The sequence below is a fragment of the Trachypithecus francoisi genome, unplaced genomic scaffold (genome assembly GCF_009764315.1).
Source record: "Trachypithecus francoisi isolate TF-2019V2 unplaced genomic scaffold, Tfra_2.0 Lachesis_group3, whole genome shotgun sequence".
In the NCBI taxonomy this organism is placed as follows: domain Eukaryota; kingdom Metazoa; phylum Chordata; class Mammalia; order Primates; family Cercopithecidae; genus Trachypithecus; species Trachypithecus francoisi.
The window spans coordinates 67,714,041-67,957,833 of NW_022681468.1; the positions used below are offsets into that span (position 1 = coordinate 67,714,041).

The following is a 243,793-nucleotide window of genomic DNA, read 5'->3' on the forward strand; positions in this document are numbered from 1 at the left end:
TTCAAATTTGAAAATACAAATGTAAGAGGTAATACTGTAAGATGTCCTCCACAATCTGGCCACCACCAACTTTTTCAATTTTTTCTCCAATTATTCCCATTCCCAGCCCTCCTCCTTAGCCTCATCGGTCTATTTCTTGTCCTTTAAAGGAGTCTTTCACTTCTAGATATTGCTAGTCATTGGAATAGATTACCCAAAATGTCAGTGGCTTAATACAAAAGTTTTTTTATTGCTTACCTAAAATCCAAAACAGGTGTTCCTACTTGGCAAGTGGCTCTCCTACAATGGGTGGTTCAGGGATTCAAGATTCTTCCATCTTTCAGCTCTGCCATACTTAACATGTGACTTCCAGGGTCATTTCAAAAGGAGAGAGAACATGGAGAATCACACGTGGACGGTTGTTATAGGCACATATCAGAGCTCAGAGTCACATAACATCTAATGTAGTCCAGTGGAACATCCAGCGAGATGAGGATGTGTTTGGTGAATGGTTGGCTCCCGACACAACCAGCCCAAACACACAACCAGAATGTATTTTCCAGAATGTATTCCCAGATACACCCTTCAAATGCCAGCTAAGGCCTCATTCCATTCATGAAGTCCTTCTGGAGCAATCTAACTGATAATCTTATACTATAAACTCAAACTCCTAGCACATATTTGTTATACTATGCTCTGACTCATTGACCTCCCTTTTGTTAAATCACATATATTTCTAGATCTCTTTCTTCTCAAACTCTGAGACATTTAAATCTGATAGCACCCTTCTTGATGAGACACTTCTCTACATTAACACCCGAGTTTAGACTTTCTTCATTCTTCCCCTATGAGATCTATTTTTGGTTCAGTTTTTTTCTTCCATTGAATAACTGTAAGAGTCTCCATTCCTCTAAAAGTGGTCTTCCATTCACTCTAACTGTAACCTCTACACAAATGTCTTCCAAATCTGAATCCTGTCTCACAATCACTCATCCCTACTCCACAGCCACTATTCCACCTATCTGCAGGATTTCTATGGTAGCTCATCCCCAAAGATCCAAGGATACCTAATGCTCCCTCCCCAGTGAACTACCCCTCTTTGAATCCACGCCCTGGGTATCTCTTACCCCTTCAATCTGAGGCCTCCTGTTAATGTGTTAAGTGATAGAAGTGAGATGCTGTGGTTTCCAAAGCTGAGGGTCATAATAATCCATGATGCTTCCACCTAGGTCCTCTGAATGCCCATTCTTAGAACACTCATTATGTTGTGAAAAGCCCAAGATTCATGGGGGTGTCTTAGTTGACAGCCCCACCCGTGCTCCCAGCCAGCAGCAAGCAGCACATGCAAGCCATGTCAGTGAACCCAGCAGAGGCTTCCAATGACTCTAGCCCCAGCCACCACTTGCCTGCAAGTGTGTGAAAAATCCTGAGGACAGACTAGCTGAGTGAGTCCCCATCAACCCCTAGAACCATGAGAGATAATGCAAAATATGTGTTATAAGCCACCAAGTTTTGGGGTGGTTTGTTACATAGTAATAACATAACTTGGGTATCTAACTGTTCAGCTTGCCTACAAAATAGGTGTTCTCAGTAGATGTGTTTCTTAGTCAAATAGAGGAGAATTCAACCTTTTCAGGTAAAAGTCTCGACACCATTGTTTCCCTTTCCTTCTTCTCTATTCTAACTTACCCACTAGACTATAAGCCCCATCAGTCAAGAGACTGTGTCTGGTCCCATATCCCCAGCACATTTGTTTGTACATAATACTGACTCAATAAAGATTTTGTAAATAAATTACTGAATGAATTATTTTGGAAATTATTACTGAATCATAAAATTCATTTCTTAAAAAAATTTCATGGATTCTCAGTAACAGTTTTTGTTGCCCACTCAACCATATTAGAATAGCTGTTATTGAGTGCATAGGTGCTAGATGTTATATTATCATCATTTTAACTCTTGTAATAACACTATGAGATATACATCATTATTCATTTTTTATAAGGGGAACAAACCAATGTTGAAGAAAAGTCAAATTCCTTGCCCTATATCACAGAGTTTGAAAGTTTAAGAGTCAGGATTCTTAACCCAGGTCTCTAAATGCCCTGACTTATTTCACTCAGCAAACACTGCTTCCTTATCAATTTTTGTATTTTTTTTTTTTTTGGTATCTTCATAGGGATAGGAATAGGTACACAATATTATTGTTTGGGGAAAAAATGAAGTCTCAGACCAAAGATCATGACAACATTTTCTCTCCTCTACCATCCTCACTCTTTGCCAAAACAGGAAACGAATCAGAAAATATAGAGAGGATGGGGCGCTGTTTTATCTCTTTGCACTAGGCAGTCACCTAACACAGAACACAGATCCTCAACCCTAGCTTTACATTAGAATCGCGTGGGAGCATTAAACATTATTTCCTGCCTGTGAGCCGTCCCAGATCAATAGAATCAGAAGTTCTGGTGGCAGGCAAAGACATTCTTGCTTCTTTACTACTCTCAGTGATTCTAAAGTGTGGCAAGCCATGATCCACTGCCATAGGAGTTCTTGCAGTGAGCAAGTGAGTCCATCATCTATCAGAAAATGATCCAAGGGTTTGATGCAACCAACAATTTTCACTTTAAGCAGTAGAGTCAGCTCTTGTATGAAAATGCATACTACAATCTTCTAGTTAAAAGTAGTAGGGAGACTGTGGTCAGGCCTCAAATCTCAACCTCCAGGCCACAAAGCATTGACTGAGAAATAAGCCAACCTCAGTCCAGAGACCTTGCAAAGTTCTAAAGCCTCTTCAACTGTTAAATCAAGTTTATGTAATAAATTTTCTCCCTATAGATGACACCCAGAATACTACTCACTCTTGTCTGTTCTTTATTGCTTTGGGGAATAAATGAAATTCTATGAGATAAAAATAAGAGTATACTTTGGAAATGGAAGAAAATAAAGGAATTGGATTCAACAGTAATTGTTCACAGAAGTTTACAGTATTTTTTTAAACTACCAAAATTCTTAAAACCCACCTGCAATTGTGCAGTAACTTCCAATTCCCTCTCCTGTTTTCCACCTAAGAACTCAGATACTCAGGTCTCATGAGATAATTTGGAAATCCTTACTCTGAAATCCCTGGAGAAGCCCCAAATTGTAAAGAAATGTTGTTCTCCCTATGTTCCAAGTAGCACGCTGGGAAGCCTTCCTTCTCTGTGGGCAGGCGAGCTGGCTCAGCCCATCCTTCTGAACGGACTTCTCGTTCCGCTGTTGACAGCATGGAACGGTGTAAACTAAAGGCTCCTTCACATTTATTCATGCAGCTCAGCTCCTGCCTTGTTGACGCTCCTAAGCAGATGTGCAAGTGCCCAAAGACAATTATGTTATGATTCATCCTTCAGGACGCCTGCTAAGGCAGGCTGCCTGGCTATGAGTGAAAACATATTTTAGCAGTAGCTGATTTTTTCCTTCGGTTGAGGACCAAGTCAGACTAGGCATGGCTTTGAAGTTATTTCTGTCTCGGTGGATTAGAGGTATCAAAAGAAGCAGCTCTACAAACCTTTTAACAAATATTTACAATTCTGCACTAAACAACGTCCACCGTACCTTAACCTTTACCGTCTTGTGAAATGCTTGCCAGCCTCCCTGCCAAACTCATACACTTGGCAGAGCAGGAGAGAGGGCAGCAGCTCAAAGGAAATGAAATACAAAACAGTGAGGTATCCAGTCTTTTTGCAGTGGAGGAGAAATGAGGCCTTGTTGTGCTGGCCTGGCTGCAGACGTGGATACTCTTCCCGTGTCCCCCATCCTACCCTGTCCCTGCAGGCAGGCACTCCTCTACCCCCAGAGAGATATTTCACTTGCTCAATCCAGACACTGGAGGGACGTGTTCCATATTCACTTCAGTCAGCCTCGGGGCTGCCCTAGAGTCAAAGTTTTCAGAGGTGACAAAGGTGGCTCCAATCCAGTGCAGGAAGGACAAAAAACAATAGGCTCAAACTGCAAAGGAGAGTGATTATGAGGATGTCATGTCTGCACCTGTTAGAAGACCACAACACTTTGCATAGTTTATAGTAAGGCTCTCACATTGGATTTTTTTTTAATGAAAATGCTTGTCACATAATATTTTAGTTGCTTCTAAAATGCTGTACAGATTACTTAAATGGATGACATTGACATCTTTTTTATTTTTAGGACTCCTCATTGTGAACACAAAGATCTCATAACAAACATCCATAAAGAATAAAAGGATCAATGAAAGCAGCCAAAAGGCAGGATCCCATAGCTGATGAGGTGAAAAGCGGCAATCCGGTGCCTCCTTCCCCTCTTCCCTGACTTCCTAGGAACAAGTAGCAAGTACGGCTTACCTGTGGAGCCAGCCCCCCAATGACGAGATCAGTAGAGGAGACCCATAGGAGGAGTGAGCATTAGTGAGGTCCTCCAAGTGGCTTCAATCAGCAACACAGAAGTCACCAAAGGTAGGTGGAGCTCGAGAGGAACAGATGGCAGTTACTGACATAACAACAGCCAGGGTTTGTTCATGAAGCCCACTGACATGGTACCCAGTGACCCCCTGAACTTACTGTGAGATTGTAAAGCCTCACAGCCATGATGAAGGCAAGAACCAAAAGTAAATGCCTATATATTAACAGGACCACCAGCTCTTACCTCTGGCTTGTATAGCCCAGGGAACAAGCATTAGTAGATGAACTCAAAGATTTGGTGGCTAGGGTTGTAGTCAGGCATTTCATTCATTCACTCACTCAACAAATATTTATATTCCAAAGCTCTGGGTTAAATGCTTTGCAAAACAAAAATAAACACAGGTCCTTCCATTGAAAAGCTTACTGTAATCACTAACAATAAGTATTAATACATGGTATCTATAGTATAGGTTAAAAAAAGGTAAGTTTCGTCATATAGTTAAAGATCAAACCTTCATTTGGTTCTTGGTAAGGAAGAGAGATGATCTCCAAATTGGGAAATTAAAAATATTTTGTGTAGGAGCTCAGGATTGAGGTAAAAGTAGTACACGCAAAGATGAGGCAGAAGGTATTCTCAAGGAGAAACAGTGTGAGTGATGATATTGAGGAGGAAAACATTGGACCTACATTTTAAAGGAAGTAGATGGTCGCATGTGCCTGGGCAGTGGTGTATAGGAAATAGTGGAAAATGTGGTCAGAAAGTGGGATAGTCAGGAAATGGAGGGCCAAGGGTGCCAGATCTAGGAATCTGATTTTCAGATCATAAAGTAATGGAAATCATGAAAAATTCCTTAACAAAAGGGTGACTTGATAAAATAGTTACTTCGGGAAGGTTAATCCTTACTTAATTGCTGAGAAAACTCTTGTCAGCAGGGCTGAGTTCACTATCAAACTTTATAGTAACTCTTATCAACAGTAATATTCAGTAGCATGAACAAGGAAAAAAATCCGGTTTTTAATCCCAAAGGTAATTCTTCCTACCGCCCAGAATACTCTCTCAGCCTACCAGCTGTGTTGTGTGCTCAGAGAGCAAAAGTTCACATAAATAACACCTACATCAATCATAATTAAGAAAGTCTGCTTGCTAGAGGGAGGGGCAGGGCAGAATAAAATGCTTCCCAACCACTCCTACCAAGGGGAATGACCTCCAGGAAGCCTTTCTGATGGCCCCACAATCTCTCCTTATCTCAGATGCATTGGGGTAGGGTCCATCTTTCATAGCCTACAACCCCAGGTGTATATTCTTAATTTACTCAAATAACTTATAACATCATTAATGCACCAATTTTCTTCCTGAAAATTGGTGAAAATACCTTTTTCTCTATAGGGCTATTTTCCTTGTTAATTATGTAAAACTAATAATAGTAGCACACAGACACTGTGAGTCTTATTTTGAGGCATTAAACATGCAATAAACTCAATATACTATATTTCACATGTTTCTTATGAAATGGTAATGGTGGTCACTGCTCCATGAAATTTAGCCAACATATATTAGTTGTACTGTAACATAATAATCTCTATAGAAAATTCTTCTACGGCTCTTGCAGCAGTTCATGAATATTTGCTTTTAGCTTCAGAATTGCTTTAGAGTTTGACAATAAAAACAGGGACTTAAGAATTAAGTGTAAGGCTTTTTGTCTTTTCAAAATTGTAGAAAACTTTATTTTAGCAAATTATTTTGTTTATTTACATAAAATTAAGAAAAATAAACATCTTAATTCCACCTTTCAGAGATAATGTACTTTGTAATAGAGAAATAGCATATTTTATAAATATTCCATATTTAATTTAATCTCTATGCTTTTGCACCTTTAGATGGCTTCCAATGTTTCAATTTTAAAAACAGAACTTGATGAGCATGATAATATCTAAATATTTGCTTATATTTTTAATTTTCTTAGGACAAATTTATAGAAGTATAATTTTTAGGTCAAAGAGGAGGTATATTTTAAAGGTTTTTGATGGATACTGACAAAGCTTGCGAAAATCCTAAGACCAATTTAATATTCCTTCTGCAATGAGTGGGAGGTGATTTTCTTCAACACTGGATATTATGATTATGTTTTATTATTTGCTAATTTGCTAGGTGAAAGTTGTGGTTTAATTTGTCCTTAATTACTGATTTTAAAAATTTTATAATGTATATTATTCATGTGATTTCTTCCTTTTTGAGTTATAGCCTTCACCATAAAATTCGTATATTTGATATTTGGGGTTTTTCATTCTTGACAACTCTTTATACATATGCTGCAAATTATACTTTTTAATATCTGCTTTTACTACTTTTGTTGCGTTTAGATACAAAAAAAAAATTTGTACATGGTCAAATCAATCCACCTTTATCTTTTTTTATTTCTGGATTTGGTGTCAAGTTTTTAAAATTTAACACGCTCAAGATTATATAAATATTCTCAAAGTTTTTTTATACTGTTACGAATTTGGCATGTAAATTTCTTTAATCTAGTTGAAATGTATTTTGTTATGTGGTGATAAAGTACTGTTTTTTTCCCTATGTGTTTTGCAAATAGCTATCCAGTTGTCCCAACACTACTTAGCAAAAATTCCATCCCTTTTTATTGTTTCCTCCATTTACTTGCATACCAAAATTTATAGATGATATGAATCAGATTGAAGATTTTCCATTTTTTCTGTTAGTTGGAATTCCATTCCTCAGCCAACGGTATGCACTGATTCAGTTTTTAAAAGACACTATCATATCTGGTATGGTATGATGAGGTCCTCATGATTGGTTTGTTTTTGTTTAAATAGAAATTATGCTAGTCTCGTATATTTACCCTTTAACATTTTTCAACATATTGTGAAGATTTTCCACCATATGAAAAGGTATATTGAATAATAAACCCTGATATGGTTTGGATCCGTGTCCCCACCAAATCTCATGTCAAATTGTGATTCCCAGTGTTGGAGGTGGGGCCTGGTGGGAGGTAATTGGATCATGGGGGTGGTTTCTCCTGAATGATTAAGCACCATCCCCTTTTGTATTGTCCTCACAATAGTGATGGAGTTCTCATGAGCTCTGGTTGTTTAAAAAGTGTGTAGCCCCTCCCCCCACTCACTCTCCACCTCTCGCCATGTGAGACATCTCACTCCCCGTTTGCCTTCTGCCATGATTGTGAGTTTCCTGAGGCCTCCACAGAAGCTGAGCAGATGCCAGCGTCATGTTTCCTGTATAGCCTGTGGAACTATGAGCCAATTAAACCTCTTTTCTTTATAAATTACCCAGTCTCAGGTATTTCCTTATAGCAGTGTGAGAATGGACTAATACAAACACCCATATACCTACCAACCAGCTTAAGGCATTTTAGCATTAGCAGTACAGTTGATGTCTTTGTGTACACTTCCCAAATTACTTCCCCTAGTAAAAAAGAGCTTCTTACTATCCTGTCACTATCCTTGACATTTATCATTCTCAAGTTTATTTATACTCTGACTACATATGTATTTCTAAACAATATATATACTTCTTTAGCATTTTAAAAAAACTTCTTATAAGTAAATGAAAATATTCCTGTTTCCTATTTTTTTGTTGTTGTTCAATGTTTGTGCAATTTATATATGTAGCTCCAGTTCCTGCATTTTCACTGCTTTATAATATTCCATTGTATGACTGGAATGTATCATTTAAATTATTTGCCTATAGCCTTGTATATAAGGTTTTATGTATGGTTTCTTTTGCTGTAAAACATTCCCGTCCCTATCTCCATAAACATGTAGAAAGATCTCTTGAGTAACTCACTGGGCTGTCAGATGTATACATCTTCAACTTCATAGTAGGTATTGTCCAGTTGTTCTCCAAAGTGCTTGTACATTTACCTTCCTATAAGCAGGGTTTCTATCACTCCACGGCCTCATCAGTTTTTAGTGTTTTCAAGCCTTTAAGCTTTTTTCTTTTTTCTTTTTTTCTTTTATTTTTTGAGACAGAGTTTTGTTCTTTTTGCCCAGGCTGGAGTGTAATGGCGTGATCTCGGCTCACCGCAACCTCCACCTCCCGGGTTCAAGTGATTCTCCTGCCTCAGCCTCCTGAGTAGCTGGGATTACAGGCATGTGCCACTACCTGACTAATTTTGTATTTTTAGTAGAGACAGGGTTTCTCCATGTTGGTCAGGCTGGTCTTGAACTCCTGACCTCAGGTGATCCACCTGCCTCAGCCTCCCAAAGTGCTGGGATTACCGGAGTGAGCCACCGCGCCCAGCTAGCATTTTTCAGCATGATCAATTTATTCTTTTAGGAAGACTTTTGAATTCTGTTGTCAAGTTCTAAAACATGTAACTCACTAAGATTTTTAATAGAATTTTAAACTGCATATATTAATGTGGACTAATTAGTGCCTATATATTAATTATAATTAGAACTGTCCCCATCTCAGAACATGATCTTTCTAATTTTTTGCCCCTTCATAGTTTTATACTCTTTCATAGTTGTGAACATTTAAGTGAATTCATGCACATTGCATAGTTTGTTGCTATTGTGAATGAACTCTTTTTTCAAAAGGGTGATTTTTAAAGCCAAAAAATTTACTCTATTCTTTTGTTGACTTTGAATTTAAGTAGATTAGTGCCCCCAAAAGATGGAAAATATGTTAAGAACAAATAGCTGAGCACATCCATAGCATTATCTAAAATGTCAAATGAAAGGTCAGCACTGAAATTAAATTTCAGCACCATTATGAACACTGCTGGTCCCCTTCATTTGATCCTGCCCCACTCTCCCAAAGTCCTATTTTTTTAAAGTGACTTTTCAACAGCACCTCCTAATAGGCAGGTAACCACAAGGTGATCTAGAATTCATCACAAAGCAGTGGACAAAAGGTGGGCAACTGGGACCCTCCTCCCAGGGCCCTTTGCACCACCTTGCAACACCTTACAGAGCTTAAGCAGTGCTTAACCCTCAGCTTTAACCATAAGCTCAAAATTCAAGGACACAGAGAACGAGAGGAAGAATGGGATTTCCCACCCCCTCCTCTCTTTCTGTCTGACCAGCCACCTCTTCTTCATCAATAGGAGTTATCAAGCACCTGTGATGGGCTGAGGACTGAGTCCAATGCTATCAGGGTAAGGGAGGGACATGAAAAGAGCCTAATACATAGTTTCTGCCCTCAGAGAACAGAAAATCTAGATGGAAAGATGACTCAGAAGCATGCAGAATTATGGAACAATTCAGAACCTCTTGAATAGTCTTATTTTTTTCTATGCTACTCTCAGCTACATCCAAATTAGGTAGGTAGGTAGACAGACAGACAGACTAGATAGATGGACAGACTAGATAGATAGATAGATAGATAGATAGATAGATAGATAGATAGATAGACAGACAGATTTAAAATATTTGGGACATTTTAGTTTCTTTGTCACTCTTTGAACTGGAACTATAAAAAATACTCTCACTATCACAAGAGGATAGAGGACCTAATATAATGTTTCTGCTGTGTCTCAACAGTGACAACCAGGTACAAAGGTTACCACTACTTCTTGGGCTCTGAGTGTGTCGTGGCTGCAGGCAAAACTCACCATCCCTCACTTCTAACTGGATTCCCTGGCTGTGAGCAGTTCTGGACCACAGCATATTTCTCCCCCACAATGTTGAGTACCCAGCTCTATTTAAGCAATCTCTAGTGTGAAACAGTAAACTGCTTCTCAGAACTTTGAAAGGAGTAGGGAAAAAAGTCCAGAACCATGTGTACCTGGGATTAATTTTATCTCTGTTTTCAAAATAAAAATAAAAATAGTTCCTCCCTCCAACCCACTGCTTTAGAATGTGACTTGGAGTAACATCTAGTGAGACAGAGATTAGTCTGTTCATTTGTCCTGCATTACGGCACACATCATTAAAGGTCTAAATACAAAAGATATATATACACAGTCTTGAAGATTAAGAGTAAATTGCAAGCTATTTTGATTCTTCAGAGGGAATTAATAGTATCATATTGCTTAATCTTTTGTAGAGGGTTTAAAGAGGAGTTTCATAAATATGATCTCCTTTAATTCCCACAACAACTCAGTCGGGTAGGCAGGTAATATTATTCCCATCAAACCCATAGATCTTAGGGCTAGAAGGGACTTGAAGGCCTATCCTGCAGATAAGAAAATCGGTTCAGAGCAGTTAACTGAGGTCACATAGCTAGTAGAGACATGACTACAAAGCCTCATTCTGACACCCAGACCCTTCTGTTGCCTTTCTACCATACCAGATTGCCTTATTGATCCCAAGTAGGGAAAGCTGAAAGTGGCCATTTTGTGTGTAGTGAGCACATAGGAGGGAGGAAGGCAGGAAGAGAGGAAGGAAAGAAGGGAGGCAGGGAAGAAGGAAGGAAAGGAGGAAGGGAGGAAGGAACGGAGGAAGAGAGGAAGGGAGTGGGAGAGGGAAAGAGGAAGGAGGGGGAGGGAGAGAAGAGAGAAGGAGGGAGGGGAGAAGTACTCAAGGGTTTCAATTGTAGCATGTCCCTGTTTTGTGACAACATCAGCTGAGACTTTCACATTCAAGGTTATAGGACTGTGAGGTATAGACCCCTTTAAATCTTCTGTGTTCATGTGCCAATGTTAACAGCTGACAGAGAAGTGAACTAGCCACTTGTTAAGCCTGCCCAATCCCAAACGAAAATTGGTTCCCAGTCAATACACCCCATCTGATCTTTTTCAGGGGATGCCTAGGTCTGGAATTCCAGAACCTCTGAGAAGAAAGGTCATTTCTCAGGCTGACTGTGATGCTTAGAGCCCAAACTTAACTAAAAATCCTAAAACCATGTTAGAACAAATTATACATAGGATGGAACCAAATTTTACCATTTTCCCCCAGAATCAAAGCCATGGAATATTTTCAGAACAAGGATAACTTTTAAGCCCCAGCCTCCTCAGCTCAATCTTTGGGTGAGCCCATCAGATGTACTGACAAGACTAGAGACAAGGTGAAAGCCACACTAGGAAAGGAGTAAAGGCCATTTATTTTATCAGGAGACCACTGTGTCTACCTTCATATGAGACAACTGACATGAGAGACACAAAGGTAAGACAGATTGCCCAAGGATTCTACCCCAACCTCCTTCCCCAGGTGCAACAGTGTGTGGCCACCGCCTAGCTAAGGTGCACTACTATGCAACAGTGTGTGGCCGCCTGGCTAAGCTCTTTACTTGGCAAGCCACCAGCCACTTGGGACAGACGACTGGGTCACCGTGGCCCCCTGACATCAACACTGTTCAGACACCAGAGTGAATAAAACAGGAATTTAATCCAAAGATTGGTTTTGGAGAACCACGCTCAGACTGGAAGGCTGAGCCCTGAAAAAGATCTGTCTCACCAGCTGGCCAAAATAAATACAGGCAAAAATAAAAGAAAAGGGGAGAAAAGCAGATTATGAATAGTTTTTCCAGACATGCAATTCTAAACCTAAGTCCAGATATGCACTTTAGAAAAAAAAAAAAAGAAGTGCCTTAGCCTTTTGAACTATTTCATCTCTGGAAACAGCCTTATTTTACTGTTAATTTGCTTTGATTCAGAAAACTGACATACAGGGAGATCAAGGAACTTATATGCGTTTATGTAGAACTTTATTATTCTAAACATTAAAGCACAATAATACAAGACTAAAAGGCATGTTAGTTATTACTGATATAACACATACATAACTACCTTCCATATCCCGGCTGTTAGCGTTGACTTTTTGTTGAGATTTGCTGAAACCCATGTCTGCATTTTAAAACCTTTCTTTTTTAAAGGATCAAAATTTTTCCCCAAATATAAATTTCAACAAATACACATCAAATGCCTACTATAAGCTGGCCGTTCCATTATTGATTTAGAAATTATTGGGATTTTTGTTGAGGAAAGAAAGAAGAAAAAGAAAGTAAAATTCCCCAAGGAGAAATAAAGCTGATAAGAAACGTGACTGTTCACAATGCTAATCTTCATGTAACTTAGAAAAGTACATATCAAATTTGAAGAGGATTTTATGCTCCCATTAAGAAGAGATGGGTATTGTTTTGTATCTGCTTATAATGAACATGGTCATTTTATTGTATTCTGAAATGATAGCATGCATTGGTTGTTTTCAATCTCAAAGACAGTTTCAGTGAAACAAAATTATTATGAATGTGAATAATATATTAATTATTATGTGCTGGAAATTTAACAGCAATGATATAGCTAGGAAGTAGAACATTTAAAAGTACAGTCTACAACAGTAAAGAAATAACTCATCCAAATCCTATAATATTATGTAAAATGGAAAAAGACATTCTTGCAATTAACTGCTTTGTTCACTTATTCTAAAGCTTTTGGGCCTACGAGAGCAGAATGTTTATAGCCGGTAGTACTATCCATATCTTAAATAGCTTTTTAATGACACTGCTCTTCTTTGGCTAAATTATGTCACATAAAACCTCCCAGAGAAATGAAAAAAAGCACAGTTATGAACAAGACATATGAAGTTCCCAAACTCATTCAAGAGCCTTGCCAATATACTACTCATCCCAGTACTGAACACATTTTCAAAGCAGCCACTCTGACCTTTCTAATGAGCATATTACCAGAATCACAACTGTCATAAAAGGAAAGAGATCTTATTAACCAAGAAAGTTTATATCCCATGTAAGCCTCACACATTAAATATTGCATAATCCGTGCACTGAAAAGCAGGAAGGATCAATATTCTAAGCACAGGAATCTCAAATAAGCTTAAATGAATGTTTTTATATTTGTATAATAATGGCATACTCTGAACTCTAAATTATGAATAAACATTTTAATACAAAGCATATAAGCACTTTTCCTTATTTTTGAGAATTTACTTCAAACTGTTAATTATCCCTTTGATGCCTGATCCATTATACATGAGTTATACTACAAATTAAAGTCAAAAATGGGTACCACATAGCACAACTAGTTTTCCATATGACAGAATTTTTATTCTTTTTCATTACAAATTGAGACAGATTCAAAGGTACTCAGGAATATCAACCTTTATAAAACCAGCCCAGGTTACTAAATTTCTGTTTAGTTTAATACCAAATTTTTATAGACAAATAGCTTAAAAATATTGTTTGGAAAACTCTGAAATCAAAGAAATACAGATTACAGAGGATAAATAACAAAAATTTCAAAAACAAATCCACCCATGTTGGATTGATGCTGCATCTATAGGCTTCGTATGTTTAATTATGTCTTAATACATGCTTGCCCACATCAATGATGTCTGGTTTTGTGGCAAAGCTCAGATTATGTTTCTTTAATATGTCTAACATAAAATGATGCCATTTAATAAAAATCTTTGATGATGGTTACAAACCCTCGGCAGAACTCCCAGTTACCACAGAGTGTCTTGTAAAACAAACAAACAAAATTAACAAACCTATAATCGCCAAAATTTCAAGTACTGACTTGAGTACTATTTTAAGTACTTTTTTCAGTCAAAGAAGGAAACTTCTTAGGGCACTGCTTCTCAAACCTGAACACACATACGAGTCACCTGCAGATTCTCATTCAGGAGGTCTGGGGTAGGACTCCGAATGCTGCATTTGTAACGTGCTCTCAGGTGAGGCAGGAAACACATTTTACATAGACAGAGAGTAGGAAAATCTTTCTCAGATACCAGCACTAGGCCTCAACACCTTATTGGAGAGTTCCTTGGATCTTAATAGGTTTTTCTATGAGGCGGCCCATCCCAAATACTGCCTACCTTCTCAGTCAAATGAAAGAAAAGAATGGCCATCACACTTGTGAAGAAAGATCCTTCAGGTGGAAGGATCCTACAGGTGGAAGATATGAAACCTTAATAGTCTAGCTCTAATTTAAAGGAATTAAATGCATCCTTCACCCAGAAAAGCATTCATTTATTATTACTGAAACATCTGTTGAGCATCACCAAAGTGCCTAGACTACTCTATATACTGCAGGGCAAAACAGAATAAAAAGGCACAAACCTTGTGTTTAGGAGCTTGCAATATGGTAGGAAAGATGAAACATCTTCTCCCAAACACAAACAACTGCACAGCCATGTAGAAGGGAATCAGTGTCCATAAAGAAGTAGAAAGCCAGGGTGGGGGTTTGGGGCTGAGGAGAGAGATGACCCACATTTGTACGAATCGAGGATGGTCTCGTGGAGGAGGACTCTATTACTCCACTTTCAAACAGCTATAAAGAACTGCCTGAGACAAAGTATTTATAAAGGAAAGAGTTTTAATTGGCCCACAGTTCCACATGGCTGGAGAAGCCTCAGGAAACTTACAATCATGGTGGAAGGTGAAGGGGAAGCAAGCACCTTCTTCACAAGGCAGCAGAAGAGACAGCGTGCAAGGAGGGGACTGCCAAATACTTTTAAACCATCAGATCTCATGAGAATTCACTATCAGGAGAACAGCTTGGGGGAACCACACCCATGATCCAATCACCTCCCTCCCTCAGCCTGTGGGGATTACGATTCAGATAACATTCAGGTGGGGACACAGAGCCAACCCAGATCAAGGACCATCACCCTCTGAACGATGAGCAGGGTTCAATATGTAGAGATGGAGAGTGAGGAATGATACACATAGAGGTACAGATAGAAATGTAGGTGTTTTTGTAATGTTTTTATTTTTACAACTAAAATAATTAACATTCAACATTTTAGGGTATGTTTTATTTAAAAGCCTTTTCAGAACTTCAAAGATTAGACGAGAGCTTCTCAACACTCTGGAGTTCTTTTTCTTTTGTTTTTTGTTTTTTGTTTTTTTTTTTTCCTGAGACGGAGTCTAGCTCTGTCGCCAGGGCTGGAGTGCAGTGGCCGGATCTCAGCTCACTGCAAGCTCCGCCTCCCGGGTTTACGCCATTCTCCTGCCTCAGCCTCCGGCTCTGGAGTTCTTAAAGTGGGGTTTCCAAAATAGCAGCTGCATTAGCATCACCCAGGAACCCTATAGAAATGCAAGTCCCAGGTCTACCCAGGACCTCCTGAATCAGAAACTCTGGGGCGAGGCCTAGACATCTGTGTTTTTAACAAACCCTCCACAACAATTAAGTTTGAAAACCACTAAACCAGACCTTCTCTGTTTCAATGTGAATAGGAATCTCCTTGGGAGCTTACTGAAGTTCAGTTTCTTGGGTATCACTCCCAAAAAATCTGAGTTAGTACAGTTGAGGTAAGGCCTGAAATTTGAAGTTTTAGTAAGCATCCCAGTCTTTTCTGACACAGGTAGACCACAGGCTCCATTTTGAGAAACACTAACAGTTTCTTCATCTCAGAACGGGAGATGAAGAAAAGAAAAAGGATAGGAAGAGAGTCAATAAAAACAGGTAGGAAAGGAGAGAAAAGAGTAAAAATGCTCAATGTTTATCAATGTGAAACCAGCCAGTAAGAAAAAGGTTTGATTCCAAATGCTCTGGAAAGAAAATTAGATCCAGAGAGCTGATACCTAAGTAACTCACATATTTCATAAAGTTTGATGGACAGTTCCACAAGGATTTTTCAATAGCCATAAACAATTCCTCTTTTATAACAGAGGTCTAGAGTATGAGTCCTCTTGACATTACAAGTGTAGAGAAATTGATCGAGTTCTTTCCTGTGTGGTGCCCAGGAATTCGATAAGCCGTTGTCGTTTTTAAAAGACTGTCATTTATTGCTTGTGGGTTACAGGAGAGCTTAATGGCAGAAATTACTCTTAAACCCCTGTCCTGTTTGAGCACCCGGTCAGCATTAGCTATTTCCTCTCAGAGATTCCTTTCTTTTTCCTATAAACTTTCAGGGATAAATCTCAGAGTGACTTAGCATCCAGAAAATAAAGTTCTGGCTTAGCAGTAGCTATAACCCTACAGCATTGTGAAGTTAATTATTAGGTTTTAAGGTTGTGTTTTATCCTCTAATCTTCCTCATTTTAAAGCAAAATTGAATCAGCCACTTTGGGTTTAGGCTATTTCAAACAGAGGATAAAACATCAAGTTCCTCAACTCCTCAAGGAGACATATAATTTCTGGGGTGCCAAGAGATAGAATCTCCAGGGCACAGATTTCCTTGAGGCCTGGAGGCCACTGACAGTCACCTCCTTTGTACAGGATGGGGGCCTGGGTCCTTTTTCTCCTTATGCTGTTTAGGATCATGGTAAAGCAGAGGTCCTGGACTCAAACTGTTCACCTCTTACTAGACATTACTTTAGGCAAATAACCCTGCCTCTCTCCACTGCCATTTTCTCATCTATGAAATGGGGATATTAATAACAGCTTCGTGGAGGGGTTGCAGTAATTAAAGAGAGAGTACACATACAGCATTTAGAAAAGGTCTTGACATTTAGTAAGCACTTACATGTTTTTATTATTTCCCATATTTTATATAGCATAGAATGAATCTAAGTAGACATGAAGATGGCACTTAAAATACTAATTAAAAAATACATGTATCATTGAACGTACTTTGAGAAATGAATGACTCTACATCCAGTCAAGAATGCATTCTATTAGAATCGTTTAAATAAAAACTTGCAAGAGAAGGCCTCAGGGATTTTTAATCTTGCTTTATTGGTATTTTCCATTCCAAAGCTTTCCTGAAATGGTGTTTTGCAGGTAGCCTGGGTTGTATTGTGGCTCTGTCCTTAAATGTGGGACCCCACTAAGCCACCTAATCTTTCTGTACTCAAGGTTTTCTCATCTGCGAAATGGGCTAACAACTCGTTGGGAGGATCCGGTGAGCCCTTGCTGTTGAAGGGGCTTCAGAAAACAGTGTTGATGTGGGACTGGGGTGGCAGAGGCTGCCGTTGTCTCATGGTCCTTAGCAGAGTGAACGCCAGCCTGTGGGTCTGTGGCATATCCCAAAGCAGTCACTCAAAAAGGAGAAATGTCTACAAAGCCCTGTGCCTTACCACTAAGATCCATGTGAATTTTAAAAATTCTGTCCCATGACATAGCTGTATCTTTCAATGTAACAATATTTTAAATTACTTTCCATTTAAATAACTTAAATTTCTCTTCCCTCTCAACCCTCCCGGTGCCCTATACCAATTCCCCTCTAACACTCCTGAAGTAAAGTTGATACTCTTTGGCTACTCACTTATTTCCCTAGTTGTAAAGAAATCCCGGTTTCCAAAACCCTAGAGGCAAGTTCTATGCAAAGATCACATTTTCACAACCAAGCTACAATGAGAAGTCGAGTATATTAAACTATTTCCTGGATTGCCCAGGATTTTCAGTTCTCAAATATTCTTCTCCCACCTTTTCTGCTCACCATCAAAGACTTAATATAGTAAACATGCAGCATAGGAATGGAAAGCAGAAGATGCAATACTAGAGAAGTCAGTATTCTGTGAAGATGAGTATTGCTGCAGGGCTATTAGACGACTCATACATTATTCAGGGTAAATTATACATGGAGAAGTTGTGGTGAGATGTCTTTCACATTTCAAAGGCACAGAGTTCTACTACAGAATTTGTCAATTTTCTGAATAGGACTCCAAGACTTTAATAAAAATCATTGCTCTATCATTTTTAGGGAAAGACTTCATCTCTAAGTTTTGCAGAATGAAACACCTTAACTTAGATACTAAAATTCTTATCTTGGTCTTTACATTCAAAAGAGAAATTTGTTCCTGACTTATAAAGCAAACATTCCTAAATGATGCTCTCCCAGTCTAATAAATTCAGCATTTAGTGGTTTATAACAAGCTTTTTACACAAAATTACTACTGGGTAAGAGTAATAATGACATAAATACTAAGAATGGAAGAATGACATAAATATTAAGTTAAATTCCCAATTACTTTTTCTTTCTTTAAATATAAGGCAAGTTGATTTGTAGACTTACATAGGTCTCCTATAGGAAGGTTACAGAAAGAAAGTAATGCTTCATACAAAACAATTAGGAATCTTTCCCTTAGGTCTTACAACCATGTAAGTAAAAATTGTACTTTAAAGTGTCATGTGGTTTATATATAATATATATATAATCACATACTTTATATATAAAATCATGATACTTTATATATATGCAATAAATTGAATTGTCTCACCTATTAACCAACTGAAGTAAGATTAAGGAGTATATTTGTATTTGAAATGTAAATGATGCTTTTTCCACTTAGTGATTTATTGCTTTTAAGTCACATTACAAAATTACAGGTATTATCAGCACAAACCACTGGCCTCCCAAAATTCTTTTCTCTTTTAAAATTTGTGTCATAAAGTTGATAGATATGTTAAGACAAAGTTTTCAGTGATTATCCTCTTTTCTTTTTATCAGAGGCTTTAGAGATCTTTTTATTTTCAGAGAAGTAACAGCTCTAAAGCAAAGCAAAATCATCACATAAGCGCATGCAAATGAACAGATCCTTTTGTAGAGAAATTAAAATTGTAGTCTTGGGCCGGGCGCGGTGGCTCAAGCCTGTAATCCCAGCACTTTGGGAGGCCGAGACGGGCGGATCACGAGGTCAGGAGATCGAGACCATCCTGGCTAACACGGTGAAACCCCGTCTCTACTAAAAAAAATACAAAAACTAGCCGGGTGAGATGGCGGGCGCCTGTAGTCCCAGCTACTCGGGAGGCTGAGGCAGGAGAATGGCGTAAACCCGGGAGGCGGAGCTTGCAGTGAGCTGAGATCCGGCCACTGCACTCCAGTCCGGGCAACAGAGCGAGACTCCGCCTCAAAAGAAAAAAAAAAAAAAAAAATTGTAGTCTTGGGAAGATAAAAGACCTCAACGGACTCACAGGTTTAGGTAGTAAGTTTCATATTTTCCTTAGAAACTTAAGTGACTATGGTCAGTAGCCTATGTATTTTAGAAAAATACTTTTAAAGCTAAGTTCTTCCCAAGAGATGGTCATGATGCAAACATGGACCTGAGATGCTTTGTGGACAGTACCTTCCTGGACCAGTGGGACCTCTGAACGACTCCTGCTCTGCCAGCTCTAGCTCAGAGTCCACTGCAGGCATACATGGAAAAAGGCAACGTGGGACTTTCAGAGTCTGAAACGTTGCCTCGAATAAGCCATTTTAACATGGGAGGGGGATAACTTTACATTTTTCCTATTATAAAACTAAGTTGTACTCAATGATTTAAAAATACATAAATCAGAGAATGCAGAAGTGTCAAAAGTTAAAAAAAAATCAAACTGAAGATCTCTTAAAATTCTCATGCAGCTTCTACCAATAAACTCTACACCATCAATCCCATTCTCTACAGGCACTCATTGTTAAAGTCTGATGTATGGAACTCATTTAAGGCTTTATACAAAAATGTAATATATTCTGCATATGTATGGTTTTATTTTACAATAAAATGGAAGCTTACTACACTATACATACTGTTCTGCATATCCATATGGAAAACCAAATTATCATTGGAAGACTTCTTGGATAGAATAGAATCAAGAAAAGAAGTTGTTGAATTGTCTTACTGGTTTCATGAATTAAAGTTATGACAATGGTATGTTCCATATACTTGATGGGAATTTACCAAGTGGGGAGAGGTCAAAATATCAGAATGTTCCTGTGCACTGTTTAGAGAATCTGTTCAGTAGACAGAGCCAGAAACGTGCATATAAGTGTTTACACTCTGATCATTCCCTCCTCTTCCTATTCTAAGTTCCACACCCACCATGCCCTTTCCATTAGTATAACCTTTTTTAAGAAAGTACAGAAATTAAAAATCTGCATGGTCTCATATGCACTAGACTTTATTGGGTTACAACTTGATTATGTTATGTCATCATCTAATTCTAAAGAGTACAATGATTAGGTTGAGATGTTGATACATCATTGTTTCAGACATTACAACCTTATCACCTTGACAGAGTTCTGTTTTCAGCTACTACTGGTTGACTAATCCTTAGAGTATTTTTATAGCAGGTTGATCTCATGCATTATGTCTTGATTTTGCTCGAAACTTCATTTGTCAAGGTTAATCTTATCTCCTGATCCTAAGGATGCCGTGTGTGTGTGTGTGTGTGAGTGTGTGTGTGTGTGAGTTAGGCACAGTTAAAGCTGTGTGGACACTAAGGATGAACTGTTAAATAGGAAAAGTACTGATGATGCAGGCAGTCACTGCTTTGTCAAGGCTTGCCTGAAATCTCGCAGGATGCTCACTTTATCTTATAAATGAATAGTAAAGCATCTATCTGTAGTGTGTTGGGTCACAGAGTCCTGTGTGAATGTCCATACCTGTCTTTTCCTTAAATAAACACATCAAATATTTACGAAGCACCTGCTAAGTGCCCGAAGCTGTGGTAAGCATTGGTGATGCAGTGGTGAACAGATATACATAATCTGAGTTTTCAGTCTGGTGAGGAAGAGTTTCCAGTCTGGTGAGGAAGACAACCATTAAACAAGGATACACAGATGTGAAGGGCGTTCCCAAAGAGAAGGTGACAGTGCTGTGGGAATATATAACAAAAGATCTAAGCCACCCTCCTAGATGGGGAAATAAGACCCTTCTTGAGAATAAATTAGCCAGGCAAAGATGAGTGAGAAGAGGAAGAGATTTTGAACAAAGTCTAGTGCCTCATTGTGAATGGTCATTAAGGTTCCTGTTGTTTTTGGAAATCAATGAGTCTAAAGCTTTGACTAACAAAACCTTTTTGTGACATTGGAAAAGCTCTGGGAGTAAGATCTTACTGTTACAAAAAACACACTAAGAATGTAGAGTGGGACTCTCAAAGTAAAAGGCTATTATTGCTTCTGACTCTGACCTGTCTGCCCAGGCAATCACCTTATGTTTCCTGTTCATTCTCTTTCCCTTATCCATCTCAGCTGGCATTTGACATTCTTCCCTCCCACACTCTGATTACTCTTCTAGCTATACCCATCAAACAATAATACTGTGAAGTACAATGTTTCCCAAAACGTAATATGACTGGAATAAAATGAGATGATTTTAGGTAGAATGACACATTTTTAATAGTCATGCATTTACTTTTACAAATTCTTTCTTTGAAAATAAATTTGATTAATACTAGCAAATCAATTTAAGAAAATATATTGGCCGGGTGCGGTGGCTCATGCCTGTAATCCCAGCACTTTGGGAGGCTGAGGCAGGCGGATCACCTGAGGTTGGGAGTTCGAGACCGGCCTGACCCCATCTCTACTAAAAATACAAAATTAGCTGGGTCTGGTGGCACATGCCTGTAATCCCAGCACTTAGGGAGGCCGAGGCAGGTGGATCACCTGAGGTTGGGAGTTCGAGACCAGCCTGACCAACATGGAGAAACTCCATCTCTACTAAAAATACAAAATTAGCCGGGCTTGGTGGCACATGCCTGTAATCCCAGCTACTCAGGAGGCTGAGGTAGGAGAATCGCTTGAACCCAGGAAGCGGAGGTTGTGGTGAGCTGAGATTGTACCATTATGCTCCGGCCTGGTCTCAAAAATATATACACACACACACACACACATATATACACACACACACCTATATATACATATATGTGTATATATATCTACACCTATATATAACCTTAAGCCACAGTTGGGTGTTTGGTATATAGTCGGTTTTTAACAAATAATGGTTTCGTTTTTCTCCCTTTCTTACTGCCTGCGTGTTGACCTTTATGGTGTCAATTCCTATGTTGCCTTTATTGTTAGAGATGAAATATAAGACATTGCATATTGACTGTATTTCAAATTAAAAGCTTGAGATAACCTTATTAATATTGTGCATTTATCTAATTTTAGGATGGATGGATAGATAAGTGAAGAGATAGACAGACATAGGCATACATATATGTATATAAGACAGTACAAAAAAAAAGTGTGAAAGACTGGACATACTTTTTCTCCACAAAAAACCATTAGGAAGCCAAAGAGCTTTAATATCATTATAATAAAGATTGTTTAATAGAACATGCATTTATCTTGCCTTGGATTTTTTTCCAGGTGAACAGGAGCAGGAACTGCAGAGCAGGCACTAGAACAGGATTTCAACCTCAACTCCACCACTCACTAGCTATGTGATCCCAATCATACAACTCAATCCTTCTGAGTCTCAGTCTCCTCATCTAATGATACCTACCTACCTTACAAGGCTACAGAGAAAGTAGAGGCAACATAGGTGAGGCATGGAATGCTATACCTCTAAGTGCTAAATATTGTGATTATTAGTTTTTAGTACTAATTACATTCTTCTGCCCATGACCAAACTATAGAAATGCCTCATTGCAGAGAAGAGACTCCCATCCATGTCAAATGAAAAATAAAGCTCTAAATTAGAAAAAAAAATCTTGGGAACAGAAAAGTATCAGTGGGAGTTCAGTTATAGATAACAAAAGCGATCTAGTTCTTTTACAAAGAAAGGGGTTTCCTACAAGGACATGGGTGCTCACATCTTTGGAAAGTCTGGAGAAGCCGGGTCTGGGCTTGGCCCCCAGAAGAGCAACACAAAACTAGCCAAACTGGGGGAGATGCTGCTCTGCCAGAGAGGAAGCCTGAAAATAAAGAAATAGGCACAGCAACTCTAGGTTCTAGGGAAACATACGATCCATCTAGGGTCAGAAGCCATGGCCAGATGGCTGGTTCCAGAGTAGGACTGCCAGATAAGACACAGGATGCCTGTTTGAATTTGAATTTCTGATCAACAACATTTTCTTTGGAAAATGTTTTACTGAAACTAAATTTTGGAATAATTTTTAGTATAAGTATATCCCATATAATAGGCTATATTTATACTAAAAAAACTTATTGATTTGAAATTCAAATTTGAGTGACCTGTGTTTAACTGGGAGCACTGAATTATTAATAATTTGTCTGAAATTCTAATTTAACCAGATTGTATTAGTCAGTTTTTGTTTTATTACAAAGAATGCCTGATACTGGATAACTTATAAGGAGATTTAATCAGCCCACAGTTCTGCAGGCTTTACAAGCAGGGTGCCAACATTTGCTCAGCTTCTAGTGAGGGCCTCAGGAAACTTACAATCATGAGGGAAGGTGAAGCCCAAGCAGGCACATGGTGAGAGCAGGAACAAGAAAGGGAGAAGGAGGAGCCAGATTCTTTTAAACAACCAACTCTCCAGTAAACTAACTGAGGTAGAACTTACTTATCACCAAAAAGGTGGCGTGAAACCCTTTGTGAGGGATCTATACCCAAGATCCAATCACCTCCCACCAGGTCCCACCTCCAACATTGGAGATCACATTTCAACATAAGATTTGGAGGGGACAAATCCAAACCATACTACAGTTATTCTATATTTGTATTTGCTAAATCTAACAATTCTACTCTAGCCAACTATTTTAGCATGAGCAGAAGGGTGCTTTGGATGATACTGCCTCAATTCAGCCTCATCAGATTGCATCAAACTGGCAGAAACTAAATCACATCAGGAACTCTGCTGGCTGCAATGACATTTGGGAGACAAAACTTTTAGCTTTCAGTCTCTTATGGAAGGAATGCAAGATGTCTGAAGGGCATATGACAAGCAAATAATTCACACCACCATATCTATACAATAATGGTGATCTCTGGTAGTTGTAATTTGTGTATTATTTAACAAATATGTTATGAGCATAAATTAGCTGCCAGGTACTACAGGCATTGGAGATACAGCACTTAACAAAAAAGACAAAATTCCTGTCTTTATAAAGCTTATATTCTAGTTAAGAAAATATATAAATTAACCAAAAAAAAACTAAAAAAAAGAGAAGTGCATAAAATTGAAAAAGTCATCTATAATTCCACCACTCTTCTTTCATCTTGATGTGTAAAAAAATTTTAATAAAACAAAGTGAAAAATCTTCTGCTCCCTTTCTCCTTTCTCCCTCCAATTTTACCTTCCAGAGATAATCATCAGTCGACGTCCTGTGTGTTTGTGTACTTATTGTAAATAAATGAAACCCAACCAGTAAGTCCTACAACAGTGAGAAGCATGTAGACTCAGGGAACCTTCTGAAGCGATCAAAACCAAGCAAAGTTAATTAGAAAAGATGAAAGCTAGGCATCTTTTTCCTTTTCCCTTGGGGCATGAGTACCTCATTTACATCCTATGACCTCCTGAAGTTACTTTCTTCCGTGTTCTCCATCCTCTCAGTCCTTCCTTCATCATGCTATCCTTCCCTTTATCTGCCCTGGATCTTCCAACTGTCAGAGTGGAGCGCATACAGGACAAGGTAAACCTTTTTCTGTAGAGTACTGATCAATTTTCATAGGTCCAATTTTATTGGCGATGCTAAAATATCCGCAGTCTACTAATGTGAAGACTGAGGGAGAAAGAAATGACTAAGAAAAAAAACCCCTCTTTCTCTATCTCCTTCTGACTACAAAGCCTTATTTTCCTTCTATCATTTACTCACAAAAACTCTGCTCCAGCCCCTCTCCAAAATATGCTTCTTTATTTTCTCACTGCTGTATTTCTGTTCTGACGTTCAGTCTGTATGGCGAGTCTTACTATTCAACACCTCTGCCCATGGGCATTTTCTCCTGCTCAGAACCGGCTTAAATGCTTCTTCCGCAATGCTGCCATCTTAGATCCTGAGACGGGTTTTATTTATTTAAGTGCAAGTAGTTTACTTGGGAGGAGATCCCAGCACGCTTTTGTCTTTGCCAGGGGAGAGGGAGGTAAGACAGGGAAAGGAAAAAGCCAACAAAAGGTGTGGCCACAGAAAAAATTCTATGGCAGGTCACTGGGGTTTAATCCCACTGGGGAAGTCAGGGAGAACTATCCCTTCAAGAGACAAGGGAGCTGAGAGTTTATCCTTTAATTCCCTTCTGTCATTAGCTGAAGGTTCCTCCTAGTGTCATCAGCTCCTCTTCAGAAGGCCTAGCCTGGGCATGGGCTGAGAGAAAGAAATGCCTCCTGTGGAAAATCACGGATGCTTGCACTAGGATTCTGTCAGTGCATGCAGAAACTGTGGGTGCCAAGGGGATATGAGCCAGGGGACATACGGCATTTTGAAAAGTTAGACATGTTTTGTCCTACTCTGTTCTCATGACCCTTGGATTGTATCATTTCCCCAATAGTTATCACATCCTGCCTCGTGTTATAAGTATTTGTGTACAATTAGAAAAAAATATTAAATTACTAACTGTCTTAGCCTGGGCTCCCCCCAGAAAGAAGACCCCAAGGCAAATGCTTCTGTGTTACTACTTTATCGAGAAGTACAATCCCAGGAAAGCAGGGACACTGAGAAGGGAGGGTGAGGCAAGGAAGACAGAAGCACCAGCATGAGGTGTGATTTGAAAGTGGCCACCAGTAAGTACAACTGATTGCATAATCACTCAGGACTATCCTCCACGGAGCCGTGTACACTCAGTGTCTCAGGACACTCCACCAAGAAGAGACGGAAGAGGTTAGAATTTATCTACCAGTTCATTTCTCCCATCACCAAAAAGGTTCATCAGACAGGAACTGTCCCCTGCACATCCACAGCGCATAGGGGCAGGCACTGAGAATCCCACAGCCTCTATCATCTCTTTCAACAGAGAAGCCCCAGGGCAGTCGGCGAGTGACGTGTGGCACAGGCAGGAGGCAGGGGTTGTCTGTGGCTGCATGTGGTTTGTCCGAATCTCATCTGTGGCTGGGGCAGAGATGAAAAGTCATGAAGATAAGTAAGAGAAAGAGGTTATGAAGTAGCTTATTAAATTTGTCTGATTTACCAAGTAAAATAACTCACCAGGGATGACCCAATCCTCACATGGACCTACACATCATACCAAGAAAATTTTCCTGAAATAGTGTGAAGCATCCCACGGTGGCTTACAAATGAAAATCAACATTCTGGCTAAGCACAGTGGCTCACGCCTGTAATCCCAACATTTTGGGAAGCCAAGATGGGAGAATCACTTGAGCCCAGCAGTTCGAGAAAAGCCTGGCAATATAGCAAGACCCCGCCTCTACAAAAAACAAAAATGTAGCCAAGCATGGTGTTGGCTGCCTGTAGTCCTAGCTACTTGGGAGGCTGAAGCAGGGTGGTCACTTGAGCTGCGGAGATCAAGGCTACAGTGAGCCATGATCACGCCACTGCATTCCAGCCTGGGCGACAGAGAAAGATCCTGCCCCTTAAAAAGAATTACTTAATTGACTAATTAAATAAAAGTCAACATCCTATTGTGAAAATCTGGTACATCAAACTAAAAACAAAGAAAGCTGAGTGGAGAGAAGTATTCTTTCCAAAAGCCTGCTCACAGTGAACACAGGTCTCTGAGGAGATGCAGATGTACTGGAAGAATAAAACCAAGAAGGAAAACAACCCAAATGAAGCAAATATGAGTAAATTTAAAGTTAGGAAGCCGGGCCTGAAGCAGTGCCTCGTGCCTGTAATCCCAGCACTTTGGGAGGCAGAGGCGGGCCAATCACCCGAGCTCGGGAGTTCGAGATCAGCCTGGCTAACATGTTGAAACCCCATCTCTACTAAATATACAAAGTTAGCTGGGTGTGGTGGCACACGCCTGTAATCCCAGCTACTCAGAATGCTGAGGCAGGAGAATCATTTGAACCTGGGAGGTGGAGGTTGCAGTGAGCCAGGATCGTGCCACTGCACTCCAGTGTGGGCAATAGTGAGACTCCGTCTCAAAAAAAAGAAAAAAAAGTTAGGAAGTCTTGCTGTTATCAGTGAGGCAAAGGGAAAGAGTTCTCTGGTTCATTCAAAGATTCCTCAGAGACACTCTATAAATAATTTTTAGTTGTTTTATTTTCACTCATCAACTCCTGCAATGCAAGAATTATAAATATATACAGATTTTATATGTATTTATAATAGCTGCATTAAAGAGGCAGAGGGAACTATCTCAAGGAAACATGATGTCCAAAATCTTTATAGGTGCTGTCCTAGAAGGCAGGCCACATGTAAAAGAGAAACATGTTTGTCTGTTGGAAGAATATAGGTATCAGGAAGAATATTGACCTGTATACACACTGTTTAAAGGAAAAGAGAAGGGTTTTACTTGAGTTCAGTTTTTTATAGTCATCAGTTCTGTTTATTTTTTTAATCTGTATACTGTTGAATACATTATCAGCAAAGATTGATGAAAAGGTCGATGACACTTTTTCTACAATATATAGTATTATTTCAAAAAGAATTACTTTAAAGAAAATATTTTAAATGTTAAGAAACATTCCTATTTAATTCCTTAAGAAGCATTTTCCTTTAAATTTTGCAACCTTGGAAAAATTCCATTATCAAGGTTTTTGCAAATATGCAGAAAATGACATAAATTTTATAATTAATGTATAACAAACATTTTATTAAAATGCATAGAAGGTTATATGGAAGACTAAGCATAATGAATACAATAATGAAAATGGTGGAACCTTTTAGACAACAAATACGTTTCAGTTTCAGAGAGAACCGTTGTGTAAACTACTCTAGCAACCACGGTCTATGTAATCATATAACTGAGTCATGGTCTTCAAGATCAAGTGCTTGCTTATAGTCAGCCATAGCTTCCTCAATCAGACCTATTTTACAACGAACTTTTGCTCTAAATTTATATACTAGAGCATCATTAGGCTTCAAAGACAGGGCTGCAAAAGAAAAAAAAATAAAGATATGTTTAAGCTAGCACTCAAAAAATAGTCTCATTTCCTTACAAACAAAAATTGTATAAGAACGTTTTTTAAAAAGTAACTCAATGGATGAAATCAAGAACTTTAATACTTTTTATTTGAAAATATTTTTCTTCAAACAGAACTATTTAGTTAAATTAAAAATATTGAATCTTTCTAAGCGAACTAACTTGGGGAAACACAGTACAATGACTTTCTTCGAAAGGTTGACATTGTTTGTGTATAGATTTGTAATAATTCTCTATATCTCAGTTTACCAGAGCTTTAAGTTAAGACATTACATAAAAGAATCTATATCGATTATATTAAGGATATGATATCTAAAACCACTAATTCTTATGTAAGTTTATCTAAATAAATAGACCTAATGATTTTCTTCTTTTGTAGTCTAAAAATAATCAAATCAACCACTGCAATCTTACCAAAATAATTACCAAAAGTGTACCTTTATTAAGGTCTTCCTCAGCTAGTTCATATTGCTTTAAGCAGTAGTAGAAATGTGCTCTATTAAAATATACTGCAGCCCAAAATGGACAGCTTTCAATTACATTTGCAAAATCTTCTTTTGCTTCTTTGTATTTCTTTAATATTGTATTTGTAATAGCTCGATTCATGAGAATATATTCATTTTCTGGATCAAATTTTAAAGCTTTTGAGAAGTAGTCACTGGCCTACAAAATATGAAGATAATGATATATTTTAATTGGCAACTTACTATACAGAAATTTGCAGCACTTTTAGTCTTAATTTTAAATTAACGCCAGTGGCATACCAAGGGGGCAATAGAAGCATTTCATTCCAGGTACAGAGGTGCATTGTCTGCAGAGAATGTAAAAAGGTAAACTCAACCAAAAGTTGATCTGTTTTTTGTTATTACAATGTGTCAGCAATTCTAGATAATGTCAGTGATATAATATTCCTGTTGGCTGGGTTAAAATGCTCCCACTGGCTGGGTGTGGTGGCTCACACCTGTAATCCCAGCACTTTGGAAGCCTGAGGCAGGTGGATCACCAGAGGCCAGGAGTTCGAGACCAGCCTGGCCAACATGGGGAAACCCCATCTCTACTAAAAATACAAAAATTAGTTGGGTGTGGTGGCAGGCGCCTGTAATCCCAGCTACTTGGGAGGCTGAGGCAGGAGAATTGCTTGAACCTGGGAGGCGGAAGTTGCAGTGCGTGGAGGTCACACCAATGCACTCCAGCCTAGGTGACAGAGCAAGACTCCATCTCAAAAAAAAAAAAAAATCCTCACACTGCCTCTTACCCCAAATCCCAGATCCCTGTATAGAGATTAAAAATGTTAAAGCATAAAATAGAAAAGAAGGCCATAACAACAGGATAAAATACAAATTAGAAAAATAACACTTGGTTTTTGTCATTGGTTCTGTTTATGTGATGGATTACATTTATTGATTTGCGTATGTTGAACCAGCCTTGCATCCCAGGAATGAAGCCAAGTTGATCATGGTGGATAAGTTTTCTGATGTGCTGCTGGATTCAGTTTGCCAGTATTTTACTGAGGATTGTCACATCAATGTTCATGAGGGATAGTGGCCTAAAAATTTCGTGTGTGTGTGTGTGTGTGTGTGAGTCTGCCAGGTTTTGGTATCAGGATGATGTTGGCCTCATAAAATGAGTTAGGGAAGATTCCCTCTCTTTCTATTGATCAGAATAGTTTCAGAAGGAGTGGTACCAGTTCCTCTTTGTACCTCTGGTAGAATTCGGCTGTGAATCCATCTGGTCCTGGACTCTTTTTGGTTGATAGGCTATTAATTACTGCCTCAATTTCAAAACTTGTTATTGGTCTATTCAGAGATTTGACTTCTTCATGGTTTAGTCTTGGGAGGGTGTATGTGTTCAGGAATTTATCCATTTCTTTGAGATTTTCTAGTTTATTTGCATAGAGGTGTTTATAGTATTCTCTGATGGTAGTTTGTATTTCTGTGAGATCGATGGTGTTATCCCTTTTATCATTTTTTATTGCATCTATTTGATTCTTCTCTCTTTTATCTTTATTAGTCTGGCTAGCTGGAGGTATCACGCTACCTGACTTCAAACTATACTCCAAGGTTACAGTAACCTAAACAGCATGGTACTGGTACCAAAACAGATATATAGACCAATGGAACAGAACAGAGGCCTCAGAAATAACACCACACATCTACAACCATCTGATCTTTGACAAACCTGACAAAAACAAGCAATGGGGAAAGGATTCCCTATTTAATAAATGGTGCTGGGAAAACTGGCTAGCCATATGCAGAAAGCTGAAACTGGATCCCTTCCTTCCACTTTATACCAAAATTAACTCAAGATGGATTAAAGACTTAAACTTAAGACCTAAAACCATAAAAACCCAGAAGAAAACCTAGACATTACCATACAAGACATAGGCATGGGCAAAGGCTTCATTACTGAAACACCAAAAGCAATGGCAACAAAAGTCAAAATAGACAAATGGGATCTAATTAAACTAAAGAACTTCTGCACAGCAAAAGAAACTATCATCAGAGAGAACAGGCAACTTACGGAATGGGAGAAAATGTTTGCAATCTGTCCATCTGACAAAGGGCTAATGTCCAGAATCTATAAAGAACTTAAACACATTTACAAGAAAAAAACAACCCCATCAAAAAAATGAGCAAAGGATATGAACACATGTTTCTCAAAAGAAGACATTTATGCAGCCAACAAACTTATGAAAAAATGCTCATCATCACTGGTGTTTAGATAAATGCAAATCAAAACTACAATGAGATATCATCTCAGGCCATTTAGAACGCTGATCATTAAAAAGTCAGGAAACAAGAGATGCTGGAGAGGACGTGGAGAAATAGGAATGCTTTTACACTGTTGGTGGGAGTATAAATTAGTTCAACCATTGTAGAAGACAGTGTGGTGATTCCTCAAGGATCTAGAACCAGAAATACCATTTGGCCCAGCAATCCCATTACTGAGTATATACCCAAAGGATTATAAATCATTGTGCTCTAAAGACACATGCACATGTATGTTTATTATAGCACTATTCACAATAGCAAAGACCAACCCAAATGCCCAACAATAATAGATTAGATAAAGAAAATGTGGCATATATATACCATGGAATACTATGCAGCCAAGAAAAAGGATGGGTCCATGTCCTTTGCAGGAACATAGATGAAGCTGGAAACCATCTTCTCAGCAAAGTAACACAAGAAGAGAAAACCAGACACTGCATGTTCTCACTCATAATTGGGAGCTGAACAATGAGAATACACGGACACAGGGAGGGGAACATCACACACCAGGGCCTGTCAGTGGGTGGCGGGTTGGGGGAGGGATATGTAAATGATGAATTGATGGGAGTAGCAAATCAACATGGCATATTTACACCTATGTAACAAGCCTGCACATTGTGTACCTGTACCCCAGAACTTAAAGTACAATAAAAAAAATAAATAAATAAACAAGAAAACAAAAGAAGAAAAGTAAAACCTTGTGTAAAAAAGCAGAGTAAGAGCTCAACCACAAGAGACTTTTCAAAATAAGGTTCTAAGACATATAAAAGTGATAAAAACTCACTTATACCAAAAAAAAGGTATAAAAGAGAGGGGAAATATCAGCTGGTTGAAAAGACCAAAGACTTAAGATTATTCACAACTCATCATTGATCTGAAAGGGACCCTCAAATTAGTCTGCAAAACAGTACTGGAGTCCTGGTCCAAGAGCCATTTGCTAGAGCTCTGCAAAGAGGCAAGTACCAAAATTGAGAATAAACAATAAGTAACTTTTATAGCATTTTGACATGGCTATGACATCCCAGCACTTGATCACATTTCTATTAATTCATTTTTATTGGGTTTTAGCAATGTATATTGATTACAATATACTAGAATTTTTTTTAACTGGCCTTTCACCACAGATAGTTGAGATGCTGATTAGACATCCTGCTAGTCAACTTAGAAATCTCTAATTCCCTGATGGATGAAAACCTGGCCGCTACTTTAAAACCTACCTTAAAGAGAAAGTCACTTTTCACAGTAGAGCTTGTCACTCGCCAATTACTTAATACTCAACTTTTTCCCAACCAAACACAATCTGGCTTCTATTTCCCCCTATTCCATGAATTCTGTTGCTGCTAAAATTGCAGATGTCCTCAAGCTTAACGGACACATTCTAGTTCTTGTCTTCCATGACATTTCTGTGGCATGGACACCTTTGGTCTCTCCTTCCTTCTTAAAACTCTCTCTGTCACTGAACTATTTTCCTCTATGTTTCCTGAAGAGCTGTCCTCTATTCACTTCCATCATGGATGATATGGAACACTGATTGCACAGTGGCTGAGAACCCAGACCATAGAGTCGTATTGCTGGGTTTATATCCTGCCTCTACTTTGAGTGAGTTACTAAAACTCTATTTGCATCAGTTTCCTCATCTGTAAAACAAAGGTAACAAATAAAACTCCGCTTCCAGTGTTGATGTGAGGGTTAAGTGAACTAATATGTAATGTACTGAGAACAATATGCAGAAAGTAGTAAGGACTCTGTCAATTATTACTTATATATCATGTTTTTCCCAGTGTCTATACACGGAGAGGGAACATCACCTTTAGGCAATACTCCATGAATTTTGCTTCCTCTTACTTTTGAGAGGTAATTAGCTCAAGATGTAAAATCCATCTCAACCCTGAGACAGGTTGGGGGGAAGGGGTACAGAATTGACATCCTTCTGTGAAGAGCTTGAAGAAGATTCTCTCCTGAAGAGAAGGCTGCACCCCCAGTTCTCAGAAATGAGGCAAGGGAAAGACTCCAAGCCAGGTCAAGACTTTCTTCCTAAAGTAATTTAGACTTCATTTTAATTCACCAATGAATTATCAATAAAGAAGACACAATTACACATCACAAGGCATACCTTCAATCATGTAAGAGCAAATTCTTTTTCTCGGGTAAGAGAAAAGAACTTTGAACTGTGTAACTTTCTACTCTAGCTGCCAAATATATTACTTAGAAAATGAAACCTATAAATTTAATGAGGTTACTTGAAGTATCAGAATATTAACTATGAAGCAGTTAGAGGCTAAAGGCATCTACTACAACAGATGGCCTTGATTTTTTAATAATTGGTTTATGCCCTTATGTTGTAATTAATTAAAAAGCAGATCCAGTTATTTTTTAGTCAACTGTAGTTCATAATGTATGCAAGTAGCACATCCAACTGTGGTTTAAGATCATTAAATCACATTAAGTGGTTATCATTAAGTCACTAAAGATAAAAGAAGCCAGATCACACACATTTTTTTAACCCTCTAGAGTTTATTAGATCAGTTGAGGGACCCTTCCTCCTAGCCTAAGTCTTACCTCCCTTATAGTCAGAAATAAGGGGATGAGGGCAGAGAGTGAAAGGGTATAAAAGCCATTTTCTCCACGGAGGCCAAAGCATACTAGAATAGCTGAATACCTATTCCCAAAGCTTGCTAGTCTCTGGAGGGAGTGTGCACTGTAAAGCTCAGGCATCCAGTATATCAAGTCAAAAGATGGAACATATTTTACATGAAATATATGCCCAGATAATTTGTCTATACTTTGGAGGGAATACAGCCATACTTCAAAAAGAATTTAAACTACACTTTGGATCTAACCAAATACTTTTCTACATGATGCCCATATAGTAATCAAAGACAAATGAATGAAAAAGGTGAATATCTCCTTTTCATGCAGATCTTAAACATCTATGGAAATATAAAATTGCCCTGGGAATTTTATTTGCCTTAATCACATTAACTAACTACAATGCACATAAACATTTCTAGGATCCAGTCAGAGGGTGATCTGAGTTTGGTCAAGTTAGAGACAACTGATCTTTGAGCAATTGTCTCTACTGACAGGATAGATGTAAAACTGACAGGATTAGATGACATTAGCTTAAGGACATAAGAAACAGAAAGTTATGGTTGATCTCTGACATTTCTATTCAAGTGACTTTATGGAAGATGACAACTCGAATTGAGAGAGCATTCATATGAAGAAAGCTCGGCTGAGGATAATGGATAGAGAGAGCAATTCAGAATGGGCTTTAATGAACTTGTAAAATATCCAGTTTTAGCAACTCCTAAATATGGGTTAGGAGCTCAGAAGAAAGAAGGAGGGTTTCAAGTAGTGTAAGTCATGATAATAAATGGACTTTCTGAGCAGAGAAATGTAGAGATAAGAGGGCAGAGTGTGCTTCCTGCCCCCTAACAGCTTACAGAGTAAGGAGATAGAGATCAACACAGAAACAACTGCATGACATAAAGCAGTATTTAATCTGTATAGAGAGAATTATATACAAAGTAATAAAGACTCAAGATCTCATTTTGAAATTTAAAACTACAAACCTCAAATGAGGACTTAATGTTGTTACTACACTCTAATATGCTCATCTTACCACTCTCTAACACAATTATTTCACATTTTCTCTCTTCTCTTTAAAAATCCTAGCCATCTTGTCTTTCTTTCTTAACCATTCACTCCCACTGTTAACTGGTGACTAATACTTGTATCCATGGAGAAGATATAATCAATAGATAGGATTACATACTACCAAAATCTACATTCAAATGTGCCCAAACCCTCTGCCTTCCCTAATGACATAATGGGTAGTGTGTTCTGCTCCCATCAAGGGCCACATGTGCAACTTCCAAACTCTTAACTTCATCAAATTCTCAAAGATTTTGATCCTAATTATCCCTGACACTCTCCTTTACCAACAATTTACTAGTTTATTCTTATTAACATTGGAGCGTAAATTGATATCTCTCATCTTAAAGACACACACACACAAAAACCTCTTACCCTCAAAGTCTCAAAGACAATTTAAAAAATCACCAGGAAAAAGATAGTATTTCTACAATGAAAACTAAAACTATAACATTTCACACCACACTCACCCTGCCATGGACACCACTAGTGCTTATACATCCAGCCCAGGGGCCTAAAGACTGACCTTCCCAGCCTACCGCCCTCACTGCCAGTGCCTATGTGCCCTGCCAGGAGCACAAAGACTGCTCACCCAGGGAAAACCACTGCCTGCAATGGCTCCCATGTGCTACCTCAGGGCCTGAGGACTGAACTGCCTGGCATCATCATCTCCAGTAAAGTTTCACCACAGTGTCCACTAATAACCACAGCCTAAGCCACCAAGGAACTCACAGACACCACTGACACTGCTTATAGATGAAGCAATCATATGCAGACTATACCACTCTATGGTGCCCACCCAGAACCTAAGCCAAAGTACCCTATTCAACTCACTTTATAGATACATCTGCAGAAAAAAGTCTTTCCCTATGAAAGTTACTTAATAAAATTGGAAGAAGTGATTGTTACACCAGATGAGCAGATATCAATGTAAGGACACAAGAAACATGAAAAAGCAAAGAAATACACCCCAAAAGGAGTGCAATAAATCTCCAGTAACAGACCCCAAAGAAAAGAAATTTTGTGAGATATTTGAAAAAGAATTCAAAATATTCACCTTAAAGAAATTTAGAACAAAAGAACACAGATAAGCAATACAAAGATATGAAAAAAAGAATTCATGATTTAGATGAGAAATCAAACAAATATAGATATCATAAGAAAATAACCAAAGAGAAATCCTGGAACTGAAGAATTCAATGAATGTAATTAAAAAAATACAATCAAGACATTCACCAATAGACTAGGTAAAATAGGAGAAATAATTCCTAAACTTGAAGACAGGTCTTTAGAAATGACCTAGTCAGACAACAATAACAAAAGGAATAAAAACGAACGAAGTAAGCTTACATCATACAGAGGATACAATCAAGTGAACAAACATTCAATTTTGGGAGTTCAAAAGAAAAAGTCACAGAAAACCTATTCAGTAAAATAATAACTGAAAAGTTCCCAAATATTGGAAGAGATATACATACAGATACAGGAACCTCAAATGTCCCCAGATAGATTCAACCCAAAAAGGCCCTCTCTGAGGCACACTATCATCAAACTGTCAAAAGTCTAAGACAAAGAGAGAATTTTAAAAACCCCAAAAGCATCAAGTCACATATAAAGGAATTTCTGTCAGACTAACAGCAGATTTCTCCACAGAAATCCTATAAGCCAGGAGAGAATTGGATGATATATTCAAAGTGCTGGGGGGTGGTGGGGGAAGAACTGTTAAGCAAGGATACTATACCCATCCAAGTTATTGTTCAAAAATGATGGAGAAAGTCTTTCCCAGACAAACAAAGACTGAGGAAATTCATCAGTATAAGACCAGTCCTACATGAACTGCTTAAGAGATTTTTACATCTGGCAACCAAAAGACAATATCCACCATCATAAAAAATACACTAAAATATAAAACTCACTGAAACAACAGACACACAATGGAGAAAGTGAAAGGAATCAAATGTTATCATTATCGAAAGCTGCCAAATTTTATTATCAAAGATAAGCAATAAGAAAGAAAGGAACAAATATAGAAAACAATAAGAAAACAACAAAATGACATAAATACATCCTTACCTATCCAAAAGAACTCTGAACATAACCAGTTTAAATTTCCCAATTAAAAGATATAGATTGACTGAATGGATAATAAAACAAAACCCAACTATATGCTGGCTACAAGAAACACATTTCACCCATTAAGGACACACATGAATGAAAGTTAAGAGATGTAGAAAGATATTTCCTACAAAACAGTACCCAAAAGAAGCAGTTATATCAGACAAAATAGACATCAAGTCAGAAAACATAAGAAGAGACAAACAATATCACTATATAATGATAAAGGAATCAGTTCAGCAAGAAATATAACAACTGTAAATACAAATGAACCAAACATTTGAACACCCATATATATAAAGCAATTATTATGGGTAAAGAGAGAGAGCTAGACCCATTAATAATAAAACAATTGTTGGGGACTTCAATACCGCACTCAGCATTGGATGGATCATCTAGACAGAAAATCAACAAACAGCAGACTTAAACTGCACTATAGACCAAATGAACCTTACAGACATTTACAGTACATTTCATCCAACAGCTGCAGAATACTCATTTTTTTTTTTTTTTTTTTGATGGAGTCTTGCTCTGTCACCAGGCCACAATGCAGTGGTGCAATCTCAGCTCCCACCTCCCGGGTTCAAGCAATTCTCCTGCCTCAGCCTCCTGAGTAGCTGGGACTACAGGTACGCACCATCATGTACAGCTAATTTTTGTATTTTTAGTAGAGGCGGGGTTTCACCATGTTGGCCAGGATGGTCTTGATCTCCTGACCTCGTGATCTGCCCACCTTGGCCTCCCAAAGTGCTGGGATTACAGGCATGAGCCACCGCACCTGGCCAGAATACCCATTCTTATCAGTACATGGAATATTCTCCAGGATAGGCTACATGTTAGAACACGAAACAAGTCTCAACAAATATTAATAATCAAAATTATATCAAGTATCTTCTCAGACCACAATTGAATAAAACATCAACAACAAGAGAAGCTTTGGAAATTAAATAAGCAAACTAAAATTAAATAATATGCTTCAAACAACCATTGGGTCAATAAAGAAATTCAGAAGGAAAACAAAACAATTCTTGAAACAAATGAAAATGGAAACACAACATACCAAAACCTATGAAATGCAGCAAACCTAAGAAGGATGTTTATAGAGTTGAATGCCTACATCAAAAAAGTAGAATGATTTCAAATAAACACTGTAATAATGAACACTCATAAAACTAGAAAAGCAAGAACAAGCTAAACCCAAAATTAGATAAAAAAGAAATAATAAATATCAGAGCAGAAATAAAGACTTAAAAAATATAAAACATCAACAAAATGAAGTTATATTTTTGTAAAAATAAACAAAACTGATAGTGAGACTAACTAAAAAGAGAGAAAAGACCCAAATAAATAAAACTGAGAAAACTGGGTATCCATATGCAGAAGAAAGAAACTAGACCCCTGTCTCTCCCTATGTACAAAAATCAAATCAAAATGGATTACACTTAACTGTAAAACCTGAAAATATAAATCTACTAGAATAAAACATTGTGGAGATGGTTCAGGACACTGATTAATATGGCACAGATTTTTCAAGAGTTAAGACCACAAAAGCACAGGCAACAAAAGCAAAAACAGACAAGTGGTTTTATATCAAGTTTAAAAAGCTTCTGCATAGGAATGGCAATAATCAATAGGGTGTAGAGAAAACCTACAGAATAGGAGAAAGTACTTACAAATTATTCATCCAATGAGGAATTAATAACCAGAATATATAAAGAACTCAAACAACTCAACAGCAAAAAAAGAAAAAAAAAATTCCCATTAAAAAGGCAAATGATCTGAAAAGACATACAGATGGCCAATAGATCTATTTTTAAAATGTTGAACATCACTAATCGTCAGAGAAGTGCAAATCAAAACCACAGTAAGATATTATCTCACCTCAGTTAAAATGGCTGTTGTCAAAAAAAAAAAAAAGCAAACAAAGAAAAAGATGGATAAAAAAACACACATCTAGTGAGAATGCAGAGAATGGGAGCTCTAGTACACTGACAGTGAGAATGTAAATTAGTACAGCTATTATGGAAAACTGTACAAAGGTTCCTCAAAACAATAGAACTATCATATGATCCAGCAAGTCCACTGCTGAGTATATATCCAAAAGATAGAAAATCAGTATATTGAAGAAATATTTGCACTCCCAGGTTTGTCCCAGAACTATTCACAACAGCCAAGATATGTAATCACCCTAAGTGTCCATCAACAGATGAATAGATCAAGAAAACGTGTTACATATATGCAATGGAATACTATTGCATCATTAAAAAGAATAAAATCCTATTATTTGCAGCAACATGGGTGAGCATAGAGGACATTGTGTTAAGCAAAATAAGCCAGGTACAGAAAGACAACACATATTCTCACTCATATTTGGAGGCTTAAAAAAAAAACTTTGTGTCATAAACATAGAGAGACACAGAGAGTAGAGAGGTGGTTACAGTTGGCTGGGAGGGGTGGGTGGGGGGATGAAAACAGGTTGGTTAATGGGAACAAAAATACAGTTACATGGAAGGAACAAGTTCTAGTATTTGATAGCACAGCAGGGTGACTATATTTATGATTTATTGTATATTTCAAAATGGCTAGAAGATTTGAAATGTTCTCACCACAAAGAAAAGATAAATGTTTGAGGCGATGCATATTCCAATTACTTTGATTTCATCATTACACATTGTATGCATGTATCAAAATATCACATGTGCCCCATAAATATGTACAATTAGTATGTATCAATAAAAATATAACATTTTGAAATAAAATGATTCTGAAAAAAATTCATTTAAAAAATTTATTTTAGAAAAAAATTGTTAAGGAAGCAATTGCTACCAAGAAAAAAAAAATGAATCAGAAATATAGGAACCCAGAAAAGAGGTGACCAGGAAAAAATGGCATGGAAATAGAACTAGAAAAATAAAAAGGAAACCTGACTTATGAGGTCCACAGGGATAACAGGTATCTCAGGAAACAGTAAAGATTTATAAAAAAAATACAAAAGAAAGACAAAGAAAATGAAACAGACATTAAGAAAAAAAAATTTAGAATAAATCAAAGTTAAAGAATATATGACGTCTATATAATTGGTATCCCCAGTGAACAAAACCAGAACAATGAAACAGAAAAAAAATGTTAACTGAATTCAACAACACTTATCTGAAATCTACATACTGAAAACACATACTGTGTACTTGATAAATTTAACCTGCAGTGGTCAACTCTAAGGCATACCTTGTTAAAACTTTTTCCTTAAAAAACAAATGTGGTTATTTTGACAGAGCAAGTTGCTCTTAAGAAAAAGAAAATCCGGTTTGCATCATGCTTCTTGACACCAACATACACCACCAGAAAAGAAAGCAGCGCTTACAAGACACTCAAGGAAAGAAACATGAGTCAAAGAGCCATGATGTCTTAAGGTATAAAATAGGCTACAGGCAAACAGCTATCAACATGCAAAAATCCAGGGAATATTGTTCTCAGGAGCCCCTCCTTAGAACTCTACCAGAGGATTAATTTCAGACAACCAAGAAATTATTGCGGGGAAGGGGAGTTTGGCAAATAGTCTGGTGATGAGAACTGAATATACTTAACTGAAGAACTAAGACTAAAGTGTGCAAGAAGGGTAACAAAATAATACATAAATATTAAATCTTCAGGCAGTGTAGAAATAATAAAACTTACAACAAAATGAGATAATCAGATTATGTACTCCCCAAGTGAACATGCAGTTTATTCTTTTGGATTTCCCCAAGCGTCAGCAGTTGCAGTTGCCCTGCAATATCTATTGTCACCTGTTTCCAGCCTGGAATCCTCTGCTCTTTCCCCTACTTAGCCTTCCTTCAAGACCCTCCCTATGATGTGATTATCTAACTCACCTTAATTTGGACCAATTTTTATACCCGAGAGACTATGGAAACTAAGTTTATGTGACAAGCTGACATAATAAGCTGAAGCATATTTAAGAATATGAGGATAAACTAGTTTTTTTTTTTTAAAAAAAGAATATTACTAACTAAAATTGAATAATGGATGAGGGGGAGGAGGACTTTAGGGGTAATTTCACTGTTGTTCATAGTAGGGAAACTAAATTAAGAGTATTAAAGTTATTTTTATAAAGGTAATCAGTACAACAAAACTATAAACCTTCCTAAATATCACAAAAGCTAAAAAAAAAAGCCAAAAAATAAAAAAAGCAGAAAGTTAAATACTTTCAAAATACTTTTAACATTAACATACTTGTATTACATAAAATGACAGAACTAAGATCAAATGTATTTATTACATCAAAATTAAATGGGCTTAACTTGCCTATTAAAAGAAAAATATTTTCAAATTAGCTCTCAAAGTAAAATCCAATTCTATGCAGTATAAAAGAGACATACCAAAAACAAAGGATTTTAAAAGTTGAAAGGAAAAGGAAAAGCAAAGGAATATCAGGTAAAGCAAATCAGAAGGTCTTAGAGGTCATGATCCTCATATTATACAAAAGGTAATTTGTTCCACAGAGCATTAAAAGAAACAAAGAAGGAAAATTGTAATGCTGAAGGCTGTAATTCATAATGCATATATAATAGGTATAAATATCTATACATGAAATAATGTAGCATGAATTTTCACAAAGCTGACATTATAAGAGATGTAAAGAGAAATATATAGGAACCCCCTAATAACAAGATACTTGAATAAATCTCAGTCCAAGATAGACCAAGTGAAAAAAAAAGTATGAATGTAAACTAATTAATAATGTAGACTTCATAAATGTAGACTTAAATCCACATCCTAAGAGTAGCTACCCTTTCTTTGGAATGACCCTGACATATTCAAAAAAGGTTTTTACATTAGACTACATTAAAACTCAATAAATTCCAGAATGTAGAAAATATAAATGTCCTTCAATCTGGTTAAATGCCCTATTAATTTATTCTTTAGTCAAATGGGAAATAGAAATTACAGGTGCAAAATCTGGGGAAAACATTAATAAAAACATTTCAGAATATACTTAACACTACTGAAATATATACTTAAAAATGGTTGAGATGGTAAAGTTTTTGTTAGGTGTATTTCACCAGAGCTAAACAAGCAAACATTACAGGGCCAAATGTGTGGAATGCTGCCAAAACAGTACTTGGGTAAAAGGCATACTTTTAATAACTTACTACAATATAAATGAAAGGGTGAAAATAAATTAAGCTTCCAACTCAAAAAGATAAATAACAAGATAAATTCAAGGAAAGCAGAAAAAAGAGTGACTCTAAATAAAAAGCAAAAATTTAAAAATTAAGAGTTTGAATCATGTAAATGCCTTATGATTCAAATGAAATAAATTCCAAAAATAGAAAATATCATCATCTAATGACCCAACATTTTTGTTTCAGATATTATGAATTGAAATCCAAAGAGATTAAGGCATCACACAAAACCAAAACTAAAATCCAAGTCTTACTCCCAGTCAAGTGCTCCCATGGCAGAAATTTGGAAAAAGCATAAATTAAGATGAGTTAGATAATCATAAGGAGGGTCTTGAAGGAAGTCTAAGTGCGGGAAAGAACAGAGGATTCCAGGCTGGAGCTGGTGACAATACATATCACAAAGCAAGTCCTCACACTTGGGGAAGTCCAAAAAAATGTTTACTGGATGCTCACTTCGGCAACATACACACTAAAATTGGAACAATACAGAGAGGATGAGCATGCCCCCCCGTGCAAGGATGACATGAAAATTCATGAAGCATTTCATATTTTTCAGGGAAGGAAGGATAAAATATCAAGGAGCATGAGAAAAGTTTTGGTGCTGATAGATGTTTATTATCTTTATTGTAGTGATGATTTTGCAGGTGTACACATATGTCAAGACATCAAATCATACATTTTAAATACGTGTGATTTGTTCTATGCCAATTATGTCTTAATAAGATTCTAGCAAGGCATTTATTGTGATAAAATATAAAAGAAGAAAAAACGTTTACAAGTATTGTTGATGATAATGAGGAGAATAAATCCATAGAGGCATAAATATTTAATGGATAAATTATAAACATTCTTATGTAAGACAATATTTTAAATAAAAGAGTTAATAGCCAATGCATTATTAGCCTGAGATTGTATGAACTACATTTTGAAGCTATATATAATAAAGATAGCATTTCATGTCAAAAAGAAAGTGTTAAGTAAAACTCACATTACCTGGGAAAACTGCCTGTGGTGAAAGTAGATATTTCCCGCATTAAAGTAAGCCAGCGAGTACTTGGGGTTTAGAGAAATTGCATCTTGATAGTCTTTCATTGCATTCTGTTTATGGCCCATAAACTCATGAATCACCCCACGATTTGTTAAGAATTCTGCTGTAGTATTGATCTGCAGTATAATATTATGATTATTTAACATCTGGAAATAGTATTTATCTCTGATTTCATGTCTGCCAAAATGAACATTAGAGAATCTACTTGTGGGAAACGAGTAATTTTATAGTGCATGTAAAACCCCAGCAGAATAAATATTTTGAGAAAGGAGTTGGTATGAAGTTGGTTCAGTGTCAACACTTTGTTGATTTGGTTGCTATAAAACAAATAATCTTAGTGTTTTTTCACTCAGTTCCTTTCCAAGGAATAGACAAAGTGGAAAAGCTTATCTGTTTAGCTGTTAAGCTAGAGAAGAAATTAAATTGAATAGTTAACAGGTGTATTTTTATGTAGTAGCAATTATCTTTCAGTTCTTCCCTTTTTCTCATCTCAAACACTACAATATCTGCCCAAATCTACAGAATCAAAACCCAAAATCTAGAAGTAAAGAAGAGTTTCTATCCGTGCATTCAACATGAGATTTTTACTTGTCATTTCATTATGGAAAGATTCTGGGGATTTACACTGTTCTTTCTTTAGTTCCTTCAAACCTAGAACATCATTTTATGTTATGCATTCACTTTGTATGACAAAATAATATTGATGTCCCATGAAAGTATAAAGCGTATTTACTGAAAGCGATCAACATTTATCAGGACTTTGGGGTTTTAGTGCATTTAGGTTATAAAATTGGCAAGCCATAACTCTTTACCCTAGGGATCACTTGGGTTAAAAAAATACAAAACATTATTTTCTGCATAAGTACTTTAAAAAGCTAACAGAGAACTTCTTACTTGAACCTATTCATTGACAGTGTTAATTTATGCTAATAATAATATAACCTAAGATGGTTTTTACCTTCATGGCAGCATTAATATCCTGCATTGCAGCAAAATTATTACCCATCTGAAGACAGACCACAGCTCTTCCTTCATAGGCTAGGTAGTTCTTTGGATCAATATCTATGGCAATCGTAAAATGGTTCCAAGCTTTCTGGAATTTTCCTTGGGCCTAAAATAATTTTCCAATTACACGAAGTAGGAAATAGTCCATCACATAACAAATGTTTATGATTCTGACTCAATCAAATAAAACCTTTAGTAAGGGTATTTAGTAAGGGTATTTAGCCATGCTAAGTCTAAGTTCTTTTAAACCAGAAAGTAGGTGTACTGAATGCATACTGTGGCTGTATTCAGTTGACTAATTACCTCTGAGTATTTATGATGAAATTTTAATTAATTAAAATATATTTAACTTCAGAGTCATCTCCTGTACCAATCCCGGACAATATAAAAATCATAGCTACCATGTGAAATGCCAACAGTTTTTACCAACACACAAAGATTCACATTGAGCTGCACACACATAGGGAGGGATTGCATTTATTTGATTGGCACTGAATCTCCAGTTACAGATAATATATACATAATATACATAATAAAATAAACATGTATTGAATAACAAATGAATAATGATGTAAAACATATTCTGATAAATCATGCCAGCATCTGGCGTTTTAGGATCACTATACGTATTCCATGGAAAATACATGTAAATCTACCAAGCTTCTGTTTATACCAACTGGAAAAGAAAGAAAAAGGTCAGGAGAGGGGCATTGTTAATAGAATGATGTCAGAGTGCTTCTTAGAGAAGACCAGCTGGCAACTAAATGCCTCCACAGGAAGGCAGTGAGTTAATAAATTCAGTACAGTCTGGAGTCTGTCTTTTTTTCTCATGGGCTAAAAAAACCCATCGTGCCAGAATCTTGGAAGCTGACTCACTTTAACCAAGCTGAGCCTAGGGACTCTCATATGAAAGTACAAAGAAATACAATTGTTAAGGGAACAAGACCCTGTTTCCTGACCATCAAATCTTCTCTCTCTGGGTAAACCATTTCTAAATCCACACTGTCAACACAAGCTCATTTAATAAACAAGGAATCAGGCAAATTGAGATTCGATTATTAGAATATTAAATAGCAAACTGCCTCACAGTAAGATCTCTGTCATCTGCTCCAGACCACTTCTGTTGTGCTCATTTCTATATTTCTAGTGCTAGGCAAATAATAAGGGAATCTGTAAGTATTTGTTGAACAAACTGTTGCTCTTTCCCTGGACAGAACTCAGATGAGCCTAACTCTCCTTTTGCAGTCCTCCTTCCTGACTCAATTCTTTACACTGCTGGGCTTTTCAATTCTCTTTCAGGTTGCTATACACCCAGTGAGATATTCATAAAATGCAAATTTGATGTCACTTCTCCTATTACTGCTATTCACATTTTTAACTGGACCATAAGGCCTTTAACTCCAGCCTCAACTCATACCCTGCTCCCTTTGCCCATAACATTCCATCCACTTGGGCCCTCTTGTCTCTTTCTTCCAAGACTTTCTGATGGGCCGGTTCCACTCTACAGAACACTGTATCTTAGCCATGGCCCCTATTTTCACACCTCAACATTATTAATTTCTCAAAAAGCTTTCTCTCACCTCTCAAACAAAGCTAGGTTATTTTGTTACAAGTTATACTAAAAGTTATACTAAAACTCATCCTTTTCCTTTGTTGCACTTATCATGATTATAATCAATTATTCATATGATTAATTGTTTGATGCCTATCTCTCCACTGAGTAGTAAACTCTGCAAGAAGAAGGAAATATATCTTGTTCATTGCTATATCCCTAGGCCTAGAGCAGTTTCCGTTCTATATTTAGTGCTCGGTTAATGTCTGTTGAATGCAATGAACGACGATGATCTTAACACACTTCACTGGATTGCAGTCAGCTCTAGCTGCCTTGGAAATCCCTCTCTTTAAATGGACTTTGCAAATTTCTCTGTGATCCAGTAATGGCTAATTTTCTTCCCTTTAGCTTTCCACTAATGCAATAGGACAAAACCTGTGGGGCCTAGGTATACAAGCTAGTAAAATAAATGTTACCCAGGTTCTTACAGATGAACTTCAGGCAAATTTTAAAAGTTGTTTGTAAGTGAGGAGGAAGGTAGGGAGGGGTGCAGACATAAAAGGAAGCTCAGGTTCAAAAGATTTTCATTTAACCAGCCTACCAGTTCCCCAGGCTGATCCAGATCCAGACAGTCTCTCTATAACTAACTAAACCCCCTGTCCCCACTGCTACTCTGGAACCTAAAAGCAAGAGAAAAGACAAATGTTCATAACCAAAGGAATAACATATACTCCCATTGCCAGGAAAGAGCCAAATATATTCTTTCTCCCCAAAAGATGCCTTTAATGCTCAAAATGTTGCTATATTACCTGCAAATTATAGCCAAAACTAATTCTGGCTTTTATGTATGCTGGATTAATATGCAGTGCTTTCAGAAAGTCTTTCTGTGCTTGCTTGGTGGCTTCATCATGACCACATTCCATGTAAGAATTTCCCCGTCCAACATAAGCATCCAGAAAACATGGGTTAATATTAAGAGCCCAGGTAAAGAAATTGACAGCTTCTTCAAACTCATTAATTCTGCAAATAAATAAAAATATTGATGCCTTCTGGTGAACTGATGCATTCTGGTGGCATATGCAATGTTTTCCTGTAACTGACTTGTCCATAAAGATTTGAATTGACTCATAAAAAAAATCTCCATTTCTATTATCCATTGTAGGAGGTAGGCACATAAGTCCATAAGACCTAAGGAAGTGTGACAGATCCTTTGAAGATTTGATGGCAAGAAAGAGTCATTTTCATAGCAGCATGTGATGGGATGATATTCTGGATTTTTTTTCAAGTTATTAAAGTCCACTTGGAATTCTTAAATCTGTTTTTAACAGGTATTAATTACCAGTATAGAAAAACATACGCTATGATTGATGAAATCTACTTTTAAAAAATAGATTAAAATAAACTTATTTGTATGTATTTAATATTTCCTTATACAATGAAAACAGCCAGATTTTCATCACATGGGCATCCTTACATCAGATCTCCTATAAAGGCAGGCCATTTCAATGTGGACACCAGGAGAGAAGGGGAGAGAAGAAAGTAAAATGCATTTTATTTGTGAATGTATTTGGCTAAATGATAACTCTCTCTATCCTCCCTAATTACTCTCTTGTAAAGGCATCAAATATTTGTTCATGGGCATATAAAGTGACTTCTCCATTTCATATGCATATCTAATAATAATATTTAGTTTCAATTAACATGGAGAGAGTCTAAGATTTTTAAAAATAGAATGGAATGAGGAAACTAGCATTGTTTACTTACCAGGTACTGTGCTAAATACTTAACATATGCTATCTCCTTTAATACTTCCAACAACTCTGTAAGCTAGTTATAATTATCTACATTTTACAGATGAAAGGAAAATTATGGCACAGAAAAGTTTGCACACAGGTAATGGCAGATAACTAACATACTATTTTGCACAGAGAAAATATCTGAGATTCAGATAAGCCTTACTCCAAAATCCATGCTTTTCCACACAGCCATCTCTACCACACAATCTGCACCTATAATACACCTGTGGTTGGTGTACAAGAGCTAGTGAGCTGATATCTCAACAAGGTAGCCAGAAGAAAGGCTTGGAGTTCAGATTTGAGCCTGAACATGAAAATTAATATTAATTTTTTAAGGTTGTTATGAGGATCAAATAAGAACATGTGAAGAACACCTAGCACAGAAACCCTCACCCATTGAATATTATATCTTCCTTCCATTCTCTTCATTACTTCTCAAACAGATTTCGTATTTTAATAAGATGGATCACTACTTTGCCCATTTTTCCTTTATAAAATACATGGAACCCAGGATAGACTGTTCCAGGAGTTATCATCTTCTAGAGGTTACTCAAGAGTATCTCTTAAACCAGTGATTTCCAAACTACCCCTTCCTTCATGAAAGTTGCCCCTGGTTCCACCTACACTTTCACTAAATATTTTCTTTTAAATCAACCCACTTTTTTTTACTTAACTAAATTTATTTTTAAAAGCAAATTAATTTAAATACCATAAGTTGAAAAATTATCTCATGTCATAAATAAAACAATAAGCTAAAATGATAAGCTTGGAGCTGGATACTTTATTCTGCAGAAAACAGCTGAGTGCTGCACCATCGATTACCAACAGAAAGTTTTTAAAGACTAGCTCTGGCCGGGCGCAGTGGCTCACGCCTGTAATCCCAGCACCTTGGGAGGCCGAGGCGGGTGGATCACAAGGTCAGAAGTTCAAGACCAGCCTGGCCAACATGGTGACACCCTGTCTCTACTAAAAACATAAAAATTAGCTAAGCATGGTGGCGGGCCCCTGAAGTCCCAGCTACTCGGGAGGCTGAGACAGGAGAATTGCTTGAAACCAGAAGGCAGAGGTTGCAGTGAGCCAAGATTGTGCCACGTCACTCCAGCCTGGGCAACAAAAGCAAAACTTCATCTCAAAAAAAAAAAAAAGACTACCTCTTAGCTGAGACATTCTCCTTGATGTGTTCAGAAGGTTTGGGAAAGAATTCATTTTGAAACTGAAAGGCAATTCAGTTTCTCACAATGTGATACAGTATTTTTTTAATGCTTGTCCAGGCCATGAAAAGTAACAGGTACTTGCCATACTTGCTCCATGTTTTCCCAAATGTGGTGCAACAGGTGTTCTTCTAGAAGATCACACAACAATCCACAGTGAAGCATTAAGAAAGCTTGCTTCTGATGTTACAAGCAGGCAAAGGTTAACATCCACATATGGGAATCAGATGCCGCCTTTTGAGTTACTCAGGAAAACACAAGGTCACTTTCCTTAAGTAGTATACAATGAAATTGTGCTCTCTTTCCTGATAATTAGCACTATTTAAGAAGTAAAAGTCGGGCTGGGCATGGTGGTTCATGCTTGTCATCCCAGCACTTTGGGAGGCCGGGACAGGTATTTCACTTGAGGTCAGGAGTTCAAGACCAGCTTGGCCAACACGGTGAAACCCCATCTCTATTAAAAATACAAAAAACTAGCCAGGCATGGTGGCATGCACCTGTAGTCCCAGCTACATAGGAGGCTGAGGCATGAGAATTGCTTGAACCCGGGAGACAGAGGTTGCAGTGAGCCGAGATCACGCCACTGCACTCCAGCCTGGGCAACAGAGTGAGACTCAAGAAAGAAAAGAAAAAAAAAAGAAAAGAGAAAAGAAAGGAGGGAGGGAGGGATGGAGGGAGGGAGGGAGGGAGGGAGGAAGGAAGGAAGGAAGGAAGGAAGGAAGGAAGGAAGGAAGGAAGGAAGGAAGGAGAAAAAGAAGAAGTAAAAGTCCACTTTGCTTTTCCAAGTGCCTTCTCACTGTAGTATAGCAATAATTCTAAACATAGCATAACAAATTCCTTATCAGGAATAATAGTCATTCTGTGTAAAATGCATTTTAGTTTTGACAGGTTTAGATAGGTTTTGTTGTGTTTAGTATTTCTATCTGTGGGTAGTGAAGCATTTACTTATGATGCATACCTATAGTAACCATTTCAATGGACATTTCCAGGGAAATCCCTTTCTCTCATATTCTCCCCAAATTCATTGAAATGCCCCTAGTAATATTGACATCCAAATTGCATCATACACCCTGGCCCCTCTTACCCAGTGAAATTAAAAATCCTTTGTGAGTACATATTCTAATATATGATTTATGAAATACAATCTTCCCTTCTGTATAGCCTAACCAAATAGAAAAATAAGGCAGTGAACTGAAGCTCACCACCGTGTCACACAAGTTGTGAATTACCAAATGGCAGTGATTGAAGCTATTTTTCTGTACCCATCAAGTTATCAGCACTAATGTTTAGTGAACAACTAGTCTGTTCAGACAAAGTAAATAATCATTAAATCTTAAAGCTGAAAAGAGATCTTGAAAGACAGCTAGCAAGCTCCTCAAAGCCGATAGTGACTAAAATCAAGTCCAGGGAGGTGAAAGTGCTGAAAATCAGAGGCTCCCCAGCCTCCTGCATCAATAGACCAGGAAAAAAAAAAAATGAGGAGATGCCACTGTGGAAACAGAAATTTCATTTCTCTGAATATGTGTCTGTCACAGTGTCCTACAGGTTGAAGCCCTTGTTAAGTAACTGCATGGCATTTAGCCAGAGGGAGAATGTGGCAGAATATCTATGATCTTGTCAGGATACACGTTCAATGAGATATAAATTGTTAAGCATCAGTTACCACAAGTGTAAAAGTATATTAAATGAGGTTTTCTAAAATACAACGTGTTCGCATAAATCTAGAGCCATGTGATCACTTACTGGAGGTGCATGATTCTATTTACTGTGTTCTGTGAACAAGGGATTGTGTGCTGAGCTTGTCCACTAGGCAGGCCACAGACACAAAGGTCCACTGCATTTTCCAAATTAATCACATACGTGACCAGATGTGCCCTACTGAGTTGTACAAATAAATCACAAATCCTTCCCCAAACTAAAGAATCTGGTTTGAAGAGTTAAAGACTCAAAAATATTTTATGCCCCAATATATAAGAATAGTAAAATAAATGTGCTAAAGTAAAAAGTAGATAGGATATATAACTTTGAGTAATCTCCCTCTACGATATTTTTTGAAGTATGAAAGTGGCGTTCTCAGTTCTAAAAATTAATTCTACCATAACACTCGTGGTGACTAAATTGGGCAACAAGTAGGATATTCAAGCCTAAGGAATGTTGTCTCCTAGCAACCACAAGAGTGAGAACCAGAGATATACAAAGGATACTTCAAAAGTCTGCAACCCCACGAGATCAAAGATCAAAGCCTTAAAATTTAAAAATTTATTCTTTAAAGAATTTTTCCAAATGAGAAAATGTTTACTTTCCCTACTGTAAGACACACCAGGAATAAATCCCCATAGTTACAGTCCATGCATCTGTGGTATAAGGATGTTATAGCTCACCTTGAAAAGCAAAAAATATTTATATATATACAACCAATCACTAAACACTCCTTATTGTTAAATTCAGCACAACTCAGAACTCAAAACACGTGGAACTGGGACTCTGAGTTTTCAGAGGTGTACAGTTGATTTAAATTCTACTTTTATTAAAGAACAATAGAGATTCTAGTTGGGTGATGAAAGTTGGTTATTTGGAATTGCAAAGCAGTGTCAGCTCAAGGAGGCTCTCCACTATAAACCCAGTGATTACATTTCATAAAAAAGATTGTGAACCGACATATAGAGAAATTTACTGGTTCTAATGGTTCCTAAACATAGGAGTGAGGTAGAGAGTAGTTTTGGAGTCTGTTTTTAATTTTAACAGAATGCAACGAGCTCGGACATTTTTGGTCTTCACTCACCCACCAAAACAAACACATCAGTCATCGTTATTCCATCTCTTCTTAAGAATGACAATTACTTAAAGAGATAGATTGCACAAAGGTTGCTGGATTAAAATAGACAATAGTATGACCGGGTTTCGCTGTCTGTACAAAATGAAAGGTCTGAGACCAGGTTAGGCCTTTTAACACAAAGACACCTTCAGAAGTTCCAGTTATGGTATTACTCTGCCCATAAAATTAAAAAAAAAAAAAACCTTCATAGGAAAATGTAGCTTACTATATATGTCCTCAAAGAGAAAAGGATGTCAATTTCCTAAACAATTCAAACTATGTTTTACTCTTTAAATTGGGTATTTATACAGCCTAGTCTACATAATTTGGAACTATTCTAATTTAATCCTCCAAATTAACTGGTATTATTTGTTTCTTAGGGGAAAAAAAGTGATAAACTATTATTTGACCAAATACATTTTATCACATATTAAAATCCTCACAGGCTGAATCTCTATAATTTTAAAAGCAAAATTACCAAAAGTTAATTTTATGATGCCAAATATATATGTAGAAACATAAGCATTATGGCTAGCAAAGTCTATACACTATAATATTATTTCAGAGTATATTTTAAGCTGATTATCTTCTATATTTTAACCTTATTTAAGTGTTTTCATCTCTTCTTCAGTAACTTATTTTTATAATAAACCCAGAAGAAGTAACTTTGCTTTAAGTATTGTGTTTTTTGTAGATATTTGCTGGTGTTTTTTACTTAGATTTAGTCATGTTTTTAAATGCAAACTTTTCTTAAAAATGCATAAGTTTTTAAAATCACCCTTTCTTCCAGGAAAGAGACTTTATAAAAGTTAGTCCTACTTTATGAACAAAATAAATTATTTTATGCTTAGATATTTTGAGTTATGCATAATTTTATTCTATATATTGCCATGATCCTTTCCCAGCATCTATGCTTGGATTAGATGAACTCTGCCCAAAGCCATGATGGAAGCATTTGCCTGCTAATTTCTGTAGAACAGTCTATTAGAAGGCAGAAGGGTGCTGAGGAACACCAAATGTGGTCCCCGTGTCTACATAGGGAACTCTTTGTATCCCTCCCCATTTTTGTACTCTGTCACATTCACAATTTCTCCCAGTTTCTTCCATTCTCTCCTGGCTTGTTTATGGGGTGATAATTAGATAAGTCTGATGGTCCCGCTTGCTTCCACTTTGACATCAATTGCACTCCATACCTGTGATGGCACATGGCAGTGGCGTGACAAAGGCTCTCGTTAGTCTGGCTTATCAGAGCAGCTTGTTTAAAATCCTGAAATAATGTTATAAGCTTTTGTTAATTTTGCAACATTATTTTATGTGCTATCTTAAACTTCCTTCTAACTGTGATTCCACAATGACACAAGGATTAAGATACACATCTTCCTAAATACATGTGACACAAGCATTAAAATACACATCTTTCTAAAACTTTGTATTTTCCTTGTAGCATCACATCAAATAAGAACAGATGAAACAAAGGAAACCTATTATTGTAGACTCACTCAGAGTCTTGTACCACCCGTCTCTACTCAAGAATGGAGATTTTTTTCCTATGGTTTTGCCCTGCAATGGGTAATGAAGTATCTATCTCATTTACTTTCTTTCTATTGTTTATTCCCAGTGAACTCCTCTGGAGACTTCTCTATCTAGACAGAAAAGGAAATGCACCTGGAGAGAACCTTTGATGTTACATGACTATAGGACAAACAGGCATCCAGGTTGGGGAAAGGGCATAACCAGGCCTTCTGTATGGATGAGCTGCTGCCGCCTTTGGAATCCACACTTCTGGCGAGAAATCGTCTCTTGTCAAGGATCCATAAGCCCCCTGCGAGGGAGAAATGGAAACTCTAATCCCCAGATCTGAAGTTAGGGAAGTCAGCTGGGAAGGATCCCAGTGGCCACTAGAAAGAGGCTGTTTAAAAGCATTCGAAGGGCTAAGTCCACAAGAGATCATGCCATGGTAGCCCAGAGCTCTTTTCTCTATCAGGCCCCAGGGACAGTGTCTGAAGCTCACGGCTCTTCAAAGTCCTACAGAAATATTTGAGGCCTGAAGTAAAATAAGAAAATTTAAATTTTCTTATTTTTAATAAGAAATTTAAATTAAGAAACTATTTAAATATATAACTGTAAAACAAAATATTATATCATGTCAACTGCATGATATTCACATATGTATTAATATATGAGATGTAGATTGATTAGTGATTGCTATACTATAGGAAGGGCTTCTGAAAGAGTATTGAATCTATGAAGGAATGAAAATAGCACTGCTTTTTCCCCAGAAGACTGCTTCAGCAGGAATCTTCCTTGACAGTGTTTGTGATCTCACTTGATCAAGCAGAGCAGTAGGGAATATTACACTCTTCTCTGGAGTGGCAAAAGGAAACCCCTCCAGGCTTCCTTCCTGGAAGCCAGACCTTGGAACTCTGCAGCCCCAAAGGACACTACCCAGCCAGAAAGGAGCTAATCAAAGCCCACACTCTCCCTCTCCCTCCCCGCCCCCTCCCTTCCACAAACCCTCCCTGGCTATGTCAGAGGGAAGAGGTTGACTGTCTTTGAAGAGTAGGATAAATTTTCTGCTGTTATTGGAGGTGGAAAAGGGAGTAGTAAGGTTAATCTGAGCACTCAGAGATCCTGCTGGAGGAGGCAGTATTAGTCACAGACCAACCTGTAGATGTGGACACCCCACATTGATTCAAGAAGCATATCTGATACCAAATGGAAGTACTTGGGAGAAAATTTTTTAAATTATTGTCTAACCAAATATAATATAATAAAAATGCTTCCAGACATCTCTCTAGGAGGATTTTTTTTTTTTTTTTTTGCTAAAAATAAGGCAAACTTCCAAGTGTAAGTGAGCTTTATTACAAACATTCCCATTAATTTTGGAAGTTTCAAGGATGACCATGTAACTTAAAAGGCTAAAACAAATTTAGTTTTGTAATCAGATGAAACTTACAAAAGTGAACTTGACGCTATATACATAATCATTATTATACTACATGGTAATTAGGCAGTAATTATCAACAATAGACATAAAAGATGACTAGTAGCATTACTTAGAATAAAGTTAGCCACTGTTATTTAATATTATAATTTTTCTCTTCTGCATTAATTATCTCTCTAATATAAGGATGATAAACAACAAACCACACAGCCACTAATATGTACCACATAGAATAGAATTTAGCAGTCTCACACTACCACTTCACATGCCTCCCCTTCTCTCATCAGCTCTATATACCAGGGGTTGGGGACCCCTGGTATACGAGACATAGATCTACGTCTCAATCTCAATCTACATCTCAATCTTACATCTCAATCACAGCAGGAGGTGAACCACAGGTAAGCATTACTGCCTGAGCTCTGCCTCCTGTCAGATCAGCAGCAGCACTAGATTCTCATAGGAGTGCAAACCCTATTGTGAACTGCGCCCATCTAGGTTGTGTGCACCTCATGAGAATCTAATGCCCCATGATCTGAGGTGGAACGGTTTCATCCCGAAACCATCACCCCGCCACACTGCCACCTGAATACCCTGAAAAAATTATCTTCCATGAAACTGGTCCCTGGTGCCAAAAAGATTGGAGGCCACTGCTACATACTTATGACAACTTGTTTGTTTTAGTCGCTCTTTCATTTCCCTTAAGCTTTGATCCTTGGCTACCCATTTATATTTAAGTTTGAGGGATTTAGATCGAGAATGGCAGTTTGGGGTGCCTAAACATCTCTTCTCTACTATCTGTAACCTTGCAGCATTATATCTTTTTTTTTTTTTTTTTGAGACAGAGTCTCGCTCTGTCGCCCAGGCTGGAGTGCAGTGGCCGGATCTCAGCTCACTGCAAGCTCCGCCTCCCGGGTTCTCGCCATTCTCCTGCCTCAGCCTCCCGAGTAGCTGGGACTACAGGCGCCCGCCACCTCGCCCGGCTAGTTTTTTGTATTTTTTAGTAGAGACGGGGTTTAACCGCGTTTGCCAGGATGGTCTCGATCTCCTGACCTCGTGATCTGCCCGTCTCGGCCTCCCAAAGTGCTGGGATTACAGGCTTGAGCCACCACGCCCGGCCATATCTTTTTTTTTTAACCCTTTACTATTATCTTGGTAGGTTTTCAAGAGGGAAAAGAAGAAAACAAATGTTCTTAACCCATTAACTTCTGGTTAACTTAGCCATAACTTCACAAACAATCCCAGTCGAAATGCTTCCTGAACAAAGTGTTCCTATGAAGGGCATACAGCTCTCAACTAACTAATGTTTTCAGCACTCAGGCTACTCAGCTTCTCTGTTAATCAATCTTTCCCACTAAAAGTGTTTTTAAAGATTCTACTTTCTCTTGGTTTTTCATGCAGATCTCTAATTACTCAGTCTTATATATTTCATTGCTTCTTCCCCTGCTCACATCGTTTTTTAGTTGTTTTAATTAATTTTTTAACTTCACATAGAGAAAAATTGAATTTTTTGCTTTCAATTTGTGTTTCTGTGATATATCTTTTCCAGCTTTTTGTTGTTACCTATCTATATCACTATATTTAAAATGTGTTTCTGGTTGCCAAAATATAGTTGGCACTTTTACAAAATTCCAATCAGACATTTTCATGATTTTCATTGTTGTATTTTGACTACTTCCATTTAATATAACTACTGGTGTGGCTGGATTTAGTTCTACTATTTTATTATTTCTTTTCTGCTGGTTTTCTCCATTTCTGTTCCTCTGCTTCCCCTTCCTAGACTTATATGGGATTCTTTTAATATTTTTTTAATATTCCATTTTAGTTTAGCTTCTACCTTTTTGACTGAAGAGGTCACATTTCAGCAGAAACCTAAATGAAACAATGGCATGAATCACACACAGATCAGGAGGAAGAGTGATGTATGCACAGGGACTCGCTCGTGTAAAGGTCCTGGGGCAGCAAGGGAGCCCAGCATTTCCAAGGAATGGCAAAAGGCCAGGGTGGCATGACTAGTGGAGAGAAGAGAATGTTTGACGATGAGATCAGAGGTGAGCAGCAGTCATATCAAATAGTGTCTTGCTTGGTCACAGTCCAGAGTTCAGCTTTTATTCTAAGTGTGATGGGAAGCCATCAGAGGGTTTTGAGCAAAGGAATAACTTGATCTGCTTTATATTTTTAAGAGATTTCTGTAGCATCTGTTTAGAGAATAGCATGTACAGGGGCAAGAGTGGAACCTTAAGCCGGTTGGGAAGCTACTACAGTAGTCCAGAAGAGAAATGATTCAATGCTGAAACCTGAGTTCTGCTCTTGCCCCAGTACTTACTGGTTGAAAGGAAGATAGCAGTGGCAATCATGAGAGATGATTTAATTCAAAATATGCTTTAGTGGTAGAGCTGACTGCACTTGCTAATGGGTCAGATGTGGGGTGTGAGGAAAGAGAGGGGACAAGAATGACTCTCCCTAGACCATCAGCTCCTCAAAAACTGGAACTCTGTCTCATTTATCTCCATATATTAATGCCAGTGCCTTGCCTGAAAGAAGATAGAATTTGGAATTGAGGTCTGAGTTCAGATCTTACCCCAGTACTTACTGTGGAAAGGCCTTATTTAACCTCTTTTGAATACCAGTTTCCTCCTCTGTAAGTTACAATGATAAATTGTGCAGCATTGTTGAGGACCCAGTGTGTAGCAAGTGTGCAACAGTTGTTTAGTGGTTGCTTAGTACTAAATAAATCTTTATACAGAGGATAACATGGGCCCTGCATTTAATTCTCTAACAGCTGCAGTCCCTTGTTCCCCATCTCCATTATCTCACTCTCTCCACCTCAACACTGTTGCCCATTGTTTTCTTGCCTACTACAAACAGGGAGGTTCTTTATTTCCATCTACCTGAGGTTATACCTAGTGACACAGCTCAAAAATATTTTTAATATATCAAAAAGCTTAAAGGTATTCAGATATTGAGATCACATTTATTCATAGCGTAAACTTCCTCAAAGGTAAATGATTATGTTGGACAGAATCTCAAAAAAATGACTCCAGAAATAGAAAAATAATCATCTTGGGAGGTGAAAAGAACTGGATGTACTCCACTCCATAATGTTATGCTGCAGTTCCTCAGAGACAAAGAAGCGAAACTGTTATTATTTAACTATATACATTTCAACTTGCTATTTAATTTTTACCTCCTGTTTCTTATTCTAAGAGTTACAAACAGACAATAAAAATAAAAAGTTAAAAATGAGGATGAATTTTGTTTAATTATTCTTTAATGAAATACATTTAAACTACCTGTTTCTTTTTAATACCTTGCCTATGCTTTTTTCTACTGTGATTCTGAACGCCTGCCACCACTAACTTAAAAACCTGTTACCAGTAGCCCATTCTGAGCAACTATTTCCTGCCCTGTTTGAAACAGATTTATTTTGCTATATTTGCAAAGGGAAAAGAGGAAAATTTTGAGAAAGTTACCACTAAACAGCAGAGTACACGTTACAGGAATCATTTTATTTACTAAGTAACTTGAGTTTTGTCTGTACTCCCTTAAGAGAAGTGATGCTCTTGATCAAATTAGAAATGTCTAAAAATATATTGGCTGTTTATCTGTAATCCAAACAAAGCAAAAATATACATTTTTTTCACAGAGTCTATTAGTCATTTCAAGTATTTTAATAGAATTCTTGCTAAAGTTAAGCTATCACTCATTAATATTGCCAGTTGATAATAATAAAATCTTGTTCACTAGTTCTCAGAAGTCAATGTGCAAAATCAAGTGGGTTCTTTACATAACAGGAAGGCTCACCTCTAATGCAAAGCCATACCGGTCTAGTTCTACATAGATGAGTCCACGATTAAGGAACGTATTTAGTTTTACAGTTTCTGTAGCATCAAGAAGCAGCACAATTCCATAATCTGTTAATGCCTAAAAATAAAATAATCATTTGTAGCATAGATTCAGCTTTTTAGAGCCTGAATGCATTGGCTATGGACAAATATATTTATGTCCAAACTAGGACCCAATGGTTAGTTCTTCAATTTGTTTTATAATTTATGGCCAAAATAACCATATGTTAGATTTAAAGGGTACCCTTAGGCAAAAAGTATCATGGACACTGATACTTTTCAATAAGCAGTGCACACTGTGCTTGCATTTCATGTTTTACCTGCAAGTCACCCCATACATTTTCATTGGTGTATGGGCTGGAAGAGAAGGATTTAGCACTCTGCCCTGACTCGGTAGTTTCATCAAATGACCATTAAATATATAATTTCTTTTTAGTGTTTTATTGTTTTCCTTGCTGAAATCTAAGCTCTATGAAGCCAGAGCTTGTCCATTTTGTTCACTGTTTTAAGCCCAGTAACAAGAATCAAGCCTGCACATACCATGCATTCAATAAATTTGTATCCAATGAAAAAATCATGACTCAATGAAAATAGATCTTAATAAAACTAACAAATAAGCACTTGTATGAAAGTTATCTCAAAATATTTTGATAAATATATTCATTTTTCTAAAAGACACATAGTGTAATCTGAGAATCAACTCAGACCCTTCTCCATTACTTTTACCTTATTTTGTTTCTTTTACGTTCACTGACTAAACAAGATTTTACTGGTTTCTACTCTGTACTAGGTACTAGAAGCATTCTAAACTTGGGTTGGAGCTGAATCTCTTAAACCATTTTCCTACTGAACATTCTGTCCAAAAGAGCCATATGGTCTGATCAGAAAAGGGCTAAATCTTATTATGCCTATAGCATCTGCCAACTGAAAATGACAAAGAACATTTTATATTTGCTCATTTGCCCTCCTCTGGTGTTTCCTAATGTTGGGTGCTCAAGTGTCTTTAAAAAATGTGTAATTAAAGATCCTATAGGTATGTTGTGGCATAATCATAAATAAAAATTGCCAGGACTATAAAAATAAATAGTAGTATTTGTCAAAAAAGAAAAAACCAAACCTAGGATATTAGCCACAAATTGTCTAACATTTTTCTTTTACTAAATTACATTATGTGAAACCAGTATGATGCCTTGGAGATCCACTGAGCAGCTGAATCTGCAACACAAGAGGAAATAAAAACTGGGAAATAAGATTTCGTAAAGATCAATGAGGGTAAGAGGTAGGGATGGGAGCACACAGGTTTTGATTAAGAGGAAGGGTCAGGGCCTTGGCCTCTCCTGGATTTGTGCCATGCCTCTGTTAACATTACTAACTCCTCGATTTGGAGAAAATTACTTAACACTAAGCCTTAGCTTCCTCATCTGCAAAATTGGCGTGTTAAAAATTCATCATATTGTTACAAGGATCTACTTAAAAATGTTTTGATTGTATCTCAGTGAAGCATTTAGCTCAGTTCCTGTCACACAATAAGCCCTAAATAAGTAGTAAGTGTTCAGTATTTTTATTAATATCAAGTGTTAGAACCAGAATTCAACGTTCCTTAGTTTTTATGAAACTATATCTTGGGAGAATGCCTACGTGCATTTTCTGCAGAAAGTTACTTGGTTTTTCTCAGGCTAGGGATGGCAGGAATGCTGAGAAACAGGTGGAGGAGGACACACTGCTTAATGACATCCAGTCCACATGCTGGAGGTCAGACGGTTTTACAAAGCCACCTAAACACTGTTAACCCAGAAGCAAACAAATTTGTGGACAACAATACAGGTCACTAACTCCCTCTGTGTGACTTGGATGGTTTTTCGAACCTCTCCCTACTCTCATTTCCTCATCTGTAAAGTTAGCAGATTGGATAAAATGCTTCAGAGTACTGGCAGCTCTGAAATCACCATTATTTTATTATCGTAATTTAGTTTTACTTGATTTAGGTAGTTTTGCATTTTCTTTATTAACAGGGCACTGGCTCTTTCACATATCTGAGATAACAAAACAATGGGTATTCCCTCCCCACCCCAGCCCATTGTTTTCCTATTCAGGGTTACCTTTCCTGCAGGAATGGGGTTGGGGAGGGAATCCTCAAAGGCCCCTGTTGTGCAGGTCACTCTAATAAATGATCTTTCCGTCAGCTCCTAGCATCTTAACAATCCCCTTGTTAAAAATTAGCTATTCATTTATCAACATCTCTGGAGGAAACCTGATAATCTGGTTACCAAGAATTTTACATCCTCTTAGGTAGAGACAAAGTTTCTCGACTTCCCTTCTAAAGCTTGTACATTTCTAAATTTCTAAATGTTTTAAACAGATTTCACTGTCCACGTTTCACAGATTGGGGAGTGTGTGAACACAGAACAGCAGGAATGTGACCTAGCCTTTTAAAAGAATGTGTCATTTACTACAGACATGGGCAGGAATAAGGAGAGGGAGACAAGTAACAGAGGAAGAGGATGGGACACTATTCTGAGAGACCACAAGACTAGCTGCTCCCCAGTGAGGGATCCTCATTGAAAAGGGACCAAACCGACAGAGAGAAGAGAGTAGGTAAGATTACAAACATAAACAACAGTTTGCTCAGGTAGACGCTGGATCAAGACAAATGGAAAAAAGGTTTGCTGCAGCCCACAGGCCTTCAAAATATGGGCCAAACCTGGTCACTGGTCCCTGGAGCTGAAAACCATCACTCCATACTCCGTGCTACATGTGTGGTCTGAGGACCAAACAAAAGAATGCCTACATAAACTGCTGTAGGTAACATTAAAATTTTGAAACCACAATATTGCTAGTGATTGCTACTGCTTCAAAAATTCTGCACTTTGGGAGGCCAAGGCAGGCGGATCATGAGGTCAGGAGATTGAGACCATCCTGGCTAACATGGAGAAACTCCGTCTCTACTAAAAATACAAAAAATTAGCCGGACATGGTAGCAGGTGCCTGTAGTCCCAGCTACTTGGGAGGCTGAGGCAGGAGAATGGCGTGAATCCAGGAGGTGGAGGTTGCAGTGAGCCGAGATCACAGCACTGCACTCCAGCCTGGGCAACAGAGTGAGACTCCGTCTCAAAAAAAAAAAAAAAAATTCTGCATATGGTAGAAACATTTGTTCAAATGATAATTATGTGATGGATTTAATTTATAAATGCCTTTAAATGCTTCCATAAGCATTATCAACTTAATTTTTCATTTGACTTCTTTCAGAAATTATATAAGAAAATTTGGTGAGCACCAACAAAGAAATTAAATATTCTTTGAAATGGTTCTTTGGTTTCTCAAGTTTTATATGTGTGTATTTCCTAGGAATTCCTTTTGAAAATTCTAGCAGAAGTAATAAGAAAATACTTTATAAATGCCTTAAACGAATTTACAAATGCTTTAATGTGTTGTTTATTACATGTTTATTGACTGAAATCAACAAGTTATTAAATGCATGTTATTTATTAAACACTTTAAACACATTGTTTACTAAAATGGTCATCTTACCATTTGAAGTTCCCTTATCTTGGTGTAACATAATGCTCTGTTATAGAATGCTATATAACTATTTTTGTCCATGCTGATAGCTGTAGTTAAATCTGTAATTGCTAGCTTATAAGTCTAAAAAGAAAAAAGTAATTACGTGAGAAAGGAAAATCATAATGGACTGAAATTTAATCATAAAATAAATTCTTGTTTCTCTCAGAGTTTTTGAAACACACATTTAACCATTCCTTATATCATCTGTGAAATTAACACATCGAAGCTAATCTTTCATAGAGTTAATTAAGAAAATCTCCTGGTAGAAATTATCATTATAGTTTCTCTTACCTACAAACAAAATTAAATATATCAACAACTTTAATTTAGGTAAATATCTTATTACCATTGTTGGTATATGGCAAGGAGAAAATTATACTTCTAGGTAAAATAAAATAAAGCCAACCATATTAATGCAGCAAACATTCACCAGTGCTCGCTTGCTTCTGTCATTGTGACTGTCATATCACATAATCATCATGTTTTCTACCCTCGTTCTCTTTTGCTTCCTCTTTGATTCTTCTCTGATACCTTATATCATCCATTTCTATAGATAGTAATTTTCATGGAATTAACACATAATGCAAGGTCTTACCTTTGCTTTAAGGTATTATTTGTAAAAATTTCATATAAAATAGCTACAAAGAAAGATCAGAAAAGAAAAGTAGAGAGAAATAAAGTATTCAGTGTAGTATCACATATCAATGGTACTGCTCACAACTTTTAACCCAGTAACTTCTGTTTAAGAACCAATCATAAACCCAAGCAGCAGTTTTGTTCTCAGATGTATATAACTATATGATTTTAAACAGTAAAATAGTAAAAATTTTAAAAACAATCAAAAAGTTCAACAATAAAGTAATTAAAAGTAAATTGTGGTGGAATATTATGCAGTCAGCAAAATACTATCTTCAAAGATTAAGTGTAAAAAGCAGGGCACTACACAAGTTATATAAGTAGCATAGTCCAAATTTTGGAAAATATATATCACATTTTATGAGGAAACTAAAAGACTACATACAAATATGACAAATGCACTCAGGAATTATCATTGATGGTGAGATAATAATCCTTTATTCCCTTCCGTATTTTTCCAAATTTTCTGCAATGAATATATGCTACATTCTTAATAAAAATAAATAATAAATGTTATTTAAAATGTAATGTAAAAAATAAATACCATTATTTTGTGAAAAAAATATGAATTGGGAAAGTGTAAAGTTTTCTATGTAGTTCTGCCCTTCATATCACAGTGATTCCCAACCACAAAGAAAAAAAGCAAGTGAGTCCCCTGCCTAGCATAAGAGAGTCTTCCCACCCTAAAATTTCCGTCAGCCAGGCAGGAAATGGCCCTACCTTGTTGTAGTATTTCAGAACTCCTCTGTAGAGATAGGCACGTACGCTCTCAGGGTAAATTTTTATAGCCTTGTTACAATTCAAGATTGCTTTGGAATACCTGCCTTTTAAACCATAGAATGCTACTCGGCTTAAATATGCCTATTCAGAGAGAGAGAGAGAAAGAAAGCAGGAATGGGTGCTTTAGTAAAAGCACCAATTCTACCAAAATATATGATACTTGGAACAAATCTATGCCTCCCAAAGAGGGTATTAAAATACAGTCTTTTAAAAAAATTTCTTTTATTAGAAAAAAAATTCAAATGACACAGAATAATTGAAAGAATGATAAATACCTATCATCTGGAGTTAATAGTTATTAACATTTTGCCATATTTATCTATTTTTTCCTGCACTATTTGAAAACAGGTTGTAGATATGATAATGCTTTATCCCAAGTCCCCTAGTATGCATCTCCTATGAAAAAAAGACATTCTCCTACATAACCACACTGCCATTATATATCCAAGATGATTTATAGAAATTTCCTAAAATCATCTAATATTTAGATCAGATTCAAATTTCATAGATTCCTAAAATCAAGATGCAATCAAGCTTCACCTATTGAATTTTGTGTTGTCTGTATAGTCTATTGAAAGATAGGAATCTATGTAACATCAAAACAAAAAGTAAGTAAAATTAATGAGTATATAAACTTTAAAGTATTAACAGCCACATTGATATATTAACAATATTTACATACATCACATTCACATATACATTTATATATAACATCATAATATCACTGATGGAAAGAATACTTTTAGTTTAAGGAGAAATACAGCTATTTGGATTATCAAAATACAGTTAAGTGAAAAGTAGGTATAAGAAACTGATTGGTGCTAAATAATAACAATGGTATATAAGAGATTTAATAGTTTACCAAAATTAACACTTTACAACTCACTAAAAACATCTATTTAAATACCTGGTAATGTTTTGGATTGAGGGTAATGGCATGATTAAAATCCAGAATCGAGCTATCCTTGTGGAGTTTCACTTTACAAAGGCCTCGTTGATAAAAGCTTTCTGCAAAATCTGGATTTGCTTTCACAGCTTTTGTAAAAGAATCAAAAGCCTACAGGAGCATATTGTCAAAATGCAAACCATTTAGTGACATAATATATTGTTTTAAAATGTTAATGAATTACAGTATATAACTATTGTTGAAAAGTTTCACTCTATTTTTGGATTATTTTAATACATTTCTCCTAATGGACCTCATGGAACAAACAAAACTAATAGAAACAAGTAGAGATGATTATTATAATTAAAGGTCTTATTCCCAGACTAAGGTCTACATAATCCATATTGTTAGATTACAATATTTTGGGTGGTATAATTTTAATTGTTATTCAGATTTTGTTTCTTCAAAGAAATCACAACTAGCACATTTATTTTCCATTAGGATCCAGCAAATGCATCATTATAGAACTTCAGAACAACAGAACTCTAAAAATTTTCCCCATATTTTAAAGCAAAGCTGAGTTTGCTCTGGTTGTTCAAAAGGACTAAAAACATGTAAAATATTTGTGATTTGTCTCATATTTACTGGAATTTCTTAATAGAACAACTAATCAAGTGCACCTCTTTTTTTGTGTCTACCAATACCAATTTAAAACACTGTCCACTCCATGAACATAAGAATTAGAATGATGTGTGTGTATTTGTGTGTGCCTATGTGTGTGTCTGTGTGTGTCTGTATGTGTGTGTGTGTGTGTCTGTGTGTGTCTAGAGTTGTAGAATATCCAACATGAACCATCGGAAAGTATCAATTATTTTACAAATTTGTCATATCAGTGATAATTTTGAAGTAAAGAATTGCCTAAAATCACCAAAGACTGGATAAATATGTAATAATTGAATCAACTGTTTTTCAGTGTATCTGGCCATCTTAACAACCCGTGTCAATCTGATTTGAATTGTTCAATGATCAATAAGAAAAGCCAGAATGCCCTAATCTTTTCCATTTATTCTACATTATGTTAAAGCATTTAAAGTACTTAAAATTTAATAAGTGAATTCATACTAATGTGATAAAATTATTTTACTGTAATAATTTCCTACAGTTAGATTTATTGTTCTGGTGGGAAACATACATTAATCTTTAGAATATTGTTGACAAACAAGCATCAAATAAAATATGTTGGTTAAATAAAACAATGTCCTAGGTGTTGCAGTGTGCAGACTGACTATAATGAGCCAAGCTTCAAAAGCAGCTTTGGACCAGTTGCCCACTGTATAGGTGGTCTTCGGAAACAGAATTGCATACAAGCAACCAGTCTCTAAAATTACAAATAATCTATACTCCTAAATACACGAAATACCATTTGTAAATTGCCTTCCTCCATATAACAAAGACCCAAGTTATACAGACAGTCTGCTGAAATTGCTGTGGTGTTTGGTCCTTTATTGGAATGAGAAATGACATCCAAAGCCTTCTTAAGCATTTTCACAGCTTCCTATAATGATAAAAAAGCAGGGAGGGGGCAGGAAATGTTTCTTTCCACTATTGATTTAATATTACAGCCTTATATGTTAAAAGGAGCACAGAGCACACACCTCTACTCTTACTTTATCTGGGAACAAACAGACCTGGTGAAGTTACAGGTCTTGTCAGTACACTACAGGAAGATAATCCAGTTCAGAAGTCTTACCCTCATGAGTCCCACCCAGATGCCTATCCTACAAGCCAGTACTTAAGCAGGTTTACGGACATGGATCTTTGGAACTAAAATTTGTAAATTCCAAAGGCTATATTCAAGCTTAAGTCAGGCTTAAATTTATAAACTAGTTTATTGATAATTTCCTAATCATTTTTCTGAATGGAATACTGGGAAGCTACTAGGTAGTAAAAGATCTCCACTGATAATATCTAACATAATTTTCATCAATTTTTATTGTGTCCTGCTGTCCTCCTAATAGGGTATTGGCATCAAAAAAATAAACCACCTCCAAAACTCACCCATTTATTTATTCAAAATACTCAAAAGTCTCATTAATGAAAATGTTCAAAATAGTCAAAAGTTTCATTAATGAAAAAGTCTCAAATGAAAAACTCAAAAGTCTCATTAATGAAAAAGATAGAAATGCCATTTAATACTTAACTACTCCTTGTATATCTTTATATAGAAAGTCAAATAATTGTTACTGGCCATACCATCTTCTTAATTGTATTAAATTGCTAAAGAAACAATGAAATTTCACTTGGATATGCTAAGTGTCCCTTATGGCTTCTATCGAGCATTAGCTCTATATGTTTGCAAGTCACCCAGCATCCCTCCTTCTGTCCTCACTCTCAGCACATGACCTTGCCTAGAAAAAGTGGATTATTGTCTCAATTTCCCCCCTTTCTACTTTTCAACGAATCTATATGTTCATTCACTTTCACCTTTTTCTCTCCTGTCTTTGAATTGCTTTCTTTCTCATTCCTTGCAGGGCTAACTCCTCAAAAGCTGTCCTTGACCCCATCTTCTCCTGCCCCACCTGAGCAACCTATTACTTCCTTTCTCGTTTGGATTTCTGCCCCTTCACTGACTCCTTGAGTCCAAAAAACTTGTCTACTCAAGCCTTCCATCCCATTTAAATTAAAATCAACACAACTTCACTTCCTCCTGCTTCCCCCATCTCTCTCTCTTTCACTACTTTATGGTGTCATCTGAGGGACATCTGCAGAGGCTTGCAGATAAGTCATCTTTATAGTCTGCAGAAAGTACTGTGGCTGCTGTGTGGATAAAAGCTTGGAAGAGTACAACAATGCAGCTATATAATTCAAGAAAAATTTTTTAAATTATATGTTCCAAACCAGGATAATAGCCATAGAAATAAAGAAAGTGGATTTGAGAAATATCTAGGAAGTAGAACCAAGAGAATATACATATATATTAACATCACTATTTATTACTATATTTCTATAGTATATATAAATACTATGTATCACTATTACTAGAACCAAGAGAATATATATATATACTAACATCACTATTATATTAACATCACTATTTATTGGGTGGAAGAGGGTAGCTGATGGTGACATCAGGTATCCAGCTAAAGTCACAGGGGACAGCCTGGGAGGAGGAGATTAAAGTAAATATAAAAAAGCAGTCCTCAAAGAATACGGAGACCAAAAACTCCAAATGTGAAGAAAAGAGTAGACATGATCCATACTGAGAAACGATCACAGAATCTGCAGTAAGAAAGCCAATGAAGGCCGGGCACAGTGGCTCACACCTGTAATCCCAGCCCTTTGGGAGGCACAGGCAAGTGGATCTCCTAAGGTCAGGAGTTCAAGACCAGCCTGGCCAACATGGTGAAACCCCGTCTCTACTAAAAATACAAAAATTAGCTGGGCATAGTGGTACATGCCTATAATCCCAGCTAGTCAGGAGGCTGAGGCAGGAGAATTGCTTGAACCCAAGAGGCAGAGGTTGCAGTGAGCTGAAATTGTGCCACTGCACTCCCACCTGGGCGACTGAGCAAGACTGCATCTCAAAAAAAGAAAGAAAAAGAAAAAAAAAGCAAGTCAATGAAGCTAGCAAGAGTGCTTGATTCCAAACCAGAGGTGCATTCATTTTCTATCACTACAAGTCAAATTACTACACATTTAGCAAATGATAGTAACAAGCACTTATCACCTCACAGTTTCCACAGGTCAGGAGATTGGGCATGCCTTAACTGGGTCCTCTGCTCCAGGTCCTACAAAGCTGCTATCAATGTGTCAGTTGAGCTATTCTCCTCTGTAAACTCGACTGGGAGAATCAGCTTCCAAGCTCATTCACGTTGTTGGCAGACTTCATTTCCTTGAGACTCCAGGACTGAGAGCCCCAGCTTCTTCTTCTTTTTTTTTTTTTTTAATTTTTATTTTAAGTACCGGGGTACATATGCAGGATGCACAGGTTTGTTACATAGGTAAACGTGTGCCATGGTCGTTTGCTGCTCCTATCAACCCACCACCTAAGTATTAAGCCCACCATGCATTAGCTATTTTTCCTAATGCTCTGTCTCCCTCCACCCTTCTTCCCACAAGCCCCAGTGTGTGTTGTTCCCCTTTCTGTGTTCATGTGTTCTCACTGTTCAGTTCCCACTTATAACATGCAGGGTTTGGTTTTCTGTTCCTGCGCTAGTTTGCTGAGGATAATGGCTTTCAGCTCTGTCAATGTCCCTGCAAAGGACATGATCTCATTACTTTTTATGGCTGCATAGTATTCCATGGTGTATATGTACCACATTTTCTTTATCCGGTCTCTCATTGATGGGCATTTGAGTTGATTCCATATTTTTGTGTTTGTGAATAGTGCCACAAGGAACATACACACATATGTATCTTTGTAACAGAATGATTTTTATTCCTTTGGATATATACCCAGTAATGAGATTGCTGGGTCAAATGGTATTTCTGCCTCTAGGTCTTTGAGGAATCGCCAAACCATCTTACACAATGGTTGAAAAGTATAAAAGCATCCCTATTTCTCTGTAACCTTGCCAGCATCTGTTTCTTTACTTTTTAATAATCACCATTCTGACTGGTGTGATGCAAATAAAAACCACAAAAGAGATACCAGCTTGCTGGCTGTTGGCTGCACTCAGGTCCCAGCTGCCCACAGTTCCTCATCACATCACTCTCTCCACAGGAAGTCACAACAAGGCCAGCAGGAGAACCTCTCTCTCTTTACTCTGCTAAGAAGGAGGTCTTATATACTGCAACATAATTGATGGAGCAACACCCCACCAATTTTGCCATATTCTATTGGTTGGAAGCAAGTCACAGGTCCTGCACACACTCAAGGAAGGGGAGGAGGTAACATAGGGTATGATTTAAAATAATCTTAGAGGCCAGGCACGGTGGCTCACGCCTGTAATCCCAGCACTTTGGGAGGCCAAGGCGGGTGGATCACGAGGTCAGGAGATCGAGACCATCTTGGCGAACACGGTGAAATGCCATCTCTACTAAAAATACAAAAAAATTAGCCGGGCGTGGTGGCAGGCGCCTGTAGTCCCAGCTACTCGGGAGACTGAGGCAGGAGAATGGCGTGAACCCAGGAGGCAGAGCTTGCAGTGAGCTGAGATTGCGCCACTGCACTCCAGCCTGGGCGACAGAGCGAGACTCCGTCTCAAAAAAAAAAAAAAAAAAGAATAATCTTAGAGTGTGTCTACCAAATGACTCCAATGATCAGTAATTCAACATTCTTGCCACATGCAAAATATGTTCCTCCATTCCAAGGTCCCCCAAAGTCTCAGTTCATTATTGCATCAGCTCAACATCTAAAATTTCATCATTTAAAGCAGGTCCAAGTCTAGATGAGGCATTCAAGTAAAATCCACCAGGTCCCACTCCTGGGGCACAATTCCTCTCCATCTGTGAACTTGTGAAATTAAAGAGACAAGGTGTCTGTCCCCAAAACACCCAACATACAATGGTGAGATAGGCATAGAATAATATCCACAAATATTCTGGTTTAAAAGGGGAAAATGGAAGATTAAAATGAGCCACTGGTCCATGCAGTTCTGAAACACATTTGGGCAAGTGCTCAGTCTCTTGATTAGATTTCAAAACATTTATGGCCCTTAGTATCATCCTGTGAGTTCTTAGTCTTGCCTTCTGGGTCCTTATTCCTTCTTTATAAAAGGTTCTACATATTTACACCTGAGTTGTTTTATTAACCTACTTCCTGCCAGAATGATTTTGAGGTCTGACAGCCTTCTTTCGTTTTGTACTCTGTCTGTTTGAGTCCAAATTATCAGTGTTTATAAAGAAATAATTCTCTTAAAAACTTTGAGGATCTTCCATGGATTTCACAGGGATTCACTTCATTAGACAAAAGCCACATCCACTATTTTCAAGAAAATTCCTTCTCTACTTTGGCCTCCTGCTGAGATGTCTGAGGGGCAATGCCCTTAAGCTTCTAGAGATCCTCTGGTTTGGTTAAGAAGATTTGTAAGGCATGTCCTTAATCTCTTGAAAGGAAAGAGAACTAGTGTGACTGAATACTCTGCCCTCATGATCCTTCTAAGATCTTAGCAAAGTGCTGTCCAGCCACACCTTGTCCTTTTCTCTTGACAGTGAATTTTATCCTCTTTTGCCATCTGGAGAAGTTGAAAATTTTCCACATAAGCAAGTCCTGGTTTATTTTGTTTAACAGTTCTTATCTCTCCTTTCTCACACTTTACTATTAGAAGCAAAAAGAAAGCTGGCAGCACTGTCAACACCTTGCTTGGAAATTATCTTAGTTGTGTATCCAGGCTCTGAGTTATTAGTTCTGCTTTCCATACAACTATATGAGAAAATTTTACTAAGCTCTGAACCGCTAAATAAAAATAATAATATGTTGCTCATTTGCTTCAGAGTCCTCAATGCTAGTGTCTTTAAAATCCAGGTATCTACTAACAGTCTGTTTGAGGTGATTGAAGCTTTTTCTGTCATGTTCCTCAAAATTCTTTCAGCCTCTGCCCACTGCTTGATTCCAAAGCTGCTCCTACATTTGTAGGTATTTGTTATAGCAGCACTCCATCTGTATTATTTTCTTATTGCTGCAAAAAATAAAAAATACCACAAACTGAACGCTTTAAAACAACACACATTTCTTATCTCACAGTTTCCAGGGGGCCAGGAGTGTGGGCATACCTTAGCTGAGTCCTTTGCTTAGGGTTTCCCAGGCTTCAGTCAAGGTGTCAACTGTGCTACATTCTCATCTGAAAACTTCTTTTCTCTTCTTTTAAGCTCATTCTGATTGTTGGTGGGTTTCATTTTCTTACGGCTGCATGACTGAGGGTACAGGCTTCTTATTGGCTATTGGCTGAAGATTGTCCTGAGGTCCATGAGGCCACAGCAGTTCCCCGCCATGATACCCTCTCCACAAGCAGTTCATAGTATAATTCTTTGCTTTTTTTTTAAGGCCAGGAAGGGAATTTCTCTCTCCAGTCTACTACATAACGTAATATAATCATGGACGTGACATCCCATCATCTTTCCCATACTCTGTTGGTTAGAAGCAAGTCACAGGTTCCACTCACACTCAAGGTCACAGAAGGGCACAACTTGTTGAGGGTCACCTTATCACGTGTTCATCACAAGAGGAAAGAAACTAGATTGTGGTGAGCAGCAGAATGAGTGGAAAGTCAGGAAATGAAGACAAGGGATATAAACAATTTTGCAAGATTTGGTTGTGCCAAAGTAAAGAGAAAAAAGCCAGTAACTGGAGAGGTCAAGAGAGCAAAAATAAAAGTTTTTTAGTTTTCAAACTAAAGGTAGTTTCTCATGATTAAATGCTTATGAAATGAAGCCTATAAAGTCTTAAAATGCCCAGGGAGAAAAAAATAGGAATAATAATGGCTAATGTTTATTAAATGTGTGTCATGTACTAGATATTAAAGCATTAAATAATCTTTCAAAGAAGACATCCTTATGATCTTTAGACAAACTCTTTCACTAAATAGAAAAGAAGAAATACTCTCCAAATAATCTTATAAGATCAATACTCAAATCCCACAAAACCAATCTCACTCATAATACAGACACAAAGATCCTCACAAGCAACTCAAATTTAGCAATGCCTACAAAATGATTATATATTCTGATCAAGTTGGTTTAACCCAGGAATACATGGTTGGTCTAACAGTAAACAATGTCATAGATTACTTAATTTCATATGTGACATATAATCTGCTACATTAATGTATTAAAGGATAAAAATATAATAATTGTTTCAATACCTGATGAAAAATAATGTGATAAAATTCAAAATGGAAACAGAAAGGTTATTTACCTTTACTTTGTTTAAATTATCTACAAAAATCAATCCCAAACTTCATTCTTAGTGGGGTAAACTTCCTTTAAAATTTGGAAGAAAATAAGGGTGTCTTTGTCACTACTTTTAGTCAGTATTGTCTTGGAGTTTCTAGCCAGCACAGTTAGACAAGTTAAGAAACAGAATACATAAAAAGAAAGGAAAAAAACAAAACTATTATTATTTATAGATGACATACTTTCCTAGTTTTGAACCCAAAAGAACAGACCTAAACATTTTCAGAAATAAGCAAGTTCAGCAAGGTGGTCAGCTAGTAGATAAGTATTCAAAAATCAGTTTCATTTCTACAAGCCATCAGCAAACAGAACATTTTTTAAAAAGATACCTTTTATAATAGCAGCAAAAACTATGGGAAAAAAATCTAGAAAACTAGGAAACTTTTAGCAATGAATATGTAAAATCTATTTGAAAGAAAAAGTGAAATAAATGGGGAGATACATCATTATGACCATAAACTAAAGACTTCAATATCATAAAGATATCAGTTCTCCCTAAAATAATCTAAAGATTCAAAATTTCAAGAGAGTTTTTAATGGACCTTGGGCAAGCTAAATTTAACACATATATGGCAGAGTAAATGCTGAAGAGTAACCAGGAGTTTCCTAGAGAAGAATATGGTGTGGGGACTTGCTCCACCAGATATCAATAATTTCAATGAGGTTATAGCAATTAAGACATTGTACTACTGGGCCAGTAATAGAAAAATTGACAAAAGGAACAGAATAGAGAACCTAAAATAGCACATGATCCACACATATGTGAAAACTTGTAATAAGATAGATGTAGCACTGCAGATTTTTGGGTTAAGAAGAACATTTCAATAAATGATACTGAAACATTTAAATACCCATATGGAGAAAACTGAAATTTTATCACTCTCTCATGCTAAAAAAGAATAATCTTAAGATAGAGTAAGGTCTTAAATGGAAAAAGAAAAACTTAAACTTTCCAAAGAAAATAGGGAAGAATATCTTGACCTTGGAGTAGAAAAGGGCTTCTTAAACAAGATATTTTTAAAGATGCCCTGATGACAAATTTTAAAATAGACATATTCAACTACATTAAACTTCAGAAGTTCTGTTCATCAGAAGACACCATAGAAACAAAAGACAAGCCACAAACTGTAAGAAGATACTCAGCACACAATCAAGGATTAGTATACAGAATTTATATCTTAAATACCTAAAATCAATAAGAACAAGAGAAATGAAAAATGTGTGTAGCAAATTGATAGAACAGGAAATATGAGTGGCTTATAAACATAAAAAGATTCTCAACCTGATGCTCAAATTGAGAAGTGTGAATTAAGACCACGAGACATCAATTTTTATCCACCAAATTGGCAAAAATAAAGCCTAACAATATCAATTACTACAAAAGATGCAGATCAACAGGAACGGGAATATACCTACACTTCAGGTGGGAGAATAAATTGGTACCACCCTATGAAACAATGCGTCATTTCCTTGAAAGTTAAACATTCACATTCTCTACATACCACCAATTGCACTTCTTGAAATATATCCTGGAAAACTACTCCACACGCTGACTGAATACATGAAAAAGAATATTTAGGGCAGCCCTGCTCTTAAAAGGGGGCAATAAAAAAAGAGAGAAAATAACCCAAATGTTAATTCACAGAAAAATAAATAAATAGTATGACTTAATTTTGTGAAAAATATTTAAAGTGGTATACTAAGCACAGTATACACACTTCATTAATAGGTTTAGTGAACACTACTCAGAGGACTTTTCACCTTGGTTCTCTTGGCCTTCATTTGAACTTTTGCTAATAGAGCATACATGGTCATCTCAGGTCTATTCCAGCTGATTCCGTCCAAGACCTCAATGGCCTTGTCATGGTTTTCACAAAATGAATAAATGAGGGCTTGCTGTATAGGACTCAACTTAATGAGACCTAAAAGGGAAGGAAAGTTTATCAATATCTTTGCCAAGTATCAAGGATTTTGAATATAATTATTCTAAGGGAGTAATTCAATAATTTGTCTTTATAATATGAATTAACAAATCAACAAATTATAAATTATACTAAGATCTATTTACTACCAGTAACCAACAAGACATTCCAATTACAAACAAAAAATAGAAAAATTGTAAGCTTAATATTTCCCATAAAAATCTCTCTCACAAAATTAACTGCTATGAGTCATTTTACTAATTGGCAATGTACGTATAAAACTAAAGTTTCAAAATCTAATTTGATTTTCAATTGGATCCTCCATGCTATTTATACATAACTATTGCAAAATAGCATAAAAATTTTAAATACTGAAGTATTTCTTAAAAGTTATAATTAATTATATTTACCTTTGTCCATTTCTGCTACTTGATAAATAGTAAACTTTGCAAGATCATAACATTTCATCATAAGAAGATATTGTCCTCTGGAAGAAATAATCGATTTTGACTCCAAGCAGCTAAAAATAAACTTTCTAAAATAAAGTTTCTTATAATCAGTTACTTAAAATTTTACAATATATTTATTCTTATTTACTTATGTATGCATTAAAAAAGTGAAAATTATAGACATTTTGTATAATCTAAATACATCAATTAGCATAGTGATGTGATGAGGAAACTTAGGAAATGTAATGCTGAAAGAAAAATACCCAAATCTCTTTTTGTAATTATCTGTATTTAAAATGTTATACTTTTTGCCAAGAAATCATTAAAAGATAAAGTTCAAGGCATATACAAGGAAGGAGGTATTTACATAAATTGCTAAAATGTGGTTCAAGGACAAAGCAAGCCCTTATCAGTAAAGCATTGTCTCATTCCATTTTCCCAGGTCTATAAATCCTTAAAAGATTATATTTTTGATAGTGATAACTCATAACTTGCAAAGGATATCTTTATAGAAAGTTCTACTACATTTGAAATACTGCATGGAAGTAGGCAGTACCTGTAGAAATGGTATAAAATTCAATATGTCATTTCTTTTCACTGAATTAGTGGAGGTTTATGTATGGTACACATGCTTATGTTTGATTGTGGACATAGTCAAAACAATTGTTCAAAATATGTTATCTTACTCTTATGAGATATGTAATAACTATATGACTAGTTGCTTAAAAAGGTCTCAAAGAATATAAACACTAAACAGGTATATTTTGATGCAAAGGTAGAGCAAAGGGAAAAATCTGGTTATCTTATGTAATAAACGATCTTAAAGTTTAACAAACTGGCTTGCTGGTGGGGAAATGGCAATTACTGGGAGATTAAATGTAAAATGGGGAGTCTGAAAGGTTCAAGAGGGAACTGAAGATCGCCATTCAATTTCTCTGATGCTAAGTTATCCCAGGAAAAATTCAGTTTCTATGCTCATACCTTCTTATGTATAATTGGATTCCATCTGGCTGAAGGTGGATAGCACGAGACAATTCATTTACTGCCTTTTTCAATTTATGCAACTGTTGAGTGATAAACAGAAACTTAGCTCCTAATAATACCAGTTGCTTCCTTTCTGATATTTATCCTCTCTCGCCCTTTCTACAGAAATTTTGCAGGTACATCTCCTAACATACATGTTTTTCTTAAGACTCAACAAAGCAAATAGGTTACAGAGAAGTGAAAAGAAAAATTTATGATACACTCTTAGTTTTTAAAAATATCTATCTTTAATTTTGAATAATAATTATACATATCCACATATACTATTTCACACAAATGTGATTATATAATACATTCTGGATTGTGTGCCTGTTTGTGTTCTCTTTTATCATTTAGCTTTCAGTTTTTCTCCCTCAACCCTAACAACTTTTTCAGTTAACCCGATCCATCTTAATCAAGTAGCATGCAGGCCAGGCTCGGGCCTCTAATTCCAGCACTTTGGGAGGCTGAGACAGGAGAATCGCTTGATGAGGCCAGGAGGTCAAGACCAGCCTGGTCAACATAGCGAGACCCCGTCTAGACAAAAACAATAATAAGAATAAAGACTAAGAAATAAAGTAGCATGCAAAGGAGGGTAAGATAAAAAAGAACAGGCCTGCACAAAAATTAAGTAAATGAATGAATATAACAAAATAAAAAAATGATGAAAAGTAATCTGTTTAACATCAATATATAATGAAAAGTAAACATTAATCATTCCCTTAATACTGGTCACAGAAACTGAATTTGTACAAATTTGGGGACAAAATCAACTACCATTGGAAATATTGACAACAGAGCACTCTGCAGACCAGAGCGAAATTAACCTGGGACAACCAACCAATCCTTTTATTGTTATCGCACAATGATGCAAAGAAGCAAATGTACAAAACTAATTTGTGCATGGAAGCAGCAGTACCTGTAGAGATGGTAAACATGTTTGGAGGAAATGGTGGATGGACTCAAAAGAGGGAACAGAAAAGGAGGAAGTTTGAAATTTGTTAAAACAAATCGGAAAATTTCTGTGGAACTTCAGGCCTGCTGCTTCCTAAGCTAACACTATTCAGGATGGTGTAATTAGTAAATTATATAGTCATATGTCCACATTGCTACACCTATTCTACCAACCATACATGTCTATGCATTGAGGAAACCCTGACTTAAGACAAATGGAGGCACATTCTCAGATCTCTACAAGTTTCCCTGTGGTCCAGAGACATTAGACCACTACCAGGCAACCTTAGATTAGATTTACCCTGGAGGATGAACCCACATAATGGGAGTATGTATTCTTATACATACATACACTAGGGTTTATTTACAATTGTTTTATTTACATGGAATTGTATTGTACACACTTCACATTCTTTTGTGAGCCCTACTTTTGTAACTCAAAAATATCTCATGGAAACCCTTCCAAGTCAGCTAGCATAGTTCTATTATTCTTGTCACCATCTCTGTTACATTCTATGGTGTGAATGCACCACAAAGTATTCAATCATTACGGCATAGAGATTTTTGCCTCTCAGAACAGCCTTTGACTATATCCTTACACCTTGCTATCAGGCTAGTGTTTTGATTTCTCTATGTGCTCAGGGAAACTCCAACTTCCACAGATGGTCTTGGCTTCATCAACAGGGTTAGGTTAAGCAAAAGAACCACACGCTATGAGTATGTCCATCCTTTCCCCGACAGAGTCAAGAGCTAACATGACCTAATGGCAACACTGAACCTGCCCTGGGTCCCCACCTCCATCATCAGCAGAGTAAGGACTTTGAATGGGATTCTAGTCACACTGAGTCCTGAGACGTAGACAATGGAGGGCAGAGCCTCCAGGCAATCCTCCATGGACATATAGTATGAGCCAGGAATAAACCTTTGTTTTAATACAGTAATTTTGAAGGTTTTTTTTTTTTTTTTAACCCCAGCGTAGCCTAGTTTATCCTGGCTGAAACCAGCATAGACAGGAGACAAAGGTAGAAAGGCAATTAGGAGATGGTTCCTGTGGGGTCTTTCAGATCTTTGGCTTTTGTAGAATTTAGCTTTTATTCTAAACACAAGGGAAGCTATTGAAGGGCTTCAGCAAAGAAATGAAATAATCTGACATGTTTTGGCAAGATCACTGTGGCTGCTATTTGAAAATCCTGGTGAGAAGCTAGTATTTGGACAGGGCAGTTAGAGGTGAAGTGGTGGAAATGCGTGTCTACTTTGAAGGGTAGAGACAAAAGTTATAGCGTTATCTCTGAAAATCAGATCTGGCTGGAATTGGAGAGGATTTTTCCTATTTATTGTGCTGTTTTAATTTGTCACAGCTGGGAAATAAAACATTTATTTTTAATTTAAACAACTTATAAAAATTAAACAAAGTTAAAGGGAAGTATGAATGGTCAGTATCCCATTCTATGGATGGATCCCATTGTATAAATCTACCTACTCACCTGTATGTCCACACACACACACACACACACACACACACAAAACACTGGACCATAGACTCAAATTGTTTATAGCAGCTATCCCTAGAGAATAAAATTATAGATGATAGCTTTTAGTTTATTCTTATTTGCATGCATATATTACCTGCAATAAGTATATAATGCTTTTGTAATAAAGAAAAAAAGGTATTATTTTCAAAAGTGAAAGACATAAAAATGCACACCTTGAAAGTAGAGGCTTTATAAATGAGTAATTAGAGTTAACTATCAGCTTAACACATTGTTTATAAATGCATTAGCCCCTACAATTATCTAACTATGTATATATATTAAAATTATGTTGAACAAATATCCAGAAAATTAAAGTTTTTTAAAAAAGAAAATGAAGGTTCTCAAGCCTTAAATACCTTAAAATAGGTTTCTGCTCGACAAAGATAGCTTTGAATACATAAAGGATCAATTCTAATAGCCTCAGAAAATTGCCAAATGGCTTCCGTGTAGTTATCCAGGTGTAGCAGATGTATGAGGCCAATATTTACATAAGCCAAAGTAGTAGTTCTAAAAAAAAAATGAGAAAGTGAAATCTTATTAAACATTTTTCATTATTCCAAATGTTCTCCAATTAGGAATAAACTGAATGAAATAGATGCATCTGTACTCATCAGAGTATTTTTTTAATGTTTTACAAAGGAAAGTAAATTAGATAGCTGCTCTCTGTGAAAAACTATAAATACCTTTATAAAACCCTTAGTAGGGAATTAATGTTTTTAGGGTCTGAGCTAGGAACAGAACTCCTGAAGTCTCCTAGACTTTTAGCAAAACTTTACTCTTCTTTGATTTACCTTCCCATTATCTTGAGTCACAAGCTTACTTCTTCTCAACTAAAGAGTCTTTACCTCAGGTTATGTTCTATTGGCCATGAGTGACAGTGAGAAACAGTCATATTCAAGGGTTTGGTGGCTTGGGGTTAAAATCCTCTCCACATATATATTAACACAGCTTTTCTGTATCAAATAAATGTTATTTATCTCTCTTAGAATCAAATGATTTTCAGTAGAGAAATAACCTTACAAATTATCATGTTTGATGCCACTATTTCAAAATGAGAAAACCACCCATCTAATAATCCAGTCTGACAGAATCCCTGACCCCTTGCCTAGACACCAAAGTTCCTACTTCCTGTTTTCTGTCTCTTTGAAACTGACACTCTTTTCTTTTTCTTTCTGGCTCAAAAATGTCCAAAAGAAAACCACTGTGGTCATTATGGAGTCATGCTCCATGAATTTCCTGTGTCAAGTTCAAAGTTTACCTTGGATAGATTAAGTAAACCGTCTGCTGGTTGGCAAGGAATTGGCATGATTAGTTACTCTTTCTGACACCTTCCCTTTTTGCAAATGCTTCATTGGAAGAAAGGGGAAATTTTAATTAAATTCTGTGATTTACAGTTTGACTTTCTGACTAGTGCACTTAACTTTCAGTCTATATTTCTTCCTGAACCTATGGTCTACATGGTATTAGTGTTTTTATTTTGTACTAAACAAAATAAAGCCAGAAGTTCTAAATAGAAAGTTGCCTTCCATTGAGTTGTATGTTGTCCATAGCAATCATATACCAAGCAGAATTTTTTTTATTATTTTAAAACTTAATGACAGTTTTCCACGAAGTTAATTTCAAAAAGCTCTAGCCTGGGCATCTCCAGAATCCTCAATAGTATTGATTCCTTATCCATGGATTTAACTTCTGTCAAACCCATTTAACTTCTAAAATTTGCAAAAACACCTGAGGCAAACAGATGTTGAGAACAGGTTTTATTTCAGAAGCAATCTTGTTTTTAGAAGTAGCATTCTAATTCTAGGATGACTTTGTAAGTGTCGCATTTTTTCTAGGTTATCAATGAGGGGAAAGAAACTTTTTCTCCCATTTTAGGTTTTCAATTTTTTACAAAAGTGAAATCAATAAATATGAAAAGGAAAACGTACCTTTCTAGAGAAATAACAGCTTCAAAGTCACAAATTGCCAGCAACCAAAGTTTTAGATGTGCATAGACTATTCCCCGATGTAGAAAACAACCAAGATTCTCATAGCCATCATTTATGAGTGCTTAAAAATTAAAAAAATGTATTTCATTCAGGTTCTAAAATAACCATATGTAAATTATATTTTAGTCTGTAACCTTCCTATTGCTTATTCTCATTTTTTTTTTTTTTTTTTTTTTTTTTTTTTGAGGCGGAGTCTCGCTCTGTCGCCCGGACTGGAGTGCAGTGGCCAGATCTCAGCTCACTGCAAGCTCCGCCTCCCGAGTTTACGCCATTCTCCTGCCTCAGCCTCCTGAGTAGCTGGGACTACAGGCGCCCGCCACCTCGCCCGGCTAGTTTTTGTATTTTTAGTAGAGACGGGGTTTCACCGTGTTAGCCAGGATGGTCTCGATCTCCTGACCTCGTGATCCACCCGTCTCGGCCTCCCAAAGTGCTGGGATTACAGGCTCATTTTTTAACATTATATAAAATAGAAACATATCTATGATGAGTGTACTTGTTTGGTAAGTTAAATAATAGTATTGTACATTAAAATGTATTTATTAGTAACAATGTGGCAATTGTGGTTCACAAACTCATTGGAGCTGAACTAAACCCTGATCGGAATATAGCATAGTCCACTCACTGTATAGGTGAGGAGATTAAAGTCCAAAGGGGGTAAGTACATTGACCATGGTCATGATATGACAGTCAATGGCAAAGACTGGCCTAGAATCCAACTCCAGTCAAAAGGGTGCCATGACCCTTGATGGCCTGATTTTATCAGGAAGCCATCGTTACTGGCCAAGAACAGGCTTGGTTACTAGTCCTGAAGGCAGAAAGCAGAGGTCAGGCTTACACACAAACCAGGATGGACAAGCAAAGAGGCTACACCAAGGCAAGCAGAGCTTGGAGGTAAGGCAGATGGCTTGACTATGCACATCCCAAATAACACCTATCCGGGATGCACATCCCAAATAATGGAAGGGAGAAAAAGAACCTCCTCTCAGTACTCTAGGTGTGTGACTCTCATCAATAACCAGTCTAGAGGTCATCTCATGTCTCTCGCCTACTGATTGCCCCTTCACTTTCAAAACATGTTACTGAATTAGATGGGGTTTCCACAAGTTTTGCCACATATCTTTAAAGCTTCTCATGCCATTCTGCCTTAAGATGGAAAGTTTTGCCAAAATGTGCATAATGTTTACGGTCTAGGACAAAAATATTCACAGTACTGAATTTAGGGAAGTATAGTTAGTGTCAGCAATGATCATACAGATTAAGTAAATACAGTCATGCACCACTTAACGGTAGGGATATGTTCTGAGAAATGCATTATTAGGGGATTTCTTTATTGTGCAAACATCATAGAGTGTACTTTCACAAACCTAGATGGTATATGTTATATATGTATATACATATATCAGGTTTACCCATAGTATACATTTTTGACTGAAACATCATTATGCGGCACATGACTGGTATCACTTGAAGAAAATCTAACTGCTCAGTTCACGGTATGATTGGCTAGCAATTAAAAAATCAGCTACAGTTTGGGTGGTTGCTCTTAACAAATAATAATAATTAAAAAAAGATTCTTAAGAAAAAAGGAAAAAAATATTATTTAACCTCTCTGTGCTGTGGCTTTCTCATCAGTAAAATGTGAATGAAAATAGTACCGAGCTCCTAGCATTACTCTAAATATTGAGATACTTCTTATTTGGCACTTTAAACAGCACTTTGCAAATAGCAAAATGCCCAATAAATGTTAGATATCATTATTATTATTATTATTATTATTATTATTTTTAGCTTAGCAAAATATCTTGAGAGTCCTTTTTTGTTGTGGGCGATAAAACTCCTTGGGCTATCTGGTAGGAAAGGATTGAGGCTGAAATCAAGTTTGTCTGCTCTGGATAATTAAATAATAGGAATTTTGTTCAATTATTGTGATAGCCTAGAAGTGGGGAGAGGAGGGCATGAGAAGCCCAAAACTTGTATAAGAGGGAAATATAAGAAAGAAGCCTTTAGAGGAAGACCAGAGAGAAAGGGATTTGGCCAGTGGCAGATGGATAGGGCTGACAGAGTCAGATTAAACTTCTAAAAATGGGGGTGGTTTGATCTTCAAATTTAAGTTACCTGTGCTAAATTTATCTTCTGAACCCTAAAGCATTCAGTAACAGATTCGTAGACACAACATGTTTGTGTTGATGTTATACTGGGGAATGAAGGATAGACCTGGGAAAAAGTAAAGCCAAGAGAACAGTATCCACAGAAGTGAGGGTGAGCAAAGATGGAGAATTCAGCCAAAAGCTGAAACTGGACTCAAAGATAACAAAAGAATTAGACAGAAATCCTCAGGCCCCTTTCCCAGTAATCCTTGGAAATAGAGGGGAGGACACTAGACTCCTCTCAATACACAGAATGAAATTTGAGTTATTTTATTTTAATATGAATGAGAAGGGTGACCTCAGAAGGCAAATGGACCTAAGACAATCAAGTAACCATCACCTTAGCTCTTCTTCCCTGTGGAAATCTAGTTGTCTCTTCATCTCTAGACACTGTCTAACTTACGATGATAGGATTATAGAACTTCGCACCCAGATGAACACAGGCATATCTGGAGCATTAGACTCAGGCTGGATTTCATCAGTCAGGATGGGCTCATTCATTCTGTTGGAGTCTGTTTACTGAGCACTGACTCTATGCTCACAAATGTGCTGGCCACATGCATAAACCAGGAGTGTGCTGATTGAGGGTAACACAGAAATGGCCATTTTTAGCTGTTGGTGTCCTTAGCTACTAAGGATTCCCAAAACCTATTTTTAGTTTAGGGGTTTAAAACGCTGAATTTGACAAATCTCTTGGGCTGAGCCTATGGAGCAGGACACAGCCCACCAGGAGAATTTACTGCCATTTTAGAAAGCTGACTAGGAGACAGGCCTGGGTTTCCAGAAAAATCTTTAGAACGCAGTATATTATAGAAAGAGATTTCTTTGATGTCACATTCTCCCCTTGCCACAGTTAACACACACACACGCACACACACACATACACACACACAAAGAGCATATTAGAAACACTTATAACTAAACCATTATAGCCATATAATCATATATTGTATATCTATATAATATTAAAATGTATAAGCTCATGTAATATATACTTATAGTGTATATTAGTATATAGTAGTATACTTATTACATTAGTGGCCCCACTTTACCATTCACCACTATGAAACTGAGCTGTTGAATCTCAGATCAGATTGCTACATACATGTAATTAAAGGCAAAGTACCTGAAACACTGTAATCCTGTAGCGCTCTAAAAGGGTTACTCTTTCTGAATAAGCAACCTCGATAATACAATGCTAACCAGTTATTAGGATCAAAGTGAATTGCAGCAGAAAAATCTTGAGTTGCTTCTTTGTAAAATTTCCGTTTAACATATGCAATCCCTCGGTATGTCCTAGGAAAAAAAAGTTTGTTTTAACAAGTATTGTAAAGTATACATTTTCTCTTTTTGGTAAACCTGTACAACTAATTTTATATTTGAATAACAATTTGTAAATGTTTCTCCTTGCTTTGCAAGAGAGTTTAGTCATGAAGTTAACAGTAAAAATGATACAAACTTTTTATAAATTGAAGTACACTTATTGTATACATAATTATATGCTTATTAGGTACATTCTACATATTAATTATATGCTTACTAATTTCATTTCTTACATTTCTCATGGAGGTATGTCAATAAAATAAGCATTATGTTTATTATTTATTCATTCCCCAAAATGTATTAAGCACTAATTTATACAAAATTGCTCCCTAGAAAAACAAAATGATCCATTTTGCAGAACATGGGCCCTAGTGAGCAAAAGTTTTAGGAGATTTTTCCCTGGGCCTTGAAGATATATTCAAATATATATCTTCAAGAGATATATATTTGAAAGAGAGTCTGCTCTTTCATGGATGAAAGCTACTGTGTTAGTTGTGTAAACTGGATTCCTTTATCATTAACTTCTGACTCCAATTTTGAAATTATCACTGACTTAGATCTAGCTAAACTCATTTTCGATTAGCTAATAATATGAAGCATATCCATTTTTAGAGATAAAATAAAGATGACAAGGAAAAACAGAAGAAAGAAGCTACTAGGTTGCCTACTTAGAAGAAATAAAAATAGTGGGAGGTTCCAAGATGGCTGAATAGGAACAGCTCCAGTCTATAGCTCCTAGTGTGAGCAATGCAGAAGACGGGTGATTTCTGCATTTCCAACTGAGGTACCAGGTTCATCTCACTGGGGCTTGATGGACAGTGGATGCAGGACAGTGGGTGCAGCCCACAGACCGTGAGCCAAAGCAGGGGGAGGCATCGCCTCACCTGGGAAGTGCAAGGGGGGTCAGAGAATCCCTTTCCTAGCCAAAGGACGCCATGACAGATGGCACCTGGAAAATTGGGTCACTCCCACTCTAATACTGCACTTTTCCAACAGTCTTAGCAAACGGCACAGCAGAAAATTATATTCTGTTCCTGGCTCAGAGGGTTCCACACCCACAGAGCCTCGCTCACTGCTAGCACAGCAGTCTGAGATTGAACTGCAAGGCTGCAGGAGGCTGGGGGAGGGGCGCCCACCATTGCTGAGGCTTGAATAGGTAAACAAAGCAGCCAGGAAGGTCAAACTGGGTGGAGCCCACCATAGCTCAGGGAGGTCTGCCTGCCTCTGTAGACTAAACCTCTGGGGGCAGAACATAGCCGAACAAAAGGCAGCAGAAACTTCTGCAGACTTAAATGTCTGTGTCTGACAGCTTTGAAGAGAGTAGTGGTTCTCCCAGCATGGAGTTTGAGATCTGAGAACGGACAGAAAGCCTCCTCAAGTGGGTCCCTGACCCCTGAGTAGCCTAACTGGGAGGCATCAACCAGTAGGGGACGACTGACACCTCAGACAGCCAGGTGCCCCTCTGAGAGGAAGCTTCCAGAGGAACGATCAGGCAGCAACATTTGCCGTTCTGCAATATTTACGATTCTGCAGCCTCCACTGGTGATATCCAGGCAAACAGGGTCTGGAGTGGACCTCCAGCAAACTCCAACAGACATGCAGCTGAGGGTCCTGACTGTTAGAAGGAAAACTAACAAACAGAAAGGACATCCACACCAAAACCCCATCTGTATGTCACCATCATCAAAGACCAAAGGTAGATAAAACCACAAAGATGGGGAGAAAACAGAGCAGAAAAGCTGAAAATTATAAAAATCAGAGCACCTTTTCTCCTCCAAAGGAATACAGATCCTTGCCAGCAACGGAACAAAGCTAGATGGAGAATGACTTTGAAGAGTTGAGAGAAGAAGGCTTCAGAAAATTGGTAATAACAAACATCTCCAAGATAAAGGAGGATGTTCGAACCCATCAAAAGAAGCTAAAAACCTTGAAAAAAGATTAGACAAATGGCTAATTAGAATAAACAGTGTAGAGAAGACCTCAAATGACCTGATGGAGCTGAAAACCATGGCACGAGAACTACAAGACGCATGCACAAGCTTCAGTAGCCTATTCGATCAACAGGAAGAAAGGGTATCAGTGATTGAAGATCAAATGAATGAAATGAAGCAAGAAGAGAAGTGTAGAGAAAAAAGAGTAAAAAGAAATGATCAAAGTCTCCAAGAAATATGGGACTATGTGAAAAGACCAAATCTACGTCTGATTGGTGTGCCTGAAAGTGATGGGGAGAATGGAACTAAGTTGGAAAACACTCTTCAGGATATTATCCAGGAGAACTTCCCCAACCTAGCAAGGCAGGCCAACATTCAAATTCAGGAAACACAGAGAACGCCACAAAAAAAGATAATTCTTGAGAAGCGCAACTCCAAGACACACAATTGTCACATTCACCAAAGTTGAAATGAAGGAAAAAATGTTAAGGGCAGCCAGAGAGAAAGGTCGGGTTACCACAAAGGGAAGCCCATCAGACTAACAATACATCTCTCGGCAGAAACTCTCCAAGCCAGAAGAGAGTGGGGGCCAATATTCAACATTCTTAAAGAAAAGAATTTTCAACCCAGAATTTCATATTCAGCCAAAATAAGCTTCATAAGTGAAAGAGAAAGAAAATCCTTTACAGACAAGCAAGTGCTGAGAGATGTCATCAACATCAGGCCTACCTTACAAGAGATCCTGAAGGAAGCACTAAACATGGAAAGGAACAACCAGTACCAGTGACTGCAAAAGCATGCCAAATTGTAAAGACCATCGATGCTAGGAAGAAACTGCATCAACTAATGAGCAAAATAACCAGCTAACATCATAATGACAGGATCAAATTCACACATAACAATATAAACATTAAATGTAACTGGGCTAAATGCTCCAGTTAAAAGACACAGACTGGCAAATTGGATAGTCAAGACCCATCAATGTGCTATATTCAGGAGGCCCATCTCACATGCAGAGACATACATAGGCTCAAAATAAAGGGACGGAGGAAGATCTACCAAGCAAATGGAAAACAAAAAAAAAAGCAGCAGTTGAGATCCTAGTCTCTGGTAAAACAGACTTTAAACCAACAAAGATCGAAAGAGACAACGAAGGCCATTATATAATGGTAAAGGGATCAGTTCAACAAGAAGAGCTAACTATCCTAAATATATATTAACCCAATATAGGAGCACCCAGATTCATAAAGCAAGTCCTTAGAGACCTACAAAGAGACTTAGACTCCCATACAATAATAATGGGAGACTTTAACACCCCACTGTCAACATTAGACAGATCCACAAGACAGAAAGTTAAGAAGGATATCCAGGAATTGAACTCAGCTCTGCACAAAGCGGACCTAATAGACATCTACAGAACTCTCCACCCCAAATCAACAGAATATACATTCTTAGCACCAAATCGCACTTAATCCAAAATTGACCACATAGTTGGAAGTAAAGCATTCCTCAGCAAATGTAAAAGAAGAGAAATTATAACAAACTGTCTCTCAGACCACAGTGCAATCAAACTAGAACTCAGGACTAAGAAACTCAATCAAAACAGCTCAACTACATGGAAACTGAACAACCTGCTCCTGAATGACTACTGGGTATATAACGAAATGAAGGCAGAAATAAAGATGTTCTTTGAAACCAATGAGAACAAAGAGACAACATACCACAATCTCTGGGACACATTTAAAGCAGTGTGTAGAGGGAAATGTATAGCACTAAATGCCCACAAGAGAAAGCAGGAAAGATCGAAACTGACACCCTAACATCACAATTAAAGCCACTAGAGAAGCAAGAGCAAACACATTCAAAAGCTAGCAGAAGACAGAAAATAGAACTAAGATCAGAGCGGAACTGAAGGAGAGAGAGACACAAAAAATCCTTCAAAAATTCAATGAATCCAGGAGCTGGTTTTTTGAAAAGATTAATAAAATTGATAGACCACTAGCAAGACTAATAAAGAAGAGATAAGAATCAAATAGATGCAATAAAAAATTACAACGGGGATATCACCACCGATCCCACAGAGATACAAACTACCATCAGAGAATACTATAAACACTTCTGTGCAAATAAACAAAAAAATCTAGAAGAAGTGGATAAATTCCTGGACACACACCCTCCCCGAACTAAACCAGGAAGAAGTTGAATTCCTGAATAGAACAATAGCAGGCTCTGAAATTGAGGCAATAATTAAGAGCCTACCAACCAAAAAAAGTCCAGGACCAGATGAATTCACAGCTGAATTCTACCAGAGGTACAAAGAGGAGCTGGTACCATTCTTTCTGAAACTATTACAATCAATAAAAAAAAAAAAGGAATCCTCCCTAACTCATTTTATGGGGCCAGCATCATCCTGATACCAAAGCCTGGCAGAGACACAACAAAAAAAGAGAATTTTAGACTAATATTCCTGATGAACATCGATGCAAAAATCCTCAATAAAATACTGGCAAACCGAATCCAGCAGCACATCAAAAAGCTTATCCACCATGATCAAGTGGGCTTCATCCCTGGGATGCAAGGCTGGTTCAACATACGCAAATCAATAAAACGTAATCCATCATATAAACAGAACCAAAAACAAAAACCATATGATTATCTCAATAGATGCATAAAAGGCCTCTGACAAAATTCAACAGCCCCGCATTCTAAAAACTCTCAATAAATTCGCTATCGATGGAAAGTATCTCAAAATAATAAGAGCTATTTATGACAAACCCACAGCCGATATCATACTGAATGGGCAGAAACTGGAACTATTCCCTTTGAAAACTGGCACCAAGACAGGGATGCCCTCTCTCATCACTCCTATTCAACATAGTGTTAGAAGTTCTGGCTAGGGCAATTAGGCAAGAGAAAGAAATAAAGGGTATTCGATTAGAAAATAAGGAAGTCAAATTGTCCCTGTTTGCAGATGACATGATTGTATATTCAGAAAACCCCATCGTCTCAGCCCAAAATCTCAAGCTGATAAGCTACTTCAGCAAAGTCTCAGGATACAAAATCAATGTGCAAAAATCACAAGCATATACACCAATAACAGACAAACAGAGAGCGAAATCATGAGTCAACTCCCATTCTCAATTGCTTCAAAGGAATAAAATACCTAGGAATCCAACTTACAAGGGATGTGAAGGACCTCTTCAAGGAGAATTACAAACCACTGCTCAACAAATAAAAAAGGACACAAACAAATGGAAGAACATTCCATGCTCATGGATAGGAAGAATCAATATTGTGAAAATGGCCATACTGCCCAAGGTAATTTATAGATTCAATATGATCCCCATCAAGCTATCAATGACTTTCTTCACAGAATTGAAAAAAACTACTTTAAAGTTCATATGGAACCAAAATAGAGCCCACATTGCCAAGATAATCCTAAGCAAAAAGAACAAAGCTGGAGGCATCACGCTACCTGAATTCAAACTTTACTACAAGTCTACCATAACTAAAACAGCATGGTACCAGTATCAAAACAGATATATAGACCAATGGAACAGAACACAGGCCTCAGAAATAACACCACACACCTACCACCGTCTGATCTTTGACAAACCTGACACTCATAAGCATTGGGGAAAAGACTCCCTATTTAATAAATGGTGTTGGGAAAACTGGCTAGCCATATGCAGAAAACTAAAACTGGACCCCTTCCTTACACCTTATACAAAAATCAACTCAAGATGGATCAAGGACTTAAACATAAGACCTAGGACCATAAAAATCCCAGAAGAAAACCAGGGCAATACCATTCAAGACATAGGCATGGGCAAAGACTTCATGTTTAAAACACCAAAAGCAATGGTAACAAAAGCCAAAATAGCTACATGGGATCTAATTAAACTAAAGAGCTTCTGTGCAGCAAATGAAACTATCATCAGAATGAGCAGGCAACCTACAGAATAGAGGAAAATTTTTGCAATCTATTCATCTGACAAGGTCTAATATCCAGAATCTACAAGGAACTTAAACCAATTCACAAGAAAAAAAAAATATCAAAAAGTGGGCAAAGAATGTGAACATACGCTTCTCAAAAGAAGACATTTACACAGCCAACAAACATGAAAAAAAGCTCATCGATGCAAATCAAAACCACAGTGAGATATCATCTCATGCCAGTTAGAATGCTGATCATTAAAAAGTCAGGAAGCAACAGATGCTGGAGAGGGTGTGGAGAAGTAGGAATGCTTTTACACTGTTGGTGGGAGTGTAAATTAGTTCAACAATTGTGGAAGACAATGTGGCGATTCCTCAAGGATCTAGAACCAGAAATACAATTTGATACAGCAATCCCATTACAGGGTATATACCCAAAGGATTATAAATCATTCTACTATAATGACACACGCACACATATGTTTACTGCAGCAATATTTACAATAGCAAAGACTTGGAACCAACATAAATGCCCATCAATTATAGACTTACAAAGAAAATGTGGCACATATACACCATGGAATACTATGCAGCCATAAAAAAGAATGAGTCCAGGCTGAGCATGGTGGCTTACGCCTGTAATCCCAGCACTTTGGGAGACTAAGGTGGGCAGATCACCTGAGGTCAGAAGTTCGAGACCAGCCTGGCCAACATGGTTAAACCCTGTCTCTATTAAAAATACAACAATTAGCCAGGTGTGGTGGCGGATGCTACTCGGGAGGCTGAGGCAGGAAAATTGCTTGAACCCAGGAGGCAGAGGTTGCAGTGAGCTGAGATTGTGCCATTGCACTCCAGCCTGGGTGACAACAGCAAATCTCCGTCTCAGGAAAGAAAGGAAAGAAAGGAAGGAAGAAAGGAAAAAAAGGAAAGAAAGAAGGAAGGAAGGAAGGAAGGAAGGAAGGAAGGAAGGAAGGAAGAAAAAGGAAAGAAAGAAGGAAGGAAAGAAAAAGAAAGAAAGAAGGAAGGAAGGCAGGAAGGAAGGAAGGAAGGAAGGAGGGAAAGAAAGAAAGAAAAGAATAAATTCATGTCCTTTGCACATGCATGAAGCTAGAAACCATCATTCTCAGCAAACTAACACAGGAACAGAAAACCAAGCACCAGATGTTCTCATTCATAAGTGGGAGTTGAACAATGAGAACACATGTACACAGGGAGGGGACCACCATACACCAGGGCCTGTCAGGGGTCGGGGGCAAGGGGAGGGATAGCATCAGGACAAATTCCTAATGCATCGGGCCTTAAAACCTAGATGACAGTTGATGGGTACAGCAAACCACCATGGCACATGTGTATCTAACAAACCTGCATGTTCTGCACATGTATCCCAAAACTTAAAGTAAAATAAAATAATATTTTTAAAATGATTTAAAATTAAAAACTGCAAGTGAAAAGATGAGTAGACATGATTATATACATATTTTAAACTATTTCAAAACAAAATTTAGACTAAAAGAAAAGCAACAAAAGGGAAATTATACTATGTACAAATGAAAACTGCACAATGCACAAAGTTTAATATACAATACAATAAGATAGTACATCCCTTGAAGCCAGGAGTTCAAAAACAACCTAGGCAAAAAGGCAAGATCCCATTTCTACAAAAAAAAACATTGAAAAATTAACAGGCTATGGCAGCACAACCTTGTAGTCTTAGCTACTTGTGAGGAAGAGGTGGGAGGATTGCATGAGCCTAGGAGGTTGAGGCTGCAGTGAGCCATGACTGCATCACTGCACCCTAGACATGGTGATAGTGTGAGACTCCTTCTCTATAAATAAGTAAGCAAAAGATACTGCAAGACTGTATGAATAGTTTTCTGTGCTCAAAGTACAAAGGATATGAAGAAGAGATGCAAGGTGGTAGGCAATGCTTTAGAAATTGATAATGTAACTAGTATTTAGGAAATGCAAATGAAACAATTTTAAATTATCATTTACACCTACTAAATTACCCACACCATTAGGTTGTAGGCAAGGATTTTTCATTTACTGATGGCACTGAAAATTGATTCATTGTTTTTAAAGAGCTGTCTGATATATTTCAAGCAATTTTCTGTTCTGAAAATGTATTTCAAATAATAGTAATAATTTCAAAAACGACATCTAAAATCATTCTTACCTTGCTTGAGAATTTTGGGGATCTATATTTAACAAGGCTGTAAAATCCTCCATGGCTGCAAACCAGTTTTCATTTTCATAATAAAACAGCCCGCGTTTCAATAATGCATCTGTTCTTTTGGGATCATAAAAAATACACTACAGGGACAGGGGGAGGTACATAAATATCACAAAATGAAAAAAACTGAAGTATATAACCACGTAAGTGATCTAAAACTATGTTTTTAACCTCAGGTTAATAAAAGCAAACCATCTGAAGATGTCAACATTTTCAGAGTGGTAGCTAAAGAACATATCTTTAGGAGATTTTTTCCATCATCAAATTCTAGAGAGGGAATATTTTTTAGGAGAAAAAAAAAAACAGCATATACAGGAAGCCCAGGCTTCTGCTCACTGAAACTTTTGCTGATAAAAATTCGTAAGTGAATTGTTCAACTAGAATGGAGTTCATTGGATCTATCTCAGCATTTTATCCTAAAGACGTAACATATTAGACTACATCAAGACTGATTCAATCACATAAAATATAGATTAATCTAGCCATTAAAATGGGGAAGAGAATTGAACTGGTATTGGCATGGCTCATTCATTTTACGTTGACATACAAAGTAATAGAGGGAACAGACTAAATCATATATCAGTTATAAAGCTCTTCACCTCTTGTTAGTAGAAAAGAACTGAAGCACAAAGGAGGTGACCAAATATCTTTAAAAAAAAAAAAATTTAAAAAAATCCTAAAGATTTCAAAATTTGTTTGACCTCAGTGTGCTGCATTACTCTATTTCTGAACTATTGATGCAGGATACAGGAAACAAAGAGAATAGATAATCTAACAAGTTCAGCATCTTCAAAAGAGCTTTTTGGTCATTTCTAGACCAGAAGTTAACAAAACATGTAATATTCTCCTCAAGCAGAAAAATGTCAAGTGGACGTCATGGATTCATAAATAGGGCAATTGGGAACATGGAAAGTTAAATTATTTAAATAATTGCTTCTAAATTCTAAATTGCAGTAAGGAATAAGAATTTGGAGTTTAAAGTCAGGAGATCAGAGTTAGAACTGTACTGCAATAAGGGGAATATTTTGCCTTGACTATGGTTCAGTTAAAAGTTCATTTCCTGGTCCAGCACAGTGGCTCATGCCTGTAATCCCAACACTTTGGTAGGCCAAGGCGGGCGGATCACAAGGTCGGGAGATCGAGACCATCCTGGCTAACACAGTGCCTGTAGTCCCAGCTGCTTGGAAGGCTGAGGCAGGAAAATGGCGTGAATCCGGGAGGCGGAACTTGCAGTGAGCCAAGATCTTGCCACTGTACTCCAGCCTGGGCGACAGAGCAAGTTTCTGTCTCAAAAAAAAAAAAAAAAAAGGTCATTTCCTCAATTCTCTGACATCTCCTAAACATAAGTTACTCTCCCACCATCCTTATTTCCTTCATAGTACTTACCATAATTTGTAAAAATGCCTTAATATCATAATTTGTAATAGTGGCTTAGTAAATAAATACTTGCAAGCGAATAAATGAATGAATGAATGTATGAACAAACCAGTAAGCACAGCTTCTTTGAGAGCAGATAGGTTCCCTGCCAAAAAGAATCAGTTATTCAAGAGTTAAAAAGTAGAAAATACTTTTCTTTAATGTTTAAAGGTAAGAAGCAATTTTCAAAGGCTTCTTTAACCACTGTAGCATGGCTCCAGAGGAGGCAACTGGAAAAGCTGGTCCCCCCTACATGTTATCTCAATGCCTCCACATCCAGTTCTGATGTAAATTCATTCATTCACAATTTAAAAAATAATAACACAGTGTTAATACAAATTCCAGTAATGAAAATTCTAGCTCCTAACCTATAATAAATCAATTTTGATTATATAATATATATGAAAAGACCTTAAAAAATTTGCTGTACTATTTGCATGAGGCTATTGCAATCTAAACTATATAAATGGTAGAATTATATGTGATAAGGCTTACTTTAGAAAAGTCATCAATGGCCAGTACTTTGTTTGCTATTTCATACATCTCACCCCTCCTGAAATAGATGTCAGCATCTGTAGGCCTGCATTTAATTGCCTGGGTATAGTTTAGAATTGCCATAGTTATGTCTTTTTTTCCCCTGTAAATTTCTGCCTTTGACAAATATGCCTCTAAAGAAAATTAAAAAGATAAAATTTGGAGTCATAATCCTTTCATTCACTATGAAAATTTTAAAAGATTAATCCCTCTCCCTCCAAAAAATGTAGTCAAAATCATTTTTCTCTATTACATTTTCTTAACTATTAGTTTATCTTATTTTATTCTATTTTATTTTTTTAGGCAGGATCTCCTGTCACCAAGGCTGGAGTGCAGTGGCACAATCATGGCTCACTGCAGCCTCGACCTCCAGGGCTCAAGCAATCCTCCCACATCAGCCTCCTAAATAGCTGGAACTACAGATGCATGCCACCACACCCAGCTAATTTTTGTATTTTTTTTAATAGACACAGGGGCTCACGATGTTGTCCAGGCTGGTCTCAAACTGCTGGGCTCATGTCTTCCGCCCACCTCAGCCGCCCAAAGTGCTGGGATTACAGGCGTGAGTCACTGTGCCTTGACCCATTTCATTTAATTTTTATTTCGACAATGCCAAGTTTGTTCTCAAAGGCTGGATAAATGCCCATTTGTGGTTAAAAGTACTTTCAATTTGAAGTAACAAAAATTACTCTTTACCTTTCCATATGTCTAAAATGTTTTTTCATAATCTTTTAATCATCATAGTAAAAAGTAAGGCTGTGATGACACAAAACTTAATGGACTTTTAGCAGCGATCAACACAGGTCAAAAATCATTTATTAAGCTCATGTTTTATTTTATGGGTATGTTGCAGGTGCTGGGGATACAAAGGTGAATATCACATTTTCACATTCCTAGAAAGTTCCATGGGTGCTTCAAGTTGATTGGAGGATAGCATATAAGAGCAAAGGTATAGATTTCATACAACCAAGTAAGCCTAGACACACAATAACTAACTCAGAGAGACGTGATCAAATCACACAAATCAAAGAGAGATTTGTAAATTACTTCTATAACTAACTATTTTAAATTCATATTCTTTCGTTGTGAGATGAGCAGTAAGGAACCAATTTACTGCAATATATATCAAGGACAGTAAATTTTCAAACCATGATAAGTATTTTAAAAACACTATAGGATTGTATGAGCCCTGGATTTACAATAACAAGAGTAAAAAAATTTAATTGAGGAAAGTCATTTTCAGGACATATATCTACTGATTTATGTATTACAGTACCAATAAATGACAAAGGTTGAGGTCAAAATGTAGGTAATATAACTGTCTCTATAGACAACCCACCTGTATTATTTTTATTATATTTATGTATATAATTCAAGTCATCCAAAGCTTCATTAATTTTGTCTTGGAAAAGATAAATTAAATGTCGGTGCCAATAGGCATTGAGAAACAATGGTTCCAAGAGCATTACCTAGAAAATATATGTAAAAATTCAGTTAAAGTTGATTTGTTAAAGGAGGATATCCTATCAAATAAATGTTTCAAACACGATTGATCCCAGTGACTTTGTATGTACGTAATGTAAAATAAAACCTCCCAATCTGACAAACAAAAATCATGTTTTTAATATTATTTGAAAATGCAAATAATTATACTGTTATAATAATTCCACATACTATACTGTAAACATTCATTGTTCAAAATTTCAGCAAAAATTACTATACAATTAAAAGCAAGTGTAAATGGTGAATATTACTATTTTGGTTAAATAAAACTTACTCTCTGTAGATCATTCATGGCACTCTGCAACTTTCCCAGTTTCCTATAAATAGCTCCACGCCTACAATATGCAAATGCAGGATAGTTTGTCTCATCGTTTATTTCTTCAGTCAAAATCTTCACTTCAGATTCATAATGTTTAATGACCTCTTGTGGAAGATCGGACTCCACATCATCACTTAATTTTAGTTTTGGTGGTTCTTTCACTCTTTCAGGTGGGTCTTTAGGAACTGATATTTTATCATCTTTCTCTTTTACAGGCGTGCTCGCATCTTTGTACGCAATGAGCCTATCAAAAGCCCATGTCCGAGGATCAATATTTTCTGGAATTCCTCCCTTAGTTTGGAAGAATTTTTCAAAATTTAAATACAAAGGTAAACTGGGACACCGTATTTGACGTTCATATAATGGAACTTTGAACAAATATTTCTTCTGTTCTGGAAGTATTCCATGAGATGTTGATCTAGTTTTTAAAAGAGTAATTTTTTTAATTACAGAAATACAATCATCTTTCTAATCAGTAAATCAACTCAGTCACACATAAAACTACTATTTCTGTTATCAAAACAAAATTACATGCTAATTTTATGCGCAAGTTCTCCTTTTCATTTAATAAAACGGTGATACTGTATGAAGAATCTCTCTCAAGTTTATGAAAGCAAAAGACTGTTTTTAAAGATGTAGCCTCCTTAGAGTACTAAAAAAATGAGGTCAATGCGCCTTTCAAGTTTAATTTACACCCTCTACCATACCTAACCCACCAGAGGAATTACAATTGAGAATTAAGGAAGTAAACATAATGTGAGAAAAAAAAAAAAAAAACCGCCATGCAAGAGGTTAAAGAGGACATGAACCTGAGGTAGCGGGAAGAAGGCAGGAGTTGACCACACCTCAGACTATCAACTGAATATCCGTTTTACCTTTCTCTAGTAGGCTATCAAATTAAATAATACCTAATATGCTTTCAAATGCTACAAGTCTAGGATTAGCCTTCTCCAATTCTCCCTTTGCAATATAGTCTTCATTGAGTAACATGTGCCATAGGGCTGGTACTGTACTAGCCATAGGAAATAAGAATAAACTCAGTCTATTGAAATAAAATAATTTACCCTATCACTTACATTTCCTTCCCTTTCCTTACTTTCATAAATTCTCTATTCCTTTCCACATTCTAGTGCAAGCCACCATCATCTATTCTTCTTAGAGTAGAATAATTTATTAATTCCCTGCTTCTACTTTTGCCCTTTGTCTAATTCATTCTCTGCATGGCAGCCAGGCATAGTTTTTGTTTTTTGTTTTACAAATGTAAACAAGATCACATCACTCCTCCATGAGCTTCCTCAGTATGCAAATCAAGCTCTTCACCGTGGTCCATAAGACCCCACGTGATCAGGTGCCAGCATAAATATTCAACACCACTACTCTCCCCCTCATTCCCTAACTTCCAGCCATATCATCCTTGAGCAAGCCTCAAGGCCATTGCCCTTTTCAGCCCTTCTGACTGGTTGGCTCCTTCTGACCAAATGTCACTTTAGAAAGGTCTTCTGTGCCAGGTAAGTTTTGTTTGCACCTCCATATTCATCTCTACCCTTCTCCATCTTGCTCCCTGCCCCAGGAAACTGATCTGCACAGACTATAGCCTTAGGATCCCTTGGTCTTTGTCTTCTCATAAAGTTTATCTAATTAGGAACCCCAAAGGAGGGAAGGAGGAGAGTGAAGTCAAGGTGTTTATTCCTCTGGCTTCCTCATGAAGGGTCTCCTCAAACTTCCTAGGATTCTTGAACAAAGATCACTACTGCTTCCAAGAAAACCATTTCTATACAACTCTTTTCTTTCAGCTTCTAGTCATCACTCCCTCTTTTTGTCCTCTCAAATTTTGGAGTAGAAAATGGCTTTACATTTTTAATCTCAGGATACTGCATTATCATTTTTGGTTTCCTTGTACTTTGATATTTTTGTAAATTTCTCCTTTATCATAACTTCCCAATATTATCCTAAGCTGAGTGGTGTTTATGATTGGGATCTTCACTGACAAGGTAATTAGTACCAGAGATGGACTCAGGAAACACACACACACATAAAGCATTCTAGAATAACTTCCTTGCCAGGCTGAAATAGGACATAGGTAATCCATGGCATGTGGTGGTATAAAAATTTGTCAGATATCACCAATGTTAGCAGGGAATGATGTTCAGGTGGAAGACAAGGCATTGGGAGATCAAGGAGCTTTAAGTCATTAAGACAACAATAATTATTATAAAAATTGTGTGTTCAATAGCAAAGACTTGGAATCAACCCAAATGTCCATCAGTAACAGACTGGATTAAGAAAATGTGGCACATATACACCATGGAATACTATGCAGCCATAAAAAAGGATGAGTTCGTGTCCTTTGTAGGGACATGGATGCAACTGGAAACCATCATTCTCAGCAAACTATCGCAAGAACAGAAAACCAAACACCGCATGTTCTCACTCATAGGTGGGAACTGAAAAATGAGATCACTTGGACTCAGGAAGAGGAACATCACACACCGGGGCCTATCATGGGGAGGGGGGAGGGGGGAGGGATTGCATTGGGAGTTATACCTGATGTAAATGATGAGTTGATGGGTGCTGACAAGTTGATGGGTGCAGCACACCAACATGGCACAAGTATACATATGTAACAAACCTGCACGTTATGCACATGTACCCTAGAACTTAAAGTATAATAATAATTAAAAAAATAAAATAAATTTAAAAAAAGAAATTTAAAAAAACAAAAGAAAGAAAATGTGGCACATACACACCATGGAATACTATGCAGCCATAAAAAAGGATGAGTTCGTGTCCTTTGTAGGGACATGGATGCAACTGGAAACCATTCTCAGCAAACTATGACAAGAACAGAAAACCAAACACCGCATGTTCTCACTCATAGGTGGGAATTGAACAATGAGATCACTTGGACACGGGAAGGGGAACATCACACACTGGGGCCTATTATGGGGAAGGGGGAGAGGGGAGGGGTGGCAATGGGAGTTATACCTGATGTAAATGACGAGTTGATGGGTGCTGACGAGTTGATGGGTGCAGCACACCAACATGGCACATGTATACACATGTAACAAACCTGCACGTTGTGCACATGTACCCTAGAACTTAAAGTAAAAAAATAAATAAATAAATAATAAAATAAAATAAAAAATTGTGTGTTCAGTTGACTACTTCTTTCAGACCAAAGAGTAGTTACAGTACTTATTAAGTACCCTCTAAACTTTGTGAACCAAGTTAATGAAGCTAGTAGGCAAGAAGCAGAAAACTGAAATACGGGATGTTAACATGGAAGGAGCTATGAATGAGAGTGAGAATTTTAAATCTCCGGTTCCCACTTATCTTCCCTTTACTGGCTGAGGAAACTGGCTGAGGAATTGTCAGATCCCCCATCTGAGACTCTCAGTTCTCTCCTGCATAAGTTTCTTTCAGTGATTACACTGTGACATTGCCTCATATGCTGTAAGGCACCTACCTCAAGCATGTCCTGAAATCACTCAGCTGTGACTCTCAAACCCTCTCATGGAGCCACAGCCATTACAGTCCCTCAGTCTCCCACATACCTCCTCCATGGAGGTGACCTTGGGTTGGTGGCTGCTGGCCTCACCACACACAGCCTTAGCTAGAACACCTGGGAATACTCTAAGTGAAGGGTTCTCAAACTTCAGCATGCATCAGAATTACCCAAAGACTTGTTAAAAATAATAGATTTTGAGGCTCCACCCTCAGGGTCTCTTATTCGGTAGACCTAGGGTGGAGTTCTAGAACTTGCACCTCTAACAGATTCCCAGGTAACAATCATGCACGGATTACACTATAAGAGCCATTGCTATAGAGGAATGAGTTCTAAGGTTCAGGAAACAGGAATTTGTCTGCAATATGGAATGTGCTTAGTCAAGTCCTAACCCTTGGAAAGACCAGAGAGTGCATAAGTGAGGGGGCACAATACCCTTGAAAAGCCTTGTGGATGCTGACCTCAGAGCTGGAAAAGATGACAGTGGGGGAACGGGAGCAAAGAAATTTGTTTCACTGATTCCAGTGGGAATAATAGAACCCTGGAGTGGTAAAATCCCGTTTACCACTACAGATATGGTAAATACAATGACCACAATAAGCAACAGAGTCAGAATAGTAGTAACAGGATTTTAACTCTCAAGGACCTGTGGCAATAACTAAATGTCTAAATGTCCTTAGAGAAGAGATAAACGGGCAGCTTGCTTGGGTGTTCTTTGCTTACACAGGGGAAAAACGTATAGGTCTTCTGGTACAAATCTAACCAGCTGTAGTGGGGGTTCACAATCTTTTACCCAGCTCTCAGACCCCAGCCAGTTCATAGCCCAAAACTTCTCTTAACAGGAAGGTCGGGAAAAGTCTCACTGAGGAAGAATCCTTCAATGTGGCTTCGGTATACACAGTGAATTTTCCCTGAAATCTTCTAAAGGTATGAGAATGGGGAAACTCAAACCTTCCAGGGGTAATTAGATACTGGCTCTGACCTTATGCTAATAATCCACAGATACCCACTACAAATCCCACTGATGTTTATCAATCAAATTAAAGAATTACGAAAGTCAAGTGATAGAATCTTGGTCTGAGACCGTTTAACAGTGGATCTAATGAGACATGGACCCATTTTTTGATAATTTCCCTAGTCCCAGAATGTATAGTGGGAGTAAATACATGTAACAACTGAATAAACTGTAGACTGAGGAAGATAATGGTAGTAAGGGCCAAGTGGAAATTGCCCTTATCCCATCTCACACCACTATCCACCAAGATAGCAAACAAAAAGCAATACCAGATTCTGGGGAAATTACACATTAGTGTCACCATCAGACTTGAAGGATATAGGTGGCAATTCCCACCATAACTCCAGTTTACTTTCCTGTTTCACCAGTGCAAAACCAACATCGCTTGTAGGAAGTGACTATAAATTATCACAAATTTAATCAGGTGGTGATAACAATTACAGCTTTAGTTCCAGATGTGGCATATTTACTGAAGCAATGAACACACCTTCTGGCACCTGGTTTGCAGCTGTTGACCTGACATGCTTTCTTTTGCATTCCCCTAGTTTAGGAGAATCTGATGAAGTTACATTTAGATGTCAGGGACAACTCTCTCCGTATATATACACACACGCATATATATGTGTATGTACATATATATGCGTGTGTGTATGTGTGTGTGTTTGTGTGTATCCCATATTCAACCCACAAGCAAATCCTGTTGTCCCTATTTCTAAAATCTATCTAAAATCTAACCACTTTCCACTACTTTGGTTGCTATCATCCCAAACCAAGAAACTATTTCTCACCTCAATTATTTCAATAGTTTTCTAACTGGTCTCCCTGTTTCACCACAATCTATTTTTCACAAGTAACCAGAGTGAACCTTTTGGAACATAAACTAGATCCTATCAACTCACTGCTCCCAAATCCCAATGTTTCCTTTTCTATTAAGAATCCAAAGTCTTTGCCATAACCTATAAACATCACTACCCCATTCTCAAGTCCACAGTGATTTCTTGGCACTCTTAAGAATAATTTCAAATTTACTCTGACCTATAAGGCACCACGTGGTATTATCTCTGACCACTTCCTCAACCTCGCTTCTTTCCACCCTGCACTTACTCTGTTCTAGCCACACTGACTTCTATGTTGACCCTCAAAAGCAACAAGCATGTCTCCAACTCAAGGCCTTTGCACTCATTATGACCACTTCAGATATTCAAATACCTCATTCCCTCATTCCATTCAGTTCTACGCTCAAATATCACTACCTTATAGAGGCTTCTGACCACTCTGTCTAAAACAGTAACCTTTGTTACAGTGCTCTATTTTCTTCATTACATTTGTCACTTCCTAATGTTATTTGTTTACCTCTCCACTCTCTCTCCCACTAGAATATAAGCTCTATGAGGACAGGGAGTTTGCCAATCTTGTTCCTTGCCCTATGCTCCTTGTCTAAAACAGTATCGGCTATGTAGTACTGTTGAGTAGTGCTCAATAAATGTATGTTGCAGAAATGAATGGCTGAACTTATTCATTCATCAAATTGTTGCTGAATTCTTACTATGTGCCGATTTAATAAGAAAAATTGCATTTAACTATAGTCCCCCCAACTCTTCACTTTAAGCTGATAAACTTTGCCTTCATTGAAAATATAGGAGCTATCTAACTTGAACATTTACTTCATTTTCTTAAACAAAATATACATTCCCAGGGAAGGAAGATGATTTCTTCATATAATGTACAACACTTCTTCCCTGGGAGCTCAGTTGTATCACTTGTGTTCTATGTCCCATCCATGTTTGCCTACTCAGAGGCTTCACTCTTTCAATATCCTGACTTTTCTGTATCATCTAAAATTGTGATCAGTACTCTGAAATTTTACTAGGCAGAAAAACTGCAGAAAGGATACTAAAGAAGCAAGAATGAGGAGGAAATTCCAGATAAAAGAGAGTTGAAAGAGGGCGTCCTCTAAATCTAAGTTTGAAGCTATACATATCCCAGACTAACTCCTGAACCACCCACCAATCACTTCTCATTATTCTAGAAATAATCACTTTCATAGTTTGATGTATATAATTTCAAGGTTTCTATATAGATATATAAGCACTATTATACACACATACATGCATATACATACAGCTTTGTTAAAATATATTCCCATATAAACATCCAAAAATATGTTAATTGTGACTTATTTCTCAATGGTAGCATTGCTGTATTTTGTAAGTTTTTACAATAAGCATGTATTATTTTTACTATCAAATATTAATAAAATAAGTACAATGTTTTTAAGGAAACAAACAAGATCTTGCTATATAACTTTCTAGAAGGATGTAAAAAGGAAAGGAAATTCAGACAATGGATGAACTCTTATGAGGAAGAATTATAGTCCCAGATCACTAAAATTAAATAATACAAAGAAAAGGAACATGATAAAAGAGGGGACTGGCTGTTTACATCTACCCCAAATGGTAAATATTTCTTCCTGTACTGCAAGTTTAAATCATGTTTTCATAGCCATGAATATGGTTCGTGGTTTTTCATTTAGAGGAACTAGAGTAAATTAATCTGCTAGCTATCACACCAGTCTGAGAAAGTCAAGCCTTTGGGCTGGAATATGTGTACATACAGTTAATCTGAGATGAGATGTAAGACAATTAAAGGAAACAGAAATTTTGAACAGTTTAAACGTTTTGTTCAAAATATTGTTGGTATAAAAATAAGGACGATTTGACTACCCAAATCAAGGGATATTTGAGCTGGACATTACTTCAGAAACCATGTGGACAGGGTATTCATCTTCTAGATGGGGAAACAAATATTCAAGGAAATTAAGTAGCTCGGTCTAGTCACTGAGGATCTAGTAAATGGAGGTTGGGATATGGATGTATACAAATTCCTGATCCAGAGTTCTTGCTCCTAGAACATCTGCTGCCAGCTCTTAGAGAAGCAGAGTGGTAAATGAAAGTCAAAATAGTCTTGATGGCCAGGCGCAGTGGTTCATGCCTGTAATCTCAGCACTTTGGGAGCCCAAGGCGGGTGGATTGCTTGAGACCAGAAGCTCAAGACCAGCCTGGGCAACATGGCGAAACCCTGTCTCTACCAAAAAATACAAAAAGTAGCCACACGTGGTGGCACCCACCTGTAGGCCCAGCTACTTGAGATGATGAAGTGGGAGAATCCCTTGAGCCCAGGAGGCAGAGGTTGCAGTGAGCCAAGATCACACCGTTGCTCTCCAGTCTGGACAACAGAAGTGAAAACATGTCTCAAAAAAAAACCAAAAAAACAAAAAACAAAAAGTGGAAGGGTAAAACAACTAAGGAAAATATAACAACTCTTGCTGGGGGGAAAATAAATTCTGCTACTCTGAGGAATGCAGCAGCACAAGATGGACCAAGAAAACCAGGTCTGAGACCACAGGTTCACTTGCAGGAGCAGGTCAAGTGAGTCAAAACTAAGGACAATTATTCTAGAAAGGGGCACAAGAAGATGCATTCAGAGGGATAGGAACGCCATTGGCAAACAGGCTGGCAGCCTGGATCTCAGATGAAGAATGTTACTCAGTCCCAGAAGACAGAACTTTGTCAGAGATCAAGAGGCTAGCAATTCACAAAAGCCCACATAGGAAGTAAGGCAGTGGGGGTACAAGGGAGTGAAGGCAGCCAAGATTCACTGATAGGAAGAGCTCACTGTGGGTCAGCCAGCTACTGAAGAAGGTCTCCTCTAATCCCTCGGGCTGCTCTGTCAACACTGAGCTCAGAGACCAAAGCAGAGGGAAATCTCTAGAGAAACAATGAAGCTGCAAAGTTATTGCAAACTCTGGCAACCTGCCATGACCTAGCTGAGCAGGGAAGCAACAGGGCTAAGCGGATAAAAGGAAATGCATGAATCTGGATGAGGTGGCTCCAGTGGCCTTCTGCAGGAGTGACTTTCCACAGTCATAATTTGACTTGATGTATAAGAACACATGCAGTCTGCTTCCCACCATTAAGAGAAGCCAGCCAAGAATGGGTGTGATTAAATAACCTTCGTGGTTGAACACAAAATGGTAAGAAGCAAATCTGTGAATTACCAAATTAAGATTAGTGAGAAAAGACCAGGCACGGTGGCTCATGCCTGTAATCCCAGCACTTTGGGAGGCTAAGGCGGGTGGATCACCTGAGGTCAGGAGTTCGAGATCAGCCTGGTCAACATGGCAAAACCCTGTCTCTACTAAAAATACGAAAAATTAGCCAGGCGTCGTGGTACATGCCTGTAATTCCAGCTACTTGGGAGGCTAAGGCATGAGAATCATTTGAACCTGGGAGGTAGAGGTTGTAGTGAGCCGAGGTACCACTGCACTCCAGCCTGGGCAACAGAGAGAGACTCTGTCTCAAAAAAAAAAAAAAAAAAAAGTGGGAAAAAAGTCTCAAACTATAGGAACAAAATTATTTTTCAAGTTGCTCCATAGTTGTTAGTTTTGAACTAACAATTTGTAGCTACATTTATATGTGGTAAATTAGTATTTGTCTTAGACAAATACTCCCACAGTTTGTTTTACTGCCTCCACCAAAAGGTTCATCCTATGGTTACTATTACACCCATTGGCAGCACATAGAAATTTCAAAGTCAATTATTAGAAGGCAAAGAAATCTTTTTAAATGGTAAAACTTTACGTTCAGAATGATAAAAGGTCAGTAAGAAGACCACATCCCACAGAAGCAGCATTTGATCAGTTTATATCCTTTTTTTAGATAGAAGTCATTTAGGTTGTGGCCAAAATGGTGCTGTATGTATTACCCTTTCTAGGATGGTGAAGATTCATAATACTTTAAAAATCAGTAAATATATCTAAAATGTATAAGCAAACTTCTGGTTCTGATCTAAAACATTTATCAACTTAGAAAACCTACTTGAAGTCTTCTACAGATGAACTAACAAAAAAAAAAAATTCCAGATACTATATTTGTTGCAGGCGAAACTTAAGCATAAGTAGTATACAAAGAATACGAGACTTGAATGGCATTCTCCACTATGGTTGGCCTCTGTTCCACTCTATCACTTACACTTATGAAGTACTATGCCCCAGTCTTCTCAAGGACAATAAGTCACCATTTCAAGAGATAATTAACTCTTTTGCAGACAGCAAGTCTTTATAAAGTGAACAATTTTTTTTTTTATTCTCTTATCATCAGGAAAGTCTTTACTTTTCAAAAGGACACAAGTTTAATAAATTCTGCGATGTCCTGGGATATCTAAAAAGAAACCTCAGAGCTTTTAGGCAACTATTTTGCACAATACTTTTGTTATAAGAAAGTTATGTCCTGAACACTTAATAATGAACACATTTGGAATTTCAGTGGTTATTATTTCAGGCCCCTACATAATTTTAAATATACTGGCTACTATTACTTCCAAGTAAAGAAAAAAACATTTCTGTGTTGATTTCTAAATAAGAGCTCACAATATTTTTTAAAAATTTAACTTTTTTTTGAGACGGAGTCTCTCGCTCTGTTGCCCAGGCTGGAGTGCAGTGGCGTGATCCCGGCTCACTGCAAGCTCTGCCTCCCAGGTTCACGTCATTCTCCTGCCTCAGCCTCCCGAATAGCTGGGACTACAGGTGCCCACCACCACACCTGGCTAATTTTTTTGTATTTTTAGTAGAGATGGGGTTTCACCCGTGTTAGCCAGGATGGTCTCAATCTCCTGACCTCGTGATCCGCCCATGTTGGCTTCCCAAAGTGGTGGGATTACAGGCTTGAACCACCACGCCCAGACTTTTTTTTTTTGGTGGGGGGAGGGGGATGGAGTCTCACTCTGTCACCCAGGCTGGAGTGCAGTGGTATGATCACAGCTCACTGCAACCTCTGCCTCCCAGGTTCACGCAGTTCTCCTGCCTGAGCCTCCCAAGTAGCTGGGACTACAGGTGCGCACCACTATACCCAGCTCATTTTTTGTATTTTTAGTAGAAATGGGGTTTCACCGTATTAGTCAGGATAGTCTCGATCTCCTAACCTCGTGATCTGTCCGCCTCAGCCTCCCAAAGTGTTGGGATTACAAGTGTGAGTCACTGCACCAGGCCCAAAATTATCTAGATTTATAAATCAATTCAATAATTTAAAATTTAAAAATACTTAAATATCTATTTTGAATGGGTAGAATTTGTGTGGAGCAGGAGTTGTTTTTTGTTACGAAATCACTTCAAATAACTTGTTTGGGTTTTTTACTTTCTGGAAGATTTCAGTTAGCTATCAAATTGATTTAGTCTTACCTCATGTCCTCAAATCAGTCCTCTATTTAAATTATCATTTGAATCATTCACATACTTATACTATGAAATATCCATATATTTTTAAATGAGGGTTTGTCTTTCTTTTTATTTTTTTTAAGACAGAGTTTCACTCTGTCATCCATGCTGGAGTGCAGTGGTCTGATCTCGGCTCACTGCAACCTCCGCCTCCTGGGTTCAACCTCTTCTCAGCCTCCTGAGTAGCTTGGACTGCAGGCACACACAACCATGCCCAGCTAATTTTTGTGTTTTTAGTAGAGAGGGGTTTCACCGTGTTGGCCAGGCTGGTCTTGAACTCCTGACTTCAGATGATCCGCCCGCCTCAGCCTCCCAAAGTGCTGGGATTACAGGCGTAAGCCACCTCACCCAGCCAGAGGTTTGTCTTTCAAAAAGTGAAGGGTTCATATTTTCAGTGCAGAATAAAATAACTTGATGAGGTGAGATTATAAAATTGAGGTCAAAACCACAATATATTTCTTAAACTATAAAAAGAAATCACTTAAACAAGACCTTTCAAGGGATTTTGGAGGCTTGGATAACTCTTGATACACGAATATAAGTTTTTGTTGTTTCAATCTTTTCTTCCATTTCATCTTCTTTTTCTTGGGATAAACAATGTAACTAATGCCAGCTTTTTTAGATGCTTCAATGAGAGTCAAAGAGAGATTTCTCAAACTGTGTTTTTCGCACATGTTATCAAAGATGTCATTTACATTTTTTTTCACAGAGATGGGCTCCTCAGTTTTATTCTGCTTAGTGAGCTGGAGCTGACGTTTCAATTCCTTTGCTTTCTGAAACATAACCTCTTTTATACTGCTTTGCATATCATTCTTGATTTCCAAAGGAACTACGATATCCTCCTTCCTCAAGTCTACAGCGGATTTTACTTGCTTAGTAAGCAAGCGAAGAGGTAGAAAAAGTGTAAAATCAATTTAGTTGCTATGCATTCAAAATTAATTAATTCTGTTACAATTACTATTAATGTGGTTTGGTCACTTAATTGAAAAGTTTAAAAACCAGTATTCTTAAAATTATTCAAAAGTCAGCTGATAAAGTTAATAGTGGATTAGTTCAAGCAAAGTACAATAATTTGGTTGGTCATAGGATGTTTAATTAGGTATATGTAAACAACACTATAAATTAGATAACATTATGATTTTCTATATTTTAATTGAAAGAGAATGCTCTCTACATATCCAAATAAATTACACGCTGTACTTTTATATTTAATGCAAAAAAACTAGTAGAATGGGCAAAAGCTGTTAAAATGCCTTATTCCATAAAAATCAATTTGGGTTTTCTTTCAAAAGCGCTTTAACAACACTGAATTTCTACACAATACCATTCAAATATTCTCCACAATAACTTTCAATTCTATATTTATAATAGGAAGTAATAAAATCACAACCTATTACAGTATTTATTTTATCTAATCATTAGAGAATCCACTTAATTTTTAATAACAGTATTATTTAATATTATATTGATAATTATAATTTTAATAAGTATGCATTAATACTTGAAACTCTAATACTTATTACTTACAAAAGATAAATTACTTTAAATCCTTTGATATAGCATTTCCTGCCTATTGAGCCATCATCAATAAGTTAAATGCATTTCATTTGCTAATAAATAATTTGTTACAGAGATGTATTTCTGTATAGTGAATTTTGGCCCAAATTTCAAACATAATAATTTCATACTAGCCAGTTACGTACTTTAAGATATATACTAAAGTACAATAGAGATATTGACCATCTGCAACTTACTGTACTCCCCCATCTCAAGAAACTATATAAAACTCAATATGTAATTAGACTAGAGAATATAATATAGAAGTATATGCTTTAAAAAAACCATAAGGTGATTATTATTCCTAGGAATACATATGTTTCTTCTAGAGAGTGAAAACTATAAAATTATAGTACCCTTAGTTGTGTAGATTGTGCACTAAACCATTTTTGGATATTTTCAAATGATGCAGATTTTCTTGGTAAGAAACACTGTGAAATAATCAAATAAAAAATATACATTAGCCACAAATACTATTTGGTAAGCTAAAATATATAACCCTTGGCTAATAACTGTTTAGGTAAATTAATGAAATTCAGAAATACTAATTAAAATACAGATACTGAGTTTGAAGTCACCGACTTTATACAGAGGAAGAGAACTTAAAATCTATCAATTAATGTAGAAGTGTGTATAATAATAAAAACTATCTTTTTTAAAAAAATTCAACTTAATATAACAAACACCAAGTACCTGCTATGTACAAGGTAGGACAGTGCAAAGCTACCCAGCTGGTGTAGGTGGCACTGGTGTGTGTGAATGTATGACAGATACGCTAAGCCATGAATCCCCTTCCCTGGGGCTGCTTTAGCGGGAGCCCCTGGACAGTCTCCTCTAATCATGAGCAATCTCAACCTTTTAGTTCAGGAAACCACACAAGTGTTACCACTTACTATAATAACACCCAGACTGGTGTTATTATATTAAGAGTTGGAAAGCTCTACTAAACTAGAGTGCAAAATACAAAGAAAATGGCACGTTCCATGTCCTTAAGCATAATAATGATGCAAACAGCAGTAAAGAAATATCTAGGCCAGATCCAGTGGCTTACACCTGCAATCCCAACAGTTTGGGAGGCTGAGGCAAGAGGATCACTTAAGCCTAGGAATTTTGAGACCAGTCTGGGCAACATAGTGAGACCCCATTTCTAAAAAAATAAAAAATTAAAAAAACTAGCTGTGTATAATAGTGTGCACTTGTAGTCCCAGATACTCAAGAGGCTGAGGTGGGAGAATCACTTGAGCCCAGGAGGTCCAGGCTGCAGTAAGCCATGATTTTATGACTGTACTCAAGCCTGGTAGACAGAGTGAGATTTTGTCTCAAAAACAAAAGAAAAGAATATATTAGGCACTAGTGAGAGAAAAATAAAACCATGTTCTAATTGTACCCCATAAAGGTCAGGTCATTGGATACACTGCAGTTAGTTATACTAAAAGTCATGACTATGCATCTGATCACCATTTAAAGTGATCAGTCTTACTGTGTTTCATGGCCATGAACAGTTTCTCCATTTAGTCAGACTCATATACATGTTCCTTTGATATTGAAGACCTACGCAAGAATGACTGAAAAAACTAGAAATGTCAGAAAAACTCACAACAAATATCCTGCTATTGTTTAGTGAATAACATCTTCTAACAGTCATAAAAACAGCATATTTGAGAAAGTAGAAATGTATCTTCAGTAAAGATAGCACTGAATGGTCTGAGCCATTTCCCAGAATGAGGAATTACCAAGAAAAAAAAATTTTTTTTTGAGACAGTCTCCCCCTGTTGCCCTTGATCTCCCGTGCTCAAGCCATCCTCCCACCTCAGCCTCCTAAGTAGCTGAGATACAGGCACATGCCACCACATCCAGCTAATTTTTTCATTTTTTTACTAGAGATGGGGTTTCACCATATTAGCCAGGCTGGTCTCGAACTCCTGGCCTCAAATGATCTGCCCACCTCAGACTCCCAAAATGCTGGGATTTACAGGCATGAGCCACCATGCCCGGACCCAAGAAATAATTTCTGGAATTACCATAATTAATATCTGGACTGTAGGCAGATATACTAAACAATCTTAATTAAGAACAAAAATTGTACATACCCAAAAATTTGTTCTGCTATGTCGACGTAAAGTAATGGCACTGTTTTTATATGAAAATTTATCAGTTAAAAGTCTGCTTGCTTGAACACTCTGTGATAAAAAGATAACAATTTTAAATTATGTTTTGGAATACTTTTTAAAAGCCTATGATGACTGTTACTTCACAGTACAACATTATTAACAAAAAAGAAAACATATGAAAGTAGTGTAATTCTAGAAAACACCAGAGATGCATCAAAGTCCAGCTACAGCCATAGTATTTGGCTAAAACCTGCAATTTGGCTTCAGTGTTGGCATTTAGCAAAATGGTTACTTCTACATTATTTCTGACATCCTTAATCTTAGGAGTGATCGATGATCCTATGATCTCACAGGTTAACACTGAATTTATGTGGCATATTAATATTAGGATTATGAACAAGACATTATCTAGTTTGCTTGTCAACATATGAATATTCATTTTTAAATACAAGCAATCATTCTAAATGTAAACTGGAATGAAATTTGCCTTAAGTGCTTTATGCTTTGAATTCTATCGGTTAAGTACGTAGACATATTTGTTGTTGTAAGAGTAAACTGCCACAATAATTAATGTTATTATTAAATGTGCTACTTCTCTATCTTGTAATCACTGGTTTGGATATGCAGAAACCTAGAAGACCTAAATTTGACAGCCGGGTGGATTAATGATTAATGAAATCATACTACTACTTTGTTTTTTGAAATTGTTAGGTCTCAAACACTAACATTAAAACTTTTAAAATATTTATTGAACAAAAAGTCAGTTTTTAAAAGTATTATGTAATTATTACTGACAATGGAGAAGGCTATGGGTAACTTAGGAATCACCAAGCATTGAATTTCTGCTAAAAATCCTCTCAAGTTATATTTTCAGAAAGTAGTGATAGTACAATGTATGGTAAGATAATTACTGGACATGATAGAAAGATACTGGTCACTTTCATCATTATTCTTTAAAAACAAACTACATGGTATACCAGGTATTTTCAAAGCATTTTGTCATATGCTTACACAAGATATTGAAATATGATGGAATAGCAGATTTTACATATTTAAAAGAATGCTTTTAACAATAATAAGGACAACAACCTTAGTACCATGCTTCATAGATATCAAAACTTCGGAACTTATTAACAATCAATGGCTATTTTAAAAAAGGAACCTATATGCTGGAGCCTTGGAAACTGTCAAAATAATGCCCAAACTAAGGTATCTTGAGAGGGCACTTAGAGTGTTGCTTATATGATATCCAGTGGGAAAAAAAAGTCCTCCTACTCTACCCCAAAGATATTGTTGAAATTGGTATGTATGCAATAAAAGCTGGGATGCAAACAGAAATGGAAACAGTTTCTTTAAAAGTCAATAATGACTTCTGCTTCTAATTATGTAACATTAGGAACTCTGCTGAGGACAACTGAGAGCTACATATAATTTGAAAAACAATGATCAAACCATCAGAGAGCTAACAAAATGAAAAGATGAGACAAAATCTGAGAAAAAACAAGGACCAGAAAAGGTAAGCCTACTATTCAAAGATGCTTTGTTCTCAGAATGTTTGCCAAAACAACTATAACTCTGAGTTGCAGATTTGGCAATTTCTTGGGGCAAGGGTGACAAAAATCAAAGCCCAGAATCTACCTGAGATGTGGAGCCTGATAACACATCCCAATTATATATAAACTGGAATACCACAGGGGTACACCCTCAGATTAAAAGTGGGTGGAAATAATCAACTTTTTTGTGGACTTTCAGTCTGGGCTCTATCACGAGGGTAGTCAGAGAAACTCAAGCCTCAACTTTAGATTAAAGCTAAATCTAAATGGTTTAATGGTTTAAACCTCTAATGGTTTCTAAATGGTAAAGACCTCAGGTTCTAACAAAAATGTCCTTTGGAGTAAGAAAATGCCATAATGCCATTCTAAGTCTCAAATGTTTCCTTAAAATCATGTTTTAAATACAATAATAAGCAAACACTTAAAGACAGACAGGTATACAAAGAAACGAAACACCATAACATAACAGATTTAGGGAAAAATAGAAATACTAAAAAGAAATATATAAAAAACAAGTTTAACAGTATATTATACACAACTAAAGAGAGAATTCGTGGACCTCACCGATAATATAGGTTAGAAGAAATTGTCCAGAATCCAATACCAAGCACAAGAGAAAAAAAAAAAGGTACCTAATACATGTGATTAAAGTCCTAGAAAATGAAATAGAGAATGAATACAGATTACTAAAAATTTTCCATAGCTAATGAAAGATGTCAACTACAAACTCAAAGGATTTCAATATGTGATAAATAAAAAGAAATATACACCTAGACACATCATAGTGAAACTATAGGAAATGCAAATGAAAAACTGAAAACCGGCCACGTTTAGTAGAAGCAGAAAATGCATTAGCTTCGAAGTCTTTACATTTAAGACTTACTTCTCAACAGCAATAATGAATGCCAGAAAATAATGGAACATCACTATTGTGTTAAAACATCTGCCAATATATTGTACTCAGATAAAATATTCCTCAAGAATGAAACTATATGAAGACATTTTGAAACTAAGAAAAACCAGGGATTTCACCAACTGCAGACCTTCTACTCCTCCTCTTAAAAGAAATTCTATAGGACACAATTTAGGCAGAGAGTAAAATTATTCCAGATATAAGTGTCTGAGATGCGAGGGAAAAAAAAAGAAAAGCAAAAAAAAAAGAGATAAATATATGGGTAAAATTTAAGGTATATTACATAAAATGAAAATTTAGTTTGGACTTTAAAAGCTAAGGATCTGGGGGCGGAGCAAGATGGGCGAATAGGAACAGCTCCAGTCTCCAACTCCCAGAGCGAGCGACACAGAAGACCGGTGACTTCCGCATTTTCAACTGAGGTACTGGGGTCATCTCACTAGGGAGTGCCGGACAATCGGTGCTGGTCAGCTGCTGCAGCCCGACCAGCGAGAGCTGAAGCAGGGAGAGGCATCGCCTAACCTGGGAAGCGCAAGGGGGAAGGGAATCCCTTTTCCTAGCCAGGGGAACTGAGACACACAACACCTGGAAAACTGGGTGACTCCCACCCCAATACTGTGCTTTGAGCAAACGGGCACACCAGGAGATTGTATCCCACACCTGGCCAGGAGGGTCCCACGGCCACGGAGCCTCCCTCATTGCTAGCACAGCAGTCTGCGATCTAACCGCAAGGCAGCAGCGAGGCTGGGGGAGGGGCGCCTGCCATTGCTGAGGCTTAAGTAGGTAAACAAAGCTGCTGGGAAGCTCAAACTGGGTGGAGCTCACAGCAGCTCAAGGAAACCTGCCTGTCTCTGTAGACTCCACCTCTGGGGACAGGGCACAGCTAAACAACAACAACAAAAAAAGCAGCAGAAACCTTTGCAGACGCAAACGACTCTGTCTGACAGCTTTGAAGAGAGCAGTGGATCTCCCAACACAGAGGTTGAGATCTGAGAAGGGACAGACTGCCTGCTCAAGTGGGTCCCTGACCCTTGAGTAGCCTAACTGGGAGACATCCCCCACTAGGGGCAGTCTGACACCCCACACCTCACAGGGTGGAGTACACCCCTGAGAGGAAGCTTCCAAAGTAAGAATCAGACAGGTACACTCGCTGTTGAGCAATATTCTATCTTCTGCAGCCTCTGCTGCTGATACCCAGGCAAACAGGGTCTGGAGTAGACCTCAAGCAATCTCCAACAGATCTGCAGCTGAGGGTGCTGACTGTTAGAAGGAAAACTATCAAACAGGAAGGACATCTATACCAAAACCCCATCAGTACGTCACCATCATCAAAGACCAGAGGCAGATAAAACCACAAAGATGGGGAAAAAGCAGGGCAGAAAAGCTGGAAATTCAAAAAATAAGAGCACATCTCCCCCTGCAAAGGAGCGCAGCTCATCGCCAGCAGTGGATCGAAGCTGGTCAGAGAATGACTTTGACGAGATGAGAGAAGAAGGCTTCAGTCTATCATACTTCTCAGAGCTAAAGGAGGAATTACGTACCCAGCGCAAAGAAACTAAAAATCTCGAAAAAAGAGTGGAAGAATTGACAGCTAGAATAATTGATGCAGAGAAGGTCATAAACGAAATGACAGAGATAAAAACCATGACACAAGAAATACGTGACAAATGCACAAGCTTCAGTAACTGACTTGATCAACTGGAAGAAAGAGTATCAGCGATTGAGGATCAAACGAATGAAATGAAGTGAGAAGAGAAACCAAAAGAAGAAAAAGAAATGAACAAAGCCTGCAAGAAGTATGGGATTATGTAAAAAGACCAAATCTACATCTGATTGGGGTGCTGAAAGTGAGGGGGAAAATGGAACCAAGTTGGAAAACACTCTTCAGGATATCATCCAGGAGAACTTCCCCAACCTAGTAGGGCAGGCCAACATTCAAATTGAGGAAATACAGAGAACGCCACAAAGATACTCCTCCAGAAGAGCAACCCCAAGACACATAATTGCCAGATTCACCAAAATTGAAATGAAGGAAAAAATCTTAAGGGAAGCCAGAGAGAAAGGTCGGGTTACCCACAAAGGGAAGCCCATCAGACTAACAGCAGATCTCTCGGCAGAAACTCTACAAGCCAGAAGAGAGTGGGGGCCAATATTCAACATGCTTAAACAAAAGAATTTTAAACCCAGAATTTCATATCCAGCCAAACTAAGTTTCATAAGTGAAGGAGAAATAAAATCCTTTACAGATAAGCAAATGCTTAGAGATTTTGTCACCACCAGGCCTGCCTTACAAGAGACCCTGAAGGAAGCCCTAAACATGGAAAGGAACAACCAGTATCAGCCATTGGAAAAACATGCCAAAATGTAAAGACCATTGAGGCTAGGAAGAAACTGCATCAACTAACGAGCAAAATAACCAGTTAATATCATAATGGCAGGATCAAGTTCACACATAACAATATTAACCTTAAATATAAATGGACTAAGTGCTCCAATGAAAAGACACAGACTGGCAAACTGGATAAAGAGTCAAGACCCATCAGTCTGCTGTATTCAGGAGACCCATCTCACATGCAGAGACATACAAAGGCTCAAAATAAAGGGATGGAGGAAGATCTTCCAAGCAAATGGAGAACAAAAAAAAGAAGGGGTTGCATTCCTAGTCTCTGATAAAACAGACTTTAAACCATCCAAGATCAAAAGAGACAAAGAAGGCCATTACATAATGGTAAAGGGATCAATTCAACAGGAAGAGCTAACTGTCCTAAATATACATGCACCCAATACAGGAGCACCCAGATTCATAAAGCAAGTCCTTAGAGACTTACAAAGAGACTTAGACTCCCATACAATAATAATGGGAGACTTCAACACTCCACTGTCAACATTAGACAGATCAACGAGAAAGAAAGTTAACAAGGATATCCAGGAATTGAACTCATCTCTGCACCAAGCAGACCTAATAGACATCTATAGAACTCTCCACCCCAAATCAACAGAATATACATTCTTCTCAGCACCACATCGCACTTATTCCAAAATTGACCACATAATTGGAAGTAAAGCACTCCTCAGCAAATGTACAAGAACAGAAATTATAACAAACTGTCTCTCAGACCACAGTGCAATCAAACTAGAACTCAGGACTAAGAAACTCAATCAAAACCGCTCAACTACATGGAAACTGAACAACCTGCTCCTGAATGACTACTGGGTACATAACGAAATGAAAGCAGAAATAAAGATGTTCTTTGAAACCAATGAGAACAAAGATACAACATACCAGAATCTCTGGGACACATTTAAAGCAGTGTATAGAGGGAAATTTATAGCACTAAACGCCCACAAGAGAAAGCTGGAAAGATCTAAAATTGACACTCTAACATCACAATGAAAAGAACTAAAGAAGCAAGAGCAAACACATTCAAAAGCTAGCAGAAGGCAAGAAATAACTAAGATCAGAGCAGAACTGAAGGAGATAGAGACACAAAAAGCCCTCCAAAAAATCAATGAATCCAAGAGTTGGTTTTTTGAAAAGATCAATAAAATTGACAGACCACTAGCAAGACTAATAAAGAAGAAAAGAGAGAAGAATCAAATAGATGCAATAAAAAATGATAAAGGGGATATCACCACCGACCCCACAGAAATACAAACTACCATCAGAGAATACTATAAACACCTCTACACAAATCAACTAGAAAATCTGGAAGAAATGGATAATTTCCTGGACACTTACACTCTTCCAAGACTAAACCAGGAAGAAGTTGAATCCCTAAATAGACCAATAGCAGGCTCTGAAATTGAGGCAATAATTAATAGCCTACCCACCAAAAAAAGTCCAGGACCACATGGATTCACAGCTGAATTCTACCAGAGGTACAAAGAAGAGCTGGTACCATTCCTTCTGAAACTATTCCAATCAATAGAAAAAGAGGGAATCCTCCCTAACTCATTTTATGAGGCCAACATCATCCTGATACCAAAGCCTGGCAGAGACACAACAAAAAAAGAGAATTTTAGACCAATATCCCTGATGAACACTGATGCAAAAATCCTCAATAAAATACTGGCAAACCGGATTCAGCAGCACATCAAAAAGCTTATCCACCGTGATCAAGTGGGCTTCATCCCTGTGATGCAGGGCTGGTTCAACATTCGCAAATCAATAAACGTAATCCAGCATATAAACAGAACAAAAGACAAGAACCACATGATTATCTCAATAGATGCAGAAAAGGCCTTTGACAAAATTCAACAGCCCTTCATGCTAAAAACGCTCAATAAATTCGGTATTGATGGAACGTATCTCAAAATAATAAGAGCTATTTATGACAAACCCACAGCCAATATCATACTGAATGCGCAAAAACTGGAAAAATTCCCTTTGAAAACTGGCACAAGACAGGGATGCCCTCTCTCACCGCTCCTATTCAACATAGTGTTGGAAGTTCTGGCTAGGGCAATCAGGCAAGAGAAAGAAATCAAGGGTATCCAGTTAGGAAAAGAAGAAGTCAAATTGTCCCTGTTTGCAGATGACATGATTGTATATTTAGAAAACCCCATTGTCTCAGCCCCAAATCTCCTTAAGCTGATAAGCAACTTCAGCAAAGTCTCAGGATACAAAATTGATGTGCAAAAATCACAAGCATTCTTATACACCAGTGACAGACAAACAGAGAGCCAAATCATGAATGAACTTACATTCACAATTGCTTCAAAGAGAATAAAATACCTAGGAATCCAACTTACAAGGGATGTCAAGGACCTCTTCAAGGAGAACTACAAACCACTGCTCAGTGAAATCAAAGAGGACACAAACAAATGGAAGAGCATACCATGCTCATGGATAGGAAGAATCAATATCGTCAAAATGGCCATACTGCCCAAGGTTATTTATAGATTCAATGCCATACCCATCAAGCTACCAATGACTTCTTCACAGAATTGGAAAAAACTGCTTTAAAGTTCATATGGAACCATAAAAGAGCCCGCATTGCCAAGACAATCCTAAGTCAAAAGAACAAAGCTGTAGGCATCACGCTACCTGACTTCAAACTATACTACAAGGCTACAGTAACCAAAACAGCATGGTACTGGTACCAAAACAGAGATATAGACCAATGAAACAGAACAGAGTCCTCAGAAATAATACCACACATCTACAGCCATCTGATCTTTGACAGACCTGAGAGAAACAAGAAATGAGGAAAGGATTCCCTATTTAATAAATGGTGCTGGGAAAATTGGCTAGCCATAAGTAGAAAGCTGAAACTGGATCCTTTCCTTACTCCTTATATGAAAATTAATTCAAGATGGATTAGAGACTTAAATGTTAGATCTAATACCATAAAAACCCTAGAAGAAAACCTAGGTAGTACCATTCAGGACATAGGCATGGGCAAGGACTTCATGTCTAAAACACCAAAAGCAATGGCAACAAAAGCCAAAATTTGACAAATGGGATCTCATTAAACTAAAAAGTTTCTGCACAGCAAAAGAAACTACCATCAGAGTGAACAGGCAACCTACAGAATGGGAGAAAATTTTTGCAATCTACTCACGTGACAAAGGGCTGATATCCAGAACCTACAAAGAACTCAAACAAATTTACAAGAAAAAAACAAACAACCCCATCAAAAAGTGGGCAAAGGATATGAACAGACATTTCTCAAAAGAAGACATTCATACAGCCAACAGACACATGAAAAAATGCTCCTCATCACTCGCCATCAGTGAAATGCAAATCAAAACCACAATGAGATACCATCTCACACCAGTTAGAATGGCAATCATTAAAAAGTCAGGAAACAACAGGTGCTGGAGAGGATGTGGAGAAATAGGAACACTATTACACTGTTGGTGGGATTGTAAACTAGTTCAACCACTATGGAAAACAGTATGGCAATTCCTCAAGGATCTAGAAGTAGATGTACCATATGACCCAGCCATCCCACTACTGGGTATATACCCAAAGGATTATAAATCATGCTGCTATAAAGACACATGAACACGTATGTTTATTGCGGCACTATTCACAATAGCAAAGACTTGGAATCAACCCAAATCTCCATCAGTGACAGACTGGATTAAGAAAATATGGCACATACACACCATGGAATACTATGCAGCCATAAAAAAGGATGAGTTTGCATCCTTTGTAGGGACATGGATGCAGCTGGAAACCATCATTCTTAGCAAACTATCACAAGAACAGAAAACCAAACACTGCATGTTTTCACTTATAGGTGGGAACTGAACAATGAGATCAGCTAGACTCGGGAAGGGGAACATCATACACTGGGGCCTATCATGGGGAGGGGGGAGGGGGGAGGGATTGCATTGGGAGTTATACCTGATATAAATGACGAATTGATGGGTGCTGATGAGTTGATCGGTGCAGCACACCAACATGGCACAAGTATACATATGTAACAAACCTGCACGTTATGCACATGTACCCTAGAACTTAAAGTATAATAATAAGAAAAAATAAAAAAATTAAATAAAAAAATTAAAAAATTAAAAAATCAATCAATCAATCAATCAATAGTGCAAAGGAAAAGGCACTTCTAAATACAAAAAAAAAAAAAGCTAAGGATCTATCAAAGTAAGAGCATAAGTCAAGAAAGGGTAAACGGAATCAAAGGATTCTGAAGTCACTGTATTTTCCTGGAGGAGTATAAAGGTATTAATGTATATTAGATATCGATAAGTTAAAGATGCATATTCTAGGGAAACTGTCACAGAAATAAGAAAAACATACCGTTGACCCTTGAATAACATGGGTTTGAACTTCATGGGTGCAGAAAATCTACTTATTTACAGATTTTCTTCTGCCTCTGCTACCCCTGTAACAGCAAAAACAACCTCTCTTCTTCCTCTGCCTCAGCCTAATCAGTATAAAGACAACAAAGTGAAGACCTTTATGATCATCTACTTCCACTTAACTAACAGTAAATATATTTTCTCTTCCTTATAATCTTCTTAATACCATTTTCTTTTTTCTAGCTTACTTCATTGTAAGAATGCAGTACATAATACATATAACACATAAAATATGTGTTAATTGACTGTTTATCAGTAATGCTTCCAGTAAACAATAAGCTATTTGTAGTTAAGTTTTTGGAAAGTTGAAAGCTATATATGAACTTTCAACTGTGCAAGGATTGGCACCCCCAACCCTCACATTGTTCAAGGATCAATTATATATAACTTTTACAACAGAAATGATAAAACACAATACACCCAAATAATTGGCAAAAATTAAGCATACAATGGGTAAGAAAATAAAAATAACAATGAAAAGTGGACGTAAATTTTAAATAGGCCCAATTAAAAAACAAAAAAAAATCCAAATCTATTTAATTGTTTTCCTCTAATCACATGTTGTTTACAAAAGACACATCTAAAATATAAGAATACAGAAAGGTTATGTGTAAGGGAACAAATATTTGATAAAGGAAAATTGTTATCAATGCATTAATAATAAAGATAGACTCTAAGGTAAAAGTGTTTACTAAAATAAAGTAGCTCAGTTCATTACTGAAAGTTTTGACTCACAAACAATGTTTAACAATTCTTCATTTGTATGCATCTAATAACATGGCCCCAAAATATATAAAGTAAAAATTGACAATATTACAGAAAAATATAGACAAATCTACACCACCGTGGCAGATTTAAACACCCAGCTGAGGTTGAACAAAATGTCATTCTGCCTTCTTGTTTCAGCTCTCTTACTGTAAAGAAGTTTCCTTTTCATGGCCTATTTAGTGTCGTGTTTTTCACATTTTTGTGCTTTTGGTTTGTGATTTTGCTCTTTAAAATGGTCCCCAGTATAGTGCTGAAGTGCTGGCTAGTGTTCCTAAGTGCAAGAAACCTGCAATGTACATTACAGAGAAAATAAATGTGTTACATAAGCTTCTTTCAGGCGTGAGTTATAGTGCTGTCAGCTATGACTTCAGTGGTAATGAATCAACAATATATATTAAATAAGGTGTCTTTAAATAGAAAACCTCATAAAGCAAGGTTATGTATTGATCAGCTGATGAAAACCAGAGGCTCACAGGACCCTCGCCTTCTACTTCCCCTAAGAGCAACAGTTCAATATCAAGTAATTCAGTGCTTGAGGTGACTTTATGGAACATAACTACCACAAATGACAAGAATCCACTGTACATGTTTATTGTATCTGTACCTCACACCAAAATGTAAGCACCATGAAATTAGTGACCTTGAATTTTCATTGCTGCAGCTCCAGCCTCTAGAACAGTGACTCAAACATAGAGGTGACTGGCATGTATTTATCTGATGAATGAATGAAAAAATGACATGTAAAAAGACTCATATCTTCATTTTAAACAAGACCAAGAAGTTCCAAGTGGGATGAATGAGAACTACAGTGTCTGGATACTTATTATCAACACTGGATGCTGCCTGGCAAGTAATTAGAACAATAGAATTTTATGCCACATCAAATTGGAATGCAAGAGGCACAGGAAAATAAATATACATCCACAAATACAAGTACTACAAAATTTACCACCCACAAACCTTTCTGGAAAGAATTAGTCAAAAATATAATAAGAAAAACAAAAATGATTAGAAGAAAGGAAATGATGTAAGACAAGAAATTGTGGAAAGAAAATTAAGTCAGAAAAACAGCTAAATCTATGTAATTATTGATGCACAGAGTGAACATTGAAATTATCAGGAACAAAAATATTTAATGGTCTCAAATGTGGCAGATGGCAGATGGGAGTAAAGTGAAACATTTTAAAGTCTTAATCCTTCATGGAAAGGATATAGATTCTGATTGACTCTTGATGTGTTTAAATACATGCCAGATATTTTTAAATAACCATGAAAATGTAAAATCATGAGTATATTATATCCAGACTACTGAATTTTATTTAAAAAGGAACAACTGAAAAATGTAAGTTTAAGAAAAGGAATAACAGGTGAAAGTAAAAAAGGCAGCATCAAACAAAAAAAATAAGTTAAATTTGCTTTTTAAAAATATAAGCACATAGATCTGTGCATCTAAATATCATTTGCCATTCATCAGAACCAGGAGTCTTTGAAGAAAGAGTCAATGCCAGTTCTGGTGAAATGAAAATGTTGGGTGAGCTTGAGCTATCTTTTTGTGCCAGAAAATGTTATTGGATCTTTTTCTCCTGGTCTCTGGGAGCGGATAACCACCAGTACTGATTTTCTTTCGGACTACTTTTCTAATGGGTTACTCCATGGTCACCAGTTCTCACTAACTCTTCCTATTCCTGCTACAATTTCACTTATTTTAAAACAATTTTGCCTACCCTCAGTTCCCTACATTCACACTTTCCTGTAAACATACATAGAAAAATATATGCCCATACTTTGTAAACAAACATATAGTTTAAAAAACATTGCACTCATATTACAGAATCCCTACTCTGTCAGCTCAAGTAGAAGTAGACACCAAGAGTATAGGATAAAAAGAAGGTACAGGAATAGGCAGGGGGAGCCTTCAGAACATTATGCAGATTTGACATCTGTGAAAGGGGATGAGAAAGGAAGGATTAGGTAGGAAGAGCTTCAGACCACGAAACAGTTCTAAGAAATATTCAACCAGGCAGATGAAAAGTCCCTGAGCCCAAATTGCCCATGAAAGCAATCACAATCAAGCAGGAATGCATCTGCTCTAGCAACCACCTTGTGCTCAGTCCCTGGCTGGGAGCAGCCCCAAGGAAGCATGGCCTTGGAGCAAATGCCATGTTAGGTCTACAGGACAGCAGCTGGAGGCTGCCAGTCAAGTATGTCCCCTCAGCAGATTTTCTTGAAGCAGATTGTGAGCATCATATTTTCATGGATGCCACATTGACTTATGCAAATTAATATTCACCAATCTTTTGCGTTAAGGTAATCTTTTCATATACTTTATATTATTAACTTTCTCCTTCTAGCTCATGACATATTTTTCAAAAACAATATGTATTTTCTCAAGTAAATGAAAAGGTTAGACTGCATTATTAAAGAAATGCAAATATATATGATAATCTAAGATTTGCAATATACATACACTTTGACTAGGAATTCCAAAAGAAAAATACACATATGTGTGCAAAGATACATATTCAAGTATTTTAAGTGAAAAAAATTAAGATGTAGAATAACATAAATTACAAATGCACATATGTAAAAGTATTAATTTGCACACACCTGCATGACATAAATGACAATGAAAATGTCTGAATGGATACACAAAATGCATTTAACAACGGCCAACTTCAGGGAGAAGAGAACTGAAGAAGGACAGCATTAAGGAGGGGGAATGCTCTTTATGTCATATTCATCTTTATTGTTTGAATTTTTACTACAAGATAGCATTCATATACTACTAGTGTGATTTCTGAAGTAATTGTAATAACCCTTGCCACTCTGAAAACAGCACAGACAGTAGGGAGTTAACAAAAGAGAACAGAAATTTTAAAAAAACAGAAACCACAAAATGAAATAATAATAGTAGGACCAAAACACCATATGTTACTTATATGGCACAACTAAGCAAAACAAAACAAAAACAACAAAAAGTACTAACATAAAAATATTTCTGAACACAGAGAAAAGAACACAGGGCTAGACATACTAGAGTAGAATTCAAGCACTGAATAGGCCAAACTGGATCATTTCAAATCAATAAGAGATAAAATTCATAATAAAGACAAAATATCTTCTAATCACAGAAAGTAAAACTGTTAGTAACACGTGCAAAATTTTTTTTTTTTTTTTGTATTTTTGGTAGTGATAGGGTTTCGTCATATTGGCCAGGTTGATCTCCAACTCCTGGCCTCAAGTGATCCACCCACCTCAGCCTCCCAAAGTGCTGGGATTACTGGCATGAGCCACCACGCCTGGCTAACATATGGAAAAATTGACAAAATAACTTCATTGAAAATCCGTATTTAATTAAAGTCTTTATGAGATCAAATGAAATAAATATACCACATAAAATGTAATAATATTACAATATAATAGCTAAGTCTATTATTATTTGACCACCTACTACTTATCGAGCAATGCACCATATAGTCTCTCATTAAATCCTCAAAAAACACACCGTGCAAACAAAAAAAAAGAGACTTCATGAGGTTAAAATAATAGTACAAGGTTACCCAGGAAGTAAGTGGATATCAGATTTGAGACTATCTGATTCCAAAGGTGAGCTCTGCTTAGTCTGGCCACAATATAAAAATGATAACAAATAATACCACTGAATTAACTGAGAGATATTGGGATATCTAGTACAAAAAAGCAAATATCCATAAATTCCAAGAAACTGGTATTTTGAAGAATACATTTCTTACACTAATAAGGTTTAAAAATAAAATTTTAAATAATTCCAACAAGCTTTTAAAAAATGTTTAAACACTATGGTGTATCAAAAAGAAAAGGAAAATTGCAATATAAATTACTTTGAAAATAAAGACACTGCAAATGAAAAGGTTTGAAATAAGGTCAAGTACACAGAAGAAAACTCATAAATTACTTATTTTAAAAAATGAAGAAACATGAAGAAATTAATTAAGTTTTCAGCAAAAGAAATTAGAGTCTGGGTGTGGTGGCTCACACCTATAATCCCAGCACTTTGGGAGGCCAAGGTGGGCAGATCACAAGGTCAGGAGGTGTAGACCATCCTGGCTAAAATGGTGAAACCCCATCTCTACTAAAAATACAAAAAATTAGCCAGGCGTGGTGGTGCGCACGTGTAGTCCCGGCTACTCAGGAGGCTGAGGCAGGGGGGAATTGCTTGAACCTGAGAGGCGGAGGTTGCAGTGAGCCAAGATTGTACCACTGCACTACAGCCGGGAGATAGAGTAAGACTCTGTCTCAAAAAAAGAAAAAAAAAAAAATTAGAAAAATGCCAACATAGAATGTCAACATTCTATGGAAAGCAGAAAGCCAATAACCAAAACTATGTTAAAAAGGAGAAGTAACAACACTGAATTAATAATTAATCCAAAAAGGTTTTGGTCAAAGACGGTGGGTTAAACTCATGTGTTTTCCTGGTTGACTGGCCATGATATGTAACAGCCGGGGAACTATGTATTACGTATCTTTCTTAAAAAATAAAATAAAAGGGATGGTGTCATACTGGTATGAGTATAGTAGTCTGACACATATAGAGAAAGCATTTAATTTAAAAACAAATGAAAAAAAACTACTTTCTAAAAATTCTATTCTAAGAAAAAAAATCAGAAACACCATCAGAAAGGAAAAAGAAAATGATGCAATATTAGAAATGAATATTAAAACTGACAAAATATATGTAACTCTATACATATAACTTATAAATCTCAACTAAATACATAGCTTTCTGTAGGAATATGTTGCCAATTGCCAAGAAAAATAGTAAATATGAATAAGCTAAGAATTAGAAAAGAAAAATTTTTAATTATCAAACAATTACCTTACCAAATGGCTCAGATGAGTCTGAACAGTGAATTCTTCCAACTTTTCAAGATTATTCCTATGCTATATCAATTTCAGAATATTAAAAATGATAAAATGCTATCCAGTTAACCTTATAAAGCAAGAATAGCTCTGATAGCAAAGTCCAACAAAGGAAAAAAAAATGCACTACACAGATATTTCACCCATGAGTATATATTTAAAATTAAAAATAAAATATGGCCTAACAGAATTCAACATAATATTTAACAATAATGCACTATGAACAAGTAATCCAAGAAATGCAAAGATATTTCAATATTAACATTCTAAACATGTAGTATCGACAGGTTAAATATGAACAAGACTCCAACCATGCCTTGGTTGCAGGGAAGCTAGGAGATAAATTGATGACCCCATTTCAAGCAACAGCATACATGAACTGAATGTCTTCATATTAACCTTACCTCTGGCTTTATTATGCTATTACTCATGTTATGTTTTCCCCACAATTTCTTTAACTTTTTTGTTTTATCCTTTTCTGATATATGTGTTTTCATAAGCTGCCTACAACGTTGTGCAAATAAAATAATCCTGAATGCCACTAAAAATTTATGTACAATGATGCTCATCACTGAAATACTGTAAATGAAAAAAAAAAAAAGGAAAAAGTAGAAAAGAGGAGGAGGAAAAAGGAGAAGAATTTTTACAAACCAAAGAAAATGAACCAAAAAGTGGGCAGCAATTCTCTGTGGGAGAAGAATAATAGGTTATTTTGTTCAAGCCTGTAATCCCAGCACTTTGGGAGGCCGAGACGGGCGGATCACGAGGTCAGGAGATCGAGACCATCCTGGCTAACACGGTGAAACCCCGTCTCTACTAAAAAAAAATACAAAAAAAAAAAAAAAATAGGTTATTTTGTTTTATTTCTCTTTATTTTTCTAATTTTTAAAATGATCAGTATAACATAAAATGAGAGTAATCATTCTTCCTTAAGGTAAGGAAAAAGATTACCACATTTGGGTATTATTAAATGTTTTTAATATTAATTTAATTTAAAATATGATTTTAAAAACAAATGAAAATACCATGAAGATCTCTAAACAACTCAAGTAGCTTTATATCTTGAACTCTCAATCAAATAAAACATTCTTTCAAAAAGAAAACAGAATATTCTTCTTAACTAGCTAAAGTCACATGGATAAGTATAACATTTTTTAAATATACATTAAATATATAAAATTACGGCCAGGCATGGTGGCTCATCCCTGTAATCCCAGCACTTTGGGAGGCCAAGGTGGGTGGATCACCTGAGGTCAGGAGTTCGAGATCAGCCTCACCAACATGGAGAAACCCCGTCTAACCTAAAAATACAAAATTAGCCAGGTGTGGTGCCGCAAGCCTGTAATCCCAGCTACTCAGGAGGCTGAGGCAGGAGAATTGCTTGAACCCAGTGGGGCAGAGGTTGCAGTTAGTCAAGATTGCACCATTGCCCTCCAGCCTGGGCAACAAGAGCAAAACTCCATCTCAAAAAAAATTATATATGTGTGTGTGTATATGTATAGAACATACAAAATTAAAAATTCCTAAGTATGTAGGTATATAATTCTATACATACATATAATTATTTACATATATAAATAATTTCTATAGTAATATTCAATTAATCCTAATTATGGCAATAACTGTCTGGTAATTTACATAAATGTCCAGTAAAATGTAATGTTATAGCCAATTATACAATTTAATTATTAAATAACAACAACAATAAAAGAGAAAACCCATTTGGTATGTTACCTCATATTTTGGATATAGAGTTTTCTTCATGACAGATTCTGGAACAGAGAATTTAGGTGCAGCTGTATTCCAAAACAACTTCGTGAATTCTGGATAAGCACACATCTTTGAAAATAACATAAAAGGTTATTAGAAATGGTAAGAAATGGCTCCAAGAGTAAAAACTCAATCTCCTGTCAAAATTATTTTTAGTTGCTGAGAATTTTTGGTTCCACAGCTTCTGAAAATCTGGTAAAGAATTTTTTTAAAGCCATTAGATTAGCAAAAATGTAAAAGTCTGCATTACCAACTGACGCTAAGGACTTGGGGAAATTTGTAGAACACACTGGAGGCCAATTGGCCATATCTAGTAGAGTAGAAAGTGTACATGCCACATCTTCTTGGAATTTAACTTCCAGCTATATAGTCTAGGCAAATTCTTTCACACACGCATGGGAAAATGTGTATGGTATATTCACAGAGCATGTGAAATAAAAAATTAAACCCAATCTAAATGGCCATTAATAGAGCAACATAAATAAAATGTGGTATACTCATAAACACTATAAAACACATTAAAACACAAAAATTATGACCTAGAGGTGGATCTTAGAAGCATGGTATTGAGAAGAAAATAAGCAAGTTTTAGAAAGAATCATATAAAACTATGTCATTTATATAAATGTATCCAGAAAACACAAAAAAATGTATTATTTATTGGTTAGGCTCACGAATACATCTAGTAAAGCAAAAACTCATGGACTGGAAAAACTACTATAATTATACCACTAACTGCTGGGTAGGGAGGAAGAGAAATGGAATTAAGAAGTACAAAAGGCCTTAATTTAATAATTTTGAAAATTTTATTTTAAAAAATATGAAACAAGTATGACAAAATGTTAACATTTCCAAAATCTTACTAACATATTCTCAGGTGTTTGCTAGTTTGGTTTCTGTATTTCTTTTCCAAATAAAAATTAATCAGGCCTAGGGGATATTTTTAGCGATGTGAAAGTATTCTGTAGAATTGTGGCTACATGACATTATACATTTTTAAAAACCCATTGAACTTTGAAGCATAAGAGTTGAATTTTAATGCAATGCAAATTGACGCCTACGGCCATACCACCCTAAATATGCCTGATCTCTTCTTTAATATGAATTTTTAAAAATCATTTAGGAGGTCAGGAGGAATCCCAGGATGGAATGCAGAATGTAATAAAACAGTCTAACTGTATTACAAACATATGAAACAATCTCACCCAAAGGGGTGGGGGGAAATGTTGTTGACCTCAGTTATGTTGGAAATGAGGACATAAAACTTAAGGCAAAAGGAACTGTGCACATAGCGTTATACATTAGGTAATAAAGTTGTATTCTACATGATTATGAACTAACAATTCTGATACTTCTATGCATGTGTACTGGAATTGAAAAATTTAATAAATTGAGGGAGAATTATGGAAGCCTGGTTTGTTACTGCTGGAGTACAAGTGGAGTAGAAAAAAAGGAAGGAAACTAGAATGATCCATGAGGTAATGGATTAGAGTTGGATGCATCAGTAAGAACTCATATTTAGCTTACTATAGATACAGATGTTTACATATAGAAATATGTATAGATACATGTATTTATTTATACAAGTTTGTGTACACACATATATTTCCTTGCTTTGACAGCTGACAAGACCTAGAAGCAACAATGCCCAGTAGAAATAAGTACACCTACTGCCTGGATCTTAGTTTTTAATTATATTCCCCAATAAAGAGACCTAGGACTCCTTGTTGAAATGGCTGATTCTAGGACTGGGGCAGGAAATATACAAGATGAACCTAGAATATCTAATACTGCCAAAAATTAAGAAAGTGTTATTTGAAAAATCCCACAATGATAGGGTGTCAAAAGAGACATAGAAGCCAACTGAAGGAGTTCCCAATGGCCAAAGATCAAAAAATTTTATCAAAACTAATAAAAATAATGTAATATTGGATTACAACTCAAAGTATAATGTAAATATTCTCAAATTATACTGACATAAATAAATGACTGAGTAAATAAATAAACAAGAAGAACAGACACACTTCCTATACAGAAGAATTCTAATAAATTTTTGTAGACACTCTACCCTCAAAGAGGTGGAGCATAACTCCCCACTTCTTAGGTGTGGCTGTGCATGGTGACTTTCTTCTGAAGAGAATAATATGGGAAGGGAAAAAGAGAGAGACTTTAAATGAAGAAACCTGGTAAACACTAGCTAGCCAGGTGATCGAGGTTAACATCAACATTGGTAAATCATGTCCATAGTACATACCCCTGATACCTGATGAAAATGGCACTTTTTACCTCAGTGGTCTTTCTCAGAAAATCACATAATCCCATCAAATCAGAGAAACATCATGGCTGGGTGTGGTGGCTCACACCTGTCCCAGAACTTTGGGAGGCCAAGGCTGGAGGACCACTTGAGGCCAGGAGTTCAAGACCGGCTTGAGCAAGTAAGACCCTACAAAAAATCTTAAAAATTAGCCAGGTATAGTGGCATGTGCCTATAGTCCTAGCTACTCAGGAGGCTGAAGTGGGAGGATCACTTGAGCCCTGGAGGTCAAGGCTGTAGTCAGCCATGATCACGTCACTGCACTCCAACCTGGGCAACAGAGCAAGACCCTGTCTCTAAGGAAAGGAAGAGAGGGGAGGGGATCAAGCAAATCCCAAATGGGAGACATTCTACAAAATACCTGACCAGAACTCCTCAAAATTGTCAAAGCCATCAAAAACAAGGAAAGTCTGAGAAACTATCACAGCCAAGAGCAGCCTAAGGCAGACTTGACAACTAAATGTAAATATGGTATCCTGGATGAGATCCTGAAACAGAAAGAGGACATTACATAAAAACTAAGGAAATCTGAATGAAATGTGGATCTTAGTTAACAATAATGTATCAACATTTTAACAAATGCACCATACTACTATAATACATCATATAAATTCCCGAGGGCGGCCATAACAAATTACCACTGGTTGGCTTAAAACAACAAACATTCTCTCACAGTTCAGGATTCAAGGTGAAGGGAGGGCCATGCTCCCTCTGAAGACTTTAGGGAGGAATTCCTCCTTGCTCTTCCCAGCTTCAGGGGTTGCTGGCAATCCTTGGCATTCTTTTGCCTGCAGCAGCATCACTCCAATTTCTGTCTCCACCAGCACATGGCCTTCTTCTCTGAGTGTCTCTCTGTGTGTTCACATGGCATTCACCTTTTATAAGGTTACAGGATTCAAGGCCCACCCTATGGATGATCTCATCTCAAGATCCTTAACTACATCTGCAAAGATTCTATTTCTAAATAAGGTCACACTCACAGGTGCCATGGATTAGGACTTGGACATATCTTTTGGAGACAACTATTCAATCCACTATTACTATGTTAATAATAGGAGAAACACAGTGTGGTATGTATGGAAAACTGCCATACTGTCCTTGTAGGTTTTCTGTAAGTCTAAAACTATTTTTAAAAATAAAACTATTATAAAATAATAAGCTGGGCACAGTGACTCATGCCTGTAATCCCAGCACTTCGGGAGGCCCAGGCAGGTGGATCACTTGAGATCAGGAGTTTGAGACCAGCCTGGCCAATATGGTGAAACCCCATCTCTACTAAAAATATAAAAATTAGTTGGGCATGGTGGCATATGCCTGTAGTCCCAGCTACTTGGGAGGTTGAGGCAGGAGAATAGCTTGAACTCAGGAGGCGGAGGTTGCAGTGAGCTGAGATCACACTATTGCATTCCAGCCTGGGCATTGCAGTGAGACTCCACCTCAAAAAACAAAAAATAAAATAAAATAATAATAAAACAGTAAAAAGAAAAAAAAATTTAATAGTTACATACAAAAAAATAATAATCAGGTATTCATGACAAGATCTTGAAGAAAATGTGGTAAGATTTTAAAATAATAGCTTTATAAAGCCACAATATTATTGATAATTATGTTTTGCCACAATATTGATAATTATGTTTTCTTTAATATTTTTATTTACCTGTAATAATATTTAATTGGACTATGCCTTTTCCCCAAAATGATCTGTCTTTCACCAGGAAAATGAGCTCAATTTTAAAGCATCAACTGCAAAAAGACATAACTCTAGCTTTAAAAATGAATGCTTAACAATGACATCTGGAGTGTGGATGATACACAGACTTTCCAGAGTAATACATGAAAACCCAAACCCAGTAAATAAAGATTCACTATTATAAGGTGTCACTGCATCTGGAGTGCTTTTATTTCTAGCCAGAGATATAATCCTTAACTATTCCATATACTTGATCATATGTTTCCTGTTTTCCAGAAGAGTACAGTATTTTGAGAAAGGCAGATTTTGTAGTTGCCAGGTAATTTTCCCAGCATAAGACTTCAAAATTAAGTTTTTGGTCTCACTTGTCCTGTTATGCTGGGCATAGTGCATCACTTTATGCTGTACAGACCTAGAACCAGGAAGTCCTTACTAAAAGATGAATAAACTCTTCCAAAAACAGCTGGCAAATATTCTAAGGATCACCTACAAATTAAGAGGATTTCAGGTATTCAAGTGTTATGTCATATATAGTACAGTAATTTTTCCCATGGAGTATGCTTCCAGCAGCTTAAGCAACCAGAATAAAACTACTGCCCTAGAAGTTAAGATACAAGTCTCCAAGTAGGAAGGGCAGGAAAGCTATCACTAAACAACAATAATTTGCTCTCAAGGGAAAGTACAGATGCACCTTCAGGAGAGAATTTATTAAATTAAACTAGTAAATAAGACTAACCACAGTAAATTGCTTCTCCCAGCAATGCTCAGAACTTCTAAGCAGACGAGTCCTAGGAAAACATTAGAAGCAACAGAGGTAGTGGCTGCCAGAACTTGAAAGGACAATGGCTGTTGCATAGCAAACTGAATGACTAACTCTGAAGCATCCTGGGTTAATTTGTGTTTAACAGTTCCTGCATACCTCCTAAGGCCATGATGCATATTACAAGCTGATACAATAACTCTCGTTCATACTGATGACCCAAGGTCAGGGTATTCTGTTCACTAAGGGAAAGAGACATGGAAATTAGTTTCAGGGTCAAGTTAAGTTTCATTTAAATGAAATCTAAGGCAGAATATCAGTTTTCAAAATGTAATCTGAGACCCTGGGGAAGGTTATTTGCCTTTTTCACTATGTTAACATTTGCATTGATGGGGGAAAAAAAAAAAATATATATATATATATATATGCACACACACACACACAAGTGTATATACACACACACACGTATATATGTATATATGAGTGTGTATATATATTATATATATGGTGAAACTCACAGTACCAAAGCATGAATCAAGACAGCAGCACCTTAAAAATGCCCACCAGAAAGAAGGGAAAATTGTTAATTTTATTAAATCTCCACACATCTTAATATTTAATGTGATTAAATGAGAAATACAAACAAAATACATCTGTGGCCATGGTGAAGTATGATGGTGGTTTGGAGGAAATGCATGTGTGCTATTGTTTGAGTTGTGAACTGAACTAGCCTCCATTTTCATTTAAGAAAACAAACATCAAACCATGTTTATTGAGACTTGGGTATATGGCAATATTTTTCTTAAAAAGGAATGAAGCAAACTTGTCACTTCAAACAAAACAACCGAGTGTATTTGTGACAATGAAAAAAATTGAGCTTTTGAACAAAAACTAGAATTTTGGAAAACATGTGTCCTTTACCATGAGTTTGCAAGGTTCCCAATGCTAAAGAACTTTTCTGACAATTTAAAAAATAATCTATTTTGATATTGTGTATTATAATGAAATGTGTCAACATTTGAAGAGTTAAATAACTGAATGAACAACATTTTCCAAATAACTAATGTGTGATGTTATTTGAAATAATGCATGAGTAAAAGATCCATTCAAAGTACAAGATAAAACAATAGATTTTAACATAATAAAGTATGGAAGTTATCAGTACAGTTTCAGATTTCAATTGCAACAAGGTTTTTTATTGTATAAATCATCATGTAACAATTATCTTTTTAACTGAGGCTAAATTTTTTTTCTTTTTTTTCTCTGTTCCACGGACCACAATTTTGGTATTAGGCTTTTTATTTTGAGCTAATTGTAGATTCACATGCAGTTTTAAGAAATAATACAAAGATATCCCATCTTCCCTTTATCCAGTTTAGCCCAAAGACAATATCATGCAAAACCATAGTACCGTATCATAAACAACATGTTGACATGAAACAGTCAAGCTACAAAACATTTCCATCATCATAAGGGATCCATCTTGTCCTTTAAAGTCTTACTCATCCTAACCCCCATCCTGAAAACCTGGAAACCACTATTCTATTCTTCATTTGTATAATTTTGTCATTTCGAGGAAGTTATATAATGAAATTACACAGTATGTAATCTTTTAGAGTTGGATTTTTCATTATAATTATCTTAAGATTCATTGTTGTTGCATATATCAATAGTTACTTCCTTTTTACTGGAGATTAGTATTCCATCTATGGATGTACCACAGTTTTCTTAACCCACTGAAGGATATCCAGAGTGTTTCCTGTTTGAGCTTTTTGGTTTTTTTCACTGTGCAACCTGCTTCAGTATTCATAGCTCACAGGTAAGGAGGCTGAGCAATGGTTCAAGGCTCATGTACTCTGGCATGAGTACACTGTGAGAAGCCCACAGAGAGTTTGGCTTCTATTAATAAAGCTGTGATGACCTTTGTGTACAAATAATGTAATTATAAATTTTCATTTCTGTAAGATAAGCACCCAGGCACACAATTGCTGGCTTGTATGCACGCCCAGACACTTTATCTTACACAACTGCATGCATACTTTGGATTTTTCTCTAATTACCAAACTGCTTTCTAGACATCTGTACCATTTTACCTTTCCAAAAACAATATATCAATGATCCTATTTCTCTTCCACATCCTTACTAGCATTTGGTGTTATCACTATTATTTCATTTTAACCATTCTGTAGTAATATTTTATGGTGGTTTTAATTTGCATTTCCCTAACAGCTAATGATGTTGAGCATCTTTTCATATGCTTCTTTGCCATCTACATATCCTATTTGGTGAAATGTTTATTAATGGTTTTGCCCACTTTCCAGTTAGATTTTTTTATATTGAGTTTTGAAAATTCATTATGTGTTCTAGATACTAATTTTTTTGCTGGATATGTGTTTTGCAAAATATTTTCTCTGAGTCTGTGGCTTGTATTTAATCCTCTTAACAGGGTCTTTTTAAGAGAAAAAAGTTAATTCTGATGAAGTCCAATTTACCTATTTTTCCTTGTACAAATAGTGCTTTTGGTGTCAAGTCTAAGAATGCTTTGCCTAGTGCTAAATCCCAAAGATCTCCTGTTTTTTCTACAAGTTTAATAGTTTTATATTTTACATTTGTCTATGAATTATTATTTTAAGTCATTTTTTTATAGGATACAAGACTTAGGTCAGGGTTCTTTTTTTGGCTAAGGGATGTACAATTGATTCAGCAGCAATTGTTTGAAAAGGCCATCCTACACCATTGAATACTTCTTGTATTTTTATTAAAAAAATCAGTTGTGCATATCTGTAGGAGTCCATTTGTGGGTTTTCTACTCTGTCCCATTGATCTACAGGCCTATGCATCCACCAAGACCACACAATCTTAATGACTGTAACACAGTAAGTCAGGAAGTCAGCTAAACTGATTTCTCCCATTTTGTTCTTCTTATCCAAAATTATTTTAGCTATTCTACTTCCTTTTCATTTCCATACAAACTTTAGAATACTTCTGTTTACATGTATAAAAATGCCTTGCTGAAAATTTGACAGGAATTGCTTAAATCTATATATCAATTTGAGGAGAAATGACAGGTTTACTATCCTGATTCTTCCAATCTATAAATAGGGAATCTCTCTATTTACTTAGATCACTTTTATTTCTTTTATCAGCATTTTGTAGTCCTCAGCATCTAACTCTTACACATGCTCTGTTAGATTTACACTTAATTATTTCAGTTTTAAGCAATTATAAATGATACAGTTTTAATTTCAGTATATATTTCAGTACATGTTCATCCATAGATACATAGAAATACAATGAATTATTCATGTTTATTTTGTATCCTGTCACTTTACTGAGTTCAGTTATTAGTTCTGTGAGATTTTTCTTATACAGATTCCTCAGAACTTATTTATTTATTTATTTATTTATTGACATGGGGATCTCACTGTTGTCTAGGCTGGAGTGCAGTGGCATGATCACGGCTCACTGCAGCCTCAAACTCCCAGGTTCAGGTGATCCTCCCACCTCAGCCTCCCAGAAAGCCCTAAGGCCATGGGACTACAGGCACATACCACCATGCCCAGCTAATTTTTGTATTTTTTGTAGAGATGGGATTTTGTCATGTTGCCCCAGCTGGTCTCAAACTCTTGGGCTCAAGCAAGCTGCCTGCCTTGGCCTCCCAAAGTGCTGGGCTTACAGGCATGAGCCACTGCACCTGGCTGATTCCTCAGAATTTTCTATGTAGACAATCTGCACATAGGGGCAGCTGTATTGCTTCTTTTCTGGTCTGCAAGCTTTTCTTTCCCTTTCTTGCCTTAGTGCACTGCCTAGCATTTCCAGCACTATGTTGAATAAGAGTGGTGTGGGGAAACAATTAGGCTTTCACCATTAAATACTATGTTAGCTGTAGGTTTTTGTAGCTGCTCTTTATCAAGCTGTAGAAGTTTCCCTCCATTCCTATTTTTCTGAAAATTTTTATCATGAAAATGGGTGATGAAATCTGTCAAATGCTTTCTCTTCATTGATTAATATGATCATGTAATTTTTCTTCTTTATTCTGTTAAAATGATGAATTACAAAGATTGATTTTCCAGTACTGAGCCAGCCTCAAATCTCTGGAATAATTCCCTAAAGTCGTGGTGGATAATTCCTTTTATGTGTTTTTAATTCTATGACCTAACATTTGTTAAGGATTTTTATATCCAATATTTATAAGGAGTTGTCTTAATCTGTTTTGCACTGTTAGAACAGAACACTTGAGACTGGGTAATTTATAAAGAATAAAAATTTATTATCTCACAGTTCTAGAGGCTAGAAAGAAGTCCAAGATCCAGACACTAGCATCTGATGTAGGCCTTCTTACTATGTCCTCACATGGGGAAGGCAGAAAGGCCAAGAGGGAAAAAGAGGGCTGAACTTGCCCATTTCTAATAGCATTCTTCCCACCCATAAGGGCCTACTCACATCTTAAAGGTCCCACCTCTCAATACTGTTACAATAACAGTTAAATTTCAACATGAGTTTTGGAGGAGACAAACATTTGAACCATAGCAAGGATATTGGTCTGCATTTTTTTTTCTTCCTTTTGTGTGTGTGTGTGTGTGTGTTTGTTTGTTTGTTTACTGCCTAGTTTAGATACTAGGGTATTACTAGCTTCAAAAAATGAATTGAGAAGTCTTCCCTCCTCTTATTTCCTTAAAGAGACTGTATAGAATCAGTGTTAACTGTTCCTTAAATGTGTGGTAGAATTCTCTCTAGTAAAATCATCTGGGCTTACATATTTAGGAGAAGTGGAATGTTCTATAAATCAATAATTCAATTTCCTTAATACTTATAGGGCTATTCAAATAATCTATTTCATACTGGGTGAGTTGTGGTAGTTTGTGTTTTTCGAGAATTTCTTCACATCATCTAAGTAATCAAATGTATGTGTGTATAGAGTTGTTCATAGTATTCCTACATTAATCTTTTGATATCTACAGGGTCTGTAGTAACATCTCATTTCATTTATAATATTGGTAATTTATGGCTTTCTTTTTTTCTTGTCAGTCTTGCCAGAGATTAATTTCACTGATCTTTTCAAATGACTAGCTCTTCCTTTCATTAATTTTCCTTACTGTTTTTCTGTTTTCCATGTCATTGATTTCTGTTTTTATTCCTTCCTTCTGCTTGTTTTTGGTTCATTTTGCTCTTTTTTTCTTAGTTCTTAAGTGGGAGCTTAAGTTATTAATTTGAGACTTTCTCTTTTCTATAGAAAAGATTTAGTGCTATAAATTCTGCTTAGCTATGTTCCACAAACTTTGATATGTTGTATTTTCATTTTTATTCAGTTCAATGTATTTTTTAAATTCCTAGCAATTTCTCCTTTACCATAGTTTATTCATAGTTGTACTATTTGGAGTTAGATTCTGTTAGATTCCAAGTGTTCGGAGATTTTTGTTATCTTCCTCTTACTGATTTCTAGTTTTAGTCCCTTACGGATTTGCTCTATCCTGGTATATGTTTCGTGGCATCTGAAAAGAACATGCATTCTGCTTTTGTTGGGTACAGTATTCTATAAATTTCAGCTGGAACCTACTGGTTGATGAGGTTGTTGCTGATTTTCTAAGTGTTCTATGAATTCTTGAGAGAGAAATGCAGAACTCTCCAACTATAATGGTGGAATTGTCTATTTCTCCTCTCAGTTCGTAGATTTTGCTTTGCATGTTTTGCAGTTCTATGGTCTGGTGCATATATTTTTTAGGACTGGCATGTCTTCGTGATGTGCTGACACTTTTATCATTATGTAATGCCCTCTGTGTCTCTGAGAACTGTCTTTGCTTGGAAGTCTATCTTATCTGATATTAATATAGCCATTCCCACTTTTCTTTGATGGATGTTTGTGTATTTTTAACTTTTTTATTTTCAAACTGGCTATATCATTATGTTTTAAATTTGTTTCTTGTAAATATTATATATCTGGGTCATGTGTTTTAATCCATTTTACCACTGTGTCATTTAATTGCTAAATTCAAACCATTTACATTTAAATTAGGGCTTAAGTCTGTCATTTTAGGTTTTGTTTCCTGTCTGTCTGGTTTCTTTTGTTTCTCTGTTTTCTTTTTCCTGTCTTCCTGTACATTACTTGAACATATTTTAGAATTCTACTTTTATTTATTTATAGTGTTTTTAGTGTATCTCTTTGCATAGCTTTTAAATTGTTACTCTAAGTATTACATTTTATAAATATAGCTTACCACAATTGACTGAGGGTATTATTTTACTAGTTCAAGTGATATGTAGAAATCTCACCTCCCTTTATGTCTCTTTAAGACATATACTATGTCTTAAATATTTCCTCTATATTCTGTTACAACCATATCAGCATGATAAATTTTGCTTCAACGGACAAACACAACTTAGAAAACTCAAAAGGAGAAGGAAGTTTTATAGTACTTACCCATATTTTTGCTTTACGTGGGCTTTGTTCCTTCTACATATTCCTGGATTTTTTTCTCTTATTTCTCTCTATTTAGAGAACTTTTCCTAGCCATTCTTTTAGGATAGGTATGCTGGCAACAAATTTTCTTCTATCTGAGAATATCTTGATTCCTTCATTCCTAAAGGATATTTTTCTGGACATAGGATTCTGGAACACAGTTGTTTTATTCCAGCACTTGAAAAATGTTTTGCCACTTACTTCTGGCCTCCATCACTTCTCATGAGAAACCCATTTCCATTCAAATTGTTTTTCCCCTACAGGTAGCATGTCCTTTCTTTTTTGTTGCTTTTTTTATCTTAATATAATGCCACTCTGTGTCTCCGAGAACTTTCCTTGCTTGGAAGTCTATCTTATCTGATATTAATATAGCCTTTCCCACTTTTCTTAGATTGATGTTTGGTTTTTCTTTGTCTTTCATTTTCAGAAGTTTGAATATTATGTGATTTGTTCTATATTCCTTTGGATTTTTCCAGTTTGGGATTTGCTCAGGCTCCTGAATCTATAGCTTTCTGCCTTTTGCCAAACTGGTAACTTTTCAGATATAATTTATTTCAATACTTTCAGTCTCTCCCCATCTTTTGTGATAACACAAATACTAGATCTTTTGTTATAGTCCCTCAGATTCCCCAAGGCTCTATTGGCCTCCTAGCATGTTAATAGATATAATTCACATAAAAAATTATTGACGTCTTCAATAATTTTTTTTGAGACAGGGTCGCTCTCTGTTGCCCAGGCTGGAGGTCAGTGGTGCAATCACGGCTCATTGCCTGGGCTCAAGTGATTCCCTCATCTTAGCCTCTCAAGTAGCTGGGACCACAGACGTGTGCCATCCAGCTGGGTTATTATTTGTAGATACAAGGTCTCGTTATGTTGGCCAGACTGGACTCAAACTCCTGGGCTCAAGCAACCCTCTCGCTATGTCCTCCCAAAGTTCTGGGATTACAGGCATGAGCTACCACACCTAGCCAGACCTCAACAATTTTTAAGAGTGAGAAAAGTCTCCTGAAACCAAAAAGTTTGAGGACCTGTGAGGTACAAAAAACTAATATTAAAGAAAGTTTCTTACTTTCTCTCCCAAGACTTGCAAGTGTGGTTTGTGAGCACGCTCTCTAGTTCCTTGTGCCAATTCAGGTGGTATCCCTTGCGGTGTCAGAGGAATATGGACACATTCTTGGTTGTCATCCATAACAGGAATTCCATACAATATTCTACAATGTGATAAGAACGAAAAGTTTGTTTTTAAGTAATTGACAAAGCATAAGATGTTTGCCCTCATTTCATAACTCCACTGAAATAAACACATGGACATTTGACATCTGCACCAAACAGAGATTGTATAGAAGTCAGACAATCCAAAATGAGAAATAATCTAAAAAATGTTAATATCTGGTTCTTAATACATTTTAGTAGTAATATTTATGATGATTTTGTTTCATTATACTGGAATAATAAATTCACCCTATGAATAATAAATTCACCCTATGAAAGCCTAGTTACAAAAGAGGTTAAAAAAAAAACCTTCTCTACCTTCTGATCTCTCACCTACTCCCCATTCCAAGCCCACATATACACACAGAGTTTCATTTCTTGGACTGGGGCAAAGCATTAGCCTAAGCAGAAGTGCCTTCTCACATTATGGTTTTCCTTTCTTGCTGGGATGAACAGAAAGCTGTTCAGGCATCAAGTCTTTCTTTTAGACTACAAGCTACATATACATAAGAATATATATGGAACAAAACTTATCAACACAAGATTAAGCTAAAGAGATGAGATAAATCAAAATTTGAAGGTAAAATGTGTCATTAATTACTGACCTACAGACTGGCTTAAAAATACATTAACTTTTGTACTGTAACACTTAACTGTAAAATAAATATAAAATGAACATAAAGACAAAATATCCAAGAATATATACATAGTCAAGTGCCACATACATATTATAGATATATCAATTTCACATTGAAGCATTTAGAGCTACTGTTTCCTCTAACTTATTGATACACTATTATATGAAGAATCACTTTATGAGTTACCAAATGTGAAAATTAAGTATACAAAAACCCAACTGATTACAGCAGGTTAATAATATACTGAAATCCTCAAATCCCATCATTCCTGCTGTTAAGAAGTAGACCCACTCAGAGCCAGGCTGGAGAAGATATGGCTTTGTCAGAGTAGAGTCATGAATAAAAGCTTCCTATCTTACCTACTAAAATACTTGAATTCAAAGAGAGTTTAAAACTCTACTCCCAGCAAGGTGAATACCACTGCCACTAAACACCCATTCCATCCTCCTTCTAATGTGCTTTTCTGAAATGCCAAGGATGGAAAGGTAAAACTCTCTTGGCCAGGCATGGTGGTTCATGCCTGTAATCCCAGCACTTAGGGAGGCCGAGGCAGGGACATCACTTGAGGCCAGGAGTTCAAGACCAGCCTAGTCAACAAAGTGAAACCTCGTCTCTACTAAAAACACAAAAGTTAGCTGGGTGTAGTGGCACACACCTGTAGTCCTAGCTACTCAGGAGGCTGAGACACAACAATTGTTTTAACTCAGAGTGCGGAGGTTCCAGTGAGTCAAGGTCACGTCACCGCACTCCAGCCTGGGCAACAGAGTCAGAGTCTATCTTAAAAAAAAAAAAAAATCTCCTGAAGCCAGTGTTCTAGATATTATTTAGAATCCACTAACCAAATGCAATTTAGAAGGCAGAAGGTTCTGATGTTTCTGTTGGCAAGTACAGTCATGACAATGTTGAGTTCTTCTGTAGCAGCGTTCCAGTAAAGTTACGACTTTGTGAGTTGTGTTTTTTATTTGTTTGTTTTTTGCCAATGAGCACGTCAAACAGACACAGTGTGGCTCTAGAGTCCAAAGCTGTGACAGTAAAGGCTACTTAATCCCTGAATCTCAGTTAAGGTGGTATGTTGCCAGTGCTGGCTTCCAGATATGCCGCCTTCCTGTGTCAAGAGCAGCAGCATCCTAGGCAGCCAGTTAAACATGCTCTGTGAGTCATCCCCAGGAGCTCTCCCTACCTAATGCCCCATTTTTCTAACCCTCTCATTGATTTTAAAACACCAAATTCCCATTACTAAGTCCTTTTTTGCTTAAAATAGCTACAGCTGTGATATGATTTGGCTGTGTCCCCATCCAAATCTCACCTTGAATTGTAGTTCCCATAATCCCCATGGATTGTGGGAGGGACCCAGTGGGAGGTAATTGAATCATGGGAGTGGTTACCCCATAGTGCTGTTCTCATGATGTAAGTGATTTATCAACCAAGAGCTGATGGTTTTATAAGGGGCTTTTCCCCCTTTTGTTCATCATTTCTCCTTGCTGCCACCATGTGAAGAAGGACATGTTTGCTTCCCCTTCCACCATGATTGTAAGTTTCCTGAGGCCTCCTCAGGCCTGCAGAACTGAGTCAATTAAGCCTCTTTCTTTTATAAATTACCAGTCTTGATTAGCAGCATATGAACAGACTAATGCAAGATGTTTCTGTTTTCTGAAGCAGAATTCCAGTGTATCCAGAAAAACAAAAGAACAGGGGAAAGTCTAGGGACTAAGAGAATGAGCCAAGTGAATACATACATCAGGATCAATAAGTATTTCTAAGATAGGCTGGGAGGAGAAGGAGATGGTGATGAGGACAGCGGTGACTAACGAGTTATCTAGAAGCACTGCTGTACTTTTCTGTGGCTCTAAGCCAGAAACAGGATAGCAAAAGTCATTTACAGCTTACTGTCTTTTGCTCTTTCACATTCCAAAAGCACGCTAAATAAACAGAAATGTGGACTGGTTGGAAGAAAGTGAAGGTCACTGGACATTCTAGAGTGCATAGTTCTGGTAGACATGAATGGAGGCCTTGGTGGAACGTCTCACCTAAGGTTAGCCTTTATGTTCCTGTATGACAAAGATGAAGCACTTACCTGGAAATTTTTATCCAGATTTTCCCTGCTTCCTTCTTTCTGTCCAGAGAAAAGAACCAACCCTTTCTAAGGTCCTCTGTGGAAAACACCACTATCTCAGTGGTTCAGACTGCAAATCTCTTCATTACCAATCTCTTCCTCACTCCCAACAGTAATGATTATTTCTGTTCATTCTCCTTCCATGATGTCTCTCCTATTCATTGCATCTTCTCTCATCTGAGTCCTGTGATACCATCTTTGCTGGTCCCTTACTTCCAAACTCTCCCTCCTCCAATCCATGCCACATATCCCTGAAATTGTTGTTATCAATTCAACAATTGTGACTACCCCCTCTCCAAACATCTCACTGACTACACACACACAGTATATATAACCCAAGCTCCTGACTCTGGCAGTCAGGGTCCTTCACAGTCTGGGCACCATCTACTTTGCCAACTCTGCTTCCTTCCCCCAACCTCCCACCCAAGCTACATTTGCAATGCAAAAAAAAAATGCCTTATGTGCTGGGATTGCTCCAGGAGCAATAGGGGAAACAGGCAAAATCAATAGGCCATTATAGTACCGAGTGGCTATGGAAATGGAGAATGATGACAGCAAGACCTTCAGATCTCAACTCCTCCACCAGACCTTTACAAATCCTCCTCTACCCAGCCCAGATTCATGTCTGACTCCCTGGTTTCCCTGTTGCACTTCATCTGCTCTTTCGTTATACAATATACTGCATTCTATTCCATATGCCTTTTTCACAGTAGAGCATAGGCTTGTTTGGGAGAAAAAGTGAGACGTTCTCATTTTCTGTCTCCCAAAAACTTGAATGGAGTAGGTACTAAATAAATATTGTTGAATTTTGGCTGAGTAAGAAAAGTCTCACAGCCAAAGCCAGCCCCATACTCTGCCCTGGGAAACAGAATCACTGGTAAGGCATGAGATGCTGGGGGTTCTCAAAAGTGTGTTCCCTATTGAGCAGCATTATTATCATATAAGAACTTGTTAGGAATGCAAGTTATTGAGCCCACCACAGACCTGAGTCAGAAACTCAGGAGCTGAGGCCTAGCCATCTGTGTTATAATCAACCCTGAAGGTGATTCTGTGCACTCTGAAGATGGAGAACCACTAAGGTACTCAACCTTTCCTAAAACAGCCTAATCATAAGAATATCCTGGGATGAAATCAAATCTGCATCTTCCCAGACCCTTTCTCTGAAGATTCTAATTCAGTAGGTTTGTGATAGAGCCTGGGAAATGACAAACTTATCAAACAACAAAGATGACTCTTCTCTTCAAGAAAGACTAAAAATCACTGATATAGTAGAGTGAGCCTTTGGAATGAGGTTAGAAAACAGAATTTGGGCCCCTCACTGTGCTGTTTCCTTCTTCAGTCTGTTTCCTCATTTACAAATGGCAACAGTGAGTTTTTCAGAGTCAAATGTCTTAGAAATCATGTGTGTGAAGAGGCTTGCACACAGAATATGCTAAGAAAGTGATTGATATTATAACCACTATTGTTTATGATCATTGAGGGAGTTGAATGAAGGAAACAAGCCCACCTCTCTTGGAGCGAAAGTTAAACCTCCTTTTGGGTCCACATTGGCATCCCATGAGGCCAGAGAGAGAAATGTATTTCTGATTGTATGATGCTGTTAAAGAAGTTTAGAAAACATTTGTTCTAAGTTGTGAGTACTCTGAAAAAAATCTCTGCACACATCTTCTATGAGTTACATAAAGGTGACTGTGAGTTACATCTTGTGAAGCATGGAGAAGAGATCTCCCTCCAGCAATCCTCCCCTACCTTGGCATGACCCTAACAGACAGGTTCTCCATCACAGCTTCACTATCTCTTCCTTAACAAATTTATCTTGCTCTTTGGTGTACAAAAGCCTGCAAGAGGCTTCACAGGATGTAGATCACAGTCACTCTTAGGTAATTCATAGAAGATGTATACAGGGAAATTTGAAGAGTGCTCACATACAAAAGTTTCATCAAAGTCAATCTCACATGCAATGGTTCTATTCTAGATACCATTTTTTAAAGTGCTCATAGCAAACTGATTCACACTAAACTGATTTCACAACCCACTCACTGGGTCGCAATCTACAATTTGAAAAACATTAACTTACAGAGAATGTTGTTTAAAAAGCATACGCCAAGGTCTGGAAAAAGCTTTAGGTTTTCATCTTCTTGAAAATGTTAATCTACAAATAACTTTCTTTAGTCTTTTATAATTTTTTTCTTTGAAATCTACAGCAGAGGCATTTAAATACTTCATATGTTTTAAAAAGATCAGAAAATATAGTCTTGATAAGATAACAAGTCTATAGAGTAAGTGTATAACTATATATATATATATATATATATACATTTTACAAAACGTGATTGGGGAGGGGGATATTTATTTTTAATCATTGTAACTTCATTGCTACATGCAAACAGTGACATCTGGTGGAATGATACTGCTTTACTTTTTAAAAATCCAGCTTTCACATACTGGAAATTATGGAAACAGACAAATTTCCAAATAATTCCTTTTTTGGTATTTCCATGTAAAAACAGAAATACACAAGTGTTAACTCTTACCAGACATTGATAGTGCATACTGAAATGATTTTTTGTCATCCCAAACTGTATTTTTAAAAACATGCTAAAGACATACTGACGGGGCTATTTGTTCAAAGTGGATATAACAGAAATTTAAAATGAGGTTACTATTAATTCCAGTTCTATCTCTGCCACCAACTGTGACATAGAGTGCAAAGCTTTGCCTCAGTCTCCTCATCCATAATATGAGAGGTTTAGGCTAGGGAACTACTAAGATATCTTATAACTCTGTTCAATGTACTTCTGCAACATATATCACCAACTCACACAGTGATTCTCATGTTCTTTGGTGTAATACCTTAGGTCACTGCTTGGATTATGCAGCAAGGAACAAGACCGTGTAAGGGGTAGGGGTGGGGCCAGGATTAGACCTGATCATTGAGAAATGACAGATGGTAGGGGGAAGGTCAGTCGCAGATACCTAAACTGGTAGGAAATAAAAAGCATATGAGACAGAACAGAGTATTACAAATGAAGTGTAACAGACCACAGGTCTTGGGTGTACTATAATTAGAAAGGTTTAGCATGAGATGATGGCACATTTGGGTGGGGGGCAACCAGTGATAGGAAGTACAAAACCAGGCAATATTCAGAGACTGCAAATCTTTCAGTAATTAACATCAGAGAAGTCTCCCACAATGACCAAGGCCATATCCTTGGCCTAGAATCAAAACAGGATTTTCAGTTCCTAGGAGGGAACAAGCAATAGTAAGATAAAAATCCTCATCCTGTATAAGCAGAAGCCCGGGTTCCAAAATTGGTTCACAATTGATCAAATACAAACCACCAAGGGCAAGTAAAATATGCTTCACACAGATTATCCAACTAAGCTCCTCAGATTCTTCCTATATTAGGTCAAATTGGTCCTAAAAACAGAATGAGGGTGAGTATACAAATTAAGCATAAAGAGAAAAAATGAAAGGGCCTTTCACAAATACACAAAGCAGTAGAATATAATAAAAACCACATTTAATATTATAAAAACCTGGGTTTGAATCCTAGCTGTTACCAGCTACATAAACATGGACTAGTCAATCATTATGCTGTATTTTTTATTTGGGAAATAAAATGATTTTATTGACTACTTAGAGTTGTTATTAATACAAAATTATATAATAAATGTAGTGTACTTCAATGCATTTTTCTGTTAGATAATTTTCCATTTTCTTAACAAATATTACTACCTTATTTGAAGGATTTGCATAAAATCTTTCAAATAAAAGCACACCTTAAATATTTGATTTGTAAGCTATCATCAGTAGAGATAGTAAGTCAAACTAATTACTCATATATGTGTCCTTACATTTTTATTTTTATATATAGATATATATCCTCAAAGGAATATGTTATCAAAATAACATCTATAATGTCATTTTCATAAAATGTATATATACATATGTGTATGCACAGAAGAAAAGCTTATAGTAATCTACCATATAGAAAGCCTGATAGGAAAAGGTCACCCTTAGTACAATATTTTTAACAATCACAGAGAGAAACTATAGAGGCAAATTTTTCAGCTCCTGTCCCATCCCACCCCCAATGCCTTTCAGGATTCTGACTGACTCAACTGCTAACATAAACCTGCATCTCTGGTTCTCCTACTTAAGATCTAAAAGTACTATTCTAATATCTCCAAGATAAACAGTCAAAAAATGCCTGGTAAATCTAGCCAATATTAACTTTGGGGAGCCAGAAATAATTTGCCTTCATTTAAAGCTGAGTACACAGAAAAACCCAAAATGATTTCTGTGAAGACAGTCTCCAAGCTACAAAAATGAAATATAGCATTCAAAAAGTGACAGAAAGAACATCCTTTTGAGAAAGATTTATTATAGGACACAAAAATATTTTAGAAAGATTCTGCTTTGTTTCTTGAGGTAATAAAATTCAGATAAACAAAAGAGATTCTCTTAAGAGACTGATAGAATTTAGAAAAAAATCTGTAAATGCCATAGCAGTCTCACAATGGAAATTAGAAGGACTTTTTAAAATTTATACCACAGAAAATGAAACCACTGAAGAACAGAGGTTTAAGAGATAAATCTAAGCAAAACAATGATAAATATAGAGGAAAGATAATGAAGATCCAACACACAGCTAATTGATATTTCTGAAGAAATGCACAAAATAAATAGAATAGAAACATTACTCAACATAAAACAAAAAAGTCTTATAGTGAAGAACTATATTTGCATACAAGAAAGGCTTTCCATGTACCCCCAAAAATTAATTAGAAAGCAATCCACTCTCAAACATATGCTAGGGAAACTGTTCATTTTAAAGCAAAACATAAAAATTCTGTAAGCATCAAGATGAGTAGGAGAAACATATTACATGCAAATAAATAAAAAAAAGGTTGGCTTTAGATTTCTGCCTCACAAGATTAGACATCAGATAATGATACAAACAAAAAATAGGCAAATGCTGGCAGATAAAACAGATTATAGGAAATAGCAAAGAAGCAAAAAAGGAAAAAGAGATATAAAATGACAAAAATAATACCAAGTACATCTGATAGGACAATAAATGAATATGGGGTGACACAACCTATTAGAAAAAAACCTATCAGAAAAAAATTCTGATTAGCTCAAAAAATACTTAAGTCTATGCATTCTACAAGGGACACAACTAAGACAGACTAAAATTAAAATGGAAATATATGCCATATAAATAAAGCAAAAAATAAAACAAAGTAGCTTTCATTTTTATGGGTTAAGTGTACAATGAAAACAAAAGGATCACAATCAACAGTTTCTTGAATTTTTCTCTCACACACACAGAAAAAAATTGTTTTATATAATACACATGTTGTTTCTGAATTTAGTTCTAACCCTTTCAGAATACAGAGCTCTACCTCATTCTTTATTATGGTTGCAATGCATCTCATTATTGAGTGCACAGTTAAAATTCTTCCATGATGGACACTTAGGTTGTTTCCAGTTTTTAGTTATTATAAAAAGCGATATGATGAACATCCTTATGCATTTATCTTACCAATTGATAGTCATCAGCATATAAATGGCATTTAAAGCCATGGTCCTGGATAAGATCACCTTGGTAAGCCTGGGAACTCCAATGTTGAGAAGTCAAGAGATGAGGAGACACCAGGAGGAGGGACTGAGAAGTCATAGCCAAGGAAGCAGGAAGATAGCCAACAAAGGAGTGGTCCCTAAGGCCAAGGGATAAATGTGACTTCTGGAAAAGTAAGTGATCAACTGTGTCAAACACAACTGAGAAGACAAGGACTGTGATATCTTAAAGCAAACCTGATCATGTCATTCTTCCTCAGAAAACCTATCAATGCTTTCCCAATGTACTGTGACTAAGAATCCCTCCCCCAAGCACTCACAGGTGCCCTCACATACACATACAGGGTAACTGTAAAATCCTGCCTCTGCTCTAGCTTCAAATGTGTCACTGCTCTTCCTGTTCTCTAATACTGGACTTATTTCCAGTTCTCATATGGATTCCAATTGTCCACAGCATGAACTCAAACTTCAAAGTGTATACAAATTTCCTGCATTTCTAACAAGTTCCCAGGTGATGGTGATGCCACTAGTTTGTGGACTATACTTTGAGTACCAAAGACGTAAAACATTCTTTCCCCTCCTCCTTCCTATCTTCTATCCATCTTTCAGGTTTCAATTTAAGTATCATTTCCTCAAACCTCCCCAAATAATCAGGGACTCCTCTTACATGTTTCCATAGCACTCTGCACAACTCCATATTAATTGTCACATTCACAGTAATTAATTCACCTTTCTTTTCACTGGTCTCCAGGTTCCCTGAGGGCAGTGATTATGTTTCTCTTGTTTGCAGATGCCTCTCTAGTGCCTACCTCTGTGCCTGCTACAGAGTTAGGCATATCATTTGATTACTCAGATCAATATTTATTGACATGGAAAGATGTTTACACATAAGTTTTTAAAAGTTAGGTTACAAAACATTATGCATATAGTATTATTATAGTTCTGTTCTATATGATTTATTTGCAAAAGGAAAACTCTGGAATCCTATATTTAAGAATGTTTAACAGTGTTATCTATAAATGGTAAAATTTTAATTGTTTTTCATTTTCACATTTGCTTGCATGTTTTTGTATATTTGTTAAAATATTTTTATTGTTTTTTGTAATAAAATAATCAAAAATGAAATTAAACATTGAATTTTGACACTTAACCTTTGGTTTTTCCATTGTTGTTGCTGCTGTTCTAATGCATAAAACTAATGATCTGTCCACATATTTTCCAAAAATTGACTAGGAATTTCTTTTTTAATTTGAAGTCAACTAGAGGGTTAAGTCTGGGATTTATAGCCTGGCATTGCTCACCACCCAAGAGCTGGCTATAAGGGGTGCCTGATTTGAAAAGGTCAGCCAATGTCTGTAGGACGGGATTTTTGCCACCAACTCTCTATTGATGGTGAATCAAGGAAATACACAAGTAGTTTTAGATAGACAAATCAGTGAAATGGAACAGAAATCCATAAATAGACTCAATAACATGTCGGAATTTAAGGTATTTGAAAGTTAGCATTTCAAATCAGTAAGGAAAAGAAGATTCATTGAATAAATTATATTTTAAAATTGTTCTTATCAAAATGAATTACAAATGGATTAAATATTTAATTTTTTCCCAAAGGAAACCACAAAGTTACTAGAAGAAAATATGAGAGAATACATTAAAATGTAAATATATAAACACCCTTTCTAAGATTAGCATCAAGACTAGAACACAATAAAAAATTGCTACATTAAAACATTTCTGATAGCATAAAACACCAAAAAAAAAACTGAAAAGCAAGCAACAAATTGAAAAAATATCTATAATATATATGGCAAATAACTAAAATTTTTCATATAAAAAGATTATTCACAGAACAATACAAAAGAGATAAATGACAACTCCACAAAATGTGATCTAGTAATTCTCAAAAGGAAAAAAAGCAAATAACCAAGAGACATCTAAAAATATGTTCAACCTTACAAGAAATGAATAAAAATAATAAAAGATTAGAAAAAATTCAAAAAGAGTAACAATCATAGTTTGGCAAGGGTGTAAGGAAAAGAACAGTGTCATAAACTGGCATAAACAGTGTCACCATAGCTTAGTTATAGCAGTAACTGTGGCCAGGGACAGTGGCTCACACCTGTAATTCTATTATTTTAGGAGGCTGGTGCGAGAGGATCATTTAAGGCTAGGAGTTTGAGACCAACCTGGTTAACATAGTGAGATTCTATGTCTACAAAAATAAATAAATAATAATAATTAGCCTAGTGCTACTCAGGAGGCTGAAGTGGGAGGAGCCCAGGAGTTCAAGGTTACAGTAAGCTATGATTATGCCATTGCACACCAGCTTAGGCAATAGAGCAAGACCCTGTCTCTATAAAAAATTTTTTGTATAAAGCAGTAAATATCATGAAATAATTTAAATGTTCACAAACAATCTTGAGTGAAGAAACTCAGGCTATAGAATGTCATGGGTGGTTTAAACACGTACATATACAAGAGATGTCTGAAAGGCTCTTCACCAAGTTGTTAACATTAATCTAAGTCTTTAAATACCTTTAATGATTTCCCCTACTTTAAAGCCTCAAATATAAAATCCCATATCAAAACTTTGAACTAAATGTCTATAAACTTCTCTATATAATATACAAATCATTTTTAAAGCAAAAATATGGCCAATACAAGATTATTTGTATAGTTCTCATCATAATTACTGTTTAGCAAACTAAGCGTTAAGTTTGAACACTACACTACACTTCAAATAAACTTAAGTATATACCCTTCCAATTCCATTAAAATAGTCTTGGTATTTGCCATAAATAATGATTAACAAAATCAGGAAACATTAAAACTATACAACCACAAGTATTACTACCTTTGAAGTTAACTGATCATTGCACAAAAAATTGCAAAAAGTCATCCAATGAAAGGGTATTCATTTTGTTTACAGTTACCTTTCTTGAGAACACTTGGTAGTGCAGAAAAAAATTATACATTTCTCTGAACTTGTAGGCTCAGCAGACAGATATATTTTGAAAAGGTTAAGCTATGTTTAGCAAGGTAATCCTCAAGAGATAGATGCTGGAGAATTAAATATTCAGTACTTAAATTAACTTCTTATTTGGTACTTAGGAACAAATTGCCAAGAATTATCCTCATCAAATAGAACATTTATTGACTCTCAGAAAAAGAAAGTGAGGTCTACTTGAAGAAAAATATTTTCAGAATTGGAAAGAAACCAGCATTTCTAACACTTTGCATGAATAATTGAAGCTGTAAGTCCTCCAAATGATGCTTGGCTTGTATAGTGCTAATGGGAATGACTCAAAATAGTAGAGTTTCATGACTACTAGATTATGTTTATGTATTTATTTTCTACTCCCAGCTTTAGGCTTTAACATACATTCCAAAGAATGGCATGCTGAACTGCTGTTTTCTACTGGAGATACTAGAGTTCTGAAATTTCAAAAATTCTTCATACATAATTTTTTTCAAGAATTTAATTTGATAAAGCAAAACTAAAAGACTTTAGATGTATAAAATTATGATTGATAAATAAATCCTAAAATTTTTTTTTGCCTACATAGAAAACAAACATAAAAGTGACCTTCTTTTAGGGATTCAAATAGAAACTAATTGTGATTGCTAATCACTGGGAAACCAGGTCATTTTAAATTCATGAAATAATGCAGTAGTGTTGCAGTTTTTACTAGAAGTCAAGTTTGAGAAAACGCATTCAAAATATGCCATGAAAAGTATGGTTCCTAATGATTTTGTGACAGTGTCATTAAAAGTAATATTTTAGAATAGTATTCTCATATACCCATGATAATTAAATTACAATACTAAAAAAGTTTCCATTTAACTTAATATTTAATATTTGTAATAGTTTTAAAACATGTAGTACATTTTTCAGTATTTTTACCAAGGCTTCTGAAAGGCAAGAGACTGTAGAGCAAGCATTCTCAATGGGTAGGTGATATCCCTCCCTGGAGGTAAAAATTGGTGCTTTGGGTGGGGGGAGCACAGAGTGATTAAAGCTTACTCTTTTTATTTATCAAGGACATACATTTATATAGTATATAAACAGATATACAGTATATCTAGCACATTAAAATTTAATCAGGAGGGGTGATTAGAAAAAAAAAGCCTTAAAATTCTCTTTAAGTGGGTGATAATGAAAAGACTGAGAAAAACTGAGTTAGACAAACCTGGATTCTAATCACTATCGAGAGATAAGAACTTCAGCAAGTAACCTGATATCACGAACCCTAAATTTCTTCATGAATAAAACGGAAATTACAACTTCTCCCTTACAGTTGAAGATTTAAATAGGAAACATATGCAAAGCACACAGCACAGTGCTCAGAATATAGTTATTGCTGCATAAATATTAGGTTCCTTCCCTTTTCTCCTTTCTTTTGAGGATGCTGTAAATTATACACTCTCCACAAAAGAATATGCAGATTCCAAAGGAAGGTGAGACCCAAGAAGGGGAACGAACTCCAAGAGCAATGACTTTTGTATGTGATCCCTGGACCCAAGTATGACCAATGATGGTGAAATCGAGTTCAAATGACTGGGTCCAAGTGTCAAATCTGTGATCTTTTTAATTGTCTATGTGTAGCTAATTGCTTAAATTTTATTACTTTCAGTTTCCACATTTGTACTCCAGAGTTGTGATGACAAACAAATGAGATCATGTATGTAACACTCTGGGAATACTAAAGTTACTTTACAATTGGGAATGGGTTCATGTTAATATCATCAGGAAATGGAGACACAGACCTAGACTGTACACCTGAGGAAGCGGCAGAAAAAAAACAAAAACTGCTCCCTTCTCTTTAGTGTCCAAGAACAGAATCAAGTCTTTAAAATCTAGAACTCAAAGGCAGGATTTATGTGATAGTTTACATTCAGTTTAAAATCAAATTACCAGTGGAACCCTTACCTATCTGTTTGTTCTTCATCTGTAAAGCGATCATCTAAGAAAGAGGTTCCAAATTTTCCAAGCAGGGTATCGTGGCCTTTCCTGTTGGCAGTATGATACACTCGAGAAGCCAGGCGCAAGTCAGTGGGCAGTTCCTGGGCTGGGATGGTAGTGCACAAATCATGAAGGTGTGGCATGGAGTAGTCTCGTGGAATTCTGCAACAGAGAAAAGAAAGTGAGCTTCTTTCATCATTTTGTGACCTTTAGATATGAAGTACATTTATACTGACAATTTAGTTCAGGTTCTAAAGACATATATAAATATAGGAGATCTGATTTAAAACTACAATAATGGTATATAACAAATTTAATATCACAAGCTCAGGCCATTGTCCAGAGCTTTAAACTTGTATCCAACTGCCTGCTGAATAGTTCAACCTACACCTCTACAGACTACAGTCTACAGGCATCTCAGGATCAAGTCTAAAAACACACTCTTTATCATAATCTCATCCCAACCTCTTCTCTCTTGAATTCTGAAACTCAGTCTGTGGACACCATATCCAGCCATCATGTATTACTCCTTTGCTACTCTGCTCAAACACTAATGTCCCTAAAGAAGTGGAACAATATAGGTAGGACATTATCCATTAACTAGCATTGATAGAACTCTGGGTCTCTCTAAGTTAGTGTGGTATCTCCCTTCCCACTCTGCTGGGACTTGTATGTCTCTCCTGTCTTTCCTAAGTAGAGGATAACATGAAAATCTGCTTTTTTTGTTTGTTTGTTTGTTTTGAGACGGAGTCTCAATCTGTCACCCAGTCTCAGGCTGGAGTGCAGTGGCACAATCTTGGCTCACTGCAACCTCTACCTCCCACGTTCAAGCGATTCTCTTGCCTCAGCCTCCTGAGTAGCTGGGACTACAGGCCTGTGCCACCACGCCCAGCTAGCGTTTGTGTTTTTAGTAGAGATGGGGTTTCCCCATGTTGGCAAGGCTGGTCTCAGACTCCTGACCTCAAGTGATCCGCCTGCCTTGGCCTCCCAAAGTGCTGGGATTACAGGCGTAAACCACTGCGCCCAACCCAAAATCTGCTTTCTTAATCCCCAGTGCCACCTGTCATCCAATCAACAAATAATTATTGAGCACCTAGTCTATGCCAGATTCTGTGCTAGGTCCTCTACAGACATTTTCTCTAATTCCCACGATGAACTGTATTGGAGGTATAATTATCCTTATTTTGGGTAGGTCACAAAATTAGTGGGTAGCCACTGGGATCCACACACAACATTACTGGCTATTGATCAAATTTCTTGCCTGTTAGTGACTTCTGCGTGGAAGTGGTCCTTCTCCAGAAGTACTCCATCCCTACCTTCCTATTAAAGCTTACATAACCAAATGACTTTCTTTTCATCCAATCCAATCCAATCCAATCAGCTTTAGATCTTTAGATCATGTTCTCTTCTGAACCCCAAAACACAGCTGAGAATATGAATGACTTGTTGAAATTGCTCTTCCTTTATGGGCCTTTAAAACTGTAATATCCCAGATTTCCGTCTACCTCTCAAATTCATCACAATCTGACTTACTCATTGGTTTTCCTTCTCCAGTTTCCGAACTGGGTGTGGCTTCTGAGGTTTGAACTTTTCTTTGTACATTGGAAAAATCATCTTTAGTGTTTCAGCTATTACCTCTGTGCTGAGAGCTCCCAAATCTTACTTCCAGTATCACTACCTCAACTAGATTTCTCATTTTGGAGACAGAAAACATCTTTGACCCCTCTCTCTTTCACCTGCACATCCAATGCAAAACAGTTTCTCCCCTGCACAGGGTTGCTCAGTGTGCTCCTTTTCCATCCTCACTGCCAGCATACCCTTCATCACCTCAGCCTGCACAAGAAGTCGTTCACCAGTTGGGTTGAGCCCTGCAGCCTCTGTCTATTCCCCTCTGCAAAATTCTACCAGATTGATTTCCTTTAAGTGCTCCTTTACCCAGCACATTGATTGGTTGTTGCTTACTGCATTTGTCTAACTTCCTTTCTCTATGTTTCAAGGCTCCTAGCCTTTGGACTTACTTCTAGCATAGTGATTAAGAGTACAGACTCCGGGGCCGGACGCGGTGGCTCACGTCTGTGGTCCCAGCACTTTGGAAGGCCGAGGCGGGCGGATCACGAGGTCAGGAGATCAAGACCATCCTGGCAAACACGGTGAAACCCCGTCTCTACTAAAAATACAAAAAATTGGCCGGGCGGGGTGGCAGGTGCCTGTGGTGCCAGCTGCTCGGGAGGCTGAGGCAGGAGAACGGCGTGAGCCTGGGAGGCGGAGCTTGCAGTGAGCTGAGATCCGGCCACTGCACTCCAGCCTGGACGAGGGAGTGAGACTCCGCCTCAAAAAAAAAAAAAGAGTACAGACTCTGGAGTCAGACTGCCTGGGTTCAAACACTGTTTACAATTCTCACTGGGTCATAAGCAAGTCAATTAATTTCTCTATACCTTGTCCTGGATACAGTTGCCTTAAGAAAGAAGAGTGAATGCATTTAGAACAGTGTGTCTCACGTGGCAGAAGTTAGTTATTCTCATCAGTTTCCAGGACAAATCACAGGGCTAGACCTGTCAGTTCTTTCAGTTACGGATACAGTGCTGTCTACCCTTTTGTCCACGTCTAAATATTCTTCAAACAAGATCTCAAGGACAGACTTCTCTGCCAAGTTTATCTTTTTTTCTTTTTTACAAACTGTCTTTTTTTGTAAGCTGCTCTACTCTTGTGTCACCCATTTTGACCCTTTATCTAGAGGGTTAATGCTGGTCTGTCCACCACTTCATATGGCTGGGACTGATTCAGAGATTAGCATGGTGTAAAGAATATAGACTTTGGAGTTGGCTGGGCCTGGATCAGGATCTTGGTTCTAATACTTGCCAACTGTATTACTGACTTCTTTAAAAGTCTTCTGATAAATGAAGATAAAAATCCCTAACTCTTGCCTTTATAAGAACTGATAAAAATAGAAGATGTGTCATTCCCAGTCTGTAGAAATATCTCAAGAAATGGTTTATTTTTAAGGTTGTTACTATTATTTTGCACTACACAACACCTAACCCACTGCCAGGCACCGTATGTACACTATTGAATCATTAAAAGAGAGTGGTCTATGGCATTTCCAAAAAAGCACAGGGCCTAACACAAATAGGATATGAAATGTGTTCATGTGAAAGAGGAAAAGAGAGGTAAGTCTAAACATTTGGAAATGCTTGAGACAAAGAGGCCTAACTGGAGGAGTGAAAGGGGGTGTCCAGAAAGCCAGGGCTCCCAGGTACTCTGGACTCCTAACAAAGGGCTTTTAAAATAGAGGTGGAAAAAAAGGTGTGCTCTGATGTCAAGCTCACCTACACCATCATTCTACCTGAGACAGGTCCTGGCTAGTGGAATGTGTTTGAGATTACATTACTGATTTTTGTTTTTTCTTTAAAAAGCATCACAACAAATCTGAATTCCTATGTGCCCATTATAGTCTATTAACATTAAGCAAATATATTTCCCTTGGTTATTGACCTAAATAACAATATGCTGCAATAGATGTTTGAATTCCCAAGAATACAATTTAATTTGAGGACTAGTGAGAAAATTTAGCTTGAAAATTGGTTAAAGAAAAAGGAACAGCAAATAAAAGACTTTCAGAAACATTTTTCCAAGGTTCTTTTTTACTATATAATTTTTAAAAATATCAGACTTTTATTCCTCTGCATCTCATTCTATTTCTCTCTAATAAAAATTTCTAATTTTTGTTTTAATGAAGTAAAGCAGTACTATATATATATATATATATAATATATATATATATATACGATCTACAAATATTTTTGGCATGCTCAGGAAAGGTTGTGTGTTTTTATAGCACACTCTTCTTAAACAGGACTATTTGTCATTCTTTGAAACACTAAGACATAAAAAAGAAAAGACTCTGACTCTGTGTGTGGCCATACTACTCTGCTTAATGCACTAAATGCAAAAGGTTTTTTAGAAAAAAAATCAAGCAGTTTCTGCTTCATTGATAATCTGACAGTAACTATTTATTGAAGGTAAAATACTTGTTGTCTGCTGTCACTATTTGTTTTAATACATAATCTTACTAACTAAATGAGCTTAAAGCAATGCAGATAAGCAATGGTATGTACAGGGTCACTTAAATGCCAATTTGACTGTTTCATAAACTTTGGAATTCTTTTCCCATGAGTCTATTCTTAGCTACTAAATTGTGAGTAATATCCATTTACAAAGTTTGAGCTGGCCATAAAAAGGTTGTCTTCCATGTCCAGCATACCTTTCAGTTCCCTAAGCAACAACAAAAGCTAATAATTAAAGCTTCTTCAAACCCCCATTAAGAGTTAAATGAAGAAGAATCTAGAAGAAACCAACCCATTAAAAACTTAGTGTTGAAATAAGGAGAAAATCTGAGTATCAACAAGGTGACTGGCAAGACGTAAATCATAATCTAAATTGCATTTCCACACTATTATTTAAAATTGTGGTTGTATTCCTGTGTAACAAGAAACTCCATTAAAATTATGGATGTGAGGATGAAGCATGATATTAATAGTAGAGAAAAATAATGCCATCTAAATTACCAAACAGATGGCTTATGGACATTTTGTGTTGGCTTGTTTTTTATTTTATCATAACAAAATTAACCAATATAATAAGCAATTGATCCAAATCAGGCATTACAGTGACCAAAAATATCAAATCTAACATGCTAACATTTAATTTTCTTTAGTCTCAAAAAGAGTTATTTTTTTTCCAGTTATTGTTACATCATGAAAGTAAGCACATTTGTCAAAAAGAGGAAAAGAAAAAAGCATAAAGTATAGCACTAACTGTAAAATCTGTCACCAACTTTTCCTGTGAGAAGGTTTAACTTAGCTCTCATATATGAATTTCTAAAACATTTAGTTTTCTTTTATAAAAATGTATTTTCATGTCTCAGTGCTACTGAATAACTCCTCTTCCAATAGGAAAATTATAAATGTAAGAAAATTACTTTTCACGTAGTTTTTTATCACAAAGAGGTTTTGAAGACTTTCTTGGTCTCAGTGATTTACGTTTCTGCATTTGCTTAACTTCTTTTCCTTCAATTTGCAAGAATTCTGATGATTTTGCCTTTAAGAAAATATAAAGTGTAAGGGAAGATGCAACACGAGAGTTAGATCTTTCTCTCATATTTAGTGAGTCATCTAATATTTAAACTCCAGATTTCTATGTATATTTTATAACAGAATGCTAAAAGTAAACTGACAGTTTCATCTAAATCCATTCCTAAATTTTACATATATACCTATATAACAATAAAAATATTAGTACCATGTTTATTTACAACATTTTTATTTACTACCTTAAAATTATTGAAGAATAAATATAATATTCCCCCCCCATAAGTGCACTCTTCTTTATTGGTATTTGTAATAAAACTTACCCTTACATCCTTAAAGTTTGGCATGACTGCTAGTTACAACCACAAGCTAAAAAGAACTTTAGTGCTTTATATTTTTGTTTTGATCAGTTTATCAGAATAAACTTACGCAGAATTCATGGTAATCATTCATGTAAAGATATTGTTTTCTGTGGGTTTCTCTATATTTTCTTGAGATTAGATTTAAGGAAGAAATCAGGGAGGCCCTCCTTGGGAAAAGCTATGGTTGAATAAGTAGAAGGTAGCCAGATAAAAGGAAGTTAATTTTTTTATGTTAGGTAGGGTTTAGGTTTGATACAGTAGTAAGGAAGGAGCTATTGCAACTTCTTGGGTGATGAAGTAATGAAGAATAAAGAAAGTTCAATGAATACAAAGCATTCCATCTAACCATCTTGGTAATCTGAATTTCCTGTACGGTATTTCCAGAAAGTGATCATCACCTGGCTGGAACATGGTCAGGAGTGGAGAACTTGAATACATATAAACTCAGCCACTTTCTCTTTGAAAGTCTTCCAGTCCTGGAATTTTTGCTTGTTTCTTTATTATTGAATCTAACAACTTTCATCCACCAGTCTCAATTCAAACTTCGGGAACCATACAAGCACAATCTAGCTCGTAACTGTTTGAGAGGCAGACAAATATTAGAATACAGTTTAATCCCCTGAGCCTGCTTTTCCCTCAGATACACATCCCCAGTCCTTTCAACTCCACCTTACATGACATGGTTTTGAAGTACTATGCTTAGTCATCTTCACTGCTTTCTTCCAAATAGTCTCTAATTTGTCAGAGGTCCTCCTGGGGTTGGACACCCGGATGTAAATATAATATCTGAGATGTGATATCATCAGATCATCCAGAAAAAAAAGATGGTATTTGTCAATCAATGCAAACTATGATTGCATGTGGCTTCATCACAAAACTACATTACAGCCTAAAACACTGAAGTTTTTCACATTTGCTACTAAATCTTGTCATCCCATATCTATGCACTTACTTTGTGGATCCTAAGGCTATCCTAATTAAATTTCATCTGAGATTTGACTAATCAAATCTTTTTTTAATTCTTAATTTTTGTGGGTACATAGAAGGTATATATATTCATGAGTACATAAAATGTTTTGATACAGGCATGCAATGCATAATAATTACATCATGGAAAATGGAGTATCCATTCCCTTGAGCATTTTTCCTTTGTGTTACAAACAATCCAATTATACTCTTTTAGTTATTTTTAAATGTACAATTAAATTATTACTGACTGGCCGGGCTCAGTGGCTCACACCTGTAATCCTAGCACTTTGGGAGGCCAAGGCGGGTGGATCATCTGAGGTCGGGAGTTCGAGACCAGCCTGATCAACATGGAGAAACCCATCTCTACTAAAATACAAAATTAGCCAGGCATGGTGGTGCTTGCCTGTAATCCCAGCTACTCAGGAGACTGAGGCAGGAGAATCATTCAAACCCAGGAGGCGCAGGTTGCAGTGAGCCGAGATTGCACCATTGCATTTTAGCCTGGGCAACAAAAGTGAAATTCCGTCTCAAATAAATAAATAAATAAATAATTACTGACTACAGTCACCCTGTTGTGCTATCAAGTATTATGGCTTATTCATTCATTATATTTTTTCGTACCCATTAACCACTCCCACTTCACGCCCATCAAGCCTCCCTTCCCAGCCTCTGGTAACAATCCTTATACTGTCTATCTCCATGGGTTCAATTGTTTTGATTTTTAGATCCCACAAATAAGTGAGAATCTGTGATATTTGTCTTTCTGTGCCTGGATTATTTCACTTAACATAATGATCTCCAGTTCCTTCCATGTTGTTGCAAATGACTGAATCTCTCTCTTTTTTTTTTTTTTTTTTTTTGAGACAGGGCCTCAATCTGTAGCCCAGGCTGGAGCGCAGTGGCAAGATCACAATGCACTGCAGCCTCAATCTCTTGGGCTCCATTGATCCTCCTACCTCAGCATCCCAAGTAACTGGGACTACAGGCATGCATCATCAAGCCTGGCTAATTTTTGTATTTTTATAGAGATGGAGTTTTGCCATGTTTTCCAGTCTGATCTCAAACTCCTGAGCTCAAGCAATCTACCCGGCTAGGCCTCCCAAAGTATTGGGATTACAGGAATGAACCACTGTGCCCAGCCTCATTCTTTTTCATGGCTGAATAATATTCCATCATGTGTATGTACCACATTTTCTTATCCATTCTTCTGTTGATGGACACTTAGGCTGCTTCCAAATCTTGGCTGTTGTGTGACCAGTGCTGCAACAAACATGGAAGTGCAGATATCCCTTTGATATACTGATTTCCTTTCTTTGGGGTATGTACCCAGCAGTGGGATTGCTGTACCATATGGTAGTTCTATTTTTAGTTTTTTGAGGAACCTCCAACCTGTTCTCCATAGTGGTTGTACTAATTTACATTCCCATCAACAATGTATGAGGCTTCCCTTTTCTCCACATCCCTGCCAGCATTTGCTATTTCCTGTCTTTTGGATATAAGCCATTTTGACTGGACTGAGATAATATCCCATTGAAGTTCTGAGCACTTTTCATACGTCTGTTTGCCATTTGTATGTCTTCTTTTGAGAAATGTATATTCAAATATTTTGCACATTTTTAAATAAATTATTAGATTTTTTTCCTACAGAGTTGTTTGAGCTCCTCATATATTCTGGTTATTAATTCCTTGCAAGATAGGTAGTTTGCTAATATTTCTCCCATTCTGTGGGTTGTCTCTTCACTTTAATGATTGTATCCTTTGGTGTGCAAAAGCTTTTTAACTTGATGTGAACCCATTTGTTCATTTTTGCTTCAGTTGCCTGTGCTTGTGGGGTATGGCTCAAGAAATATTTGCCAAAACCAATGTCCTGGAGAGTTTCCAATTTTTTGTGGTAGTTTTATACTTTGAGGTCTTAGATTTAATTATTTAATCCATTTTTATTTGATTTTGTCTATGGTGAGACATAGGGGTCTAGATTCATTCTTCCGCCTATGGATATCCAGCTTTCCCAGCATCATTTATTGAAGAGGCTATCTTTTCCCCAGCATATGCTCTTGACACCTTTGTTGAAAATGAGTTTACTGTAGTGTGTACTGTATTCTGTTCCATTGGTATATGTGTTTGTTTTTATGCCAGTATCATGCTGTTTTGGTTTCTATAGCTCTGTAGTATAATTTGAAGTCAGGTAATGTGATTTTCCTCCAGGTTTTTTGTTTTTGTTTTTATTTGTTTGGGGTTTGTTTTTTGTTGTTGTTATTGTTTGTTTTGTTTTGTATGGTTTTTGTTTTTGTTTGCCTAGGGTAGTTTTGGTTATTCTGGGCCTTTTTGGTTCTATATAAATTTTAGCATTGTTTTTTCTATTTCTGTGAAGAATGTCATTGGTATTTTGATACAGATTGCATTGAATCTGTAGATTGCTTTGGATAGTATACACATTTTAACAATATTGGTTCCTCCAAACCATGAACATGGAATATCTTTCCATCTTTTGGTCCTCTTCAATTTCTTTCATCAGTGTTTAATAGTTTTTATTATAGAAATCCTTCACTTCTTTACTTAATTCCTAGGTATTTTGTAAATGAGACTACTTTTTACTTCCTTTTCAGTTTGTTCACTGTTGGCATAGAAATGCTACTGATTTTTGTATGTCAACTTTTTATCCTGCAACCTTACTAAATTTGTTTATCAGTTATAATAGTTTTTTGTGGAGCCTTTTGGTTTTTCCAGATATAAGATCATACCATCTGCAAACAAGAATAATTTGACTTCTTCCTTTCCAATTTGGATGCCTTTTATTTCTTCCTGTTGTCTGATGGATGTAGCTAGAACTTCCAGTATGATGTTGAATAACAGTGGTGAGAGAGGGCATCTTTCAGGTGCTTCAGATCTTAGAGGAAAGGCTTTCAGTTTTCCCCATTCAGTAAGATACTAGCTGTGGTTCTGTCATATGTGGTTTTGGGGTTTATTTATTTATTTATTTATTTATTTTTGAGATGGAGTCTTGCTCTGTTGCTGAGGCTGGAGTGCAGTGGTGTGATCTTAGCTCACTGCAACCTCCGCCTCCCAGGTTCAAGCAATTCTCCAGCCTCAGCCTCCTGAGTAGCTGGGCTTACAGGAACACACCACCATACCCAGCTAATTTTTGTATTTTTAGTGGAGACGGGGTTTCTCCATGTTGGCCAGGCTGGTCTCAAACTCCTGGTCTCAGGTGATCCACCTGCATCAGCCTCCCAAACTGCTGGGATTACAGGTGTGAGCCACCTCACTGGTAAAAACCATATGTGGTTTTTATTATGTTGAGCTATGTTCCTTCTATACCCAGTTTTTGAAGGTTTTTCTTCTTGTTGTTCATGACAGGATGTTGAATTTTATCAAATGGTTTTTCAGCATCAATTGAAATGATCATAAGGTTTTTGTCTTTCATTTTGTTCATAGGATGTGTCACATTAATTGATCTGCATATGTTGAACTATCCTTGCATCCCAAAGTGGGATTTATCCCACTTTATCATGAATGAGCTTTTTAATGCATTGTTGAATTCAGTTGGCTAATATTTTGTTGAGAATTTTTGCATCGATATTAATCAGGGATATTGGCCTGTAATCCTTGTGTGTGTGTGTGTGTGTGTGTGTGTGTCTTTGTCTGCTTTTGGTATCAAGATAATACCTGCCTCATAGAATGAGTTTGGAAGCATTCCCTTCTCCTCTATTTTTCAGAATAGCTTGAGCAGAATTGGTGTTAGTGCTTTCAATTCAGCAGTGAAGCCACTGGGTCCCAGCCTTTTCTTTACTGGGAGACTTTTTATTATGGCTTTGATCTTGTTACTTGTTATGAGTCTGTTCAGGTTTTGGATTTCTTCCTGATTCAATCTTGGTAGATTGTATGTGTCCAGGATTTGTCCATTTCTTCTAAATTTCCCAATTTATTGGCATATAGTTGCTCATAGCAGCTACTAATGATCCTCTGAATTTCTGTAGTAATGTCTCCTTTTTCATCTCTGAGTTTATTTGGATCTTCTGTCTTTTTTTCTTAGTCTGGCTAAAGCTTTATTAATTTTGTTTAGCTTTTCAAAAAACCAACTTTCTTATTTCATTGATCTTTTGTATTGCTTTCTTCGTTTCAATTCAATTTATTTCTGCTCTGACCTTTATTCTTTGCTTCCACTAATTTTTGGTTTGGTCTGCTCTTTACTAGTTCTTTAAGATCCATCATTAGATTGTTCTTTTGAAGTTTTTCCTCTTTTTTGATGTAAGCACTTATAACTACAAACTTCCTTCTTAGTACTACTTTTGTTGTATCCCACATGTTTTGGTATGTTATGTTTCCATTATCATTTGTTTCAAAACAAATTTTCAATTTCCTTCTTCATGTCTTCATTGACTTGCTGGTCATTCAGAAGCACATTGTTTAATTTCAATGTGTATAGTTTCCAAAATTATTCTTGTTACTAATTTCTAGTTTTATTGTATTGCATCGTTTTTTGCTTGTTTTTGTTTGTTTGTTTGACAGAGTATTGCTCTGTCACGAAGGCTGTAGTGCAGTGGCACAATCTTGGCTCACTGCAACCTCCATCTGCTGGGTTCAAGCAATTCTCATGCCTCAGCCTCCTGAGTAGCTGGGATTACAGGTATACACCACCACACCTGGTTAATTTTTGTATTTTTAGTGGAGATGGGGTTTCAGCATGTTGGCAAGGCTGGTCTTGAGCTCCTGACCTCAAGTGATCCACCCACTTTGGCCTCCCAAAGTGCTAGGATTACAGATGTGAGCCACCACACCCGGCCAGTTTTACTCTATTGTGGTCAGAGAAAATGTTTAATATTGGTATTTTTTTTAATGTTATCCACGTGCTAAGGAAAAGAATGTGTATTCTGCAGCCATTGGATGAAATGTTCTATAAATATCCATTAGATCCACTGCTCTATAGTGCAGATTAAGTCTGATGTTTCTTTGTTGAATTTCTGCCTAAAAGAGCTGTCCAATGCTGTAGATGGGATGTTGAAGTTTTCAGTCATTGTATTGGAGTCTCCCTCTTTGACTCCCTAATATTTGCTTCATAAATCTGGGCACTCCAGTGTTGGGTGCATATATAATTAAAACTGCTATATCCTCTTGCTGAATTGACCCCTTTATGACTGTATAGTGACCTTCTTTTTCTCTTCTTACAGTTTTTTTCCTGAAATCTATTTTGTCTTATATAAGTATAGAGATTCCTGCTCTTTCCTGGTTTCCATTGGCATGGAATATCTTTTTCCATCCCTTTATTTTCAGTCTATGTGTGTCTTTATAGATGAAGTGCATTACTTGTAGGCAACAGATCAATGAGTCTCATTTTTTTTAATCCATTCAGCCACTCTATGTCTATTAATTGGAGAGTTTAGTCCATTCACATTTAATGTTATGACTCATGAGTAAGGACTTTCTCCTGCCATTTTGTTATTTGTTTTCTGGTTATTTTGTGGTCTTCTCTTCCTTCTTTCTTTCCTGTCTTCCTTTTAGTAAAGGTGGCTTTCTTTGGTGATATGATCTAGTTTCTTGCTTTTTATTTTTTGTGTATCTGTTGAATGATTTTTGTTTTGAGGTTATCATGAGGCTTCCAAATACTGTCTTATAGTCCATTATTTTAAACTGAGAACAACCTAACACTGTTTGCATAAACACACAAACAAGCAAGCAGAAAAGAAAAATAAAACGAATAAAGCCTCCATACCTTAACTTTATTCTCCTGCTTTTTAACTTCTTGTTGTTTCTATTTATATCTATGGTACCGTCTATATCTTGAAAAGTTGTTATAGTTATTATTTTTTATTGGTTAATCATTTAGTCTCTCTACTTAAGATAAGTTTACACACCATACTTATGGTGGTATAATATTCTGTTTTTCTGTGTACTTACTATTACCAGTGAGATTTGTACCTTCGGGTTATTATTTATTCCTCATTATCATGCTCTTCTCTCTGGTCGACGTACTCCTTTTAGTGTTTCTTGTAGGACAGGTCTGGTGTTGATAAAATGCCTCAGCTTTTGTTTGTCTGGGAAAGTCTTTATTTCTCCTTCATGTTTGAAGGACAATTTCACCAGATACATTATTCTAGGGTTAAAGTTGCTTTTATTCAGCACTTTAAGTATGTCATGCCACTCTCTCATGGCCTGTAAGGTTTCCACTGAAAAGTCTGCTGCTGGACTTATTGGAGCTCTATTGTATGTTGTTGCTTTTCTCTTGCTGTTTTTAAAATCCTTTCTTTATCATTGACCTTTGGGAATTTAATTATTAAATGCCTTGAAGTAGTCTTCTTTGGGTAAAATCTGCTTGGTGTTCTATAGCCTACTTGTACTTGGATAGTGGTATCTTTCTCCAGGTTTGGGAAGTTTTCTGTTATTATCCCCTTGAGTAAACTTTCTACCTCTATGTCTTTCTCTACATCCTCTTTAAGGCCAATAACACTTAGATTTGCCCTTTTGAGATTTTTTTATAGATCTTGTAGGTATGCTTCATTGTTTTATTCTTTTTTCTTTTGTCTCCTCTGTGTATTTTCAAACAGCCTGTCTTTAAGCTAATTAATTATTCCTTCTGCTTGATCAATTCTGCTACTAAAAGACTCTGATGCATTCTTCAGTATGCCAACTTCATTTTTCAACTCCAGAATTTCTGTTTGATTCTTTCTAATTATTTCAATTTCTTCGTTAAATTTCTAAGATAGAATTCTGACTTCCTTATCTGTGTTATCTTGAATTTCTTTGAGTTTCTTCAAAACTGCTATTTTGATGTCTCTATATATTTTGAATATATGTCTGTTTCTCCAGGGTTGGCCTTTGGTGCCTTATTTAGTTCATTTGGTGAAGTCATGTTTTCCTGGATCATTATGATACTTGCAGATATCTGTCTGTGCCTGGGCATTGAAGAATTGGGTATTTAATGCGGACTTTGCATTCTGGGCTTGTTTGTACCCATCCTTTTGGGGGAGGCTTTCCAGATATTCAAAAGGAGTTGGGTGTTGTGATCTCAGCTGTATCTGTTTTAAGGCAGGGTACCCCAAGCCCAGTAATGCTGTGGTACTTGCAGACTCGTAGAGGCACCACCTTGATGGTCTTTAACAAGATCTGGAAGAATTCTCTGAATTACTAGGCAGAAACTCTTGTTCTCTTCCTTTACTTTGTCCTAAACAAACAAAGTCCCTCTCTCTCTCTGTGTGTGTGTGTGTGTGTGTGTGTGTGTGTGTGTGTCTCTCTCTACTGAGCCAACTAGAGCTGGGGATGGAGTGACACAAGCACCCCGTGGCCTCTATTCCTAGGACAGCACTGGGTCAGATCTAAAGCCAGCACAGCTCTGGGTCTCGCTCAAGGCCTGCTATAACCACTCCCTGGCCACTGCCTATGTTTGCTCAAAGACCTAGGGCTCTACAATCAGCAGGTGGCAAAAACAGCCAGGCCTATGTTATTTGTGGCAAATTCACTCAGGCCCCAGGTACAACCAGAGGTGCCATCCAGGAGCCAGGGACTACAGTCAAAAACTTTAGACGTCCATCTGGCATTTTATTGTACTACAGCTAAACTGGCACTCAAACCACAAAATGAAATCCTTCCCACTCTTCCCCCCTCTTTTCAAAAGCAGAGGAGCCTCTCCCTGTGGCCACCGCCATTTCAGGCCCACAGGGAGTATTGCCAAACTCCTGCCAATGTTTCCTAAAGGCCCAAGGGCTCTTTAGTCAGCTTAGGTAAATGCTGCCTGGCCTGGGACTCATCCTTCAGAGGAGTGGGCTTCCCTCTGGCCTAGGGCAGGTCCAGAAATGGTGTACAAGAGCCAAGTCCTGGACTCAAGGACCCCAAGAGCCCACTTGGTGCTCTACTCCCCTATAGCCAAGCTGGTTCCTAAGGTGCAATACAAAGTCCTCTTTACTTTTCCCTCCCCTTTTTAAAGCCAGGTTCTCACCCTGTAGCCACCATAGCTGGGAATGTGCTGAGTCTCTCCTGAGACCAGCAAGTGTCAGGGTCTCACCCAAGGCCCTCAACTGGTATCCTTTCTAGTTATTCAGAGCCCAAGGACTTTTCAGGTAGGAGGTGATGAATCTTACAATTGGGTCTCTCTCTTCAAGGCAGCCCAGGGCATGTCTAGAAATGTCTGGGAGCTAGGGCCTCATGGCACTGACCAATGCCCTATCCTGCTGTGGCTGAGCTTGGTATCTAAGACACAAGACAAAGTCTTCTCCACTCTTCCCTCTCCTCTTCTAAAGCAAAAGGAAGGAGTCTCTTTTGGAGCCATGAGCTATGCAGCCTGGGGTTAGGGGAGGATTTATGCCAGCACTCCTTAGCTGCCTTGGCTGGTGTCTCAGTAGGTTGCATGCCTCCCTAGTCCACTATCTCTGAGCCCCGTTCAACCCTAGGACTTACCTACATGTTGCAGTACTTGTGGCCTACATTGCCATTCAAATTTATTTGGGGCCTCAGAGCATGTTAGCCTGTGGTGGCAAGGCTTTTAAGAAATCATGCTCCGACCATTGAGATCAGCTATTCCTCTCTGGCTAGGGCTCATTTAAATGCACCCTCTGTGGGCAGGCACCAGTTGAGTTTGGTTAAGTTTTGGTTTCTGCTATAACAAGACAGTAGTGAGTTCAATACTTCACACTTGCTGGCTCTCCCTCTCCCCAGGGCACAGAAACACTTTCTGCACCACCCCTCTGCTGCCAGCAGGTGAGGGCAGCATGGTGTTGGCAATGCAAGACTATTTATCCTACCTCTTCAATGCCTCTTTCAGTGATATGAAGTTACAGTCAGGTTCTGTGTCCTGGTGTACTGTGCGGTGGAAGGGAAAATCAGTGGAGCCTTCTATTCCACCATCTTGCTCCACCTCCTCCAGACACATCTTACCAGTAGCATTTTTGATGCAATCTACAAATTCAGTCAGCAAGTTTTCCATTTTCTCATCTGATATGGTTTGACTTTGTCCCCACCCAAATCTCATCTTGAATTGTAGCTCCTATAATTCCTATAATTCTCATGTTGTGTGAGGGACCCAGTGGGAGATAAGTGAATCATGGGAGCTGTTTCCTCCATACTGTTCTCATAGTAGTTAATAAGTCCCACAACATCTGATGGTTTTATAAGGGGAAACTCCTTTCTCTTGGCTCTCATTCTCTTCTCTTGTCTGCCACCATGTGAGACAGACGTTTCACCTTCCACCATGATTGTGAGGCCTCCCCAGCCATGTAGAACTGGGAGCCCATTAAACCTCTTTCTTTCGTAAATTGCCCAGTTTTGGATATGTCTTTATCAGCAGCATGAAAACAGACTAATATATCATCTAAACCATTAGGAAATATATTGAATTGGACACAGCCCTGTAGCAGTCCACGAGACTTCCATATACTAGTTGTGCATCCTTTGCATAACTAATTACAAATCCATTTAATAGTCCACCTGACCACAATCTCCTCTACAAAACCATCATTGGGAGGCTTTCATAAGCAGGTTGCTGATATTCCAATGATAATAACAATAACTAATGTTTATTGAGTTTTCTGTGTGTCAGGCATTGTTCCAAATGCTTTATATTGTAGCATCTACATATAATCCTTCTAAAAATAATATGAGGTGGGCACTGTCGTTATCCTCATTTTACAATACAGACATATAGTAGAGTTCAGTACTTTGCCTAAGGTCACACTACTAGTAAAGGGTAAAGAGAGGATTCGGTCCTTGGACATCTAGTTGCAGAGCCTGTGCTCTTCCCACAGTCCTCATGTTGAACACCAGGTCTGACATTTTTATGATGCTCAGTCTAGGAATTCTAGGAAAATAAATGAGGCCAGTCTTCCATGACTTACCTTAAGGGGCCCATACTCCAAGTGATTACCACTTCCTTTTAGAAGGGTTCAGACACAATTATTTTAATGAGTCATTTAGTAATTCTAGAGTTTTGTCCAAGATCAATGCATAGATTGCAGAAATCTTAACCCTTACACTTAAAAAAAATATAAAAGTCATATTTGCAGTTGCCAGGCTCCAGGCATTGGCACCTCTCCCACTGCAGCAGCTCCCCAAAGCTGCTGCTGAAAGGTGCAACAAGCTTAAACTCATCTATCTGAGCCATCCAACAGACTCAGATATCCAAGTTAACTCTTAAAATCTTTTGCAAATCTTGGACTTTAGGTTTCTTTTATGAATTCTTCTTTCTAAACTAAAGATCATTCTCCCTGTCAGATTTAAAAGACACAAAGCATAAGTTTATCAGCTTCCTTTTCTCTTTGTTATACTTCTGTTTATTTAAAACCTCAACCTTTTTCCAAAAATAAATTAAGGCAGCTCTGTCATCTCTTGTCATCACACTATTCATCCAAATGACAGAGTTATCTTTCTTTTTATTCCCCCTCTCTTTGCTCCAAAACTAACATCAAAAACACTTGTTTTTGTTCTTAACATTATTCATAGGACTAAACCCATTCTGGATCTCAGCTTTCTTGGTACAATTTTATAGCAACATGCCCCCTTTATATTTTTATATGGATATGCATTTCTATGAATATTTTTAAAACTCTAAATGCAATAGATTACTCATACGTGTTCTGTGAGAATTTGGGGGATTTAGGGCATCCCCATACCTGTTAAACTTCCTTCAGTTTATAATATCAGGTCATGAGATCATATCAATATTTTTAATAGACTTTTACTGACATTTTCTAAAATGTTCAACCATCCTATTATTGGCTTTGTGTCAGTATTTCTTCACAGAATCACTATTATTTCTATCTAACTTTCTTTTGTTCGTCATGATTTAGACAAAAATCCTAATTACCTTCATTATACTAATGAGCTTCTAAGAGTAGAAATGGCCAATCAGGTAAGGATTGATCAAATTCTCTACTTTTTCTGCTGAACAAAACCTTCCAGCATGTATCTGGGCAATTAAAGTCCTGCACTGTTCCTTTATCACACCTCTGTGCTACTTCTGTTTAATCATGTCAGAAAAGGTCTTCTTGTCCGCTTAATCCTCAACCTGGCCAGGCTTGCTGGAGCACATTGTTCCTTATTCTGCTAGCATTTTGAGCAGAAATGCTAGAAACTACCCTTATGGACTCAAATGTCCACATACAGTGTAAAGTTCATGGATAACAATTAATCTTGAGATGTTAACACGAATAAATAAACATATGATTCTTAGTGAAGACTTGGTGGGAATAGTTCGGTGCTATTTTTATGGCATTTCTGAAGGGTACCACAATATCTCACAACAATAAGGCATAATATTTTACTAGACATTCTCTTCTCCTCCCCTTGAAATATTTCTCATTTCAATTTAGAGTCTTTTTAATCCATTCACCCATCACTCTGATCAAAACATTCTTCCTAGAATGCTTCTTAGAAACATCCAAATGCATGCTTTGTAAAGAGCATGACTGATGGGGTCAGTCACCAACCACAGGATAAGACCCTTGTCCCTGCAAGCAGTAGAGTATTTCCTCTGGTCAACTATTACTTGTGGATCTTCCTTATTACCTGTTATTCGTGGAAGACCAATAGGCTAGTGTCATGCAGGATAAACCTGAGAAAACAGGGCTTGAGAAATGAAGAATAACCACTGCATTAATTCAGACATAAGGTCACCAGGACCCAGACTAGGATGGGGTAACTAGAAAAGAGAAGAAAAATATAGAAGCAATAACATTTGGGAAATTCCAAGCCTTGGAGATTGATTTATATGTAAACAGCAAGGGAAGAGGAAGGCCACAGACAACTCCCAGGTTTCAGAATTGGGAGTCTCCAGCAAAAATTGAAGAACAAGTAATTGCCCGTTGATCTCAGTGAAGTGTAGTAGGAACATAATCATTGGTGGGGAGGGGAGGCCCAGAAGTAGAAGAACTGACCAGAAAGGCTGTTTACCCAAGAAGGGGCATCCATCTGAATCAGTTTGGGAGAGGATTTCTGTTGATAATCAAGATGATATGCTGTGGTTCAAGGAAAAGGGCCTTTTTTTTAATGCCAATAATATATCTATTTTTAAATAAATGTATTTAAGTAAAAAAAGTGACTCACATTAACGAAAAGAATTAATACAACAATCTTCCCTTATCTGTGAGGCATATGTTCCAAACCCCAGTGGATGCTTGAAACCTTGGATAGTACTGAACCCTATATATACTATGCTCTTTCCCATACATACATATTGAAGATAAAGTTTAATTTATAAATTAAGCACAGTATAAGATTAACAACAATAACTAAAAATACAATAGAACAATTATAACATACTGTAATAAAAGTTATGTGAATATGGTCTCTCTCTCTCTCTAAATATCTTAATGTCCTATGTATATTCACCTATTTCCACACTGCAGTTGACCACAGCTAACTAAAACCTCAGAAAGTAAAGCCATGGATAAGAGGAAACTTAAACCGTACTGTAAAGGCAGGGTGATACGCAAATATGACAAAAAATTATGTAAACAATAGATAAAATGAATCTTGTAAACATTCTCACAGTAGAAAAAGACCCAGGGGTTAGTATGAACCTAAATGAGGTAAAGTTATAAAAGCTATAAAGTTCACCAAGTTCTATTTCCTGGACTACAATTCCTGACTTCCTCGAGATGGTAACTAGAAGATTCTTGGCCAATTTCTAAAAGACCAAAAAATTCCTTCCCTCCTTGAAAATCTGTCTTCTTTCCCCAGAGTTGCAATTAGGGTTGACACTAGAAATCCCTAAAAAATAATGCTCTCTTTTCCTAAGTGGGCAACTTGCATTTCTGAGGCCCCCTTTTCAGAGTGAACACACCATCACCCCCACCCCCAGCCCCCAGCCCCATACCTTGGTCCTTGCCTGGGCCAATTCTTCACACCTGCACATCCTCAATTCTCATAACTCTTAGGTGTTTCCAACATAAATAGTTTCTTACCGTTAAAGACACCCGCTTGGCTTCTTTCAAATCACTTGTGGGCTGTCCATCTTCCAAAGGTTTACTTAATTCCTCTGCTGGCTGAACTTGCGAAATTTCCTGAGGTTTAAATACTGTGCTTTCTACTTCTGAGGTTCCCCATTCTATATCCTCTTGCTCAATCTGGAGAATACCTGACATGGCTTCAGGAAGTTCCTTATGCATACTCTGTTGGAAAAAGTAAATGTGCGAGAATGCTTTTTTTTTTAATTGGTCCTTCTAGGCTTTTCAGTGATGCAACAGTTTCTATCTGACAACAAGATGAATATGAAAATGCAAGCTTGAAACTAAGCACAGGTGATAAGTTTCCTCTGAAGACTTAGAAAGAGAAGCTCAAATTGACTTAAGAAAAATGTGAACGCTGGCAAATTATTTTCCTCAGCCTTTGTCTCAAAACTACAGCTACCCCACAGTTGTTATGGGTAAAAGATGGCATACAATACCAAATACTATGAAATATTCTTTATTATGCAAGAAGGTACAGCTAGACCAAGAAATTTAATTTTGTAAAATAGAACTTTAATCTTGAGCTCAGCTTGGTTCTATTTTTTTCCATATCACAAGTCATCAAGCAGGAGCTCATGTTTTTATTAAGCTACTGGATGGTGTTATGGAAAGATTAAGAACATGTTTTTAACCAAATGGGACTGAATTCAAATCCGGGATCTGTTAATTAATAGATTTTTGACCTTAGCCAAGGTACTTAAACTTTTTTAGCTTCATTTTTGTCACTGGTCATCAGGATAGACTATGCCCAACCACCGCCCCCCCCAAAAAAAATAGTGGTTCGACACACTGGGGCAGTGTGTTCACTACAAATCAAAGTGGCTCTTTAGGGCAGGCATACTTCTTATGGTAGCTCAGCCATCTAGGCCGCTTCCAGGTGGTAGTTCCTTCACACCAAAACACAGCTTTTATGGTCATCACCGAACAGTGACCATATCACTTTCCTTCACACCCCATTGGCCACAAACAGCTACATGACCCCATCTAACTGCAAGAGGGTAGGGGACATTTGAATATTTAGCAGGGAGCCACTCAGCCGCTCCATTGGCTTGACTCACACCTTTACAAGGGATATATCTTTTTGTATTTAGTTTTTGTGAGTGTCCTCTGCAAGCTGAGGAAGAATGAAGTCAATAGTGACTCAGTCCAAGTCCAAAATCTTCAAAGGTAGGGAAGCTGACAAGGCAGACTTCAGTCCGTGGCCAAAGGCCCAAAAGCCCCCGGCAAACTACTAGAGTAAGTCCAAGAGTCCAACGGCCAAAGAAGATGGAGTCTGATGTCTGAGGGCAGGAGGGATGGATGGAAGCGTCCATGACCAGGTACCAAGTCGAAAAGTATTTTACCTCTAGAGAAGTGGGTCAGCTTCCTTATAAAAAGCCAGAGGCCAGAAGAGGTCCAGTGATTGCCTGTAAATGTCAATGCTTAGGGAATGGTTCCAGCAGAATTACAAATAAATTAATATTTTTGTTTAACTCTTTATTTAAAATAATCAAGATGGTATCTAAGATATCTGATTGTTGACCTTTTTCACAGTTTCCTTCAAAATGGTATCTTTCCTTATACTTTACATGAATAAAGTGAATGGTATTAAGTTTATTCTATTAATGAAGATTTCTATTTTGCTAAACCTAACTGGTATTGTATTTTCAGTTTACTATACCTGTTAGAGGCGTCGAGGTCAGAAGGTTTGATATCTGTTTGTAAACAGTGTCAACTAGAGGCAGCTACCCTAGATGTCAGTCTTAAGTCCACAGCATATATGGTAAGGCTTCCTAATTGATATATTCACATACTATTACAAAGGGCTACTAGTACCATCTCATGCTGGGTCATGAGGCTAGTGATAAGAATACAAAGGAGAAAAAGATATGGCCTGAAAGCATCTCAAACTCTAGGAGTTCAACCATTTGGGGTAACTCTAACATTACAGGATTCATAGCTTTTGTCAAAAGAAAAAATTCCATGCACTTTCTGAACATGATATGCTAACCTAAAAATGAAATATGATCACAATTTTATGTATGCAGGGGTCATATTTTCAGGAACCAAAGGAGCTTGTAATTTAATGGTAACATTTTATGAATTCTTTGTAGAGGAACTGACCATCAGGTTATCACTTTTCTATGTAAATGTGAGTTTCTATACACTGGGAGATACTTTCCATTCACAAGGAATATGTTCCAGATTGCTTTGAATCCAATGGTTATTTTACCAATGATGGATAAAAAGAAAGATTTATTTCCACAACAAATTTCTGTCACCAACTGTCCACATTTCTCAACCAAATTCTCCCCTTGCAATGCTTTTAACAATTCTTCTAGCTGAATACAGACAAAAGTAATGCTTTCTTAGAAGCTAACAATTTTTAATTAATTATCCAACTACCTTCTAGATCTAAATGTCTCTAAATCAGAATTCTTAAAATCTTCCCCTTCTAAAAAGAGTTTGGGGCCTTAGCTCAGAAGGTCCATGGTAGCCAGCAACAGTGAGCCAAAATGGCCAAGACTCCCAGTGTGGTATCGAGTTAGATGTTCTCACAGGTAAACACATTTCTAAAATACATCAGAGAAATTTTTTTTTAACTCTCTATATAAACATTCAAGCAACAGAAAGCATGCTGTTACTTTAACAGAGGCAAGGAGGATTTTTATTAAAGATCTTACCGTTTGTGATTCCTCAGCACCCATCTGGAATCTATGCTCTGCTTGTATCTCAGGTGTTTCTGCTTGCATACTTGATGTTTTGAGGTACATTTTTCCCATTAAAGAAATATCCTTGAAAAGAATAGGAAACAAAGTGATGCAAATTTTTTAAATCATTGAGGCACATTATTCATTATACTAAAATGCTAGTCAATTCAGGTAGTAAATGAGAAATAGAGACATGTAAAGTAGTCAATAACACACGGTAAGTAAATAAAGAAAAACAATCAAGGCAGGGTGTGGTGGCTCATGCCAGTAATCCCAGCACTTTGGGAGGCCGAGGTGGGTGGATCACCTGAGGTCAGGAATTAGACACAAGCCTGACCAACATAGTAAAACCCCCATCTCTACTAAAAATACAAAATTAGCCAGGCATGGTGGCGCATGTCTGTAATCCCAGCTACTTGGGAGGCTGAGGCAGGAGAATCACTTGAACCCAGCAGAAAGAGGCTGCAGTGAGCTGAGATCATGCCATTGCACTACAGCCTAGACAACAAGAGGGAAACTCTGTTTAAAAAATAAATAAATAGTCCATCAAACTTCTCAGAGCTAAAGGAGGAATTACGTACCCAGCGCAAAGAAACTAAAAATCTTGAAAAAAAAGTGGAAGAATTGACAGCTAGACTAATTAATGCAGAGAAGATCATAAACGAAATGACAGAGATGAAAACCATGACATGAGAAATACGTGACAAATGCACAAGCTTCAGTAACCGACTCAATCAACTGGAAGAAAGAGTATCAGCGATTGAGGATCAAATGAATGAAATGAAGCGAGAAGAGAAACCAAAAGAAAAAGAAGAAGAAAAAGAAATGAACAAAGCCTGCAAGAAGTATGGGATTATGTAAAAAGACCAAATCTACGTCTGATTGGGGTGCCTGAAAGTGAGGGGGAAAATGGAACCAAGTTGGAAAACACTCTTCAGGATATCATCCAGGAGAACTTCCCCAACCTAGTAGGGCAGGCCAACATTCAAATTCAGGAAATACAGAGAACGCCACAAAGATACTCCTCCAGAAGAGCAACTCCAAGACACATAATTGCCAGATTCACCAAAGTTGAAATGAAGGAAAAAATCTTAAGGGCAGCCAGAGAGAAAGGTCGGGTTACCCACAAAGGGAAGCCCATCAGACTAACAGCAGATCTCTCGGCAGAAACTCTACAAGCCCGAAGAGAGGGGGCCAATATTCAACGTTCTTAAAGAAAAGAATTTTCAACCCAGAATTTCATATCCAGCCAAACTAAGTTTCATAAGTGAAGGAGAAATAAAATCCTTTACAGATAAGCAAATGCTTAGAGATTTTGTCACCACCAGGCCTGCCTTACAAGAGACCCTGAAGGAAGCCCTAAACATGGAAAGGAACAACCAGTACCAGCCATTGCAAAAACATGCCAAAATGTAAAGACCATCGAGGCTAGGAAGAAACTGCATCAACTAATGAGCAAAATAACCAGTTAATATCATAATGACAGGATCAAGTTCACACATAACAATATTAACCTTAAATGTAAATGGACTAAATGCTCCAATGAAAAGACACAGACTGGCAAACTGGATAAAGAGTCAAGACCCATCAGTCTGCTGTATTCAGGAGACCCATCTCACATGCAGAGACATACATAGGCTCAAAATAAGGGATGGAGAAAGATCTACCAAGCAAATGGAGAACAAAAAAAAGCAGGGGTTGCAATCCTAGTCTCTGATAAAACAGACTTTAAACCATCAAAGATCAAAAGAGACAAAGAAGGCCATTACATAATGGTAAAGGGATCAATTCAACAGGAAGAGCTAACTCTCCTAAATATATATGCACCCAATACAGGAGCACCCAGATTCATAAAGCAAGTCCTTAGAGACCTACAAAGAGACTTAGACTCCCATACAATAATAATGGGAGATTTCAACACTCCACTGTCAACATTAGACAGATCAACGAGACAGAAAGTTAACAAGGATATCCAGGAATTGAACTCATCTCTGCACCAAGCGGACCTAATAGACATCTATAGAACTCTCCACCCCAAATCAACAGAATATACATTCTTCTCAGCACCACATCGCACTTATTCCAAAATTGACCACATAATTGGAAGTAAAGCACTCCTCAGCAAATGTACAAGAACAGAAATTATAACAAACTGTCTCTCAGACCACAGTGCAATCAAACTAGAACTCAGGACTAAGAAACTCAATCAAAACCGCTCAACTACATGGAAACTGAATAACCTGCTCCTGAATGACTACTGGGTACATAACGAAATGAAAGCAGAAATAAAGATGTTCTTTGAAACCAATGAGAACAAAGATACAACATACCAGAATCTCTGGGACACATTTAAAGCAGTGTGTAGAGGGAAATTTATAGCACTAAATGCCCACAAGAGAAAGCAGGAAAGATCTAAAATTGACACTTAACATCACAATTAAAAGAACTAGAGAGGCAAGAGCAAACACATTCAAAAGCTAGCAGAAGGCAAGAAATAACTAAGATCAGAGCAGAACTGAAGGAGATAGAGTCACAAAAAACCCTCCAAAAAATCAATGAATCCAGGAGTTGGTTTTTTGAAAAGATCAACAAAATTGACAGACCGCTAGCAAGACTAATAAAGAAGAAAAGAGAGAGGAATCAAATAGACGCAATAAAAAATGATAAAGGGGATATCACCACCGACCCCACAGAAATACAAACAACTATCAGAGAATACTATAAATGCCTCTACGCAAATCGACTAGAAAATCTAGAAGAAATGGATAATTTCCTGGACACTTACACTCTCCCAAGACTGAACCAGGAAGAAGTTGAATCCCTGAATAGACCAATAACAGGCTCTGAAATTGAGGCAACAATTAATAGCTACCCACGAAAAAAAGTCCAGGACCAGATGGATTCACAGCTGAATTCTACCAGAGGTACAAGGAGGAGCTGGTACCATTCCTTCTGAAACTATTCCAATCAATAGAAAAAGAGGGAATCCTCCCTAACTCATTTTATGAGGCCAACATCATCCTGATACCAAAGCCTGGCAGAGACACAACAAAAAAAGAGAATTTTAGACCAATATCCCTGATGAACATCGATGCAAAAATTCTCAATAAAATACTGGCAAACCGGATTCAGCAGCACATCAAAAAGCTTATCCACCATGATCAAGTGGGCTTCATCCCTGGGATGCAAGGCTGGTTCAACATTCGCAAATCAATAAACGTAATCCAGCATATAAACAGAACCAAAGACAAGAACCACATGATTATCTCAATAGATGCAGAAAAGGCTTTTGACAAAATTCAACAGCCCTTTATGCTAAAAACGCTCAATAATTCGGTATTGATGGAACGTACCTCAAAATAATAAGAGCTATTTACGACAAACCCACAGCTAATATCATACTGAATGGGCAAAAACTGGAAAAATTCCCTTTGAAAACTGGCACAAGACAGGGATGCCCTCTCTCACCACTCCTATTCAACATAGTGTTGGAAGTTCTGGCTAGGGCAATCAGGCAAGAGAAAGAAATCAAGGGTATCCAGTTAGGAAAAGAAGAAGTCAAATTGTCCCTGTTTGCAGATGACATGATTGTATATTTAGAAAAACCCATCGTCTCAGCCCAAATCTCCTTAAGCTGATAAGCAACTTCAGCAAAGTCTCAGGATACAAAATTAATGTGCAAAAATCCCAAGCATTCTTATACACCAGTAACAGACAAGCAGAGAGCCAAATCAGGAATCAACTTCCATTCACAATTGCTTCAAAGAGAATAAAATACCTAGGAATCCAGCTTACAAGGGATGTAAAGGACCTCTTCAAGGAGAACTACAAACCACTGCTCAGTGAAATCAAGGAGGACACAAACAAATGGAAGAACATACCATGCTCATGGATAGGAAGAATCAATATCGTGAAAATGGCCATACTGCCAAGGTGATTTATAGATTCAATGCCATCCCCATCAAGCTACCAATGAGTTTCTTCACAGAATTGGAAAAAACGGCTTTAAAGTTCATATGGAACCAAAAAAGAGCCCGCATTGCCAAGACAATCCTAGGTCAAAAGGACAAAGCTGGAGGTGTCACGCTACCTGACTTCAAACTATACTACAAGGCTACAGTAACCAAAACACCATGGTACTGGTACCACAACAGAGAAATAGACCAGTGGAACAGAACAGAGTCCTCAGAAATAATACCACACATCTACAGCCATCTGATCTTTGACAAACCTGACAAAAACAAGAAATGGGGAAAGGATTCCCTATTTAATAAATGGTGCTGGGAAAATTGGCTAGCCACAAGTAGAAAGCTGAAACTGGATCCTTCCTTACCCCTTATACGAAAATTAATTCAAGATGGATTAGAGACTTAAATGTTAGACCTAATACCATAAAAACCCTAGAAGAAAATCTAGGTAGTACCATTCAGGACATAGGCATGGGCAAGGACTTCATGTCTAAAACACCAAAAGCAACGGCAGCAAAAGCCAAAATTGACAAATGGGATCTCATTAAACTAAAGAGCTTTTGCACAGCAAAAGAAACTACCATCAGAGTGAACAGGCAACCTACAGAATGGGAGAAAATTTTTGCAACCTACTCATCTGACAAAGGGCTAATATCCAGAATCTACAAAGAACTCAAACAAATATACAAGAAAAAAACAAACAACCCCATCAAAAAGTGGGGAAAGGATATGAACAGACATTTCTCAAAAGAAGACATCCATACAGCCAACAGACACATGAAAAATGCTCGTCATCACTCGCCATCAGAGAAATGCAAATCAAAACCACAATGAGATACCATCTCACACCAGTTAGAATGGCAATCATTAAGAAGTCAGGAAACAATAGATGTTGGAGAGGATGTGGAGAAATAGGAACACTTTTACACTGTTGGTGGGATTGTAAACTAGTTCAACCATTATGGAAAACAGTATGGCGATTCCTCAAGGATCTAGAACTAGATGTACCATATGACCCAGCCATCCCACTACTGGGTATATACCCAAAGGATTATAAATTACTCTACTACAAAGACACATGCACACGTATGTTTATTGCGGCACTATTCACAATAGCAAAGACTTGGAATCAACCCAAATGTCCATCTGTGACAGACTGGATTAAGAAAATGTGGCACATATACACCATGGAATACTATGCAGCCATCAAAAAGGATGAGTTTGCGTCCTTTGTAGGGACATGGATGCAGCTGGAAACCATCATTCTTAGCAAACTATCACAAGAAGAGAAAACCAAACACCGCATGTTCTCACTCATAGGTGGGAACTGAACAATGAGATCACTTGGACTCGGGAAGGGGAACATCACACACTGGGGCCTATCATGGGGGGGGGGAGGAGGGAGGGATTGCTTTGGGGAGTTATACATGATATAAACGTTATGCACATGTACCCTAGAACTTAAAGTATAATAAAAAATAAAAAAAAAAAAAAATAAAAAATAAAATAAAAAATAAAAAAAAAAAAAAGAATGATTCAGGGGGAAAAAGGGCAAATACACAATCTTCCATACGTGGAAGAGAGAAAACAAATATGACAAAACGTTAACTAGTGAATCCAGGTGAATAGCATACAGATGTTTACTGTATGATTTTATCAACTTTCTGTGTTTTCAAGCTTTTAAAATAAAAGTTGAGGGAAAAGAAAAAAAAATAAATAAATAAATAAATAAATATAAAAATATTTTTATCTATGTTTTCAATTTCATGGCTTTTTGCTGATCTCTATAAATATATTTTTAGATTTAACAAGATAGGTAATATTAAGTCAGATGCTATAAAATAATTCTATTAAGTCAGATTCTATAAAACACTGCACAAGAAAGATAAAATCAAAACTAAAATTTAATGCAACCAAGGGCAAGAAGGAATATGCTTAAAACCTCACCGGATGGACTGTTAGTATCATTTTTACCATAGCTAGTGACAATTGCAATGATATACTCTCTACTCAGTTGAAATGGCAAGAAGATAATACACTCCAATTACTAACAATGATCTAGGTATAAAGAGACCCAGGTTCTGTCCATCCAAACTGTAAAGCCAAAAATCAGGCATCAACAGGCACACTATTTTGCTTTCCTTCCCCTCAGTCTTAATACTTTTTAAATAGGCATTCAATAACATGACTTTTTTTTGAAACAGAGACTTGCTCTGTCACCCATGCTGGAATGCAGTGGTGCAATCATAGCTCCCTGTAACCTCAAACTCCTGGGTTCAAGCATTCCTCTCACCTCAGCCTCCTGAGTGGCATGGACTACAAGTGCATGCCACAACACTCAACTAATGTTTTTGTTTTATTGTAGAGATGGGGTATCTCTACATTGCCCAGGCTGATCTTGACCTCATGGTCTTAAGGAATCCTTCCTCCTTGGCCTCCCAAAGTGCTGGGATTACATAGGCATGAGACACTGTGCCTGGCCTACATGAATTTTTAAGGTCCCCTTTTCTTCTAGCCTTTTAGTAATGTCAACAGCAAGATTCAAACTCCCATTGTGCCTTAAAACTCTTATTTTTCTACTTTTTATTTGCTTTATTAAAAGGATCTAATTCAGGCCATTGGCTTCTACTTCTGTCCTCTTGTTATAAATAACTATAAAACTGGACAAAATATTACAGCAACTATTTCAGGAGTTGACAACAGGCAGTGCAGAACTGTGATGACAGAGAATGAAAACAAAGTAAGAGTTACAATTACCTGATTTCTGCCTGACACAATTTCCAGAACATGGCACAAAAAGGCAGAAACCAAATAGAGCCCAAGTATCTTACTAAATTGAAGAGACAGAAATCAGATGAGAGGAGGACAAAGGGGCTAGAATTTGTAAGGAACAGTGTGGAGATGAGGGCACTGCACAGACAAAGAGCTCCAGAAATTGGCATAGGGTCCTTGAGTCTTTGGCTGAAAGTCTGCCCATGCAATGGGGAAACCCATGAGGCTAGACAAAGAAACCCTGCCAAGGAAGAAAACAATTACCAAGGAGCTGTAAGCCTCAATTCTCAGAGCTCACACAAGGTTGGGATTCATTAGGTCTCCCACCAGACATGCAAGATATGTGGTACATTCATTATAAAGGCCAAAAGGATCATCCATTAGTAGTAATGCTAAATTAACCCTTGAGTAAAGACTTCTGTGGACATTAACAATGCTTTAAAATAATTCTTGAAAAAAATCAAGCTGCTCTTCAAGTAACTTAACTGCCTATCATAACAAACTCTAACACTCTTTAAAGGAAGTCAATAAAACCCAATGTAAAATTCATAATGTCGAACATCCAATCAGAAGTTGCTGGTCACATAAAGAAGCACAAATATGTGATACATAACCAGGAAGAAAATCATACAAAAAGACCCAGAAATGACATACATTTTGGAATTAGCAAATAAGGATCTTAAACTTCTAATATAAATATTATAAGTGTTCAACATTAAATAAAAATGTAAGCATAAAGAGGAGCAAATTTAAGAAGCAGAATTAAATGTGACATCTATAGATAGAACATACATCATCTAAAATAAAAATCTCACTGAGTGGCATTAACAGAAGAGAAAGACATTGCAGAAGAAAATGTCAGTTAACCTGAAGGCTTATCAACAGTAACCATGCCAAATGAACCACAGAGAGAAAGAAAACTAAAATAAAATGAACAAATACTCAGTCGAACATATATTTAATTGGAGCTCCAGAAAGGGATATGGAGAGTGACTGAAAACATTCACACACAAATGGTCAAAAATTTTCCAAATATCATGACAACTACAAACCCCCAAAGTTCAATGACCTCTGAGCAGAAACACACAAAGAACACTGCCCAAAGTTCACTATCATCAGAATAATAAAAACCAGTAATTCTAAAAAATATCTTTATTTGTAAATGAATATGATTACACACTATACAGAAAATCATAAAGAATACAAAAAAACCCACTAGAGCTAATAAACTAATTCACTAAAGTTGTAGGGTACAGGGAAAGTATATAAAAATAAGTTTTATTTCCAAACAATGAACAATCTACAAACAAAATTAAGAAAACAATTCCATTTAAAATGCCATAAATGAGAATAAAATACTTAGAAATAAATTCAACCAAAAAAGCACAAGACTTGTATAAAATATTCCTGAAAGAAACTAAAGAAGTCCTAATTGAAAGGAAAGGCATCCCATGTCCATGGATTGAAAGACTTAATATTGTTAAGATGGGAAGACTCCCCAAAGCTATCTACAGATTCTTTGCAATCCCTATCAAAAACCCAAGGGCCTTTTTTTCAAAACTAGAAAAACTGATCCTAAAAGTCAATGGAATTGAAAGTTCCCCTGAATAGGCAAAACAATCTTGAAAAGGAAAAATAAAACTGGAGGACTCACACTTACCTATTTCAAAATTTACTATCAAACTACAACAATCAAAACACGTGATACTAACATAAGGATAGACATCTAGATCAATGGAATAAATGTGAGAGTCCAAAAATAAACTCATCCAACCATGGTCAATCAACTTCTGACAAAGGTGCCAAAAACAGTCAATGGGAAACAAATATACTCTTCAAATGGTGCTGGGGCAACTGTATATCAACATGCAAAAAAAATGTTGGCCCCCTATCTCATATGATATATAAAAATTAACTCAAAATGGGTCAAATATCTGAATGTAAGACCTATAAACTGTAAGATTCTTAGAAGAAAACATATGAATAAATCTTCATGACCTTGGATTTGGCAATAGCTTCTTAGATATAACAACAAAAACATAAGCAACCAAAGAAAAAATAGACAAATTGGATTTTACCAAATTTAAAACTTCTGTGCATCGAGGACACTATGAAGAAAGTAAAAATGCAACCCATCGAATGGGAGAAAATATCTGTAAATCATTTGCCTGACAAGGGCCTAATACTAGGAATATGTAAGGAAGTCTTAGAAGTCAACAAAAAGACCAAAAAAATTAAAAATGGGCAATGGACTCCTGGCTTTGACGTTAATAATACTCTTTGGCAATAACACAAGCAGTTTTTAAAGCAGAAAAAAACAATAGAAAGAAGCTTCAAAGGAAATACCCTGATTATTCAGCTTAAGAATTTCACTCCCTCCCTCTTCCTACTAGTCGTAAGTGTCCTGGCCACCACTATCTCTGACCATGATCCTCTAACTAATCATTCTTTAGTGTCAACAACTTTGGCATTTCTCAATTAAGCATTTCCCAAACAAGAAAAGCAAGTTTTTTAGTCTCAGAATCACTGTCATTAATATCACCATGCAACAGAAAATTGTCTAGTATTCTTTCCTTTGAGTTTTGACACTAACATACAAGAAGAATATTCTGGAAGTCATAGCACTAATTCTTTGTTGTGAATTATAAAACTCTGTGAATTATTTGGCAAAAGTGAGGATATAATCACAGGAGATAGACAACAAATTTTCATTTCTATATAGTCAAAAAATGGGCAAAGTATTTTTGACATTTCTCCAAAGAAGATATACAAAAGCCAACAAGCACATGAAAAGATGACCAACACAAATAATCAGGGAAACGCAAATCAAAATCACAATGAGATACCACTTTATACTCACTAGGATGGCTACAATAAAAAAAAAAAAAAAAGAAAAAGAAAATAACAAGACTTGACTAGGATGCAGAGAAACTAGAATCCTTGTATGCTGCTACCGGGAATGTAAAATGATGCAGCCACTGTGGAAAGGTTTGGAGGTTCCTCAAAAACTTGCATCCTATTACCAATTGACACAGCAATTTCCCTTTTAGGAATATGCCCAAAAAACTGAAGGCAGATATTTCAATAGATATTTGTACATCTATGCTATAGCAGCACTATTCACAATAGCCAAAAGGTGGAAACAAGCCAAATATCCATTCACGGATGAATGAATAAACAAAATTTGGTATATCCATACAATAGAATACCATTCAACCAACAAAAGTAATGAAGTACTGATGTATGGCATGATGTTGGATGAATCTTGAAAATATTATGATAATTGAAAGAAGCCAGACACCACAGGTCATAAATTGTATGATTCCATTTATATAAAACATCCAGAATACGTAAATCTATAGAGAACAAAGCCAAATTGTTGTTGCCAGGGCCTGAGGGGTGTGGAGAATGGCGAATGACTGTTTAATGTGTATAGTGTATCCTTTTGGAAGGATGAAATGGTTTTGAAACTAAATGAAGGTGATGGCTGCTCAGCATTGGAAATGTTGATGCCACCGAATTGTGTACTGTAAGATGGTTAGTTTTACATTATGTGAATTCACCTCAATGTAAAAAAAAAATGTAATTGGATATGATGAGCACTTGAAAATAGTAGGTACACAACAAATGTCATTTCCCTGCTCCTTAGACATTTTTAACTAATATAGCAGTAAAATTTATACGTGATAGTTACTACATTGCCCAATGACATAAGGATTTATTTTTGTTTGTCTATAGTCTAGTAAAGCCAGAGAAATAAACTTCACACTTGACATTTAAAAAAGACACGTAGGGAGGCGGAGGTTGCAGTGAGCCAAGATCTCTCGCCATTGCACTCCAGCCTGTAACAGAGTGAGACTCCGTCTCAAAAAAAAAAAAAAAAAAAAAAAGACATGTAATGTAAAAAAATGTTTTATTGACAACAATAATTTTGTTAATGTTGGATCTAAAGTTTAATAGCAAAGAAACACAAATGGATGTAGAGGTAACAGGTGAGAGTAAAAATAATGCGATTTATTCAACATTAGGAAATCCATTAATTTAGAAGTCAAATATACAAACATACAATGATCTTCATGGTACTCTCAAGTGAAAATCACATGGAAGGTGGAATGATAACGTGGTTGAGCACACATGCTCAGGCTTTGGTTTCAAATCTTGACTCGGTCACTTTAGGACATTCTCAAGCAAATTACTCAACCTCTCAATTTTGTAAAATGGGAATAATATTAGCACATACCTCATATGCTTATTATGAGGATTAAATGATATAATACATGCAAATAGAAAGTGTCTTATACATAATTATAGTTTTTGTTCATGTTAAAATAAAAGGCAAAATAAGGATCCCTATTGGCACCATCATAATTTGACATTATACTGGAAATTCTAGACATGAACCAGAAAATAACATAATTATAAGAAATGAGCTAACCACATAACTGTTACTTGAAGAGGTACTACTATATACCTAAAATTCCCAAAATAATCTGTAGAGTTATTCAGACAGAAAATCAATTTATCAAAACCAAACTCAGAAATTTAGAAAATGAGACAAGGAACAAAATCCTAAAAGTAACAAAAATTATAAACTAGCAAAACAGTGCCTTAGGAAATGTGAGGAAAACAAAAAACAATTGACTGAGACATAAAAATTGACTTGAATCAGAAAATTTGGATGTTGGACTAAGAAAAAATTTAAAAAGGAAAAATTTTAAGTAATACAATCAGTATTTTGTTTAACGTGCATTAATTCTACCGTTCTCCCTGAGTTATAAACTGTAACTAGTAGTTTATTTCTACATTCTCCACAAGTCTGCCACAGTGTTAAACAAATTTTTTTAACTCCACAAACAATTGAAAATTTATAAAGCTCTAAGCGGTCCAGCTTCACAATCCTGGATACATTTTTTTAATGTGTTTCATAGAGCAGTTTCCACCTAAAGCATGTAACAGAATCCAAAATGTCCAAGCTGGAAGGACCTTGAAGGATCAATAAAACCTGAAGGACGCCCAAATTTCACAGACACTGAAACCAAAGCTTTGAGGCTTAAAGGGTGCTGTTTAGTATTCAAAACAAACAGACCACATGGTCTTTCCCCTAAACTGCTTCAAGCAGATGGACAGCAACAGAAGCAGCAGTGTTCCTGTGGCCTGTTAGGCAAACCCAGTATTTTCTCAATCATCATTAAAAGAATGAGTAGAGAGAGCAGCTGCCCTCTACTCTTCGTCATGCAATCCAGGTTCTCCCCAAATGACACTGGCCCAAATCACATGGGCCAAAAGAGTGTTTCTAAAATATACCCTTTTATGATTTCATCAGCACTTAGTTAAGCTGCACTGCCTTTAGATAACTTACTGTAAAGCTCAAGGTTTAGAAAGAAGGAAAGAAAAGGCATTGTATGGCCCTAAACAATATTTGTCCACACAGGTTACTTTCTTGAGAAACTGTCCTGATCTGCATTAACTTTCTCTTGCTTCCTGCAGGCAAAACCTTGATGGCGCTGGCCTGTGGAATCCTCCTTACAGGCACAAGAATGTCTCAGGGCTGCTTGACATCCGTTCTTACCCCTTGTGACTCTTTAAATTAAACATTTATATGACTGTTCTGGGTGACTGGACTCTGTATTACATAGACCTGTTGGCTCTAAAAATGTGATTTAAAAAAGAAAAAAAAATGGAATTTGAACAGCTGCCATATAAATTTAAACATCAAAATTGCTACAGGCACTATCTATAACTAAATGTGTACAGAATCTTTTGCGCAAAGTCCTAACAGAACATAGTCCATTACTTAAACCTGTTCAAAAACTACAGTAGTCCCAGAAACATAACATTATTGGGTTTCAAGTAAAATTTCTACTTTTTATAATATCACTTCTCTGATAGCTACCCTATGAAAGAAAACCACAGTGCTTTTAGAAAAAAAAAAAATGAGGCATTCATGAAAAGCTTGTTTAAATCAGGTCATCCAAACCAGATGCAATGCAATCAGAAAAAAATATTTCCAGAATATGATAAAGCCTATGGTTGAGCAATGCACCATTCTTTATTCCTTGACATTCATACTAGAAAAGACAACAAAAAAAGCCAGACTTTTTGTTTCAGAAGGCTATGGAGAAATCTAAGTTAATATGCCTGATTCTAGGTTATAGCATCTGATATTTCAGGTACAATATCCCTTTGAATTACATACCAACTGTTGAGTGAGTTATGACGAGCTATGCAAGCAGCACTGTGCCACAGCACTCCAGGGCTAGGAATCCAAGAGAAATATAAGTCAAGATTATTTCCCTCAAGAAGTTTCAGTTAGTTAGAGAGATGAAAACAACAGACTAGGAATATGTTTTTCAAAATGCAAAGCACTAAATTTAATCAAGCGTAATTATTATGCACAGGCTCCAAGTTCAATAGGAATCTAATTTATTTAGAGAGATGAGGATAAGAGTATAAATATCAGAGAATGCACCAGTTTTAGTCATGCTAGTGAAAAATAAATGTGAAGAAGAGCTGGGTTCTGAGTCAAGGGATGGAGGGGAAATGCAGTTCTTATCTCGTATTTTAATATAAGACCACATGAAAATAATTATGCATCTATATCAATGATTTTTGAAAGTTCATATGTCTCTTTTGTTTATTTAGTCAACAGTATTCCATAAAACTAAAATTCCCATGACACAAACTGAGTGTATTAGTCTGTTTTCACACTCCTATAAAGAACTGCCCGAGACTGGGTAATTTGTAAACAGATTTAATTGACTCACAGTTCTGCATGGCTGGGGAGCCCTCAGGAAACTTACAGTCATGGTGGAAGGTGAAGCAGGCACCTTCTTCACAAGGCAGCAGGACAGTGTGAGCACACAGGAAAAAAGTACATTGATAAAACCATCAGATCTCATAAGAATTCACTCACTATCACGAACAGAATGAGGGAACCGCCCCCAAAATCCAATCACTTCCCTTCCTCAACACTTAGGGATTACTGGACACTCCCTTGACATGTGAGATTACAATTGAAGATGAGATTTGGGTGGAGATACAGAGCCAAATCATATCACTGAGGAAGGATGAAAACATATTTGTTATGTCTTCTCAAATGACGTTACATCTCAAAAACACTGTTTTTGCTGTTCCTGAATCAAATAATAAATTCCATTAATTTTCTTAAATGTTTCCTACTGTAAAACCATTCAAAAATGTTAACTAATACTAACTAATATAAAATTCAACAAATTAATATGTGTTCACCTATCCTGATGTTCAACAAAAACATTTGTAGTACCACTTGCAGATCTTATTTCAAAAACGCTCTAGTAACCATTGTCCAAGATGATCCCCAATGATTCCTACCTCCTGAATGGTCACCTCCTCAATGAATAGGACAGACCTGTGTAATCAATAAAATATAGCAGAAATTACAGTGTGTGGCTATTTCAAAAAAATATATATGGCAACTTCCACATTGCCCTCTCTAGATGACTCGTTCTAGGGGAAGCCATCTGCCATGTGATAACAACACTTAAGCAGTCCTATGGGGAGGTCTGCTGCCAACAACCAGCAACAAATTGCCAGTCTTATGACTGAGACATCCTGGGAGAAGATCCCTCAGTCTCAATCAAGTCTTCAAATGATAGCAGCCCCAGACAAGATCTTGACACAACCCCACAGGTTAGAATTACATAGATAAGTTGCTCCTAGATTCCCTACCCACAAAAACTGTGTGAAATAAATGTTCATTGTTTCAAGCTGCTAATTTTTGGGGTGATTTGTTGCACAGAAATAAATAACTTTTAAAAGGCTCTAAAACTCTAGCTCTTCAGATATTTCATGGCATTTTCTAAAGAACCTAAAATCTCAAAATCTCATAATTTTTATTATTTAGGTATGTGTTTCTTCATTATTACCTATTATTGTGTAATTGTTCTTAGCCTTCTTAAAAGATATCTATTGCTTTACAAAACCCATTAAAAAGTGAGGTAGTTTGGCTCAGCACAGTGGCTCACACCTGTAATCCCAGCACTTTGGGAGGCTGAGGCAGGCGGATCACTTGAGGTCAGGGGTTCGAGACCTGTCTGGCCAATATGGTGAAACCCCGTCTCTACTAAAAATACAAAAATTAGTCGTGCATGATGGTGGACGCCTGTAATCTCAGCTACTCGGAAGACTGAGGCACCAGAATTGCCTGAACCTGGGAGGTGGAGGTTGCAGTGAGCCAACATTACGCCACTGCACTATAGCCTGGACAACAGAAGGAGGCTCAAAAAAAAAAAAAAAAAAAAGTGAGGTAGTTTGTACTAGATCCTTAGGAAAAATGCAAAGTACATGTGTTAACAAAACATACTGTGTAATACTTAATATGCCCTCCTTTGTCCCACATAATTATCCCAATATCAGGAAATATATTAATCATCTAACATTTCACCATATTGTCAGTAACTTTGAAAGACGCATTCCATGTATCATTGCTACAGTATTTGTGAAAAATATGGAATTACAGAAAATTAAAGAGCTTTCTAGAGGCAGGACTTGTCATAAGTCCACACCAAGAACATAGTTCTTTGTCCTATTATTAAACAAAGCCAACGAGAGAAACTCTGAAAGTCCCCTAGCAAACAGAAATCTATATTTAATAACATCTAACCTATGTTGTATTTTAGAGAATACATATACCTTCCCTAATTAAGATGAAGAGTGATTGATTCATATCACCTGTGAAAGAGCATTAATAATCAGCCATCAGTTATCTCTTCTCCATACTAAATTCCATCTCTTCCAAATTTTTTTCACATGGATCTGGGAGAGGAAATGATAAATATTCAGAAGAATCCATAAGAATATTCTCTTCAGCCTCCTAATCTCACAGAGGATTTAATAACATAAATAAATACTTCAATAATAAAATTCAGAGCCTCAAGAGTAAGCATATTTTTGTTTACATCATTCAACAAATATTTATTTATAGAGTGACGACTAAGTCCAAGGAATTATATGAGGTGATGTGAAGGATAAAAAAGCAAAAGATAAATAATCTTGCTTCCAGATTGTTTATGGTCTTATAAAACAAATTCAGCATTCATTTGATCCATCCTACTAAAAATAGAAAGACAAAAGTCTATTATGATCACTTAGGTAGTCACAGCCTAGATGAACATATATATTGATGTGTAGATAAATAACAATAATGCATATCATAAAAGAAGCACAAAGTAAACTTGTACCAAGGAGTTGGGGCAAGGTGGGGAATATTATATTTAGAATAGAAGGCAGCACTTCCTTAAAATAGTTCTTAAGAGAGAAGTAGAAAGTAAATGTGTCCAGTGGATACAAAGAGCACTGCAAGTAGAGAAACACTGCTTAGATTGATTTTCAGATTCTTTCTCTTTCCCTGAGGCAGGTGCACATGTGCCACTTACTGTACTCAAACAGGGTTAGGATGGAAAGCATCTTCACATTGGCTCCCTCACTCCTCATCCCCAGCTGTACTTCCAAGGGGTAGTGATGAGCTCTGTGGTTGTGTGCTTATTTGATGCTCTAGCATGGTTTTGCTCACAGCCAGATTCTAATTCAAAAGGGAAATTAATCCATTAATTTCATTTATATGAAGCTGTGGAAACATTTACCACATTATTCACTTCTTTCATTTCCCTTCTCTCACTTTTCAAGAAAGACAATCTTTGGGCAGAAGCAATGAGATTATTCAAGTTATCAACATATTCAGTCAAGGTTTTCAGTTGGAAGCATCAGAAACAGACTCTTATTATGTAGGAGGTATGGAAAGCCTGTCTGGATTAACAGAATTAATGAGGAAAGGACCAAAGAAGTCAAGAACCAAGAAGCAAGAGACACCACAACAGTCTTTTAGCAATAATAAACTTTCCAAGGTTCCTCATGACTCAGTCACCTGGAATGAATCCTTATCATCCCTTTCATAAACACACATGGTGTGTTCAGGAAATTTTAAAATTCAGTGGATGGCTGGTGTGGTAAATTTTGTATTAACGGTCTCAATTTTTCACCTCTCACTCTATCCACACCTTTTGCCATGTGACTTTGCAGTTTTTTTTTTCCGTCAAGAGGCAAAGTTTATTTTCCTGCCTCCTGACTCTGGATGTAACCATGTGTCTCTGGATTTATTCATTTTATTGCTTTAGCCAGTAAAATGGGCCAAAAGTAATGATGCACCAGTTTCTCCCCTAGGACTCAATAGCTTGCAGGTTGCTCTCTTGAACTTCTTCTGTTACTATGAGAAGTGCATGCCTAGTCAATTCACTAGTTCCAGGGGGATAAAAGTACATGGAGGTCCCTGGTCTCGATGTGCCACATGGAACAGAGCTGACCAAGCTAAAGTCTCCAACCAGAATAGAACCCAGCCTAGATTAGCTGACTCCAGCCAATCCACAAAGGTGAGAGCTATAATAATATTGTTTGGTACTAAGCCCTTAGTTTTGAGAGTTTGTTACATAGCATTAACCGACTGATACAACTGGTGAATAAATTAGAAGGAAAAAGAAAAACAACAATGCTAGTAAGGTCAAATTATGAAGAACCCTCTATGCTATTCATGGTTTGGAATTAGACTATATCCTGCAGTCAAGAGGTATCCAGCCAAAAAAAAATTTTTTTAAGAGAAAATCTCACACTGTCACCAGGGCTGGTGTACAGTGGCACGATCTCAGCTCGCTGCAACCTCTGCCTCCCAGATTCAAGCAATTCTCCTGCCTCAGCCTCCCAAGTAGCTAGGACTACAGACCCGTGCCACCATGCCCGGCTAATTTTTGTATTTTTAGTAGAGATGGGGGTTTCACTATTTGGCCAGGCTGGTCTCGAACTCCTGACCTCATGATCTGCCTGCCTCAGCCTCCCAAAGTGCAGGGATTACAGGCATGAGCCACGGCGCCCAGCCCTAGCCAAATTTTAAAATAAATTAATACTAGTGGCTGGTGAATAAACTTCAGTGGGGGTAAAAACTGAAAGTTTGTCCTGAAGACACTGTAAGTATCCAAGTGAAGGCTGATAAGAGCCTAACTTACAGCATAGACAGTGGAAATAAGAATATCTACTTATAAACACCCCTTATTCTCATTCTTCATCTTTTAAAGGTATTCTTACAGATCAAAGGAAAAGATTAATAAAAATAACCCTAACCTTTTTGAAATATAGGGAGCCCTGTCTTGAGTCTAAATGGGATTCGAACATGTTTGGGCATGTCTGACAAAGTCTGATGGGACAGACTTTCCAAAATCTCATTTGCATGAGTAATGGAGAGTCACTTGGGAAAATATTCCAACCAATGAAGAAGTTAAGCTTGATGAGCAGAGCCCCATACGAAAACCTTGGTCTTCTGGGAAAGGATGTGATTCCATCTCTCTGATCTGTCTCCAGTTCTACCCCATGACATTCACTTCTGACTCATAATATTAATGTGCTGGACAGGGGGCGGGGAAACAGAAAATGAGTATGTGGGTACTATAAGTGAAATACAAAAGAACCAATTAACTTAAAACTGTCCCACTAAGACATGAAGAGGAGTCCTCCTCCCCCAGCCTAATCTCTCTGTCCCAAGCAGGGCTGACTTCCCCAGTAGACTCAGTAGGTACAGTGCCTAGGGCCTGTGATATTTTTTTTTTTTCTAAGCAAAATTTAAAACATTTTAATAATCTTAATTAAATATTCTCACATAAAAGTAGTTGCAAAGGTGATTCAAGCATTCAAAAAGTTATCAGAATCAGATGGTTGTACAGTTATGTTAAAGAACCAGTAAGTCCATTATTATTTAAAATTTTCTAGAAAATGTGTACTGTATAAATAACATTCTAATATTAGAAATAATATTTTAAGAATATCCTAGAAAAAGTTTAGAAAAAGATGGAAACCACTTTTTTTTATTAGGCTAATATACATTTATTACCAAATTCTGTCACATGTATTACAAAAAAATAAATAGATCACTCTCTTGTTGTATTGTAAAATCTAGAATTTCAAGTCTGTCCTTGATATCTTTTAGCCTCATGGGATCCCCCAAAGGTCTGAACATGAGCATCCCTGCTCTATCCAGATAGGGCTCCCACCCAGCTGGAAATGAGTCTCCTCTGACCAGTTTCCTTATCAGCCACACTAGCTGCAATCTCTTGATTTTCACCTTCTTGCCAGCCCATGAAATTTTTCCAATAAATCAATCTCACAGCTTTCATGGAACCAGGAGCCTCCTGAGCCTCTGGTTACTACAAAGCCTGCCTCCAGAGTCCCTGTTGGTTAACTTACCCTGCCCTCCACCACCTGAATGGAACCACTGCATGGACCTGCATGCTGTGTGGTACTCCCTTCCCCCACGCAGTGAGTAGATGTAACTAGTAAACTGCCACCCAACCTAATCCGTCTAGTGGTGGCCATCATATACCAGCCATCTCCTACTATTTAGAGAAGGGGATTCCTTCTTTGCCAACAGGATCAATAAGGGGTGTGCAGAACACTTATGAATATGGTTGCAAAATATGTTAGAAAATAGATGCAATGTCATTCAGTCAAGTATTAAGTAACAATATGTGATGACCAGTGTAGATGTATGTGAGTAATGCAAGAGAGGTTTAGTGTAAGGGCCTGTGATATTTTAAGGACCCACAAAATTGTTTTATTTTTAATTTCGTTTAAAATCAAAAGAAAACAGCATGGTTTATAAAAGTAAAAAATTAGATATAATAAATGTCCAATAATGGAGGATGAGTTAAAAAAATAAAAATAAAAAATCAGAAGAAAAATACATATAGTAATAATGAATATATAATAATAAAATCAGCCTGGATAATATTTACTTTTATACCACATAGTCATAAAATTTTTTTTTTTTTTTTTTTTTTTTTTTTTTTTTTGAGACAGAGTCTCGCTCTGTTGCCCAGCTGGAGTGCAGTGGCCGGATCTCAGCTCACTCAAGCTCCGCCTCCCGGGTTTACGCCATTCTCTGCCTCAGCCTCCCGAGTAGCTGTGACTACAGGCGCCCGCCACCTCGCCCGGCTAGTTTTTTGTATTTTTAGTAGAGACGGGGTTTCACCGTGTTAGCCAGGATGGTCTCGATCTCCTGACCTCATGATCCGCCCGTCTCGGCCTCCCAAAGTGCTGGGATTACAGGCTTGAGCCACCGCGCCCGGCCAAAATTTTTTTTTTCAGTATTTTTATGGTAAGAAGTGCCCCCAAAGGCAAAAGTGCCTGAGGCCCACCAAAGTCAAAATGCATCCCTGGTCCCAGCCCACAGTGTAACTTTGGAACCCTGACAGCTCTGAATTGTTGTGGACATTATCAGGACAGGGTTGGGTAATTGTCTTTCCCCCACCTATCCCCTCAAAGGATATGGGTAATACGTTACAAAAAGGGGATAAATTTCACAGATTGAGCAAACAAGTTTTTAGGGTATCTTTCCTTACTTCCCATCCCTTTCTCTCCTAAAGGAGTTCATGGGCAGTTTGACAAAAGAGCCACTCTCTGAGAGAAGCAAAGAATCTCCTCAGTGGCCTGACCAGGCACTCTACCTGCATTGCTCGAGGAAACTGCTATGACACTGGAAAATTAAGAATATTAAAACTATACTTTACACCCATGGCTTTCATCTTTTTTCTTTTTATGTTTTTTTCTTTTTTTTTTTTTTTCGAGACAAGTCTCACTCTGTTGCTCAGGCTGGTCTCAAACCTCTGGGCTCAAGTGATCCTCGCACTTCAGCCACCCAGAGTGCCGGGATTATGGTATAAGCCACTGAGCCCGGCCGCTTTCACCTTTTTTAAGTGGTAGGACCTATCTGTCAAGTAAACTCATACTTGGAGGCCCAGTGTATAAAGTAGATCGATGGGGAATGTTGCAAGCAGGTGAAGGCCGATGGAGGCTGCTGAAAGGACCACAGCCCACCCACTCATTCCTGCTCTCACCCCTCCACAGGACCCAAGGACTCTCTGAAACACTCGAAATCACTACTTTTGCAAGTTGCAATATAATACAGATGGATGATCTAAAATCAAATTTACACTTAGAATCATTTCATGTGTTAAGTTGTTTAGTGATCCTATATTCGTTTAACTCCTATAGGGTAAACTCTGTATTTTGGAGGTAGAAGAGGGGAAAGAAGTAATGCTAAATCAAGGCTCTGGCATGTGCATGAGAGGACAAGCTTGATTTAGTTGCTTTAAGGCCAGTTTCAGTTCCTGGTGCAGCCCTGGAGTTTGAGTATCTCATCACAAAGAGTGTGATTCTGGTCTTAAGGAGAGGTACAGTCCCCAAATATTAACTAGCCAGTTCATCACAAGCTCAGCTTGGCCCTGCTGAACTTGCTTGTGTTCATCTCACATAGCCCTTTTTCTTCAAGATGCTGAAGGTTAATTTTGCTAATTCATCATTTTTTTTCCTTCAACTTTTAAGTTCATGGGTACATGCGCAGGACGTGCAGGTTTGTTATATAGGTAAACGTGCCATGGTGGTTTGTTGCACAGATCATCTTATCACCTAGATATTAAGCCCAGCATCCATTAGCTGTTCTTCTTAGTGCTCTCCCTCCCCCCATACCCACTGACCAGCCCCACTGTGTGTTGTTCTCCCTCAGTGTGTCCATGTGTTCTCATCATTCAGCTCCCACTTATCAGTGACAACATGTGGTGTTTGGTTTTCTGTTCCTGCGTTAGTTTGTTGAGGATAAAGGCTTTCAACTCCATCCATGTCCCTGCGAAGGAGATGATTTCATTCTTTTTATCGCTGTATAGTATTCCACAGTGTACATATACCACATTTTCTTTATTCAGTCTATCATTGGTGGGTATTTGGGTTGATTCCATGTCTTTGCTATTGTGAATAGTGCTGCAATGAACATTTTCATGCATGTATCTTTATGGTAGAATGATTTATATTCTTTTGGGTATATATCCTGTAATAGGATTGCTGGGTCAAATGGTATTTCTGCCTCAAGGTCTTTGAGGAATTGCCACCCTGTCTTCCACAATGGTTGAACTAATTTACACTCCTACCAACAGTGTAAAAGCATTGCTTTTTCTCCACAACCTCTCCAGCATCTGTTGTTTTTTGACTTTTTAATAATAGCCATTCTAACTGGCATAAGATGGTATCTCATTGTGGTTCTGATTTTCATTTCTCTAATAATCAGTAATGTTGAGCTCTTTTCCACATGTTTGCTGGCCACAAATATGTCTTCTTTTGAGAAGTGTCTGTTCATGTCCTTCACTCACTTTTTAATGGGGTTGTTTTTTTCTTGTAAATTTAAGTTCCTGGCAAGCTCTGGATATTGGACTTTCGTCAATGGACAGATTGCAAAAATTTTCTCCAATTTTGTAGGTTATCTGTTCACTCTGATTATAGTTTCTTTTGCTGTGGAATAGCTGTTTAGTTTAATTAGACCCCATTTGTCAATGTTTGGTTTTGTTGCAATTGCTTTTGGCATTTTCATCATGAAATCTTTGCCCATACCTATGTCCTGATGGTATTGCCTAGATTTTCTTCTAGAGTCTCTGTAGTTTCTCTATTTAGATAAATATATTTATCAATTTATGTTTTATCATAAATATTTATCTTTAGAGTATAATAATTCAAGGGTGGTATTTGGCCATAATTCTTGCTTTTCCAGTCTTTGTGTCAAAATCTCTGGGCCTGCTACACTGGACAAGCAAGTAGTTTGACAGCTGGGGGAACGAGAGCTGTCAGTGGCAGTAACTGTAATGCACGTGCTAAAAGCTGCCAAAATAACTCCCTCGCAGTATTTCCAAACCCATTCCCAGGGTACTAAAATTATGCACTTAGTATCAATTTAAAAATAATGGAAGGAACAAATTGATAAATGGGAAAGCATAATCTTCAGATTAACATAAATTGATTATGAAACCTAACATCATCCCTTATACATTAGAAAACAACATTTTTCAAAGATTCAAATACCTGACTTGGCCATATTCTGGGAGTGCTATTATATAAAATAATTTGAATTTTGTCTGCATATCAACTATATATTTTCTCTTAAAAACGTGAGATTAAATTAAAAAGGAGAAAAATTTATCCCTGAGCTGCTTACCCCCGGAGTGATAATTCTGTCAGTTCTAACTTCTGTTTTCTTAAGGCTACATTTAATATATTTTCTATAAAGAAAGGATTTCTAAAAGGCATTGTATTAGTCCTTTCTCACATTGCTATAAAGAAACACCTGAGACTAGGTAATTTATAAGAAAAGAGGTTTAATTGGCTCATGGTTCTGCAAGCTGTACAGGAAGCATAGCGGCATCTGCTTTGGGGGAGGCTTCAGGAAGCTTCCAATCATGGCAGAAAGCAAAGGGGGAACACCCACTCCATATTCCAAAAGCAGGAGCAAGAGTGTGAAGGGTTAGGTGCTACACACTTTTAATTTTTTTTCATTATTTTTAAAATTTTTGTGGGTACATAGGTATATATATTTATGGGGCAATGTGAAATAACCACATCATGGAAAATGGGGTATCCATCCCCTCAAGCATTTATCCTTTGAGTTACAAACTACTCACTTTTAAATGACCAGATCTCACAATAACTCACTCGCTATCTCAAAGACAGTACCAAGCGGGGTGGTGCTAAACCATTCATGAGAAAACCACCCCCATGATCCAGTCCCCTCACAATAGGCCCCACCTTCAGTATTGGGGATTACATTTCAATATGAGATTTGGGCATGAACACACATGCAAACTATATTAAGCATCTATAGAAACAATTTTCTTAGACAAGATTGAACTATAAGAAGACATTGCTTTAAATAAACACTCTTCTAATTGGGGACAAATATATAAAAGGAAGTTTACTTTGGACATGAGTCGATAGACAGTAAGAACCTCAAAATGTATTCTACAAGATGGTTATTTATTCTTGTGACCAACTATTGTAATGCATGTTGTTAAGTTGCCAGTGTATAAATACATAAAAAAGGTGTACCTTAAAAACAACAACAAACATGAGTACGTTGACAAGAGAATGTCTTGCAAATATTTTATTATTTCATCAACAACTCTTTAAGAAATGTAACTAACATTTTACTAAAATGAAAACCCAGAAGCAAAACAAGTCATATCATAAGACCTCAGAAAGATTTAGGAATTGGAGGCAGCTAATTCCAAAAATGATAGTGCAAGTGGACTGAAAACAGCCTCCCTAGATCCACCTCCACACCGTCCAGTAACATCTCTCCCACACCACAGCAGAAGACACACAAAAAAAGCAAGGGTTAAACACAAAACATGCTAGCAGGAATTAATACTTTGATGCAAAGTAAGAAGATAAAATTGAAAATATCCTCTCAGAAAAGAAGAGGAGGGAACAAAAAGGAAAATAGGAGAGATATATAAAAATAAGACAATCAGTCCACACCCCCAACATCCAAATAACAGAAGTTATAGAAAGTAGGAATTAAGAAAACAGAGGGGAAAATATTTTAAAAGGAAATTTCCCAGAATTGAAGGATGTTGGAATGAAAGGGCCACTCAGGACCCATCACAAATAAATGAAAAAGGAGCCACATCATGTCATGTCATATATATATTACCCACGTATCCTTTGTTGGTAGCGTTAGTAAACTAAGAAAGAGAAAGATATGGGACCCAATCAACAGAAGAAGGCAAAGGTCTGGGCCACTGCTAAACAGCAAGCCCAGAGGGCCATTAATCCTGATTATACCAGGAGATCAGAGGGTTCCAAGAGGAATGTCTCAAAAAAAAAAAAAAAAAAGAATAGGAGAGATTACCTGGCGTGTCTGAATATTTTAAGAAGATATTTACACGTGTATAAAGAGTTTAGGGATAACTTAGTGATGAACACATAGAAAATTATTTCATGAAAAAAATAAAGCTTGCAATCATGAACTGTAGGAAAAAGCAGCTACTTGAGAAAGGAAATGTTACCTGTGGTATCTACCTAAATATAATATTGCAGATATCAAAAATTATACTTAGCTACTATTGGGAAGCTAGGAAAGTGCATGTGCCATGGGTAGGGGTGGTTGCTAGTAAAAGCAATAAATCATTATATTCCATAATAGGAATCAACAAATCTTCTCTAATGGGGGAGGAGTGGAGTCAGAAACTAGTATCATTAAGATATGATTTAGAAAATAAAGGCATATATAAGATGAAATAACTAAGAGGCTGGAAAGTGGTTGTCTTCAGGGAGTACAAATGCGAGGTGTGACAAGGTTTCACAAGGAACTGCTTTAATAAGCCTAGTCATACTATATGATTTTTTTAAACTATGTTCATGTATTACTTTGATCAAAATAAAAGTTAAACTATAACAAAAAATAAAGCACTAAAATAATAACAGCAACAACAAAAATCAAATCTGCTTCTTGCATCTTCCATCTCTCTCTCTGTCTGCCAGATCATTCCTCTCATCATATAAACATTCATTTAAAAGAAAATCCCTATATAACCTCTTTCAGCTGTAGTCCAATTTCTTTCTACCACAGCCAGTCTTACTGTAAATTATTCTCTGAACGGGTGTTCACCATCCCTCTTCAAACTGTTGCAATGGATTAAGGTAAACCATACAAAATTGCTGATCTGATCATTTTTTACCTATAAAAACGGCAATTTCATATGGTTCAACCTAATAGTTTACTGTCATTTCAACCACCTAATGCTGAGTCCATCACCTGAATACTTGCTGTCCTGTTTAACCATACCCTGCTCTCCAGCCTCACTGCCCTGCCTGAATTCAGACATACGTCATTTCCTTCTGGATTAAGGCTTCAGCTCCTGACTCCTCTGCCCACCAGTCCATGTTAGCACTGCCTCCAGAATGATCTGTCAAAGACTTTAGTTGTATCACATCACTTTGCTGCTTCAAATCCTCCAATGGCAGCCCAGTGCCATCAGAATTAAACCTAAACTCTTTTCCATGGCCACATATTGACCACTGCCTGCCTCTCCAGCTTCATCTCCCTCTAGACTCTGCATCCCACCCTGGCTTTGCCTCATTTGTGCCCTCTAAACTTTTTTTATTTTTAGAGTCAGGGTCTCGCTATGTTGCCAGGGCTGGAGTGCGGTGGCTACTCACAGGAGCAATCACAGCACACTGCAGCCTCAAACTCCTGGCCTCAAGCATCCGCCAGCCTCAAGCCTCCCAAGTAGCTGGGACTACAGGTGTGCACCACAGTGCCTGGCACCCTCTGTGCCTGAGACACACTAAACAACTTACATGCAGAAATGTTCCTTTTATTTTCATACATTAAAATGTACATATGGGAGATTAAATATCTCTAATATGTGGCACCTTGAAGGTACTTGATAAATATTTATGAAAGGAAAATTCATTGTTTTCATTAATGACCCACAAGTGAATCATGGATGAATATATATATGTGTGTGTGTGTGTGTGTATGTGTGTGTATATATATATATATCTCATATACAGTACATATATTCAGTTTCTTCTAAGAGCCAAGTGGAAGTTCAAAAGCCTGACTATGGTTATTTAAATATTCAAATGGATAGTGACAGGAATCAAAGAACGACATATGAATTGTGTTGACAGAGAAGAATGAGAAAAAGAAAAAGAAAAGGAGCAGGGAAAGGGGGGGCCAAGGGGGTATGGGAAATAGCTTCACTTCAATTTTATAATGTAACAACTAAGTAAAGAAAATTCACAAACACTACAATTAATTTGTGTGCAGGAAATTGTTCTCCACTGTCTAAAAAGTGATGAAATGAAGTCCTTATAGTTAGCCTTAAATAATATATGTACCAAGTATTAATACTTCTATATGTTTTCTGGTGAAGAACTGCATCATTAAGTTTTAAAAGCTGCCCAACCAGTTCTCAAACTAGCATCCTATCCAACAAATGTTTAATTAGGTTTGGAGTTTTGTTTAAACTGACAGTTGTGGTTCAGAAGCCCCCAGGGTCAGCGTTATAGTTTGCATTGTAAGTAACCAAATTGCCCAAAGGTATTCTGTGATTCTACGGCTGTTATTTTTTATTCTGATTTGCAAAGGATCCAGTTAATAGCCCTATACTAAGAATATGGATTATTCAAATGCAAAAATATTTTTACAGTATCTCTGAGTCAATTTATAAGAAAAAAAATAAACAAGCTGTTATTCTTCACCTATCCACTGTGCAGTCATCCAAAGACCTGACCTCACGGATCTAGCAGAGACAAGAAGCAGGATGTAAGCAAAAAAGGCTTTAGAGGAGGCAAAAGAGATGTTAGCAAAGGCTGGTGCAGAGGAAGCTCACACACTTTCCCATAGGAAAGCTTTGAGGCCCTCCCTTGGAGGCTATTTACTTTTACTTTACAAACAATGTAGCCAAGCTTATTTATCTAGTTTCTAAGCCCAGAGCAGAATAGAATAAGATATTAGGATGAGAGCTGTGGGAGAAGGGGCACTTACAGCAAACCAAAATACCGACTGCAAAACGGAGCCAACTGTCGGCCTAATGAGGAGGAAGAAACAAAAATTATAAAAAAGGAAACAAAAGAATTCAAAACACAGCTGAAAGCAGAGTGTGGGGGCAAACGCTTCACTCACCCAATGAGATCTTGGGCCATCACTGTATCACAGTAGAGCATAGAGGATCGACATCTAAAATGTTGCCCTTTGTCCTCAAGGAAAAGATCAACTTAGCGCCTCTGCAGGGGCACACCTGTGCCAGGTAATGGCAATGCAAGAAGGAACAAGCAACACCTGCTTTCACAAAGGGGAACAAGCATAGCAGATTTTAGAAAGTGTTTCTTCTGAAAAACTAAGCATAAAAGAAAGCTTACTTGTCCTTAAAATACTAAATCGCTAATTATCAAGAAAAGTCAGTATCTAAAGATGACTCATTTGTTAAGGATAGCAGTTACAATGTAATTAAAAATCTATTTGAAATATATGTGGGATTGTAGGACATAAACTCCATAAGGGTTTCAAATAACTGTTTGACAATATATAACATCAAAGAATACAGGAGTAATAGGGTATCTAGAGTTTGGTCTCTGCTTCACCACCAACTATACATGGCCTTGGCAAATGAGTTACTTCCCTGAGACTCCATCTCCCCATCTGTCAAATGAAGAGGCTAAAGAGATACTTGTGAAGTATCCACCAATGTTTCCCTCCAACTCACACACCCAATATTCTCCCTTTACCCACATAGACCACTAAGGGACCATGGCCTCAGGTAAAAGGCACTACCACAGAACATAAAATCACAGACAAGAGCCTCTTTCTGGCTTTCGGGTTTCAAAAACCTGGGAACCAGGTAGTACAGAAAGAATAAATGACAAGTGATTTGGGAGAAAACAAAATGAGTTTGAGTAACATTTCCTTTCTCTGCAGTTAGAAATGAATTAAATTCCTGGCCCAGAAGAAGTTGGCAGGGAGGTGAAGAAAACATAAATGTTGTGGGGTTCCTGGGCTAGGGGCTTATACCCAGCTCCCCAGGGCTAAGCCCAAAGGAAACAAAAGAAGATGCATTTGTGGGAAGGAAGAACAGAAAAGACGTGGGACTTCATCTCATGGAGAATCCAGGAAGCAGTAAGATCCCAGAGAAGAAACAGCCCTGCAGAATGTCAAGGCAGGTGGAGCATTATATCATCTCACAGAATTTAGCAGGCCACAGACTAGCCTGAGAACAGCAAAATGATTTCTGTGCACCCAAGAGTAGAGGGAGATTGGAACAGGGGCAATTTAGAAGGGACCTGTGTGGACTACCAATGTTGGGAAGACCTAAGTGGACCATCAGATAGAAGTATGGATGTCTCAACAGAGGTGTCCAGCATGGCGTGTGATCTTAAGAAACTCTATATATCCTGGGGCATGGGGAGGTGTGGATCTCCAAATTGTAGATAAATAAACATGATTCTTGCACATCTCTGTTTACAAACTGAGATTCAAACCCACTACATGCTGAGACAGACTCTATAGCTATAAAATCAAAAGGTCAAGCCACAGAATAACAAGAAACAATCTATTAATAACTTCATGATAATAAATGTGGGAAAACATGAATAAAAATAATATCTAGAAATACACGAGTCACAAAACTGATCATTGGAATTAACATCCTGAATAAATTTGTAATTATTAAAGAAACCAAGATTATTTTTTATAATCTCTTTACCCAAGACACAAGCCCAGACAACATTACAGGTGAAAATTACCAAACTTTTAAGGAAAATATAATCCCTCTCTTGTACAAACTGTTTCTGGAGAACAGAAAAAGAAATCAGACATCCAACATATGAGGATAGTACAACTTTGATAACCAATGTGGACAAAGGTAGTAGAAGAATAAAAAGAATACTCAATCTCACCTGTGAAGACAAATGCAAAAACTCTAACAGAAATCATCAGTGTACAGAAACTTAATGTAACCTAGAATATTTTTCCCAGAATCCAAGGATAGTTCAGATTAACTAGTAGGTCACAATAACAGATTAAAGAGAAAAAGTATTCAACAAATTTCAACACTTATTCTTGATAAAAATTCTTAGCAAGCTGAGAAAAGAAGTGAACCTAATAATGAATATCTATCATAAAGCTATAGTGAACAACATACTTAGTGGTAAAATTCTAGAAGCCTTTGGTTTAAAGTCAAGGATAAACCAGAACTCCTACTATCACCACTTTCATTAAACACCAACCGTATTAAACAAGAAATTCCACAAGTTCAACATATTTAAACCAATATGGTAATAAGCAATTTAAAAATGCAAATAGAAAATGCATCCCATGTACAACAGCAATCAAATCTATAAGATGGGCAGGGGTGAGAGAGAGAGAGAGTAATGTTATAGTTATAACGCTATGGTTAAACCTTGTAGTCTTCATCTTACTAGACTTGACAGTATTTGACACAGTTATTGCATCCTTCTTGAAATAATGTTTTCATTTGGTTTCCACCAAACATATTCTCCTGGTTTTTCTCCTGTACCAGGCTCCCCTCAGCTTCTTTCGTTCATTCTACTTCTCTCTAACTCTAACAATGGCATGTCCTTGGGCCTTTAGGCCTCTTCTGCTTTCTAGCTACACTTATGCCCTGGGTCAGCTCTTCCAGTTTCATGAATTCAAATACCATCTGATCACTGATGACTTCCCATCCCTCTAACCCTAACCTCCCACCTGAACCCTAGAATTATAACTGAATGCATATTTGATATCTCTACTTGAAAGTGTATTAGGCACCTCAAACTTAACATGTCTAAAATCAACTTCACAATCGGGCTGCCCACCCTTGACCTTCACCATCTCAGAAAATGGAAACTATCCTACCAGTTAGCTACACACACCATAAACCATAAAGTCATCCTTGACTCTCCTCTTCTCTTTCCACCCCTGCAACACACATACAAACCATAAGCACCTTCAAAGTAGATGCTGAATGTGACCATTTCTCACATCCTTCCCACTGTCACCATGATTGACCCAAGTCACCATCATCTCTCACCTGGATTATTTTAACAGGTGCCTAACATATCTTCCTTCCTTTACCATTTTCCACCTATGATGTATTGTTCACACAGTAGTCAGATAATCCCTTTAAAACAAGATCAGATCATGTCATGTCCCTGCTCAAAACCCTCCAGTGTCTTCCCCCATCACTCAGAGTGAAATCCAAATTTCTTACCATGGGCTACAAGACTCGATACATCAGTGATTCTCAGAAGGGACAGTACTACTCCCTAGAGAACATTTAGAAATTGTTGGCCAGTGGATGGGAGAGACAGCAATTTTGGTTGCGAGAATGAGAAACTGCTATTGGCATTTAGTGGGCAAGAAGGAGCCAAGGATATAGTAGACATCCTGCAGTTCACAGGGCAGTCCACAAAACAAAGAAATACATGTCCTGAAAGACCTTCATGTGGGTAAAAAAAGTTTCATAAATAGATGAGGCCGAAATCTAATTCCATTCTATATATTTAAACACACAAAATATATCCCTCATTTAACCCATTCTGTATTTTCCAGAAATGCAACTACTGTGTAAATCATAGCAACTGTGCTAATAGTTTAGTCACCAAAACAACACACCTGTTTCACTCTGCATTGGCAGCAGTTATATACAAATATATACGGAGAATATGTGAAGTTCATTTTGTAAACTTAGAACCAATCATAATTAAATTAGCAGAGACAACTAAAATTTGGGAATAAGGAATATTGCATTAATGACGTTTTTTAAATAAATGTTATTGCCAATCTATATAATTTTTAAATATTGTAGCAAAATAATACATTTATATTGGGAAAGTTACATATTGAAATTATTAATTTTAAATGGCCTGTTGTTTTTGTTTTACCCTGAAATTGTCCAGAGGTCTATTTCATGTCTTCTTGTATTACTTTCTTTTTTCCTATCCATCCTACAGTCTCATCATCTTTTGAAAGATACGTCTTCCAAAGTCCTTTTAAGCACCAGAAACTGAATATGTTCTGATGTGTTGAGATTTCAAGATGGGAGATATGTTTTGTTTGGTTTGGTTTGGTTTTCTGATACTTTTCACTTTGTCCAAAGTCACAACAGAGATTTATGTTGACATTACATTTATAAAGAGGCCTAGCTCATTTTCTCCATTTCAAAAGTCTATAAGTGGTCTTGGCATACATTCCAACTTCATGTAAGGTTATTTACCACTTTCTCATCATATACACATATGCCTAGTCTGCTACCATAAATCCTAATGTATTATAGTGCCAATTGCACTGTTATTTCATTTTCCAGTCCTTCATACACATCATTGTTCCTTATATTCCTACCCAAAGAGATTCACTATGGGTAGATAAAAGCAGCTAACAACTTCATATTTCTTCTGGTATAGTCATTTATAATTTATATAACCACATATCACTCTCATTGTTCCTGTACATTACAAAAAGGGTGTTATATTAATTTTTTACATTGCATGAATAGGTAAAAGATAATTATTTATGAATTTCGTTTAGAATATTAAAAAGAGCAAAACATACCCAGTAAGAAAAGTGTGCTGGGTCTGATAGTATTGAGAACCACTGCCCCACTTGATCTGGCTCTTGGCTACCTCTGTGACATCATCTTCCATCATACTCCCCATATAAAGATCCCCACCTTGTTGTTTCTCAAACATCACAGAACATTTCTACCTTGGAGACTTGCACTGTCTCCTCTCACTGCTTGGAATGTTCTCCTTCATACATGAATTGGATGGTTTGTTCCCTTACTTCCTTCAGACTTCTGCTCAAATGTCATGTTCTCCTATGGTCCTTTTCTGATCATCTTATTTAATTGTCTCTCCCTCCCCCATTATTCTATCTCTCTGTCCTAAATTACTCTTCCTTTTGTTACTTATTGCCTCCTAAGACATTACTGATTTATTTACTCTCTGCCTCCTCCCTGTAGATTGTAAGCAAGGATTTCATTTATTTACTGACATTTCCAAGCATCTGGTATAGCACCAGATATAACAGGCACCCAATAACATTGCAAGAATGAATAATTGTTTTAAAGACCAAAGAGTACGAGTGTGCTGTTGAGAGTCTGGATTGAGCAGGTAGGACCAGGTCCTCCATTTCTAATTAAGACACTGCTGACATGCTACTAAATGTTTGAGATATTGAACTTTCACTGAATATTTCATTTGAAGAAATGTTTCCATAGCTGAAAAGTATTGGAAAACTACTGCTAATTTGCCTTTCAAATTAGCAAAGAGTGAAAAGTACCATAATGCACAAAGCTGGCGAGGATGTAGGGAAACAGACTTGTACTCCCTACTAATTGGAAAGTAGTTTGTTCAACCTTACTGGGATGCTATGTAGTAGTATGTACTAAGAGCCTTTTTAAATGCAGCCTATTTAACATGTATTGTCTTATTTAAGAACATTTTATTCTCACAGTATTTCAAGGTAAGTATTATTAACCCTATGGAAGAGATAAGAAAACAGCAGCACCAATAATTTAAGAAACAAATAAATCATAAATCAAAGATCCTAACCTAGGTCATCTAACTCTAAACCCAGGGCTTTCTCTGCCCCTTTCCATTGTCTGCTAGCTCCCTTGTTATGTTACCTAACTCCCCAAAGCTAAAAACCATCGCATAACAAAATATTTCCATACTTAGTGCCAAGCACAGGGCTAAATATTTCAGGTGCTCAAAAAAAACTTTGCTGGAAGAGTGAATAACACTTTGGCCACAAGAGTCTCTACACAAGGTGTATCACCATAGAGACCATATCAGAAACTACCTCATTATTTCTTCTACCCTTTTCCATAGTAATATAATGTGAACCTTGGCATATGGCTGTCCAGGATAGTGATTTCATTTTTTATCCTCTTTTGTAGCTGGATGTTATCATGTGGCTAAATTCTGCCAGATTAAATATAAGCAGAAGTGGTGTGCAATCTCAGACACGCTTTTCTTGTGTAAAACCTTCCTGCTGGCCAGAATGCAGAGGTGATAACTGATGCAGCTATGTTGGACCTTACGGTGGCCTTGGGAATGCAGATGAGTCAGTGGAGCACTCAAATGGCAGGATTCTGGATCCCTAGCCCTATGGAAGACCACATTGGTATTACATTACCTTTTTATAAGACAGTTTTTTACAAGACAGAAATAAACTTTCATCCTGTCTAATCCACTATTAATATTACTTTGGGTTTTCTGATTATCTGGACCCATTAGCTACTCTGAACTAGTTCTATTAGGGCTGCCTCTTACTCCCTCTTTCATTGTAACTTGATACTTAGTTAAACCGATTTGGCTTTGTCCTAGCGACAGGCGATATGAATTATGTATTCCATTTAACATTTTCAAAGATTCCATTGTAAATGGATATTTAATAAGCCTTTTCACTTAACCCTAAAGAGCAACAGAACAGTCAAGCATAAAAAGCCATAATTCCATAAACTGTTTAATAATCACTTTCCAGAGTAATAATTGATGGTCAAAGACTATAAAGTAGGCAGGTCTCAACAGCATAATGAAATCAGAACAATGAAAAGTGTCTCAGCTGTCTCAATCTTTCCTTTCTTCATAACCCTATTTCCAATGATTAAGAGATGAAGAGCTTGACTAGTGATGTTCTTGAGGGGAAATTTGGCTGAAATGATGAGGTCTGGCTTTATTATAATCTGCTCCTGTATGCCTAATAAATTTGTAGTAAGCCAAGAAAATGACAGAAATTTTATTTATTGTATTATCTGTGAGGTCTAAAAAAGATAGGCTTCCTCTTTAAAGGGTGAGGAAAGGGTAAAGGGTACAGGGAATTTTACTTATTACCAAGACCGAAAAAAATGTGATGATGAGTATGCTGATTAACAGCTAGCCATATGATCATAGCAATCCTGTAGCCCTTCTTAAATAACATCCAAAGCATTGGCTCTTCCTCCTGGCTTTCGGGAATTCCTGGTAAGGCCATAGACACACCCCATTCTCTCAAGTTGAAAATTCTCAACAAGACCCTAAAACTCACCACAGATAGTAAGATGTCTTTTTTGTTTGTTTTTGTTTTCTTTTGGCTTTGGGGTTTTTGTTTTTTGTTTTGTTTTGTTTTGAGACAGAGTCTCACTGTGTCACCCAGGCTGGAGTGCAATGGTGCGATCTCGGCTCACTGCAACCTCCACTTCCTCGCTTCTAGTGATTCTCCTGCCTCAGGCTCCTGAGTAGCTGGAATTACAGGAGTGAGCCACCACGCCCAACTAGTTTTATTTTTAGTAAAGACAAGGTTTTGCCATATTGCTCACAAACTCCTGACCTCAAGTGATTCCCCTGCCTCAGCCTCCCAAAGTGCTGGGATTATAGGTGTTAGCCACCTCACCCAGCCAGATAATGAGATTTCAAATGTCATTTTGTGTGCCACATAGTGACATTTCAGTCAATGACAGATCCCATATATGACAGTGATTCTGTAAGATTATACTGCATTTTTACTCTATCTTTTCTATGTTTACATAGTTTAGATACATTAGTTACATTGTTTAGATACACAAATACTTTCTATTATGTTACAGCTGGGTAGAGTATTTAGGACAGTAACATGCTTTGTAGTCTAGGAGGAACAGGCTATACCACACAGCCTAGGTGTGTAGTAGGCTATACCATCTAGCCTCGGTTTGTGTAAGTACACTATGTTCATACAATGATGAAATCACCTAATGACACATTTCTCAGAAAGCATCCCCATTGTTAAGAGTCAAAGTAGCTCTTCTTCCAAAAAAAGAGATAGGGACTCATAACCCATGCCCATCAGGCTAAGATGAGAAAGTACTTGCAGGTATTCACTTTGAGAACAGTTCAAAGATTTCAAAAATAATAAAGCTAAGAAGATTAAGTAAAAGCAGGTCAGTGTGTTACAGATGGCATATAAAGATTTTATCTTTTATTCATATTAACAGCAACTTAAGTTGGAAAAATTAGTGGGTTTTGACTGAATGTAACTGGTTAGTGACCATATAACCAATTGCAAATGTCACCACCACCTGCGGATTGTCCCAACTGTATTCTTTCACCCTGATGACAAAATGTGCTACCTTAGGTGCTCAGCCCGAGTCTCATCCCACACCCACCATTCCTACCAACACCACAGGGCTCTATGAGCAAATCCTTGGTTCTTGCTGACCCTCCTGAGGCCCAGGTGTGTTAGGTGCAGAAGCTACCAGTGGAGGCTATGGGACCATCAAAGCACAGGAAAGTGCAATGGTCCTCCCACCAAAGCAGAGATCTGAGAGAGAAATCAAGGGACAAGTAATTCTGGATACCTGAGTATCTAGATCTTAAGTCAGTAGAGGAAAAAAGGTAGGAATAGAGTAAAAGAGAGAAAGCAAAGTGTCATCTGCATGTATGTAATACATCTGATGTAATACGAATAAAAACAGTTCTGGACTCGCTGTCAAAAGAACTAAATTGTTCTAGTCTCAAGTATGCTAATCAACTGTATGGCCTTGCCAAAGTCACTTTCCTCACTGGGTCTCAGTTTTGTTATCAATAATACAAAATTAATCAGGTTACTTTCCAGCTCTAGACACTATTTTAGTGAAAACTGAGGGTAAAGAAACACTATGGGGAATTTTATGACCAGGACTATGAAAGTTTTTTTTCCAAATAATGAGAAAACAAAGTAAAATATGTCAAAGAAAATGTATTAAATGAGAACATATTACTTATAGTTTCAATAAGATAGACTAAAAATTTAAAGCTTTTCCTACCATGTTCATACAAACTCACAAAGATTATAAATATGACTAATTTTGCCAGGCTATCCTTCTTCACTATGGCGAGACTAAGATTCAGCACCCTTAGCAATGAACTGAGAAAACCAGGTACTTATCAAAAAAATTCCTCCAAAAATGAAACACATCTCCAACACAACTAGAAAATGTGCTGTGCAGTCTGTTAGACTATTTTCATTTGGGATCAGAGATGCTTAAACATGATTGTGGTTGGCTAGCTCTCAAGATTTTGATTTTACTGTCAAACTGTTTATCTACCCATCCCTAAAACCCACATATTTACCTATTCTGCTTTAAAACAAACACTGTAAAGAATACAGCTGCCTAGCTTCAGGCTGTTTACAGCTACAGAATGGCTGACTTCAATCGCAACCAATACTGTACATTTCAGTAATAAAAAATAAACAGCTTCCCATGTACAATATGTCAATGTGTAACCTAACTGGGATATTTAGTTGGTTCAATTTGCTGTCAAGATAACTACATTGTTTTAAGCTGTAATATCAACTTTACATGTTAAACAACTGTTTTAAACTGTTTAAGTTCTTTCCTGTAGTTTTACACTCAACAAATGAAAATCATGACTTGAAGGTATCACAAAAATTACCCTTAAAGTAGACTAACAATCTACAAGGTCAAGACAGCGATTAGTGCTGAATTTTAACTCTGCAGCTTGTCAGCTTGTGGCCCACCTCACCTCCCACTTAGCAAGATTCTAAGGCCTTGGACCAGTCCTTAAAATGTAAAAGCATTAAAAATGTCTACATTGGCCAGGTATGGTGGCTCATGCCTGTAATTCTAGCACTTTGGGCGGCCGAAGCAGGTAGATCACCTGAGGTCAGGAATTCGAGACCAGCCTAGGCAACATGGCAAAACCCCATCTCTACTAAAAATACAAAAATTAGCCAAGCATGGTGGCGGCACGCCTATAATCACAGCTACTTAAGAGACTGAGGCAGGAGAACTGCTTGAACCCAGGAGGCAGAGGTTGCAGTGAGCTGAGATCCCGCCACTGTGCTCCAGCCTGGGCAACAACAGCAAAACTCAATCTCAAAAAACAAAACAAAACAAACAAACAAAAAACCCTCTACATTACAAAATCAAAGGTGAAATTGAGTTATGTATTAAAAAAACAATCCGTGGAGGACTAAGAGGAGATGCTTTTACCCTAAATATTCAAGTAATTGTACCTGAAATTGCCAGAAAAAGCAATTATTTTTAACAACATTTAAAAATTCTTCACTTTATCTCATCTGCAGATCTTAAACTCTGGTATGCATAGAAATTGATCAGTTCCAAAATTCAAATGCACCTGGCCATTGTCCTTTAGAGTCTAAATTAAGGGACTTAATTATGCAAACAAGCCAAAAAAATCATTGCTGAGTAGCATCTGTACTAAGAAACAGAAAACAATATATATGCATTCTGTAATAAACTAGCATTTCATTTTTCAAATAACTCTATATTCTAATCTTGAAAAAAAAAAAAAAAAAACTCTCATGGAAAATAAACCGCACCTGTATCCGAAAAAGAATAGTTTATTTTGAAGAAACAACTTCTAGCTTGATTCAAAATCCTTGTTACAATCAAACCATCTAAAGAAATAGGTATTTTCCTTTAGACCTTATACATATATATATTAGACCTAGTATATATTATTATAGAAAAGAGATATATATATAACTATAGATATCTACATATATCTTTATATCTCTATATATTATATATCTCTATATATCTCTTACTTTTCTTTTGCTTTTTTCTTTCTTTCTTTTTTTTTTTTTTGAGACAGGGTCTCACTCTGTCACCAAGGCTGGAGTGCAGTGACGCAATATCAGCTCACTACAACCTCCACCTCCTGGGTTTAAGCAATTCACCTGCCTCAACCTCCCGAGTACCTGAAATTACAGGTGCACACCACCATGCCTGGTTAATTTTTTTTTTTTTGTACTTCTTGTAGAGACAAATTTCACCATGTTGCCCAGGCTGGTCTCGAACTACTGAGCTCCAGTGATCCTCCATCCTTGACCTCCCAAAGTGCCGGGATTACAGGCATGAGCCACCGCACCCAGTCACTTTCCAGTTTTTAAAAATGAATAAAAATTAAATACATAGCATTTGCATTTACTGAAAGCATCCAAATGTTATGTGAGAACTTTTACATTTACACAGAAAAAAACTGTGAATTAATTTGGCAATAGAAGGAAACTTCTGAATTATTACATAATTTGTACTAGTATAAGCCGTTACATCTGTGAGGATGAAAAAGAGCTGCATGAAGGGAATGTTAAGAGAAAAGTGTAATAAAAGTGTCTGTAATTTTGAGTAGAAATGATTTGCCCAAATGAGTCCCTTCCAATTGTACTGGTGTCATTCAAACAACACAGATTGCTTTTTTCTGCCCAAATCCTGGTAGGTTATTTGATTTATACCTTCAATGAGCAAAAATGTGTTCCTAAGATAGGAAAAGATGAAATTTGAAAAGCAAAGGGCCAGAAAACATTTAAATACTATGAATTCTGCAATATGCAGCTCTTTAAAAAAATACATCATAAGTTATACATGGCAATGTATGTTCTTTGATATGTATCAAAAAGTTAGTTGCAGAATAATATTATAGCATGTTCTTATTTTTACAAAGAAAAATGTATTTGTATGTATGTATGTACACACACATTTGTACTAAGAATTCAGAAGTGTAGGATAAACAACAATAAGTATTGGTTAGTCTGGGGAATTGGGGGTTTAAAGAGAATATATTATTTTCATATGTATCTTCTTATAACTTATAAAAAGAGGCACATGCTTTTATAAAGAATCTGCTAACATCTTTAATTAAAGTTTTTATTTTGAGATGACCGTAGATTTATATTCAGTTGTAAGAAAAATACAGAGATCTCCTTACCAGCTTTTGCCAATGGTTCTATTGTGCAAAACTGTAATACAATATCACAACCAGGATATCAACAGTGATACAGTCAAGATACAAAAATATTTCCATCACCACAAGGATTTTTCATGTTGCCCTTTTAAAGTCACACACACTTCCCTCCCACCCCCACCCACCTTTAATTCCCAGCAACCACAAACTTGTTCTCCATTCCTGAAATTTTGTCATTTCAAGAATATTATATAGGCCGGGAGCAGTGGCTCACGCCTGTAATCCCAGCACTTTGGGAGGCCAAGGCGGGTAGATCACTTGAGGTCAGGAGTTCAAAACCAGCCTAGCCAACATGGCGAAATCCTGTCGCTACTAAAAATATAAAAATTAGCCAGGCCTCGTGGCGAGTGCCTGTAGTCCCAGATACTTGGGAGGCTGAGGCAGGAAAACCTCTTGAACCCGGGAGGCAGAGGTTGCAACGAGCCGAGACCACACCACTGCATTCCAGCCTGGGCAGCAGAGCAAGAATCCATCTCAAAAAAAGAAAAAGAAAAAGAAAAAGAAAAAAAGAACATTATATGAACGTAATCATAAAGTATCTAACTTTTGGAGATTGGCTTTTATTGCCTCAGCATAATCATCTGCAGATTCATCCACGTTGTTGCAGGTATCAATACTTCATTTCCTTTTCTTCCTAAGTTAGATATCCATTTACCCCTCAAAGGACATCTGAGTTGTTTACAGTTTGGAGTTATTATGAAAAAAGCTGCTAGGAACATTTGTCTCAGACTTTTGTACAAGCATAAATTTTCTATCCTGGACAATAAATGCCCAGGAGTGCAATTGTTAGATCACACAGTAGTAGCATGCTTACTTTTTAAAGAAACTGCCAAACTGTTTTCCACAGTGGCCATGTCATCTTATATTCCTACCAACAACGTATCAGTAATCGAGCATCTCTGCCTCCTTGCTGGCATCTGGTGTTGTCACTTTTTTTATTATTATTATTTTAGGCATTCTGGTAGTTGTGCAGTGACATGTCATTGTGGTTTTAATTTGCATTCTCCTAATGATGAACGATTTTGAACATTTTTTCATGTGCTTATTTGGCATTTGTATATCCTCTTTTGTGAAATATCTGTTCATGTCTTTTGCTTATTTTTTTCTCTTTTTTTTCTCAAGACCCAGTCTTACTCTGTTGCCCAGGTGGGAGTGCAGTGGCATGATCACAGCTCACTGTGACCTGAAACTCTTTGGTTCAAGAGATCCTCCTGCCTCAGCCACATGAGTACCTAGAACTACAGGCATGACCCACCACACTGGTGTCTATTTTCTAATTGAACTTTTTACTGTTGAGTTTTGAGAGTTCTTTAGAAATTCAAGATACCAGTCCTTTACTGAATGTGTGGTTTGCAAATATTTCCTCCCAGTCTACAGTTTGTCTTTTCATCCTCTTAAGAGGGTCTTTTGCAGAGCAACAACAAATTTATTTGGGTAAAGTCCAATGCCTCAATTTGTCCTTTGGATCATACATTTAGTGTCAAGTCTAAGGACTCTTAGCCTGATATTTAGAAGATTTTCTTCTATGATTTTGTCTGAAAGTTTTATTGTTTCACATTTAAGTCCATGAGACAGATTGAGGTGGGTTTTTTTCTTGTGGTTTTGTTTTATGGTTTTTGGTTTTTTTTTCTTTTTTTTTGTTTTGGTTTGTTTTGTTTGTTGTTGTTGTCATGGTCATCGTTTTGCCTGTGGATGTCTACTAGTTCCAGAACCAGTTGTTGAAATGAAGTTAACTGGCTTCTGCACTTTGTCAAATCAGCTGGGCATATCTGTGTGGCTCCAATTCTGTGTTCTCTATTCCACTCTCTCTCCCCCCACCCCAATATCACACAGTCTTGATTACTATACCTAAATAATAAAGCTTGCAATAAAGTGCACTGATACCTCCCACTTTTATCTTTTTCAAAATCTTTTTCAAAATTATTTTAATCATTCTACTTCCTCTGCCTTTTCATTAAATTTTAGAAATCTGTTTTTTTCTATAACTGTAATAAAATTTGCTTGGATCAAATGGCTTTAAATGTAATTTTCTTACAAGTGGATACCATGTTACTTATTTCAGTAAACCAGCCATTATAACATTAGGTGGAAAGTTAGATAATTGATCTGATGCTTTTTCTCTTTCCTAATGCACACATTTAGTGCCATTAATTTTCCCCTCATCATTACTATAGCCGTGGTATACAAATTTTGACTTTTTTTTAATGCAGCTCAATGTTTTTTGTTTTTTTTTTATTTCCCTGAGACTTCCTCTTTGACCCATGGATTATTCAGAATTGTATTGTTTAGTTTCCAAGTGTTTGGGGATTTTCCTATTGTCATTTTGTTATCAGTTTCTAGTTTGACTCCGTAGGGTCAGAGAATACATTCTATATAGTTTCAATTCTTTTAGATGTATTGAGGTTCATTTTATGGTCCAAGATATGGTCCATCTTAGTATATGATCCACGAGCAGTTGACAAAAATGTGTATTCTCCTGTTGTTGGGTAAAGTATTCTAAAAATGTAGGTTAGAGCCTAGTGGCTGATAGGGTCCTTGAGTTCTTCTGTATCCTAAGAGCTCTTCTGTCTAGTTTTTCTACCAATTGCTGAAAGAAGGGTGTTACTCGTTTTTAACTAGAATTTTCAATTTGTCTATCTCTCCTTCCAGTTTTTACTTCACATATTTTGTAGCTCTGTTATTTGGTAGATACATGCCTAAAACTGTGATTTGTCTTCCTGGTGTGTTGGTCCTTTTACAGTATTATAAAGTCCTCTTTGTCTCTGGTAATTTTTTTTTTTTTAAATGGAATTTTGCTGTTGTTGCCAGGCGCTGGAGTGCAATGGCACGATCTCAGCTCACTGCAACCTCCGCCTCCTGGGTTAAAGCAATTCTCCTGCCTCGGTCTCCTGAGTAGCTGAGATTACAGGCATGCACCACTACACCTGGCTAATTTTTGTATTTCTAGTAGAGACGGGGTTTCACCATGTTGATCAGGCTGGTCTCAAACTCCTGACTTCAGATGATCTACCCGCCTCGGCCTCCCAAAGTGCTGGGATTACAGGCATGAGCCACCGCACCCAGCTGTCTCTGGTAATTTTCTTTGCTCTGAAGTCTACCTTATCTGGTATTAATATAGCCACTCCTGGTTCCTCCCAACTAATATATGCATAATATATATTTTTCATACTTTATTTTCAACCCGCCAATATCATAATGGAAAAACATTTCTTGTAGACAATATATCATTGAGTCACATTTTTAAACCACCTGCCAATCTCTGCCTTTCAGTTGGTACATTTAGACCACTTACAGTTAATGATATCTTAGCATTGAAGTCTGCCACTTTATTTTGTCGTTGTTGTTTTCTTTTTGTTCTTTATGCCTTTACCTGACTTCTTTCTACCTTTACCTGCCATCCTATGGGTAACAATATTTTAGAATTCTATTTTGATGTGTCTATATTGTTTTTTGAGTGAATCGCTTTGTATATCTTTTTTATACCTTTTTAAGTCATTTCTCTAGATAGTACATGATACCAGTACCAGTAGCATGGTCTCCTGGAATGGAAATTGTTCCAATTAGAGTGACACATGAAAATCTTACCTCCCTTTATATCCACTTTAACTCCTCTATCTATAATAGTCTTAAATATTTCCTCTATCTACATTTAGAACTGCATCAGACAGCGTTATAATTCTAGCATCGATCATCAAACACAATCTAGAAAACTCAAGAGGAGAAGGAAAGTCTATTGCATGTAGCCATAGATTTGTTTATTATGTTCTTTCTTCCTAGTGCTCCAATAATTCTTTTTTCTAATCTTTTCTGTTTAGAGAACTTCCTTTAGTCATCCTTCTAGGGTAGAACTGCTGGGGGAAAAAATCCTAGTTTTCTTCATCTGAGAATGTCTTGATTTCCCCTTCATTCTTAGGAAATTATTTCAATGGAAATAGAATTCTGGTAGATAGTTCTTTTCTTTTAGCATTTCAAAACACTGTGTCAATTCCTTCTGACTACAATAGTTTTCAATGAGAAATCTACTGTCAAATTATTTTCTCCTACTGGTTAACATATTGTTTCTTTCTCACTGCTTAAAATTTTTGTTTCTTTGACTTTAGTTTTCAGAAGTGTTACTATTATGTGTTTTAGTGTGGATTTCTTTGGTTTGGAGTCACTCAGGATCTTCTTGAATATATGTAGGTTTATGTCTCTTGCCACATTTGGGAAGCTTCTAGTCATTATTTCTTTTTGTACTTTTTCAGTCCTGCCCTCTTTTTCCCCTTCTTCCAGGACTAAGATGACACCAAATTATATTTTTTGTTTTAGTCCCACAGGTCCATAAGGCTCTGTCATTTTTTCCCCTCAGTCTACTGTCTCTGTTTTCAGCTCAAGTATATTGTATTGCTCTCCAAGTTCACTGATTCTTTCCTCTGTCTTCTCCATTCAGCTAATGAACCCATTTGTTGAGTTTTTATTTCAGTTATTATACTTTCCAGTACTAAAATTTCCTTTGGTTCTTCTTTGAATTTTTTGTTTCTTTACTGAGACTTTCTACTTTTCTGCTAAGAATTTCTACTTTTCCATTTGTTTTAAGTACATTCATAATTGCTCACTGAGGTGTTTTGGTGGAGGAACTGTTTAAAATCTTTGTTAGATAATTCCAACATCTCTGTCATCTTGACTTTGGCATCCATTAACTGTCTTTTTTTTTCTTTTAAATTGAGATGTTTCTGGATATTGGCATAATGAGTGACTTTCTATTAAAACCTGGACATTTTGGATATTATGAGAGTCTGGATATTACTTAGACTTTCTGTTTCAGCTGGCTTTCTCTGACACTGCTCTAACAGAGGCAGTGCAGGGAGGCACTTCCCCTGTTACTGCCAAGTGGAGGTAGAAGTCTAGGTTCCCGCTCAGCCTCTACTGGCAACAGGGATGGGGGCCTCCTTGTTACTTGATGGTGGGACTAGGAATTCTGGCTCCCCCCTAGGCCTCTGCTGATCCCATCCTAGTTGGAAAGAATAGGAGTGTCTCATTACTGTTCTCCACATGGCCTCCATTGACACCAGAGGGAAGAGGGAGAGGGTGACCTCTTTACTTCTGGACAGTATTGAAAGTCTAGACACTCCATTGTCTCCATCCCACTGGGAAGGGGTAGGGGTAGGGGACACTCCTCTGTCTCCATCCCACAGCCCATTGATATTGGAAATTGTATTAGGCTGTTCTTGTGTTGCTATAAAGAAATACCTGCTGGCAAGATGGCTGAACAGGAATAGCTGCAGTCTGCAGCTCCCAGCAAGATCAATGCAGTATGCTGGTGATTTCTGCATTGCCAACTGAGGTACACAGCTCATCTCATTGGGACTGGTTAGACAGTGGATGCAGCCCACAAAGGGTCAGCCGAAGCAGGATGGGGCATTGCCTCACCTGGGAAGTGCAAGAGGTTGGAAAATTCCCTCCCCTAGTCAAGGGAAGCCGTGAGGGACTCTGCCATGAAGAATGTTGCACTACAGCCCAGATACTACCTTTTTCCCATGGTCTTCGCAACCTGCAGACCAAGAGATTCTCTCGGGTGCCTACACCACCAGGGCCTTGGGTTTCACGCACAAAACCAGGTGGACATTTGGGCAGACACCAAGCTAGCTTCAGGAGTTTTTATTTCATATGCCAGTGGCACCTGGAACACCAGCGAGACAGAATCATTCACCCCCCTAGAAAGGGGGCTGAAGCCAGGGAGCCAAGTGATCTTGCTCACTGGATCTCACCCCCACGGAGCCCAGCAAGCTAAGATCCACTGGCTTAAAATTCTTGCTGCCAGCACAGCAGTCTGAAGTCAACCTGGGACACTCAAGGTTGGTAGGGGTGAGGAGGGGGGGTTGTCTGCCCCTACTAAGGCACTGAGTCTTGAGTAAGCAGCTTTCCTCTCAAAGTGTAAACAAAGTCGCTTGGAAGTTTGAACTGGGAGGAGCCCACAGCAGCTCCGCTGTAGCCAGACTGCCTCTCTAGATTCCTCCTCTCTGGGCAGGGCATCTCTGAAAAAAAGGCAGCAGCCCCAGTCAGGGGCTTATAGATAAAACTCCCAACTCTCTGGGACAGAGCACCTGGTGGAAGGGGCAGGTGTGGCCACAGCTTGAGCAGACTTAAACCTTCCTTCCTGCTGGCTCTGAAGAGAGGAGAGCAGCAGATCTCCCAGTACAGCACACGAGCTCTGCCAAGAGACAGACAGCCTCCTCAAGTGGGTTCCTGACCCCTGTGCCTCCTGACTGCGTGACACCTCCAAGCAGGGGTAAACAGACACTTCATACAAGAGAGCTCCAGCTGGCATCTGGCAGATGCACCTCTGGGACAAAGCTGCCAGAGGAAGGAAAGGCAGCAATCTTTCTGTTCTGTAGCCTCCACTGGTGATACCCAGGCAAAGTGGGTCTGGAGTGGATCTCCAGCAAACTCCAGCAGACCTGCAGCAGAGAGCCTTGACTGTTTGAAGGGAAATTAACAAACAGAAAAGAATAACATCAACATCAACCAAAAGGACGTCCACACAGAAACCCTATGCAAAGGGCACCAACGTCAAAGATCAAAGGCAGATAAATCCAAGAAGATGAGGAAAAACCAGCACAAAAAGACCGAAATTTCAAAAACCAGAATGCCTCTTCTCCTCCAAAGGATCATAATTCCTTGTCATCAAGGGAACAAAACTGGATGGAGAATAATGAGTTTGACCAACTGACAGAAGTAGGCTTCAGAAAGGGAACGAACATGTTCTAACCCAAAGTAAGGAAGCTAAGGATATTGAAAAAAGGTTAGAGGAATTCCTAACTAGAACACCCAGTTTAGAGAAGAGCATAAATGACCTGATGAAGCTGAAAAACACAAGAGAACTTCATGAAGCATACGCAAGTATCAGTACCCGAATTGATCAAGTGGAAGACAGGATATCAGAGATTGAAGATCAACTTAATGAAATAAAGCAACAAGACAAGATTAGAGAAAAAAAGAATGAAAAGGAAAGAACAAAGTCTCCAAGAAATATGGGACTATGTGAAAAGACCAAATCTACGTTTGATTGGTGTACCTGAAAGAGACAGAGAGAAAGGAACCAAGTTGGAAAACACTCTTCACGGTATTATCCAGGAGAAATTTCCCAACCTAGCAAGACAGGCCAAAATTCAAATTCAGAAAATCCAGAGAACATCACAAAGATATGCCTTGAGAAGAGCAACCCCAACACACATAATCATCAGGTTCATCAAGGTTGAAATGAAGGAAAAAATGTTAAGGGCAGCCAGAGAGAAAGGTCGGGTTACCCACAAAGGGAAGCCCATCAGACTAATAGTGAATCTCTCAGCAGAAACCCTACAAGCCAGAAGAGAGTGGGGGCCAATATTCAACATTCTTAAAGAAAAAATTTTCAACCCAGAATTTCATATCCAGCCAAACTAAGCTTCATAAGTGAAGGAGAAATAAAATCTTCTACAGACAAGCAAATGCTGAGAGATTTTGTCACCACCAGGCCTGCCTTACAAGAGCTCCTAAAGGAAGCACTAAACATGGAAAGGAAAAGCCAGTACCAGCCACTGCAAAACATACCAAATTGTAAAGACCATCAGCACTATGAAGAAACCACATCAATTAACCAGCAAAATAACCATCTAGATCACAATGACAGGATCAAATTCACACATAACAATATTAACCTTAAATATAAATGGGCTAAATGCCCCAATTAAAAGACACAGAATGGCAAAATGGATAAAGAGTCAAGACCCATCAATATGCTGTATTCAGAAATCCCATTTCATGTGCAAAGACACACATAGGCTCAAAATAAAAGGATGGAGGAATATATACCAAGCAAATGGAAAGAAAAAAAAAAAAAAAAAAAACCAGGGGTTGCAATCCTAGTCTCTGATAAAACAGACTTTAAACCAACAAAGATCAAAAAAGACAAAGAAGGCCATTACATCATGGTAAAGGGATCAATGCAACAAGAAGAGCTAACTATTCTAAATATATAAGCACCCAATACCAGAGCACCCAGATTCATAAAGCAAGTTCTTAGAGACCTACAAAAAGACTTAGACGACCACACAATAATAGTGGGAGACTTTAACATGCCACTGTCAATATTAGACACATCAACAAGATTAAAAAATTATCAAGGATATTCAGGACTTGAACTCAACTCTGGATCAAATGAACCTAATAGACATCTACAGAACTCTCCACCCCAAATCAACACGATATACATTCTTCTCAGCACCACATCACACGTATTCTAAAATTGACCACATAATTGGAAGTAAAACACTCCTTAGCATATGCAAAAGAATGGAAATAATAACAAACAGTCTCTCAAACCACAGGGCAATCAAATTGGAACTCAGGATTAAGAAACTCACTCAAAACTGCACAATTACATGGAAACTCAACAACCTGCTCCTGAATGACTACTGGGTAAATAACGAAAAGAAGGCAGAAATAAATAAGTTCTTCTAAACTAATGAGAACGAAGACACAATATACCAGGAGCTCTAGAACACAGCTAAAGCACTGTTTATAGGGAAATTTATAGCACTACATGTCCACAGGAGAAAGCAGGAAAGATCTAAAATCTACACCCTAACATCACAGTTAAAAGAACTAGAGAAGCAAGGGCAAACAAACTTAAAAGCTAGCAGAAGACAAGGAATAACTAAGCTGAGATCAGAACTGAAGGAGGTAGAGACACAAAAAACCCTTCAAAACAATCAATGAATCCAGGTACTAGTTTTTTGAAAAGATTAACAAACTGAGTCCAGCAGCACATCAAAAAGCTTATCCACCATGATTGAGTTGGCTTCATCCCTGGGATGCAAGGCTGGTTCAACATACGCAAATCAATAAATGTAATCCATCACATAAACAGAACCAACAACAAAAACCACATAATTATCTCAATACATGCAGAAAAGGCCTTCAATAAAATTCAACAGTCCTTCATGCTAAAAGCTCTCTATAAACTAGGTATTGATGGAACGTATCTCAAAATAATAAGAGCTATTTATGACAAGTCCACAGCCAATATCATACTGAATGGGCAAAAGCTGGACGCATTCCCTTTGCAAACTAGCAAAAGACAAGGATGCCCTCTCTCACCCCTCCTACTCAACATAGTATTGGAAGTTCTGACCATGACAATCAGGCAAGAGAAAGAAATAAAAGGTATTCAAATAGGAAGTGAGGAAGTCAAATTGTCTCTGTTTGCAAATGACATGACTGTATATTTAGAAAACCCCATCATCTCAGTCCACAATCTCCTTAAGTTGATAAGAAACTTTAGCAAAGTCTCAGGATACAAAATCAATGTGCAAAAATCACAAGCATTCCTATACACCAATAATAACAAACAGAGAGCCAAATCATGAATGAACTCCCATTCACAAATGCTACAAAGAGAAAAAAATACCGGGCCGGGCGCGGTGGCTCAAGCCTGTAATCCCAGCACTTTGGGAGGCTGAGACGGGTGGATCACGAGGTCAGGAGATCGAGACCATCCTGGCTAACATGGTGAAACCCCGTCTCTACTAAAAAAAAAAAAAAATACAAAAAACTAGCCGGGCGAGGCGGCGGGCGCCTGTAGTCCCAGCTACTAGGGAGGCTGAGGCAGGAGAAAGGCATAAACCCGGGAGGCGGAGCTTGCAGTGAGCTGAGATCCGGCCACTGTGCTTCAGCCTGGGCGACAGAGTGAGACTCCGTCTCAAAAAAAAAAAAAAAAAAAAAAATACCTAGGAATACAACTTACAAGGGATGTAAAGGACCTCTTCAAGGAGAACTACAAACCACTGCTCAAGTAAATAAGAGAGAACACAAATGGAAAAATATTCCATGCTCATGGATAGGAAGAATCAATATCGTGAAAATGGCCATATTGCCCAAAGTAATTTAGAGATTCAATGCTATCCCCATCAAGCTACCATTGACTTTCTTCAAAAAATTAGAAAAAACTACTTTAAATTTCATATGGAATCAAAAAAGAGCCCATATAGCCAAGACAATCCTAAGCAAAAAGAATAAAGCTGGAGGCATCATGCTACCTGACTTCAAACTATACTACAAGGCTACAGTAACCAAAACAGCATGGTACTAGTACCAAAATAGGTATATAGACCAATGGAACAGAACAGAGGCCTCAGAAATAACACCACACATCTACAACCATCTGACCTTTGACAAACCTGACAAAAGCAATGGAAAAAGGATTTCCTATTTAATAAATGGGGCTGGGAAAACTGGCTAGCCATATGCAGAAAACTGAAACTGGACTCCTTCCTTACACCTCACACAAAAATTAACTCAAGATGGATTAAAGGCTTAAACATAAAACCAAAAACTATAAAAACCCTGGAAGAAAACCTAGGCAATACCATTCAGGACATAGGCATTGGCAAAGACTTCATGATTAAAACACCAAAAGCAATGGCAACAAAAGTCAAAATTGACAGTTGGAATCTAATTACACTAAAAAGCTTCTGCACAGCAAAACAAACTATCATCAGAATGAACAGGCAACCTACAGAATCGGAGAAAATTTTTGTATTCTATCCATCTTACAAAGGGCTAATATCCAGAATCTACAAGGACCTTAAATAAATTTACATGAAAAAAACAACCCCATCAAAAAGTGGGTGAAGGATATGAACAGACAGTTCTCAAAAGAAGACATTTATGTGGCCAACAAACATATGAAAAAAAGCTCATCATCACTGGTCATTAGAGAAATGCAAATCAAAACCATGATGAGATACCATCTCAAGCCAGTTAGAAGGACAATCATTAAAATGTCAGGAAACAGGCCAGGCACAGTGGTTCAAGGCTTTCATCCCAGCACTTTGGAAGGCCAAAGTGGGCGGATCACCTGAGTTCGAGAGTTCAAGACTAGCCTGATCAACATGGTAAAATCCTGTCTCTACTAAAAACCGGGTGTGGTGGCACATGCCTGCAATTCCAGCTACTCGGGGGGCTGAGGCAAGAGAATTGCTTAAACCCGGGAGGTGGAGGTTGCAATGAGCTGAGATCACACCATTGCACTCCAGCCTGGGCAACAAGAGCAAAACTCCATCTCAAAACAAAACAAAGCAAAACAAAAAGTCAGGAATCAACAGATGCTGGAGAGGATGTGGAGAAATAGGAATGCTTTTACACTGTTGGTGGGAGTGTAAATTAGTTCAACCATTGTGGAAGACAGTGTGGCAATTCCTCAAGGATCTAGAACTAGAAATACCATTTGACCCAGTGATCCCATTACTGGGTATATACCCAAAAGATTATAAATCCTTCTACTATAAAGACACATGCACATGTATGTTTATTGCAGCACTATTCACAATAGCAAATACTTGGAACCAACCCAAATGCCCATCAGTGATAGACTGGATAAAGAAAATGTGGCACATATACACCATGGAATACTATGCAGCCATAAAAAAAGGATGAGTTTGTGTCCTTTGCAGAGACATGGATGAAACTGGAAACCATCATTCTCAGCAAACTAACACAGGAACAGAAAACCAAACACCGCATGTTCTCATAAGTGGGAGTTGAACAATGAGAACACATGGACAAGGGAAAGGGACATCACACACCGGGGCCTTCCTGCTAAGTGAAACTAACTATGAACCCTGAACATTATATATAAAACAAATATCAGAAGACTCCAAAACGTGAATAGAAGACAGCACATCTAGGGACTTTGGGACACAAGGAATGACCTGGTGGTGAATTCTCTGACTTTTCTTTTTTCCTAATTTCTCCCAGACTTGTAGCTAAAGAAGCTAGTAACATACGTAGGAATGCCAATGGTTACAACTAGAACAAGCTGCAACAAAAGCCTGCTCTTTAGCCAAAGGATCAGGAAGAAGAGAGAAAAAGGATATCTATTTCATCTTCCCTGAGGCAAACATAAGCATAAGTTTTATGACATAACATTTTTGTAGACTGTATATTATTTGCTTATAGGAGACTTGGACTATGAATTCTCTCTTATCTAGGTCACATTAAGCCATTTTCCTTTTGAGTTGTATGATCAAAAACAACTATGCATGACAGAAGCAAGGACCACCTGGATACTTCATCCTCCAATTAACATCTAGAAAGTGGTCTGTGAATCCCAGCCTCATGTAATTAGAATATATCTTTGTGACTGATACTATTGAATGTCTTAGCAAAACAAACAAACATACATAACATTTCTACTGCCAAGGTATATGCATACTGTTGCATATACCTTGGTTCTTGATTGGATAAAAGAGGATGGCACGACTTTGCTCCCGCCTCAAGGGCTCATCTGGCAACATCTGGAGACATTTTTTATTGTTATGACTTCGAAGGTGCTGCTAGTATCTAGTGTGCAGAAGCCATGGATCCCTTGAAACATCCTACAATTCAGAGGACAGCCACCCTCAATGAAAAATTAAGTGGCCCAAAATGTCAAGAGTGCCAATGTTGAGAAATCCTGGTTTAGATGTCTGACATTTGACAGCTAAGTTTAACCCTCCATATTCTTTGCAACTCCAGGCCCACGTAACTATGGACCTCCAAGTGCTGCATGTGGAATGTCCTTTAACAAGTTCTCAACAAAGACAGTCCAGCCTGCCAAGATCATCTTACCTCTCAGCTTCCCTCTAGGGATTGCTATGTGGCTGCAAGTTATGATTTCTAAAGGGAAGAATCATGTTCCTTGTTTTTCCTGGAAAGAACATCATTAACATAAGCCCCAAACATTTAAAACAAACATTCTTATTCTAATCTTAAGAATTTTTTCAAATCGTAATTTGGATACCACTTTTACACTTGCATACTTACATTTTTTTTTTTTTTTTTTTTTTTTTTACAAAGTCTCGCTGTTGTGTCCCAGGCTGGAGTGCAGTGACACGATCTTGGCTCACCGCAACCTCCACCTCCCAGGTTCATGCGATTCTCCTGCCTCAACCTCCCAAGTAGCTGGGATTACAGGAGCCTGCCACCACGCTCAGCTAATTTTTCATTTTTAGTAGAGATGGGGTTTCACCATGTTGGCCAAGCTGGTCTTGAACTCCTGACCTCAGGTGATCCACCCGCCTCAACCTCCCAAAGTGCTGGGATTACAGGCGTGAGCCACGGCGCTGGGCCCATACTTGCATTCTTATTACTGTCTCTCACCTACCACCCACTGCCATTTCAACAAATTCCCCATTGTACGTTTTTCACCCTAATAAAACTTCTGAACCCACTTTTACTTTAAGAAATGCAAGTTCTATCTTCTGGAATTGTTGTGGGGTGGGGGTGTCAAAAATTTTAAAGCCAAGAACAAAATCCAGGCTGCACTCAAAAAATCAAGATAATGAGAGGCAGGGATGGGACTGAGACACCTGATACTGTCCAAGATACACTTTATTCTAATGCTCCATGATCCATGCCGCTCTCCTACATAAAACAATATGTAGGATAAACGCCATAAAAAGAATACACAAGGGGGGCCAGGCGCAGTGGCTCACGCCTGTAATCCTAGCACTTTGGGAGGCCGAGGTGGGCAGATCACGAGGTCAGGAGATCGAGACCATCCTGGCTAACACAGTGAAACCCTGTCTCTACTAAAAATACAAAAAAATTAGCCAGCCGTAGTGGCAGGTGCCTGCAGTCCCAGCTTCTTGGGAGGCTGAGGCAGGAGAATGGCGTGAACCCGGGAGGCGGAGCTTGCAGCGAGGGGAGATCGTGTCACTTCACTCCAGCCTGGGCAACAGAGCACAACTCTGTCAAAAAAAAAAAAAAAGAATACACAAGAGGAATTAACACTTCTGGTAGAAGAGCCGAATACACTGCAATGTTCATTATTCATTTAATAGTCTCTCTTCATATATCCCTAAGTCCATTTGAGCCCGCCAAAATACAATCTTTCTTATGGGACACTGCTCTGAGGTACAACTTTCCTCAACTGTACGGGACCTCTGGGCCAGTTTCTAATACCATCCCCTCTTCATGTCAAGTACCTTAACTATGTCTTAGAGCATGGGGCCTATGTCAGAAGAAGGGGCGCTGAGGCCTCTCTTCTCTTTGCTAAGGCTCTTCATTGGGCATCCCTGATTTCTTATTAGATTCACAGAAAATCTAACTAGAAATACCCATTTTGAAATTGCCTGAGCAGTCAACCCTGATCTTGTTCCGTAACAATGGGGAGCTGTGAGTCTCACCTCAGAACATTTGTCATACTCTGCCCACAAACATTAGGCCAAAGGCAACACCAGAGACTCTTGCTCATACCTGTTTTTGCTTCCCTTTATGGTCACATTCCTTAAATCACAGCCAAGAGTGTATTCTGGGGCTGAAACAATTTTAAAGACATAATGCAGTAGCAGTATTCTGTGTACTAATAAGATATTTGTAGCTGCAGCCAAGAACAGTAACAGAATCTTGTTGCTCTGTCATTCTCAAAAAAGACTGTGTCTCATATTTTTCTTTCTTTCTTTGTTTCTTTGGGTTTGGGGATCAAGTTCCCTTGTTACTACTTTTGCTGTCAATGTCCCTGCCACAGCAAAGTCTGTATAATGGACAAAATACCTTAAACTTAAATATGACCCTATCTAGCTTAGCTTCCTACCAAGGACAAGTCATAGTGAATCAGTGGGCTGTCCCGGGCATGGTTCCAGCTCAGTGTCTCGGATGAGACTGCCTGGGGTGGAATCCCAGCTCTGCCATGCATTAGCTCCAGAACACTGTGCCAATCTTTTTTAACTTCACTAAAGCTAGAAGGCCTCCATGTCAGACAGGACTTTTATTAGTATCTATTGACCTGATAGGGTTGTCATGGGGACAAAAATGCATGTATAGTGTGTCAGTTTGGCACACAAGAAGCACTTACAAATCTCTATGATTGGGAAGACCTAGAAAATATTTTTTAAAATGTTTCAAGAGAATGATTTTCACTGAAAATACAGAATTCTTATAAATTGTAATATGCTGATCTTCTTACAATATAAATGCACTTTTACTTTAATTTACTACTAATAATATTAAACTGTAACAGAAAAAAAGAGTTTTTCACATAAAATGCCTGTTCCTTTAATACTAAATAATCACAAAACCTTTGAAGGGTAAGGCTACTTAGTGACCTATTACTGAAGTCTTCAGCTAATGTTCTCCAAATCAGTTTTTGGGATCATCGCTCAGCTTCCTTCACTTTGAAAAGAGGATACACTTCCTAGACAGAAAATTCAAAAATTCAAATGGAAAATTCAAACAAAATGCAAAGAAGTTGAATAACACCCCAGTGTTTTTGTGTTATAATACATGACACCCTATGCACTGAAATAGTATCCATAATAAACTACTCTTACATATGTAATGTACCCCAAATTGCATTTGGGAGAAATATTACTCTGGTTTTGGTTCACCTACTTCCATTCTAATATCGTAGTTCTGGCCAAGGATGCTCCGTATGAGCTCTTTGATGGTCCGGTCGGAGGCCAACTGGGCCTCGGACTGCAGCGAGGCGATGATCTCTTCCATGGACGTGGGGATCACGCGGGCGGGCAGCAGTGCCTGCCAGGCGGCCTCCCGGGCGTCGCTGGGCGGCCAGCTCTCCTGTTCTCCCTGGGCTCCTAACTCCGCCGCTTCCCGCGCCTCGCGGGCCCGGCTGTCGCTCACGAAGTGGGTGCGGATCCTCACTTTCCTCCGCCCGCTGCTGGCATCCGTGTAACCATCCTCTGCGGAGACGGAGCTGACCTTCCTCTCGTTGGCCATGCAGGGCCCTGAGAGAGGAGCTACCTCCTGGCTCTCCTCGCGCCCCCTGCCCAGGTCGAGGACCGGCCTGGGGGCCGCGTGCCGCGAGCTCCCCAATACCCTGCATGCTCTACGCTTCATGGGCGGCTCTGGCGGTGGCAGCAGGACCACGGGTCTGGCCGTGCCGAACCCCGAGGCGATGACTGGTGGCTTTTTCAGGGCCTGATGCCGTAGGAACGCTGAGCTCCGCAAGTAAAAGTCCCGGGGGCGAAACGACCAGGTCTTGCCTGGACCCGCCGCCTCACGCAGGCCCGAGGGACACGGCGCGCCTCCGAGTACCTCCTGCAGGAGGGCGGCCGCGGACATCGCAGGGCCTTTAGCCGGAGGGGACCCTCTCGACGTCTGGGCTGCGGCGCAGGAAACGCGCGCGGGGCGGGCCGCGCCGGGGGCATAGAGGCTGTGGACTGGGCTTTCATCTACAGCCGGCTTGGAGGCCAACTTCTGCTTGAATCGGAGAAAATCCTTTTTGGTTTCCTGCCGAACCTTCTCAAGCTCTTTAAACATGTAAGATTCCTCTTTGTATTTCAGGCCAAAGTGCCTCGGGATCGTGGACATCTTGACAAATTTGACCTGTAAAGTAAGCCCCCAAAACAATCATATGTGTGGTGTGCGTATATACATAAATATAAAACAAAACTGGAATAAAATTCCAGCTCAGCAAAGCTTCTCATAATAGAACCTCACTGTGCTCCCTGAGGCACAAGTGGATAATATTATCATGTAATTTTATATCCACCTATTGGCCCTTTCACAAGAACCATGAAAAACCTCTAAAGCAGTGGTTTTTTTCGGTGGAAGTTTCCCAAACCTCTATTGGATTTCTTTTAACATTTCTTTAAACTCTAATGTAATGTTCCACTTCCAGGCAAGTAGTATCATACTAAGCATAGCTTAGAAAATCCCCAGGACCCCTGCTACAACAGAATGAAGGCCACAAACTGTGGCCTGGGGCCTGGATCATTCAGCCCGTATTGTTCAGAGTATTTCAACAATTTTTTCTTTTTTTGAGACAAGATCTCGTTCTGTTGCCCAAGTGGCTGGAGTGCAGTGGCATGATCATGGCTTAGTGCAGCCTCGGCCTCCTGGGCTCAAGCGATCCTCCCACCTCAGCCTCCTGAGTAGCTGCGATCAAATGTGGTACACCACATCCAGCTAATACTTTGTTTGTAGAGATTCCGTCTCTTTGTGTTTCCCAGGCTGGTCTCTAACTCCTGGGCTCACACCATCCTCCCACCTCAGCCTTCCAAAGTGTTGAAATTACAGGCGTGAGCAACCATTCTGGCTTACTTCCACAATCTTAATTCATAGCCAACGATTTTAAATCGGAAGATTTTCATATACCAATTCAGATTTGCAGTTTCTCAGAAAAAAAGAAAAATGAAGGGTCTGTCAGTGCAAGGGCCAAATTCCAGCTCGTGTGGCTAGACAGCTGTTTCCCCTTCCCTCTCCAGCTGGTCCCAGGTGTCCCCTTCCTTACCCAGCTCACTTCCTCAAAGTGTCATCTAAGCCACAGCAGCATGTAGGAAGGGAATGGGAGAAACCTCAGGATGGGCTGCAGCTAGATTATGAGGCCTTCAGTGCTACTCTCTGTACTTTTTCTGTGAGCTACTGGAAACCACTCTAAATTTTTAGCAGAAAAGTAACTTGATATATTGAGTAGAAAAAGGAATAAAGCCTGGAAGGACAAGTAAGAATCTGATAGCTGGAGCCTGAGTCTGGCCTTAATAATGAAGCAGAGTAAAAATAGAGACAAAGCCAGGTAAAACTGACAGGACCTGGCCAATGATTAGGAATAAATGGGAGCAATGAAAACTCCTTCAAAAAATAGGGACTTTGAGTCAGTTTAATGAAGTCTTAGTCATAATATTCACTGAACTGTACACTTGAAAATGTTTAAGAGGGCCGGGCGCAGTGGCTCAAGCCTGTAATCCCAGCACTTTGGGAGGCCGAGACGGGCGGATCACGAGGTCAGGAGATCGAGACCATCCTGGCTAACATGGTGAAACCCTGTCTCTACTAAAAAATACAAAAAACTAGCCAGGCCAGGTGGCAGGTGCCTGTACTCCCAGCTACTCGGGAGGCTGAGGCAGGAGAATGGCGTAAACCCTGGAGGCGGAGCTTGCAGTGAGCTGAGATCCGGCCACTGCACTCCAGCCTGGGCGACAGAGCGAGACTCCGTCTCAAAAAAAAAAAAATGTTTAAGAGGACAAATTTTGTTATGTGGATTTTAACTACAATTTTAAAAAATTCTGTTATTCAGCAGGGCCAGCTAGCTATGATCATAAGTACATTTTGAAATCTTAAAAGATCATTACCCAAAGCCAGGCTAGCAGTAAATATAAACAGGGGACGAATGGTAGGTTCTGTGGCATACTTACCTGTGTGAGGCGGCAGGGGCAAGAGCAATCAGAGAGTTAGAAAAATGAAGAGGACAGTGTTCCACAGAACACACCAAGAAGAGCATTTCAAGAAATCAGGGTAAAACAATGAAAGTAAAACAAAATACAATGAACTAGAAGAATAATAAGTCTTTAGAGAACACCCAAGGTCAAGTTTCTTTGAAAATAAATAAAAGAGTAAGGCAGAAATACCTCTGGAATGTCATCATTATTTCCAGATATGATTATCTACTGAAAACACCCACACTAGAACTCTAATAGGATTCTGCAAGGGATTTGAATTTAAAATATATATAATATATATTATTAATTTATATATAAATATATATTATAATATGTAATATATATCAATATATAAATATATATTATAATATGTAATATATATTTATATATAAATATATATTATAATATGTAATATATATTTATATATAAATATATATTATAATATGTAATATATATTATATATAAATATAATATATAATATATGATAATATATAATATATAAATTATATATATTATCTATTATATATTATATGTAATATATATTAGCTGGTTACTTTGCTCGCTAGTTGATGCAGTTTCTTCCTAGCATCGATGGACTTTACATTTTGACATGTTTTTGCAATGGCTGGTAACTGTTGTTCCTTTCCATGTTTAGTGCTTCCTTCAAGATCTCTTGTAGGGCAGGCCTGGTGGTGACAAAATCTCTAAGCATTTGCTTGTCTGTAAATAATTTCATTTCTCCTTCACTTATGAAACTTAGTTTGGCTGGATACGAAATTCTGGGTTGAAAATTCTTTTCTTTAAGAATGTTGAATATTGGCCCCCACTCTCTTCTGGCTTGGAGAGTTTCTGCCGAGAGATCTGCTGTTAGTCTCATGGGTTTCCCTTTGTGTGTAACCGGATCTTTCTCTCTGGCTGCCCTTAACATTTTTTCCTTCATTTCAGCTTTGGTGAATCTGACAATTATATGTCTTCGAGTTGCTCTTCTCGAAGAGTAGCTTTGTGGCGTTCTCTGTATTTCCTGAATGTGAATGTTGGCCTGCCCTACTAGGTTGGGGAAGTTCTCCTGGATGATATCCTAGAGAACTTCCATCCTTATATCCTTATATCCTTACACCCTTATATTATACATAATATATATTATATATTTTAAATTCAAATCCCTTGCAGAATATATTGTCATATATAATTACATATATTATTTATATATAATAAATTTATTATATATTATATATTATATAGTTAATATATATAATTTTTATGTGTGATATTATATATAATATATAATTTACATATATTTGCATATATTATATATTATATTTAATTTATATATATTACATATAATTTATAATATTATATATTAATAATATATATTATTGTATATAATATAATATATATATTACATATAATTTACATATTTATATATTATATATTATATATTATATATAATATATATTATATATATCCCCCAATAATTTCTTTATATCAAAATGGTCCCATCAAAAACATAATGGACTTTAGCCTGGGCAACGGATGTAAAACAATGTTTTTACTATAATGGTAAAATTCCATTTGTAATATTTTTAAAGTAAGTATCTGGCCATCAACCTAACAAAAACATGTACTGAAACTACATGATTAAAATTTTTAAATTTTACTGAAGGATATTGAAGAAAGATTCAACTAAATAGGAAGTTAATGTTCCTTGATGGAAAGACCAAATATTTTAATTATATGAGGGCTTCCCAAAATACTGTATTGGTTTCATGCCAATGCAAAACTCTGAAAATGATATTTTGAACTTTGAAAGGTAATTCTGAATTCATTTGAAATAATAAACAGGCTGGATTAGACAAAAAAAAGAAAGGAAAACAGAAATGAGGCAGCACTTCTTGCTCAATGAAGAGCAACCAGATAAATAAAAGGTTTATAGATACAAGAATTAGAATTGGAAAATTCCTGCTAAAATCAATAGCTACACTGAGAAAGTGAGAAAAAGGACGAAATATAATATTAGTTATATTATAAAGGCAGCATTAAATTGATGATAAAATAATTTTTCAATAAATTGTGCTGAGACTACTACACAGCTATTTGGTGCAATTTTTTGGTGTATTTCATGACAGGTACCCAAATAAATCCATATGGACTTAAAACTTAAATGTGGAAAATATATTTTTATTTTACTTTGCATTTTTATCACTTATCTACATTTCTTAGTTGGACTCATATCAATTCATGAAATAATTATCTTTACAATTGTAATTATTCATTTATCATGATGTTTGATAGTATGAAGAAAATCTCCTGTTTATCCTCCAAACATAGTCTTATTGCTTGTAATTGAAGACCCCGCTACATGAAGAGCTCATCATATCTGGGAATCAATAGGCTTTCTTTCTTTACCTAGCTCCACCACTGACTAGACCTTGGACAATTCAATTCTATCCATACGAAGGGTTCATATTAAATAGTGAAAATTATCTGTTGCCAGTTTTCCAGACCATAGGATATGAACAATAGAAATTATTTCTAAAGCCCTTAAGAAAGTTTCCCTACTTTAAAAAATGCTGTATAATCGCACCCCCTCCCCCAGCATTTTGGCTGTTATTGTTTGCACAGGTGGCAATATGTTCATATCAACACTATCTGCATTTCTTCCTGCAAAAGGTTGAAAGGTAGTAACTGGAACAGAGCACAGACCAGAAGTACATTAGTACCTGATGAGAATCTGACTTGACTCTCCCACTCACACTTCCCTTTTATTTCTTAGTTCCTGCTTTCTCACTTCTCCCAGGCCTTTTGTTTGCTATTGAAGTTCAACAACTGTTCATTGTTTAACACTTCTTAGTACATTCCCATGAGTTCTTAACAGGAAAGTTGCTCTTTCTATCTAAAATTAAACCAACAGGAAATAAAACTTCTGAATTCAACAGGAACTTCTATTGTGCATTCAAGATGAGTGGTATACCAGTGCTTCATGGGCCAGTCCATCAAAGCTAAGTGCCTTTATTCCCCTACCCACTCCTACAACACAAAATACATAAAATGACTTTTAAACATTCATTCTTGTGAGAAAATAGCATGTTCTCTTTTTCAAAGGAGCAATTTACTAAGAGAGACTAGTTCTATCTTGGAGATACCAAGGGAAAAAATAATGTAGTTGTCTCTGAAGGAGAAAGTATTCATCTACATGATGTGTCAAATAGGCAGCTCACAAACCAGGCTGATTATATTTACCCTACCCTTTAAAATGGGACAGACTGCTCTTAAAAATCTGTCTATGCCTTTTCCTTTCTCTTCTGCCAGGAGGTTCAAGGCCTGAGCAGTGAAGTAGTCAGAAGGGTCAAGAGCCAGCCTTTTCTTCTCTCTCACAAGGCCAGGTCAGCCATCAGAAGAAAGTTCTCCAGCCAAAAATGGCTACAGACTCAGGCAGGGCTGCCCACTTGAATTCTCTAGACCATTGCAGGTTGCTCTCTTGTTCTTGCAGTTGTGTCTATTTCTCCTATTGGAACAGAAAATCCAAAACTTTGCTCTAGACTATAACTAAAGTCGAAATAAATGGAGCAGATTACCACATGACTTGGTTCCAAGCTACACAAACCCACCTCACAAAGGGAAAGCAGTCTGCATATGTTAGGCCTAACTCATCAGAGTATTACATTAGGAATGGGCCCAGAAAGTAATATGGATTACCTGACCTTGACCTCTTCCTATATGTAGTCAGGGGACCACACTGAGAAGGATAACCTATTAAGAACAAGATTTGGGTTTTCCTAGGTCCATAATCAAATATCATCTCAATTGACATACTTCCTAAACTTCAGGCCAATGTCAATTTCCAATGCACAGTACTAAAGTTCCAAAAGAAACTTCTTAGCCCAAGGACAATCTACCTCATTTAGTGAAATCTTCAGCCTTGCAAGGAAAACAAAAATATTCTGAAAACAATACCTCCTTTTGAAATATCAGTGGGAGAAATGAGATCTGTTTGTGCCCTCATTGTCATTTACAAGAAAAGCCTCAAAAGAAATATATAAACATATTAATTTTGCTAAAAGAATGGGAAAACTGATTTATTTCTATTTTTCTGCACTTTCTATACTTGTTTTGCTGCCTTTAATCCTGTTAATATCAATAATAGTAAAAACCACTTACATGTGCTCATTTAAAAGGATATAGAAAATAGAAAAAATGCTATTTTTCAGGCTCAGAAGAGATTTCTCTCTAAGCTATTCAAAAGCTCACAGAATTTCAATAACTATAAAACCTCAGCCCTTTATAACAGTCACCTAGAATATGCCTATATCCCTTGTGGATGTATACTTACATTCAAAAATACATACATATATAAATACATAACAGCTAATGAAACAACAAAATACTCCCCTGCTTTTTTCTTCTCCCCATTTTCTATCTTCCCTTCTTGGACTCCCTTTAATTGCTTAAAAAGCCAAAATTTAAAAACAAAATGTGGCCAGGTACAGTGGCTCATCTTGTAATCCCAGCTCTTTGGGAGGCCAAGAAGGGAGAATCACTTGAGCCCAGGAGTTCAAGACCAGAGAAGGCAACATAGGGAGACCCCATCTCTACAAAAAATAAAAGATTAACCAGGCATGGTGGCACATGCCTCTGGTCCCAGTTAGACAGGAGGCTGAGGTAGAAGGATTGCTTGAGCCCATGAGGTCAAAGCTGCAGTGAGCCATCATTGTGCCACTGCACTCCAGCCTGGGTGACAAAGACTGTCTTAAATAAAAATTTTTAAAGAGTAAATAAAAATAAAACGATGTGTGTGTGTGTGTGTGTGTGTGTGTGTTTAATGGTCATCGTACTTCTGTCATGTTAAAATGTTGCCTGCTCTCAGTTTCAAAAGCAATTTGTTGAAGAGCCATAGATGCATCTTTTTTTTTTTTTTTTCTTTCTGAGATGGAGTATCACTCTGTCACCCAGGCTGGAGTGCAGTGTTGAGATGGAGTATCACTCTGTGGCCCAGGCTGGAGTGCAGTGGCGTGATCTCGGCTCACTACAAGCTCTGCCTCCTGGGTTCACGCCACTCTCCTATCTCAGCCTCCTGAGTATCTGGGACTACAGGGAGCTGCTACCATGCCTGGCTAATTCACAGATGCATCTTTACAGACTAATTCCTCACAACAACATATAAAGTCTGGACAAAATTTTTTTTATTGACCTAAGAATTCTTCAGAGTAAATAAAACAGGAAGATCGTGGAGGAAAGTCAACATTTGTGTAAACTGGCCTGGAGAGAAGTTTCTGGTTTATTGTGGTTTTTCTTCAAACACAGTCCATAACTGCAGAATGGCATAGTGCAAGTGTCAAAAACATTGATAGGAAGCCCTTCATTATTCTAGCCATAAGAATCAGGGAAAGGAGCCCAGACAACAAACATCACTGAGAACTGAGAGAGAAATTCTGGAGGGAATAGACCCAGAGAAGATAATCCCCAAATTCTTCTAAACCCCACATATCTCCAACTGACCTTTGATTCATATATATGCAAGACAAACTCAAAGTAGCACAGCAAAGGCTTAAAGAGCTGAACTGAACCACCAACTACAGAGTAAGACAGGTCTTACAGTGAGTTTAACTGACTGGTGAAATACCTGCTAAATGGGAAACAACAACATTCTTCAGAAAGGATATGACAGAACCTAGACTCTACTTGACAAAACATTCACAATGTCTAGGATATAGTCCAAAAATACTTGGCATGAAAAGACTTGGGAAAATTGACTAATTCTCAGAGGTAAAGATGATAAACAGATCCCAGTCCAGAAATGACTCAGGTGTTGAGATTATTAGAAAAGGACTTAAATTAAAGTAACTCTCATAACTATGCCCAATCAAGTAAAGGAAAATATACTAGAGATTAATAAAAAGAAAAAGAAAATTGAACAGATCCCATTCCAGAAATGACTCAGATGTTGAGATTATTAGAAAAGGACATTAAAGCAACCATTATAACTATGCTCAATGAAGTAAAGGAAAATATGCTAGAGATTAATAAAAAGAAAATCTTGGCAGAGAAATTAAAAAAATAAAAACAGAAATTTTATACCTGAAAATATATTTTCAAAAAAAATTGATTAGGAAAATGGAGATATCAGAGAAAAGAGTAACTGAGTTTAAAGATAAATGCACAGAAATTATCCATTATAAGAAAAGAGAAAAAAGAAAGCCTGAGATACCTGTAAGGATAATACCAAAACCACTAACATTCAGACAATTAGAATCCCAAGGAAAAAGGAGAATGATTGCTCCACTGCACTCTAGCATCCTGAGTGACAAAGAGAGAATCTGTCTCAAAAAATAAAAAATAATTATGTTTGAGAACTTCCTAAATTTGAAGAAAGACAAATTTATAAATTCAAGAAGCTCAGTGAAACTCAATCACAATAAATGTAAAGAAAATCATATGTAAGGCAATAAAAAACAAATTCAAAGACAAAATTCAAAAGCAGACAGAGAGAAACAACACGTTGTTGACAGGAAAACAATAATTCAAAGACCATGAACTTCTCATCAGACACCCCTAAGAACAGAAGACAGGGAAACAGGATTTGTAACATGCTAAAAGATTTTTTTTTAACTGTCAACCCAGAGTAGGTGCAGTGGCTCATGCCTGTAATCCCAACACTTTGGGAGGCCCAGGCAGCAGATCTCTTGAGGTCAGGAGTTTGAGACAAGCCTGGCCAACATGGTGAAACTCCATCTCTACTAAAAATACAAATATTAGCTGGGCATGGTGCTGGGCACCTGTAATCCCAGTTGCTTGGGAGGCTGAAGCAAGAACACTTCTTGAACCCAGAAGGCAAAGGCTGTAGTAAGCCAAAATTGTGCCACTGTACTCCAGCCTGGGCAACACAGCAAGACTCTGTCTCAATAAATAAATAAATAAATTGATTAATTTAAACTGTCAACCAAGTATTCTATATCTAGCATGCATATTCTTTTTTAAAAGGTAAACAAAATAAAGACATATTCAGATAAAACAAAAAATCTAAGAGAATTACTCACCAGCCAATAGAAATTACAAGAAATGCTAAAGAATGGTCTTCAGGCAGAAGAGAAATGATACCAGAAGGAAATTTAAATCTTTAAAAATGAATGAAGATGACAAATGTCAAATGTCTAAGTACATGAAGTTACTTTTTTTCTCTTAAGTTTAAAAATAATATATAAAAAGTATAATATTGTGTTGTGGAATGTTTATGTAAGTAGGTGCAGTACATACGACAAGAACCAAAAAGACAAGACTGGGATAGGCATGGGCAAAAGAACTATATGGTTGTACAGTTTCTGCATTTTATGTGAACTAGTTCAATATTAACTCTAAGTAGACTTTGAAATGTTAAGGATGGGTATTGTAATTACTAGAGAAACCATTTTTAAAGTAATGCAAAGAAGTGCAACTAAAAAGCCAACAGGTAAGTAAACTGAAAACAAAAGATATTATTAAATCATAGGATATATTTTAGACTGAATAATAATGAAAACACAACATATCAGAATGTGTGGGGTGTAGCTGAAGCAGTGTTTAGAAGGAAACTTATACCCTAAATGATGAAATCAAAAAGAAAGGTCTAAAATCAATAACCTAAAGTTCCACATTAAGAATCTAGGAAAAGAAGAATAACGTATACTCAAAGTAATGGAAAGAAATAATAAATATAAGGATATAAATCAATCACATGGAAAACAAAAAAAGAATTGAGAAAATTAACTAAGTCAAGAGTTGGTTCTTTTAAAATTTCAACAAAATTTAAAAACCCATCTGACTAGACTGTTTAAGAGAACAAAAATCACCAATATCAGGAATGAAAGAGAGGATTTCACTACAGAACCTAAAGATACTAAAGGACAATTTTTAAAATGTGATAAGCAACACTACACCAACAACATCTAACAATTTAGATGAAATGGGCAATTCTGAAAATTACAACTTAACAAAATTAACACAAGAAACAGGAAATCTGAATAGCTCTATATTTTTAAAAAATTTTATCTGTTATCAAAAAATCTTACCACAAGGACAATTCCAGCCCTGGATGGTTCTCTCAAATACTCAAGAAAGAAATAACACCCATCTTACATACATTTATTTCAGCAAATAGAGGAGGAAGGAAAATTTATTTTATGATACCTACATAACCATAATACTAAACCTGACAAAGGCTTTTTTAAAAGAAAGAACATTACATACTAATATTCCTTATGAGCATACATGCAAAAATCATTAACAAAATATTAGCAAATCAAATCCAAAAATATATTTTTGAAAAGGATACATTTTGACCAAATAGATTTATCCAAGGGTTGAAAAATTGATTTAAGTATCTTGATTTATTATATTTATTTGAAAATCAATATAATTCACTATATTAACAGAGTACATGAAAACAATATGATTATTTTGGTAGTGAAAAAAATATTTGAAATAATTCAACAACCATTCAGGATAAAAATAAATTAGTAGCTTTAGGCAAACTATGAATCATAGGGAATGTCCCCAATCTAATTAAGAAAATCTACAAAAACTTTACAGCAACATTATATTTATGCTTTCCTCCTAAAGTTGGAAACAAGGAAAAAATGTCTCACTCTTTTCATGCATATCCAACATCATACTGAAGGTCTTAGCCATTGCAATATGGCAAGATAAAGAAATAAAAGTAATAAAGATTGAAAAGGAAAAGGTTAAAGTGTCCCTATTTGCAGATAACATAATTTTTAGGGTAAAAATCCTGAGGAATCTACAAAAATCTATATGGACTAATGAGTGAAAATATAAAGGTTGCACAATACACAGCAACATACAAAATCAGTTCCATGTTTATATAGTAGCAGGAAACAACTGGAAAATATTTTTTAAATTCCACTTACACTAGTGCCTCCAGAAAACATAACATATAGGAATCAATGTAACAAAAAATGCCCAAAATCTCTACACTGAAAATTACAAAACATTATTTACGGAAATTAAAGATCTACATAAATGATCCATAAATGATCTACATAAATGATCCATACAGGTCCATAGATTGGAAAACTCAATATTCTTAAAATCACAATTCTCCCAAATAGATCTATAGAGTCAATGCAATCCCAATAAAAAATACAGCAGGGTTTTAAGTAGAAATTACAAGCCAAATCTAAAATGTATACATAAATTCAAATGACTTAAAATCACCAATGTGATTTTTAAAAAGAAAAGGCTGGAGGACTTGCACTATCCAATTTCAAAACCTACTACAGTAAGCTACAGTAATCAAGGAAAAGGTCATGGCAAATCATTAGGAAAGGGGCAACCTAGCAAGACAAAAAGTTTTTAGACAATAACTGTGTTACTCCAGCTAAATACTGCAGAAAAAACTGTGGCCCCACTCCCACCCCACCCATCAAGCCTGGATGGGGAGCCTGTATTTCTGATATAATTTGCATATTTGTCCACACTCAAATCTTATGTCAAATTATAATCCTCAGTGCTGCAGGTGGGGCCTGGCGGGAGGTGTTTGGGCCATGGTAGGATCCCCTATGGCTTGGTGCTCTCTTTGCAATAGTGAGAGAGCTCTTGCAAGATCTGGCCATTGAAAAATGTGTGGCCCCTCTCCGCCACTCTCTCTTGCTCCTGCTTTCATCCTGTGAAGTGGCTGCTCCCGCTTTGCCTTCCACCATGATTTTTAGCTTCCTGAGGCCTCCCCAGAAGGTGTTGCCAGAGCTGTGCATCCCGTAGAACCTATAGAACCATGAGCCAATTAAACCTCTTTTCTTTATAAATTACCAAGTCTCTGTTTTTTTAAATTGTATTAAATATTTTATTTTTATTATTATACTTTAAGTTCTGGGATACATGCGCAGGATTGTTACATAGGTATGTAAGTGCGATGGTGGTTTGCTGCACCCATCAACCTGTCATCTGCATTAGGTATTTCTCCTAATCACACAGCAGATATGTGACTGGTTGCAGGATGTGGGCTAAAAGCAGGGATGAAGAGCAAAGACGGCAGAAGAATGAAAATGTTCAGTTATATTGATTGCAGGAAATGTTTCAAAGGTGTATGCATCTGTCAAAACTCGTACCTTGTACATTGTACAACTGTTCATTTGTGCAGTTTACTGAATATAAATTATGCCTCTATAAAGTTGTAGATAAGAAAAAAGCAATTTGTTCAACTTTGAGATTTGCATGTTAAAAAAAAAAAAAACTATTGATCTCCTTTATATTTCTGCAACAGTAGTTTGCAATAGTTCCATTGTGGATCTGTGGGCTTCAATGCCAGCAATCCTGGCATTAAGCCCATAGTGTCTCACCGTCCATCAAGGAGTTAGAGCCAAACTCAGGAAACTGCTCTCTATTCTGAAACTACACACATTGACCCTAGTGGGAGCAGTCACCTAATGGTGGTTAAGGTTTACTCAAAACAAGCTGCCCTATAAAGGGACAGCAGAGGTCAGGTAGATGGAAATTAAAGTACCTCCACTGTGACCTTTCACCTCCCGAAGTCTCTTTGAATCCCCCTCTTTCTCCTTCCTAGCCTCTTTTTCTCCTGTCCCCACAGCCCGGTCTGGCGTCGTGCACCTACCTCTCCCTTCCACCAGGTTCTCAATCCTCCCAGCTCCTCTTCATCCCGTGCGCATTCTCCCACGAAAGGCAGCCCAAACTTTTCCAGCCCCAGTGCCCCAGCCCCTTCTACCCTGATTTCTGCCGGGGTGAACCTGCCACAACGGATTAGCGACGCGGAACAGAGGGGACAACCGCTCCGCCCAAACAACGCACCTCTCCTTCGCAAAGCGCCCGCACGAAGTCACCGCGCCCCAGGCCGCGTCCTCCTCTCACCCAGCCTCGATGGCGCCTCAGCTCCCATTCAGGTGGCGGTGAGATTGGCCCCGCCGCTCGGCCAGTGTCCAACAGGCCCTTCCGGTGCCGAGGGGCCGGGAGGGCTCGACTGGCTCCACAGAAGAAAGGACGCGTTCCGTCGCCCAGCAACTAGCCGCGCGCCCTCCCCGGCCCCGCCTCTCCCGCGCCTCAGCCCCGTAGGAGCCCACAGCACCGTGGCGCCCACCTCAAGTGCACCCGCCTTGCGGGACTCGCTCCAGGGCAGCCTCGGACTTGGACCCCAAACCCAGGCCTCACTTCTCCGGGCGCTAAAAGACACTGCTCCGGAAGAGCGTCCTGGACTGAAGCCGCCTGGATTGGCAACTTTTGCGGAACTTAACCAACTGCTTACTTAACACTCTTGCTCTTTCTACGTTTTAAAGAATAATACTGGACCCCGAGACTTAAACCGTCAGCTTTGGGGAGCAACACAGATGAATGTCTCACAAACATAATGTTGAGCGAAGAAGCCGGACACCGAGGGGTACATACTGTATGATTTCATCACACAAAGTTCAAAAACTGCGGTGCTTATGAACGTAGGCTCAGCTGGTATATTACAAATAAACAGAAGAAAGTAATAACCATAGAAGTCCAGAGAGTAGCCATCTTGGGAGTGGGACGGTGATGGTGAGTGGGCAGGCAGTACCAGGGCAGTCGGGATGCTAGCAACATTCTACTTTTTAACCTTGGTGATGGCTTCTCAGATTTTCTCTTTGTGATAAACCATTGTTTTCTATTGTGTTCATTTTCTTGTGTAATATCTCACCATTTTTTAAAAGCTCAAAAAGAAAAAGAAAAACCAATTAGATAATATCGTGTAGATGAATGTGCTTTGCTCAGTACACTTAGCAGGCCCGCACATGTGTATTTTCTATTCCTCTATACCAACCCTTCTCTCCAAATTCAGGCAACTAAAAAATGATGTGGGAGAATGGCAGATAAAATGTACTGGAGTTTGTTGTCATGAATAGTCAAAATAAGAAATAAACGTTCTAGAGATCCTCCATAAGATCTGTGCTGGAAGAGGGCAACGTGTTTCCCAGAAGTCCAAGATAAAAGTCTTGTGCTGCCGAGGCGGGCGGATCACAAGGTCAGGAGATCGAGACCATGGTGAAACCCCGTCTCTACTAAAATACAAAAAATTAGCCGGGCGCGGTGGCGGGCGCCTGTAGTCCCAGCTACTCAGGAGGCTGAGGCAAGAGAATGGCGTGAACCCGGGAGGCGGAGCTTGCAGTGAACCGAGATCGCGCCACTGCACTCCTGCCTGGGCGACAGAGCGAGACTCCGTCTCAAAAAAAAAAAAAAAAAAAAAAAAAAAGTCTTGTGCTGCACAGTTCCCTAGAGAGGGGCCTCTGAACAGCCTTGCTTTGGAGACTGATGCATCCTCAGGCCTCCAGAAGGAAGCTCCTGCTCTAGAGACAGACAAAGCCAGGGTGGGACACACAGCTTTACCATGTGGGCCAGTTGCTTTTCCTCTCTGGGTTTCTGCATGTTCGTCTGTAAAATGGAGATCATAATCCAACTTCTAAGGTCTGTTATTTCACTCCCTAACACAATGTGTTCAAAAATGGTTGCTGAATGCTCTCAAGATGAGAAGCATTTTACAGAAGAAGATCTGCCAACCCTGCGATTTTACTGCATTTACATCACATCTCACTGCCCTGTGTGGACTCTATATGGGCAGCGCCTTCAGGCCACGAGTAAATTACTTTTCCCTGCTAATCAAAATAGTAAGCAAGCAGCCAAAGTGCTTGTGAAGTGACTAATTGTTCATGGTACCATCGTGAAAAGTGCACAAAAATAATATACATGCCATTTTCCTAAACTGAAAAAAAATTCAAATTAATATAACCTTGAAACATGTCTATCATATAGTCAGGAAACAATTTAAATGACAAATAAATATTGTTCATTAATAATTTATGTAATCAAAAAACAGTAACTAAGGACACAGGTATCCATATCATAGGATAATACAATCCATGAGCTAGGTAGTATTACCATCTTCATTGTTCAGATAAGAGATTGTACGGGTGAATTAAAGAATTCACCTGAGGTCCCCTAGCTAGTAAT

The 243,793-nt window shown here is 37.3% G+C and overlaps 2 protein-coding genes and 1 non-coding gene across 3 annotated transcripts; 1 reads left to right on the forward strand and 2 right to left on the reverse strand.

Annotated features, from left to right (window-relative positions):
- Positions 1-27,385: 27,385 nt before the first annotated feature.
- On the reverse strand, positions 27,386-91,149 carry LOC117069790 (tetratricopeptide repeat protein 6-like). Its single transcript, XM_033188221.1, has 18 exons — positions 90,992-91,149; positions 82,752-82,921; positions 79,419-79,539; positions 77,847-77,997; positions 74,963-75,045; positions 73,943-74,019; positions 73,372-73,532; positions 65,138-65,272; positions 63,739-63,888; positions 62,772-62,912; positions 61,383-61,496; positions 57,814-57,933; positions 52,262-52,335; positions 46,056-46,266; positions 43,648-43,800; positions 42,635-42,805; positions 28,353-28,578; positions 27,386-27,865 (listed from the first exon to the last, which is right to left on the reverse strand). Exons 1-18 carry the CDS (start codon positions 91,042-91,044, stop codon positions 27,729-27,731), a joined length of 2,448 nt encoding a protein of 815 aa, XP_033044112.1. The 5' UTR covers positions 91,045-91,149; the 3' UTR covers positions 27,386-27,728.
- On the forward strand, positions 42,087-42,194 carry LOC117071654. Its single transcript, XR_004432420.1, has one exon. It is a non-coding gene; the product is annotated as a U6 spliceosomal RNA (small nuclear RNA).
- Positions 91,150-94,760: 3,611 nt separating the features above from the next.
- On the reverse strand, positions 94,761-242,411 carry TTC6 (tetratricopeptide repeat domain 6). The gene is made up of 12 exons (XM_033190834.1): positions 241,619-242,411; positions 228,039-228,992; positions 173,758-173,868; positions 171,050-171,256; positions 156,723-156,841; positions 151,712-151,906; positions 138,301-138,442; positions 125,975-126,079; positions 109,259-109,348; positions 107,525-107,599; positions 106,104-106,483; positions 94,761-95,238 (listed from the first exon to the last, which is right to left on the reverse strand). The coding sequence occupies exons 2-12, from the start codon at positions 228,975-228,977 to the stop codon at positions 94,761-94,763; spliced, it is 2,841 nt and encodes a 946-aa protein (XP_033046725.1). The 5' UTR covers positions 228,978-228,992; positions 241,619-242,411.
- Positions 242,412-243,793: the final 1,382 nt, after the last annotated feature.

Bases quoted from the DNA above. Each gene is read 5' to 3' on its own strand.
- LOC117069790 (XM_033188221.1), bottom strand. From the start codon at position 91,044: ATGGAGGATTTTACAGCCTTGTTAAATATAGATCCCCAAAATTCTCAA. The intron at 61,497-62,771 runs GTAGGGCCATTT...TTTTCTTTTTAG, and splicing joins TTCTGAAATACTACAACAAG to ACTTATAAGCTAGCAATTAC. The intron at 46,267-52,261 runs GTATGGAGTGCA...ATTTATTTGCAG, and splicing joins ACTGCCATGTGCCATCACAG to AATTAATGAGTTTGAAGAAG.
- TTC6 (XM_033190834.1), bottom strand. From the start codon at position 228,977: ATGTCCACGATCCCGAGGCACTTTGGCCTGAAATACAAAGAGGAATCT. The intron at 156,842-171,049 runs GTAAGAAACTAT...ATTTTCTTAAAG, and splicing joins CCAAGCGGGTGTCTTTAACG to GCAAAATCATCAGAATTCTT. The intron at 95,239-106,103 runs GTCTTGTTTAAG...TTTAAAAACTAG, and splicing joins CCTCCAAAATCCCTTGAAAG to ATCAACATCTCATGGAATAC.